Source organism: Crotalus tigris, unplaced genomic scaffold, assembly GCF_016545835.1.
Source record: "Crotalus tigris isolate CLP2741 ecotype Arizona unplaced genomic scaffold, ASM1654583v1 scf7180000023746.1698619, whole genome shotgun sequence".
In the NCBI taxonomy this organism is placed as follows: domain Eukaryota; kingdom Metazoa; phylum Chordata; class Lepidosauria; order Squamata; family Viperidae; genus Crotalus; species Crotalus tigris.
Genome location: NW_024100155.1, coordinates 220,135 through 485,670, shown reverse-complemented (window position 1 = coordinate 485,670; position 265,536 = coordinate 220,135). Strand labels below are relative to the sequence as shown.

Genomic DNA, 265,536 nt, shown 5'->3' with positions numbered 1-265,536 from the left:
GGAAGTTTCATACTTCCATGCAGAATTCATCGCTGTAACTTTTTTTGTTGATGGGGGGGGGGAAGGAACGCAAGATAGGCCTGAGGCTTGGCAGCTGTGGGTCCTTTTGTTTTATTTTGCCTTTTTGTCCCTCCTCTCCTCCTGAAACGGAGGCCAAATTCACCAGTTGCAACTAACAACACAGACATCCCCCCCTTTACTTCTCCCTGACACACATATATGCAACCCCCCCGCCAACTGGTGTGTGTGCGTGTACGTGTGTGTGTTTCGAGCTAATATTTTCTGGAAGGCTCCAATTGACAGCAGCTCCCTCCATGCTGCCAGTGGCAAATGGTTTGGGGAAAATTGGCTTGGCATCCCGGCTTCACAGCCAGATGTTCCCTATCCACCCCCTCAGCTTGTCATTCCAAGTCGTGTGTTTTGCCGGATTGCAAAACTCAGCTGTGGAACTCAGAGGCGTCCTTTACAGGCAGGGCTAGGATTGTGGAGTTTTGTTTTTTTTTTTCCAAAAGCAAAACAAAGCAAACAAACAAAACAAAAAACAAACAAACCACAAAACAGGTCAGCTTTTTTGCAGTTCCACCACAGATAATAATAACTTTCTTGCTTGCTGGATGAAGAGTCGTGGTTTTTGGGATGTATGTATAATTGTTTGATGTTCATTTAAATTCTATGTTTTTCGTTGTTTTTAACACTGTATTTAGCTCTGGGAAGTAGGGGGGAGGGGGCTGAGGGGTTGGGAGGGGGGAGTATTTTATTGTAAAATTTTATAAACTTTCAATAAAAAAAGAAGAAGAATCTGCAAAAGAGAAGTGCCCAGATTGCAAAGTTTTCCTCATAGCTTCCCAACCAAAAGAGGAGCTTGACTCTTCCTCTGCTGAAGGCAGCAAAAACAGAATATTTGGGGACCGATCGCAAAAGTGGACTGAAACCCAGCAGGTGAGCCAGCCGTGTGCGGCAACAGCCCAAAAAAAAGCTAACACAATCCTCGGTTGTATAAACAGAAGCACAGAATCAAAATCGCGTGAAGTCTTAGTACCACTTTATCAAGCCTTAGCAAGGGCACATCTGGAATAAGGCATCCAGTTTTGGTCACCCCATTACAAAAAAGATGTTGAGACTTTGGAAAAAGAGCAGAGAAAAGCAACTAAGATGATTAAAGGCCTGGAGACTAAAATATACGAAGAACGGCTGCAAGACTTGGGAATGGCCAATCTAGAGAAAAGAAAGACTAGTGGGGACAGGATAGCCGTATTCCAGTATTTGAGGGGCTGCCACAAAGAAGAAGAGGGGGTCAACTTATTCTCCAAAGCACCAGAAGGCAAGACAAGAAACAATGGATGGAAACTAACCAAGGAGAGAAGCAACCCTGGAATTAAGGAAAAACTTCCTAACAGTGAGGACAATTAACCAGGGGAACAGCTTGCCACCAGAAGTTGTAGGGCCTCCATCACTGGAGGTTTTAAACAAGAGACTGGACAGTCATTTGTCTGAAATGGTCTAGTCCAGGAGTAGGCAACCTTGGCTCTTTTATGACTCCTGGACTTCAACCAACTCCCAGAATTCCTGAGCCAGCCATGCTGAGGAGAAATGGAGAGGTTTCCATGCTGAGCCATGCTGGCTCAGGAATTCTGGGAGTTGAAGTCCACCAGTCATAAAAGAGCCAAGGTTGCCAACCCCTGGTCTAGGGTCTCCTGCCAGATCACCGATAGATCTGCAAAAAAATGCTTCCGAGTTCCAGAAGGGTTTTTGCCTTGTTATAATAAGAATAATCTTTATTGATTAGCCCGTGGGCCATATCAACATGCAGCGTTCCAAACACACGTTCTACTAAAACGCAGTAAAAACAATTTAGAATATAACTAGCTAAGATATAAAATAGAAATAAAATACAATTGAAAACAAAATTGGGATAAGGCATATTTTTGAAAGGAAATTAGAATCAAAGACGGCAGTTTAAGATGTCGATAGATAAAATATGACAAAATTGTATTTCACTAACAGCCCACCAATGTATCCTAATCAGTCTCACATATGCCGATTTCAGCTGAACCATTTTGCTGTGTTAAATGTAATTTTCAAATTCTGGCCGCACGTAAGGTAAGTTATTTTGATATGGGGGGCTCCCAATGGGTCATTTGTTTAGTGCAGGGGTAGGCAACCTTGGCTCTTTTATGACTCGTGGACTTCAACTCCCAGAATTCCTGAGCCAGCCATGCTGAGGGGAAAGGGAGAGGTTTCCAAGCTGAGCGTGCTGGCTCAGGAATTCTGGGAGTTGAAGTCCACCAGTCATAAAAGAGCGAAGGTTGCCTACCCCTGATCTAGGGTCTCCTGCTTGAGTAGGGGGCTGGACTAGAAGACCTCCAAGGTCCCATCCAGCTCTATTCTGATCGACTGTATGGGATTAAAAGGCACAAGCAGCAATTCACAACAGCCTCAGCTTTTTAATCCAAATTCCTTGGTCTTGAAAAAGGGGCCATCAGACTCCTTCTGATTTTGAGATGCTGCAAACCTGCCCCAGCTGCTCCCTCAGGACTCTTGAATCCACTGAGTTGAATCAAAAGAACTTTTACTGAGAGAAACTGGATGCGGGAAAAGTCAGGCGGCATCTGAAGGTCCCACGCAAAGCGTAAAGCAATTCTTTCATTTTTCCCTAAGTCCCTAATCCTCCCCACCCAGCCCACGTGCAGCCGATATGATGCCGCGGAAATGTTTTGAGAACGCTGAGGTGCAAGGCAGATAACAGGTCACTGTCAGGGCACGACAGCCTTGGAACCGGCTGGGAAAGAGTCTGACCTGTCTCCAAAGGTGGCCCTGACGCAGAGTTTCTCAACCTTGCAACTTCGCGACGCCTGGACTTCAACTCCCAGGATTCCCCGTGAGTCAGCATGGGAGAAAGAAAAGCTGAATGGGGGGGGGGCTGCAACAGAGCCCTTGCATTGTCACTGACAGAGTTTGCTAAGTGTGATAAAGGCCCCTTTTTATTTTATTTTTTTTACTTGCGGCTGGCAGGACAGGGTTGAGGAGGTGAAACTAGAGAACACAGCTTCCTGCAGTTCACTAGGATGACACCCACAACCCCATGTGGGATGACACCCACAACCCCATGTGGGATGACACCCACAACCCCACAGTGTGAATTCGGGTTGACGGGGCCTTGGCTGTGAACGTCGAGGCTGAGTCAGATCAGTTTTGAATAGCGGCTGCCCCTTCCCCCAACCCAGATGCCCCTTCCTCCTCTGGCCCCGCTGGGGGGGCAGCTTGCAAATGAGGTAAGCCTCAACTTACGTCCACAATGGAGCCCAAACTTTCTGTTGTTAAGTGAGGCCTTTTGCTAAGTGACCTTTCTTGCTTCGATTGCTTGCAGTTCTTTTAGTAACACAATTGTGAAGTGAATCTGGCTTTCCCCACTGACTCAAAAAAGGGATCATCCGACCCCGGGATTTATGACTGCAACCGTCATTAATACACGCCAGTTGCCAAGCACCTGGATTGTGGTGCTGTAACAGTTGGAAGTGTGCAAAAACGTCTCTTTTAATAATAATAATAATGATCAAGTTGGAAGGGACCTTGGAGGTCATCTAGTCCAATCCCCTGCTCAGGCAGGAAACCCTATAGCATTTCAGACAAATGGCTGTCCAATTTCTTCTTAAAAACTTCCAGTGTTGGAGCATTCAACGCTTCTGGAGGCAGGTTGTTCCACTGGTTAATTGTTCTCACTGTCAGGAAGTTTCTCCTTAGTTCCAGGTTGCTTCTCTCCTTGCTTAGTTTCCATCCGTTGCTTCTTGTCCTGCCTTCAAGGGCTTTGGAGAATAGCTTGACTGCCTCTTCTTTGGGGCAGCCCCTGAGAGATTGGAAGACTGCTATCCTGTCCCCCCTCGTCCTTCTCTTCATTAAACTAGACATACCCAGTTCCAGCAACCGTTCTTTATATGTTTTAGCCTCCAGTCCCCTAATCATCTTTGTTGCTCTTCTGTGTACTCTTTCTGGAGTCGCAGCATCTTTTTTACATCGTGGTTTTTTTCAGCGCTGTCATAAGTTCAGACGTTTTATGAGGCATCATGAAGTCGAGGACTACTTGCGCAGGGAACTGGGCTGGGGATGGGTCCCTTTGCACCAGAGCTGGGATTGGCTAACTGCAACGTGCAATACTCAGAAGGAGTTTTCTCTTGGTGACTAATCCTTCCTCTTCGCTGCAATATGCCCCTTGACTCACTGGCCTGAGTCACCTGGAGTTCCGCCTGGTTGTAAAGCTCTGTGCTGGGTGTTTGTCCCCGACTGTGACGCCAGACAGCCGCAGTTCCTCCTTCAGAGATATTTGCCAGCTTGCAAAAGGCGCGGGTGACACAAATGCCCTCCCGAAGCTCACATCACACAGATGATGAGGGTGGAGGCCAGGCAAACAGCAGTGTCTCCTTGGCCCCCACACCCTATCATAGGGAGGGGATGTTTTGAAATGGCCCCACCCTGTCCTTTGCACCTTAGGGACTAGGAACCACATGATTGAAGTCTGGGCTGAGCCTTTGGAAACAAGAAGGGGGTATGTGTTGGCTTGTAGCATATTATCAATATATTTTACGCCACCTTTTTAAAATCTAGCTATCACCTGTCTCACGTGACAAACTACGTTTTATAAGTTGACTTATAATAGACTCCATCGCCTTGTATTGTAGTCCAGCACCTTCGCCAACACTCCCAAACTGGCTCTCTAATTAGTTTAGCTAATTTAATTCAGAAGCTAATTTAATTTACAACCTTTGCGGTCCCACAAATGGTTTTTTTTCCCCCCTTCTTTTCCACAAAACGGCTTGATTTTTTCTCTATTATAAACCGGCCCGAAGCCTACAAAAATTACTCAGTAGCAAGCCATGGGTGGAGGAGGAGGAGGAGGGGGAGGGGGAGGAGGAGGAGGAGGAGGAAGAAGAAGAAGAAGAAGAAGAAGAAGAAGAAGAAGAAGAAGAAGAAGAAGAAGAAGAAGAAGAAGAAGAAGAAGAAGAAGAAGAAGAAGAAGAAGAAGAAGAAGAAGAAGAAGAAGAAGAAGAAGAAGAAGAAGAAGAAGAAGAAGAAGAAGAAGAAGAAGAAGAAGAAGAAGAAGAACCACAAGGATGGTGCGAGGAGGCGGTGCAAGAGGGAGGAAGGAAAATAAAAAAAAAACCAGCCAGAAGCCGTCAGAAATAAAGCAGAAGCGGAAGAGACATTAGGGCATTAGCAAGGAAATTGAACTGAAACTCAGACGGATAACGGTCATCCGGAGAAGGAAGGGGAGAAAGGTCGTGAAGAGCCATCTGCTGCTGAAGGAAAGGGGGTGGAAAGCCCAGCAGCCCTTTGGGGCTGGTTGATGACATTTCTGGACAACTTCTGAGCAGGGCTTCGTCGCTCAGGATTTAGGCACGTGGAAGTGAAGCTAAACAGCATGAAGTTGCTTCTATCCAGTGGTTCTCAACCTTTTTAGTGCCGCGACCCCCAACCGGTCGTAAGTCGAGGACTACTCAACCGGTCGTAAGTCGAGGACTACTCAACTGGTGCAGCACTGTTTGCAGAATGGGACTTTTGGCGGGCTCAGCAGAGCAGAGACAGCCTGGACAATTCCTGTTGGCTTCTGAAAGCCAATAGAATTAGACTCTATTCAAGAGAGTCTATTCTATTGGCTTTCAAAAGCCCATAGAATAAAAGGGAGTAGCACAGCTAAAGAAAAGGGGGGGGGGGAAATGGCGGACTGTGTTGTTTGGCGACCCCCGTGACATGATCGTTCGACCCCAAATGGGGTCCCGACCCACAGGTTGAGAACCACTGCTTTAATCCAAAGTACTTCTCTTCGAAATGGCAGTGTGACAGCCATTCTTTGCTAATCTTCCTTCCTTCCTTCCTTCCTTCCTTCCTTCCTTCCTTCCTTCCTTCCTTCCTTCCTTCCTTCCTTCCTTCCCTTCCCTCCCCCTTCCTTCCTTCCCTTCCCATCCCTTCCTTCTTACTTCCTTTCTTTTTCTTCCTTCCTTCCCTCCCCATCCCTCCCCCTTCCTTCCTTCCTTCCTTCCTTCCTCCCTCCCTCCCTCCCTTCCCTTCCCATGCCTTCCTAAGCCTTCTCTCCCACTTCCTTCCTTCCTTCCTTCCTTCCTTCCTTCCTTCCTTCCTTCCTTCCTTCCTTCCTTCCTTCTTCATCCTGCTTTCCTCATTGCTTCTAGCCCCCTACGTTGCCTCCCGCCCATCCTTGACCTGGCTGATGGGCACAACTTTGCTGGCCAGCCTCTGGATCACCCCGGCTGCCATTTTTAATAACCTCTGCATCTCTCCCTGCCCATCCCTTAAGGCGTAAGGTATGGCGTACGGAGCAAAGAGGATGCTCTTAATTATTTCCGATAGTACACGAAGCTGTCATATTGATTTTCTAAATGTAGGAAGAAAACCTCTTTATTTTTGCCTGCCGTGGAGGACATAACCCAGAGTTTCCAATTCCCTCTGGTCATGCGACTTTTCTGTTCTACCTGCAATTGCCTCGCTGAAGGCCAGCTGGGCTGTCAATAGCTAATTTATTCATTTTGCTTCTGACTTACACACACACACAAAAAGGAGCAGATGTCAAGATAACTTGTCTGGAATGACAGGGGAGCCAGCCTGGAGCTTCGCAAAAGTCCAGGCCTTAAACAGGTCAACCAGCACCCAGTTTTCATCGCTTCTGCCCATTGCCGGTTTATAATAGCCTGAAGACTTTGCAGATCCCATCCTGCAGATTTGAGGCGTTGTTCCCTTCCATCCAAGTCCTTGGAAAGCTTTCCTGTCAAGTCCCGGGTAGAAACAGATCAAAAATGAGAAGCTGCGACAGGGCGTAGAGTTGCAAGAGAAGAATAAATCTGTAATAATTACCAGGGCGTTGGGCACCCCGTGCTTTGCACTCCAAAATAGCACAATTCTTTCTTCTTCTTCTTCTTTTTTTCCTCGCCCCTTCTGTGCTCCAACTGAGATTATCTCAGTTTTCAGGAAGGACGCAAAAAAAAAAAAAGTAAAAATAATAAAAATGGAAGTTCTCTCTTTCATCTCCAAAATAGCAGAAGGGAAATGAATTCTCTGCAGCTTTTAGCAGATCCGATGGGTGCCTTGACTGTTTGGAAGTTGTACCCCCAGATTTACACTCAAATATCACACACACACACACACACACACACACACACACAAACAAACATGACGAAGGCAGCCGAGTACGAGAGGAGCATTCTACATGGGGAACATTTCATTTCCCAGAGAAACCCAACAGAAACGAGAACATTTTCGGAAGTTAACACCTCCAGACAGGTTTAATAGAAGGTTCAGCTGCGCTTGTGCTGTTCCTCTCCTTTAAATAGACATTTAACTTTAGATGTTTTTGAGCTGAATTAGCTAGGAAGCAGGCTGGAAGGGCTGCTTGACTAACAACTTGAAAATAAAAGCTATTTGAAAAAAAGCTGTGCCGTTGTTCTTGGTTTTTTTTCCCCAGAGTACAGAAAAATCTTGAGGCCTTGTTTTCCTCAGATGCCCTTCGCTGGAACTGTTCAGCCTGGCAGAGGCTTGAAAGGGTGATTGTTTTTGCCTTCTCAATTGTCAAACAGCCCTGGTGGTCCCCCATTCAAATGCTCCACGTTGGCTGGCCAGCCAAGGTCAGTTTGAGGTTACCCGCTCAGCTCAAATTCCTGCTTTAGCTTCGGGAATGTTAAGCTGACTTCCCAGGGTCTCTGTTTAAGCTACCTTGTGCATCCAAAGGTGCTTTTTTTCTCACGAGGAAACTGGACTTTCTTGTTTTCCTTTGAAGACGTTTTGCTTCTCCTCCCAGAAGCTTCTTCAGCTCTGACTGGATGGTGGGGAACGGGAGGATTTAGACTCCTTGCAGACCGCTGGTCATTTGCCTTCTTTTAGAGCAGGGGTCTTCAAACCTGGCCTTATGGACTTCAACTCCCAGAATTCCTCAGCCAGCATGCCTGGCTGAGGAATTCTGGGAGTTGAAGTCCACAAGTCATAAAAGGGCCATGTTTGAAGACCCCTGTTTTAGAGAGTCTAAATCTTTCCATTCCCCACTATCCAGCCAGAGTTGAAGAAGCTTCTTGGATGAGAAGTGAAACGTCTTCAAAGAAAAACAAGGAAGTCCAGTGGCCTCTTGAAAAAAGCACCTTTGGGACAACCATGACCTGGATGACTGAGACCCTCCATAGATGTTCATCCTACTCACCCTACAATCTTAGACTTTGCTTCAAGACGTTGGTAACTGGAAATCTGAGCATGCTCCAAACCTATGAGTTGGGTCTTGGCTTTGCTTTAGAATAGAATAGAATAGAATAGAATAGAATAGAATAGAATAGAATAGAATAGAATAGAATAGAATAGAATATAGAAAATGGAATAGAATAGAAAAGAATAGAATAGAATAGATGATAGAGAATAGAATAGAATAGAATAGAATATAGAAAATGGAATAGAATAGAATAGATGATAGAGAATAGAATAGAATATAGAAAATGGAATAGAATATAGAAAATGGAATAGAATAGAATAGAATAGAATAGAATAGAATAGAATAGAATAGAATAGATGATAGAAAATAGAATAGAATAGAAAATAGAATAGAATAGAATAGAATAGAATAGAATAGAATAGAATAGAATAGAATAGAATAGAATAGAATAGCTGGAAGGGACCTTGGAGGTCTTCTAGTCCAGCCCCCTGCTCAAGCATGAGTACCTATATCATTTCAGACAAGTGACTGTCCAGTCTCTTCTTAAAAACCTCCAGTGATGGAGCACCCACAACTTCTGGAGGCAACCTCTGTCCCACTGGTTAATTGTCCTCACTTTTAGGAAGTTTCTCCTTAGTTCTAGATTGCTTCTCTCCTTGATTACTTTCCATCTGTTGTTTCTTGTCCTGCCTTCAGGTGCTCTGACCACCTCAAATACTGGAATGCTGCTATCATGTCCCCCTTCTTTTCTCTAGACTGGCCAGTCCTAAATCCTGCAATATGTTTCTTAATATGTTTTTGTCTCCAGGCCTTTAATCGTCTTAGTTGCTCTTCTCTGCGTTTTTCCCAAAGTCTCAACATCTTTTTTCTAAATGCCCAAGCTGGGAACTTCCCAGTAATTAAGGACCTCGAAAGATGGGCATTTTTCCTCTCTTGCTTACCGGTCCTGTGTCTCCAGAGGCCCCTGTTTTACTTTCTCTGCCTTTGACCATCACGGCTGTTTATTAAAGCAATTTATCACCCCCATAAAGACGGCTCTCTTGCAGGACCAGATAATTCGGGAAGAAATATGTTTTGAAAATTAAAAATGCAGCCCGTGTGTGCCGTGTCAGGTCTGCAGGGACGCGTTTCTGCAACAACTGTAAAAAGCCTGGGTGCTTTTTTTAAATACATTCCTGCCTTCAATTATTTAAAATAGGGTGGGCTTTTCCCCCCCACACGTTTGCAGTTCACAGGCTTTGGGGGGCTCTTGACAGTTAGAAATGAAATATTAATACGGTGGCGAATTGTGTAGGGTCTCAAAGTAAACTCCCCATTTGGGGGACTTAAAGAATCTGGAGGGGAAAAAAAGAGGTAAAGTGGGAACATCTCAATTACCCCAAATTCCTGGAACATTCCTTTGATGAGGAATTGTATTGTTTTTCTTGGTTGTCTTTTTTCCCCCCAACTTCAAACTTCTCTCTCCTAAAGATGGCCTTTTTCTGCTGTTCTTCTGACTGGAAGAGCAAATTCCATCTTTTATTAGAGCTTGAGCATCTGTTCCTCTTGAGGATCTAAGCAAGCAGAGTTATCATCCATTCCTTCACAGTCCCTGTGAGAGGGATCTTGGAGTCCGAGTAGACGATCCCCTAAAGACAAGCCAGCCGTGTATGGCAGCAGCCCAAAAAGCTAACACAATCCTTGGTTGTATAAACAGAGGCACAGAATCAAAATCACGTGAAGTATTAGTACCACTTTATAAAGCCTTAGTAAGGCCACACCTGGAATACTGCATCCAGTTTTGGTCACCCCATTACAAAAAAGATGTTGAGACTTTGGAAAAAGTTCAGAGAAGAGCAACTAAGATGATCAAAGGCCTGGAGACTAAAACAGATGAAGAATGGCTGCAGGATTTGGGAATGGCCAGTCTAGAGAAAAAAAGGAGGGGGGGGGACATGATAGCAGCCTTCCAATATTTGAGGGGCTGCCACAAAGAGGAGGGGGTCAACTTATTTTCCAAATCACCGGAAGGCAAGAGAAGGAACAATGGATGGAAAATAATCAAGGAGAGAAGCAACCTGGAATTAAGGAGAAACTTCTTGACAGTGAGGACAATTAACCAGTGGAACGCTTTGCCATCAGAAGTTGTGGGTGCTTCATCACTGGAGGTTTTTAAGAAGAGACTGGATGGCCATTTGTCCGAAAGTGTATAGGGTTTCCTGCCTGAGCAGGGGGCTGGACTAGAAGACCTCCAAGGTTCCTTCCAATTCTATTCTATTCTATTCTATTCTATTATTATTTCATTCCATATTCTATTCTATTCTATTCTATTCTATTCTATTCTATTCTATTCTATTCTATTCTATTCTATTCTATCATTATTCTATTCTATTCTATTCTATTCTATTATTATTCTATTCTATTCTATTCTATTCTATTCTATTCTATTCTATTCTATTCTATTCTATTCTATTCCATTCCATTCCATTCCATTCCATTCCATTCTATCATTATTCTATTCTATTCTATTCTATTCTATTCTATTCTATTATTATTCTATTCCATTCCATTCCATTCCATTCCATTCCATTCTATTCTATTCTATTCTATTCTATTCTATTCCATTCCATTCCATTCTATCATTATTCTATTCTATTCTATTCTATTCTATTCTATTCTATTCTATTCTATTCTATTCTATTCTATTCTAATTAGGGAGAGAAGCAACCTGGAATTAAGGAGAAACTTTCTAACAGGGAGGATAATTAACCAGTGGAACAGAAGTTGCCACCAGAAGTTGTGGATGCTCCATCACTGGAGGCTTTCAAGCAGAATTGTATCGTCAGCGTATCTTAAGTTGTTGATCCAAACACCGTTTACTCTGATGCCAGCATCGATGTTCTCCAGTGCCTCGTTGAAGATTGACTCAGAGTAGATATTGAACAACAGTGGAGACAGAATACATCCCTGTCTGCCCCCTCTTGTTTTGTGTTTCTGTCCACTCGGCTGCCCTAAACGCTTCCTCAAAGAAGGATGTCCCAGGCCCAACAATTCTGTTGACGACACTAAAAAAAAAAAAAATCGCTAAGTTGGAAAAAGAGCAAAGCGGCCTGCATTTCTGCAAATCATCATTCTTTTTTTAAAATAAATAAATAAAAAGAGGGTCCCTAACGAGCAGAAATCTGATGCAAGGAGACCAGAAAAGCAGAAATAAACTGAAATCATTGATGGCTGCAGAGGAAACGTGGCTTGTTCAAGGCAGAACAGCCCTTCTCCCCTTGGATGTCCATCAGATCTCTCCTCTTGAGTTAAAATGTCACTGATCGTCATCATTTTGGCTGCAACGTCTTTGGCTCATTTCCCAGGAAATGCCCAGAAAAAGGAAGTCTGCTCAGACATTCTTTGGAACATCGCCCCCTGCTGTTCTTTAGCTGCCAAAATTAAAGCCGCCCGGATCCATTCGAACAGAGGTCCCCAACCTTTTGGGCACCAGGGACGGGTTTCGTGGAGAGAGGTCCGCCGGTCCGTGGTTTTTTGTGCTGCCTGCAATCTGTGGATGGGGTTTTCCTTGTTTGTGTGGACCAGTTGCTGTGATACTGGTCCACAGCCCAGGGATTGGGGACCCCTGAATTAGAGGAGCCATAGCAACGTAATTCCTCCTACAATACTCTGGTTTCCACAGTCACCGGCAAGGACATCCAGCAGTGATGTTGCTTTGACCAAAGAGATTGCTTCTTGAGAGGACTGGGGTGCCAAGTGGACTAGAATATTGCCTAGATCAAAAACACAGGCCAGGCGGTGTATCAGGAAACTATTTCGCTTCCTGGTCTTCCTCCCATAAAGAGATTGAGGTGTGCCTCTAAGAGGGACAGACCTTTCTCTGAGGTGGATCCTGCGTCCACCGTCCCATGCAGCTCCTTGGGCAAATAAAGACTCCTGGCGTATTTTCATTTTCCAAGGGTACAATTTAGCGGGCTGGCATGGATACGGAAGTAGCAAAGCCAATTCTAAGGGCTTCGCGTGCAAATAGCATAATTAAACATCCCCCTTTGCGTGCAAATAGCATAATTAAACATCCGCCCGGCTCTTCCATAGTCATTTTATTTCCTCCAGTCCCTTATATTCATTTTGTTTGGGTAACAGACTCGTTGTCTAGTAGACTTTCTTGGGACACTGAGTCGGTGATCTTGCATGCCTTTGACACCCTCCGAATGCTCCCTTACATCCCAGTCTATTCCCTCCCCCATTGCTTCTTGTCTGGCGGTGAGTGGGGTTTGAGAAGCGAGCCGAGCTTCAGCCCTGATACCCAGAGGCCTGCCTGGCACCCACCATAGAAGGAGAGGCAGACTGCCTCCAGAGGTTGTGGGAGCTTCATCAATGGAAGCTTTGAAGAAGAGACTGAACTGCCATCAGTAAGAAATGGTGTAGGCTAGGTTTTTCTGCTTGGGTGAGGGTTGGACTAGATGACCTACATGGTCCCTTCCAACTCTGTCCCAAAGATGCTTTTTCACAAGACCTATTCCATTCCGTTCTGTTCCGTTTTGTTCTGTTCCATTCCATTCCGTTCCGTTCCACTCCACTCCACTCTCTACTCTACTCTACTCTACTCTATTCTATTTTCTATTCTATTCTATTCTATTCTATTCTATTCTATTCTATTCTATTCTATTCTATTCTATTCTATTCTATTCCATTCCATTCCATATTCTATTCTATTCTATTCTATTCTATTCTATTCTATTCTATTCTACTCTACTCTACTCTACTCTACTCTATATTCTATTCTGTTCTAGTCTAGTCTAGTCTAGTCTAGTCTATTATTTTCCAGTCTATTCCAGTCTAGTCTAGCCTATTCTTTAGACCTTCGCATTGTTTCATCACCGAGCAAAGAGCTTTTTAATTGGCTTCTAAAATTATATTTTGTTTCCTACGGTTCTAGATTTTCGAAAGGCTGATGCCGAATCCGCACAGTTTTCATCTTTTGATTTTTACTCTGTACTTTTTTGCTCCAATTTTTCCTTGCATTTCATCCTCGCCTGCCCAGTCCAGTTGCACTGACTGGGTGGTTCAAAAGCTGAAAGGAATACATGCATATAGGCTGTTGGGAAGGGGCGAGGCCAGGCTGGAGCCTAAAGATAATAGGCTATTGATCTTTTCATCCTTACAGCTTTGATTGGCACTTTATCTTGGTTCAAAAATCTCTGACTTCCTAAAGCAGTGCCTCTCGGGCTACTTGCTGGCCGGGCGGAAGCGCGCAGCAACCAGAGTGCCTGTGGCATGAGCAGAGATGCCCCGTTAATGCGCCTCTCTGGATTCCTGTCAGGGCCCTGAGCTTGTGCAATGCGGCTCTGAAGATGTCGGCAATCTCACGATGAAGAAGAGAAGGCAAACCCAGTTTGCTAATGGGTGGTTGCCATGAGCAGTCACAGTCTGATGAAGAAGCATTTAGGGGGAGGGGATGGGGAGGGGTCTTCTGCCTCCTTGCATTCCTGCCCAGCAAGAGATGTGAGGAGGGGGAGAAAATAACACTATGGGGCTCCAGTGCAAACTAACACATGCATAGAGGGCTATTTTAAGTGTGAGAAATCTACCTGATGGTCTATATTAGAATAAGAATAGAATAGAATAGAATAGAATAGAATAGAATAGAATAGAATAGAATTAAGAAATAGAATAGAATTAAGGAATAGAATAGGGAATAGAATAGAATGGAATGGAATGGAATAGAATAGAATAGAATAGAATAGAATAGAATAGAATAGAATAGAATAGAATAGAATAGAATAGAATTAAGAAATAGAATAGAATTAAGGAATAGAATTAAGGAATAGAATAGAATAGGGAGTGGAATGGAATAGAATAGAATGGAATAACAGAATTGGAAGGGACCTTGGAGGTCATCTAGTCCAGCCCCCTGTCCAAGCAGGAGATCGTACACCATTTCTGACAAATGGCAGTCCAGTCTCTTCTTGAAAGCTTCCAGTGATGAAGCTCCCACAACATCTGAAGGCAACTCCAGTTCCACCAGTTGATTGTTCTCACTGTCAGAAAATCACTCCTTATTTCTAGGTTGAATCTCTCCTTGATCAGTTTCCATCCGTTATTCCTTGTCCAGCCTTCAGGTGATTTGGAGAATAGGTTGACCCCCTCCTCTCTGTGACAGCCCCTCAGATATTGGAACCCTACTATCATGTCTCCCCTGGTCCTTCTCTTCACTAGACTAGCCATGCCCAGTTCCTGCAACCGTCCTTCATCTGTTTTAGCTTCCAGTCCACCTGATCATCTTTGTTGCTCTTCTCTGCACTTTTTCTAGAGTCTCAACATCTTTTTTTATAGTGTGGAGACCAAAACTGGATGCAATCCTCTAGGTGTGGCCTTACTAAGGCTTTATAGAGGGGTATTAGTACCTCACGCGATCTTGATGCAGTTTCCTCTCAGATTGGATCTCAGATATTTCTTGAACCTGGCACCATAAATTATGACCTTCCTCAACTTTTTGAACCAGACCTTCTCTCTAGATCCCAGCAAACAAATCCAGCCACGAAAGGACCTGGAGGGGGACAAAGATCTCCTGCGTTGGTCTAGAAATCCGATCGTGCTTTTTTAAGTCCACGTTTTGCTTGATGGGTCAACAGATAAATAGAAAAACCAAACAACGGTTGGGCTTGGAGCCCTTTCTAACCAAAAGGTGGGCGTTGTTTGTTTTCCTAAAAGGACAGCCAACAGCTGCTGTTTCCTCCCTTCTTCCCCCACACCACCCTGACCCAAGTAGCCGTTAAGTCACTTCAATAGCAACTCACCAGCCGTTTTGTGGGGAAAGCGATGCCAAACAGTCTCCTGATCTTTTGACAATGCTGTGGTGTCTCTGCGAGTAATTGGATCCCCCTGGAAGCTCCTGGGAGAAAGAGAGAAAGAAGCTAGAGTTACTTGTTTCAGACAATTAACAGGACAGGGTGGCGAGCAAGAGAGACGGTCTCCTTGGCAAGCTTTGCTGGCACTGAGCCGTACGTTGCAACCACCGGGGTCGGCTGACTCAACCACAGCTGACCCGCTTTGCAAAACATGTCAAGCCCTAAACCATGGTTAGAATAGAATAGAATAGAATAGAATAGAATAGAATAGAATAGAATAGAATAGAATAGAATAGAAATAAGGAATAGAATAGAATAGAATAGAATAGAATAGAATAGAATAGAATAGAATAGAATAGAATAGAATAGAATAGAAAATAGAATAGAATAGAAATAAGGAATAGAATAGAATAGAAATAAGGATTAGAATAGAAAATAGAATAGGATAGAATAGAATAGAATAGAATAGAATAGAATAGAATAGAATAGAAAATAGAATAGGATAGAATAGAATAGAATAGAATAGAATAGAATAGAATAGAAAATAGAATAGAATAGAATAGAATAGAAAATAGAATAGACTAGAATAGAATAGAAAATAGAATAGAATAGAATAGAATAGAATAGAATAGAATAGAATAGAATAGAATAGAATAGAATAGAATAGAATAGAATAGAATAGAATAGAAAATAGAATAGAATAGAAATAAGGATTAGAATAGAAAATAGAATAGGATAGAATAGAATAGAATAGAATAGAAATAAGAAATAGAATAGAATAAATAGAATAGAATAGAAATAAGGAATAGAATAGAATAGAAAATAGAATAGAAAATAGAATAGAATAGAATAAATAGAATAGCAGAGTTGGGAGGGACTTTGGAGGTCATCTAGTCCAACCCCCTGCAGGCAGGAAACCCTATACCATTTTGGACAAATGGCTGCCCAGTCTCTTCTTAAAAACTTCATTTGGAGCATCCACAACTTCTGGAGGCAGGTTGTTCCACTGATTAATTGTTCTCACTGTCAGGAAATTTCTCCTTAGTTCCAGGTTGCTTCTCTCCTTGATTAGTTTCCATCCGTTGCTTCTTGTCCTGCTTTCAGAAAGTGCTTTGGAGAATAGCTTGACTCCCTCTTCTTTGGGGCAGCCCCTCAGATCTTGAAACACTGCTCTCATGTCACCCCTGATCCTTCTTTTCATCAGACCGAGATACCCAGTTCCAGAAACCGCTCTTTATAGGTTTTAGCCTCCAGTCCCCTGATCATCTTTGTTGCTCTTCTCTGTGCTCTTTGTAGAGTCTCCACATCTTTTTTTTAACATCACCAAAACTGGATGCAGCATTCCAAGGGTGACTTTCCCAAGGCATTTTAAAGTGGTTGGCCAAGCACATGGCACAGGATCGTCAAACCAACCCATAGGATCCGGGAGCAACATCTGAGCCAAAGGTGAAACCTCCTAAGCTAGCAAATGGCACGACTCAAAGTCCATCAAGCACAGATCAGCCCGGGACAGCTTTATGGGTTACACCACACCTGTTATTACCACGGGAGGGGTCCAGTTGACCTACCGTGGCCCCCTCCATCAGCTTCCCACTGTCCAGTTATCAAGGGCAGGTGTTGAAAGCCCCCACCCTCACTAAATCCATCCTCTCCAACCGGGGAGCCAGGTCCCCCAGGACCTACTGCCTTCCTGCCTTGATATAATACCCAAATCACACTTGTATATCACATTAGCACTCTTTCTTTCTATTTTCATCTCAATCCCCCAACACTTATTCCTGGGTCTCAATTGTTCTTTCTAAAAGAGTCTGCTGGGACCTTGTTATTTTTATAGCGGCGGTAAGCCGGCTTGGCAGCCAGGAGAGAGAAAGGGGGGTGGGTGGGATTTCAAAAGATGGCAGAGCCCCCCCCCCCCAGCATCAGAGAGAAAGAGAGAGAGAGAGAGAGAGAGGAAGAGAGAGAGAAATTGCAGGAATTAGAAGGAAAGCAGTCCTCTGATCTTGTCGTGGTCACCTCTGCACACAGGAGCTTTCAGATGTGAGGAGGATCTGAGTTCTAGAAATTATTATTATTATTATTATTAATAATAATAATATCCCAGGTCCTGGGTAAGCACTCGATAGGTAAACAAAATGCCAAATCCAGTCTGAATATCTGGCTGACTGTGCGATGATCCATAATAATAATAATAAAGTTGGAAGGGACCTTGGAGGTCATCGAGTCCAACCCCCTGCTCAGGCAGGAAACCCTACACCATTTCAGACAAATGGCTGTCCAGTCTCTCCTTAAAAACTTCCAGTGTTGGAGCATTCACCGCTTCTGGAGGCAGGCGGTTCCACCGGTGAATTGTTCTCACTGTCAAGAAGTTTCTCCTTAGTTCTAGGTTGCATCTCTCCTTGGTTAGTTTCCATCCATTGCTTCTTGTCCTGCCTTCAGGGGCTTTGGAGAAGAGCTTGACTCCCTCTTCTTTGGGTTAGCCCCTGAGATACTGGAACACTGCTATCCTGTCCCCCCTGGTCCTTCTCTTCATTAGACTAGACATACTCAATTCCAGCAACCGTTCCTTGTATGTTTTAGCCTCCAGTCCCCTGACCCTCTTTGTTGCTCTTCTCTGCACTCTTTCCAGAGTCTCAACATCTAGAAGAGGAGAATAGAGAATAGAGAATAAAATATAGAATAGAATAGAATAGAGTAGAGTAGAGTAGAGTAGAGTAGAGTAGAGTAGAGTAGAGTAGAATAGAATAGAATAGAATAGAATAGAATAGAATAGAATAGAATAGAATAGAGAATATAAGAAATTAGAATAGAATAGAAGATATAGAGTAGAATAGAATAGAATAGAATAGAGAATATAAGAAAATAGAATAGAAGATATAGAATAGAATAGAATAGAATAGAATAGAATAGAATAGAATAGAGAATATAAGAAAATAGAATAGAATATGAAATAGAATAGAACAGAATAGAATTAAGGAATAGAATAGAATAGAATAGAATAGAATAGAATAGAATAGAATAGAATAGAATAGAATAGAATAGAATTAGAAGGGAAGGGAAGGGAAGAGAAGAGAACCTGGAAGGGACCTTGGAGGTCTTCTAGTCCAGCCCCCTCCTCAAGCAGGAGAATGCATACCATCTCAGACAAGCGACTGTCCCAAAATCAAGGGTGGTGGCCAGAGTCTATGGATCTTCTACACCAGAACCTGGGTAGAAAGTTACCAAACGTTTCCACAAAGTTCAACCCTTGAATCTGATAATCTACTGGATTATCATGGCTGGCTGAGGAATTCTGGGAGTTGAAGTCCACAAGTCTTAAAGTTGCCCCTGCACTGGACAAATCTAACATCCAGAGCACCAAGAAATATTGGAAGGAATGGATTGAAGGACTCGGTCACAGTTCTGGTCTTGCTTTCTCCAAACACCCAGTGCAAATTTCAGAAGCAGCAGTGGAAAACCTAGATCAGTGTTTCTCCACCTTGACAATTTTAAGGCATGTGGACTTCAACTCCCAGAATTCCACAGCCAGCATTGCTGGCTGTGGAATTCTGGGAGTTGAAGTCCACATGCCTTAAAACTGTCAAGGTGGAGAAACACTGACCTAGATATTTCTTGTCCTTGAATGGGGCGAGGTCGTACGACAGAGGGGTCCAGTCCAACCGTGGCAACTTTTAAGGCTTGTGGACTTCAATTCCCAGAATCCCCCAGCATGGCCGGCTGTGGAAATCTGGCATTTAAAGTCCGCAGGTCTTAAAGTTTGGAGATCTCTGCTGTAAGAGAATGGAAAGCCAGCCTGTGCTTCTGTGCACCAAGAAAGATAAATCAATTCTGGGTAGCAAGGAGGCAGGAGATTAACCCTGGATGATCTTGGTTGGCCTCTTTTGGCGGGGGGGGGGGGGAGGGGGGGGAGGGCATTCAGAAAGGTTTTTAATCCAGGATTCCTGTAGGAAAGCTGCCTTTTTGTGACACATTTCCAGAGAGTCACATCACATTCTCCTTTCCCTACGCCCCTGGCCCAAATCACCTGCCTCCCCCCCCCCGGGGGGGGGCTGGCCTAACGGAAAACTAATTAATTCCGAGTCCGCTAATAGCCTTCTAGGTCAGGAGAAAAACAGTGATTCAATGGCATTAATTTGATCTCTAATGTTCTTGTCTTTTGCATTCTCTGCCTGATTAGCTTCGTGAAATTTAGTTTCAGTAAGTGGAAGAAAACTTCTAAGGCAATTTGCTTCAGGGGTGGAAAGCTGCGGGTCTCTTTGGATTTGCAGGAAAAAAGGGAAAAAAAAGAGAGAGGGGGGGGGGGAAAGCAGCAAACCAGGGCTTTAATTCAATTTCCCGACAATCTTGATGGATGCCACGGGAGGTTGCCAAACCAGGCACAAACTGGGTCATCCTGAAAGACCCAGAAAATTTTCAGAGTTAGCATCTGAATGGAGGGAGAAGGGCAACAGTTTGCTGTGGTAAGTAAGAACAGAGACAAAATGTTTGCTTGGTTGGGTCGGCACAAAAGGAAAGGAGAGAAGACACATCCAATCGGTTGGTCAAAAATCTCAAGTGGATATTCTCGGCTCCCATAATGGAGCCTTTTAAAGAGGCAAAACAAGAAGACGTAGTAGTTGTTTTTTTTCAATTCAGCTTTTGCTGAAGGCATGGCAATTAGCCGCCTTTGCAGAATAAACAAACCAACAAACCATAATTTCTCAAACCGCAAAGGATAAAGCCGGGCCATCCTTTAACCTGGCATGTAAATGCAGCCAACTTTTTAGTCCAAAGCAGCAATACGAGCGACTGAGAATTACCCCCCAAAGCCATAGTTGCAAGCAGGAGTGGTTGACGTCGTCCGGTTTTCCGGATCCTAAATTCCAAGCCGGTTAGAGAGAGGCCAGGTTTGCGCCATAGGTTAGGCTAAGAGAGAGCTGGCTAGTTGGCAGCCCAGCATGTTGCTTGAAGACACCATCATCTTTTACCATGGAGAGAGATTTTGCAAGCGGAGAAAATTAAGATGTGAACAGCCTCGTGAAGCTGTGTTGTCAGGTCTGACGAGCGCTTGAAATGCCTAAATCTCTTTTTGCAGTGGGTGATTGGAAACCCCTTTTGTGGATTGCAAAACCTATTTTTTTAAAAATAACGATAATAACAATAACAATAGTACCAATAGTAATAGGCGCCTTAGGTGCAATCCCAGAACAACTGGAGCATCACTTGCACACCACTGGCATTGACAAATTCGCCATTAGTCAATTGCAAAAGGCAGCCTTACTAGGAACTACTTCCATCCTGCGACGAGATCTGTAATACCATCAAACATCCACATCTGCCTATCCCAGGTCCTTGGTAAGGACTCGATAGGCAGACAAAAATGCCAAATCCAGTCTGAACATCTGGCTGACTGTGCAATTATTATTATTATTATTATTATTATTATTATTAATAATAATAATAATAATAATAATAATAATAATAATAAAAGCTTGTCCCAATGCCAGACCACTCTAGAACCTTGTAAGATCTTCCTCTGGAGCCCGTCCCAATGCCAGACCATTCTAGAACCGTGCAAGGTCTTTCTCTGGAGCCATCCCAACGCCAGACCACTGTAAAACCGTGCAAGGTCTTCTGGAGCCCATCCCAGCTCCAGAATACTCTTGAACCTTGCAAGGTCTTCCTCCGGAGCCTGTCCCAATGCCAGACCACTCCAGAACCTTGCAAGGTCTTCCTCTGGAGCCCGTCCCACCTCCAGAACACTCTTGAACTTTGCAAGGTCTTCCTCTGGAGCCCGTCCCACCTCCAGAACACTCTTGAACTTTGCAAGGTCTTCCTCCAGAGCCCGTCCCAACTCCAGAACACTCTTGAACCTTGCAAGGTCCTTCAGAGCCAGGAAAATCTTCCAGAGAAACAGATGCTGATTCATCATTTCCCCCCCCCCATGGCTGTGCCAGGGCAGAGATGACCCACCCCAGCCCTCTCTTCCCTTCCACAAGGCGGGCATTTGCCTTCTGTGGTCCCAGCCACAATGGAGAGGCAGGGAGGCCAAGGGAAAGGGGAGATGGGGGGGCATACTTGAGGGGGATACGGGGGGGGGAACAGAGAGAGGAAGTGACACCGGCTAAGAAAGCTTGACCCACTGCAGGAGAGGCCATGTGTGCGTTTTCTCACCAGCCGAGTCCTGTTCAACACGGAGCCTTTGACCGGGGCATTGTTCCCTTGCCAAAGGACCAGGGAAGGGAGAGGGTGAACAATTAGGTAGGGGGGACATTCACCAGCCGAGGGGAGGGGGGGGTAGGAGCTGCTAGCTGGTCTTTTCAATCCTCCTTTCGGCCAACAAGGAGTGACAGCTGAATGACAACCATTTCACAAGGACCAGCTCTCCCCGGCCTCCAATGTTCCAACGCCAGCTTCACACACACACACACACACACACACACACACACACACACACACCAATCCCAGTTGCATCGGGGAGCCCCAACGCAGCTGCAGGAGCTGGGAGGTCTGTCCATTGTTCTACCTGGGCAAACAGCTCCCCCTTCTTTTTCTCTCCCCACCCCACAACTCCCCTGACACACACACACACACACACACACACACAAACCTTTGCAGACGGGACCCACACGGCGAATGAAGGCAAAAACAAGAGGAACAAAAGTTAGCCCGGGAGGTTGAGAAAATCGGCCCACGGTCTCCGGTGACCCAGGCGGACTCATTCTGCGGCGGGAGAGAAAGATGGAGGACCTGCCAGCTGCAGCACCCGAGGGCTTTGAAAGGGGAGGGGCTCCGCAGTGACCCTGGACGTGACCTCGAAGCCACAACGCGGGCCTCCTTGAGGGAGAAAGCAAGGGAGTCCCAGCGCTGGAATTGGACTCAGATCTGGCTACACTTGATCACCAGTTGCTAACGGAAGTCCTGAGATTCCTAGAGGGGGCTTGGGTGCAAAAGAAGACGTTGAGACTCTAGAAAAAGTGCAGAGAAGAGCGACAAAGATGATCAGGGGATCGGAGGCTAAAACATAATGAAGAACGGCTGCAGGAACTGAGCATGGCTAGTCTAGCGAAGAGAAGAACCAGGGGAGACATGATGGCAGTCTTCCAATATTTGAGGGGCCGTCACAGAAAGGAGGGGGTCAGCCTATTCTCCAAAGCACCTGAAGGAGAGAAGCAACCTGGAAATAAGGAGAAATTTTCTGACAGTGAGAACAACTGGTTGGTAGGGAAAGTCAACCTAGCTCCACCGCCTCCTTCAGCCGTCTCAAGAGAACCCATATTTGTTGTTGTTAATTGCGAAGTCGTGTCCGACCCATCGCGACCCCATGGACAACGTTCCTCCAGGTCTTCCTGTCCTCTACCATCTTCTGGAGTCCATTTAAGTTCACACCTCCTGCTTCAGGGACTCCATCCAACCATCTCATTCTCTGTCGTCCCCTTCTTCTCTTGACCTCAATCTTTCCCAGCATCAGGCCCTTCTCCAGGGAGTCCTTCCTTCTCATTAGGTGGCCAAAGTATTTGAGTTTCAACTTCAGGATCCGGCCTTCTAAAGAGCAGTCGGGGTTGATCTCTTCTAGGACTGACCGGTTTGAACGCCTTGCAGTCCAAGGGACTCGCAGGAGTCTTCTCCAGCATTGACGAGGAGAAAAATATGTTTAGACCAGCCTGTGCAAGCAACGCACCCATTCTTGGGAAGAAAAGATGGGGCGGGTGTAACATCCCCTATTTTAATGTATTTTGATTGGAACAAATATTTACCCCGATTTCCCTGCTCCCACTCTTTTAAAATGCAGATAAGAGCATTGAAATCTACTCAGTCAAACATATTCCCTGGCCATCTAGAGGCCGGATGTCCAACTTTGGCAATCCGTGGACTTCAACTCCCAGAATCCCACTTGGGAATTCTGGGAGTTGAAGCCCACAAGTCTTAAAGTTGCCCAGGTTGGACACAATTGGTCTAGACTAGGGGTCTTCAAACATGGCCCTTTTATCACCTGTGGACCTCAACTTCCAGAATTCCTCAGCCAGCGTGCCTGGCTGAAGAATTCTGGGAGTTGAAGTCCACAAGTCATAAAAGGGCCAAGTTTGAAGACCCCTAGTCTAGAGGTTTGCTGCTAGGAGAAAGTTGTGGTGATGGAGGCAACCCACAACAATAAAAACAAAAACCCCAGTCACCGCTAGAGGTCAGGTTCTCAGCCACAATAAGCTTTTCTACACCTAAATTGTAGAGGTCCCACCTTCCCAATAGGACAGGTGCTTCAAAGTGTAGGAAGAAAAAGAGAAAGATTGGAAAGAAAGAAAATTAAACAACTGGGAGTTTGTGACCTCATTGCTCCAGGTTTGATCGATGACATGATAGTCACGCTTCTTCTGGAAAAAACTCAGAGAAGAGGAACTAAGATGATCCAAGGCCTGGAGACTAAAACATACAAAGAACGGCTGCAGGACTTGGGTTTGGCTGGTCTAAAGAAAAGAAGAAATAGGGGGGACATGATAACAATTTCCAATATTTGAGGGGCTGCCACAAAGAAGAGGGGGTCAAACTATTCTCCAAAGCACCAGAGGGCAAGACAAGAAACAATGGATGGAAACTGATCAAAGAGAGAAGCAACCTGGAATGAAGGAGAAACTTCCTAAGAGTGAGGACAATTAGCCAGTGGAACAGCTCTCCACCAGAAGTTGTGGGCGCTCCATCACTGGAGGTTTTTAAGAGACTGGACAGCCACTTGTCTGAAATGGTACAGGGTTTCCTGCTTGAGCAGGGGGCTGGACTAGAAGACCTCAAAGGTCCCTTCCAGCTCTATTCTGATTGATTGATTGATTGATTGATTGATTGATTGATTGAAAGGGTCTAGGCCGTGTCTCCTGCTTGAGCAGGAGGTTGGACTAGAAGACCTCCAAGGTCCCTCCCAGCACTATTGTGACTGATCGATAATAATCATAGTTTATGAAACATGTACGCCACCTGACTCTGAACGACTCCTCATTCTATACAAGTTGGACCTTCTGGTCTTCAAGATCTGGTCTTCTCTTAGGATCTGCTCCACCCCAAGGCCCCCCGACCTCCCCCCAACCCAAGCAGCTTCTGGATATATATATATATATATATATATATATATATATATATATTGAAAGGTGCCCCATTAGCAGGGCTAAGGACAAGGATGACTTTTCAGGGGGGATCCCCCCCTTCCCAAGTCCCCCCACCAAAAACAGATGCTTCTTCTCACAGGCGATAAAGTTAGCCTCTGCCAGATTCCCCCCCCCAAACGTCCCCCCCCCAGCCTCTGAATATAAAGCCGTGGCGCATATCACAACATTTTCCTTCCCTCCGTTTTTGTTTCAAATTATAGTTCACACACGCCGCATAAAGACGCCGATTTGAGATCAAAACAGAACTGGGGGTTAGAGAGCATCTGTTTTAGAGGCGCTCGCCATGCGCCTCGAGACAATTTTAGACAAACGTGTTATAAACACGATCTGTGGAGCTTCGCAGTTCGTGGAGAGCTGTGGGACGGGGAGCACGTGAGGGTGACTTTTGGGGCTCATGAAATGTTCCGTGCCGAGCTGTGAAGCCAACTCTGGTTTGTTTTTAAGAAATAATTTCTGGTGTGTGTGTGTGTGTGTGTGTGTGTGTGTTGGGGGGGTTGGAAGAACAGGAAAGGAGAAAAAGATTTTTTTCCCCCAATCGGGATGGACCCCATACCTACAGAACAGATGTCAGCAAATCAACAGCTGGAAACATCTAGGGTTCTTCTAGGGATGAGAGCCCGTTTTTCTTGTCCACAGTTGGGTCTGAGCTACTTCTTGAACAGTTAGAACAGTCAGAACAATTAGCCAGTGGAACAACCTGCCTCCAGAAGCGGTGAAGGCTCCAACACTGGACGCTTTTAGACAGCCATTTGTCCGAAATGGTATAGGGCAGGGGTGTCAAACTGCCGGCCCGCAGGCCAGATGCGTCATGCTGAAACCACACCCACTCCAGCTCCGGCAATGGGGAAAAAGTCACGATACATTGCGACATGTCACCTGACGTCGCTAGTTTGACATCCCTGGTATAGGGTTTCCTGCCTGAGCAAGGGGTTGGACTAGATGACCTCCAAGGTCCCTTCCAACTTTATTATTATTATGGATCATCGCAGAGTCAGCCAGATGTTCAGACTGGATTTGGCATTTTGTCTACCTATCGAGTCTTTACCCAGGACCTGGGATAGGCAGATGTGGATGTTTGATGGTATTACAGGTATTGTCGCAGGATGGAAGCAGTTCCTAGTAAGGCTGCCTTTTGCAATTGACTAATAGTGAATTTGTCAATGCCAATGGTGTTCAAGTGGTGCTCCAGTTGTTTTGGGATTGCACCCAAGGCGCCTATTATTATTATTATTATTATTATTATTATTATTATTATTATTATTATTATTATTGTCGTCATCGTCATCATTATCATTATTAGAGAGAAATGACTTTTCTCAATGGGAAGAATCCAGGTTAGGACTAGTTTTGAGTAAGCAGGCCATACTCCTTTCTGCATCCAGGTCTCTGTCAGCTCTGTCAAGCCTATCAGGACTCACTGCAAAAGTGACCCTCTGCGCCCCGCAGCATCATCTGTACGTGATGGGGCATGACTACAGTTCGTCCAGAATGCAGCCGCGCGAGTGATAGTGGGTGCTCCTCGATACACCCACATTACACCTATCCTCCGCGAGCTGCACTGGTTGCCTATTGGTCTCCGGGTCCAATTCAAGGTGTTGGTTATTACCTTTAAAGCCCGATATGGCTCAGGGCCAGGCTATTTGCGAGACCGCCTACCACCTCATAGTTCCCTTCGTCCGGTTAGATCCCACAGGCTGGGCCTCCTTCGGGTCCCGTCGGCCAAGCAGTGCCATTTGGCGGGGCCGCGGAGGAGGGCTTTCTCTGTGATGGTGCCCACGTCTTGGAACCAGCTCCCCGCCGGAGATTAGAACCGCTCCCACCCTGCCCGGCTGCCATGTGCTTGGCTGTGCTGCTCTGCACAGGCTGCGCCCGGGGTGAGTCTCCTCCAGGGGGGGGCTGCTGGTGAGAAGGGGACCACGGGGGGTGGGGTGGGGTGGCTGGGGCAACGGCGTGCATGCCCACAGAGAGGGTTCTGAGTGCCGCCTCTGGCACCCGTGCCATAGGTTCGCCACCACTGTCCTATGAAGCATCTGGGTGCCCGTTGCCCACGTCGGGTGCCAAGGCTCCACCCACAAGCTCTTTTGAAATGATATCACGTTTAATAACATTCCCCAAACTCCTTCCCTCTGAAAAAGGAGGAATCTCGCACCCCAAAACCCAGTTTTGGAAATAACGAAAACAGCCCAAGTTAATTCTGCTTTACTCTGACGGTGACAGATGTTAGCATCCCCTTGTTGTGAAACGATCTATCAAAATGTTTAGCAGGAAAAAAACATAATCAAACATGTAAAGTTGCCTCTTTGGACCAACTGTGAACAGAAAATTTTTGGAAAGGAAGAATCAGGCAGATGGAAGGTCTTCAGATGCCATCAACTGGATTCACACAGCCCACGATGTAAGCTTTGGTTTAACCGTAGTTTTTTGAACAAGCCTGAATGAGCTGGTTCCACACACAGCCCAGTATGTGGAACGCAGGCTCTGTCCACACCATGTTGTTGTTAGTTGCGAAGTCGTGTCCGACCCATCGCAACCCCGTGGACAACGTTCCTCCAGGTCTTCCTGTCCTCTACCATCTTCTGGAGTCCTTTTAAGCTCACATCTACTACTGCTTCAGTGACTCCATCCAGCCACCTCCTTCTCTGTCGTCTCCTTCTTCTCTTGCCCTCCATCTTTCCCAGCATCAGGCTCTTCTCCAGCGAGTCCTTCCTTCTCATTAGGTGGCCAAAGTACTTGAGTTTCAACTTCAGGATCTGGCCTTCTAAAGAGCAGTCGGGGTTGATCTCTTCTAGGACTGACCGGTTGGATCGCCTTGCAGTCCAGGGGACTCGCAGGAGTCTTCTCCAGCACCAGAGTTCAAAGGCCTCCGTTCTTTGTCACTCGGCCTTTCTTATGGTCCAACTTTCACAGCCATGAATTGCAACTGGGAAAACCATGCCGTTGACTATACGTACGTCCACACCGTACAGCAAGTCAAATCCATACAAAACCATACCGTGTCTTAAACCATGGGTTGAATTTACAGTGTGAAGCACAAACGTGCCTCAGGAAAGAAGTCTTGTGTCTTGATGGATCCTGTAGACCAACTCCTTGCTCTTCAGAGGTGTAATGATGGTGATGCCGGAGCTTGAACGGCACTTTAAAAAGGGTGGGTGGGCAAAAGGGAGCTTTTTATGTGTCTGTTGGGTTTAATGGAGCCTCCTAGACTCCTGGCAAAGGCAATTACAGGCGAGAGTTTGATCTTATGCTTCACTGGGGGGGGGAGGAGGAGGAGGAGGAGGAGGAGGAGGAGAAGAAGAAGAAGAAGAAGAAGAAGAAGAAGAAGAAGAAGAAGAAGAAGAAGAAGAAGAAGAAAAGAAGAAGAAGAAGAAGAAGAAGAAGAAGAAGAAGAAGAAGAAGAAGAAGAAGAAGAAGAAGAAGAAGAAGAAGAAGAAGAAGAAGAAAGAAGAAGAAGAAGAAGAAGAAGAAGAAGAAGAAGAAGAAGAAGAAGAAGAAGAAGAAGAAGAAGAAGAAGAAGAAGAAGAAGAAGAAGAAGAAGAAGAACCAGCACATCTCCAGCTCAATCCAGGCAGGCCTTTTCCTGCATCCATGTAGGGCTAGCTCAGCGGAGCCTCCATGCTGGGAGCAGTCTATCTCAGAAGCCGGATGGGTCAAGAGGACTGAACTCAGCTTGCCTCCAGAGGTGCTGGGTGCTCCATCACCGGAGGGTTTAAAAGAAGCCATTTGTCCAGAATGGCATATAAGAACTCCTGCCCAAGCAAGGGGTGGATTAGAAGATCTCTAGTGTCCCTTCCAACTCTGTTATTCAGTTAAGTCCCTGCACCTTGATCACTAGCGCTTCAGGGAGAAGGCCACCAGGTTCTCTTAGCTTCCAGCCAGCGCCTCCATCCCACATGCCTTCAATTAAACAAGCATCGGCTCTGTGTGTGTGTGTGTGTGTGTGTGTGTGTGTGTGTGTGTGACACCACGGAAAGGATAAACGGGGGTGGGGGGAGTGACTCTGCCTCCTGCAACGTATCAACAATATTGCTGACACTGATCTGTAGCCGGGACTGTCTTTTTTGAATAAACATGATGTCACTCACGTTCCATTCATCCACTTTTGGACAGCTGCTGTCAGCCCAGCCAGAGAAAAACTGCCACCTTTCCAGTGACAGCTGCCAGCGCAACTACTTTGTGGTGCAGCTTTACTAGCAGGCGATAGGAAGGAGGGACTGGGGCGGGGGGGGGGGGAATAGGGAGATGCTATTTAAAGGACGCTGCGCCACCCGGGCTGAGGCTTATGGGAACCCGGCCTCTGCCAGCTTCCAAGGCATCCGGCCAGATCGGGCACCGTGGCATGCAAAAACCATCTTTTTCCTCCAAGCTGGGATTCTCAAACTAGGAAGAGATAAAATAGCGCGTCTGGATTGTCCCCTGTTCCAATTTCAAAAAGAACAGAGTGGGAAGGGACCTTGAAGGTCTTCTAGTCCAACCCCCTGCTCAAGCAGGAGACCCTATACCATCTCAGACAAGTGGCTGTCCAGTCTCTCCTTGAAAACCTCCAACGATGGAGCGCCCACAACTTCTGGTGGAAAGCAGTTCCACTGGTTAATTATCCTCACTGTTAGGTTGGTTCTTCTTAATTCCAGGTTGCTTCCATGATAGCCGTCTTCCAGTATCTCAGGGGCTGCCCCAAAGAAGAGGGAGTCAAGCTATTCTCCAAAGCGCCTGAAGGCAGGACAAGAAGCAACCGATGGAAACTCACCAAGGAGAGAAGCAACCTGGAACTAAGGAGAAACTTCCTGACAGTGAGAACAATTAACCAGTGGAACAGCTTGCCACCAGAAGCTGTGGATGCTTCAACAATGGAAGTTTTTAAGAAGAGACTGGACAGCCATTTGTCTGAAATGGTATAGGGTGTCCTGCCTGAGCAGGGGTTTGGACTAGATGACCTCCAAGGTCCCTTCCAACTTTATTATTGTTGTTGTTGTTGTTGTTATGGATCATCGCACAGTCAGCCAGCTGTTCAGACTGGATTTGGCACTTTTGTCTACCTATCGAGTCCTTACCCAGGACCTGGGATAGGCAGATGTGGATCGTGATGGAAGCAGTATCGTGGATGTTCCTGTAATTGTGTTCAAGTGGTGCCAAGTTGTTCAATTCCAAGGTGACGTACTATTGGTACTATTTCTGTTTGTAGGTCTTTGTATTTTGTTATCTTCTCCAGTTCTTTCTCTTCTATTCTGCTATCTCCAGGCACTGCCACGTCCACTATCCAGACTTTTTTGTCTTTCTTATCGACAATTGTTAAGTCTGGGGTGTTATGTTGCAGGTGCTTGTCTGTTTGAATTCTGAAGTCCTAGCAGCATTTTATCATTTTATGATCACCATGCCAATGGTATTTTTTGCAGATCTTCCAATGCACCATTGTTGCTACTTTGTCATGCCGCTGCTTGTAGTCAGTCTGTGCAATCTTCTTGCAGCAGCTTACCAGGTGGTCCACTGTTTCTTCAGCTTCTTTGCATAGGCGGCACTTACTGTCTGTTGCTGTCTTCTCAATTTTGACTTTATATTATTATTATTAATAATAATATAAAGTCAAAATTATATAATAATAATTATTATTATTATTATTATCTCGAGGCTTGCCAGATGTGGCTTGACCTGAGGATGCTGGGAACAACTTCAGGGAAGACGCCTTGCCAGGCCAGACCTGTTTCGAAGTGAGGAATGAGGGGAAAGGTTTGCCCCCCCCCTTTCCGAACCAAATTCCCCAACTGATTCCTTGCTGGCTGATGGTAGGATTCTAATCCACACCATCTGGCAGGAGGCAAGGTGTCCAGGTTAATCCCCATTCCTGGGGGGGGGGCTTTCTCTTCCTCTGGAGGCTTGTTTTAAGACTTGCACGGTGCAAAAAAAAGAGAGGGGAGGGTCCCTGACGCAACCCAAAGCTGTTGTTTCAACCGAGTTGGCTGGCTACAAAAGCCTTGGGGGGCTGCAGGTGGGGGAGGCAGTAGTGCTTTATTCCTCTCCAGGGAGAGGAAGGAGACAATCAGAATAAGGAAAAGAGACCACGTCAGAAAGGAAAGCAGGTGGCTTTTTAAAAATGAGGCAAGAGATAATTAGCACGGGCAAGGCCAGGAGGGCTCAAGGGGAAGAAAGCTCCTACCGCTTTACAAAGCCCTAGTAAGGCCACACCTGGAATACGGCAGCCAGTTTGGGTCACCCTGCCACAAAAAAAAGATGTTGAGAGTTTGGGGAAAAAAATCAGAGAAAAGCAACTAAGATGATCCAAGGCCTGGAGGCTAAAACATACGAAGAACGGCGGCGGGACTTGGGTTTGGCCAGTCTAGAGAAAAGAAGACATAGGGGAGACAGGATAGCCGTGTTCCAGTATCTGAGGGGCTGCCCCAAAGAAGAGGGGGTCGAACTATTCTCCAAAGCACCAGAGGGCAGGATGAGAAACAATGGTTGGAAACTGATCAAGGAGAGAAGCAACCTGGAATTCAGGAGAAATTTCCTGACAGTGAGGACAATTAACCAGTGGAACAGCTTGCCACCAGAAATCGTGGGCATCCCATCACTGGAGATTTTTAAGAAGAGACTGGACAGTCACTTGTCTGAGATGGTATAGGTTCTCCTGCTTGAGCAGGGCGCTGGACTAGAAGATCTCCAAGGTCATTCCAGCTCATTCCATTCCATTCCATATTTTCTATTCTATTCTATTCTATTCTATTCTATTCTATTCTATTCCTTAATTCTATCCTATTCTATTCTATTCTATTCTATTCTATTCTATTCTGTGCTGTGCTGTGCTGTGCTGTGCTGTGCTGTGCTGTGCTGTGCTATGCTATGCTATGCTATGCTATGCTACTCTATTCTAGAAGCAACAGTGAGGACAATTAACCAGTGGAACAGCTTGCCACCAGAAGTTGTGGGTGCTCCATCACGGGAGATTTTTAAGAAGAGACTGGACAGCCACTTGTCTGATATGGTATAGGTTCTCCTGCTTGAGCAGGGGCTGGACTAGAAGACCTCCAAGGTCCCTTCCAGCTCTATTCTATTCATCAAGGAGAGAACCAATCTGGAATCAGCCCCGGCTACAATTTCACTCCCCCCAAATCTCAGTTGCTCTTGCTTTCTATTGGCGCTTCACTCAAACCCAACGCTCCCGAAGTCGCTTTTTTTCCAAAAGGCAACTGGACTTTCTTGGTTCTTTTTCCTCGTCCATGTACAAGAAGCTTCTCATCCAAGAAGTTTCTTCATTTCAGAAGCTTCTTGGCCGAGAAGCAAAATGTTTTCAAAGGAAAAAAAAGAAACGAGTCCGGTTGCCTTTTTGGAAAAAGCACCGTTGGGGCAATCATGACCCAGATGATGGAGCATTTCCATTGAGGGGTGGGCAAAACTCTCCCAGACTCTCCCAGTAATTTGCACCTCAAGAATACTGGAGGGATTTTGAAGTCCTAGTGGACAACCAATTCAATATGAGCCAGCCGTGTGTGGCGGCAGCCAAAAAGGCCAATGCAATCCTAAATTGCATTAAGAGAAGGATTGAATAAAGATCATGTAAGGTAGTAATACCCCTGTAGAAAGCCTTAGTAAGGCCACACCTAGAATACTGCAACCTGTTTTGGCCTCCACACTATTAAAAAAGACGTTGAGACTCTAGGAAAAAGTGCAGAGAAGAGCAACAAAGATGATCAGGGGACCGGAGGCTAAAACATATGAAGGACGGCTGCAGGAACTGGGCACGGCTAGTCTAGCGAAGAGAAGGACCAGGGGAGACATGATAGTAGGGTTCCAATATCTGAGGGGCTGTCACAGAGAGGAGGGGGTCAGCCTATTCTCCAAAGCACCTGAAGGCCAGACAAGGAACAACGGATGGAAACTGATCAAGGAGAGATTCAATCTGGAAATAAGGAGGAATTTTCTGACAGTGAGACCGATCAATCAGTGGAACGGGAGTTGCCTTCAGAGGTTGTGGGAGCTTCATCCCTGGGGGCTTCCAAGAAGAGCCTGGACTGCCATCTGTCAGAAATGGTGGAGATCTCCTGCTTGGGTGAAGAGGGGGTTGGACTAGATGACCTACAAGGTGTCTTCCAACTCAGTTATTCTATTTCTAGTATTTCTATTATTTCTGGCTGAGGGATTCTGGGAGTTGATGTCCACAAGTCATGAAAGGGCCCATTCTGAAGACCCCTGAACTAAACATACTCAATTCCAGCAACCGTTCTCTTTCCAAGAAGTCATCAATGACCCCAAATTACCTTCTCATCTTTGACATTATCCTGGAATTACAGCAAGACCATAGAGAATGAATTCCGAAGAGGGTCGACAATGACGCTTCCAGTAACGGAGACCAAACAGAGCTGAAGTCTTCTCAGAAGGTTGGTCACACCTGGGGAAGGAGATGGAAACCAACCAATGGGGGACCTTCTGTAGCAGGAAGCAGTTGTAGCTTGGTTAGCTGCTGTCTCCCAGGGTGTCTCAGCTGAGACTTTACATCAGCTGCTCCCCCTGTGGAGGTCAGCAAACCCAACTTGGCCCATGACTAAGTCAATGTGAGGCCATCCTAGTCAACCGCAGCCATGAACCCCATTCAGTTGTGTATCTCCTCCCCAACCAAACCTCCCAGCTAAAATTTCACCATCCAGTCTCCATTTTAGAGGGTTTTAAAATACCTTTTAAGGCATTTATTTGATTTCTCGCTCAGCTGACTTGAAAGTCTCTCTTCCAGACCCCCAAGCAAAGATAACAGACTTCCGGAAGTTCCCAAGTCTATTTTCTTGCACTTTCCGTTTTAAAGGAACCGTCAACCTTTCCCTTTCTCTTCTCCTTCTCCTCCTTCTCCTCCTCTTCCACCATTTCTTCCTCTCCTCCTTCTCCTTCTCCTCCCTTTCCACCATTATTCCTCCTTCTCCTTCTCCCTTTCCACCATTATTCTTTCCTCTCTTCCTTCTCCTCCTCCTCCTCTTCCACTTTTCCTTCCTCTCCTCCTTCTCCTTCTCTTCTCCTTCTCCCTTTCCACCATTATTTCTTCTCCTTCTCCTTCTCCTCTCCTCCTTCTCCTCCCTTTCCACCATTATTCCTTCTCCTCCTTCTCCTCCTCCTCCTCCTCCTCTTCCACATTCCTTCCTCTCTTCCTCTCCTCCTTCTCCTCCTCCTCTTCCACCATTATTTCTCCTTCTTCTCCTTCTCCTCCTCCTTCTCTCCTCCTCCTCCCTTTCCACCATTCCTTCCTCTCCTCCTTCTCTTCTCTTTCTTCTCCCTTCCCACCTATTCCTTCTTCTCCTCCTTCTCCTCCTTCTCTTTTCTCCTCCTCCCTTTCCACCATTCCTTCCTCTCTCCTTCTCTTTGCCTCCTCCTCCTCCTCCTCCTCCTCCTCCTCCTCCTCCTCCTCCTCCTCCTCTTTCTTGCCTAAATCTCTCACCTTTCATTGCGAGGGCACCTAACGTGGAGGTCATTTCCATTAAGTGGCTTTATTATTGGTTAGATTTTATTTTTATTTTTATTTTTTACAAATTTTGATAGCGGAACCGACGTGTGTCACTTCTTCTGAGTTTCAGTTCTAAGACGTCAGAACGACCAAGTCAAAGGTTTAGGACTTAATTTAAAGTAGCAAAATTCATATTCACATTTTCACTTCTCTCTCCCCCGCCCCCACCCCCCCCCGCCCCTCCTTCCTGTAGTTTGCGTGGTCTCGGACGTGGTCATAAATATACAGAGAGAGAAAGGGGGAAGGAAAAAAAAAATAGGCCGGGGTTTAGGAGTAAAAGAAATGGACAGTAAATAAGGCACGTGGCAGTCTCTGAAAAAGAAAAAATATCACACAAGCTTTAGCCAACTTAAATTAATTGCCATTTCCCTGGCCCAAATCCATAAAACTGTACACGGACACAAATGTTGTGTGGGCAGTGGTCATTCCAAGTCAGCCCTCCAATCCACGGGGGGGGGCCTTTCGGACCTCGCCCGGCGGTGGAGCTGTAGCCCAGCGGTGTCCCAAGTTGAAAAAGAAAAAAAAAAATCCATTTGGAGTTGGACTAAGAATCGTTTCTTTCCTTAAAAAGGTAAGACACACAGAGACGCGCGCACGCCGCCCCTGGAGCCGTGGCGGGGTTCATCAGAAGAGGTTGGTCAGTGTGGTCTGTGAAGGGCTGCGGGATTCGTGGACGTCCAAGCTGCCGGACACGGAGCCCAAGACCGAAGTCACGGAGGGCATGCTAGGGTTCGTCAAGTCTGTTAAGGTGGTGGGGGTCCGGGAGGGGCTTAGGGAGGTATTGGAGATCTCCGATGCCGGTCCGGATGGGGTGCCGGCCTGGAGGGCCGAATCGGACGCCTTGTCCACTCCCGTGTTCTCCTGGCGTAAGAGGTTCCGTCGGAATTTGGCTCGGGCGTTCTGGAACCAGACCTAGAACCGTTCCACGGGAAGGAAAGGAAGGAAAGAAAGAAAGAAAGAATGAACTCAGGTGAGAATACACACCCAAGGCCGAAGCTTGTCCACCCCAAGGATTAAAATGCCCCGACGCAAACGGAGCGACGTGGGAGATGCAGTACAATGCAGTGAGCGGTGTGCAGCTCTGTACCTTCACAACCGCTTCACAAACGCACGGTGCAACAGAGGAGAACAAACCCACCAGGACAAGATTCAGCCGTCCAACATCTGCATTTAAAAGACAAAGGCCGCTTTTTCGAAGGCCACATTTTGGACAGAGAGGACTGCTGCTTTGAAAGAGGGGTCAAAAAGGCCACCTAGGTCAAAATTGAACAGCCCCTCCCTCAACAGAGAGGGAGGGGTAGGACATCGTCTATCTCCACTCTACAACACGATCCTTTCAGCGGTTCCAAGAAGGCTCCACGCCCATTTGCGCCACTCAGGGAACAGATAAACCTCCAAGAGGCCTGGATGATTCTCAGAAAGAGCACAAATGACCAGCTCTCTGTCAGGAGTATAAATCCTTCCCTTCCCCACCATTCAGTCAGAACCGGAAGAAGCTTCTGGGATGAGAAGCGAAACGTCTTCGGAGGAAAAACAAGAAAGTCCCAGTCGCTTCCTGGAAAAAGCACCTTTGGGTCAAGGCAGGTGGGTGAGGGGATTCTTTAAAACATCTCCCATTCCCAGTACGGATCGATTGGCACTGGGGCCGTCCAGCGGATCGTCTTGATTTATTTAGCGCATGGCTTATCACACATACAGGTGGTCCTCAACTCACAACAATTTGTTTTCATGACTGTTCGGAGTTACAGCAGCACTAAAAATGGCAACCTACAACCGTTTTTCACAGTTACGGCCATTGCAGCACCCCTGTTATCATGTGATCAAAACTCAAGAGGTTTGGCAACTGATTCATATTTATGACTGTTGCAGCATCCCAGGGGGGTGTCATGTGATCCCCTTTTGCGACATTCTGACAAGCAAAGTCCATGGGAGAAGCAGGATTCACTTAACAACCAGGTGAGTAACTTATCAACTCAAAGCATTCACTTGACAACGGAGGCAAGGAAGGTGGTCAAATGGGGCCCAATCCACTTAACAAGGGTCTGGGCCGGTATCTGCCCTCAGCTTACGACCGGTCATGATGTGATCTGCAGTCTTGACCTAGGACCCCACAGTCAAACTGAGGGGAGGACGCTATGCCCCATTTATACAGGTGGTCCTCGACTTAGGACCACAATTGAACCTAAAATTTCTGTTGTTAAGTGAGACATTTGTTTTGCCCCGTTTTACGATTTTACAGTTGTAAACTGAATCACTGCAGTTGTTACGTTAGTCACACAATTGTTAATAGAAGGGAAGATAGAATGGAATGGAATGGAATGGAATGGAATGGAATGGAATGGAAGAGAAGAGAAGAGAAGAGAAGAGAAGAGAAGAGAATAATAAGAAATAAGAATAGAATAGAAAAGAGAATACAAAAGAGAAAAGAAAAGAAAAGAAAAGATAAAATAGAATAGAATTATAAGAAATAAGAATAGAATAGAATAGAATAGATAGAATAGAATAGAATAGAATAGAATAGAATAGAATAGAATAGAATAACAGAGTTGGAAGGGATCTTGGAGGTCTTCTAGTCCAACCCCTGCTCAGGCAGGGAAGCCTTATACCATTTCAGACAAATGGCTGTCCAATCTCTTCTTAAAAACTTCCACAACATCTGGAGGCAAGTCCTTCCACTGGTTAATTGTTCTAACTGTCAGGAAACAGTGCCATTGTAATTTTGAACGGTCACTAAGCAAAGTGTCGTAACTCAAGGACTAGCTGTACAGAGACTCCCTCCCAACTGATGACAGTTGGTCTTGAACCCCAAGTGCTTCAGAGCATCATTAAAAGCAAAAGTACAGATTTGTTAATGTGATCAACATACAGATGAATGTGCTACTTATTTGTTTTTCAAGTCTTAATTTCTTGAACAACCCCGTAACTACCAACGCACCGTAAATAGTTATGGTCTCACCGGTACCCTTAAAAAGCCTTCTTTAACCTGGTGGACCTCCATAGAGACCTCTCAATGTCTCTGGGACTATCCTGGTTGGGAACTCTGGGAAATGTCACCCCAAAACATCAGGAAGGCACCCGAACAGTTGAGTACGTTGATAGGGTTTTATTGACTGGCTCTCTGGAGAATTTCACTGGATTTTTTTTGGGACTTCCTTCAAGGTTAAGATGAAGTCTTTCTCTTGGTGAAAGATTCTTGGCCAGGATAAAGATCTGATTTGTTTTTCAATGCCTTCATTCAGGTATGTCTCTTCTTTATTTCCCAGTTTGGCTCAGAGCTTGGGGACTCCCAGTTCTCTCCCAACAAATTGTATATTTTATATTTGAGACATTAAATTTCTATTCTGCCCTCCTCATTATCCGAAGCAGGGGTCTTCAAACGTGGCCCTTTTATGACGTGTAGACTTCAACTCCCAGAATTCCACATGTCATAAAAGGGTCACGTTTGAAGACCCATGATCCAAAGCAACTCTGGGTTCAAATACTGGGCAGCTGATCCGATGACTTTATAAACTACCGAACAGTGTGAAATCATATATATTTGTGTGTGTGTGTGTGTGTGTGTGTGTGTGTGTGTAGGGCAGTGAGATACTAAAAGGGAATAGATGACACCAGATGTCACCCAGGTGAACAATTTTTCCTCTCCTTCTTGTGCCGTTCGTCGATATTTAAATATTAATATTCGTTTCTTTACGATCGGGCCACAGATCGTTTTAAAAGGACTGCTAGCCTTACGTGCCAAGATAAATTATTAATACTTCTAAAATAATAACACCGGGGGGGGGGGAAGAATCATATTTAATGTCTGGAGCAGCACAGAGGAATGTTAAGGATATGGATCCAATTTTATGTGGTTATTAATAATAGAAGCCCTACGAGTTGCATCTTCGACGCCTTTCTTTTCCAGGCATTTACCAGCTCCGGAATAAGGATTTTTAAATAAATACAGTATGTAAGTCTGTTGCTAAGTGGGACATTTGCTAAGCCAGCATGCCCCATTGTACGACCTTTTACGAGTTGTTAAGTGAATTGCTGCCGTTGTTAAGTGAGTCGCTTGGTTGTGAAGCGAATCCGGCTTTGACTTTGCTTGCCAGAAGCTCGCAAAAAGGGATCACGTGACTCCCCCGGGACGCTGCGACCATCATAAATATGGACCAGCGTCTGAATTTGGTCACGTGACCGTGGTGGGTGGGGGGGAACGCTGCAACGGTCGCCAGTGTGAAAAATGACTTTTTTCTGTGCCCTTGTAACTTGGGACGGTCACTAAACGAACGGTTGTAAATGGAGGACTAGGTGTACACGGCTTAGGCAGGAAGGAATGAAACGGAAGGAGTGGGGGGGAAATAAATCCCCGCTTTGACTTCTGATGTCTATAGGAAGATCGCAAGAGGTTTTCTGCTTTCTGCTCCGTCGGCCAAAGGTGGAATAAAACAATTTTAGGGGTGAATGAATCCTTGGCTTCAGAAAATTCCATTTTTTTTTCCCCCAGCAGGAAGACATGATAGGTCAGTAGGGAATTTTGTGGAGAAATCAAAACAAAACTGTATGACTTTCATACTTTTTTAAAAAAAAATATCAAAAAAAGGGCCGCCAGAGATTCTTTCTGGATTTTCTTTGCAGCAGAAAAGGGAATTTGGAAGTTAATGACAGGGAAGGAAGGAAGGAAGGAAGGAAGGAAGGAAGGAAGGAAGGAAGGAAGGAAGGAAGGAAGGAAGGAAGGAAGGAAGGAAGGAAGGAAGGAAGGAAGGAAGGAAGGAGAGAACCAGTCCTATAAACTATCTTGTTTTTAGTTGCACATCTTTCCAGCAGCAATGCAAACTTTCGTTGCATATCTTTCCAGCAGCAATGCAAACTTTCGTTGCATATCTTTCCAGCAGCAATGCAAACTTTCGTTGCATATCTTTCCAGCAGCAATGCAAACTTTCATTGCATATCTTTTCAGCAGCAATGCGCGGGGGGGGGGAATCTGTTATTACTCAATCCACCACTTCCATTGCGCTGATTCCCCCATTGGGACCCCAAGCCGACTGGCCCAGCCAGGGCTTTAGGCTCTTATGAAAAGATAGGAGGGTTGAGGGCCCACCTCACATCAGGAGGGTGGGGGCAAGATGTTCCAGAGGGTGGGGCCACAGCAGAGAAGGCCCTCCTCCTCTTGGAGCCCGCCCCCCAGCAGCCGAAATAAGCGGGCTGATGGGAGCCACAGCAGGCCTCCTCTGCCAGCACGGGTGGCAGGGTCCAATCCCAGTGGGACCTGGACCCCTCCCACAAAGGGCTTTAAAGGGGACCACCGACACCTTGAATTGCACCCGGAAGCAGACTGGTACCCAAAGCAGCTCGGGGGGCAATGATGCTACAGGGGCCATTCTTGGGGACCCCAAAACTACCCGCCCTGCTGCCCTCTGCACCAGCTGTGGCTTCTGAATGGTCTTCAAGGGCAGCCCCATGCAGAGTGCAATACAGTAGTCCAGTCGTGAGAAGACTAGGGGCTGAATGACTGAGGGCAGAGGGTTCTTGTCCAGGAAATATTGCTTTCTAAAGCCACCTGATCACCACCTCCTTCAGCAATGCACCATACAGAGAAAGCCAAGATTTCCCACTATCCAGGTTCCGGGAAGATCCCAGATTCCAGTATTTCAAAAGAAGAAGTTCTAAACCACAAACTTGGTTTGGTTGACATATGATGGGAACCCAGCCCACAGCAAGCCATTAGTATGCAAAGATGATTCGTAAACGAGAAAGAGGGCAGAGAAGAGCAACAAAGATGATCAGGGGACTGGAGGCTAAAACATATGACGAACAGTTGTGGTACTTGGGTTTGGCTAGTCTAAAGAAAAGAAGAAATAGGGGGGACATGATAACAATCTTCCAGTATCTCAGGGGCTGCCCCAAAGAAGGGGGGGGAGTCAAGCTATTCTCCGAAGCCCCTGAAGGCAGGACAAGAAGCAACGGATGGAAACTAATCAAGGAGAGAAGCAATCTGGAACTAAGGAGGAATGTCCTGGCAGTGAGAACAATTAACCAGTGGAACTATCTGCCTCCAGAAGCTGTGAATGCTTCAACACTGGAAGTTTTTAAGAAGAGACCGGACAGCCATTTGTCTGAAATGGTATAGGGCAGTGGTGGCGAACCTATGGCACAGGTGCCAGAGGCGGCACTCAGAGCCCTTTCTGTGGGCACGCGCACCGTCGCCCCAGTCCTAGGCCTTCAGCTGGGTTTTATAAAACCTTTTTGCTTTAGGCCTCCGGTGACGGGTGCAAAAAAAAAAAGAAGGTTCAATCAATCAGTCCATTTTAATTTCTCGCAGGAAAAAAAAAAGATCTTGCAAAGTTGGAATTGATTGACTGAACTTTTTAGTTCTACCCTGTCTGCTGTTACCACCGCAGCCACGCCCACCCAATGGGCCATACCCACCCGGCACCCGATGATGCAGTTTGGGCACTCAATCTCTAAAAGGTTCGCCATCACTGGTATAGGGCTTCCTGCCTGAGCAGAGGGTTGGACTTGATGACCTCCAAGGTCCCTTCCAACTCTGTTATCCTATCCTATCCTATCCTAATCTATCCTATCCTAATCTATCCTATCCTATCCTATCCTATCCTATCCTATCCTATTCTATTTTATTCTATTTTTTCTGTTCTGTTCTGTTCTGTTCTATTCCTTAATTCTATTCTGTTCCCTAATTCTATTCTGTTCCTTAATTCTGCTCTGTTCTGTTCCAAACTATAGCTCAGTGCAAGGTGGGGATGAGCTTCCTTTGAAGAAGATCTCAAGTGGATCGCTCTGCCCAAAACTCTTGAGGATTATCTGCAAGAAGATTAATTCAGGCTGATTAAGAGGCGCCCCCAGATTAAACGACTTCATTTGTACAACGCAAAGGGGAGACTACGTTTTAAACTTCCGAATTGTGTAAGATTCCTTTAACCACAGGTAGGTTAAAGCTGATGGAAGTCGGAACGGACTTGAAAACCTTTGAGTGACTTGTCGATCGAGGTGGCAAATATTTGTAAACCTTTCCCCCAAATCAGCACTTGCAGAAGCCATGGGGTAAAATCCCCATTTCTTCACCACCAGCCTTCTGTTCACGTTTTGAGGATCTCAGCTTTCCAGGATTCATCACCGTTGGTCAGAGGATCGTCAAAATGTGTCAGAATTCAACAGACTTTTGTCAACGTAGCTGCTAGGCAAAAACACAAAAAAAAGGGGCGAGGGTTTCCTCAGCAAAAGAGGCACACTTGGCTTTTGAGAGTATGCTGAGGGTCTGCCATCATCCCCAAAACACCCCAAAAACTGGACAGAACCAGCCAAAGGACCTCAGAAAGGAGCTCCTCTTTCCACCTCTCCAGCAAAGTTCTCTTCTTGCTTCTCCAGGTAGTTTATTTCATCGCTGAACAGTTTTTCACTGCTGAAAGGTCTTCCTGATGCCCAACCAAAATTATCCTACTTGAAATCCGTTGGTTTTTGCCCTGTTATCTAGAATAGAATGGAATGGAATGGAATGGAATAGAATAAAATAGAATAGAAAATAGAAAATAGAAAATAGAAAATAGAAAATAGAATGGAATGGAATAGAATAGAATAGAATAGAATAGAATAGAATAGAATAGAATAGAATAGAATAGAATAGAATAGAATAGAATAGAATAGAATAGAAAATAGAAAATAGAAAATGGAATGGAATGGAATAGAATAGAATAGAATAGAATAGAATAGAATAGAATAGAATAGAATAGAATAGAATAGAATAGAATCTGGAAGGGACTTTGGAGGTCTTCTAGTCCAGCCCCCTGCTCAAGCAGGAGAAGCTATACCATTTCACATACATGTCTAGTCTCTTCTTAAAAACCTCCATTGATGGAGCGCCCATAATTTCTGGTGGCAAGCTGTTCCACTGGCTAATTGTCCTCACTGTCAGGATGTTTCTCCTTCATTCCAGGTTGCTTCTCTCCTTGATTAATTTCCATCTGTTTTTTCTTGTCCTGCCCTCTGGTGCTTTGGAGAACAACTTGACCCTTCCTCTTCTTTGTGGCAGCCCCTCAAATACTGGAACGCTGCTATCATGTCCCCCCTATTTCTTCTTTTCTTTAGACTGGCCAAGCCCAAGTCCTGCAGCCGTTCTTCAACTCGGAACAATTCTACAGATCTGTGAATTTCATTCCTGCTTTTTTTAAAAGTTGTTGTTGTTATAAACAAAACAGCCAGGTCAGCTGATCATTTCATGACCAGGTTCACGTTCAATTGCTCTTCTCGGAACTTTTTCCAAACTCTCAACATCTTTTTTGTGATATGGCGACCAAAACTGGCTACAGTATTCCAGGTGTGGTCTTACTAGGGCTTTATAAAGGGGTAATAATACTTCTCCAGCTCTGTTATGCTGTTTACATCGCATTAAGGAATCCCTGGCTTTGCCAAAGTTGGTTCTTCAAAAACAAAATTACTTTGCAGAGCGCAGCATTCAAGACCACCACAGAGGCAAGTTGACCCAGCTGAAGTCCCATTGTTGATCACATCAGTGCTCTATCAGTGAGAACAACGGCTGCTTTCTCCTCCAACATTTGATAGGTGACGATGGACATTCTCAGTCATCGAGGTCATGGTTGTCCCAAAGGTGCTTTTTCATTGGACTTCCTTGTTTTTCTTTGAAGACGTTTCACTTCTCATCCAAGAATCTTCTTCATCTCTGACTGGATGGTGGGAAGTGGAAGGATTTATACTCCTTGAGGTACCAAGATGGCTCCACACCCATTTGCAACACTCAGGGTACCCCGAGGACACAGTTCATCTCCAGGTGGCCTCAAGGACCCTCTAAAACAATGGTTCTCAACCTGTGGGTCGGGACCCCATTTGGGATCGAACGACCATTTCACGGGGTTTGCCAAACAACGCTGTCCGCCATTTTTTTCCCCTTTTCCTTAGCTGTGCTACTCCCTTTTATTCTATTGGCTTTTGAAAGCCAATAGAATAGACTCTCTTGAATAGAGTCTAATTCTATTGGCTTTCCAAAGCCAATAGGAATTGTCCAGGCTGTCTCTGCCCTGCTGAGCCTGCCAAAAGTCCCATTCTGCCAACGGTGCTGCACCAGTTGAGTAGTCCTCGACTTACGACCGGTTGAGTAGTCCTCGACTTACGACCGGTTGAGGGGTCGCGGCATTAAAAAGGTTGAGAACCACTGCTCTAAAAGGATGCGAATGACCAGCGGTCTGCAAGGAGTATCAGTCCTTCCATCCTCCACCATCCAGTCAGAGCTGAAGAAGCTCCTCAGAGGAGGAGAGAAATGTCTTCAAAGAAAAACAAGAAAATCCGGTTGCCTCGTGAAAAAGCCCCTTTGGGATCTTTGATAGAGATAATGCAAGGCCGGTATTTCCAACATATCTCCCTGTCCATCCTCGCTGTCTCGGGGAAGAAGCCAAATTTGGTTGGAGTTATCTCAGGGACTGCTGTTGAGTTATCTCAACCCTGACTGCTCTTTAGAAGGCCAGATCCTGAAGTTGAAACTCAACTACTTTGGCCACCTAAAGAGAAGGAAGGACTCACTGGAGAAGAGCCTGATGCTGGGAAAGATGGAGGTCAAGAGAAGAAGGGGACGACAGAGAAGGAGGTGGCTGGATGGAGTCCCTGAAGCAGGAGGTGTGAACTTAAATGGACTCCAGAAGATGGCAGAGGACAGGAAGACCTGGAGGAACGTTGTCCATGGGGTCGCGATGGGTTGGACACGACTCCGCAATTAACAACAACAACATCTCAGGGACTTTCAACTCCTAGAATTCTCCAGCCAGAATGGAATTCTAGGAGTTGACGTTCGCCCGCCTTCACTCTACAGGGTTGTGAAACACGGCCGTAGCTTGCTGGGCATCCTATCCGTCAGCGGGGAGACAGCTGTACCTCTGGCCGATGACCCCTGCTCCACTTTGAGGCCGTCCAATCACTTACCTGGAGCACCCTTTTGGTTAAACCCGTTTTTTGCGCGAGCTGCTTCAAGTCCTTGGCATCTGGGTTGTGATTAATAGCAAAATAGGATTTCATTGTCCGCAGCTGGTGGTGTTTGAAGGAGGTCCTCATGCGTTTGGTCTTCTGGTTGCTGGGGTAGTGCTGGTCCCGATCCAGGGGGCTGCTGTCGTTCTCGTTGCAGCTCAGGGCTAGGGGCACAAAGGTGGGGAAGAGACGGTCAGCGCAATGTCCAGGGGAAAGACCCCCATCTGCTCTCCTCCTCAACCGTCAAAGGAGGCATCGCTTGGGCACATCCAACCATGGCACCGCTGAGCATATGGCCCAGAAGGAACCTAGCAGTTTGGTCGAATGGTGAAGGAACCAGGCTAGAAACCAGGAGACGGTGAGTTCTAGTCCCGCCTTAGCCATGAAAGCCAGCTGGGTGACTTTGGACCAATCACCAGGAGATGGTGAGTTCTAGTCCCGCCTTAGGCATGACAGCCAGCTGGGTGACTATGGACCAATCACCAGGTGACGGTGAGTTCTAGACCAGTGGTTCTCAACCTGTGGGTCGGGACCCCATTTGAGGTCGAACGACCATTTCACGGGGGTCGCCAAACAACGCAGTCCGCCATTTTCCCCCCCTTTTCCTTAGCTGTGCTACTCCCTTTTATTCTATTGGCTTTTGAAAGCCAATAGAAGAGACTCTCTTGAATAGAGTCTAATTCTATTGGCTTTCAAAAGCCAGTAGGAATTGTCCAGGCTGTCTTTTCCCTGCTGAGCCCGCCAAAAGCCCCATTCTGCAAACGGTGCTGCACCCGTTGAGTAGTCCTCGACTTACGACCGGTTGAGTAGTCCTCAACTTACAACTGGTTGGGGGTTGTGGCATTAAAAAGGTTGAGAATCACTATTCTAGACCCACCTTAGCCATGAAAGCCAGCTGGGTGTCTTTGGACCAATCACCAGGAGACGGTGAGTTCTAGTTCCGCCTTAGGCATGACAGCCAGCTAGGTGACTTTGGACCAATCACCAGGAGAGGATGACTTCTAGTCCCGCCTTAGGCCTGACAGCCAGCTGGGTGACTTTGGGCCAATCGCCAGGAGACGGTGAGTTCTAGTCCCGCCTTAGGCATGACAGCCAGCTGGGTGACTGTGGGCCGGCTCCTTTCTCTCTCTCTGCCAAGCCCACCTCAAAGGATTGTTGTTGTAGGGAAAACAGGAGGAGGAAGGAGTGTTACATACGTTCACCACCTCGGGTTAACCTTGAATTACAGGCCATCCTCGACTTACAACAGTTCATTTAGTGACCGTTCAGAGTTACAACTGAGAAAAGTGACTTAGGACCAATTTTCACACGTACGAGCTTTGTAGCACCGCCCCCCCCCTGTGATCGTGTGATCAAAACTGAGACGCTTGGCAACTGACTCGTATTTATGACGGTTGCAGCAAAGTCAAGGGGAGGGAAGCCAGATTTCCCTTAACCACCGTGCCACAACTTAACAACTTGCTGTGTTTCGCTCCACGGCGATGGCCGAGAAAGGTCGCAAAATGGGGCAAAACTCACTTAACAAACGTCTCGCTTAACGACGGAAATTTTGGGGGGGCTGGATGGTGGCCACCTGCCAAGGACGCTCTGTGTTTCTAAAAACGATGCAAACACAACATAAATATGACAAAATAAATAAATGGCGAAGAAATCCGCAAGACAATACCTATCCCTTTCTCCCGAGACCCCATCCAAGCCTGTTGTCGCATCGCAGGGCGTTTAAACCCAGATTCTCACACTCGCACAGGATCTCAGCTTGCTTCCTTTACAAAGTGAGCTGGGAAGGGGGGGGGTGGTCGGGGGGGGGGCTGGAGGGAAAGAGGCCTCTTGCTTTCTGCCACCGGGTTTAATGCATTTGCATCTTCAGTTGCTCTCTCTCTCTCTCTCTCACACACACACACACACACACACATACAGAGACAAAAACACAACACAGAGCCTCATGCCAATCTTCCACTTGCTTCTGCCTTTCCAGACCGGGAGAAGAAAAGAACGGCTTTGCAAAAAAAGAAAAAAAGAAATGTTTTTAACGCACTTCAAATTGTTCAGTGGCATGGCACAGCTGCAAAGCCCCAAGTCCACTCCAACCTCAATAGGGGGGACAAAAAAAAAACCCATTCAAAAACCTCTTCCAGTTCCCCCTGCAGAATAAGAAAGCAGCCCATTAACTAACTTAAAGGACTGCTTAAAAGAAAGGAAGGAGGGAGGGAGGGAGGGAGGGAGGGGGGAGCCCTGGCCAGGATGGGGAGGGGTGCAGGAGGATGTGCCCACCTGACCGAAAAACTCACCTACGATTTAAGGGGAGAATAGAGCAGAAAGTTGGATCTGCGTCAGTGAGCCAGACAAAAACTCGCAAGGAACGCTCTTGTCTTTGGCAGGCCATTAAAAAAAAATCCAAAGTGCTTTTTTTAAAACAAAAAACAAAAAAAAACAAAACAATAATAATAATCTGGGTCTGAGTTTATTTTCTCTCTCTCTCCAACCCCCTCCACTGACTAAATGCAATTTAATCACAGCCGCCCTCAACAAACAAAATGAAACCCTTGCACAGAATTAAAGGGCCGTGTCGGTCGCTAACTCAAACCCCTCCAGTTTGCAAAGCGAGTTTAAATTAATACATACAGTAACTATGGACCCACCTCACCCCGAAGCTGTTTTTATAGCTTTTAAGTACTGCAACAGTCTTTTGGGGTAGCAAAACAGGAAGGAAACTTGTTCTTCTTGGATGGGACAACGCCGCAGAACTAAATTTTCCACAACTTCCTGTCTGTTTTCCAGATTTTTGAAACAACTAGGGGGGGACACCCAGTTGGATTCACTCCCTGGATAATTATTTACTCGTTCTATCAAAATGACTAAAAACGCAGGAGAGAGAGAGAGAGAGAGAGAGAGAGAGAGAGAGAGAGAGAGAGAGAGAGAGAGAGAGAGAGAAATATCTCTCGTGGGGGTGCTAACGTGTGAATTATCGATTCAGCTGTCTCGACATATCTGCACAGGCTTTTAAAACTGCCCTTCATCCGATTATCAAATCTACTTTTGACAGGGACCCGCAGGCAGGCTGGTACGGCTAAGTCAGCTGCAGATCCTAAAGTCTTTTTCGTTTTTATTTTTTATTTTGGGGAAATTCTGAATTAAACCCGGCTCCCAAATTCACATGTCAGAATCAGCGATTGGCCCCTCAGCGGCTCAGGCACTCCCAAAATAGCAGAGTGCTTCCGGAATGGGTAGAAATCAAAATTGTCCTCTCAAAAGTGACCCACGATGCATAGCACAGCACTTTTGAACAGGCTCCGTCTTTGCCTGGAAAAGGCCGCATGTACTCAAAAGAAGCGGAATAACACATATAAACAGAGCGATGAATTAGGATGCAATGATGGCCCATCACAGAGAGGGATCGTGGCTAACACAAGGGGCAAACCCTAGACCAGTGGTTCTCAACCTGTGGGTCGGGACCCCATTTGGGGTCGAACGACCATTTCACGGGGGTCGCCAAACAAGGCTGTCCGCCATTTTTTTCCCCTTTTCTTTAGCCATGCCCCTGGCACCCGGTGATGCATAAGTGGTTGGGGGTCACCACAACATGGGGAACTATATTATGGGGTCTCGGCATTAGAAAGGTTGAGAACCACTGCCCTAGATAGGCCCATGTACTCAAAAGAAAATAACACATATAAACAGAGCGATGAATTAGGACAGTGGTTCTCAACCTTTCTAATGCCGCGACCCCATAATACAGTTCCCCATGTTGTGATGACCCCCAACCACTTATACGTCACCGGGTGCCAGGGGTGAGGCCAAAGAAAAGGGGGGAAAAATGGCAGACAGCCTTGTTTGGTGACCCCCATGAAATGGTCGTTCGACCCCAAATGGGGTCCCGACCCACAGGTTGAGAACCACTGAATTAGGACATAATGCTGGGCCATCACAGAGAGGGATCGTGGCTAACACAAGGGGCAAACCCTAGATAGGCCCATCTACTCAAAAGAAGAATAACACATATAAACAGAGCGATGAATTAGGACGTAATGCTGGGCCACCACAGAGAAGGATATGATACGAAAAGAACGGGGTGACTCTGGATGACCACAGGTGCGGTAGGAAGTGACCCATCTAAAGTCAGACTAATCGTCCCACCAAGAAGTCCCCTGCAAGCCGTTTGTATGTCCTACACCACCCCTGAGGCGTCTCACAACTTTGAATCCGTTCTCAGGGTCCTTGCCCTCTTGATTGAGGAGCGGGCAAAAAATGAATTCCCTTTTCCGTTCTCTGCCAGCCAGCCGCCTGTCAGAAAATCCCTAGCCCAAACCTATTGTCAATGGCCGAACACAAACTTTCAGCCAGCCAGGAAAACTTCCAGGGAGTATCCCCATTTATGTTGTGTGTGTTGCGTTGAAGGAATGTGTTTTGTTTGGCGCGAAGGCTGAGCTGGGGGAAGGACGCAGCCCCTTTCCGGATTAGTTAAGATGATTTTTGTCGGTGGCTGAAACCAAGTCTTTTCTCTGGCCCGCAGGCGGCTGATGCCGCTGTGTCGCACAATGTTCATAAACACTCCCTGGGGACAGTGGCTCTAGAGAGGTGCCTGTGTTTTCCTGCGAGTGTGCACAGCGCACACCAAATGAGGGAACGTTCATGCAAATCTAAAGGAAGAAGGGAGGGTGTCTCGGGCGCTGCCCAGTCAGGATTTTATAAGTCCAGGAAGATTGATTAGACTAGTAGCTGGACTAGAAGTATTTAATTAAAATGTTTGAAGGACGGGCTGGGTAGCAGGAGAAGGAAACAACCAACCAACGGGGTGGAACAACAGCTTGCCTTCAGACGTTGTGGGAGCTTCATCGCTGGAAGCTTTCAAGAGGAGACTGGACTGCCATCTGTCAGAAATGCTGTAGGGTCTCCTGCTTGGGTGGGGGTGGACTAGATGACCTCCAAGGTCCCTTCCAACTCTGTTTTCTATTCTATTCTGCTCTATGCTCTACTCTACTCTATTCTATTCTATATTTTCTTTTTTTCTATTCTATACTTTGTTCTGTTCTGTTCTATTCTATACATTTTTCTATTCTTTTCTTTTTCTATTCTATTTTCTATTCTGTTCTATTCTATATTCTTTTTTCTATTCTATTCTATATTTATTCTATTCTGTTCTGTTCTATATTCTTTTCTTTTTCTATTCTATATTCTGTTCTATTCTATTCTATTCTCTTTTTCTATTCTATTCTGTTCTGTTCTATTCATTTTTCTATTCTTTTCTTATTCTATTCTATTCCATTCCATTCCATTCCATTCCATTCCATTCCATTCCTATTCTATTCTATTCTATTCTATTCTATTCTATTCTATTCTATTCTATTCTATTTTCTATTCTATTCTATTCTATTCTATTCTATTCTATTCTATTCTATTCTATTCTATTCTATTCTATTCTATTCCATTCCATTCCATTCCTATTCTATTCTATTTTCTATTCTATTCTATTCTATTCTACTCTACTCTATTCCATTCCAAGATTCTATTCTATTCTATTCTATTCTATTCTATTCTATTCTCTTCTATTCTAAAATTTTCCCTCAAATCCAGCCACAACGATAAACCCAAAAGTTGCCTCTTCACCGAACCCCATGTTCTACATTTGCTGTTCAATTCTTAGGCAAGCAGACGTCATAATAGACGTGGAATGAGCACTGGAACACACACAAACCTATTTCGTGCCTATTCACACAGTCCTTCCAGAAGGAAGACCCCCCTGTGGGAGGAGACACAATCAGCACCCAGCCAGCATGATGGACTTCCCAGATCTTGCTGTATCTGGTGAACATTGGGGGACGTTGCAATCAAATATGGCTTCTCTTCCCCCACCCACACGCAACGGGTAGCCCTAAGTATTTGCCCCATAACCCCATCACTGCGTCTTTCTCCAGCCTTAGGTCTTGAATCCAAAGGAACAAGGGAAAGGGGCTACGGCAGATGGACCTCAACTTATAATCACAACGCGGATGGAAATTTCCGTTCCTGGGTGGTTAAGCAAGCCACACCCAATTTTACAAGATTTTTGGGGGGCCACGGTTGTCAAGAAAATCACTGCAGTCTTTAAGTGAATGACACTGTCATTAAGCAGATCTGATTCCCCCCCCACTGACTTTGCTTGGAAAGTTGCAAATGGCAATCGGATGAGCCCCCAGGATTCCGCCACTGTCATCAATGCATGCCAGTCGCCAGGGGGCCCGAATTTTGATCATGTGACCCCGGGGAGGCTGTAACCGTGGCCATAAGTGTAGGACTGGTCCTGAACGGTCACCAGGTGACTGGTTCGCAGCCAAGAGGATCCAGCGGGTGCCTCCTTGTTGGGGAGACACCCAGAGAAGAGAGTCTCCTTGGAGAATCCCAGAAAGATTGGACCATGAAGAAGATGGCCAAAAGAATGTGGGGGGACAGCAAGGCCACAGAAGGGGAGACAAACCACAGAATGTCACATGCATGTTAACAATTGCGCAGTCAACTAAGTTAGAAGTTTGCAGAGTGCCTGGATATCAGTACAGGAGACTATTTGTAGCCAGGTGTTGAACTGTGGGGTCCTTGGTGCTCTCTGAGCTTGGTGGTTTTCTTGCAGACATTTCGTGACCCAGGTAGGGCACATCATCAATGCTAGAAGGAAGTGGGCTTTGCAGACAGGAGAAGGAGGAAGAAGAAGAAGAGGAAGAGGAAGAGGAGGAGGAGGAAGAGGGCAACGACTGTGTGGTCCTTCGTGCTCTCTGAGCTTGGTGGCTTTCTTGCAGACATTTCATGACCCAACTAGGTAACATCATCAGTGCTAGAACGTTGGGTAAGGGGAGGGGGGAGGAGGAGGAGAAGGAGGAGGAAGAGGAGGAGGAAGAGGGAAACGACTGTGTGGTCCTTAGTGCTCTCTGAGCTTGGTGGCTTTCTTGTAGACATTTCATTACCCAACTAGGGAACATCATCAATGCTAGAACGTTGGGTAAGGGGAGGGAGGAGGAGGAGGAGAAGGAGGAGGAAGAGGAGGAGGAGGAAGAGGGCAACGACTGTGTGGTCCTTAGTGCTCTCTGAGCTTGGTGGCTTTCTTGCAGACATTTCATGACCCAACTAGGTAACATCATCCGTGCTAGTGCATCCTGGACGTAACGCTGTTCCTAAATTAGTCTCTTCCACTAAGCAGAAGCCTTTTTAACCATGAAGAAGCTGTGAGAGTCAGACCCTTAGTCAGCCCATCCACGTAGGAGAAGGCTTCCTTCTCTGCAAATGGCGCGACTCTTCATGCAACTAGCCACCCCACCCCACCCCAGCCATGCTCCTGCTTGAGCAAGGGTGGCTGGACTAGAAGACCTTCCCAATCTGGCTTTCCATATTCTGTATGTCTAGCGTATATGAAGAGAAGGACGAGGGGGGACATGATAGCTGTCTTCCAGCACTTGAGGGGCTGCCACAGAGAAGAGGGGAGCAACCTATTTTCCAAAGCATCTGAGAATAGAAGTGACGGGTTTGGAAAAGCTTGTTTTAAAGAGAGATCCAGGCTAAAAAACAAGGAGAAATTTCCTGACAATGAGAACAGTTAATCCGTGGCCTCCAGAAGTGGTGGGCGCTCCATCACTGGAGGCTTTCCAGGAGAGACTGGACAGCCATTTGTCTGGAATGGCAAAAGGTCTCCTGCTTGAGCAGGGGGCTGGACTAGAAGACCTCCAAAGTCCCTTTCAGCTTTATTGTGATTGATTGATTGATTGATTGATTGATTAACTGAAATGGTCTAGGATCTCCTGTATGAGCAAGAGGTTGGACTAGAAGACCTCCAAAGTCCCTTCCAGCTCTATTGTGATTGATTGAGTGATTGATTGATTGATTGATTGACTGACTGAAATGATCTAGGATCTCCTGCTTGAGCAGGGGGCTGGACTAGAAGACCTCCAAGGCCCCTTCCTACTCCTGTCCTTCTGTTAAGTTTTCTGTTTTGTTAGGCATCTTCACCCTGTGAGACGTGACCTCCCCTTTGGGTTTATATGGCCTGCTACAACTTCTGGCAGTCCCCCCACCCACCCAGAATCTCTGCCCAAGAGAGGCTGCTACAACTTCTGGCAGCCCCCCCCCCAGAATCTCTGCCCAAGAGAGGCTGCTACAACTTCTGGCAGCCCCCCCCCCAGAATCTCTGTCCAAGAGAGGGCTGGAGCTATGGGACAAATCCAGATTGTATCGCAAAATGTGTTCCAACTGGGACAAATCGAGCGCGGAATAATAGTTCGGACTGAAGGAACTCAATAAATGAAAGCATAGATTTGGAGGCAGCTTTTCTCCCCCTCCTCCTTTCTGGATAAAAGGGGAGGGGGCTGCTTCTGAATAGGCAGGCGTGACTCTTCTACCCTTCCCCCCCCACAAGAAAGATGTCCAGGAGGGGGGAAATTCGAGGGGTTCCCAAAGCGGGGAAGGGCAAGGAAGGCCACTTTCCATTGGACAAAGAACAGAGGGGAGCCCCCCCCCCTGAAAAATAAGTTCTCACCATTTAGGTTCTCCTTCTTCCTGGGGGGGGGGGGAGGTTGCTGCGATCTGAGAAAGGGGTTTTTGAGGGTTTTTAAATAATAATAATAAAATGCTGGGAAAGAAGAGAGGGCTTTGAATTTGATTTTATGTGGCACCCTCCAAGCTCAGAAAGAAAGAGAGAGGGGGGGGAGGGAGAGAGAGAGAGAGAGAGAGAAAGAAAAAAATGAGGAGGGAGGGAAGACAATCTCTCTACAAACACACAGAGGGAGGGAAGGAGGGAGGGAGGGAGGGAGAGAAAGAAAGAAAGAAAGAAAGAAAGAAAGAAAGAAAGAAGAAAGGAAAGAAAGGAAAGAAAGGAAAGAATGAGAGGGAGGGGAGGGAAGACAATCTCTCTACAAACACACAGAAGGAGGGAGGGAGAGAGGGAGAAAGAAAGAAAGAAAGAAAGAAAGAAAGAAAGAAAGAAAGAAAGAAAGAAAGAAAGAAAGAAAGAATGAGGAGGGAGGGAAGACAATCTCTTTACAAACACACAGAAGGAGGGAGGGAGAGAGAGAGAAAGAGAGAAAGAAAGAAAGAAAGAAAGAAAGGAAGAAAGAAAGGAAGAAAGAAAGAAATGAGGAGGGAGGGAAGACAATCTCTCTACAAACACACAGGAGGGAGGGAGGGAGAAAGAAAGAAAGAAAGAGGAGGAGGGAAGACAATCTCTACAAACACACAGAAGGAGGGAGGGAGGGAGGGAGGGAAAGAAAGAAAGAAAGAAAAAGAAAGAAAGAAAGAAAGAAAGAAAGAAAGAATTAAAAGTTGCCGAGTGGGGAGAGGGAGGGAGCACCCGCGCAAATCGTTTGGGGCAACGGGGGGGGGTCTCTTTGAAATCCCGCCCCCCCCTCCGAAGCCGTTTTCTGCTTGTCAGACTCGATTCGCATCCAGGAAAACGCCCCCCCCCCGCGCGATTCAACTCGCCAACAAAACGGGCCCGGTTAGTCTCCCGTCCTTCAAGGGCGGCGGCGGCGGCGGCGGACCCGCATTTAGTCAACCTCTCCTCTTCCTCTTCCTCTTCCTCTTCCTCCTCCTCTCCTGCCCCCCCCCTTTCCCAAGTTCGGGGCCCAACCTTTACGTGGAAATGTAACCAAGCTGCGAGTCGCGTTCGGATCCAGGCGTAACCAAAAAAAAAAAGAGGATTTTTATTCCTTTTCGGGCTTGCAACTGCGGGGGCTTTGGGCTAACCGGCGCGCGGCTCTCTCTGCTTCTCAACACCCCCCCCCCAAGACTTTACTACAGCAACTACGGTCTCGGGGGGCGCGGGGGGCGCCCCGTTGCTGAAGAATAAACTTTCCCAGCTTGCGAGGCGGAGGAGAAAGCGCTTAAGAAACGGGTGACTCCGAGGGAACGAAGGGAAAAAAAAAATGCGCTCTTACTCCGCGCGCTCTTCGGCACCCAGACCCACCCCGTGCATTCCCTCTGCCAGAAGACACGCGTTTTGGCCGACGTCGGGACGCCGGGCCCGACCCGCAATAGAACAACAACAACAGCGGTCCTTTCTCAGCGCGCAAAACTGTCCGCGCACGCGGAGACAAACACACACACACACACGCACATACACAATTGCGCCCCGAATCCCTTTTTCCTGAGAGAAAGCAGGGCAAAGCGCTCTGCTCGGGCTGGCAATTGCGCGGCCAACTTTCAGCCGATCTCGGCCGGCAAGGAAAAGCGACGTTGCCCACGATCCTGAAACCCGGGACCCCCGCCGTCGTCCCCGCCCAGCCCGTCCCTTAGGGTCAGGGCAGCGACAACTGCGCGGCTCCAGCGCCGAGGCGCAGAGAAGCGCCACCCGGCAACGCTCCCCGTCCTCACTCGTCTCTTGCAGGCGGCGACCCGCTTTTCGGAACGTGGGAACGTGCCAAGGTGGCCTAACTCGTGGGCGAGCGCAGGCCCCAGGCGCTGGGGGGCCAGGAGGTGCGTAGCCCCCCCCAAAAAAACTCCAACAGGCCCTCTCTCTGGAAAGAGCCAAGGCGACAAATTAGGGTGTCACAAGCAAATCAAGCGCAAATTTAGGCCGCGATCCTTTTGCAAAACCGGGAAGGGCGCAGCGCCCTTTTTTTTTTTCTTTTTCTCTCACGGCCTTTACCTGCGTTGTAGGCGGCCAGCTCGGCCCCGGGGCCCGGACTCTTCCGCTTCCTGGGCCGCCCCTTCTGCACGGTGCCCACGCCGTTGTAGTAGGGCAGGCCCAGCGAGGCGGCGGCCCCCAGCGGGGAGCCCTTGCCGGCCACCCCCTCGGCGCGGTTGAAGTGGAGCTGGTACTCGTCGCGCAGCAGCGCCTCGAAGTGCAGGCGGCAGTAAACCAGCCCGTCCTTCATGCCGAAGTGGTCGCCGGTGGTCAGCATCTTGGCGCAGGTGGAGCAGGTGAAACAGTTCAGGTGGTAAACCGAGTCCCGGGCGCGCATCACCATCTCCGAAGCTGAGATGCCCAAGTGGCAGCGAGCGCAGCGCTGCACCGAGAATCTCCTGCCAGCCAGAGAGAGAAGGGGGGGGGGGGGGAAGAGAGAGAGAGAGCCCTTGGAGGTCTTCACCTGAGCAGGTGCAGAGTTCCTCCACCGCCTTTCTTCGCGGAGAGGGGGGGGAATAAGAAAGGGGAGCGCCCTCCACCCCGCGCGGGAAAGGACGCTGCCCCTCGCTTTCTCCCAACCCGCCCGGGAACGCCAGGCCTTTGGGGGGGGGGAGCCCCGTACAGGTGAGCTGGCAGGTAAGTCCTAAAGAAGACACCTATGGTTCCCGGTGGTCCCAAAGATGCTTTTTCAGGAGGCAACTGGACTTTCTCGTTTTTCCTTGGAAGACGTTTCGCTTCTCGTCCCAGAAGCTTCCTCAGTTTCCCCCCATGTTTGTGTTGAAACCCCCCCACACACACAGGTGACCTTGAGCACCCAGGTAACCCCCCCCAAAGGGCTGCAACAACTCTCTAAGAGAAGGCAAAGGACCACCAGCGGTCTGCAAGAAGTATACAAATCCTTCCCACCGCCCAGTCAGAACGGAAGAAGCTTCTGGGCGGAGAAGCGAAACGTCTTCAGAGCGGAACCAGAAAGCCCAGCGGCCTCTTTGGCATCCGAAAGAAGGCCGAGGCGGCGGCGTTTCCACCAGCCCCTCGCCCCCCCACTTGCCCACCCCCGTGCCCGCCGCCGGCCAGACCTGCCCCGTCCCCTTTGCCCTCGCCTTTCTCCCCCCCCCACCACCGATCCTTACCTGTAATAGTCTTCCTTGCAATAGATGCTGCCGTCTTTGCTAAAACAGGTGAGTTCGGACTCCAGGTTGAGTTTACACTCGCAGCACTTCAGACAACGCATGTGCCACTGCTTGTCCACCGCCAGGAGGTAGTAGCGGTCCGAGATCTTCCCGCCGCAGCCCGCGCACAGGGCGGCCCGCTCGCTGCTCACCGACGGCATGGCGTGCTGCGGGGAGGGGGGGGGGGAGAGAAAGAGAGAGAAGCGCTTAAGGCGAGGGGCCACCGGCTCCTTCACCTGCCCGGCCGGGCAGGAACGGAGAGGAGCCTGGCCGGGAAATGCCTACATCCAGCAAGGGGGGGGGGGACGGGTAACGCCAGGAGGTCCCTTTCTCCCCCCCCCCCATCCCCACCCCACCGCCAGCCCCACAGAACCGGTTGGGATTTGGGTCTGAAAGGATGCAGGATTTGGGTTTGGCTGGTCCAAAGAGAGAGAAAAGACAGGATAGCAGTCTTCCAATATTTGTGGGGTTGCCCCAAAGAAGAGGGGCTTCGACTTATTTTCCAAAGCACCAGAGAGCAGGACAAGAAACAACGGAGGGAAACTCATCAAGGAGAGAAGCAACCCTGGAATGAAGGAGAAACTTCCTAACAGCGAGGACAATTAACCAGTGGAACGGCTTGCCACCAGAAATCGTGGGCGCTCCATCGCTGGAGGTTTTTAAGAAGAGACTGGACCGCCACTGGTCTGAAATGGCATCAGGTCTCCTGCTTGAGCAGGGGGCTGGACTAGAAGACCTCCAAGGTCCCCTCCAGCTCGATTCTGATTGACTGACTGGTTGGTTGGTTGAATCCGAGCGAGCCCCCAAATCCTTTTCTCCATCTCCTTGGGCTGCCTTCCCACAACCCACCCACGGCACCAGGTCAAAGCTGGCTTGTATTCCCAGCTTGGGGGAGGGGGTGGAATTCAGCCCTCTGCGAGTGGTGGGAAGCCGAAACGGGGTTTTAATTCGGAGCTCCAGCTAGCCGCGTCGTCTGAATCCACCCGGCCTCCCGTTTTTCTCTGCGCGTCTCGCAGTATGGATTGTGGCACGGGGGGGAGGGAGGGGGAAAGGACAGGAAAAGCAAAGCGGAGGCCTGCGCGGGGCGGGAGAAGCCCCGTAAAATAAATAGGGGTGGGAAATCCTAAAGAAACAAATGTTTAGGGCCCCCCCCGCCGCCGCCGCCGCCCCCCAGGAACGAAAGCTTAGCTCTCTTCTCAGCTCTTTGCAAGAAAGTTTTATATATATATATATATATATATATATATATATATATATATATATATATATATATATATATACATACATACATACATACATACACACACACACACATATACATACATACATACATACATATTAAAAAAAACAAACACGAGTCTAATAGTATTTTTCTGCTAACGAAATAACGGCCGCTCGCGTTACTCCTCCGTTATTTCCACGTTTTTGCTTTTTTTGTTTTTTTTTTTTAAAGGGGGGGCAGCAAATAAAGGAAATTTAAGCGGGCAGGAGCTGAGGAAGGAAGGCGCTTCGTACAGAGCCAAGCCCGGGCTTTTCCACGACCAGGCCACAACGGGCTAGCTAAGGCAGCCACTTCGGAGGAAGCGCAAAGCATCTGGCTGCGATCAGCTCTGGCTGAGATCCTAACGGGCATCGCGCGGAAATTTGCCCCGGGCGAGCTGGCTGGAACTCCCGCCAGACTGGGCGCCTCCTCGGAATCTAAGTTTGAATTTATCCGAGCTGGGTTTTTTTGTTTTTGTTTCCCCTTCTGCCTAAATAACCACGCTGCTTATTTTTTTTTTCATTTTTTCCTCCTTCTTATAAACATATTTTAAAATGCTAACGTTAATTTATTCAACCCATTCCGGCTGGTATCGGAAGAGGGAAAATTCTCTCGTCTTTCTTTTTTAAATAGGACAAATAATTATTTGAATTAGAAATGGACGAGACGGGCTTTTTTTTTTTTAAATAGAGATCCCTAAGCATGTTGAAATCAGATTAATTTTATTTCTCCTGCAAAACAAAAAAGAAAAGATAAGAAAATCCGTTCCCCTAATTTGAAATGAGAACGTGGAATCTTTTGAAAATCCATTTAATATCTGGAAGTCGGGAAGTAGTCCTGTTATTTAATTCCTGCTCTGCAAAAGAAGTGAATTAATTTCTTGAAATTTTCTTTTCAAAGCGTCTCTGCAGAAAATATTTCTAAGGGCAAAAACAGAAGGCTCGTCGGGGCAAAAAAAAATCATAACAACCACAATAATTATAAAAAAAGAAAAGGAAAGAAAAATAGCGGAGGAAAAATAATTGTCGTTTCTCCCAAGTGCCAAAAAAATCCCGAAGAAAAATATTTGGAAAGGGCCCTTTCGTTTAACTTTGAAATAATATTCCCGACTAAATAGCATTCTGCACCGTCCATTTATAAACGGTTTATTATTCGCAAGGCTATTGTTATTTTTGTCATTAATTCTAGTATTATCTAGAATTAGCTGGAAGGCGCTGACGGGATATACATTCATTTTTCTAGTTAACAGGTGAAACCAGACGGTTGGTGGAAGGGAAAAAAGAAACGGGCGGAAAAACGATAAATGCTAATCCCTCTATTAAAATGTTGCCGACCGAGGCCACTTGGTTAAGCAAACACATTAAAAGCAAAAAAAAAAAAAAAAAAAAGGGGGGGGGAAGCGAAGCCAACAGATAGACAAGAGACTTCGATTTGGGGAAGGGGCAAACTGTAAACGAAATGTCTGAAGCATCATCAATAAAATAAAGGCCCCAGAAAGTCATGTTTTTCTGGATCGATTTAAGGTGAGCCCAACTTCGCCTTCCGTAGCGGTAGTTTAAAGCTGAATTTTATTTAATTTGATTTCTTTGCAACGGGGGTGGCGGGGGGGGGGAATAACTAGAGAGAGGAAGAGGCAAATATACTCGTTAACCCAAAAAATGCACTTTTGGGGCGTTCTCCAAGCCGGCTTAAAAACGGCAGCTCCGCTTTCCCCGGATCGAACCTGGCCCGGTTCGGCGGCCCCGCCACGGTTCCTCTTCCCGACCCAAGTCCCGCGTTTTCCGTCGGAGGGGGGCCTCGGGGGAGCCGGTGGACCGCAAGCGGGGTGCCGAGCAGCCGAGAGCGGCCTCGCCCTGATATCCTTTCCCGGCTTGACTTCGCCGCCCGCCGGACCTGCCTACCGTTTCGGTCTCGCCTCGGTCGATGGCCGAAGTGATGGCGGGAGCGTCCGCCTTGCTCCGCCGGTCCATCTGGTCGATGACGCCGCGCATCTCGGAACCGGCCAGGCTGTGGAAGAGCATGGCCGCGCCGGAGGCCCCGCGCCTCTCCGCCGCTCTCCGGTTACGCGCGGCGAGGCGGAGGTGCCATTCCTCGGCCCGGCCGGCCGGCCGCCCCGTCTCGCCTCCGCTGCCTCCCCGTCCTCCTCCTCCACCCACCCCCCCCGGGCTGGCTTGGGTCCGCCCGCCGGGGGAGGCCGCCCCGGCCCCGGCCGGCGGCGGAGAAACGGAAGGCTGCGACGGCCGGTCTTAAAGCATGGCGAGCTCCAGGCTGGGGGGGGGGCGCACGGACGGCGGGCGCTTGGGCTTCTCCCGGCGGCGCTCGGGACGGCTCCGGGGCTGGGAGAGGCCCAGGCGCTGCGGCGGGCACGGCCGAGCGGGCCGGATCCGCGCAAGGAGGGAGGGAGGCGGGCGGGATCAGGGCCGGCTCTGCGCCTCTGCCGCTTCTGCTGCTGCTTTTTCCTCCGGCAGGCGCGGCGGTGGCGGCGGCGGCGGCTGCTGAGCCCGGCTGCCGCTTCGAGGACCGAGGCAGCGGGCGGGAAGGCGAGGCTGGAGAAGGAGGAGGAGGAGGAGGGGGAGGACCGGGAGGAGGAGCCGCGTTCCGGGCAGGAGCCGCCGCAGTCCCAGCCCGCGCAAGGCTCCGCGCCTTTTCTAGCGCCGCTCTGACATCACGTCGGGCCCGGCGCCCATTGGCTGCTCCCCGCCCGCCCGGTGCTCCGTCCACCATGTGCTCGCCCGGTGGCCGGCTCGGGCCGGGAAGGGCGAAGGCTCCCCCGCCGCCTGGGCAACCGCCCGGCCGGGCCGCGCCGTCCAGGCGGCCGCTTGGCTACCGCGGCTCGCTCTCTCGGCCCTCTGGCAGCGCAGAAAGGACGGGGCACAGACTCCGGCTCCGATTTTTCCCAAAGTGGCCAGGAGGGTCCCTGACCCCCCCCCACCGACGCCCCCTTTTGCTTCCCAGGAAGGGGTGCTTCCTTTCTGTCCCGCAAAGGAGGAGGCAGACCCCCGTCCCCGCTGGGAGGGAAAGGCGTCTTCTCCCTTCCGTTGGAGACTAAGTCAGGGAGAAGAGTCTGCGGGGGAGGAAACGAGTCTCGGAAGGAAGGAAGGAAGGAAGGAAGGAAGGAAGGAAGGAAGGAAGGAAGGAAGGAAGGAAGGAAGGAAGGAAGGAAGGAAGGGAGAGGGAAGGAAGGACAGAAAGAAAGAAATTAGGAAGGAGGGAAAGAAGAAGGGAGGGAGGGGAGAGGGAAAGAAGGAAGGGAAGGAAGGAGGGAAAGAAAGAAAGAACAAGGAAGGGAAGAAGGAAGGAAAGAAAGAAAAAGAAAGAGGAATGGAGGGAGGAAAGAAAGAAAGAAAGAAAGAAAGAAAGAGGAAGAGGGAAGGAAGGAGGGAGGGAGGGAAAGAAAGAAAGAAAAAAGAAAGAGGAATGGAGGAATGAGAGAAAGAAAGAGGAAGGAAGAAAGGAAGGAAGGTTGGAAGGAAGGAAGGACACCCCCCCCCAGTGAAGGGGGCGTGGCCGTCGAAAGAGCAGCTTGGCTCTACCGTTCTGAAGGCGGCGGCTGAGAAGCTTTTCTGCTCCCCCCCCCGGGAGGGGGGATGCGTGCACATCGACCCCTCCATTTATAAAGCTGGTCCTGCATTGGCGCAGTTTTGGGGAGAGGACGGCATTGGATGATCCGGGGGGGGGGGCAGAGTCCTGCTCCGCTTTTCGAGGGGTTGGCTAGGAGAGGTCAGGCTGGGGGAGACCCCAGTTCCGTCCCCCCTTAGGGGCAGCTCCTAGAGATGCCCACCAGGTCCAAAGGCTGCGGAGAACAGCGTGGACCCTGACTGACTCCGAAAGACCAGGAGTTGAGAATACCCTGAGCACACGAGGCAAAGTGTTTCCCCCCCCCCTTTCCCTCCCCACCGTGGGACGCCTATTTGAATCCGGATTCAGAGGAGGGGGTCTGCTTGTTCTTGCTGCCTCTTTGCGAATTTCAGGGCTCTTTCTTTAAGGGGCTGGGCCCCCTCGTCTCCCCCCCCCCCGCAGGCGCAGACATTTAATGCGGAACAGCACCCCAGATACGCCCCCTCCCCTTCTTGAGGGGCGACAGGTCCCGAAGAAGGCCTGTGGGAGGCCCCGCCCTCTCTTCCTACTGGGCGGAGCTTACGTCGAGTTGGAGGGAGAGGAGAGCGGAGCCGGGAAGGAAAGAAGTGACGACCGACCGATTAAAACTCACGCGGAGCCCTTTCAGGAAAGCTTCCTAGCTGGCTGGCTGGCTCTTCCGTTGGCCATTCCAGAGAGCTTCCCTTGAAGAGCCCAACGGGCGGGAAGCGGCCCTCAGGAGCCTGCTCTTGACCCCTCGCCCCCGGGGTCCTTGCCAAGCAAGGCTGGAGTAACGGGAACCGGAGTGACACCAGGTTCTTTCCAGCGCCACCGGCTGCTTTCTGTGCTGCTGGGGCAGGGATCCCCAACCGCAGGTCCCTGCAACTATACCGGTCCGCGCAAACGAGCGAGATGCAGGCAGCATGCAAAAACCACAGCCTCTCCCGGTCCGCGAAAAGAAAAAAAAAAAACTCTCTCCACGCAACCGGTCCCTGGCGTACAAAAGGTTGAGGGCTGCTGCTCTAGGGGGTGGCTTCGAATTTGGGGAGGGGGGCTTTGCCTGGTCAGTCCTTTGCACCTCCACCAAATCGTGTTGGCTCCGGAGCTGTGAAGCGCAGCGCGGTGACTCCCTCTGTCCCCACCCGTGAAGAAGTGCCGGAGAAGTGTCTTCTTGCTCCGGGGCACAGAGAATGAATGGAGAGTGGGACAGGGCAGGGCACACACACACACACGCCCCCCCCCGAAGCGTCGGGGGGGGGCGGCTGCTGTATAACCTCTTCCCGACCTCCCTCGGCTCCAATTTTCCATGGGGCTCCCTGGAGCAAGTGGCAGGGCTGCGCGGGGAAAGCCCGACGTGTCAGGAGCTCCGGGACACGCACACCCCCCTCTGCTTGCCCCACATCCCGGGCTTCGGCTGGGTTAACGATCTCGCCTGGCCTGGCGTCACTGCGGTCGTTAATTGGACTGATTTAAAGACTATAATTTATCCTAGGCTCAACGCTCGGCTTCCTCTGCCCCCCCTGAACGTGGGATGCGCTGTAGGCCCACCTGCAGGGCAAAGACCCCCCCCCAGCCAGCGTTGGGGGAGAAGACCGTTACAAATGAGAGGCAAAGACCCTCAACCTTCTGGCGCCTTCCTTCCAGGGAGGGAGGGAGGGAGGGAGGTCTTCCCCCTTCCCAGAAGGAAGCGCCCCCTCCCATCCCACCTGTCCCTCTGGGAGGCGACAGGTGAGCGTCTTGCCGGCCGGGGCCACCACCATCTGCCGCAGACCGGGAGCCGCTCCGCCCTAGCCGAGGCAGACAAAAGGAGGGCTCCGCCGAGGGAGAAAGGCCGAGAGGATAATTGCCGGGTTTCCGATGCCCCCTCCGTCTGTCCTCTCCTTCTGGGGGGGGGCAGAGGAACGGAGAACCGGGGACGCATCCCGCCCATTCGGAGCAGGAGCTTCCAAGCCAAAGGCAGAGCGGACGCTCCAGGAGGACCCCCCCCCAAAAAAACTCCGCCTGGAAGGGGGGGGTCTTTTACTTTTCCCGGGGACCTGGACTCCTTTGTCTTCCGTGAGAGGTCGAGATTCGGAAAAGGGGGGGATCTTTGCACCCCCAGACTCCGCGAGAGGGACAGGTGAGAGGCGAGGGTCTCCCCCCCCCCCGTTCTTAACCAGGACCAGAATTGTTCCCTGGTCCGTCCTGACAACAACAACTATTCAGCGTAGGTCACGGAGACCTTCCATTTTTGAAAAGGGGGAAGGGGTCGTTCCCTTCGCCTCGCCCCCTCCTCATTTGGTAAAAGAGGGGGGGGATGAAGAGTGCCTCCCCCTTTCTCTTCACTGGACTATTAATTCGCTCCCAGGAACTCGAGACGAGCTAATAATTGGCGGCCTCTTCCCTCAACCCCCCTCCCCCCACTACTTTCCATTTTATTTGTGTTTTATTTGTAAATAATTAGCTAAAGCTGCCTTTGCATCACCTCGCTCTGGCCGGTTGGAGAACCGCGACGTCAGAATCACTTAAGATCAGCCTTTTAATTAGCCCACCCTTTTTGCAGAAAACTACTAAATAATGGACCTTTCGCTCACCCCCCCCCGCCTGTCCCCTGGATTTCCTTCTCGGGGGGGGGGCACCAGCCCAGATGTGCGCAAAGCATTAGAGGTCGGCGGGGGCTCCATACTCAGGCCAGGAAGCTGGAAGGGAGCGGGGTGCGGGACGACTATGGAACTCGCTGCCACTGGATGCGAGAGGGACTTTCCTTTCCTTGCTTTTTTAGGCGGGTTGAAAAGGGGAAGGGGTGTTTCTCCCCCCCCCACAGACAAACACACGCACTTTCTTGCTGCTTGAGGACTCCCCGGAAGTCTTTGGCTTACAGACGGGACCCCCCCCCGAAATGGGGGTGGGTAAGCAGAGGGAGCAAAATAGCTGCTCGGCTGCCAAAGAATCCTGTTTTTTCTCTAAGGGTTACAGGATATATGTGGAGAACGGGCTAAAAAAAATCTTTTTTTTCTTTTTCTTTCTACAACGCAGGACGATTCTTTCCGCCGCCCCCCCCTCTTCCTCCTCGCCCCCCCCAAGTCCTGTGTGGCACCCCTCCTCTTAAACAGGACCAAATGCCTAAAAGCGGATTCTTTTTGTTTGGAAAAGCTTTTTTCACTGGGTAGAGAGCAGGCCAGCGGGTTAAGGGAAAGGTGGTGGGGGGGGCGAGAGAAACCCACCCCCCCAAAGGGTTTCTCCAGCTCCGGGATGGGTTCCAGCCCCCCCCCCCTCGCCCCCGCCTTAACGAAAGGGGGACAACCTGTGCAGTTCTCCCTTTTCTTCTGTGGGAAAGGGGGGGTCCGCGAAAGGAATGCCGCAACGGAAGGCAAGAACGCTGCCCTTTGGGTCAACCAGCCCGTTCCTTTTCGGCGACTGGTGTGTGTGTGTGTGTGTGTGTGTTCGCGCGCGTGTGTGGTCTTGCCGGGGGGGGAGGAGTTTCAGAGCTTAGGATCCCGCGCAAACGGCAGTGCAGGGAAGCAAAGCAGAGGCGCCCCTCCCGTGGGGAGAGGAAGAAAGAGAGAAAGGAGACGGGATACTTTCCGAGGCAGGCAGGACAAAGGCGGCTGGCCTTTAGAACTGCCCCCCCCTTCACACACACACACACACACACACACACACACACACACACACACACATTTTCTCTCCCTCTCCCCCTCTCTCTCCCTCTCTCTGTTTCTCTCCCTCTCTCCTTGTCCTCTCCCTCTCTCTCTTTCTCTCTCTCCCCCTGCCTTTTTTTCTCTTTCTCTCTCTCTCCTCTCTCTTTCCCTCACTCCCTCTCCCTCTGTTTTTCTCCCCCTCTCTCCCTCTCTCCCTGTCCTCACCCTCTTTCTCTCTCTCCCCCTGCCTTTTTCTTTCTTTTTTTCTCTCTCCTCTCTCTCTCTCCTCTCTCTCTTCTCTCCCTCTCTCTCGCCCCCTCTTCTTCTTCTTCTTCTCTCTCTCTCTCTCTCTCTTTCTTTCTTTCTTTCTTTCTTTCTTTCTTTCTTTCTTTCTCCTTCTGATTCTCTCTCTCTCTCTCTCTCTCTCTCTCTGGCCTTTACTCGCGGCTAGGGAGAAACGGGGCCTTTGCAACCCGCCTGGACAGCGCGGGGACAAGGGGCTTCTGGCGGGGGTGGGGTGGGGGTGGGGTCTTGGCAGGGAGGGTGGGACGGAGTGGGTCCGTTTGTGACCCCCTCCCCAGCGCAGAGACAGGCGCAGCTCTTTCTCTTGCCCTAAGTGGGTGTCTCCACACCAAGACTCCAACTTTCGGGGATTTTTTTTTGCTAAACCTCCGCGCGAGAAAGCGATCGGGCCCAGTCCGATTCCCTGCACGGACCCCCCCCCTGTTTTCCCCACTGGGGAAGTTCCCCACTGCTCCTGCCCCGCTCCCGAGCCCGCAGCCTCGAACCACCAGCCGACTGAAGGTGTTTCCATATCTAATCCCGGGACGCGCGTGGATATTTTCTGCGCCCCAAAAGGGCTACGGCGGCGGCGGGGGGGGGGTAGACAAAACCCCACGCCTGGGCTATGCGTCTTACGAAAAAGAAGGACGTGGGATCGACCCCCCCCTCCCGCTTTGGGGGCCCCCCCGAAACCAATGTTTGAACGCCACGTCCTGTCGCCAAAGCGGACCGCCAGCTTTCGCCCTGCGTCGGATCTCCATGTCTGCAGCGCCGTTCTGGACGCGGAGAACCTATCCTCCCCCCCTCACGCCCCCCCCCCGGGCCGGTTTTAGTGAAACTGCTAGTCCGGCGGAGAAGAAAACCATCACTGCGCGTAAAAGCGCTGCTGAACACCCACCGAGGTCCGGCTGAGAGCGCACAGCCCCTAGCCGGTTCTGTAGGCCCTCGCCCTATAGAACGGGGTTGGACTAGACGACCTCCAAGGTCCCTTCCAGCTCTGTTCTGACTGATTGATTGACAGGTTCGGGAAACCTCTCGACTGCAACCCCCGTTAGTGAGCTGCCAGCCTCCTCCCCCTCCCCAACACGCCCGAGTTTTGTAACCTCCCACATCTCCCAGTACAACTTCTAGAGATCCCAGAGCACCCCAGTTTTTAACACGGGGCAGCCAGACTAAGTCCGGGACCCCCCAAAAGGGTCTTTCTTCCATGTTGAAGTGACCCCACACCCCCACACCCCCTCTTTGTCTTTCCCTCACCCGCCACTTTTCTCCAGATTCTCAGCTCATCCAGGCATAGTTTATCCCAAAGATGCCTTTTTTTTTCACGTGGCAACGGGAGTTTCTTGTTTGTTTTTTTTCCCCACCCTCCAGTCAGAGCTGAAGAAGCTTCTGGGAGGAGAAGCGAAACGTCTTCAAAGAGTAACAAGAAAGTCCGGTGGCCTCGTGGAAAAAAAAAAAAAGCATCTTTGGGACCTCCAGTAGGAAAAGTGACTTTCTGCAGAGGCGAGGACAAAGCCGGAGGGAGAGCGGGAGGGGCCCCCAACTCTTCTGAAAACCCCCAGGGCAACTGGCGGATCGGTGGCTCCCTCCTCGCGCCACACAAACACACACGCACACACAAACACACACACACGCCCGCCCAAGGGAGCAAAGCGCACGCAGAGCTCAGAAGAAGCCAAGTCTTGCGCCTCCGTGGAGACCAAGCGGAAACCTGGAGAACTCGCGGCGCTGGTGACGGTTCCTCTCCTTTTCCAACGCGAAAAATACGCCGTTGAGTAGATGGTTTCGGGGAGGGGGGGGTGTTGGGTGAAGAAAGCGGGGGGCCAGGGCGGGGGAGGGGGCGATTGATCCGAATTCGCGGGCAAGGCACCCGCTGAAAGGGAGAGTGACTTCGCTCTTCGCTTGAGGGCAGAAATAGGCGCCCTCCCTGCAATATTAGGGACGGGAAACTGGAAGCGGGGGGGAACCCTTCTCGGACCCCTCCCCGTCTTTCCGGAGAAATAATAATCCGAGGGAGAAGAGGGGGGAGGGTTTAAAAGGGGGGGGGGAAACGATAACAGGTTTTGCAGCCGGAACTGGAATTTCATCCAGCTCCAAAGAAAAGGACGGAGTCAAACGCAGGAACGCCAGGGCGCAGAGAAGACCCCGAGACCCTCTTCCTGGGGGGATCGGAGGGCGCGGGGTGTGTGGGGGGGTCTGCTTTCCCCAGCCTTTCGAGAGGAGCCCCGGGAGACGCACAGCCAGGAGGAGGAGGAGGAGGAGGAGGGTGGAAGCCTAACCGCGCCGAAACTCCGGATAAGCGAAATCCTTTCCCCGTGGGCATCCGGTGGAACGACGCAAACGCGCGCAACGAGGGCGCCCCGCACATAACGACAATGGGACGGAGACTCCGCCGCCGGGCTTGTCAAACCACAGCCCCCCCCCGCCACCCCCCAGCCCCGCCGCCAGGAGGACAGGAAAGGAAGCGGAGGAGGCGAAAAAGACCGAACGAAGGAGAGAAACCAGACCTACGGGGGGGCGGGAGGAGGAGGAGGAGGAAGCGCGGAGTTCCGCCGCTCGTCGCCTCGGCTGGGGCTCCTTGCCCGGAGGAGCCCCCTCCCAGCTTCTCCGCCCCTTCGCCCGCATCTTAAGGCGGCGCGCACCTGGCCGCCCCCCGCCGCCGCCTTACCTCCCTCGCTCTCCGCCGAGGCGCCCAGCTCAGGCGAGGAGGAGCGGTGGTGCTCCTGCGCCCGGGCACGGCGCGCTGCGAAGGGATGCGCAGAGGCTCCGGACGGGGGCGCGCAAGCCTGCCCCCCGCCGGCGCTTTTGGAGACGCGCCGCTGAAGTTGCGCCCGGTGGACCGTTGAGCCGGGCCGGGCCGGGACAGGGCAGGAGCCCCGTCCGGAAACTGAGCTTCTGGGCCGGCTTCCAACTCTCCATCTGTGCTCCTCAACGGCGAGCGAAATATGGGAATAAGGAAGAATTCCTTCCTTCCTTCCTTCCTTCCTTCCTTCCTTCCTTCCTTCCTTCCTTCCTTCCTTCCTTCCTTCCTTCCTTCTCTAATTAACACCTAGGATAATTTCCATTTTTTCCTTCCTTCCTTCCTTCCTTCCTTCCTTCCTTCCTTCCTTCCTTCCTTCCCTAATTAACACCTAGGATAATTTCCATTTTTTCCTTCCTTCCTTCCTTCCTTCCTTCCTTCCTTCCTTCCTTCCTTCCTTCCTTCCTTCCTTCCTTCCTTCCTTCCTTCCCTAATTAACACCTAGGATAATTTCCATTTTTTTTCCTTCCTTCCTTCCTTCCTTTTTTCCTCATTCCCTCCCTCCCTTTCTTCCTTTTCCTTCTCTCCCTTCTCCCTCCCTCCCTCCTGCCTTCCCTTCCTTCCTTCTTTCCCTTCTCTTCCCGCGGGCGGATCTCCACATGCAAAGCCTTTTCTCCCCCCCCCCAGACAGTGGGCTTAATTAGGGTAGGCTTAAGGGCTTACATCATCCTCATCCTCGGCGCCCCCATTCATGGAGGACGTACGCGGTCGGCTAATGAGCTTCCATAATGAGCGGCAGTCTATCTCATTATCGGAACCCAGGCGCGGACAGGCAGGTTAAAGTCCCAGCCTATTCCAGGGAGATTTGGCGGCTGAGGTGAGGCTGCTCCATTATTATTATTGTTTTTTCTCAGGGAAGCCAAAGCAAGATCGAATTCGGGGCTCCCGGGGGGGGGAAGGGGAAGTGGCAAGGCAGGCATAAAACGGGGAGGAAGGGGGTCCCCCTTTTCTTGGGCAACTCACGAAATGCCGTCCGGATTCTGAATCCGGAGCCTCAAAAAAAAGCCCCCCCCCGTCTCTCTCCTGCATAACGCAGAGGCGTCTTTGGCCCTATTAGGAACCCCGGATTGATTCACAGGACACCCCCCAAACTGCAGAGAATTATTTTGGGGAGGGGAAGATCCCTCTCCCTTGATTTGCGAGGAGACACGCCTTTCCATTTCACTCTGGAGCCAGAGCTGGCCTCTTCGGTCTAGTAGCTTCCCCTACTACAGCCTGCGCCCCGAACTTTTTTTTTTGGGGGGGGGAGGATGCCGTCCCAGGTCAGTCGCAGCATCCTGGACTCTGAAATGCGTTTCCTGGCTCAAACCGGTGAACTCATTCATATTATCCGGGGGATCTGCTCCAATGCTTGAGCGCTGCTTGCGAATTAAAAGGTGAATGAATCCTGCCTTCCTCCGTTCTTCCTTCGTCACTCCCTCCCTCCCTTATTTACTTCTCTTCCTTCATTCTTCCATCCCTCCCTCCCTCCCTACATTATTTACTTCTTTTCCTTCCTTCCTTCCTTCCTTCCTTCCTTCATCCCTCCCTCCATTATTTACTTCTTTTCCTTCCTTCCTCCATTCTTCCATTCCTCCCTCCATTATTTACTTCTTCTTTTCCTTCCTTCCTTCCTTCCTTCCTTCATTCTTCCATCCCTCTCTCCCTCCATTATTTACTTTTCCTTCCTTCCTTCCTTCCTCCATTTTTCCTTCATCCCTCCCTCCATTATTTACTTCTTTTCCTTCCTTCCTTCCTTCCTCCATCCTTCATCCCTCCCTCCCTCCATTATTTACTTCTTTTCCTTCCTTCCCTCATTCTTCCTTCATCCCTCCCTCCCTCCCTCATTTACTTCTTTTCCTTCCTTCCTTCCTTCCTCCCTTCATCCCTCCCTCCCTCCATTATTTGCTTCTTTTCCTTCCTTCCTTCTTCCTCCATCCCTCCCTCCCTGCATTATTTACTTTTCCTTCCTTCCTTCCTTCATTCATTCTTCCTTCATCCCCCCTTCCTCCAATTGTTTACTTCTTTTCCTTCCTTCCTTCCTCTCTCCCTCCCTCCCTCATTTACTTGTCTTCCTTCCTTCCTTCCTTCCTTCCTTCCTTCCTTCCTTCCTTCCTTCCTTCCTTCCTCTCCCTCCCCTCCCTCCCTCCCTCCCTCCCTCCCTCCCTCCCTCCCTCCCTCCCTCCCTCCCTGACATATACAATCCCATCCTATCCTACAATTAAGTTCTTCACTTGCCCCGGCTTTCCCTTTTATTTCAGTTTCTTTACAAATTGTGGAGTGCAATTTTTTTTAAAAAGTCCCTTTCTTTTTTATCTTTCAGGCAAAAAAAAAAAAAAAAAAAGGCCTTACGGTGTTCCTCTTAAAAATTCCAGCCCATCCTCCACTCCCTCCATGCTTTTTGGCGCGCTTCAAGTGAACAGATCCAGGCATTTAAATTAGATGTCTTCCCTCCCCCCTCCCTCCCCCTCTTTCATTTATTACTAATACCATCCTCTTAACTGTGATTTATTTGTTAAACAAAGTGCCATACTCCATCACTTATTCATCTTAATTTCAACAAAATTAAAGTCATCACTGTTACACTACACCTAATTGCGCTGGCAATGAAACAAAATAAGATGTTAATCAAAATAAATTGAAGATAAACAATAAAATCATTACATCTTTGCAGCCGTAAGTGTAACTAATCAGTTTTGACTTGAAGCAACCAAACACAAATAATGAATCTGTCAGCAAAACGGCACTCATTAAATAAAGGCACACTCAGCTGGAGCCCCCGAGGCTGCCTACACCCACCTGCCCTTTGAGGCCGCCTGTTTCCCACCCCAAAAGTGCCCACATGGTTCTGGGCACGACAGCCCCGGTGGTAATTGAGAGGAGGCACTGAGAAAGCGAGAGGTGCTTTCTCCAGCATTAAAGAACAGAACAGAAGAGAATATAGAATGGAATAGGACAGGACAGGACAGGATAGGATAGGATAGGGAATGGAATGTAGAATGGAATAGGAATAGAATTGAATTAGAATAGAATAGAGGGGTCTCTGAGAAGCTGGCAGCGAGGACAATTAACCAGTGGAACAGCTTGCCACCAGAAGTTGTGGGTGCTCCGTCACTGGAAGTTTTTAAGAAGAGATTGGACAGCCATTTGTCTGAAAGGGTATGGGGTCTCCTGCTCGAGCAGGGGCTGGACTAGAAGACCTTCAAGGTCCCTTCCAGCTTCTCTTCTCTTCTCTCCTCTCCTCTTCTACTCTATTCTATATTACTCTACTCTACATTCTATTCTATTCTATTCTATTCTATTCTATTCTATTCTATTCTATTCTATTCTATTCTATTCTTTGCTATTCTAATTCTTATTCTATTCTTTCCGTTATTTTGTTCTGTTATTCTGGAAGGGCCCAGTAGGAGGGCAGCCAGTCTGCAGTTATCACACTTTTGTTTAAAAGCTTCCGGCAGTGTCAGAACAGCCCGGATTGGATGACCCAAAGCTGTTCCTCCATCTGGATCCTCAGCCTTTCTCCCACCCACCTTTACCTCCTGCCAGCCTCTCAGGGACCCCTCTGGTTCAACGCTGCCTGGCTAACAGCGTGCCCTGAAGCCCAGGACACGGGTGTGACTTCAGATACCAGCATTTCTTCACCAGCCTCAGCATGTCATTGCCTGGCAACCCCACGCTTTTGCCCACTCCCCAAAAACTCTTCTGAGGAGCCTATTTCTATCTATCTGTCTCTGTCTTTATGACTCTCTCTCTCTCTCTCTCTCTCTCTCTCTCTCATCTATACCTTCTTTTCTTTCTTTCTTTATCTCTCTCGATCATCTATCTTATTTTATCTATTATCTATCTGTCTGTCTCTGTATCTCTCTCTCATCTACTTTTTATTTCTTTTTTTCTTTCTTTTACTTTCTTTTCTCTATCATCTGTCTATCTATCTATCTATCTATCTATCTATCTATCTATCTATCTAATTTCTATCTATTATCTCTGTATCTCTCTCATCCACATCTTTTTTTCTTTCTCTTTCTATTATCTATCTATATTTATCTATCATCTATTTGTCTGTCTATTTGTCTATCTAACTGTACCTATCTACCTACCTACCTATCCAGCTATCTATCTCTATCTCCGTATCTATCTATCTTCTACCTATCTAATTTCTATTATCTGTCTCTCTCTCTACATCTTTCTTCTTTCTTTCTATTATCTATTATCTATCTATCATCTATTTGTCTGTCTGTCTATCTATCTAATTTCTATCTATTATCTGTCTCTCTCTCTACATCTTTCTTCTTTCTTTCTATTATCTATCTATCATCTATCTATTTGTCTGTCTGTCTATCTATCTATCTATCTATCTATCTATCTATCTATCTATCTATCTAATTTCTATCTATTATCTGTCTCTCTCTGTCTCTCTCTCTACATCTTTCTTCTTTCTTTCTATTATCTATCTATTATCTATCATTATCTATTTGTCTGTCTGTCTGTCTATCTATCTATCTATCTATTTATCTATCTATTTATCTATCTATCTATCTATGTAACTATCTACCTACCTACATACATACATACATATCACACGTGACCATATTTCTCTCTATATGTCTGCATGCCACACTGATGCACTGAGGCCTTGTACATTATACCAGAGAATCACACAAATATTCTTTTAACCTTTCAGGAGTGTTCCTCACTAGCACTTTACATATTTCAGGAATGAAGTTACTCCCACCTAAACGGCCATCCTGTTTCCACTACCTGAAGTCCGTGGATGGAGGGTGTGTTATAAATTTTAATAATGTTTTGTCGCAAGATTTGGGGGACAGGTGGGTGGGGGAAATTCTAGCCTAATTTATGCATTTCCTTCCTATAGCTGGGATTTTAGTACCTGCCCTCGCTGGTAATCACTGGCAGGGAACGGAGAGGCTCAATTCACGATGATTAATGTGAAGCTGAGCACTGGGATAATATTCTAAAACAAATTGGGAGGTACTGATAAAGAATATCCAATGCTGAAAAGTTCCTGAACCCTGGCTAAAGGGAAAGGGGTCTCTGTGTTTGCAAATCCTGGTTTGTGGTTAATCATAAAAGCTTTGCAAACAGGCTGAAGGGCTGTGGGCAGTAACTCTTGACTGTGCTGGTCCATATTCACATCTCTTTCTGGCGTAAAGTGGGGAGTTTATTTTAGCTCAATTAGCCCTTCCTTTTTTCTTTGGAGGGGGCTGACTTTCACTTCTCGTTAACGAGGATTTTGGAGAGGTGAGTTATTGCCATCCTAGGCGTGAGAAGGAGGAGGGGCAAAAATGGGGTGGTCATTGTCTTCATGAATTAGGCCTGCAGGGGTCATAAACAGGGCTTCCAGGGAAATATATTGAATTATGGACGCCAGGGGCTTGTTAGCCATAGGTGGAAAGAAACAAGCTGGATGTTTGCTCCAGTGCTGGGCCAAAGTTTTGTGTGTGTGTGTGTGTGTGTGTGTGTGTGTGTGTGTGTTGGGGGGGCATGCGGCTTTGAGGCTGGGGCCTATTCCACACTCTTGCAAACTCAGTGATTTTCTGCACCTGTGCAGTGAAGCATGCAGAGGTTGTGTAAACAGAGGCATAGAATCAAAATCACGCGCAGTATTAGTACCACTCTATAAAAGTGTAATAAGACCACATCTGGAATCCTGCATCCAGTTTTGGTCACCACGTCAGAAAAAAAGATGTTGCGATTTTGGGGAAAAAGTGCAAAGAAGAGCAAATAAGATGAATAAGGGCTTGGAGACAGAAACGTATGAAGAACAGTTGCAGGATTTGGGTATGGCCGGTCTAGAGAAAAGAAGGACTAGGGGGGACATGATAGCAGTATTCCAGTATTTGAGGGGCTGCCACAAGGAGGAGGGGGGTCAGTTTATTCTCCAAAGCACCAGAAGGCAAGACAAGAAACAATGGATGGAAACTAATCAAGGAGAGAAGCAACCCTGGAATTAAGGAGAAACTTCCTAACAGTGAGAACAAATCCAGTCTGAACATCTGGCTGACTGTGTGATGATTAACTATAATAATAATAATAATAATAATAATAATAATAATAATAATAATAATAGTAGTAGTAGTAGTAGTAACAAATAATAATAATAATAATAATAATAATAATAATAATAATAATAATAATAATAATATAATAACAACAACAACAACTGCTCTAGGACTTCAGAATTCAAACAGACAAGCACCTGCAACAGAACACCCCAGACTTAACAATTGTGGATAAGAAAGACAAAAAAGTCTGGATAGTGGACGTGGCAGTGCCCGGAGACAGCAGAATAGATGAGAAAGAACTGGCGAAGATCACGAAATACAAAGACCTACAAATAGAAAGAGAAAGACTGTGGCAAAAGCAAGCAAGGGTAGTACCAATAGTGATAGGCTCCTTGGGTGCAATCCCAAAACAACTGGAGCACCCACTTGAACACCATCATCGGCATTGATAAATTCACCATTAGTCAATTGCAAAAGGCAGCCTTACTAGGAACTGCTTCCATCCTGCGACGATATATGTAATATCATTAAACATCCACATCTGCCTATCCCAGGTCCTTGGTAAAGACTCAAAATGCCAAATCCAGTCTGAACATCTGGCTGAGTGTGCGATGATCAATAATAATAATAATAATAATAACAACAACAACAACAACAACAATAATAAATGAGAAAGAACTGGAAAAGATAACAAAATACAAAGACCTACAAATAGAAATAGAAAGACTGTGGCAAAGGCAAGCAAGGGTAGTACCAATAGGTGCAATCCTAAAACAACTGGAGCACCACTTGAACACCATCATCGGCATTGATAAATTCACCATTAGTCAATTGCAAAAGGAGGCCTTACTAGGAACTGCTTCCATCCTGCGACGATTTCTGTAATACCATTAAACATCCACATCTGCCTATCCCAGGTCCTTGATAAGGACTTGATAGGTAGACAAAATGCCAAATCCAGTCTGAACATCTGGCTGAGTGTGCGATGATCAATAATAATAATAATAATAATAATAATAATAATAATAATAATAATAATAATAATATCCCAGGTCCTTGGTAAGAACTCAATAGGTAGACAAAAATGCCAAATCCAGTCTGAACATCTGTCTGAGTGTGCGATGATTAATAATAATAATAATAATAATAATAATAACAATAACAATAATCATAATAGCAAAATACATCAAGAAACTGCAGCTTCCTGCAATAACTCCAGCAATGTTAAAAAAAACTGTGCTATTTGGAACATCTTATATTTTAAGAAGATACCTGGTTGACACCTAGGATGCTGGCAGCAACCCGTGTCAACCATCAGCGCCAACCAATTTGAATGTTCAGTTGACTGAGGTTCACGTCTAATGAGTGTATGGGGTGTATGGGGTGTTCAGGGAGGGGTAGTACCTCTGGTGTAGGGCATGTCGTGCCTCTTTTAGGGCAGCTCATACACCTTTGGTCCCCACCTGACACTCAGCTCTCACCTGTGGCTCCTAGCTGTAATGAATAACAACAACAACAATAACTTTATTGTCACTTTGAATGTACACCAATCGGCATACATCCAAGTGAAATTGCATTGCATACAGTTCTCAAAGGGTCACCATCTCTGATAGACACTCCTTGTTCGTGGCCAACTCAGGTTACAGATCTTCCATTTTAGTCTCTAGGGAGCGAAGGATGGCAAAACAGGACAGATGGAAATGGAGCTCCGTGTGTGGATTAGCCCTCAAATTAGATTGTATTCCTGCAGGACAACCTCGCCTTCTTTCCTTTTTCTGATCCTGTCTCTTCCACCTTTTCCTTAAAAAGGCCTTGCTTCTTTTCACCCCTGGAGAACGCTGCTGCCGACAGCCTCATCCAGTTCCTTCGCTCCGTAAGACCTGGGACCTCTCCTCCTGTGGAAACAGCCCTGATTTGCAATAGAATCCGTCCTCGCTGGGCCAGCAGTCAGATCCTGCTGCCGGCAGAACAATTTCAAACAGCACCAAATCTAATTAACAGCCCTGATTAAAAGAAAGAAAGAAAGGGGAAACCCCACTCTCTCCCAGTGGAAAAAATTTGCTGGGTTAATAAAGTTTTCCAGCCCTTCAGCCTTCGGCCACACTCGCTGCAAGAGGCATTACACAAGGGTGGGATTCACGTGGAGCAGGCCATGATTTCCTTAACCAGGTCTTTTAAAAGAAACCCCAGTCGGCTGACTTTGGGCGGCACAAGGCAGCCTGCAAAGCAATTTTAAAATGGCAGGTCTATCAAATACAATGCACATCAAAGGAGAGCCGTTGGGAGAAATATCAAGATGCGAGAATAGAGGCTCTGCAGGACCAGGGCTTCTGGAAGGGGCCAGAGGCAAACATCTGGAGAAGGGAACAAGGGCAGTGAAAACTTGGAGGGAGAAGGAACAGGCAGGCTGTGTTTAAAGTGGTGCGCGCTGCAGGGAGACTCCCAGCTCACTTTTGACACACCTCCTTTCCTTTGCTCTGCTCCTTGTGCTCAGTGACTTCCAAGCCCATGCTCCTGATCCCTGCCCGGCTTTATTCCCTAGACTTGATCCTGTCTCGCAAAGAGTCTACCATGGTAGATCTTCTTTCTTCTGAGCATCAGTGGCTGGCTGTAAATGTTAATATAGGGTGTCCTACTTGAGCAAAAGACTCCTGCGAGTCCCCTGGACTGCAAGGCGATCCAACAGGTCAGTCCTGGAGGAGATCAACCCCGACTGCTCTTTAGAAGGCCAGATCCTCAAGTACTTTGGCCACCTAATGAGAAGGAAGGACTCACTGGAGAAGAGCCTGATGCTGGGAAAGATGGAGGGCAATAGAAGGGGACGACGGAGAAGGAGGTGGCTGGATGGAGTCACTGAAGCAGCAGGCGTGAGCTCAAATGGAGTCCAGAAGATGGGAGAGGAAAGGAAGGCCTGGAGGAACATTGTCCATGGGGTGACGATGGGTCGGACACGACTTTGCAACTAACAACAACAACATGAGCAGGGGGTTGGACTGGAAGACCTCCAATGTCCCTTCCAACTCTTGTTATTCTGCTTCTTCACTTTTCCTTCTCTGCTGCCCAAACTGAAAAATATAAACCATCTCAGGATTTGTGAAGCGCTGTTTCTTCAACTCTGATAACAGAATAAGAGTTGGAAGGGACTTCAAAGGTCTTCTCGTCCAGCACTGTCCAACCTTTTGAGCGCCAGGGACCAATTCCGTGAAGAGGTTTTTCCATGGACCGGACAGGTTTTCTGGCACGCTGCAACCTGGTGCCAGTCCATGGTCTGGGGATTTGGGACCCCTGTTCTAGTCCAGCCCCCTGCTCAGGAGACCCTATTCCCGTGGTGGCGAACCTATGGCACGTGTGCCACAGGTGACATGCAGAGCGCTCTCTGTGGGCACGTGCGCCGTCGCCCCAGTCCTGGGCCTTCAGCTCAGTTTTATAAAACCTTTTCGCTTTAGGCTTCTGCCGCTGTGTGCAAAAAAAAAAAAAAAAAGTTTCAATCAATCAATTTCAACTTCTCGCGGGAAAAAAAAGATCTCGCAAAGTTGGAATTGATTGATTGAACTTTTTAGTTACCACCACAGCCACGCCCACCCAATGGGCCATGCCCACTCGGCACCCAATGATACACGTGGGTTTTGGGTTGCAGTTTGGGCACTCGGTCTCTAAAAGGTTCGCCATCACTGCCCTATACCAATTCAGACAAATGGCTGTCCAGCCTCTTCTTAAAATCCTCCAGAGCTGGAGCACCCACAACTTCTGGAGTGAAGCCGTTCCACAGAGCTGGTAGGGAGTTTGGAGGTCTTCTACTCCAACCTTCTATACCATTCCAGACAAATCTTCTTAAAAGCCTCCAGTATTGGAGCAGCCACAACTTCTGAAGACAAATTACTTGATGGAAGCAGTGGGGTCCGTCTGCAGTTTTACTACACCAGTGGATAAATTATAGTATTTTTCTTGTTAATAGGAGACGTAAAGACATATCCTGCTTGAAATAAATAAGCAAATGAATTCACCATGAGCCTGCCATTTTTTTTCTTAGCACCTCAGGATTCTCTCGTCTGGCTGTCCAAAGTCTGTCTCTGGACAGGCTTCCGGGTGACACTTAATCCCACATTGTGTGCTTCTGCTTGGAAATTCCACCTTTTGTTTGAGGCTTCTTGTCCTGCCTTCAGGGGCTTTGGAGAATAGCTTGACTCCCTCTTCTTTGGGGCAGCCCCTCAATTACTGGAACACTGCTATCATGTCTCCCCTAGTCCTTCTTTCCTCTAGACTGGCCATTCCCGAATCCCGCAGCCATTCTTCCTATGTTTTAGTCTCCGGGCCTTGGATCCTCTTAGTTGCTCTTCTTTGCTCTTTCTTTTTCCATTGCTTCTTGTCCTGCCTTCAGGCGCTTTGGAAAATAGCTTGACTCCCTCTTCTTTGGGGCAGCCCCTGAGATATTGAAACACTGCTATCCTGTCCCTCCTTGTCCTTCTTTTCTCTAGACTGGCCATTCCCGAATCCCGCAGCCGTTCTTCCTATGTTTTAGTCTCCAGGCCTTGGATCCTCTTAGTTGTTCTTCTTTGCTCTTTCTTTTTCCATTGCTTCTTGTCCTGGCTTCAGGGGCTTTGGAGAATAAAGTGACCCCCTCCTCTTCTTTGGGGCAGCCCCACAATTACTGGAAGACTGCTATCATGTCCCTCCTAGTCCTTCTTTCCTCTAGACTGGCCATTCCCGAATCCCACAGCCGTTCTTCCTATGTTTTAGTCTCCGGGCCTTTAATCATCTTAGTTGTTCTTCTTTGCTCTTTCTTTTTCCATTGCTTCTTGTCCTGCCTTCAGGCGCTTTGGAAAATAGCTTGACTCCTTCTTCTTTGGGGCAGCCCCTGAGATATTGGAAGACCCCTATCATGTCCCCCCTCGTCCTTCTTTTCTCTAGACTGGCCATTCCCAAATCCCGCAGCCGTTCTTCCTATGTTTTAGTCTCCGGGCCTTGGATCCTCTTAGTTCAGTGTTTCTCAACCTTGACCATTTTAAGGCATGTGGACTTCATCTCCCAGAATTCCACAGCCAGCATTGCTGGCTGTGGAATTCTGGGAGTTGAAGTCCACGTGCCCTAAAATGGTCAAGGTTGAGAAACACTGTCTTAGTTGCTCTTCTTTGCTCTTTCTTTTTCCATTGCTTCTTGTCCTGCCTTCAGGGGCTTTGGAGAATAAACTGACCCCCCATTCTCTTTGGGGCAGCCCCTCAACTCCTGCAAGGCCGCGGTCCCGTCCCCCCTTCGTCCTTCTCTTCCTTCAGCGGCCTTCGAAGTTCACCCTCCTTCTTTTCCTTCATCCCTTCTGCCTGAGACGACGTTAAGACTTGGCAACAATCCGGATGTGACAAACGGCGAGGGAAAAGTTGGGATACATTTGTGTAGCACTGGGAAGAGCCGCCGCCACCCTCGCACTACAAGGCTCATCGTCCCCAGCCCGCCTTCCCGACCTGTCCCCCAGCCCCCCCACACACACACAACCCGGGCGCGGGATTGAGGGGGCGGCCCTGCGGACTACACCTCCCAGCAGCCCCCGCTTCCCTTTCCCCCCCCCCTCCTCGATCCCCTCAGCGCGCGCCTGACTGCAACTCCCACCGAGCCCTCCAACCCGCCGGCTGGGGACGCCGGGAATTGTAGTTCTGAACCGCTGAGGCGGCGCAACCGAGGCGAGGAAAGGCCGGGCGGAGGCCCTCTGCACGCGCTCAGGGGGACGCTCGGCCTTCCTTTCCTCGGGCCGGGAAGGGGGCGAGGGGGGGGCCCGTGGCGAGCGACCCCCCCTCCCGACGGGGGGGGGGAAGGGGAGAGGGGCCGGCGGGGCGTGAGGGGAGGCTTCCGGCGGCGGGACTTCATTTCCCAGCCGGCCCCGCGCGCGCTTCCGGTCCTCCGCTGCCCGCTCGCCTTGTCCGTCGGCGGGTCGCGCCTCAGCCTCGGCGTCCTCCGGCCGGGCATGGAGTGAACCCCCCCCCCCTCCCCAGTCCAGTCGGGACCCCCGCCCGCCAGTCCGCCCGGGGCCCATGAGGGGTCCTCCGACGCCATGGGCTCCCGCATTAAGTGAGTCTGGGGCCGGGAGGCGGGTGGGCGCGTGCCCGGGGAGGGGCTGTGTGGGAAGGAGCCTCTCCCTCGTAGAGCTCTGGCCGGCTGGACTGCAGCTCCCATCATCCCCAGCGGTCCTGACTGGGGGACGATGCGGGCGGGCTGGACGGCTGACGGTGGGGAGGGCTGGACTGCAGCCCCCCATCGTTCCCAGCCTTCCTTGGCCTGGGACGGCGACGGGGGTGGGCTGGACTGCAGCCCCCATCGTCCCCAGCTGTCCTGACTGCAGCCCCTATCATCCCCAGCCGCCTCTGAGTGGGGACGATGGAGAGGAGCTGGACTGCTGTCGGTGGGGTGGGCTGGACTGCATCCCCCATCATCCCCAGCCGCCTCTGGGTGGGGACGGTGGGGAGTGCTGGACTGCAGCCCCTATCATCCCCAGCCGCCTCTGAGTGGGGACGGTGGGGTGGGCTGGACTGCATCCCCCATCATCCCAGCCGCCTCTGAGTGGGGACGGTGGGGAGGGCTGGACTGCAGCCCCCATCATCCCCAGCCGTCTCTGAGTGGAGACGGTGGGGAGGGCTGGACTGCAGCCGCCATCATCCCCAGCCGCCTCTGAGTGGGGACGATGGGGCGGGCTGGAGCGCAGTCCCCATCATTCCCAACCACCGCCGACTGGGGATGATGGGGGCGATGCCTCCTTGCTTTTTCCTCCCTGCCTCCGCTTGCCGGCTCTGGGTCCAAGCCCCCCCCCGTTCCCGCCCTGGGGGGGGGTGAGGCTCTCTTTGCGCCCAAGCGCGGCTCCGGGGGTCGCCGGCGCGCCTGACTGCCTCGCGGGGGCGTCCCTTGGCGGCAGAAGGCGGCCCGGGCTCTTGGGAGGGGACGCCCGGATCGGTCCCGAGCAGAAGCGCCCCCGCCTCGCCGCCCGCGCGCTCCGAGAGAGGCCGGCGCCGGTCTGGGGGCGTCTGGGAAGAGGGCAGAGGCGAAGGTCAAGCTGAGAAGCGATTCCTCTCCTCTCCTTTTTCCTTTCCTTTCTTTTCCTTTCCTTTCCTTTCCTTCACCTCCTTTCCTTTCCTCCCCTTTCCTTTCCTCCCCTTCCCTTCCCTTCACCTCCTTTCCTCCCCTCCCCTCCCCTCCCCTCCCCTCTCTTCTCCTCCTCTCCTTTCCTTTCCATTCCTTTCCTTTCCTCCCCTTTCCTTTCCATTCCATTCCTCCCCTCCCCTTCCCTTCACCTCCTTTCCTTTCCTTTCCTTTCCTTTCCTTTCCATTCCATTCCATTCCCTGTTGGCATTTTGGTCTACCTATTGCAGGGGTCTTCAAACTTGGCCCTTGTATGACTTTTGGACTTCAACTCCCAGAGTTCCTCAGCCAGGCATGCGTGCCTGGCTGAGGAATTCTGGGAGTTGAAGTCCACAAGTCATACAAGGGCCAAGTTTGAAGACCCCTGCCCTATTCAGTGCTTCCTAAGGTCCTGATAGGCAGATGTTGCTGGACCCCAGCAGTTGGAGCCAGCTGCTTTTCCCAATCTGCACAACCCCATAATACTAAATCTGTGAAGAATTGGGGGCGATAGATAGGGTCTTCTGCCTCGTGGCTCCTTAATGTACTTTTTCTCCTGGGAGGGGGCACCAACATTGTTTGCTGATTGCTAGAAGACGATCAAAAATTATTCCAATCTTTTAAAGAAGAATCTCTTGGTGTTTTATTCTGTATATGGGATGGATTATAACCCCTTGTGAGGACTTAAGGGCAATGAGTAGGGCTACAGCCAGCCCTACCTATTCAGATAATTTGCGTGCAATTAATTGTGATGGCTTGTTTTCGAAATGGAGAAATTAACAGACAATCGATATGAGTCAGGGATATACTTTCCACACATCCCCCCCCTGCAAGTTTTGGAATGCTACTTGAAAAATAACCCAGCCAGTTAGTTGTTAAAGGTGTTTCTGTCTTATTTTGCTTCCTGCTGTCAGCTCTCCGAAGTGCAATATATATATATATGTTTCTCTGGAATCTGATAGGAATCGGTTGCTTAGCAATTTTAAAGTTGGAAGCAAGTTCCCAAAATATCTCAGGCAGAGATTGATTCGTTTGATGGAGATCCTGCCTTTCATTCTTAAGAAAGCGTCAACCAAGCCTACATGGGAGAGAAGAATCGGGAATTTGAGAAGCTGGACCCCGTGGCCTTTATTTAACGTATTTTGTTTATCCGATTCCCCCCACTTGGAGGGCTGCGAAATGGCTTTCTGGGAAAGATCGCTTAGTTTCAAGATCCCCTTTTTCGTCGCATGGTGCTGCTGAATCACACAATAGGAAGGATGTGAGCCAGAGACTTCTTTTGGCGAACATGGCTTGGCCTAGCTGACCTTAGCGATGACTTTAGACTTTCCGAGGAGACTTTTGCAGAGGAAGATTTGTGAACTTTCAAGACGTCGTTTAACAAAAACAAACCCCCCCAAAAAACTTGTCAGCTTAAATCTGATTTCCAATTTGACCACTGACGTTTCCCCTTGTTGACCTGCTGTATTCCTTCGGCCACTCAGTGCAGAATTTGCACTCAATGCTTATTGTATGTGTTGTCAACTTTGGCACAAGGTTGTTCTCGTCCTCCTCCTCCTGCTCCATTTTCTGCGTCTTCTTTTGCTTCTTCTGCTTCCTCTTCCTCCTCTTGTCTTCTTTTTCTTCTTCTTCTCCTCCTCCTCCTCTATTCTCCATTCTCCATTCTCCATTTTCCTCCTCCTCTTCCATCTCCTCCTCCTCCTCTTTCTGCAGCTTCTTCTGCTTCTTCTTCATCCTTTTCCTCTTCTTCTTCCTCTCCTCCTCCATCCTCTATTCTCCATTCTCCATTCTCCTCGCCCTCCTCCTTCTCCTCCTCCTCCTGCGTCTTCTTCTGCTTCCTCTTCTTCTTCTCCTCCTTCTCCTTCTCCTCTTCCATCCTCCATTCTCCATTTTCCTCCCTCTCCTCCTCCCCCCCCTCTCTCTTCCTCCTGTTCTCTCCCTCCTCCTCCTTCTTCTCCTTCTCCTCTCCTCCTCCTTCTCCTCCTCCTCCTTCTTCTCCTTCTCTTCTTTTCTTCCTCCTCCTTCTCCTCCTCCTCTCCTCCTTCTCCTTCTTCTCCTTCTCCTCTCCTCCTCCTTCTCCTCCTCCTCCTTCTCCTCCTCCTTCTTCTCCTTCTCTTCTTTTCTTCCTCCTCCTTCTCCTCCTCCTCTCCTCCTCCTTCTTCTCCTTCTCCTCTCCTCCTCCTTCTCCTCCTCCTCCTTCTCCTCCTCCTTCTTCTCCTTCTTTTCTTCCTCCTCCTTCTCCTCCTTCTCCTTCTTCTCCTTCTCTTCTTTTCTTCCTCCCCTCCTTCTCCTTCTCCTCCTCTCCTTCTCCTTCTTCTCCTTCTCTTCTTTTCTTCCTCCTCCTCCTCCTCCTCCTCCTCCTCCTCCTCCTCCTCCTCCTCCTCCTCCTCCTCCTCTTCTTCCCTCCTCCTATAGATATGACCTTACGGAATAGGAGTTTTTGTAAATTGGAGGGTGAGAATGGGCCAAGTAAAGATTTTGCAGATTTTGGAAGATGCTTTGAATCTGCCAGTTGGAAAATAAACCAGTCAGAAGTACTCCATCTGTGGCCGGGGCGGGGGGGGGGGCATAGGAGCTGGAGATATTATTTGAGAAATAAACAGGGCCAGGCAAAGAAATTAAATTTCCTCCTTCCCTCCTTCCTCTCCTCCTTCCTTGCCCTGCCCTGCTCTTTTCTTCTTCCTTCCTGCTTGCCTTCTTCTTCCTACTCTTGCTCAGAAATATGTTTCTTTTTGACAAAGTTTTAAAGGATCCTAACGTTATCCTCCGCTTATTATGAGTTCTTCCCCGTTCCCCCCTTCCCCTTTTACGCCGGTTGTCGCATTTCAGCAAACAAAGCGAACTGCCAGTCCAAGGGGGGAATAATGTCAAATATTGCCTGGGTGACAATCAAGCAGAAGGTTGTTTAGCAACAACGTGGGTGTGAATTCTTCCCTTAGGACAGTGGAGAGTAGCTTGGAAACCTGACAATAGGAAATGAGGCTTTTTTTTTGTTTTGTTGCGGATACCTTTAAGTTGTGAAATTGCTAGGAGATGAGGGCCTGAATGTTGTTGATCCTGGAAATAAACTCCAGATGGAAAATTCCGTACCTCAAGCCCGTTGGGCCATTAGCGGCATCCATTTTCAGCATGGAGAAATGGATGGAGTAATGGAATAAGAATGAATAAGGGTTGCTGGAAGGGAAAGAAAGATCCTTGATTCTTGGGGATCATAGAATCCCCAAGATTCTAGGTTAGGGGTAGGCAACCTTGGCTCTTTTATGACTCGTGGACTTCAACTTCCAGAATTCCTGAGCCAGCATGGGGGAAACTATGGCCCCCTCATGACTCGTAGTCTTCAACTCCCAGAATTCCTGAGCCAGCCACTGGAAGTTTTTAAGAAGAAACTGGACAGCCATTTGTCCGAAATGGTATAGGGTTTCCTTCCTGAGCAGGGGGTTGGACTAGATGACCTCCAAGGTCCCTTCCAACTTTATAACAACAACAGAAGCAGCAACAACAATAACAACAACAACAATAATAATAACAACAACAATAATAATAATATATCGAGATGGTTTCAGAGACGGATTTTTTAAAAAAAGGAGGCTGGCGTATACCTAAATCAAGAGTTTTGGAAATGTTATGTAGAATGGACCAGGTGGGAGTTCTGTAGGTGTGTTTGCCTTCAGCTGGATGGCAGTCTAAATTTAAGATCAAAAACAAAATGAGATTTGTTAATGGAAAAGTACAGGTAGTCCTTGACTACAATTGAACCCAACATTCCTGTTGTTAAGGAAGAGAGCTAAGTGGGCTTTGCCCCACTATCTGGCCTTTCTTGCCTCCATCTGCTGAGATGGTATAGGTTCTCCTGCTTGAGCTGCAGGGGGGGGGGCATGGACTAGAAGATCTCCAAGGTCCCTTCCAGCTTCTATTCTATTCTGTTCCGTTCCATTCATTCTATTCTATTCTATTCTAACTCTATTCTAACTCTACTCTACTCTACTCCATTCCACTCTATTCTATTCTACTCTAGTCTACTCTTGTGTAGTCTAGTCTAGTCTAGTCTAGTCTAGTATTATTATTCTATTCTACTCTACTCTATTCCTGTATTCTATTCTATTCTATTCTATTCTATTCTATTCTATTCTATTCTATTCTATTCTATTCTATTCTATTCTATTCTATTCTTATTTTCTATTCCATTTTCTATTCTATTATTCTGTTCTATTCTGTTCTATATTCTATTCTATTCTCATTATTATATTCTATTCTCATTATTCTATTCTCATTATTCTATTCTATTCTTATTTTCTATTCCATTTTCTATTCCATTTTCTATTCTATTATTCTGTTCTGTTCTATTCTATTCTATTCTCATTATTCTATTCTCATTATTCTATTCTATTCTATTCTATTCTATTCTATTCTATTCTATTCTATTCTATTCTATTCTATTCTATTCTATTCTATTCTATTCTGTTCTATTCCATATATTCTATTCTATTCTATTATTATTTTCTATTCCATTTTCTATTCTATTATTCTGTTCTGTTCTATTCTGTTCTATATTCTATTCTCTTCTGTTCCATTCCATTCTGTTGTTAAGGGAATCCGTGCAGGTGTTAAGTTAGTAACACGGTTGTTAAGTCAATCTGGCTTCCCCATTACGACTTTGCTTGTCGGAAGGTCGCAAAAGGGGATCACGTGACCCCACGAAACTGCAACCGTCCTAAGTCCATGCCAGTTACCAAGCCTCCGAATTTTGATCATGTGACCCTGGGGGAAGCTGCCACACTGGTAAGTGTGAATAGCGGCTGTAAATCAGTTTTTTCCAGTGCCGTTGTAACTTTGAATGGTCACTAAACAAAAAAATTGCAAGTTGAGGGATTACCTTTAAACCAGTGGTTCTCAACCTGTGGGTCGGGACCCCATTTGGGGTCGAATGACCATTTCATGGGGGGTCGCCAAACCACGCTGTCCACCATTTTGTTCCCTTTTCCCTAGCTGTCCTACTCCCTCTTATTGGTGGCCACACCCACTTGGGGGTCACCACAACATGGGGAACTGTATTATGGGGTCACAGCATTAGAAAGGTTGAGAACCACTGCTTTAAACAGTCCTATAGATTGATTTTTTTTTTTTTTTAGGGCTGAATTGGTTTATATTTGCTCTTCTCTTCCAAATCCACATTTTTTCCCCCCAGCCTTCCAGCTCTCTTAGTCGCATTCTGCTTTGGAGCTCAAGGAAGTTGTGCTTCTGTGCCGTAAAGTGACCTCCAAGGTCCCTTCCAACTTAATAATAATAATAACAACAATAATAATAACAACAACAATAATAATAAATAGAGGGAACACGGGTTCGGGATCCGGGTCAAGCGAGGATTCGCACCTTGCCCCATTGGGTGAATGTTGGGAGCTGCTGGCTCCTGAAACACACAACCCATTGTGTTGCGTCTTTGGCAGCAGGCTGGAAAATACTATTAAAGTGCCTGCATTTAGCTAAAAGGAAAACAGGACTTGTGCACTGTGGGCCCATTTTTAAAACTACTCCGGCAGGTGTTGAAAGCCTGCCTTGCTTTAATTATAGCTACTGTTAAATAATGTGTTGCAATAATTAATCGTCAGCTCTGGGCTTAGAAGAGAAGGTGTGTGTGTGTGGGGGGGGAGAGAGATGGGCAAACGTGCCTGCAACACCAGCAGACGTATTTTGCTTGTGTCTGTTTCCTTCCTTCAAGACTCTGATCCTTTGCAAAGGTTTTATGTTTTTCCTCCTCCAGTTGGACTTGGGCTCTCCAGAAAAATTGCCCTCCCTAAAGGATAAAATCTCCCACTGGCCAGTGTCATCATTTGACTCTCTGCTCTGCCAGTCTCTGCTCAAATTTGCATGAATTAATTCTTTGCCATGGTGCTTTCTGGTCTTTAATGAAAGTTAACGGAGTCTTGTGAACCAGGGTTGAAGTCTAGCACTGCTCTGTTTGGGGGGTGGGGGGGGATCTCCCCTCTGTCCTCCCCAACAGACAGTTTGGCCTGATGGTCCCCGTTGACAAATTCCTGGCCATTTGAGAATTGGCTGTCCTGGGGCTGAGCCTGGATGTGGACATTTCTCTGGCCTGTTTCTTCCTTAAATTTCAAAAGGCTTTTATTAAAATTCTTTTGCGGATTGAGTGGGTGATAGGAACGTAATGTGTCGTCAGATCCAAAAGCGTTTACTGCATTAAAACAGGCTTTTTTTGGGGGGGGGGCTTATAGCAATCTGTGTCCAATAGAGATTTGGATCTTATTTGAAGAGGACTAGCATGCTGGCTGAGGAATTCTGGGAGCTGAAGTCCACAAGCCTTAAAGCGGTCAAGGTTGCAGACCCTTGGACTAGAACAAATCAATCAAACTTTTTATTTTTCCATATTCTCCCCAATACATATACCGTGATATTTATCAGATGTTAACATACATTCCTTTTACATTCATATATAAGATACTTTTAATAAAATGAAATAAATACATACACATGACTTTTGGTGTTGCTCGCCCATTTCCCCTTTCACTGTATCCACACTCTTCTTCTCTACCTTCTTTCTCCCTTTCTTCTCTTCCCTACTTCCCTCTTCTTCCTCTCCTCTTCTCTTTCCTTCACCACTCTCCTCCCCTTTCTCCCCACTTCTCCTCTTCTCCTCCAACCTTCCTACTTCCTTCTCCCCTCCTTTACTCTTTTCTCTCTCCTCTCCTTTCTTCCCTCTCATCCCTCTTCAGATACAATTCAGGGGTAATGTCCGAGCAACTCCTTTCTCCAAATTTCCCTATCTGTCAATCAAACTTCTGTTGCTCAACCTTGGTGACTTGAAGAGGTCTGGACTTCAACTCCCAGAAGTCTGGCTGGCTGTAGGATTCTGGGCGTTGAAGTCCACACATCTTAGAGTTGTTGAGGTTGAGAAACATTGGTCTAGGATGGTGGTGAGGCTGGGGTGGAATGCTCCCTGGCAGAAGAATTGGCTGATTGGGCAGTCCTTGGGAAGGGAATTGCTGGTTCTTGAGAAAACTTTTAGAAAGCAGTTCTTTGGGGTGGGGTGGGGAGATGTCTCACAGTTTTTTGGAAAACAGGAGGGAGGGAGGGAGGGAGGAAGATAGAAGGGAAGGAAGGAAGGAAAGGAAGGAAGGAAGATAAAAAAGGAAGGGAGGAAGGAAGATGGGAGAAGGGAAGGAAGGCAGGAAGATAAGAAGAAGGGAGGGAGGGAAGGAAGGAAAGAAGGAAGGAAAGGAGGGAGGAAAGAAGGAAGGAAGATGAGAGAAGGGAATGAATGAAGGAAAGGAAGATGAGAGAAGGGAAAGGAGGGAGGAAGGAAGGGAAGGAAGGAAGATAAGGAAAGGGAAGGGAGGGAGGAAGGGAAGAAGGAAGATGAGAGAAAAGAAGGAAGGAAAGAAAGGAAGATGAGAGAAGGGAAGAGAGGGAGGAAGGAAGGGAAGGAAGATGAGAGATGGGAAGGAAGGAACAAAGGAAGGAAGAGGAGAGGTGGGAAAGAAGGAAGGAAGGAAAAAAGATGAGGGAAGGAAGGAAGGAAGACGAGAGAAGGGAAGGAAGGAAGGTTGGTGGAAGCTCAGAGATCTGGCACTGGGCTTCATCTTTCGGGTGGGGAGAGGCAAAGCCCTGGAACAGCCCCCTCCCTTGTCCAGAAAGAGGCATCTCCACCAGCCTTTGCTCAGCCCTCTTGGGCAGCTCCCGTTGGGAGAAGGCAGGCCTTACTAGTCTCGTGGCCCCTCGTTTAAACCCATTTCTCTTTTTCATTTGCATGATTTTAAGAGACCCACATCCCTCCGACGAGCCCTTCTGAAAAGCACCCTTACCTTTTCTTCTCTTTCAGGCAAAACCCGGAGACCACCTTTGAGGTCTACGTTGAAGTCACCTGCCCTTTTGCATCCGGCACAGGTAAGGTCCCTGGGCCGAACCATTTCTAAGGGGGTTTTGCTCGGAGCAGAGGAGGCAGGTGGTCTCCAGAGCCTCCTCTGAGCTGGAAATACCTAGGCTAGGCTCACCTAGTACCTCCAGTTCCCTACCATGGGAGTTGTAGTCCCACGCATCTGGAGGGGCAACACTCGCAGTGTGGAATGAGGCTCGCTTCGCCCCAGTGCAGAAGACGAGATACTTTGAGTGAGAACGAAAGACTCACCCCCTGATTTGACCACCTTATTTTGGCCGCCAAGGTTGTTAAGCAAAACATTGGGTTTTCTGCCTGAGCAGGGGGTTGGACTAGATGACCTCCAAAATCCCTTCATCATCATCATCATCATCATCATCATCATCATCATCATCATCATCATTATTATTATTATTATTATTATTATTTTTATTATTATTATTATTATTGATCATTGCACAGTCAGCCAGATGTTCAGACTGGATTTGGCATTTTGTCTACCTATCGAGTCCTTACCCAGGACCTGGGATAGGCAGATGTGGATGTTTGATGTCATTACAGATATCGTCGCAGGATGGAAGCAGTTCCTAGTAAGGCCGCCTTTTGCAATTGACCAATGGCAAATTTGTCAATGCCAATGGTGTTCAAGTGGTGCTCCAGTTGTTTTGGGATTGCACCCAAGGCGCCTATGACTATTGGTACTACCCTTGCTTTCTTCTTCTTCTTCTTCTTCTTCTTCTTCTTCTTCTTCTTCTTCTTCTTCTTCTTCTTCTTCTTCTTCTTCTTCTTCTTATTATTATTATTATTATTATTATTATTATTATTATTATTATTATTTCCAAATTGCCTTCGTAATATAAGACTTTATCTTGTAAAGTCAGCCAGCAACTGGATGCCCTTTACAAGAGAAAGACATATTATTACGGGACGATAAGAGATAACCCATTCAGGCCCGCTGTTTCCTAAGGCCCTGAGGACAACTGTTGTGTTTGTGTGTGTCTAAAACTTTGTCCATGCTCCGTTTGTCTCTCTCGGATCTTCTGCAGGCCCTGAATAAATTGTCTCTCCTAAGAAAGAGATGCATCGATACAGACGAAGGGTGCAAGGGGGCCTTGTGGGAAAAAAATGGCAGTGGGGAAAACCAGGTCCTCCTGGATGGGTCTTTCTAATGGCCTGTTCTGATTCTGAAAGAAATCTCCTCCCCCCCCAGAGTCAGGGGGCCAGAAATGAGCCGTGTCTGAATCTGCCGATCTCTGAGACCCTTGCTAAAGACTCTGCCTTGTTAAGGGTGTAGCATCGGGTGAAAAAAAATCCATTTGTTAGTCTAAAGCAACTGATCAAAACAAGTCACTAAAGCTGGGAACGTTTGAAAGAAAAAAAACGCTCTGAAAACTGGGTGGCTTTGTGTGCGCGCGTGTGTGTGTGTGTGTGTGTGTGTGTGTGTGCGCGCTCCTCCTGCATAGGGGAGCTTTTGTGTGAGGGTTGCGCGTTCGGGGTGCCAGGCTTTGCAAAAGAAGACATCAGAAAGCCCTATCGGATGCTCGGCGTCGCCACGCAAGGACCTTGCCCTTTTTATCTTTTTTTTGTGAGACGCGCACAAAACGCGGAGCCGCGGCTTCAAGGAATTGCGAAAATGCTTTAGCACAAGGCAAAGTGTTCCTTTCATATATCTTTTTTTCCCCCGCCCTCTTTAAAACGATAACACAAAAATCTGCACACAAGTTAGAAAGTAATTCTAAAGCAGTGGGATAAAGCTGTTATAAGCTTTTTTTTTTCTTTTTTTTTGCCTTGACAAATGTTCCCTAGGATTAATAAAAGGAAAAAAAAAAAAAAAAAAACGGGCATACAGCCTGGGTGTGTTAACAAAGGCATTTAAAAGAGCGGGCTGCCTCTTCTGCTAAACATAACACTGGTTGAATAAGGAGATAAATCTCCCCAGGAAATTGATTAACTCCGTGGGAGTTTATCCTTGTTTGAGAGAATGGGCCCATTTGCATTTGAACTGGCCCTTCGTCTAACTGGCTAAGCCATAATCTGGTGCCTGCTTAGAATAATGGGCATAGACTTGGTTTAACTAAGCACTCCTTACTCCAGCTTCTGATGGCTCTCTCATAAGGCCTTCCTTGCCTTGGTAGACCACAAGAGTTCTGCCTTAAAAGCTAACCAAGCTGAGAAATTACCAAGGTGGGGTTTTACGCAAAGGATGATGGATGGATGGATGGAAGCGGGCCAATTTTGGCACGGAAAAAATGGGAGAAACTCAGTTCTTGGCCACGGAGGACATCCCAAAGAGCTTTCCACCTCATGTTTCCTTGGCGTAAGGTGAAATTGAAGATTCAGCTTTGTGGGTGGTTAAAAGGCAGAAGTGTGCTGTTGCGTTGCACGGCTAAAAAAATGTGGAGCTGGACAGCGAAAGCTCGAATCGGAGGCCTTTTGGAGTTTATAAAACTCTTCTGATGACTTGGCCATCTTCTCCCCTTGGGTCACCACGAGCCTGGAGTCGGACGTTCTCAGCGTGTGTCTCAAAATTTGGTCTGCTTGAAGCCCGCAGAGCTCAGGGTGATAAAACTGGATGCTGTTTAAGAGGTGCTTTTCAATGGATCTCGGCACTCTTCATAAAAGTATAATCAACCAGGGACTGAATCCAGTACATCTTCAACAAAATTAAAAGCATTTGGCTTCTAATATGGCAGGGGTCTTCAAACTTGGCCCTTTTATGACTGGTGGACTTCAACTCTCTGGACTTCAACGCCTGGCTGAGGAATTCTGGGTGTTGAAGTCCACAAGTCATAAGAGGGCCAAGTTTGAAGACCCCTGCTTGTGGACTTCAACTCCCAGAATTCCTCAGCCAGGCACGCTGGCTGAGGAATTCTGAGTGTTGAAGTCCACAAGTCATAAAAGGGGCAAGTTTGAAGACCCCTGCTTGTGGACTTCAACTCCCAGAATTCCTCAGCCAGGCGCGCTGGCTGAGGAATTCTGGGCGTTGAAGTCCACAAGTCATAAGAGGGCCAAGTTGGAAGACCCCTGTAATATGGGGTATCCCAAAAGTTGGGTTTGGGGGATACCTGAACTGTTGTCTGTTTGAGATGTTAACAATCACAGCTTCCAAAACCTGGCTGCAAAATTCATCCACGGGGTCTTTGGTGTTCTTTGAGCCTGGTTGTTTTATTGCAGACGTTTCATTACCCAACTAGGTAACAGCCTCAGGGTTATCATCAATCCTAATCATCATCTAAAACTCAATTGAAGCTGGAGGAGGTGTCTTCTGTTCTACACCCATCTACCCCAGAAGCTTGAATCAACCGTTAAAGGGCTCTTCTCAGCCAAATGTCACTCCCTCTGGGCTGCTGCTAGTTCTAAAACGCAGGACTGAAGGTTCAAGAGACAGGATGGTCCTTATGGAGTCCTAGGTTCATTACCATGAGGTGGACGGTCGTTATGGAGTCCTAGGTTCATTACCATGAGATGATGGTCCCTATGGAGTCCTAGGTTCGTTGCCATGAGGTGGATGGTCCTTATGGAGTCCTAGGTTCATTACCATGAGATGGACAGTCCTTATGAAGTCCTAGGTTCATTGCCATGAGGTGGACGGTTGTTATGGAGTCCTAGGTTCATTGCCATGAGGTGGACGGTCGTTATGGAGTCATAGGTTCATTGCCATGAAGTGGACGGTCGTTATGGAGTCCTAGGTTCATTGCCATGAGATGGACGGTCCTTATGGAGTCCTAGGTTCATTACCATGAGGTGCCAATGGATTTCTCTGCAGCCCTTTTGATTTTGGAGATTCTGAAGAAGTTCTTCATCCCTGTTTGTGGTCTTTGTGGACAGAATCAGTGTTACCGTGTTTGGACTGGTCAAGGGTTGGAATGATATCTTGCTGGACGCCACCTTCAAGATTTTTCGTGCCCGTTCACCGTCCCTCTTGAAAAATCCTTAACCCATAAAGCAAGGAAGGAGAGCTTTCTTCTGACTTAGAAACCAGAAGAAGAAAGTCTGGGGCGAAAGAGGGGCTTTGAAATAAACTGATGGAAACCCTGTATGCGCTGTTTCTGACATCCACCAGGGCAAGTTTTTTTGGAGCCATTTGGCACAGTAACTGGATATTTTTATTTTTTTTTTCATTCCTAAGCATGTTTAATCCCAAACAGGAAATCTCTCTGTATAGAAGGGGTCTTGGTCACAAGACTTTGCAAAGGGTGGTGGGGGGCTGGGGGTGGGGGGAATCCCTTTTGTGGGATTTTTATATTTCTAACAGAGTTTGACATCTCATCAAGTTCACAGCAGGCCGGCTTTGTTGGCTAAATGTTGTAGGAGACATCCCCTCTTCCATTGTTGTAACCAGCTTTCTTTCTTCCTTCCTTTCTTTCTATCTATCTATCTATCTATCTATCTATCTATCTATCTATCTATCTATCTATCTATCTTCTCTTTCTTCTCTTTCTCTGTCTTTGCGGAGAGAGAGAAAGGTTGCCTTCCCTTTCTTTCTTTCTTTCTTTCTTTCTTTCTTTCTTTCTTTCTTTCTTTCTTCTCTTTCTCTCTTTCTCTCTTTCTCTCTCTCTTTCTTTCTTTCTTTCTTTCTTTCTTTCTTTCTTTCTTTCTTTCTCCTCTTCTCTTCTCTTTTCTTTTCTTCTCTTTCTCTCTTTCTCTCTCTGTCTTTGTGGAGAAAGAGAAATGTTGCCTTCCCTTTGTTTGTTTGTTTGTTTGTTTCTTTCTTTCTTTCTTTCTTTCTTTCTTTCTTTCTCTTTCTGTTTGTAGAGAGAGAGATTGTCTTTCTTCTCTTTCTTCTCTCTTTCTCTCTCTGTGTTTGGAGGGGGGAGAGAGAAAGAAGTTGTCCTCCCTCCCTTTCCTTCCTTCCTTCCTTCCTTCCTTCCTTCCTTCCTTCCTTCCTTCCTTCTTTTCTTTTTCTCTGTCTCTCTGTTTATATATATAGAGGTCTTTCTCTTTTCTCTTCTTTCTTTCTTTCTTTCTTTCTTTCTTTCTTTCTTTCTTTCTTTCTTTCTTTCTTTCTTTTTTTTTTTCTCTTCCTACAATATGGCCATTGTCCAGGGTCAAATCACTGTGGCTGCTTTTAGCCCAAAGAGAGCGGGGAGTCCTTAGTTTTGAACAGATTTCTTATTGTGAAAAGAGACTAATCCTTGTAAATACAGAGTTGAAATAAAGCTTTACAGGGAAAGGGGGAAAGGCCGCTAAGCAGGAGGTTATAGGTCAGCAGTTTAACCTTTGGCCTAACAAATAAGGAGCACGAAAAGTTCCTGAATTGGTTTACAAAGCCTCCAGATCTGTCAGTTTTTCTTTTCACAACGGGGGCGGGGGGGGGTGTTGGAGTAGAAATCCGCACAGACAATGCCAACTTCGCCGAAATTTTGCTCCTAAGCTTGAAGCTTCTTAGTCAGTGTAGAAATATTTCTTTTTGAAAAGTTTTTTTTCCCTTTCCCCCCCCCCAAACCCTGCCTCTGCCCGTTTTGTGCGGCCTTTAAAAGTGCTTTTTTTTTTTTTCCCCCATGCAACTAAAACAGATTGGAAATCTATCAATAAAATGACTCCACTTCAGATACCAGGCCAGCGTTTGGGAAAGTCTCTTTGCAGTGGAGAGCTTTTGAGTGGGTTTGTTAAGATTTTGGGAGTTGCATTGAATGAACCAGGGTCCCCCCCCCATCCCCACTCCTCCCACCTGTCCCCTCTCCACATTTTGAATAGTTGGCAGATTGCGTGGCTTTTAGCCATCCCGCCCCCCCAAATAAAGGTTTAATGCAAGAAGCATGGTTCTAAAACTCTGATCTTTTCCTTCACAACATTTGCAAACAGTTTTCCCCCGTGTTGGTGGTTATTTTGTTCAACAGGTAATCTTGTTAATGAGTGCTAATTTTTGCTTTAAGCTCAGCGCACGGGAGGTTAGCTGTTACATCGCAGCCCTGCCTGAATCTTGAGACCGGGGCAGGAACTTTAATTAGGGAGTCATTAAGATTTAAAGGGAACAACTAATGACTTTAAAGTAGATTTCCCAGAGAGTAATGACAGCGATTAAACTGTTGGTTCTGCGCACAGCCGTATTCTGCCGTGTTGTCCACAATCCGGAGTGAAGCTTCTTCGTCACAAGAGCTTTACTGGAATTTTGCAAGCTCGGGTTAGGGCTGCAGTTTGTCGCAGGGAAATGCCAGTTATTCACTCCTAGGGCCCCCCCCTTTTTTTTTTTGCGATGGGATGCTACGGTCTGTAACTCATGCAAGCTTTTAAAAGCAGGGGTGAATACAGTTGGGGCAAAATACACCGATTATAGCTTTGGCTAATTATTGAAAAGTTAACTGAAAGAGAATAGTAGGGATTATGTTTCCTTGTAATCCTGGAGTAATCTACTTCAGCTTTCTCTCTCTCTTTCTTTCTTTCCTCTTTTATCACTCTCTCTCTCTCTCTCTCTCTCTCTCTGTGTGTGTGTGTGTGTGTGTATGGATGGATGGGTGGGTGGTTGGAGAGAGAGGGAGAAGGAGTCAGGGAGAGTGGCTTGTAGACCATTTCATCCAAACTGAAATCTCATATTAATTGAAACTGAATAGTAGGGATGGTAGAGGACAGGAAGACCTGGAGGAACATTGTCCATGGGGTCGCAATGGGTCGGACATGACTTCACAACTAACAACAGCAACAACAAAAATCCGGCAGTAACCTACTTCAGCCTTCTCTCTCTGTCTCTCTTCTTTCTTTCTTTCTTTCTTTCTTTCTTTCTTTCTTTCTTTCTTTCTTTCTTTCTTTCTTTCTTTCTTTCTTCTCTTTCTGTGTATGTGTGCATGTGTGTGTGTGTATATATATATATATATATATATATATATATAGAGAGAGAGAGAGAGAGAGAGAAAGTTTGTTTTAACTTTGAAGGGATTTTATTGTGCTTATGATTTTAGTATGTTTACGTTTGACACTAGCAGCTATTTTATACATAGTAACCATTTTATATTGATAATATATTAGTATCAATATATTATTTATAATACTATTTCTAATATTGTAATATTATAATATTATTTATAATATAGTATTGTCATGTAATCATTGTTTTGTTATTTTGTAATCATTATTTTGTAGTCAATTGCCTGAGCAGATGCTTTATGTATGTTGGGAAAGTAAAAGCTGCATGTTAAACATACAGGTGATTGCTTACATGAAAAGAGCACAGTACGGGGAGGGGGGAAAGGAGCTACGGATGGAGCCGGGGTTGCTGTGTATGAGTCATCATCTAGGAATTGTATTTTTGTGCCATCTTAGGCCTGGTAGCAAGACCTGGTCTTTTTACTTGAAGACCGAGAGATCTCTCTGTAGCTTGTAGACCATTTTATCCAGACAGAAATCTCATATTAAGTGAAACAGAATAGTAGGGATTATGTGTTTTCTTGTAATCCTGCAGTGATTTACTTCAACTCCCCGTCCTCTCTCCCTCTCTCTCTCTCTCTCTCTCTCTCTCTCTCCCTCTCCCTCTCTCTTCCTCCCTCTCTTCCTCTCTCTCTCTCTCTCCCTCTCCCTCCCTCCCTCTTCCTCTCTCTCTTCCTTTCTCTCCCTCTCTCCCTCTCCTCTCTCTCTCTTCCTCTCTCCCCTTCTCCTTCTCCTCCTCCTCCTCCTTCTCCTCCTCCTTCTTCTTCTTCTTCCTCCTCCCTCCTCCCTCCTCCCTCCTCCCTTCTCCCTCCTCCCTCTCCCTCCCTCTCTTCCTCTCTCTCCCTCCCTCCCTCTCTCTCTCCCTCTCCCTCTCCCTTCCTCTCCCCCCTCTCTTCCTCTCTCTCCCTCCCTCCCTCTCTCTCTCCCTCTCCCTCCCTCTCCCCCCCTCTTCCTCTCTCTCTTCCTTTCTCTCCCTCTCCCTCCCTCTCTTCTTCTCTCTCCCTCTTCCTCTCTCCCTCTCTTCTTCTTCTTCTTCTTCTTCTTCTTCTTCTTCTTCTTCTTCTTCTTCTTCTTCTTCTTCTTCTTTTCTCCCTCTCCCTCTCCCCCCCCTCCCTCCCTCCCTCCCTCCCTCCCTCCCTCCCTCTCTCTCTCCATATGTATGTTTCTATATATAGAGAGAAGTTCTTTTAACTTCCAAGGCCAAGAGACCTCTCTGTGGCTTGTACACCATTTTACCCAAACATAGATCTCATATTAGTTGACTCTCGATCTAAATCTCGGCCTAAAATTCTGGCTGATGACTCAGGCTAGTTAAAGGCAGCAAATGACAATCTGCTGTAGAGATATTTTCCAAAAAAAAAAAAAAAAAAAAAAGAGTTATGAACGGTAGTATTCCCTGTTGGCTGAGCCAGTGTAAATCTTAGCAAGAAGATTGTGTGTTTGTTGTCGCTGTGAGTTGTGTTGAGAGGGGTGCACGAAGGGAGGCTCAGCCAATCTCATTGTACACATATTGTACTTTGACAATAAAGATTGATTTGATTTGAAGATCCAGTAGACGCCAACTTGACCAGCCTATGAGTTGAGACGATTGGGGTCATCTTAGAAATAAAACTGCCAGGATGGCGTACGATTCCGGTGAGTCCAGATTTGGCACCTTGCACAGAGATACAACAGGTCTCTCATGGACAAGTCAAACAGGAGAATTTGACATCTCTTAAAAGAAGCAGTAGTTTGCTCTTGTTGATTTCAGCTTTTTAAAAAGCTAATGACCTCATTGCAGCTTCTCTGTAATTACTGTGTTTAAACTTCTGCGCATTTTCCCCCCTGTTTAAACAGCCTTTGTTAAAAAAAAAATAACCAAGAGAAAATTAATGAGTAGAGAAAAAAAGGGACATGAAAGAGACTTTCCTTCTGATTGCTGTGTTAGAACTCTTGCTTGAAAAATAGGTTATATTTCTTCTGTTTGCCGATGGAATCCTCATTAACTTTACATTTTAATGATGTCCAGGAAAAAAAAAAGATTATTATATAGCTCATAGCTTAAAGGGAAGCTTAGAGGACACCTTTTAATTGAATTATAAATAATGGGAGGCTATAGTGTTTTTTTTTTTTTTAATGCCTAAATGCTACCCTCTGGAAAAAAATTTCCCTGTACTATTATTTTCTTTTAACATTCATCCTGATTTTAGCGTAATTATAATATCGTGCATGTCCTTTTTTGTCCTACTGATATTCTTCAAAATGCTGCATCAATTTATCTTTCTCCTTTGCTTGCCAAATCAGGTTTTTTTTAAAAAAAAAAAATTTGTGGTGACAGAGGCTAATCATAATGCCCCCTGCCTAAATTTTAATTTCCACTCTCTTAATTGCAAAATAAAATTTCTAGCACTGCTGAAATAGAATGGGCTTTAAGGGGGGGGGGCAGTTGCATGGCCAGTAACTGACCTATTCCATTAGGAGGGCACCAGGTTGCAGAAGGACAAATTTGTCACCTGCCTAAAAAGAAGCAGAGATTTAACGAAAAGAAGGACGAAGGGGGACATGATAGCAGTATTCCAATATCTCAGGGGCTGCCATAAAGAAGAGGGAGTCAAGCTATTTTCCAAAGCCCCTGAAGGCAGGACAAGAAGCAACGGGTGGAAACTGATCAAGGACAGAAGCAATCTAGAATTAAGGAGAAACTTCCTGAAACTTCCAATTAGCCAGTGGAACAACCTGCCTCCAGAAGCGGTGAATGCTCCAACACTGGAAGTTTTTAAGAAGAGACTGGACAGCCATTTGTCTGAAATGGTGTAGGGTTCCTGCCTGAGCAGGGGGTTGGACTCGATGACCTCCAAGGTCCCTTCCAACTTTACTATTATTATTATTATTTTATTACAATCAAGGTCAGTAGCTCTTTCCTAGCGAGAGGGCTGCCGATAAAACTGCTAGAAGAGGCACGGCTGTTTTAACAGCACAACCAAAAAGCGGAGTCGGAAAGGGACCTTGGAGGTCTTCTAGTCCAGCCTTCTGCTCCAGCATGAGTCTTTATTCCACCCCAGATAAATGGTTGTCCAATCTCTTTTTAAAAACCAGGTTTGCCAGCTTGGTGGAAGGAGCGAAGGAAGTAAGTTTGCGTTTTTAACAGAATAACAGAGCTGGAAGGGACCTTGGAGGTCTTCTAGTCCAGCCCCCTGCTCAAGCAGGAGAGCCTAGACCAGTGGTGGCAAACCTATGGCACACATGCCAGAGGCAGCACTCAGACCTCTCTCTGTGGGCAACAGAGATGGCAGCTGTCCCTTTTCAACCAGCCGCCTGCTAACTCGCTGAGGTCCTACATGGCCAGATGCATCCCAGCACGGCTGGTTTCCGTCCTCCCCATCCCATCCCTCCTGGCCTTGCACGCTCTCCTTTTCCCAGACACGACCCACTGCAATCGCCTCCTCGCTGTCGGCTGTCCGTCCAGCTCAGACGCAGCTTCTCTGAACTTCTGGCGGCGGGCTGCAGACCCCCAGAGTGCGCCCGTCGAGGGGCCGGCAAGCTGTGGCTGCTGATGGACACTGTCAGCCACCATGTGCTCGCTGGCCTCTGTGTGTGGGGCCGATGGTGTCAGGCAGCGGCCACCCTGGCCCCTGCCTCACCTTGCCCTGTGACAATGGCACCCCAGCCCTGCCTCACCTTGCCTCCTGCCCTCCATCCCACCAGCCAGAGACCCCCTGGATCTCCCCTAACCCTGCCCAGCCCCCACAGGTGTCCCTCCCCATGAGCAACATCGAGGTGACCGCACTCACCTTGGTGACACCCACTCTCTGCCAGGTGGGCACGTCCTCCTGGCACCCAGCAATAAATAAGTGGGTTTTGGGTTGCAGTTTGGACACTCGGTCTCTAAAAGGTTCGCCACCACTGCCCTATAACATTTCAGACCAGTGGCTGTCCAGTCTCTTCTTGAAAACCTCCAGTGATGGAGCACCCACAACTTCTGAAGGCAACTTCTGTTCCACTGGTTAATTGTCCTCACTGTCAGGAAGTTTCTCCTTAGCTCTCCGTTGGTTCTCTCCACAAGTCAAGAGCGTAGAAGGAAAAGAATGGTGGCGTGCAGCTCTCCATGGGCCACTAGTAGAGTTGATCTTCCAACTCTTGGCCTTCTCATCTGCCACGAAGGTGGCTCAAACTCAGATCCTAGGCTCATCGCAAGACAAGTTCTTCTTTGTCCTCTTTTCTTCATACGTTTGAGAACAGTGACGGGCATTTTGAGGGAGGTCTCCAGTGGGAAAGCAATGCCCCTCTCAAAAACCTTAGTTGTTCAAGATGTTTAAAGGCCTGGAGACGAAAACAGAGGAAGCACGGTTCCAGGAATTGTGTTACGGCCAGTCTAGAGAAAAGAAGGACTAAGGAATGACATGATAGCAGTATTCCAGTATTTGAGGGACTGCCACAAAGAAGAGGAGGGGGCCAACTTATTCTCCAAAGCACCAGAAGGCAGGACAAGAAACAACGGATGAAAACTAATCGAGGAGAGAAGCAACCTGGAATTAAGGAGAAACTTCCTAACGGTGAGGACAATTAACCAGTGGAACAGCTTGCGTTCAGAAGCGGTGGATGCTCCAACACTGGAGATCTTTAAGAAGAGACTGGACAGCCCCTTGTCTGAAATGACATAGGCTCTCCTGCTTGAGCAGGGGGCTGGACTAGAAGACCACCAAGGTCCCTTCCAGCTCCGTTATTCTGTTAAAATGCAAGCTTCCTTCCTCCTCCCACCAACCTGGCTGTTTATGCCCTCTTCTCTTCCTTTTGCCCCTGGTTTATTCACTCTCCTGCCCTCCTTTCCTTTCTACCCCCCCCCTCCTGCTTTATCTTTCGTTAGGGTGACCTTTCTAATTATCAACAGGCAAGCATGCTGGGCATTCCATTTTGCAAAGCTACACAATCCTGCGGGGATAATGGCGAGGTCTACTTGAAAGGGGACAGCGCCCATGGAGAAATTCTGGTTTTCTATTCTTCCTTGGCATGCAGTTGATAATCACCATCACCATAATAGAAGGAACATATTTCCTGGAGACTCATTGACCAAGTCCTTCTGGTTGCCACCTAATTATGGGTTAATGATCGTGGCTAGAAGAAACATTCCTGACCGTTACTTTACCTAGGTTTCAGCATTATCCTGTGTTTCCCCCCCCCCTTTATTTCTGAAGCTTTGTCTTGCATAATAGGGGAAACATTTGTGTGTATGTCTCTTTCTTCCCCACTCATTCCCCCCCCATCCCGTATTTTCACATTGAAAGAAGTTATTTTAGACTAAACCACAGATAAGAGCTATTTATGTCCCCGGCTATTGATTTTTAATTAATGTTGCCTAGGCTGATGCATATTGGCAAAATTGCTAACAGCTTGTGGCATTTTTTTTTTAAATTAGCGTCTTTTTTTTTTTTTAAAGTATTTTGACAGCGTCGTTCAGATCTTGTGATAAAGTACCTCCGTCAGGTTAAATGTGTTAAAACATTGAACTGAAAAGAAAGGGATGCAACAGCCGAGGCTGCTTTTGGAAACCTTGATTTGCTGTCAAAGCATTTAAACAATTTAGTGTTTTGGTTTCCTAGCTTCAAACTGCTGCTGAAATCCCTTGCTAATTAATCCAGTTAATTCTTTGTGGGGTTTAGTCTCTCCTTTGCTTTAGCTTCCATATTTTTTTTAAAAAAACTCGCTCTGGGAAATCTGGAATTTTCGAGCAATTACCGTATGTGCGCACGGCTGAGGCGAATGCCATTTGAAGTATTTGTCTTCCGTAAAGACCCGGGTGAAAAGTGCACGGACTTTTTCATTCCATTATCTTCACCTTGAGGGTTCTGAAATCATTCCGCTTCATAGGGCGTCTGGAAGGAGTCAAAGTTATCCGGGGGATGAACTGGAAAAATTGGGTCTTTCCTTACATCAGGGGTCCCCAATCCTCGGGCTGTGGCCCACCGGGCTGTGGCCTATTCGGAATTGGGCCACGTAAGCAGCTGATCAGAATGTGCATGCACACGCGCACAGCTCAAGTTGCACCAGTAGTGGGCTGGTGGGCACTTGCTGGCATGTGTGCCGGCCCGCCACTCACGCTGCGTAGTTCTTCCTTTCCCCTCCCCCAGCCAAGCCGCCAAGCCACAAAGTTTGGGAACCAATGGAATGGAATGGAATAGAAAATAAGAATAGAATAGAAAATAATAGAATAGAAAATAATAGAATAGAATAGAATAGAATAGAATAGAATAGAATAGAATAGAATAGAGAATAGAATAGAGAATAGAATAGAATAGAATAGAATAGAATATAGAATAGAATAGAATAGAATAGAATAGAATAGAATATAGAATAGAATAGAAAATAATAGAATAGAATAGAATGGAATGGAATGGAATGGAACCTTGGAGGTCTTCTAGTCCAGCCCCCTGCTCAAGCAGGAGATTCTATACCCTTTCAGACAAGTGACTGTCCAGTCTCTTCTTAAAAATCTCCAGTGATGGAGTGCCCATGATTTCTGGTGGCAAGCTGTTCCACTGGTTGATTGTCCTCACTGTTAGGAACTTTCTCCTTAATTCCAGGTTGCTTCTCTCTTTGGTTAGTTTCCATCCATTGCTTTCTTTCCTGCCTTCAGATGCTTTGGAGAATCACTTGACCCCCCCTTCTTTGTGGCAGCCCCTCAAATACTAAAACACTGCTATCATGTCACCCCTATTTCTTCTTTTCTTTAGACTGGCCAAACCCAAGTCCCGTAGCCGTTCTTCATACGTTTTAGTCTCCAGGCCTTGGATCATCTTAGTAGCTCTTCTCCGAATTTTTTCCAAACTCTCAACGTCCCTTTTGTGATATGGTGACCAAAATGGGCTGCAGTATTCCAGGTGTGGCCTCACTAGGGTTTTATAAAGCGGTACGAATACCTCGCGTGATCTTGATTCTTTGCCTCTGTTTATACAACCCCGGATTGTGTTAGCTTTTTTGGCCGCTGCTGCTGCACACTCCCGGCTCATAGTCAAGTGACTTTGTAAAAACCTATGAAGGCGGGATATAAAAATAATTTGGGGGTGTCTGTTGTAACTTTGAACCTCCATTAAATGACCTTCGTATCACGAGGACTACCTGTTAACGTTTTAGTTCCCCAGTTGAGGGGGGGGGAGGCTTTAGAATTGCACCATGTCGAGGGATATTTTGGGTAGTGGAAACGGAAGTCTTGAGTTTCCCGCTGGTTTCCTCTCTCTTGAGTCTCTGCCCCAAATGTGTGTTCTTGTGAATGAATTCTTCACCTTGTGTGCGTCCTCCTGTGGCCTGGGTGGGTTTGGGAAAAGTCCCTCCATCCCAGCGGGCTTCGTGCTGGGAAAACATGGCTGCGTTTCCACCCATTGGGCTCCTTCAGAGCTGATCCCCTTCCAAGACCATTAATGAGCCTCTGAAAGGACGCGCAGGGTCGTCCAGAACAAATTCTGGGGCTCCCTGCTGTTCCCCTCTCTCTGTTCAGAAAATTGGACATTTTTCCCTCCCCTTTGTTTCCGTATCTTTGCTGATCCATGAAGGGAACTCTCCTTTTTTCAACCTCTCTCTGCCACTTAACTTCCTGAGAGCTGGGACTAAAAACGCTTCTCCGGGGTCCTTCCGGAAATCCAAGGGGGTGCAACCCTTGTGCTTGTTGGCGAGTTAGACGTTTTTCACCGTATTTCCAGAGACTGCATTTCTTTTCTTTGCAAGGGCTGTTCAGTTTTGAGAGGGCTTTTTTTTTTCCAGGCTGAGTTTCCAGCGTTCACATGGGGGGGGAGGGGGAGAACCCACCCACATGGGCTAAAAAAGCAGGCAGTGTGTGAAAATATTAAAAGTTCCTGGCTGTCCAGCTTAATGCAGTGAAGAATTAAGGAGTGCAGGCTCTGTACATTCACCCAATCTAAAATGTTGACTTTGCTTAGTTTACGTTGCAACAAAGAGAGAGAGAGGGAGAGAAGAAGAGAGAGAGGGAGAGGGAGAGGGAGAGAGAAGAAGAGAGAGAGGAAGAGAGAGAGAGGGAGGGAGAGAGGAAAAGAGTGAGGAGGAGAGTGAGGAGGAGAGAGGGAGAGAGAAGAAAAGAGGGAGAGAGGGAGAGACAGGAAGAGAGAGAGACAGAGAGAGAGAGAGAAGAGAGGGGAAGAGAGAGACAGGGAGAGAGGAAGAGAGGGAGCAGGAGAGAGAGAGAGGAAGAGAGGGAGGGAGAGAGAGGAGAAAGAGGGAGAGAAGAAGAGAGGAAGAGAGGGGAAGAGAGAGACAGGGAGAGAGGAAGAGAGAGGGAGTGGGAGAGAGAAGAGAGGGAGAGAGGAAGAGAGAGGGAAAGAGGAAGAGAGAGAGAGAGACAGGGAGAGAGAAAGAGGGAAAGGGAGGAAGAGAGAGGGAGAGAGAGGGAGAGGGAGAGAGGAAGAGAGAGAGGGAGCGGGAGAGAGAAGAAGAGAGGAAGAGAGAGGGAGAGAGGAAGAGAGAGAGAGACAGGGAGAGAGAAAGAGGGAAAGGGAGGAAGAGAGAGGGAGAGAGAGGGAGAGGGAGAGAGGAAGAGAGAGAGGGAGCGGGAGAGAGAAGAAGAGAGGAAGAGAGAGGGAGAGAGGAAGAGAGAGAGAGACAGGGAGAGAGAAAGAGGGAAAGGGAGAAAGAGAGAGGGAGAGAGAGGGAGAGGGAGAGAGGAAGAGAGAGAGGGAGCGGGAGAGAGAAGAAGAGAGGAAGAGAGAGGGAGAGAGGAAGAGAGAGGGAAAGAGGAAAAGAGAGAGAGAGGGAGAAAAAGGGAAAGAGGGAGGGAGAGAGGAAGAGAGAGGGGGAGAAGGAAGGAGGGAGAGAGAGAAAGACGGAGAGGGAGGGAGAGAAAGATTCATTTATCGAAGTGATCTTTTAAAAGGTATTCTGGGACCAAGGATTAAATATAAAGGGAACTGTTGCAATCTTGACCAGTCATAACTTCCTGGCATTAATTCTGTATCTTTTTCTATTTTGGTTTCTAGGACTTTGTGTTGTCTTTTCTTTTTTCTTTTTTGTCTGTATCACTTACAATTCATCTTTGCTACTTTTGTCTGCTTAACTATCGGGTTGCGGATTTGACGGGTTTATTTTTGTCCTGCGGTGAACGTGCCGTCGAAATTCCTGTCGAGGCCAGTGTTGTTTTGTGTTTGTTTTGAAAAAAACGGGCTTTCTTTTTTTAAAAACTGCAGCTTTTTCCCACGTTCTGCCCGCTGTTTGGTCCAAAACAGGCGAGCTTCTGTTTGCCCTTTAACAGAAAATTTCTTTCATTTGGGCTGCTGAAAAACCTTACGGCAGCCACCCAGCACTTCCATTCAGGAATCTATCCCAGTGTTTGTGGTAGAGTTCACAATTGAAAAAGTGCACGCCAGAGGCCTGTATTGTGAAAACTCAGTGTACGCAGGGATGGCGTCGGTGTTGCGTAAATGCTTACAGGATTTTTTTAAAAAAAAAAAAAAAATAGAGAGAGAGAAAAGGAACGGATGTGAAAATGGATGCCAGGAAGATGGAAAAAACAATTGAAACTGACTGGGATGGATTTGTTATAAAAAGTTAGTTTATCTCGAGGTCTTTTCCCCTTCCATTTGCGCAGAGGGTTCTTCAAGTCTTCAAGCAGAGAATATTTTGCTAAGCCATCCGCGAATCTCATGGTTTGGTCTGAATGCGCCCACTGCCCGAACTGGGTTGGTCCTATGGGGTGTCTTTCCTCCCTAACCACCATATTGGCTTCAAAATAATATTTATGGGGTCCCTGGTGCTCTCTGACTTTTTTTTTGGGGGGGGGGGGTTCTTTGCAGAGGTTACATTACCAACCTGGGTAACATCATCTCTGCTAGAAGGGAGCAGGATTTAATAATAATAATAATAAAGTTGGAAGGGACCTTGGAGGTCATTTAGTCCAACCCCCTGCTCTCTCTCTCTCTCCCCTGTCTGTCATTGATGTTACTAGTTGGGTCTTGAAATGTCTGCAGGACAACCAAGTTCAGAGAACACCAATGATCCCATTTTCCTCCTCCTCCTCCTTCTCCTCCTCTCTACAAACCTCACCCCCTTTTAGAACTGATGATGTTACCTAGTTGGGCCATGAAACATCTGCAAGAAAACCACCCAGCTCAGAGAGCACCAAGGACTCCACAATTCTCCTCCTCCTCCTCCTCCACCCGCAAGTCCTATTGCCTTCTAGCACTGATGATGTTACCTAGTTGGGTCATGAAACGTTTGCAAGAAAACAGCTCAGAGAGCACCAAGGACCCCACTGTCCTCCTCCTCTCCCCCTCCCTCCTCCTTCTCCTTCACTCCACACACCCCCACTCCCTCCTAGCACTGATGATGTTACCTAGTTGGGTCATGAAACGTCTGCAAGAAAACAACTCAGCTCAGAGAGCACCAAGGACCCCACAGTCGTCCTCCTCCTTCTTCTTCTCCTCCTCCTCCTCTCTGCAAACCTCACCTCTTCTAGCACTGATGATGTTACCTAGTTGGGTCCTGAAACGTCTGCAAGAAAACCAGCCAACTCAGAGAGCGCCCAGGACCCCACAATTCAGCCCTGGGCTACCAATATTCCCTTCTATCACAAGAATATTTGGATGAAACAGAGCAGGATCAACCGAGAGAGAGATGACCGTTTCCTTCTGCGGAGGAAAACAAGATGAAAGCAAAACAGCCTAAGCGTTAACGAGCTTTCTCCCGGGCTGCTAATTGGAGGAAGCGAGAGATTGTCTTCGGCTGAGGATGGGGAGAGGTTTGGCAGTTTCGCCCCTTCCTCTGTGCCAGCTTCCCTTCCTACCGTGGGTCAAGGCCTTGTGGCTTTCTCTTGGCACAGCTAGACGGGACTTTGATTCGCTCACCGTTCTTTCAAATAGGCCAGTTGTGTTGAAAGAGCCAGTGTGGGGGTTGACTCTGCAGCAGTTGCCCTAATAAAACACCTGGGGAGGGTGTTTAATCTGGAGTGATAACATCTGGGTAGCTTCAGATCTACCGTATATGCTTCCTTCTTAATAATAGTAGTAGTAAAGTTGGAAGGGACCTTGGAGGTCATCTAGTCCAGCCTCCTGCTCAGGCAGGAAACCCTACACCATTTCAGACAAATGGCTGCCCAGTCTCTTCTTAAAAACTTCCAGTGTTGGAGCATTTACTGCTTCTGGAGGCAGGCTGTTCCACGGATTAATTGTCCTCACTGTCAGGAAGTTTTTCCTTAGTTCTAGGTTGCTTCTCTCCTTGATTAGTTTCCACCCGTTGCTTCTTGTCCTGCCTTCAGGTGCTTTGGAAAATAGCTTGACTCCGTCTTCTTTATGGCAGCCCATGAGGTATTGGAATACTGCTATCATGTCCCCCCTTGTCCTTCTCTTCGTTAAACTAGACATAGCCAATTCTAGCAACCGTTCCTAATATGTTTTAGCCTCCAGTCCCCTAATCATCTTTGTTGCTCTTCTCTGTACTCTTTCTAGAGTCTCAACATCTTTTTTACATCATGGTGACCAAAACTGGATGCAGTATTCCAAGTGTGGCCTTACCAAGGCATTGTAGAGTGGTATTAATACTTCACGTGATCTTGATTCTTGTTACTGTTTTCCCTACAACTTTCAAGGGTGAAGAAGATTAAATCTAGTCTCCTGTTCTAAAGATGAGAATAACATTGGGTCTGTTAGAATGGACTTGGAGGAGGGCTGGGCAAGATGCCTCCTGTTCTGGAGAAGAACTGAATCAAAAACCGTGCAGCTAACAACTCCCCGTGAACCTGGTTTGTGGGTTAATTAACGCAGAGGTCCACAACCCCTGGTTTGTGGACTGGTACCGGGCTGTGGCATGCCAGCAACCGGTCCGCACAAACAAGCAAAGCCCCATCCGCGGGATGGAGGCAGTACACAAAACCACGCGCCCTCCGGTCCGTGGGAAAAACCTCACTCCACGGAACCGGTCCCTGGTGCCCAAAATGATGGGGACCTCTGCTTTAGGCAACCCCAAGCATGCTCTATCACCAAACCAATGAGGTCTTCTCCCTCTCTTTACCCTCCCCCATCTCTTTCCCTCCACCCCAAATGCAGCATGTGTCACCCGTGCAACCCTTCTCACAATTCTGGGGCACGCTAGGAAGGGAATTTGCAGAGCTACCACCCAACCCAACCCAACCCAACTCACCAGAGCTGTAGCTCAAGACCTTGCTCCATCATTTCAAAGGAAAAGCTAAGTGAGAAGGATGGTTGGGGAGATCTGTTTTTCTTTGTTTTTGAGGAAAAAGAACAAGAAGTCTCTGACTGTAAGTACCCCAATGGTGCTTTTTCAGGAGGCAACTGGACTTTGCTGTTTTCCTTTGAAGACGTTTCGCTTCTCATCCGAGAAGCTTCTTCAGCTCGGACTGGACGGTGGGGAAGGGAAGGATTTATACTCCTTGCAGACAGCTGGTCATTTGTACTCTTTCTGAGAATCGTTCAGGCTACTTGGAGCTTATCAATCCTATCAACCCTAACCCTAACCCTTGCAGACCGGAATATAAATAGATAGGAATATCTATTTTGTGTGGTCCCTGCATCCTGCAGATGGGGCTTTGCTTGTTTGTACGGACTGGTTGCTGGCATGCTGTGGCCCGGCACTGGTCCACGGCCCAGGGATTGGGGACCCCTGCTTTAATTAACCCACAAACCAGGTTCACGGGGAGTTGTTAGCTGTGCGGTTTTTGATCCAGTTCTTCTTCTCCAGAACAGAAGGCATCTTGCCCAGCCCTCCTCCATTCTCACAGACCCAATGTCATTCTCATTTTTAGAACAGGAGACTAGATTTAATCTTCTTCACCCTTGAAAGTTGCGGGAAAAACAGTAACAAGAAGGAGGCATAGACCAGTGGTACTCAACCTTTTTAATGCCACGACCCCCAACCGGTTGTAAGTCGAGGACTACTCAACTGGTGCAGCACCGTTTGCAGAATGGGACTTTGGGCGGGCTCAGCAGGGCAGAGACAGCCTGGACAATTCCTATTGGCTTTTGAAAGCCAATAGAATTAGACTCTATTCAAGAGAGTCTATTCTATTGGCTTTCAAAGCCAATAGAATAAAAGGGAGTAGCACAGCTAAGGAAAAGGGGAAAAAAATGGCGGACTGCGTTGTTTGGCGACCCCCGTGAAATGGTCGTTCGACCCCAAATGGGGTCCCGACCCACAGGTTGAGAACCGCTGGCCTAAAGCGTTGCCGGCTGTGGAATTCTGGGAGTTGAAGTCCTCATGCCTTAAAACTGTCAAGTTTGGGAAACACTGGCCTAAAGGATCAGGTGGGTAAAGAGATGAAAACAGGCATATGAGTTTTAATCCAGCACCCATTTGAAGGGCAAGCTTTTCGTTCTCAATTTATTGCTACTCTCGATCTTGCCTTGGGCAGAGTTGGCCTCTCGGCTTCCAAGGCAACTTTCCAAAGTGGGTGGAGAAAAAAAGGCTCCCGTTCCTATGACTTAGTCTATAAATATCGCCCAGTTTTTGGTTTTGAGTGGCGGATGAAGTGAAAGGCAGCCGAAAGGCTTTCTTCGCCGGCCGTCTTTTAGTATTCAAGCGACATTGAAACGCGGAAAGAAAAGAGCATCTCTAATGCACAGCAGATTCCCACCCTGTCAGCTGGAAAATTAAATCAGGTTCCAGCATGGGATTAAATCCGGGCGCGGGGAGAAAGGCCAGGGCGTCTTAAAAAGCATGAAATTGCAGAACAAGATTTTTTTTTTTTTTTTAAAGTCCCGCTTTCAGGTCTTTGTTAAGAAACCTCCCTCCCATTCGAGGTCTTAATGAAGTTCTCCATTAACAAACATATTAATTTGGCGTTGAGTTTAAAACTCAGTGGGATAGGCAAATCCGTAATGAACTAGCTCGACGCAAATGCCTTTTGTCAAAAGCGGTATCTGGTCCCTTTTGAGATGGAATAAGTAGGGCTTTCCCCCCCCCCCAAGTTGGACAATTTTGTTGAGTGATGTACAGCCCCTTCTAAAAAAAATATATGGATAAAATTTCTAAACTCAGCACTCGACACTTTTCAAGTGAGGGTATAATTTAGAAAGCCGGACATTTCTGCTAGGCGACCCATATGGAGAAGTCATGAACAGCCATCAGGGATGTGTTTAGTTGGTGAGAACAATTTGCAAAGTTCGTATCCGAAGGATACTTCTTATACCAGCGTTTTTTTTTAATTGTCCAGAATTATTCTTCGTTATCTCCTGTTTTATGTCTTGCAAGATCTTGGCTTGGAAATAATCCAGGGAAACGTTTTGGACCACTTTTTGTATTGCTGTGGACGTGCCTTGTGGTGTTGCCCACTTAGGAGAGGCGTAAACATGCAAGCTTCAAAACCCTGGGTTGGGGGAACAAAGTTTTGCTTTATTAACTAGAATTTGAATTACATACTAGAAAAATAAAAGGACAGGGATAAACCACAACGTGCGAGAAAGGTGGCATTTTGGCTTGGCCAAATAAACCTATCTTCTATTCTATTCTATTCTATTCTATTCTATTCTATTCTATTCTATTCTATTCTATTCTATTCTATTCTATTCTATTCTATTCTATTCTATTCTATATATTCTGTTCTATTCTCTAAATTCTATTCTCTCTATTCTATTCTATTCTATTCTATTCTATTCTATTCTATTCTATTCTATTCTATTCTATTCTATTCTATTCTATTCTATTCTATATATTCTGTTCTATTCTCTAAATTCTATTCTCTAAATTCTATTCTATTCTATTCTATTCTATTCTATTCTATTCTATTCTATTCTATATATTCTGTTCTATTCTCTAAATTCTATTCTATATATTCTATTCTCTATATTCTATTCTCTAAATTCTATTCTATTCTATTCTATTCTATTCTATTCTATTCTATTCTATTCCATTCCATTCCATTCCATTCCATTCCATTCCATTCTATTCTATTCTATTCTATTCTATTCTATTCTATATATTCTGTTCTATTCTCTAAATTCTATTCTATATATTCTATTCTCTATATTCTATTCTCTAAATTCTATTCTATTCTATTCTATTCTATTCTATTCTATTCTATTCTATTCTATTCTATTCTATTCTATTTCTATTTCTATTTCTATTTCTATTTCTATTTATATTTCCATTCCATTCATTTGAAAACAGATTTGTATCCAACTAATCTCTTGAAAGAAATTGTACTATTAGCTTGGGCAAAAACGGACAGCACAACTATCAGAGAATCCAAAAACTACTCTTTTAACAATGACTTTCTGTTAATTGCCAACAGCCAAACAAAGTCATGACTAAGTCTTTAAGAAGAGACTGGACAGCCATTTGTCCGAAATGGTATAGGGTTTCCTGCCTGAGCAGGGGGTTGGACTAGATGACCTCCAAGATCCCTTCCAACATTATTATTATTATGGATCATTGCACAGTCAGCCAGATGTTCAGACTGGATTTGGCATTTTATCTACCTATCTAGTCATTATTATTATTAATAATAATAATTTTGCTTCAATCCTAGTAGAGTATTAGCATGGAAACATTTTGGGGGCAGGGGTATAATACAGGGAGAATTTGCTTCCCCTTCCCCTCAGGGAGTGTTATTTTGGGTTTTCTTCTCAAATCTCAGGATGAAAATTTATCCGGATGAAGACTCTAATTTCTGTTTTACAGCATAAGAAAGCAAAGCCTTTAATGGGAGCATAAATTGTGTTTAAAAGGAAGATGGCCTTCTTAACCAATTTATGCCTCTTTTTTTATTGGTGCACCCACTCTGCTTTGCAACAATCTCTTTTTTGTTTTTTTCCTTCAGGGGTTCTTAAATGTCATAATTTCCAAGGCCGTTTGCTTTGCTTTTGCAGTTACTCAGGTGCTCATCTCAGCTTGCCTAGCAAACAGCTTTATTTCTGCCATTGTTATGCATTTGGAAATATGTCACTTCTGGGGGGGAGAAAGGAAAAAAAACAATTAGCCAAGTGATGCTATTGCCTATTCAGTTAGACATCCTCTTGATATTTCTTCAGAAAGCTGGTCAAAAAGTGGAAATGAAGTTTAGATTTGTAGATATTTCATCTAGAATTGAATGGAATGGAACAGAATGGAATGGAACAGTGTAGAATATAGAATAAAATTTGAATAGAAAATGGAATGGAATGGAATGGAATAGAATAGAAAATATGGCATGGCATGGCATGGCATGGCATAGAATAGACTAGAATAGAATGGAATATAGAATAAAATTTGAATAGAAAATAGAATGGAGTGGAATGGAATAGAATAGAATATAGAGAACAGAATAGAATGGGATAGAATAGAATAATAACTATAACTTTGTAACTATCACTATAATAATAATAATAATTTTACTGTCACTTTAAATTTACACTAATTGGCTTACATTAAAATGAAGTTTCATTGCCTTCAGCTCTCAAAGAATCACCACCTCCGATATACACTACATAAATAGGACAAAAATAAATAAACAAATGCAGAACTATGTACATAACCCACATATATCATGTGGGCCAACGTGGTGGGCCACATTTGGAAGGCTTGAAAAGAACCGAAAACCTTAAACAGGTGGGGGGGGGAAAGGTGAGGCCAGTTTTATCACTTACCTGGGCCAGTTTTAGTGTTTTATCTTACAGCACAGTTGTGGCACTGGCCACTTGATGTTTCCTTGCTAGCTGGATTCTCTCTCCTGTGCAGGATTTCCAGTGTGTGTGAATTTGCCAGAAAATGTCACCTAGATTTTTTTGGGTGTGTGTGTGTGTATGTGAGTCCTCCCATTGTGTGCAGCCATTGGAGGGGGAGAAAATGCCAGGGAATTAGCAACAAGACTCAGTTTCTCGGAAGAGGAAGACTTTCATTTTTTTTTTTTTAAGGTACGGGGGGAGGGGAAACAAAATTCTTGCCAGAGTTATCTTTTTTTTAATTTATTTTTTAGGAGCAGTATAGCAGGCGGGATGCAAAGAATGCACAGAGTGCGCAGCCATCTGTTGTTCTCTGCTCAGAAATTCACGAATTTCCCGAATATATGGGAAAGCGGCGTAGCCCCCCCCCCAAAAAAAGATATTGCATTCGGTCTGGTGTATCTCTTTTGGAAAAGTTTGCTCAGGGAGAAAGCAACAAGGGCAAGGATTGTGCAACAGAGGGTCACCTGCATGCTCTCGTAGGGTAGCAATTTGCAACAAGTTTGTTTGCCAATAAAGAAGAGTGTTTGTAGCCCAGGGTTGACATGAAGGGTCCTTGGTGCTCTCTGAGCGTGCTTGTTTTCTTGCAGACGTTTCATGACCCAACTAGGGAACATCATCAGTGCTGGAAGGGAATAGGGTTTGCAAAGAGGAGGAGGAGGAGGAGGAGGAGGAGGAGGAGGAGGAGGAGGAGGAGGAGGACTGTCAACTGAACATTCAAATTGGCTGGCGCTGATGGTTGACATGGTTGCTGCCAGCATCCTACCTGGTGTCAACCAGGTACCTCCTTAAAATGTAAGGTGTACCGAGTAGCGCAGGTTTTTTTGTAGCATTGCTGGAGTTATTGCAGGAAGCTGCAGTTTTTTGAAATATTTTGCAAAATATTATTATTATTATTATTATTATTGATCATTGTCTTATCTATATCATCCATCTAATATTATCTATTTCTATCTGTCAGCTATCTATTATATTTATCATCTATATCTATCTATCATCTATATCTATCATCTATATCTATATTATTATCTATCTATCATATATCCAGGGCTTTTTTTCCTCATAAAATGCCCAGAACTGAGTTCTGGCATCTTTTTTGGATGGAACCTTGTAGGGTAGGCAAGGCGGGTTGTATGATGTGTGTGAGCTCCCTTTTTTTTTTTTTTTACAAAAAAAGCACTGCATCTATCTATCATCTATATCATCTAGCTCTATCATTTATCTATCTATCTATCTATCTATCTATCTATCTATCTATCTATCTATCTATCTATCATCTCTCTCTATCTATGTATATCTATCTATCTATCATCTATATCTGTATCTATATCTATCTATCTATCTATCTATCATCTCTCTCTATCTATCTCTATCTATCTATATCTATATGTATATCTATATCTATATCTATCTATCATCTATCTATCTATCATCTCTCTCTCTCTCTCTCTCTCTCTCTCTCTATCTATCTATCTATCTATCTATCTATCTATCTATCTATATCTATCTATCTATCACCTAATATCTATATCTATCTGTCTATCTATCTATCTATCTATCTATCTATCTATCTATCTATCTATCTATCTATCTATCCAAATTTATATAGCTGCCTATTTGCTCACGGCGACTCTAGGCAGCTTACAGAAAAGAAAAATACAATGTTGAAGAAATAAAAATAATAAAATAATAATAAAATAATAACTCCCCCAAACCCCTCCCCCCCAGCTGCCACACACAGTCCAGAGTCCCTCTGCTGTTTTTTGCTGTTATGAAAAGCCACTCTTTCTTTGCTGGTTGTTAGTTAGAACCCGTGCTGTGTCTTCCTGGTCTCTATGGGTTACGTCGGGGGTCTTCAAACTTGGCCCTTTGATGACTTGTGGACTTCAACTCCCAGAATTCCTCAGCCAGGCACAAGTTTGAAGACCCCTGGGTTACGTTGTACGGTGAACTTTCTCCCTCAGCTTCCACAGTGGTGTCACCAAAACAAACAACCCATCAGAGCAGCATCCATTATTTCTGAAGAAGAAGCTGGAAGCAAACGTTTTTTGTAGCATGTCATCAGAATCGGAGCCCCGGGTTATTTTGGCTTCTAAGATCTGCTAGAATCTGCGAAAAGCCATTTCTGAGTTATTCAAGGTTTTTCATTGGTGGGAACTCAAGTACCCATGGGTTTATCGCTCCCAGGAAGAGAATTGGGGATTAATCCTTTCTGCTTTCGCATGGAAGTAAGTCTGCATGGATTCAAAAGGGCTTACTTTTGAGAAGATAGAATAGAATAATAGAGCTGGGAGGGACCTTGGAGGTCATCTGGTCCACCCCCCCTGCTCAGGTAGGAAACCCTATACCATTTCAGACAAGTGGATGTCCAGTTTCTTCTTAAAAGCTTCCAGTGTTGGAGCATTCCCAACTTCTGGAGGCAGGTTGTTCCACTGATTCATTGTTCTCACTGTCAGGAAATTTCTCCTTGAGAAGGTGAAACATACAGGATGGGTCCGTTGGTGGCTTTGAACATTTGGTCTTGTGTAGATCAAAAATTGGCAAATCAAATCAGCTAATCCATCCATCCAAACATCATCCTTCTATCCATCCTTCCATCCACCTCCCCATCCATCTGTCCTTCCTTCCTTCCTTCCTTCCTTCCTTCCTTCCTTCCTTCCTTCCTTCCTTCCTTCCTTCCTTCCTTCCAAACATCCATCCATCCATCTGTCCATCCATCCAAGAATCCATTAATCCACCACTCATCCACCCTTTCATCCATCCATCAAGCATCCATCCATCCATCAATCCATCCAAGAATCTATTAATCCACCATTCATCCATCCATCCATCCAAGAATCCATTAATCCACTACTCATCCATCCATCCATCCATCCATCCATCCATCCTTCCACTCACCCTCCATCCATCCATCCATCCATCCCATCCCATCCTTTCAAATTTCTCTTTTTTTTTTGCTGTTCTTTTCTCTTCCTCAAGGATCTGCAATATTCTCGCTCTCCCCTGACCCTTTTAAGCGATCTCCCTCCTGGCCAAATGAACGGCTAATAGCCTGCTGTCCTCATGGAAAATTTGATTGCAGATTCCGTGGCTTTGCTTTTTCTTAAACACACATCGTACACTTTGAGTTCACTGTTGACATCCGGAGTGGGAATTCTCCCTCTGGTTAAAAAAAACTGGGACTTGCCCCTGAACCAATTTAATCAGCCTATGAGAGAATGAGGGCGGGACTTCCTTTTTAATACAGAATATATTATATACGCATCATAAAATGATTCATTGCCGCGTCTGCTTTGCTTCAGGGAGAGAACAATAATTGAGCAGTGAAGATTATTTACAAGATTCTCGCGTAACGATCAAAACTTGCAGCAACAATTTTTAAATTCAGTTTTTTTATTTTTTTTTATTTTGCAAAAGTGAAAGCATCTGTTTAACAAATGCCTCTTGTCCAGGAAAGCTAGCGGGCGCAGGATGTTCACAATCGTGCGCCCAAATGTTGCTCTGACAGCCAGTTCCTTCTACAAATGACAATTTCCCTTCCAAATGCAAGAGATCCAGTTTTTGTTTTTTTTTTAACCTATTATTACTGTAATTAAAAAATTACACTCGTAATACGGAACCTGGCAATCTTAAGGATTTGCTTCAGGAAAGCAGATGGTCGTGACAGGGTTGTTTGGAGATGATTTGTCATAAGAATTATTTCTGTCTGCGTTTGGGGGTTGTTTCTTCTTTTTTCTTTTTTTGCTGCTTCTGTTCTGTTTAATACAATTAAACCGGCTCAAAAATGCTGCTTGTGGCGTTAGGCACGTTGTTTATCCTGAGAAAGAGGGATGAAAGAACGAAGGGCGAAAACAGGCTTAAAACTTGCATTTCCTGTTGCTCACGAGGTTCAAAGTAACTTTAGTTCGTTCTTTATTGATAGATTTTTGCGCACTCTGTCTTTTCTTTCATTCTCTCTCTCTCTCTCTCTCTCTGTGTGTGTGTGTGTGTGTTTGTGTCTGTTTTTCTCATTCTTTTCTCTCGTTCTCTATTCTCATTCTCTGTTTTATCTTTCTCTCATTTTCTCTTCCTCTCCTCTCGTTCTTTCTCTTTTACTCTCTTTCTCTTAGTGTCTGTTTTTTCTTATTCCCTCTCTCTTTTCTTTTATACTGCTTATCTCTTTCTTTTCTCTCGTTTTTTTCTCTCCTCATTCTCTCTTCCCTCTTTCTGTCACTCTCTTGTTCTCTCTTCCTCTCTCTTTTCTCTCGCTCTCTTCCTGTCTCTTTCCTCTTCCTCTTTCTTTTCTCTCATTCTCTCTTTGTTTCTCTTATTCTCTCTCTTTCTCTCTCTCTCTTCTCTCATTCTCTTTCTCTCTCTTTTCTCTCATTCTCTTTCCCTTTCTCTCTCATTCTCTCTCTCTCTCTCTCTCTTCTCTCATTCTCTTTCCCTTTCTCTCTCTCTCTCTTTTCTCTCATTCTCTCCACGCTTTCTCTCTTCCCTCCCTCTTCTCTCTCTTTCTATGTCTTCCCCATCCGGCCTTTTTTTATAAAGCAGCCTTTTAACGTAGCCCAGTTTCTTTTACAGAGCTGTAAATCCCCCCCTCCCTGTGCATGCCATTGTTCAGTCAATCCACCCCCCCTTCTGATTATAAAGTCCGCTCCTGTCATTCACCCAAAGAAACCACTGGTTTTTTTTTTTTTCTGAACAAATTGAAGCACAATTGAAGCCCTGTTCGCTTAGGAAACACAAAGCTGGTCTCGGCTTTTTTGCATTCATTCATCCCCTCTTTAAGCGTGGCGGCCCTGCCCTTAACCCCCGTCTTGGTCTTGGAGAAGGGAGAGTAAAAGGGAAGCTTGCAAAGTCCCGTCTTCCTGCTCTCCACCTCTTCCTCCTTCCAGGGCTGCTATCAGCCTCTGATCAAATATTAATGTGCGATTCTCTGCTTGCCGTCCAATTCAAAGCCAATTAATATTATCTGTCAATTATTTACAGATCCTGAGGTGCGGAGGCGATTCCCAGAGGACTACAGTGACCAGGTTGGGCATGCGTAATTAATTTTTTACACGACAAAATTCATCTTGTGTGTGTGTGTGTGAGGGGGGGTGTTTGACCTCTTAGAGTTGTTCTCCCCCCTCTCCTCCTCCTACTTGCCCCCCCACCCCAAAAAAAAATCTGAGCAAAAGAAAGTGATTTTTTTTTTACAAGACACTCAGTCCACCCCCGCGTATGGATAGGAAGCGCGGAGAAGAAAGTTGAAGAGTCTTAAAGGAGACTTTCGTGATGTAAGGTAATTTACCAGGTGGGCAGACTTTCACCTCGGTGTGTGTTTGGCGTCACTGGTGGTGCTGAGTCTTGTGGAGGCGGGGTGGGGGGGCTGGCTCCCTCCTTTTTTTCCACCGCCCCCTCCCCAAAAGTAGAAAGGAGGAGGGGAGAAGGGGGCGCTTGAGCGTGCAAAATGCCGTGGGAATTGTACAATTAGTGCCTGCAGGAAGAGGTGGAAAAGCAACTGCGCCTCGCTCAGCATGTCCGCGGGATGCTTGCAATACCTCAAAGCTATTTCCCTCGGTGGCTCCCTCATTATGGAGCGGTTCAGGAGGGGGGGAGGAAAGGGGGGTGTATTTTCACACTGTTTGTGGGCTGAGCCCCATTCGCTCGCTCGCTTGCTCCATTTCTCTAGGGAGGCAAGCATTACCTGGGGGGGGGGGAATGAGGTTTCTTTGCTTGGCCATGGCAACTAGCAAACACTTGATCTCTCGGGCAAATTCGCGTAATTGTTAGCTGTTTGGAAAAAGCTCTCTCCTCGCCACGGATACCAAACGGGAAAGACGTCGCCGTTGCCAAGTCTTCATTAGGCTTTTCTCCACGATGTTGGTCCTGGTCCCTTTAGGGGCTTTTTCTCTTTGGCAGAAGGGATCTCCTTTCCTTTTGGCAATTTTCCCGGCGGCACGACTCTCGGGGCACATTCTGGGCAAGGCCTGGTACCCCCTCTACTATACTATTCATATTATTATTTAAAAAAAAAAAAAGAAAGCAGTTTTGTTTTGGCGAGGCTTAGGATAGCCCCTTCCAGCTGCTTCTGGTGGGGGAGTTGGGGCCGAGCTACCAACACACACACCAGGTCCAATAATTGTTAATAAATAGGTCCCCGAGTGCACTCCACGGGTGTTGGGACAGCGTGTGCCAGAAAGAGCCGGGAGCCTCTCCTGTGAAGCGCAGCTGGATTAAAGGTCCCGCCGAGCTGGGGCTGTCGGTAGTAGTAGTAGTAGTAGTAGTAGTAGTAGTAGTAATAATAATAATAATAATAATAATAATAATAATAATAATGATGTTGGAAGGGACCTTGGAGGTCATCTAGTCCAGTGGTTCTCATCCTTTTTAATGCCGTGACCCCCAACCGGTCGTAAGTCGAGGACTACTCAACTGGTGCAGCACCGTTTGCAGAATGGGACTTTTGGCGGGCTCAGCAGGGCAGAGACAGCCTGGACCATTCCTATTGGCTTTTGAAAGCCAATAGAATTAGACTCTATTCAAGAGAGTCTATTCTATTGGCTTTCAAAAGCCAATAGAATAAAAGGGAGTAGCACAGCTAAGGAAAAGGGGGGAAAAATGGCGGACTGCATTGTTTGGCGACCCCCGTGAAATGGTCATTCGACCCCAAATGGGGTCCTGACCCACAGGTTGAGAACCACTGATCTAGTCCAACCCCCTGCTCAGACAGGAAACCCTATCCCATTTCAGACAAATGGCTGTCCAGTCTCTTCTTCAAAACTTCCAGTGTTGGAGCATTCACAGCTTCTGGAGGCAGGTTCATTGTTCTAACTGTCAGGAAGTTTCTCCTTAGTTCCAGGTTGCTTCTCTCCTTGATTAGTTTCCACCCGTTGCTTCTTGTCCTGCCTTCGGGTGCTTTGCAGAATAGCTTGACTCCCTCTTCTTTGTGGCAGCCCCTGAGATACTGGAAGGTTGCTATCCTGTCCCCCCTCGTCCTTCTCTTCAGTTCCAGCAGCCTTTCCTTAGATGCTTTAGCCTCCAGTCCCCTGATCATCTTTGTTGCTCTCCTCTGGCCCTAATCGATGAATTATAAGCCTAGCTCCCCCGTGAAATAGTTTCCCTTGTGCAAAACCACACGCACACCCGAAAGAGAGACATTTTATCCCGTTGCAAACTTCAACAAACAGCCTGCGGGGGCCAAAGATGGAATAGGAGATGTCACACGCTATTTTATTTTACTTTTTTGTATATTTATTCCCAGATTAAAATTTAGGGGGGCTGGAGAAATTGTTTTCTCGAACTTCTACACGTGGCCAGTTGTCGGGGTCTTCCTCCCCTCCAGGGCTGTAAGGATGCAAAGCCTACTTTAAAAGCAGGAACAGACAAAAGGGGTGGGCGGCGTAAGCAGGCTAGTAGATTTCAACCGTCAAGGTTAGTTTTCTGGATCTTGGAAGCAGAGGGAGCTTTTAAAATTGATTTTACTTTAAAAGGCCCTGTTGGAAACCCCAACCCTGCGTGGTGCCTCCCCCCACACCTTTCTCACGTACAGGCCTTGTCTGAAACATCAGGGAGGAGGGCAAAAGAAGCTTTCCCTCCCAGTAAATTAATTTTAACTTTGTTCAAAGTCATGTGAGGATATAAGGATGGAAGCTGTGTGGGAGTTTGTTTTTCCAGCCTCACCAAGTGGCCACGAATCCAGGCTTGTTCCTTTGGGTTAAAAAGTGAGATTTCAGGATGAGAACCACTGGAGCAGGAAAGGCTAAGAATTTAGCTTTTGGGATAATCATTCTGTTCTGTTCTGTTCTATTCTATTCTACTCTACTCTACTCTACTCTACTCTATTCTATTCTATTCCATTCCATTCTATTCTATTCTATTCTATTCCTTAATTCTATTCTATTCTATTCTATTCTGTTCTATTCTATTCTATTCTATTCTATTCTATTCTATTCTATTCTATTCTATTCTATTCTATTCTATTCTATTCTATTCTATTCTATTCTATTCTATTCTATTCCTTATTCTATTCTATTCTATTCTATTCTATTCTATTCTATTCTATTCTATTCTATTCTATTCTATTCTATTCTATTCCTCTATTCTATTCTATTCTATTCTATTCTATTCTATTCTATTCTATTCTATTCTATTCCTTATTTCTATTCTATTCTATTCTATTCCTTATTCTATTCTATTCTATTCTATTCCTTAATTCTATTCTATTCCTATTCTATTCTATTCTACTCTATTCTATTCTATTCTATTCTATTCTATTCTATTCTATTCCTTATTTCTTTTCTATTCTATTCTATTCTATTCTATTCTATTCTATTCTATTCTATTCTATTCTATTCTATTCTATTCTATTCTTCCTATTCTATATTCTATTCTATCTATTCTTCTATTCCTATCTATTCCATTCATTCATTCCATTCCATTCCATTCCATTATTCATTTATTCATTCTATTCTATTCTATTCTATTCTATTCCTATTCTATTCTATTCTATTCTATTCTATTCTATTCTATTCTATTCTATTCTATTCTATTCTATTCTATTCCTTATTTCTATTCTATTCTATTCTATTCTATTCTATTCTATTCTATTCTATTCTATTCTATTCTATTCTATTCTATTCTATTCTATTCTACTTGACAATCTCTGCAAAATGTCCAAGATCGGGGTCCCTGCCCCATCCCAAGAGAGGCTCCCCTCCCCAAGGAATACGGAGGATGAAGTCCACCCAAGACCCCTCGCTCATTAGCTCCTAAGCCCCCCTCCCCATTCCCTTCCATTCCCCAAGCCTAAATTCTCGCCGGGTTGTTTTGACATCCAGCGTGTTTCGCATGTCGTCTGTTCTTCTGATCAGGGTTCCGGGCAGACGCCGGGCGTTTCATTCTGGACGTCCTTTGTATCTGGCCCTATAAGAATCTGTCGCAAATTATTGTGCTTTATATATATATAAAAAAACCTCGAGAAAAAAAAAAAAGGAAGGTTAGACAGACATCTGTGGCTGGATAATGATTGGTAGCCTCTTGGCTCTCCTTAAGCCACAAAGCTAGCGTGGAAGCGAGTTAAGAAAAAAGACAGGACGGATGAAAAAAAGGGGGTTAGAAATAACTAGAGGTGTCTTTCTTGACGGGGGGGGGGGGGCCTCCGGTTTTGATCTCGGCTCTTAATTGTCTGCTGGAGATAAATGAGCAATGAAAGTTGATCAATTTCATCTTTTTTTTCTCCTTCTGTTTTGCTTCTCATTTAAGGGAGGAATAAATTATCTTTCTCTCCCTCTCTCTCTCTCTCTCTCTCTCTCTCTCTCTCTCTCTCTCTCTCTTTCTCTCCATAGAAGGAAATCCTTTCTTTTTCCAAGCTGGGCTTTGGGGGGGGGAGAAAAAAAATCGCCTCTTTTTATGAAAACGTTTCTCATTATTTTAACCTTCTCCGTTTGGATGAAGCATTCCTGATTTAGGAGAAAAATGTAATCTGAAATGTAAATGTGTGTGGGGGGGTGGGGGAGACGGGAGTAGGTGGCTAATGAGACGGACAGCTTCATGGCAGAATCTGAATTGCAGCTGCAGGCCCCCTCCTCTAAATCCCCCAGTCTCTGTCCCTGTCCTTAAAAAAAAAGGAAAGAAAGAAAAAAAAAAAACAGAAAGAATTTTAGGCTATCAAATAGTCAGGTTGCCTTATTAACCGCAGCTCTTATTCATCTCACTCCATTATTTTTTTTTTTAAAGTGGCTGAAATCAAAGGCGGAGCGTTGAAGAGAAATTCAAGAGAGGTGCAGAGAGACGAGGTTTCAAGGCCGAACATTTGTAATGCGCCGCAAAAGTGAAAAACAGAGTTTCTAGTCCCTTCCATAAACACACCTCTCCCTTTCTCTTTCGGAGTTTAAATGCACACTTGACAATGAATGCAAAATGTCTGCACAAAGGTTGCCATAAGTAATAAGCCAGGCACGCTTATTACTATAGTTAAAAGACCCCCCCCCTTCTTGGGCAAGATCATAATACGCGAATTCAAACCACGGAAATTATTTAAATTTACAATTTTGTAATTCGGCAGGTCCTTTTAATGTGCGGGCGTTTGCTTTCCCGTGTTCAGGCCGATGAAAAGCGTGAAATAATGTTCAACCCCTCGAATAGCGTTAGGGATATTCAAAAGCTTCGGAAAAGGCCCCAAAGAAAGGAAGTTAAAAGAACCAAATGAATTTGGTCTCGTTCTCTCGCCTGACTTTCAATTTGAGGCTTTAATAACTCCACTTGTAGGGTAGCGATTGAAAAAAGTTGATAAACAAGAACTCTTGAGCTTTTAAGGCGGGGCTGCCTCCCTTCTCCTATTCTGTTGACTTTTTTTTTTTTCTCTCTCCAGAGAAATCTAATCCTGTTGGCTCATTGACTTCATTAGCGAAAAAACGGGTTGAAATATCCCCTTTTCCAAACGAATGTAATTTGAAAATGCACCCATTTGGCTCATGTATTGTGGCCTGAATTTAATTTAAACTTCTCCCGTTGTACTTTATGGCAACATGAATGTAGTCAGAGGACTTATAAAAAGGAACGAGGAGGAGGAGGAGGAGAGAGGGAGGAGAGGTGAGAGAAGAAAAAAAAGAATGAAGAAAAAGAAAGAAGGAAAGAAGTAAGTAAGGAAGGGAGGGAAGGAAGGAAGGAAGGAAAAGGAAGGAAGGATAGAAAGAAGGAAAGAAGGAAGTAGGGAGGGAGGGGAGAAGTAAGTAAGTAAGAGATGAGAGAAGGAAGGAAGGAAAAGAAAAGGAAAGAAGGAAGGAGGGAGGGAAGGAAGGAAGAGATGAGAGAAGGAAGGAAGGAGAAGAAAGAAGGAAAGAAGTAAGTAAGGGAGGGAGGGAAGGATAGATAGAAAGAACAAAAGAAGGAAGTAAGGGAGGGAGGGGAGAAGGAAGGGGAAGAGATGAGAGGAGGAAGGAAGGAAAAGAAAAGGAAAGAAGTAAGGAAGGAGGGAAAGAAGGAAGGAGAGATGAGAGAAGGAAGGAAGGATAGAAAGGAAAGAAGGGAGAAGTAAGAAGGGGGGAGGGGAGGGGAGAAGGAAGAAAGGAAGGAAATGAGAGAAGGAAGGAATGAAGGAAAAGAAAGGAAAGAAGTGAGGGAGGGAGAGAAGGAAGGAAGGAGAGTTGAGAGAAGGAAGGATAGAAACAAGAAAAGAAGAGAGAAGTAAGGAAGGAAGAAGGGAAGGGGGAAGTAAGGAAGAAAGATGAGAGAAGAAAGGAAGGAATTTAAAGAACATAGGATAACAACAGGAATTATTATATAGTCTTCATGCCATGCTGCAGTAAATCTCCCACAGAGTCTGTAGCACGATTTCCTTTTTTTTCCCTCCAGCTCTTTGGTCCTTCCTTTCACATGTGTGCAAAGCGTTGTTTAGCATCTGCATAGTTGGCTACAAAATGACAGCCTGACAGTAGACCGTATGGTCCACGACTGGGGATTCTCCATTTCAGCAGGACCTCCTTCAGACACTTTGCTTCCTGGTTGAGCCTTTGCACTTTGCTGGCCGGGATGACCTGTCCCACCTGGATTGCAAAAGAGTGAGATGTCAAAAGTTGCATGGATTGACCCGTTCTGTAGGAAAGGAGAGGTTTGGGTGAATCTGGTCTCCCAAGAGAGCTGAAGACAGCCTGGCCTTCAAGCAAGGTGGGCCAAGGACGGCATGAACGTAGAGTTGAATCATCTATGGTTCAAACTGGGCAGGAAGTTGGTTCTTGGCCTCCAAACCTCCTTGGAAAGGAGAGGAACATCTCATTTCCTGCAAGGGTCTCTTAGAAGGTGGCTGCAGGACAGGAGAACCTGAGGAGAAGACCAGGGTTGTCTTCTTCTTCTTCTTCTTCTTCTTCTTCTTCTTCTTCTTCTTCTTCTTCTTCTTCTTCTTCTTCTTCTTCTTCTTCTTCTTCTTCTTCTTCTTCTTCTTCTTCTTCTTCTTCTTCTTCTTCTTCTTCTTCTTCTTCTTCTTCATCATCAAGTTGGAAGGGAATTTGGGGGTCATCTAGTCCAACCCCCTGCTCAGGCAGGAAACTCTATACCATTTCAGATAAATGGCTGTGCAGACTTCCAGTGTTGGAGCATTCACCGCTTCTGGAGGCAGGTTGTTCCACTGGTTAATTGTTCTGACTGTCAGGAAGTTTCTCCTTAGTTCCAGGTTGCTTCTCTCCTGGATTAGTTTCCATCCGTTGCTTCTTGTCCTGCCTTCAGGCGCTTTGGAGAATAGCTTGACTCCCTCTTCTTTGGGGCAGCCCCTGAGATATTGGAACGCTGCTATCCTGTCCCCCCTCGTCCTTCTCTTCATTAAAGTAGACATACCAATTCCAGCAACTGTTCCTTACATGTTGTAGCCTCCAGTCCCCTGATCATCTTTGTTGCTCTTCTCTGTACTCTTTCTAGAGTCTCAACATCTTTTTTACATCGTGCTGACCAAAACTGGATACAGTATTCCAAGTGTGGCCTTACCAAGGCCTTGTAAAGTGGTATCAACACGTCACGTGATCTTGATTCTCTCCCTCTATTAATGCAGCTTAGCACTGAATTGGCCTTTTTGGCAGCTGCAGCACACGGCTGGCTCCTATTTAAATGATGGTCCACTGGGACTCCGAGGTCTCTCTCACAGTTGCTACTATTGAGCAAGGTACCAACTAAACAATACCTGAATGTTGTCCTGCTCCCTGTATAGAGATGGTTAATTCTGACATCTACGTCCTTCCATCTTGCCGTTTCCTTGCACAGTTCTTGTTTCTTTGAAGGCGCCAACAGGCTAAAACTCAGCAACGATCACTTCTTGTTGTAGCTGGACTGATTTTCCATCTTACTCTTCAACTCTTACTCTTCATGGCTCAAAAGAGATGCTGACAATCAGTTTATCCCTCCAAGAGTTTTGCTCATTACGATCATCAGAGTGTAGAAAACCCGGTCATTACTTCTGTGGAAAAGGGGTTTATCCGTAGCAATGCTCCCAAAATATCCATTTTCGCCGAACCTTGACGGAATTCCCGTCAAGGTTTTTAGTTCATCCCTTTAACAAGGAACTGATTTGGACTCTAGAATCCGTGAACTAATAAACGGAAAGGGGCCGATCTCTCTGCCCCCCCACCACCACCTTTTTTTTCTAGGTACCCAATTCTATTAATTTTACAGAAGGGGGAAGGATTAAGAGAGAAGCTGTTTTGATTGCCTTTTTAATTTTTGACGTTAGTCCGTGAAAGAGAGAAAAGAAGGAGATTTTCCAAAGATCCAGTGGCTTCGATTCGGTTGTCCGAATTTTCTTTTTAACACAGACTATATTTCATTAGTGCTTTTTTTTGCATACCTAATTTTGAATGTTCCCTACCTCATCTCATTTGCCTGGCACACGGGTTTTCCTGACTGAATTTCGCTTTTATTTGCTGATTAACTGGGGCTTTCTCATGGGCAATCAGGCTTTCTGTTCCTCTCAAAGTAATATCTATCTATCTATCTATCTATCTATCTATCTATCTATCTATCTATCTATCTATCTATCTATCTATCTAATCTATCTATCTATCTATCTATCTATCTATCTATCTATCTAATCTATCTATCTATCTATCTATCTATCTATCTATCTATCTATCTAATCTATCTATCTATCTATCTATCTATCTATCTAATCTATCTATCTATCTATCTAATCTATCTATCTATCTATCTATCTATCTATCTATCTATCTATCTATCTATCTAATCTATCTATCTATCTATCTATCTATCTAATCTATCTATCTATCTATCAATCTATCTATCTATCTAATCTATCTATCTATCTAATCTATCTATCTATCTATCTATCTATCTATCTATCTATCTATTAATCTATCTATCTATCTATCTAATCTATCTATCTATCTATTAATCTATCTATCTATCTATCTATCTAATCTATCTATCTATCTAATCTATCTATCTATCTATCTATCTATCTATCTATCTATCTATCTAATCTATCTATCTATCTAATCTATCTATCTATCTATCTATCAATCTATCTATATCTAATCTATCTATCTAATCTATCTATCTATCTATCTATCTATTAATCTATCTATCTATCTATCTATCTAATCTATCTATCTATCTATTAATCTATCTATCTATCTATCTATCTATCTAATCTATCTATCTATCTATCTATCAATCTATCTATCTATCTATCTAATCTATCTATCTATCTATCTATCTATCTATCTATCTAATCTATCTAATCTATCTATCTATCTATCTAATCTATCTATCTATCTATCTATCTATCTATCTATCTATCTATCTATCTATCTATCTATCTAATCTATCTATCTATCTATCTATCTATCTATCAATCTATCTATCTATCTATCTATCTAATCTATCTATCTATCTATCTATCTATCTATCTATCAATCTATCTATCTATCTAATCTATCTATCTATCTATCTATCTATCTATCTATCTAATCTATCTAATCTATCTATCTATCTATCTATCTATCTATCTATCTATCTATCTATCAATCTATCTATCTATCTAATCTATCTATCTATCTATCTATCTAATCTATCTAATCTATCTATCTATCTATCTATCAATCTATCAATCTATCTATCTAATCTATCTATCTATCTATCTAATCTATCTAATCTATCTATCTATCTATCTATCTATCTAATCTATCTATCTATCTATCTAATCTATCTATCTATCTAATCTATCTATCTATCTATCTATCTATCTATCTATCTATTAATCTATCTATCTATCTATCTATCTATCTATCTATCTATCTATCTATCTAATCTATCTACCTATCTATCTATCTATCTATCTAATCTATCTATCTATCTAATCTATCTATCTATCTATCTAATCTATCTATCTATTAATCTATCTATCTATCTATCTAATCTATCTATCTATCTATTAATCTATCTATCTATCTATCTATCTAATCTATCTATCTATCAATCTATCTATCTATCTATCTAATCTATCTAATCTATCTAATCTATCTATCTATCTATCTATCTATCTATCTATCTATCTATCTATCTGGGGAAAAGAATCTGTGTGAATCACTGTCCCAGCACATGACGAGTCTTCACAAACTCTTCAGCTCAGTCTTATTATTCCAACTTCTCTTTTGAATCACTTGTCTTTGAGTCACTGGTGAGCTACACAAACACACACCTGTGCACGCGGGTGGCAAGAACAAATGACTGTCGATTGCTATTGGACGCGCTTCCATCTCACCTAGAATTCGCATCCAGCCGTCTCCCAAAAGACGCTTAAGGGAGCGTGTGTGTGTGGTGTGTGTCCGTGCATGGGTGGGTGGCTATCAGCACACGTATGTCTTTTAAAAGCCCAAAGGCTGTGATGGAGATCTGCTAAAAATGCACGCTCCGTACACACACACACACACACACACACACAGCAAAAACAAAACAAAGCTAAACAAAAACAATGCATTTCTGAGACCCTCCAGAAAAGGTAGTTAGCCTCTCAAAAGGCTAATTAAATTATTCAGAAATAAAATCCAGTTTAAAGTTGTAATTGGCATAATTAAGGAATTTTAAACAGGCTACAAATAAGGGCTGCATAATTCCGTCGAGAGAAAGCTGCCAAAAACCAAAAAAAAAAGAGCCAGTTTTGGCAAGAGCCCAGCTGATATATACACATTTTTTCCTCCCTCTCTCTTTTCGATAGTTTTTGCAAGATTTAACAAATAACGGTGAGCATCCCAGATATGGTTTTATAACGCCGAGCTGCCTGTTTTAATTGCGCCCTAGGTTTTATCTGCCACAGGTTTCCTTGGCAATTTAAATATTGGACATTGCCTGCGTTTGGACTGGCTTTGATGAAAGTTTGTTGCTGCACGTGTGTGAACGACTCAGCCCCACTGATCCGTTTTGGCAGAACCAGATTGGATAAGCAAAAAAAATCTGCCTTTTGCTCCAGGAGGTCTCCAGCGGGAGAGTATTCTTCCTTCCCAACTGGGCAAAGGGTACAGGATTTTTCCTAATCACGATAAGAACTACCCGGTTGATAAATCTCTTAAGTTTAAGTTCTTTGTCTTCAGAAACTCAAACTTGCATCACGTGGAGGGGATTCGAGCGTATGTTTTTAAGTTCAACGACGCCCCGTCGCGCTTGACTCCCAAAACTGAAAAAAGAACTGACTTGCGGACCTTAAAAAAAAGGGAGATATTCAAGCAACGTCCTTTCATTCCAAAGAAGGGACAGTTTGGGTCAATCGGAATGCAGCGTCCTTCCGAGGAACCATCTGCTCAGAACTGAAGTTTGGTGGTTCACGGTGGCATTTAACGCAATCCGATGTCTTATGGTTAATTAGCGAGATCAAACGGCGATGTGGGAGAGGAGCGTGTAACTTTATCCATATTTGCCAAGAAGGGGTATCCTTCCCATCCCTAAATTATTTAGGTCTTCAGCCCGGTGCCTTAAAATCCATCATCCCTAATGCTGCTCGACTTACAACCTGTTGCAAATCTGTAGCTCGGGTGTAGGACGAGGGTGGAGATTCGTTCTCTGAGCTTCTGGGTTGGTTTCCAAATGTTTTGTTACCAGGTAACATCTTCAATGGAGCTTAGGGCAGAGGTCCCCAACCTATGGTCTGCAGCCTAGTAGCGGGCCATGGCCTATTGGCCACTGGGCCCTGAGAGTAGCTGGCGAGCCCCCCCCCCCACTCATGGTAGCACCATTTGTGCATGGACGGGGATGCTAGCACCACTGCCAGCATCACGTAGGGGCCAGCGGCCCATTTGCACATGTGCATGTGTGCCAACGTCCCGTTTGTGCATGCAGGTGGGCGCCAGTGTGCATGTGCCATGGGTGCGCATGGCCCGCTTGCGCATACACGCGCACGCTAGCGCCACCGTCATGCAGGTGCCTGTTTGTGCTCATTCCCCTGCTGCTCCCTTTCCTTCCGGGCCTCCAAGCTGGAAAGGTTGGGAAGCTCTGGCTTAGGGGATGTCAGTGTCAGTGTTCTTCTGTTTATAAAGGCTTCAGGTGTGGGTGTGTCAAGTGAGTGTCTTGTGAGGGGTCAGGTGTGAGTCATCAGGGAGAGGCTTGTGATGGGGAGGTTACATTGACTTACAATCAGCCTACGAATCCCTCAGAATCCGAATCAACCGCACAGCCAACCAGAGGTAGCACCGACCCTCAATCATCCCGCGCAATCCCCCACTTCTCACCAGTAGTTCCCCTCCCAATGACCCTGACCTGATGTAACCTCCCCATCACAAGACCTATCACAAGACCTTCACTTGACACCCCCACACCTGAAACCCTTATAAACAGGACACCCCCTAAACTCCGTGAAGAGGTTACTCAGCCTGGTAATGCAACATTCGGAAAACAACGCACAAGCTTGGAGAATGAACCGCCACCCTTGTGTCTATGTTGTTTTGTTGGCAACAGTGTGTGAAAGGTTCTAGGGTTGTTTTGTCTGCTTCCCAGGAGAGACTACATCCCTAACAGGGCTTGGTGGTTGCCCATCCAAGCATGAACCAGGCCAGATCCCACTTAGCTTCCAAGCTAGAAGAGCTCTGCTAAGAGATGTGTAGGAGATCCATCACAAGCCTCTCCCTGATGACTCACCCCTGACTCATCACAAGACCCTCACTTGACACACCCACAACTGAAGCCTTTATAAGCAGAAGAACATCGACATCCCTTAAACTCCGCTGAAGAAGTGTCCTAGCCTGGTAACGAAATGAAACCAACCCACAAGCTCAGAGAACATTCCATTCTATGGTTTCTATTCTATATTCTATATTTTATACACCATTCTGTTCTGTATTCTATATTTATATTCCATATTCTATTCTATTCTATTCTATTCTATTCTATTCTATTCTATTCTATTCTATTCTATTCTATTCTATTCTATTCTATGTTCTATATTCTATTCTATTCTGTATTATGCTCTATATTCTATATTATGTTCTATGTCAGTGGTTCTCAACCTTTTTAATGCCGCGACCCCCAACCGGTCGTAAGTCGAGGACTACTCAACCGGTCGTAAGTCGAGGACTACTCAACTGGTGCAGCACCGTTTGCAGAATGGGACTTTTGGCGGGCTCAGCAGGGCAGAGACAGCCTGGACAATTCCTATTGGCTTTTGAAAGCCAATAGAATTAGACTCTATTCAAGAGAGTCTATTCTATTGGCTTTCAAAAGCCAATAGAATAAAAGGGAGTAGCACAGCTAAGGAAAAGGGGGAAAAAATGGCGGACTGCGTTGTTTGGCGACCCCCGTGAAATGGTCGTTCGACTCCAAATGGGGTCCCGACCCACAGGTTGAGAACCACTGTTCTATGTTCTTCTATTCTATTCTATTCTATTCTATTCTATTCTATTCTATTCTATTCTATTCTATTCTATTCTATTCTATTCTATTCTATATTCTATATTCTATATTCTATATTATGTTCTATGTTCTAGTCTATGTTCTGTTCTATTCTATTCTATTCCTCATTCCATTCCATTCCATTCTATTCTCCTGTAATCTATTTTATTCTGTAACCTAGTCTGTGTTCTGTATTCTGTTCTGTTCTGCAGCGATGCCAACTGGCTGTCTTTGCCTGGATAACGCTTCCAAACCACCCACTGCAGCGCCCTCATTTCAGCACTAAGACTTACCAAAGTCTGTTTGGAGCAGCCTCTAATTTTGGACTTAGGCACCAGAGCTGGCCTTGTGGCTGAGATAGCTACCCTGCTTCTCCAGTTGTTCAGGGGATGAAAGCAGGCAGCAGCTGGAACCCTCAATGGGGGCTACATCTGCCCATCTTCCCAGAGAAGGCCTTGATTTCTGAGTTTAGCTAAACAAGCTGGACTATTCCTCACTGTCTGGGGGTGTCCACTGTCCAAATACGCAGTCGGGCCCTGGGGCAACCCCCCCCCCGTTCTGCAGAAATGAAATCTGGGATTTGCCGTGTGTCTCCTGCCTGCTTAGCAGAGGCCTTTTCCTCTCCCCTTTTTTGGGGGGCGGCTTCAGAGAGACTGGGGTAGGGGGGTGAGTGGCTGGAGGGAAGCAGGATTTGCATAAAGCTCTTTGAACAGGAACTTTGCCATTTTTGCCCATAATGAAAAACCTATAGGAGAATCCTTGAATGACCTACGGGGGTGTGTGTGTGTGTGTGTGTGTGTGTGTGTGTGTGTGTGTGTGTGTGTAAAAGGGGAGGGGGATGAAAGGGCCTTAGCACAGCCGAAAGGTGGGGGGGTTAGGGGCTGGGAGAGGAGAGGAAAAGACGGAGGGGAGGGGGGGCTGTGCTGCATTGTCTAACATCTGCTCTCCTTCTTGTTAGTTTTGTTCTTGGCAATTCTGTGTGGACTTTGGAGAACAGGGACCCTCTAATCTTCCTTCTGAATATTTATGCAAGGGGGGGGGAGAGAGCCATTAAGCTGTCCTTCACATCCTCTTCCCCCCCCCACCTCCCTTCCAATTTCCTCCTCCCCTTCCAATGCGTGCTTTCCAAGGAGGGCAGTTTTTCCAAAAAGCTTAAATAAAAACGTTTGGGGATTTTGTATGAAACAATTTGCTTTTATTGGGTGGTTTAGCATGAGAAGGACTCTCTTTTTGCTGGTGGGGGGGGGACAGAAAACGTGTGTGTGTGTGTGTGTGTGTGTGTGTGTGTGTGTGTAGGTCTTTGGTTATTCGGGTTTTCTCCCCCGTAAAATTGGAAGTGTCTTGGTGACGTTTCGACAAATGGGACTTCGTCGAAACATCGCCAAGACACTTCCAATTTTACGGGGGAGAAAACCCGAATAACCAAAGACCTACTTACAAACACCCGCAAAAACCTCAGAATGTATGTATGTATGTATGTATGTATGTATGTATGTATGTATGTATGTATGTATTATGGAGCCTGGAAACCTGGAGCCATCGGAATGGCACAACGCTCCATTTAAATGCGAGCTTTGAGCTGGGTTTTGCAAGGGAACCTAGATGTGATGGTCAGAACGGTGGGCTGTCCACGTTCACTTTACCCAAAATAGGCCTTGTTTTGTTTGCTTAAGGGGTTGGGTTGATCTTCGGACGCTGTGCAAGGAGGGGATGCTTCTTAATTCTCTGTTGCAGGAAAAGCAACCAAGTCTTGCGGCAGTTACAAAGGCCAACGGGTTAATTGTGGCATACGTTTTTGCCTTCAGGATGTTGCCAAGCATTCTTTAGGGTGGCATGAAACAAGAAAAGCTAGCCTGCTTTTCAGAATGGGTTTGGATGATATATACATGGGGAGAGAGAGGGGGGGGGGGAGAGAGAGAAAGAGAAGGAGAGAGAGAAAAAGAGAAAGAAAGAGAGAGAGAGAAAAGTGGAGAGAGAAAGGGAAAGAGAGAGGAACAGAGAGACAGAAGGAAAGGGAGAGAGAAAGGAGAGAGGGAAGGAGAGAAAGAAGGGAGAGAGAGAAAGGAGAGGGAGGGAGAGAGAGAAAGGGAAAGGGAGAGAGAGAAGGAGGGAGAAAGGAAGAAAGAGAAAGGAGAGGGGAGAGAGAAAGGGAAGGAGAGAGAAAGGGAGAGAGGAAGAGAGTGAGGGGGAAAGAAAGAGAAGGAGCGAGAAAAAGGAGAGAAGAGAGCGGAGAGAGAAAGAGAAAGGGAAGGAGAAAGAAAGGGAAAGAGAAAGGGGAAAAAAGAGAGAGAAGGAGGGAGAGAGGAAGAGAGAGAAAGGGAAAGAGAGGAAGAGGGGGGAGAGAAGGAGAGAGAAAGAAGGAGAGAGAAAGGAGAGGGGAGAGAGAAAGAAAGGGAAAGAGAAAGAGGGGAAAAGAGAGAGAGAAGGAGGGAGAGAGGAAGAGAGGAAGAGGGGAGAGAGAGAGAGAAGGAGAGAAAAAAAGGAGAGAGAAGTGAGAAAGAGGGGGGAGAGCGAAAAAGAAAGGGAAGGAGAAAGAAAGGGAAAGAAAGAGGGGAAAAGAGAGAGAGAAAGAGGGAGAGAGGAAGAGAGAAAGGGAAAGAGAGGAAGAAAGAAGGAGAGAGAAAAAGAAGGAGGGAGAGAGGAAGAGAGAGAAAGAGAGAGAGAATGTGTGTGTGTTAGCATGTTGCTTTTTATGTTTCCCCGGCCACAATGCTGCGAAGGAGGGCCGGGCAGATCTCTGGCGGCCCTTTTCTTTGCAAATCCAGCATGGATTTCTAAGACCGCATCTGCCAGCCCCGGGTCCCAAGAGGAGGGCCACCGAGCGCTGAATTCAAGGCAGAGCCATTATTTCTGCTTTGGCTTGCGTTGTGTCGGAGACGAAACCTCGGGAGACGGGAGTCTTTCCGCTGAGTAATGCCCAAGCTAGATTGAAAGGACCGGCGCGGCCTTAGGGGGTAGATTTCAAGGCACAGGCCCAATTAAATTTGAAAATTCAAGGATTGTCACAACTGGTAATGAACAAGAGTTCCACGCACGCACACACATACACACACACACACGCACACGCGCACACACACACAGACAAAACACGCACACAGGCAGCAGCTCCAACCGGGAGCGGCCAAAGTTGTCCATCTGTGTACCCTTTGAGAACTGCATTTTTAAAACTCGAAATATTGTCAAGCTTGTTTGGCGGGAGGGGGGGAAATTCTTCCTAGGACCGGCTGGATTTCAGGTAATCCTTTGACTTACGACCGCCAATGAGCCCAGAATCTATCTATCTATCTATCTATCTATCTATCTATCTATCTATCTATCTATCTATCTATCTATCTATCTATCTATCTGTTTATCTCTCTCTCTCTCTCTCTCTCTCTCTCTATCTATCTATCTATCTATCTTCCTATCTTCCTATCTATCTATCTATCTATCTATCTATCTATCTATCTATCTATCATCTCTCTCTCTCTCTATCTATCTATCTTCCTATCTATCTATCATCTATCTGTCTGTCTATCTCTCTCTCTCTCTATCTATCTATCTCTCTTATCTATCTATCTATCATCTATCTATCTATCTGTCTGTCTTTTTAAGTGAGCTTTGCCCCATCTTGCTTGCCACGTTCGTTAAGCGAATCGCGCGCCCGAAGTTGTTAAATGAGCAACGGGGTCGTGAAGCTTCCCCTCTTGGCCTGGCTTGCCCGAAGGTCGCCAAAGGGGGTCACGTGACCCTGGGACACTGCCGCTGTCGTAAATATGAGTCCGTCGCCAAGCGTCCGAATGTAAATCACGTGGCCGTGGGGACGGGATAGTGGTCGTAAGGGTGAAAAACAGTCACAAGTCGCTTTTTGTAGGGGAAGAAAGCGTTAGTGAGTAAACTGGAAGCAAACGGGAAATGAGGTGACTGTCATCGTTACGAGTAAAACCCCCCCCCCCAGAAGGTTTATGGTCTAACACAGAGGCCCCCAACCTTTGGGGCACAAGGGACTGGTTCCGTCGAGAGAGGTTTTTTCCACCTGGATCGGCTTTGCTTGTTTGTGCGGACTGGTTGCTGGCATGCCATGGACCAGTACTGGTCCACGGACCGGAGGTTTAGGGACCCCTGGTCTAACAGAATGAGAGAAGGGATAGGAAATACAGAGGGTATATCTCTATATATCTCTATCTCTGTATCTATCTATCTCAGTGGTTCTCAACCTGGGGGTCGGGACCCCATTTGGGGTCGAACGACCATTTCACGGGGGTCACCAGACAAGGCTGTCTGCCATTTTTCCCCCTTTTCTTTGGCCACGCCCCTGGCACCCGGTGATGTATAAGTGGTTGGGGGTCACCACAACATGGGGAACTGTATTATGGGGTCGCGGCATTAGAAAGGTTGAGAACCACTTCCTTCCTTCTCATTAGGTGACCAAAGTACTTGAGTTTCAACTTCAGGATCTGGCCTTCTAAAGAGCAGTCAGGGTTGATCTCTTCTAGGATTGACCGGTTTGAACGCCTTGCACTCCAAGGGACTCGCAGGAGTCTTCTCCAGCACCAGAGTTCGAAGGCCTCCATTCTTTGGCGCTCAGCCTTTCTTATGGTCCAACTTTCACAGCCATACATTGCAACTGGGAAAACCACGGCCTGGACTATACGTACTTTTGTCTAGATTTGCCATAGCTTTCCTCCCCAGGAGCAAGCGTCTTTTAATTTCTTGGCTGCAGTCCCCATCTGAGGTGATCTTGGAGCCCAGAAAAATAAAAGAAATAGTTCCGGCTTAAAATCTACATGTTTCCTTAACATTTTCTTTAACCACGTATGTATTTTCGACCGGAATCTAAAGCAAGATTTTAGCTTCTTATTAGTTCCCCCATTCTTAACACACTGGAGTTTTCAACAATAGTTGGAAGCTGATCAAGGAGAAAAGCAACGTGGAATTAAGGAGAAACGTCCTGACAGTGAGGACAATCAGCCAGTGGAACAGCTTGCCACCAGAAATTGTGGGCGCTCCATTGCTGGAAGTTTTTAAAAGTTTTTAAAAAGAGACTGAGATGGTATAGGTCAGGATCTCCTGCTTGAGCAGCGGGCTGGACTAGAAGACCTCCAAGGTCCCAGATTCTATTCTATTCTATTCTATTCTATTCTATTCTATTCTATTCTATTCTACTCTATTCTACTCTACTCTACTCTACTCTACTCTACTCTACTCTACTCTACTCTACTCTATTCTTCACAGCCATAATTGAGCTACCCTACCTGAAGACTAAATCTGCAGGTCTTCTCTTGAGAAAGAATTGGCCCGTTTCTCATTGATGTGATCCAGGTCTCTCCCCTTTCTCCATTCAAAGATGTCCATGTAGAAGATGGTTGAGCCTTCTTCTCAAGAACTTTCACTCTTGAGTCAGCTTCCTAGTCACATCTGACGTTTCCTGCTTGGCTAAGCCGTGGGTAAGCAACCGTGGCTCTTTTATGACTCGTGGACTTCAACTCCCAGAATTCCTGAGCCAGCCACACTGAGGGGAAAGGGAGAGGTTTCCAAGCTGAGCCGTGCTGGCTGAGGAATTCTGGGAGTTGAAGTCCACGAGTCATGAGGGGGCCTAGGCCTAGGCCAGGGGTAGGCAACTGTGGCTCTTTTATGACTCGTGGACTTCAACTCCCAGAATTCCTGAGCCAGCCACGCTGAGGGGAAAGGGAGAGGTTTCCAAGCTGAGCCGTGCTGGCTGAGGAATTCTGGGAGTTGAAGTCCACGAGTCCTAAAGGGGGGCATAGTTCCCCCTTGCTGGCTCAGGAATTCTGGGAGTTGAAGTCCACGAGTCATAAAAGAGCCATGGTTGCCTACCCCTGGGCTAGGCGAACATCGCCCCTTCTCCTCGTCTTGAGGTGCACCGTCAAGCTAGAATCGTGGAGAGCGGACTTGTTTTGTGAACCTTTCTTCCCCAGCCGGTGGGCTTCAGTCTCCCCTCTCTGTTGCTCCTGTGTGTGTCTGTGTGTGTGCGTGTCCCAAGGGAGCAGCCTTTCTGTCGCTGCGGCTCATTTATTTTGAAAACTTTGGTGCCGAAACCCAGCCCAATCGATGTCTCCAATCCGTTGTCCGCGGGATCGATGGGAAGGGTTTTCAGAAGACCCATCTGGGATTAGAATGTCAGCGGTGTTTTGTTTATGAAAAGAAGAGGAACCAGAGAAGGGGCAGCGGGCAGGGTGGGGTGGGGGGGGAACGGGCTTAGAACCAGGTGGCAAATATCTTGAGGGCCAGGGGTGAGACGGTAGGGCTGGATCCTGGGGGACAGCGGCTCGCGTTTTGTGCTTCAAGGGCAGCGACTTGCCCGGTATGGATTTCTCTTTCCCTGTCTCGCGTCACCTCCGGAGCTCATTAAAATGTTACGCGCGAAACCGCGTGTAAAAATAAATAAAAATTAAAAAGCATACACTTGGCGCTGGGCTGGATTCGAGCAAACGCAAGTTGTTCAACCGAGGAAAATAGCCTTTCCTTCGTTTGCTGACCAGGGATGTGAAATGGTAACGCAGGAGGAGCGATGCTCAGTTGAAACTCATTGAGGAGAGAAGCAGACGAGAATTAAGAAGAAATTTCCTGACAGTGAGGACGGCTAGCCGTGGAACAACCTGCCTCCAGAAGCTGTTGGTTCTCCGTCGCTGGAGATTTTTAAGAAGAGATTGGACAACCATCCAATCTGAAATGGTCTAGGGCAGCGGTAGGCAACCTTGGCTCTTTTATGACTGGTGGACTTCAACTCCCAGAATTCCTGAGCCAGCATGGGGGAACTATGGCCCCTTCATGACTCGTGGACTTCAACTCCCAGAATTCCTGAGCCAGCACGGGGGAACTATGGCCCCCTCATGACTCGTGGACTTCAACTCCCAGAATTCCTGAGCCAGCACGGGGGAACTATGGCCCCCTCATGACTTGTGGACTTCAACTCCCAGAATTCCTGAACCAGCACGGCTCAGCTTGGAAACCTCTCCCTTTCCCCTCAGCATGGCTGGCTCAGGAATTCTGGGAGTTGAAGTCCACGAGTCATAAAAGAGCCAAGGTGGCCTACCCCTGGTCTAGGATAGGAGACCCTACACCATTTCTGACAGATGATAGTCCAGTCTCTTCTTGAAAGCGTCTGGTGGTGAAGCTCCCACAACTTCTGAAGGCAACTTCTGTTCCGTCGGTTGATTGTTCTCGCTGTCAAGAAATTTCTCCTTATTTCCAGGTTGAATCTCTCCTTGATCAGTTTCCATCCGTTGCTTCTTGTCCTGCCTTCAGAAAGTGCTTTGGAGAAGAGCTTGACTCCTTCTTCTTTGGGGCAGCCCCTGAGATTTTGGAACACCCCTGGTCCTTCTCTTCGTTAAACTAGACATACCCAATTCCTGCAACCGTTCCTTATATGTTTTAGCCTCCAGTCCCCTGATCATCTTTGTTGCTCTTCTCTGCACTTTTTCTAGAGTCTCAACGTCTTTTTTATAGTGGGGAGACCAAATGCCGGGGTAATAGATTTGGTTTTACTGGATTCTATGCATTTTGCAAGCAGCAGTAAGCAAATCCTTTCACTCTTCTGCTGTCTAAATCCGCTTCTTGTTTTCCTAAAGAGGAATTATGAACCCTGCAAGGGCCAATTTTCTTAGGAAACCCGCCCCTTTCCCTTTTCTCCTCCACCCTTTTCTTGTTTTAAATATTTCGTTAAAGCCCAGGTCCTTTAGCGTGGCCAGTTCTCTCCCCCCCCCCTTGCCTCTGGAACTCCCCCCCCTCATCTGAGGGGGAGCATTTGACTTTGCAAGCGTGAAGGAATGGGCCAGACCTGACTGACTGGTTTGGGGTGGGCGGGTTGGCCAAGAGAGTCAATATGTTTTCAGCTCCATTAAATGGACAATTAGATTGATGTGGCTTGTTTGTTAAATAATGGGAGTGAATTTAAAAAGAAATGAAGCATGCAGCATCCATGAGCACATCATTTATTATTACTGGTTTGGAAAGGGCTCTGTCTTATGTAAATCAATGTGCAATTTAACAAGTGTGCTAAGGTTGGTTTTGGGAAGGAAGGAAGGAAGGAAGGAAGGAAGGAAGGAAGGAAGGAAGGAAGGAAAAGGGAGGGAGGGAGGGAAGGAAGAAAAGAAGGGAAGGAAAGACAAGTAGGAAGGAGGGAGAGAGGAAAAGAAGGGAAGGAAGGAAAGAAGGGAGAGAAGAAGGAAGGAAGGAAGGAGGAAGGAAAAGGGAGGGAGAGGGAGAGAGGAAAAGAAGGGAAGGAAGGAAAGAGGGAAGGAAGGAAGGAAGGAAGGAAGGAAGGAAGGAAAGGAGGAAGGAAAAGGGAGGGAGGGAGGAAAAGAAGGGAAGGAAAGAAGACAAGTAGGAAGGAGGGAGAGAGGAAAAGAAGGGAAGGAAGGAAAGAGGGAAGGAAGGGGAAGGGAAGGAGGGGAGGGAGGAAAAGAAAGGAAAGAAGGGGAGGGAGGGAGGGAGGGAAGGAAAGGAGGAAGCGAGGGAGAGGGGGAGAAGAGGGAAGGAAAGAAGACAAGTAGGAAGGAGGGAGGGAGGAAAAGAAGGGAAGGAAAGAGAGGGAGAAAGGGAAGGAAGGAACAAATGGAGGGAGAGAGGAAAAAGTGGATGGATGGAACAGAGGGAGGGAGGAAAAAGATGAGAGCAGGAAAGCAAGCAAGCAAGGAAGGAAGGAAGGAAGGAAGGAAGGAAGGAAGGAAGGAAGGAGATGGGAATGAAGGATGAGGAAGGAAGGAAGGAAGGAAGGAAGGAAGGAAGGAAGGAAGGAGATGGGAATGAGGGAAGGAAGGAAGGAAGGAAGGAAGGAAGGAAGGAAGGAAGGAGATGGGAATGAAGGAAGGAAGGAAGGAAGGAAGGAAGGAAGGAAGGAAGGAGATGGGAATGAGGGAAGGAATGGAAGGAAGGAAGGAAGGAAGGGGAGATGGGAATGAAGGAAGGAAGGAAGGAAGGAAAGGAAGGAAGGAAGGAAGGAAGGAAGGAAGGAGGAAGAGGGAATGAGGAAGGAAGGAAGGAAGGAAGGAAGGAAGGAAGGAGATGGGAATGAGGGAAGGAAGGATGGAAGGAAGGAAGGAAGGAAGGAAGGAGATGGGAATGAGGGAAGGAAGGAAGGAAGGAAGGAAGGAAGGAAGGAAGGAAGGAAGGAAGGAGATGGGAATGAGGGAAGGAAGGAAGGAAGGAAGGAAGGAAGGAAGGAAGGAGATGGGAATGAGGGAAGGAAGGATGGAAGGAAGGAAGGAAGGAAGGAAGGAGATGGGAATGAGGGAAGGAAGGAAGGAAGGAAGGAAGGAAGGAAGGAAGGAAGGAGATGGGAATGAGGGAAGGAAGGATGGAAGGAAGGAAGGAAGGAAAGAAGGAAATATGAATGCATGAAGGAAGGAAGGAAGGAAGGAAGGAGAGAGAGGAAGATATGTAGAAAAGTTTCTACACAGAGACAATCCTTCCCTTCCGAGGATCCAACCTCCCACAAGGAAATGCTTTTTGAGAAGACTGTGTCCAAACCTTCAGCTCCCCAAACCTGTTAAAAAAAAGGACTTCTTTTTAAAGTGTTGAAGAAGACATCAGTGACGTCTGCTGATTAAAGTAGACTTCAACCCCACAAGGCAATTTCTTATATGTCACCTTTTCTGGGCACCTTTTTTTTTTTTTTGCACGGTGAAACTCCTTCCATGGACATCCCCGTGCCCTGGTGGCGGGAGGACCGGGATCGTGAGAACAGCTCTGGCCTTCATGCAGGCTCTGCTCTGTTGGAGAAGCCTTTTCGCTTCTCAGCCAACCTGGTTCCTAGGATACGAGGGAAGAGGAGGAGGAGGAGGAGGAGGAGGGGGAGGAGGAGAAGGAAATAGAGATGGAGGAAAAGGAGGAATAGTGGAAAAGAAGGAGGAGGAGGAGGAGGAGGAAGAGAGAGGAGGGAGAAGGGGAGGAGGAGAATAGAGATGGAGAAGGAGGGAGGAGGAGGAAGAAGGAGAGGAGGAGGAGGAGGAGGAGAAAGAGGAGGGAGAAGAGGAGAATAGAGATGGAGGAGGAGGAGAAATAGTTGAAAGGGAGGAGAAGCGGGAGGAGGAGGAGGAGGAATAGTGGAAAGTGAAGAGGAAGGGAGGAGGAGGAGGGAGGAGGAGGAAGAAGAAGAGAAGGAGGAGAATAGAGATGGAGGAGGAGGAAGAGGAGGAGGAGGAATAGTGGAAAGGCAGGGGGAGGAAGAGGAGGAGGAGGAAGAAGAGAATAGCGATGGAGGAGGAGGAATAGTATAAAGGGAGGAGGAAGAGGGAGGAGAAGGAAGAAGAAGAGAAGGAGGAGAATAGAGATGGAGGAGGAGGAAGAGGAGGAGGAGGAGGAATAGTGGAAAGGGAGGAGGGGGAGGGGGAGGAAGAGGAGGAGGAGGAAGAAGAGGAGAATAGCGATGGAGGAGGAGGAATAGTATAAAGGGAGGAGGAAGAGGGAGGAGAAGGAAGAAGAGAAGGAGGAGAATAGCGATGGAGGAGGAGGAGGAACAGTGGAAAGCGAGGAGGAGGAGGAGGGAAGAAGAGGAGGAGAAGGAAGAGGAGGAGAATAGAGATGGAAGAGGAAGAGGAGGGAGGGGGAGGAGGAACAGTGGAAAGGGAAGAGGGGGAGGAAGAGGAGCAGGAGGAGGGGGAGAAGGAGCAGGCCAAAGATCCAGCTGGCTGGTCCTGGTGGCCTTGCTGTTCTCCATCTGGCGGGGTCGGAGAGCCTCCCCGGAGGCGAGTTAGCACGAGGCCATCCCCGTCCCCCCCCTCCTTCCCAGGGCCGCCACGGGGAGGCCCTGCTGCTTGCCCATGTGTGAATCTTGATTAATTTTTCATTTTTAATGAAGTTTGATCATGTTTGTTCTTTCCCATGATTGACTGGCCGGGCTCTTCTGGTGTGTAATTGATAAAGCATATTTCTCCTCATCTTGTCTCCGGTTTTCTGCGCCGGGGCAGAGTTGCAAGACTGTCTTTCCGTGGTTAACATTAGATTTATTGGTCCCTTTCGATGATTAAATTATCTCTCTTCTTCTTCTCCTCCTCCCCCCCCCTTCTCTTCTCCCCGCAGGAAATTCTGCCCACGGTGGCCCGGTTCTGCTTCCCTTTCTACGTGGACAGGTAAGGCTGAATTCCTAAACGTTATCAGAAAGGGGAAAAAAATAAATAAATACGACGTAAATAAAATTGGGCCGGCTGATAAAGAGCGTGTCGTCCAAACCGGTTTTTAAAATAGTGCCTTTTCTTTTTTTCCTAAGGATCTTTAGTGGAGTGTTTTGTTTTTTTTTAAAAAAAGTTTTAATCGATTACTTTATGTACAAAAACGGAAGGATCCTTTGATCCCCACCGTGGACGAAGGGCTGCAAAAATTGATGGGCTAAACCAGTGTTTCTCAACCTTGACCATTTTAAGGCATGTGGACTTCAACTCCCAGAATTCCACAGCCAGCATTGCTGGCTGTGGAATTCTGGGAGTTGAAGTCCACATGCCTTAAAATTGTCAAGGTTGGGAAACACTGGGCTAAACTGAGTGCTTTGATTAAAAAAACAGAACACAATCACTTTTCGTCGCGACTTGGAAACCACTTCTGGACTTTTTGCTTGAGGTGGGGAAAAGAAATGAAACTTTGACTTTTTGGGTTTTACCGGCTAGATAGGTTTGTTGTGAAAGAAATGGCTAGTTCATACTATTATAGAAAAGTAAAAAAAGTTGAGGTTTGATGTCATTATCTTATTCTGCACCAAGGAGAAGTCAGAAGTCACGGCCTTCTCTTTCCCTATCTCTTCTACTATTTTCTTTTAGCATTTTTTATTTTAGATTAGAAATGAATAAAAAAAAATGTTTTAATCATAATCATGAATCAGCCACAGCCAGGTCAGAAGCTTCTGTCAGATCCACCACGATGTTCCACGAAGTTGTCTTCCAACGTTATTTCCATTCTGCTGTTAACATCGTGTCGTTTTTTAAAACTGCGGGGTGTTGTTGTTGTTTTGTGGGTAATTCTGCAAATCTGGCGAATTGCAATGAATTTATAGAGCTTTGAATTTCCTCCTTGAGAACATCATTGCCCAAATTGGGGTGTGTGTATGTGTGTGTGTGATTTCCGTTGTTTCTTATCTGTCTTTCTTCTTGTCAATCACGCTTTGCCTTCTCTTCGTTATTGATATCCTTCGTGACATTGATATCCTGCTGCAAAAGCTTATGTCAAAATCTGTGTGGGTCGCTGCCAGCACTGGGGTTAAGTGTCCATATGGGGGCAGGGAGAGTCAATAAGAGGGAGACAAGGTGGAATAAATAAATGTTCCTGCTCAGGTGTTTCTTCTTAAATGGAAGGGGAGGGGAGGGGAGGGGAGGAGGGAAGGGAAGGGAAGAGAGAGGAGGGGAGGGGAAGGAAGAGAATAGAAGAGAAGAAAGGAGAGGAGAAGAGGGAAGGGAAGGGAAGAGAGAGGAGGGGAGGGGAAGGAAGAGAAGAGAAGAAAGGAGAGGAGAAGAGGGAAGGGAAGAGAAGAGAGAGGAGGGGAGGGGAAGGAAGAGAATAGAAGAGAAGAAAGGAGAGGAGAGGAGAAGAGGGAAGGGAAGGGAAGAGAGAGGAGGGGAGGGGAAGGAAGAGAATAGAAGAGAAGAAAGGAGAGGAGAAGAGGGAAGGGAAGGGAAGAGAGAGGAGGGGAGGGGAAGGAAGAGAATAGAATAGAAGAAGAGGAGAGGAGAAGAGGGAAGGGAAGGGAAGAGAGAGGAGGGGAAGGAAGAGAATAGAATAGAAGAAAGGAGAGGAGAGGAGAAGAGGGAAGGGAAGGGAAGAGAGAGGAGGGGAAGGAAGAGAAGAGAAGAAAGGAGAGGAGAAGAGGGAAGGGAAGGGAAGAGAGAGGAGGGGAGGGGAAGGAAGAGAATAGAAGAGAAGAAAGGAGAGGAGAAGAGGGAAGGGAAGGGAAGGGAAGAGAGAGGAGGGGAGGGGAAGGAAGAGAAGAGAAGAAAGGAGAGGAGAAGAGGGAAGGGAAGCAAAGAGAGAGGAGAGGAGAAGAATGGTCTCTCTTCTCTGGGGTGGCCCAATTCAAATTTCTGTGATCTTGCCTTTGGCCTGTTCTCTCCAAAACCCAGGAGAAGTGAAGGCCGTGAGATCCCACACTCCACTAAAATGGCAGGCACCCAGATGTCCATCGGGTCTCCAAGAGCTGCTTCTTGAAAGCGGTGGTGAGACCAAGTGGCTTCTCACAGAGAGGTCCATGTTTGGAAGACGGCCTCAAGTGCCTTGACCCCTCCACCCACTCGATCTTGAAACTGAAGTCCTTTAGCTTCTAATAGAGGTCGCCCTGGGCAGAGAGTTGAAGGCCTCTGGAGCCCACCACACCTTGAAGAAGTGGCAGGCTCGGATGCCAGGGATGGGAGACCCTTCTTAAATGGGGCCAGAAGAATGGAGTCTCCTGTGTCCAGGCTAAGCCTTTGCACCTTTGCAGGGGGAGAAGAACATCTGAAGAACTTGAGAAAGATGGTCGTTCCTCGAAGAACACCATGGTGAAAAAAGGCTGCTTGGTCTTGGGAAGCTTCTCAAAGCTTGAGGTGGATGGGTTTGCTCAGCTCCACCCCGTTGTGTCTCCTTGGGAGGACATTCAAGAGTTGCGACGAGGACGACAAGCGAGCAGGGGTTGTGTATTGGAGGGAAGAACCCTACCCGGAGGCTTTGTGTAGTTGCCGTTCATTCTTTCTCCAGCAACCGGCTCCTCTTGGGTGCATTTGTCTTTTGAATTCCCCCTTTGCAAAGTGGGGGTCTCCCCTGGGGGGGGGGTAACTCAGGGCTGTAATTTTCCTGTGTGTGTGTGTGTTGGGGGGGCGGCATTCATGGAAAGACCTGGCAAAGTCACAAAGACATTAAAATACACGTTATGCATTTTCCCCCCGCTGCATTTTCCGACTATAAGTAATCGGGTTCGTCCTTTGGTATAAAACAAACTGTTATTTAGGAAAGAGGGCTCAAGCTGCTCGGAGTTGTATCCTTTACTAATTACAGGGCCGTTAGGTACGCACGCTGCTTTCATCCAGTCGTAGCTTGCTCTCCTTTTACTCCGCCCTCGGAGGATTTTTTTTTTTTTCTCCTCCGTGAGGGAGGAGAGGACCCAGCGTGACTCAAGAATATTGTTTGCACCGTGGCAAGGGAGGAAATTGAAGCAAAAACTTCTATTGGCTGGTTTTGGTTTTTGAAAAAAAGCTTGGCACAAAAGGAATACAGGTGGTCCTCGGCTTACGACCACAACTGGGAAGCAGAATATCCATTCCTAATGAAGGCGGCTATTAAATGAGGCATGCCCAGTTTTAGGATCTTTTTTTGTGTCATGGTTATTTAAGCAAATCACTGCAGGAAGCTGCAGTGGTTGTAAATATACATGCAGGTGACCGAACTTTGATTCCAGGGTCATGGGGATGCTGTGATGGTTGTAAGTCATGTTTTTTTCAGTGCCGTTGTAAGTTTGAACAGTGGCTAAAGGAGTGGTTGTAAGAATGGAGGAGAGCTGTGGTTTAGCCAGCTCTGTTTAAAGCAGGGCTGTCCAACCTTGATGGCTTTAAGACTTGTGGACTTAAAGAATGGAATGGAATGGAATGGAGTGGAGTGGAGTGGGAGGCAAGAGGAGGGGAGGGGAGGGGAGGGGAGGAGAAGAAGGGGAAGGAATGGGAGGGGAAGAGAGGAGAGGAGAAGAGGGGAATGGGAGGGGAGGAGAGGAGAGGAATGGAATGCGAGGGGAGAGGAGAATAGAATGGAAAGGGAGGGGAGGGGAGGGGAGGAGAAGAAGGGGGGGAAGAGGAGGGGAGGAGAATAAGGGAAGGGAATGGGAGGGGAAGAGAGGAGAGGAGAAGAAGGGAAAGGGAGGGGATGAGAGGAATGAAATGGGAGGGGAGGGAAGGGGAGGGGAGGAGAAGAAGGGAAGGGAATGGGAGGGGAAGAGAGGAGAAGAAGGGGAGGAGAGGAATGGAATGGGAGGGGAGGGAAGGGGAGGGAAGGGGAGGAGAAGAAGGGAAGGGAATGGGAGGGGATGAGAGGAGAGGAATGGGAGGGGAGGGAAGGGGAGGGAAGGGGAGGAGAAGAAGGGAATGGGAGGGGATGAGAGGAGAGGAATGGAATAGGAGGGGAGGGAAGGGGAGGGGAGGGGAGGAGAAGAAGGGAAGGGAATGGGAGGGGAGGAGAAGAAGGAAGGGGAGGGGAAGAGAGGAGAAGAGAGGAGAAGGAGGGGAGGGGAGGAGAGGAATGGAATGGAAGGGGAGGGAACGGGAGAGGAGGAGAGGACAAGAATGGAATGGAATTCTGGGAGTTGAAGTCCACAAGTTGCCACAGCCGTACACCCCTGACTGAGAGACTTTGCAAGGCGGAAGGCGACAGGCTACTAACTGACCCCCCTTCCTTCTTTTCATGTCCAGCCTCACGGTGGGGCAGGTGGGACAGAACTTCACCTTTGTCCTCACGGATATCGACAGCAAACAGAGGTTCGGCTTCTGCCGCTTGTCCTCGGGGGCCAAGACCTGCTTCTGTATCTTAAGGTAAGCCAGAGGTTGCTCTTCCTTCTCCCTGTAGGAAGCCTTGTGGATGTTCTGCTCTGCTGATCTAGAATCCCAGGCCTGGAAGGGACCGTGGAGGTCTTCTCGTCCACCCCCCTGGCCAAAGTAGAAGATCTTGTTGCATTCCGGTCAAAGGGCAGCCCAATCCTTTCTTGAAGGCCTCCAAGGATGGAGCATGAACCTGAAGGTCCCTCCACCGTTGGAGGTCTTCAAGAAAGGATTGCAACACGATCTTCTGCCTTGGCCAGGGGGGTTGGACGAGAAGACCTCCACGGTCCCTTCCATCTGTCGAGACAGGCCCTGGTTCATCTCTTCCCTTGGAAGTCACGGCACTCCTGGAGACTCGGATGTCGTGCCAGAATTTATCTCCCTTGGCTTTCTAGCCATCCTTGTGTTTCTAACAGAATAGCAGAGTTGGAAGGGCCCTTGGAGGTCTTCTAGTCCAACCCCCTGCTCAGGCAGGAGATCCTATACCAGTGATGGTGAACCTTTTAGAGACCGAGGGCCCCAAAACCGCCTCGCCCTTGCCCCGTCCCGCCTCTCCTGCCCGCAGCTGCTCGAAGCACGAAGCTGAAAGCACCAGCCTGAAGATGACGAATGGGACTTTGTCGAAACGTCGCCAAGACACTTGCAATTTTACGCGGGAGAAAACCCGAACAACCAAAGACCTACATACACACACCCGCGAAAACCTCAGAAAACATATATATTTATTATATGTCCTTACTGGTTATAAAAATACGAATCCCGGGCATATTTGTTCAGTGATGCAATCTTTGATCTCCAGGAAGAGTATACTCCAGTTATTTGTTGTTATTTATTGTTAAAATGTTGTTTTAACAATAAATAACTGGAGTATACTCTTCCCGGAGATCGAAGATTGCATCATTGAATATATATGTATATATTAAAAAAAAAACAATGACTTATCCTGAGCATTTTGATACAGGATACCTTTATAAGAGTGCAGCTAGTCTCGGACTTAATGACCGCAATCGGAATACTAGGATTTGAATGCCTTCTGAATGCAGGTAGATTTCTTTTCTGCAAGTGGTTGAAATTGGGAATAAGCCCCCCTTCCTACTTCTCATCCTCCCCCTCCCCCTTCCCCTCCTCCTCCTCCATCTTTGCCCCAACAAATGCATCTAGGATTACACATTACACATGTTCCTTCTCAACAAGCCCGCGGCTATTAATTGTCCAGCATTCATTCTCCAAAACAGATTCCGAACACACAGGAACCGCAGCTGCAGGGAAAACAGGCAATGTGAAATATTTAGGTAGGCTGGGAAATGACGTCTGGTAGTAATGCACAAGGAGGAATGGGTCCCTCCTCTGAAGAACATCTACAGCTGTGGCTTCTCAAGAAGGAAGCCTTATCAGAACTTAGCTCATTTATTCTCGGTTGCATCAGTTCTTTATTTACCCTGAATTCCATGGCTAAGGAAGATGGGCCATTGAACTTGGGGGCCCATGCCTATCTCTGTCCAGCAGCGGGTCAATAAAGCTGTCCTTATCTTACACACTGCATGCTTGGCGCATTGTTTCGATGATGGATGATGATTCACGGGTAGAGTTTTGAGCCAAACTCCTGCCGTCTACATAGCTAATCCATCAGAATAATGCTGGAAGAGACTTTGGAGATCTTCTAGTCCAGCCCCCTGCTCCAGTGATGGAGCACCCACATCTTCTGGTGGCAGGCTGTTCCACTGGTTAATTGTCCTCACTGTTAGGAAGTTTGTCCTTCATTCCAGGTCGCCTCTCCCCTTGCTTAGTTTCCATCCGTTAGTTTCCATTCTGTCTTCTGGTGCTTTGGAAAATAAGTTGACCCCCCTCCTCTTTGTGGCAGCCCCTCAAATACTGGAATGTTGCTATCGTGTCCCCCTCCCCGATCCTTCTTTTCTCTAGAATTGGCCATTCCCAATTCCTGCAGCCGTTCTTCACCATTCTCCAGGCCTTTAATCAGGTTAGTTCAGTGGTTCTCCACCTGTGGGTCGGGACCCCATTTGGGGGTCGAATGACCATTTCACGGGGGTCGCCAAACAACGCAGTCCGCCATTTTTTCCCCCCTTTTCCTTAGCTGTGCTACTCCCTTTTATTCTATTGGCTTTGGAAAGCCAATAGGAATTGTCCAGGCTGTTTCTGCCCTGCTGAGCCCGCCCAAAGTCCCATTCTGCAAACGGTGCTGCACCAGTTGAGTAGTCCTCGACTCTTGAATAGTCCTCCTGAATAGTAGTCCTCCTCTCTTGAATAGAGTCTAATTCTATTGGCTTTCCAAAGCCAATAGGAATTGTCCAGGCTGTCTCTGCCCTGCTGAGCCCGCCCAAAGTCCCATTCTGCAAACGGTGCTGCACCAGTTGAGTAGTCCTCGACTTACGACCGGTTGAGTAGTCCTCGACTTACAACCGGTTGGGGGGGGGTCGTGGCATTAAAAAGGTCGAGAACCACTGGGTTAGTTGTTCTTCTTTGCCCTTTTTCCAAAGCAGGGATGGCAGTTTATGGGTGGCATTGAAGTCATTTTCAGGGAAGTAGCTTGTCCATGCCTTTTCCTGGGACTCAGCCCTGGGATCTTTGGCTTGTCTCTCATTCAGACCATAACCAGGGATGACCCTGCTTAACTTTTTGAGATCACCCAAAGTTAAGGAGGAGACAGCTTGAATGCTTCAAGCTAGTTTTATTAATAATAATAATAATAATATAATAGTAATAATAATAATAATAATAATAATAATAATAATAATAATAATAATAATAATAATAATAATAAAGACCTACAAATAGAAATAGAAAGACTGTGGCAAAGGCAAGCAAGGGTAGTTCCAATAGTAATAGGCACCTCGGGTGCAATCCCAAAACAACTGGAGCACCACTTGGACACCATTGCCATTGACAAATTTGCTATTAGTCAATTTCAAAAGGCGCCCTTACTAGAAACTGCTTCCATCCTGCGACGATATCTGTAATACCATCAAACGTCCACATCTGCCTATCCCAGGTCCTTGGGAAGGACTCGACAGGTAGACAAAAAATGCCAAATCCAGTCTGATGATCCATGATGATGATGATGATGCTGTTGGGAGGGACCTTAGAGGTCATCTAGTCCAACCCCCTGCTCAGGCAGGAAACCCTATCCCGTTTCGGACAAAGGGCTGTCCAGTCTCTCCTTAAAAACTTCCAGTGTTGGAGCATTCACCGCTTCTGGAGGGCAGGCGGTTCCACTGGTTAATTGTTCTGACTGCCAGGAAGTTTCTCCTTAGTTCTAGGTTGCTTCTCTCTTTGATTAGCTCTTTGCCCAGTCGTCTGAAGGTGCTTGACAGGATCCCCTCTGCCATCCTGTTTCTCTTCCCCATGCCTTGCCTTTGATCTTAGGGAGTGAATATTCCCTGTTAATTGAGCAGATTTGACTGCTATACTGCAGTTCTACTGTTTTATCATCTCTTTTGCCTTGGAGCCCCCCCCCCCAACTAGGGGCGTTAAGCAGGTTCAAGTCGCAACTGCGATACATTACAAATTCAGATTTCTTTTTGCTGACAAAGAGTGAAAGATTTAAGTAGGAGACTAGTATAGCTATTTCGGACTCATTAGTCCTCATCAGCTAGCCACACCCTTTATGGGATTCTAACCTGGGCAGTCTACATGCTAGCAGTGTTTCTCAACCTGGACCATTTTAAGGCATGTGGACTTCAACTCCCAGAATTCCACAGGCAGCGTTGCTGCCTGTGGAATTCTGGGAGTTGAAGTCCACGTGCCTTAAAATGGTCAAGGTTGAGAAACACTGTGCTAGGCAGTTGTGTTAACCACCAGGCCACCAGCTCTCGTCCCCTCTCGAAATAGCTATACTAGTCTTCCATTTAAATCTTTAACTCTTTGTCAGCAAAAAGAAATCTAAATATATATATAATTAAGCAGAAACACATGGAAGGATCAGGAATATCTGGAGGGATTAGAGGAGGGGAAAAAAAAACTTCTGAATCAGGGCTTCTTACAGCTTGTACTCGCTAAGAATCAATGGGGCTGAGGCTGACCTGCAACCTTGTGAAGGGTGGACGTGGATTTCAGCCAAAACCATCCACAGAGTTCTTTTGTTTGCCTCCTTCAGAGTCCCAGCCGGTGCAAGGGTCCAACTCAAAGGCTAGAGAAGCAGAGTCCTCCCTTTTTTTTCTCTCTTTCTCTCTCTCCTTTCCCAGGGTCTGGAAACAGTGGACCTCGTTTCCCTGGAAAGGCGGTTTTAATAGGGCTCCGCAGCCCGCATGGAATAGGAACTGACAGCTTCCTGGCTTGGCCCTGACATGGGTCTTGGGCATTGAGGCACTGTGTGTGTGTGTGTGTGTGTGTGTGTGTGCAGGCAGCTGGGGGGGGGGGACTGCCTAGAGGATTTTGGCCCTGCATCTTTGCAGAGAAGAAAATGGTTCGTTTGCCAGGATTGGGAGATCCCTCTGCTCCCCAACAGTTCCCTTCCCAATTTGGAGCTTGTTTTGAGGAAGAACGAAAGAAAGAGAGAGAGAGAGAGAGAGAGAGAGAGAGAGAGAGAGAGAGAGAGAGATGCATTGCAGGCGTTTTTTTAATAGTTGAGGGAGCAGCAGATGGCCCGGCTCTTTTAAATCCTTTGGTTTAGTCCCTTCTTCCTTTGGACAGATCCTCACTCCCCAAACACCTATTAGATTGACAAGAAGGAAAGCTTTGCATGTTCAGCGCAGAAATTAGATAGGGTGGGTTGTTTTCGTTGAGGGAGCGCTCCTTCCAAATGTTTCTCAGCCGTGCTTCGGATGTTTAGAGAGAGAGAGAAGGAAAGAGAGAGAGAGAGAGAGAGAAAGAGAGAGAAGGAGAGAGAGACAAAAAGAAAGGAAGAGAGAGAAAGCAAGGAAGAGAGAGAAAGAGAGGAGAGAGAAAGAAAGGATAGAGACAAAAAGAAAAAAGAGAAAGAAGAGAGAGAGAGAGAGAAAGAGAGAGAGGAGAGAGAAAGAGAAAGAGAGAGAAAAAGAGAGAGAGGAGAGAGAAAGAGAAAAAGAAAGAATGAGAGAAAGAGAAAGAGAGAGAGAAGGAGAGAGAGACAAAAAGAAAGGAAGAGAGAGAAAGCAAGGAAGAGAGAAAGAGGAGAGAAAAAGAGGAGAGAAAAAGAATAGAGACAAAAAGAGAAAAGAAAGAGAAAAGAGAGAGAAAGAAAGAGAGAGGAGAGAGAAAGAGAAAGAAAAAAGAGAGAAAAAGAGAGAGAGAAAGAGAGAAGGAGAAAGAAAGAAAGAAAGGAAGGAAGGAAGGAAGGAAGGAAGGAAGGAAGGAAGGAAGGAAGGAAGGAAGGAAGGAAGGAGATTAAATTTGAAAAAGAAGGGAATGCCGCAGGTTGTGGACCCCCTTCGGGTCCCGAATGCATTCTAAGCAGCCGAGTGATGGAGGGGTTTTATTTCTGATTTATTTCCTGGTATCAGCACCCTACCCCTTTTAACCCAGCGGATACTCATGGTGACTTACAATGCAGTGATCTTCTAAAATATAACAACCCAAAGAATAATCCAGCTCAAATCAAGGCTGGATCAGCTTCAGTCAGAACCGCAGTTCTTGTAAGAGGGGAAATAGGTTTATCTGTTTTTAACATCACATCTTCGGTGGTGTCACTATTACAATTCGTTTCAGCCTCTGTCTACGGAGATTCTCCCTCAACCAGGACACAGTTGTCCCAAAAGGTGCTTTTTCCACAAGGCAACTGGAGATTCTTGTTTCTCTTTGAAGATGTTTCGCTTCTCATCCCAGAAGCTTCTTCAGCTCGGACTGGATGGTGGGGAAGGGAAGGATTTATAAGCTCCGAGTGGCTTCAACGACTCTCTCAAAGGATGCAAATGACCAGCCGTCTGCAAGGAGGATAAATCCTTCCCTTCCCCACCATCCGGGAAGAGCTGAAGAAGCTTCTGGGATGAGAAGCGAAACGTCTTCAAAGGAAAACAAGAATGTCCAGTTGCCTTGTGAAAAAAGCACCTTTGGGTTTCCGCCGCTGCTTTCTCCCAAGAATTGAGGGCAATCTATAAGGGCTCCTTTTTTCCTTTGATAATCCTCAAAACCATGTATGTTACGGTGGCTGAAGGGCGCTGGCTAGACCACAGTCCCCCAGGAAAAAGCTCTTTGCTGGAGGAGGCCATGAAAATCACCCTCTCCTAATCTTTCCATTCGTATTGTCTGCAGGTTGAATTTTAGAGGTTTTAATTCCCGTCTTCTTGAGTTCTGCAAACTGTCCTACAGTTTTGAAAGCATCTCGTCTACTTAGTTCTTCTTCTTCTTCTTCTTCTTCTTCTTCTTCTTCTTCTTCTTCTTCTTCTTCTTCTTCTTCTTCTTCTTCTTCTTCTTCTTCTTCTTCTTCTTCTTCTTCTTCTTCTTCTTCTTCCTTCTTCCTTCTTCCTTCTTCCTTCTTCCTTCTTCCTTCTTCTTCCCTATCCGTTATCGGACGTTGGCGATCATGTTGGCGATCCTGTTTTTATCAGCCGCCACACAAAAAAGTGTTGCTGAGTTTTGTCCAAACCAATCCCTTAGATTTTGAAGCCACGATGTTCTTCTTCGGCCTGGATCTCGTTTGCCTTCCATCTTTCCCTGGAGGATGAAATGGAGCATGCCGTATTTTTCTGGGTGTCGCATCACCTGTCCCGAAATATTCCAATTTTTGTTTTTTTAATTGTTTTGATGATTTCCCTGGGCTTTCCCAGGCGGCTTATCACCTCGTTTCTGATCTTGTCAACCCAGCTTAAACGTAACAGCGGCCTGTAAATCCACATTTCAAATGCTTCTAATCTCTTAGTTCTCCTGGAGTAAATAAAATAAATTGGGGGAGGGGGTCAGTGTTGACCTAGGTTGTGTCTGCTCCCTGAGAAAACAAGATGGGTGGTGGGACCTGGGCCATGCAGGGAAGCTGGACAGTGAACCAGGACCTCTTGCTGTCAGTAAGAAGCGAGGACCTGGCGTGTCCCGGACTTCCGACTTCCCGCTGGCTTCCCCATCGACTGTGACTGTGGGAAGCCAGCAGGAAACGTCAGGGCTTCTACTCCACCCTTACCTCGCTGTTGGGTAGCTGGCAAGGGCCTCTTGTAGAGAAGCTTTATTTTGTTTGCTCTTTGCTGAGAGAGGCTGCGTCCTTCTTTTCTCGGTCCTGGTCAGGAGTTTGAAAGGCGCTCCTTCTGCGTCCTTCTCCAGGTTTTATGGAGGGATGGGGGGGGGGAGGATGGTGTATCTTGAGGCTACAATGCTTTTTTGCCCCAGGATTAAATTATGATGTGGTTTTCTCCCCATTCCCACTGTGAAAAGAAGTGGGGCTTTACAAGGCATCCGTCGACTCTCTCTCCCTTTCTCCAGAAGCATTCAGGCAAGCAAGTTTGAGTAGTGGATTTGGCTCTGTGCCCCCCCCCCCCAGCAAAGGAGGTGCCCTGCTATCCAATAGCAGCTGAGCTGTGCCTGGAAATTTGCTTATTGAGGCCAGCATCTTGGCACCTCCCTGGTTCCGCTGCAATCCATTCTCCTCCATATTCAGTATCAATCAGTCAGTTGGAAGAGAGCTGGAAGGGGCTTTGGAGGTCTTCCCCTACGCCCTTTCGGACAAGGGGTTGTCCAGTCTCTTAAAGACCGCCAGTAATGAGAGAGGGAGGGAAGGAAGGAAAGAATAAAGGAAGGAATGAAGGAAAAGATGAAGGGAAGAAGAAAGAAGGGAGGGAAGGAAGGAAGGAATAAAGGAAGGAACGAAGGAAAAGAGGGAGGGAAGAAGGAAAGAAGGGAGGGAGGGAAGGAAGGAAGGAATGAAGGAAAAGAGGGAGGGAAGAAGGAAAGAAGGGAGGGAGGGAGGAAGGAAGAAATAAAGGAAGGAATGAAGGAAAAGAGGGAGGGAAGAAGAAAGAAGGGAGGGAGGGAAAGAAGGAAGGAATGAAGGAAAAGAGGGAGGGAAGAAGGAAAGAAGGGAGGGAGGGAAGGAAGGAAGGAATGAAGGAAAAGAGGGAGGGAAGAAGGAAAGAAGGGAGGGAGGGAAGGAAGGAAGGAATAAAGGAAGGAATGAAGGAAAAGAGGGAGGGAAGAAGGAAAGAAGGGAGGGAGGGAGGGAAGGAAAGAAGGAATAAAGGAAGGAATGAAGGAAAAGGGAGGGAAGAAGGAAAGAAGGGAGGGAGGGAGGGAAGGAAGGAAGGAACAAAGGAAGGAATGAAGGAATAGAGGGAGGGAAGAAGGAAGGAAGGAAGGAAGGAAGGAAGGAAGGAAGGAAGGAAGGAAAAAAGAATAGACTAATAGAATAACAAGAGCTGGAAGGGACCTTGGAGGTCTTCCAGTCCAGCCCCCTGCTCAAGCAGCAGACCCTACATGATTTCAGACAAGTGGCTGTCTAGCCTTCAAACCCTCCAGGGATGATGATGATGATAAAGTTGGAAGGGACCTTGGAGGTCATCTGGTCCAACCCCTTGCTCAGGCAGGAAACCCTATACCATTTCGGACAAATGGCTGTCTGGAGCACCCACAACTTCTGGTGGCAAGCTGTTCCACTGGTTAATCGTCCTCACCGTTAGGAAGTTTCTCGTTTATTCCAGGTTGTTTCTCTCCTTCATTCCTTTCCATCCATTATTTCTTGCCTTGCCTTCCAGTGCTTTGGAAAATAAGTTGACACCCCTCCCCTCCTCTTTGTGGAGGCCTCTTTGTGACTCTGTGACTCTCTCCTGTCCTCTACCATCTTCTGGAGTCCATTGAAGCTCACGCCTCCTGCTTCCGTGACTCCATCCAGCCACCTCCTTCTCCGTCGTCCCCTTCTTCTCTTGCCCTCCATCTTTCCCAGCATCAGGCCCTTCTCCAGGGAGTCCTTCCTTCTCATTAGGTGGCCAAAATACTTGAGTTTCCACTTCAGGATCTGGCCTTCTAAAGAGCAGTCAGGGTTGATCTCCTCCAGGACCGACCGGTTAGATCGCCTTGCAGTCCAGGGGACTCGCAGGAGTCTTCTCCAGCACCAGAGTTCAAAGGCCTCCATTTTTTGGCGCTCAGCCTTTCTTAGGGTCCAACTTTCACAGCCATGCATTGCAACTGGGAAAACCATGGCCTTGACTGTACACACTTTTGTTGGCAGGATGATGTCTCTGCTTTTTAGTATGCTGTCTAGATTTGCCCTAGCTGTCCTCCCCAGGAGCAAGCGTCTTTTAATTTCTTGGCTGCGGTCCCCATCTGCGGTGATCTTGGAGCCCAGGAAAAATCCTGAATTTGGGAAAAATTTATCCCTGCAACCCTTGGCTGTGCATCCATTTCTGGGTGTGTTTAGTGTTTCTTGAAGAAGCAATTCTCAAAAAAGAAAAGGTCAAACTGGAGCAGGAACGCCAACCCAAGACCGGAGAAGAATCTGGAGATATTTTTTTTTGGGGGGGGGGGAAGCTTTCTCTGGATGGAACGAGGAGAAGGGAGAGTTGTGGGAATGAAGGCACAGCGCGCCCGCCCGGCTTTATTTACCAGGAAAGCCTTTCCCCCCCCTCCCCATTCATTAATTAAGCCTTCCTAAAGGCACCTTCTGCAGTTGCCAAGCAACTGGGATAGGAGTTGTTAAATCCTGCCACTTTTTATTAACCCTTCGGCCCTGGGTAAGTTGGCCCCCTTCTTTTAGTGCTAATGCACAACACATTAGCACTTCAGTTGGGGAAGCCCAGCTCTTTCTCCCTCCCCCCCCATCTCCCCCCACTTCAAAGGGGGAAAGGGGATATGGAGGTGGGGTATGCCACCGACAACCTTGGTTCACCGGAAGGGCTTCCGTTGGAGGGCCTGGCTTCCCGGAGCCTAGAGGACATCTGTCAGGAGGCCAAAGACCGGCCGCTGACAGAAGCAGGCAAGAGAGATTAGAGGCCGATTTCCTTCTCCTAACAACAAGAACCCCGGGAGGGGATTCAGCTCATAATGAGGGGAGGTTGGTGGTGGGGGGAGAAGAGGAGGTGTGAGGGGAGGAGAACCATATGTGGAGGCTGGAAAGGCCTCCGAGTAGCCCCGTTGGAGTTCTTGGAGCATCTTCGGAAGGGCATTGTCCTCCAGAAAGCGGTGGAGAAGATCCGGCCTTGAGGTTGTCGGGTTGACACACCGTCCAGAACAGTGGTTCTCAACCGTTCTAATGCCGCGACCCCATAATACAGTTCCCCATGTTGTGGTGACCCCCAAGTGGGTGTGGCCACCAATAAGAGGGAGTAGGACAGCTAGGGAAAAGGGAAAAAATGGCGGACAGCGTGGTTTGGCGACCCCCGTGAAATGGTCGTTTGACCCCAAATGGGGTCCCGACCCACAGGTTGAGAACCACTGGTCCAGAAGGATCTGTTGGGCGGCTGGTGGATCGCGGGAGCTCCAGCGGTGCCAACTTTCCTCTCGGTGTGCTTGGCTAGGTGGGCGGGTAGATTAGATGGACGGAAGCGCCTCGAGAAGAACCATCTGATCTTTTGCAGAAGAAGGATAACAGAATAATGGAAGGGACCTTGTAGGTCGTCTAGATCCTAGCCCAATCCCTTGCTCAAGCAGGAGACCCATTTCAGACAATCGGCTATCTCAGTCTCTTCTTGAAAGCCTCCACTGATGGAGCACCCACAACTTCTGAAGGCAACTTCCGTTCCACTGGTTGGTGGTTCTCCCTGTCGGAAAATGTCTCCTTATTTCGAGGTTGAGTCTCTTCTTGATCAGTTTCCATCCATCGTTCAAGGAGAGACTCAGCCTAGAAATAAGAAGACATTGTCGGACAGCGAGAACAGTCAGCCAATGGAACAGAAGTTGCCTTCAGAAGTTGTAGGTGCTCCATAACTGGAGGCTTTCAAAAAGTGGAAGAGTTTGCCTTCAGAAGTTTTGAGAGCTTCGTCACTGGAGAAGAACAGAGTAGAGAGGGAGTCCCTGCTGTGTCTGCAAAAAGGATTCATATTTAACACCTCACAGCGTCTTTCGGGAAGGACTCTTAAAACATGAAGAGCTTTCTCATTCCACCGGCTGATCTTCAGAGGTCTTGGGCTTCAACCCATAGGAGTCCCACCTAGTGTTTGGCATCGCCGTTGAGAGATTGAAGAGATTGAGATGGTCCTTCTCCTAGTCAGCTCTGCCTGTTTTCACCCCATCACGCCAAGGTCTTCTCCTATACCCATGATGCTCTCCTTGCCAACTTGCTCGCCATCCCTGTTCCCCCCAAATTCTCCTTGGAACGCATCTGCATCACCCCATATAGTTGATCTCAAGAGTAGTTGTGGGAGGGTGGGACTTCAAGATTTTTCTCTGTGTCTCCCAAAATTTCTCCAGGGGATGACACGGGCAGTTAATCTCATTTCAATCCAATCCTACATTTTTGGAAAAAAAAAAAAGCACATTCCTCCACCACTTTAGAATCACCGTCCAATTGCTTTAATAATCCCAGGCTTGGCTTATTTTATTTTTCTCCCCAACCTTTGCAATATCATTTATTTTATTCTTCTTCTGCTTTCCAGTTACTGGTTTCTCCTGCGCTCTTTTAATCTGGTCACTCCAGGTGATAGGTGGGGGTATATGCTACCTTAAGAAATTCAAATGGGACACTCAGAACAAGATCTAGGACTGCTTGTTCCAAACCACGTTCTTTTGAAATGTGTGTGTGTGTGTGTGTGTGTGTGTGTGTGTGACTTCCCATCCTGAAGCAAATTTGGGGGTCACGTTCTTGACTGGAGAATCTTAGGCAACTATTTTGAATTGCAATAGCAAGGCTAAGCGAGTGGACAGTTAAGACCAACTCACTCCAAAGGACATTGATAGAGGGGGCCTCTCTTATGAAGAACGGCTGCAGGATTTGGGTTTGGCCAGTCTAAAGAAAAGAAGAAATGATAGCAGCATTCCAGTATTTGAGGGGCTGCCCCAAAGAAGAGGGGGTCACGTTATTCACCAAAGCACCAGAGGGAAGGACAAGAAGCAACGGATGGAAACTGATCAAAGAGAGAAACAACCTGGAATTAAGGAGAAACTTCCTGACAGTGAGGACAATCAGCCAGTGGAACAGCTTGCCTCCAGACATCGTGGGCGCTCCATCACTGGAGGTTTTTAAGGCTAGACAGTCACCTGTCTGAGACAGTATAGGTTCTCCTGCTTGAGCAGAGGGCTGGACTAGAAGACCTCCAAGGTCCCTTCCAGCTCTATTCTATTCTATTCTATTCTATTCTATTCTATTCTATTCTATTCTTTCTAATTATTCTATTCTGTTCTGTCCTATTCTATTGTACATTCTATTTTATATTCTATTCTATTATTTCTAATTATTCTATTCTATTCTATTCTATTCTATTACATATTTTCTATTCTATTCTATTCTATTCTATTCTATTCTATTCTATTCTATTCTATTCTATTCTATTCTATTCTATTCTATTCTATTCTATTCCATATTTTCTATTCCATTCCATTCCATTCCATTCCATTCCATATTTTCTATTCTATTCTATTCTATTCTATTCTATTCTATTCTATTCTATTCTATTCTATTCTATTCTATTCTATTCTATTCTATTCTGTGTTCTGTTCTGTTCTGTTCTGTTCTCCAGCATTGGGGGCCCAGTGTTAATTCTCCTTCTCCCTCACCCTGTAATGAAGCCGGATTCAACCTTGTGAGCCAAGTGGAGTCCCCCACATTATGGTCTCATGTTTCAAGATACCAGGGTCTCTTCTGTGGCAGACATGCCAGTATCTCATCAATTTGCATAATTGTTGCTATGGTGATGTGTGTGTGTGTGTGTGTGTGTGTGTGTGTGTGTGTGTGTGTGCCTTAAGCTTGCAAGTGTGAAAATGTCTCCCTGTAATGGGCAGACGGTCTACAAGGACAGAACAGGGAATTAACAAGAAGCTTAGCAGGGAAAGATATTATCCTGCGTTGGGAACAAGGCTGCTTGAGACTTTATAAGCAAAGGAAAATAGTAGATGTTGGTCTCTTTTTCCCTCAAATCCCAAGCCTGGAGAGGCAAACGTGGGAAAAAGATTTTCCAGAACTATTTGGTAGAGTGAAGAAGAATTCCTACTGTTTTTCTATGAGAGGATTTGGACCCCAGAGGAGGCTTCAGCTGGGAGATGTTTAGAGTAAGCCTGTTGCTCTAGACCTTCTCTGTGCTTCAGCCAACTTGTCATCCCTTAAAACTATTGAATTGCCTCCATCTAGATGCCTTTTAGAAGATGAAATACGAATGCAGGTAGTCCTGTAGTAGAGCTGAATAAATGAGCGCATCAGATTCTTCTTCTTCTTCTTCTTCTTCTTCTTCTTCTTCTTCTTCTTCTTCTTCTTCTTCTTCTTCTTCTTCTTCTTCTTCTTCTTCTTCTTCTTCTTCTTCTTCTTCTTCTTCTTCTTCTCCCTTTCCACTATTCCTCCTCCTCCTCCTCCTCCTCCTCCTCCTCCTCCTCTTCTTCTTCTTCTTCTTCTTCTTCTTCTTCTTCTTCTTCTTCTTCTTCTTCTTCTTCTTCTTCTCCTTCTCCTTCTCCTTCTCCTCATTCTCATTCTCATTCTCATTCTCCCTTTCCACTATTCCTCTTCCTCCTCTTCTCCTTATCCTCCTTCTTCTCCTCCTCCTAATCTCCATTCTCCTCTTCCTCCTCCTCCTCTTCCCCCCTTTCTACTATTTCTCTTCCTCCTCCTTATCTCTTCTCTTCCTCCTCCTCCTCCTCCTCCTCATCCCTTTCTACTATTCCTCCTCCATCTCCATCCTCCTCCTCCAGCAAAATGGATAACCTGACGCTGCTCCTCCACTCGCCCAGTTCAGAGGCTGCCTCCCTCTCCCACCCCTGTCCCACCTCTCCCACCCAACTCCTGCTTGCCCCTGACCTTGGGAGCTCACTGCTCTTGGGAAGAGAGCCGCAGTGATTGAGGAGATCTGGTGCCTCTGTCTCTCTGCCATTCTAATGAGTCTTTTAAAAGCAAAAAGGGAAATCAAAGGCATGTTCACGGTGGAATCTTCGCATTTCAAAGGGAAGGATATTTATTATACAAACTTCCAACTCATTAAGCCTGTCTTGATGTGAGAAGAAACAGCTGTTTCAGCTTTGGGGTGTGTGGAGGGAGAATTTTTTTGTCCCCCCCCCCCTCTTTCAAAGATGAGAAGGGATCATCTGATATTTAAATTGTGTTTCTCCAGGAACCGTGTGGCAAGCCTTCCAGGTATTTTACTTCTGTTCGGCTTGTGTTGTGCAAATTAAAAAGTCAGAAAGGGTTTCCCACCACAAAGCGGCACAGTCTGAGGCTTACACACACACACACACACACACACACACACACACACACACACACACACGCCTTGGGTGAGCCCCTCAAGGAGCCTTCACATTGTGTACTTCTTCACACACCAGTGGGGAATAGCATTAAAGCAGGAGGAATATTCATATATGCACGAGAGGAAATACACGGCCGGCATTTTCAATGATATGTTTTGTTCTTGGGCACACCCTTCTGTCTTCCGTCCTAGCGACATTTTGGCAAGTGGTTCTTGACCCAGGGTTGAACATTCAAGGATATCCATCCATCATTTCACACACACACACACACACACACACACACACACACGCATACACAAACACCCTTGTACATCTCTGTAGCGTCAATAGATGGTTTATATCAGGGGTCCCCAACTTTAAGACTTGTGGACTTCAATTCCCAGAATTCCTCAGCCAGCCATGGTTTATATGATCCCTGGTTTATATAATAGTAGAAAAAGTGCAGAGAAGAGCAACAAAGATGATCAGGGGACCGGAAGCTAAAATATATGAAGAACGGCTGCAGGAACTAGGCATGGCTAGTCTAGTGGACCAAGGGAGACATGATAGCAGCCTTCCATTATTTGAGGGGCTCTCTTTAGAAGGCCAGATCCTAAAGTTGAAACTCAAATACTTTGGCCACCTAATGAGAAGGAAGGACTCACTGGAGAAGGGCCTGATGCTGGGAAAGATGAAGGGCAAGAGAAGAAGGGGACGACAGAGAAGGAGGTGGCTGGATGGAGTCACGGAAGCAGTAGGTGTGAACTTAAATGGACTCCAGAAGATGGTAGAGGACAGGAAGACCTGGAGGAACGTTGTCCATGGGGTCACGATGGGTCGGACACGACTTCACAGTTAACAACAACACAGAGAGGAGGGGGGGGTCCACCTATTTTCCAAAGCACCTGAAGGCCAGACAAGGAACGACGGATGGAAACGGATCAAGGAGAGAGTCAATCTAGAAATGAGAAATTTTCTGACAGTGAGAACAATCAACCAACAGAACAGGAGTTGCCTTCAGAGGTTGTGGGAGTTTCATCCCTGGAAACACCACTGGACCTCCCTCTGTCAGAAATGGTGTACGTAGGGTCTCCTGCCTGGACGAGAGTTGGACTAGATGACCTCCAAGGACCCTGCCAACTCTGTTGTTCTGATTGTAATAGCCCAGTCAAGAAACCGCCAAAGAGCCATCAGTAAACAGCCCAACTAAAGAAGGTCTAAGACCACCACCCCCACCCCCACCCAGACAGGCAAGACCCCAGACTATAAACTGATAGCAAACAGCACTCCCTTCTAGCACTGATGATGTTATCCAGTTGGGTCATGAAACGTCTGCAAGAAAAGAAGCAAGCTCAGAGAGCACCGAGGACCCCACAGTCCTCCTCCTCCCTGCAAACTCCACTCCCTTCTAGCACTGACGATGTTACCTAGTTGGGTAATGAAACATCTGCAAGAAAAGAAGCCAGCTGAGGGAGCACCAGGGACCCCTCACGGTTTATATGAATGTGGAGATCGGCTTTAGGTTCATCCGGCCAAGAATTTTGGAGGTCACCCTAGAGGTTCTTCAACGCAATTTCCTCCCTTTCTTTCTTCGTTACTTGGATTCCTTTAGAACGAGGCAGCGCATTTTGCAGCTGAAAAGTCTCTCTCAGTTTCCAGTGAGTGTGTCTACCCTTAAAACCTGTTTCTCTCCAGCATTGTTGATAATCATGATCACTCTGTAATTATCCTCTGGGATCTTCTCCACGTCTATTGGAGCACCTGAAGAATGGCCTATGGTTGAGTTGTTTTCTTTCCCTTCTTGACTCTCAGATTGGACAAAGCTTGATCCTTCTTGGTTGATCAGAGAGGGCATATTCAATTCCATTCCATTCCATTCCCTATTCTATTCCACATTCCATATTTTATTCTATTCTATTCCATATTTTATTCTATTCTATTCCATATTCTATTCTATTCTATTCTATTCTACTCTACTCTACTCTACTCTACTCTACTCTACTCTATTGTACTCTACTCTACTCTACTCTACTCTACTCTACTCTACTCCACTCCACTCCACTCCACTCCATTCCCTATTCTATTCCATATTCCATATTTTCTTCTATTCTATTCCATATTCTATTCTATTCTATCCCATCCCATCCCATCCCTTGAAGCAGGGTTGCCACCCTTCTGTTCTCCAGCAGGGTTTTCGTGTTTCAGACTGAGGCAACCAGAATCAGTCCAACATCTGTTGTACTAGGACATGTGCGATGGGCCATAGGCTGGACCTGATCCGCCTTTGAAATCAATGCTTTGCTCACAACCTCAGGCTCCAGCATGGAAGGAGAATGGATCCATCCTATTCCCTTATCACTGAAGGGGGGAAATGCAATAATAATAATAATAATAATACCATTGGCATTGACAGATTCGCTATTAGTCAATTGCAAAAGGCGGCCTTACTAGGAACTGCTTCCATCCTGCGACGATATCTGTAATACCATCAAACATCCACATCTGCCTATCCCAGGTCCTGGGTAAGGACTCGATAGGTAGACAAAATGCCAGATCCAGTCTGAACATCTGGCTGACTGTGCGATGATCCATAATAATAATAATAATATTCTGCCTTCCTTGAAATCCAAAGCAGCTGTTTCATTTCTCAGTGAAACATTCCCGCAATGAACTCTGACTCAGTTTAAACTTTTGAGGACAATGACCTCTTGTTGATCAGGCCAGAGGCCCATCCAAGGGTAGCCTTTGGTCTCTGGCTGTGGTCAGTCTGAGGCTGCTGTGTGTGTGTGTGTGTGTGTGGGCACAGAGGTGATTGACACCCCTGTTTTCCTGCAGATCTGATTTCCAGAGGAAGATGGAGGGATTCTATTTGTATGTTAGGTCTCTTAACATCCAGGTTAAGCCACCATCGCAAGTACCTTTCCGGCCTCCACCATGTTGTCCAGGCAGCTCCCTGCTTTGGCTGCAAGGATCTCTGTGCTGCTGGGGTGTGTGTGTGTGTGTGCGTGTGCGCGCTTGTGTTGTGCTAGTCCGGATTAGCTTGTTGTGTCCGCCCAGTCTGCGTATTAGCCAGGAGGAACACATCTGGCGACGAGTGCTTATCTCCTCTGAGAGGGCTCTATGGTTTGTCGACCCCGGGACACCCCGACATGCTGATCTCTCCTCGGCTTCTGAGCTTCCGTATCTGATTTGCAAGCACTTAAAGGCGGCTTTTTAATTTGCAGTTGTGGGTGGATTTTAAGCAGCATTTCCACTTAGGCCTTGGAGACCGATCAAGCATCGCTTCCAGCACTGTAGCCTCTTCCTCCTCCTTCCTCCCTCTTCCTCTTCTTCCTCCTCCCTCTTCTTCCTTCCTCCTTCTTCTTCCCCTCCTCCCCTCTTTTCCTCCCTCCTTCCTCCTTCGTCCTGCTCCTCCTCCCTCTTCCTTCCTCTTCCTTCCTCTTCCCCCCTCCTCCCTCTTCCTCCTTCCTCCTCCCTCTTCTTCCTTCTTCCCCTCCCCTCTTTTCCTTCCTTTTTTCTCCTCCCTCTTCCTCCCCCCTCCTCCCTCTTCCTCCTTCCTCCTTCCTCCCTTCTTCCCCTCCCCCTCCCCTCTTTTCCTTCCTTTTTTCTCCTCCCTCTTCCTCCCCCCTCCTCCCTCTTCCTCCTTCCTTCTTCCTCCTTCTTCGTCCTCTCCTCCCCTCTTTTCCTCCCTCCTTCCTCCGTCCTGCTCCTCCTCCCTCTTCTTCTTTCTTCTTCTCCTCCCCCTCCCCTCTTTTCCTTCCTTTTTCCTCCTCCTCCTCCCTCTTCCTTCCTCTTCCCATCCTCCTCCTCCCTCTTCTTCCTTCTTCCCCTCCCCTCTTTTCCTTCCTTTTTTCTCCTCCCTCTTCCTCCCCCCTCTTCCTCCTTCCTCCCTTCTTCCCCTCCCCCTCCCCCTTTTCCTTCCTTTTTCCTCCTCGCTCTTCCTTCCTCTTCCTCCCCCTCCTCCTCCCTCTTCCTCCTTCCTCCTCCCTCTTCCTTCTTCTTCCCCTCCCCCTCCCCTCTTTCCCTTTTTCCCTCCTGCTCCTCCTCTCTCTTCCTCCTTCCTTCTTCCTCCTTCCTCCTGCTCTTCTTCCTTCCTCCTTCTCCTCCCTCTTCCTTCCTCTTCCTGCCCCCTCCTCCTCCCTTTTCCTCCTTCCTCCTTCTTCCTGCTCCTCCTCCACCCTCTTCTTCCTTCCTCCCCTCCTCCCCCCCTCTTTTTCTCCTTCCTCCTCTTTCCTCCTCCTCCTTCTTCCTCCTTCCCCTCCCCCCATAATTGGCCAGTCCAATTACTTAACCCCAAAAAAAATATATATCACAAAGCAAAGCGTAGGGAATTATTTGGCGTTTTCAGCTTGAAAAAGTCCTTTGCGGAAGGACAATTTAAAATGCTTCCCCCGTATTTATGACCCAGAAAGTTTTGCTTGGAACTTTTTCTATTCTTTTCCTCTTTGAAACGGGGCTTGCTTGCCCATTCCCGTTGGCTTCCAAAGCTCCCCTAACGACTGCCTGGGGGTAATGATAAAAATTATATTAATCTCACTGAATGTAAGCTGGAGTCACTTTGAAGGCCCTTGCTCAATTTACGCCCTTTTGCAGTGGCGGAAGCATACATTTCGTCCTCTTTCTTTCTTTCTTTTTTCCCCTCGGGGGTCAGACTAGATGCCCTGCGTCACCCCGTCGCCGTTGCTTTTTTGCCAGTTGCCAGTGTGAGCGCAGGGCTTCGATCAAGATTGCAGAACACGAGACAGGAAAGGAGAGCAGAGTTGATTCAGTTCCACCTCGGTTCAGTTGTCAGTATGGGAATAAAATGGCCCAGTGATACTAATGTAGCTCAATTCTCCTTGCACCAGGGAAGATGTAGTTCCAATTAGACTCCTACAGGTCACAAGGACTTAACACCCACGCTACCCCTCACCCACCCACCCATGGTAGCAATTAAAAAAAAAATTAACTCCACAAGGATTGCACTGCAAATCTTAGAGCACTACTGCTAGGAGACGCTTAAATGGATTAAGAGGTATGGTGTGTTATGCAAACCCCTTAACCCAATTAATTAATGCAGACCACAGATCCTAAGGGGGGGGGGCTGGAGCCCCCCCAAGAGTCACAATAATTGGCCAACAGGATGGTCACCACCAGCTTCTACAGCAGGACAATCCCTCAAGGGGAATGGACCCGCGCTGTCCTGTAGGCAGCAGATAAAATATATTTAGCAATAATGATGATGATGATAATAGTAATAATAATAGTAATAGTAGCAATAATAGTAGTAGTAATAATAATAATAATATAATAAAATTGGAAGGGACCTTGAAGGTCATCTAGTCCAACCCCCTGCTCAGGCAGGAAACCCTATACCATTTCAGACAAATGGCTATCCAGTCTCTTCTTAAAAACTTCCAGCATTGGAGCATCCACGGCTTCTGGAGGCAGGTAGTTCCACTGGTCAATTGCTCTGACTGTCAGGAAGTTTCTCCTTAGTTCTAGGTTGCTTCTCTCCTCGATTAGTAACAGAATAACACAATTATTCTGTTGGAAGGGACCTTGGAGGTCATCTAGTCCAACCCCCTGCTCAGGCAGGAAACCCTACACCATTTCGGACAAATGGCTGTCCAGTCTCTTCTTTTCACGTCCTTCAAGCAGAATTGCTCTTCTTGGGCTGGTTTTTTTTTTTCTTTTCTTTTTTTTTAAATGTTATGGCAGGGCTGTGGGCCATTTCAGTAGGGACTTCCCTTCCTTTGTTTAACCTCTGACCCGTGAAAGCCGGAGTTAATCAAAAGCTCTGGAGGAACCGAGAGGAAGAGGAAGTGCTTGGTTACAAATGAAATATGAGAAAAGCATGGCCCGGCAATCCCCAAGCGGGCTAGTGCTTGCTCGGTCCATCGGCTCCAGGCAGAGGAGGGTGTGAGGCTGATGCCTCCAGCCCCTCCCTGCGTTTTGAAAAGGAGACTCACAGTTCTCCCCTCCCTGTTCTGCTTGCTTCTGCTCCGCTGGCAGAACTCAAACAGAAGAACTTAAAAGAGGAAGGGAAGGGAAGGAAGGAAAGGAAGGACAGAAGGAAGAAGAAGGAAGGAAGGAAGGAAGGAAGGAAGGAAGGAAGGAAGGAAGGAAGGAAGGAAGGAAGGAAGGAAGGAAGGAAGGAAGGAGGCTTTGAAACCCGGGCAAGGAGAGCGAATTCCATCTAGGAATGAAAATGTTATCTAAAGTCACTGTGTGGTGAGTTGGGCAGCTGTGTACATTTGAGGGAGGGAAAGGAAGGAAGGAAGGAAGGAAGGAAGGGAAGGAAAAAGAAGGAAGAAAAAAGACAGGAAGAAAGAAAGAGAAAAGAGGAAGAAAGGAAGGAAGAAAGAAAGAAAAAGAAAGAAAGAAAGAAAGAAAAGGGGAAGGAAGGAAAGGAAGAAAAAGAAGGAAGGAAGGAAAAAGAAAGGAAGAAAGAAAGAGAAAAGAGGAAAAAAGGAAAAAAGAAAGAAAGAAAAGGAGAAGGAAGGAAAGGAAGGAAAAAGAAGGAAGGAAAAAGAAATGAAGAAAAAGAGGGGAAGGAAGGAAGGAAAGGAGAAGGAAGAAGGAAAAGAAAGAAAGAGGAAGGAAGGAAGAAAGAAAAAGAAAAAAGGAAAGAGAAAGGGAAGAAAGGAAGGAGGGAGAGAAGGAAGGAAAAGGAAGAAAGAAAAAGAAAGAAAGAAAGAAAGAAAGAAAGAAAGAAAGAAAGAAAGAAAGAAAGAAAGAAAGAAAGGGATGGAGGGAGGGAGGAAGGCAAAGAGGAAGGAAGGAAGGAAGGAAGGAAGGAAGGAAGGAAGGAAGGAAGGAAGGAAGGAAGGAAGGAAGGAAGGAAGGAAGGAAGGAAGGAAGGAAAAGTCCTACATGTCAGTTGATTGCACCTTGACTAGCTCAAAGCTATGAACCTTCAGCCTCAGAGCAGACCAGGAAGCACACCTTTGGACACAACTCACAAGTCCCCAGTTGAGTTGAAAAGGACCACGGAAGCCCCCCATCTGGAGGAGGCCTCTCCGGTGAGTCCTGTCAGAGCCCAGAGAAGCCAACCCAAAGTCCTTTTCTCCCCCCTCTCCACTTCCCCCCCCCGGGGGGATTTCCCACAGTTGGCCCGAGTCTCCCCCTGTACCTGTTGAAGAGACAACACCTGCCCCGTTTTTCCCCCCCCAGGTGAAAAGACAAACACAAGGCCCTGGAGAGCTCTCCGGCAGTTGCCGCCGTTGGAACCGAGGAAGTCGGTCTGTGGTTGCTTAGCAAAGAGATCCCAGATCCCTAAGCAGGGTTTGGTTTTGACACTTAAAGCCTTAGAGAAAACCAGCGCTTAGATCCGATGAGCTGGCTCGCCAGTTCCTCTCGGCTGCTGGGTTAATAACCTGTCTGAAATGCCAGCATCCCCATTTTTCCAGAAGTTTGAATTAAGGAGAAAGTTCCTAACAGTGAGGACAATTAACCACTGGAACAGCTGGCCTCCATAAATCGTGGGTGCTCCATCACTGGAGGTTTTTAAGAAGAGGCTAGACAGTCACTTGTCTGAGATGGTATAGGTTCTCCTGCTTGGGTTGGGGGGCTGGACTACAAGACCTCCAAGGTCCCTTCCAGCTCCTATTCTATTCTGTTCTGTTCTGTTCTGTTCTATTCTATTCTATTCTATTCTATTCTATTCTATTCTATTCTATTCTATTCTATTCTCTGTCTTCTATTCTATTCTTTATCTTCTATTCTCTATCTTCTATTCTATTCTATTCTATTTTATTCTATTCTCTGTCATCTGTTTTATTCTATATCTTCTATTCTCTATCTTCTATTCTATTCTATTCTATTCTATTCTATTCTATTCTATTCTATTCTATTCTATTCTATTCTATTCTATTCTATTCTATTCCATTCCATTCCATTCCATTCCATTCCATTACTTTCTATTTCTATTTCTATTTCTATTTCTTCTATTCTCTATCTTCTATTCTATTCTATTCTATTCTATTCTATTTATTCTATATCTTCTATTCTCTGTCATCTATTCTATTCTTTATCTTCTATTCTTCTATTCTCTATCTTCTATTCTATTCTATTCTCTATATTCTATTCTATTCTATTCTATTCTATTCTATTCTATTCTATTCTATATTTTCTATTCCGTTCCATTCTATTCCATTCCATTCCATTCCATTCTATTTCTATTTCTATTTCTATTTCTATTTGTTCTATTCTCTATCTTCTATTCTATTCTATTTATTCTATATCTTCTATTCTCTGTCATCTATTCTATTCTATTCTTTATCTTCTATTCTATTCTATTCTATTCTATTCTATTCTATTCTATTCTATTCTATTCTATTCTATTCTATTCTATTCTATTCTATTCTATTCTATTCTATTCTATTCCATTCCATTCCATTCCATTCCATTCCATTCCATTCCATTCTATTTCATATTCTATTCTGTTCTGTTCTATTCTATTCTATTCTTCTGCAGCTGAGGGCTATTCTCTCCCCTCCTGCGCTGCTTCCAGACAATAAAAAAGATAAGTCCAGTTCTTTTTTTCCTGCAACTGGAAAATCTCCTCCTTGATGATTTGTGTCCGTCTTCTTGGAACTGCTGAAAGGACTGTGTTTAGAGGAGGAGGGATATGACATCATCTACCTCCAGTCTACAACACAGTCCTTTCAACAGTTCCAAGAAGATCTCACACCCATTTGCACCACTCAGGTGACCCTGAGGACACTGATAAACCTCCAAGTGGCCTGAATGACTCTCTAAAAGGATGCAAATGACCAGCTGTCTGCAAGGAGGATAAATCCTTCCATTTCCCCACCCTCCAGTCAGAGCTGAAGAAGCTTCTGGGAGGAGAAGCGAAACGTCTTCAGAGGAAAACAGGAAAGTCCAGTGGCCTTTTGAAAAAAGCACCTGTGGGACAACCGTGTCCTGGATGACGGAGAATCTCCAAAGACATTTAGCTTTCCAAGGAGATCTTGACGGCAGCCCTCTCCACCCATTGTATGGTGTATTTGTTGTTTCTGATTTCATTTATCACTCTGGCCCAGCTCTTGGAGCCAAAATATTCTTGTAGCGTCCGAGGCAAGGCCTTTCTCAAGAACCTTTGCCCTTCACCATGCTCCCATTTTCTCTGGGCAAAAAAAAAAACCTAACTTTTTTTGTTTTTATAAAGTTTTATTACTATTTTTAAATAGAATTCAGTAGTGATCATTCAACAAAACGTGTTGTCTGAGCATCTTAATTCACTAATAGAAATTAAATTCCTAATCCGTAAACCTTTTCTCTAACCATTGATAACACAGGTCCCAAGTTTGAAAATATTCTACTTCTTGTTTTTCCATCATCCTTAAAGTACGTCTGACAATTTCCGCACAGTCTAGTATTTTTTTAAAATTATTTCTTCTTATAATAATAATAATAAAGTTGGAAGGGACCTTGGAGGTCACTGAGTCCAACCCCCTGCTCAGGGAGGAAACCCTACACCATTTTGGACAAATGGCTGTCCAGTCTCTTCTTAAAAACTTCCAGTCTTGGAGTATTCACCGCTTCTGGAGGCAGGTTGTTCCACTGGTGAATTTTTCTCACTGTCAGAAAGTTTCTCCTTAGTGCTAGGTTGCTTCTCTCCTTGATTAGTTTCCATCTGTTGCTTCTTCTCCTGCCCTCAGGCACTTTGGAGAATAGCTTGACTCCCTCTTCTTTGGGGCAGCCCCTGAGAGATTGGAACACTGCTATCATGTCCCCCCTTGTCCTTCTCTTTGTTAAACTAGACACACCCAATTCCAGCAACCATTCCTCATATGTTTTAGCCTCCAGTCCCCTAATCATCTTTGTTGCTCTTCTCTGTACTCTTTCTAGAGTCTCAACATCTTTTTTACATCGCGGTGACCAAAACTGGACGCAGGATTCGAAGTGTGGCGTCACCAAGGCGTTGTAAAGCGGTATTAACACTTCACGTGATCTTGATTCTATCCCTCTGTTCATGCAGCCTAGCACTGTGTTGGCTTTTTTGGCAGCTGCAGCACACGGATGGCTCATCTTTAAGGGATTGTCCATTAGGACTCCGAGGTCCCTCTCACAGTTACTTCCTTCTTCCAGTATTGTGCAAATATAACTCTTGCCGCCGTTATCACATGGAAAATCAAATACGTACTTTGCTTATCAAGTTTTTCTGGCATTATAGCTAGTAAAAAGACATCAGAAGTCTGCATCCACAATTGATATATTCTGATTTTATCTCAGGGATCAGAAGCGTACAAGGAATGGTGAGATGCTGACATCTCCACAAGCTTGATCTTTCTCTACACCTTTTGCAGAAGAAATGTCTTTTTTTTTTCCCCCTGTAACGTTAATGTGCAAACTTGTGCTTTCCTTTCCTTTTTCTGTTTAGTTATCTCCCATGGTTTGAAGTCTTTTATAAACTGCTGAATATTCTGGCAGACTACACAGTGAAGGGCCAGGTAAATATACTTCTGTGTTTGTGTGTGACTTCTTGTTTGTCTTGTGGGTTTGAAGAGGTGCGTATAGTAGTGGCCAACATTGTGGAAACCTTTTGGGAAAAGTGTACAGTAGAGATGCCAGCTTTGGTTAAGTTTCCACCCATTTTTCTAATAGCTTTGTTCACTTAATAATACTATTTTACATTGCTTTCTGGGCAACCAGTCAACTCTTTGCACCATGACTTTAATTTTATTACATTTTACAAGCTCACTCAATGAAAGAACACCAAAAAAACCCCAACCAACTTGATAGCGATCACATAACACACTGACAAACGTCCTCCTCTCAGCTTCAATACAGGACATCAATAACTGGATCCTACTGTGATCTGATTGGCTCATTGCCAAAACAAGATGACACCTGATTGGCTCTCTAAACACTCATGCTCATTGGCTACAATCTGATGAAGGAGAGCTACCTGAGATCAACCTAAGCAAGTTGTGCTTCCTTTTTCTGGTTATTTGGCTATGCCTTTTCAGAGAATACAGTTCAGATAATTGAACAAACTATGTTTCATTACATTCTTGGTGAAATTATCTTTCTATTGATATATAATTTTATGGTACTACTCCCCCCAAAAAGTGGTGTTACTAGCCATCAAACCTCAAAAATACACTTTCTCCTTTTTTTAAAAAAAATATTTTTTATTGAATAACAAAAATTAAAAACATTGAACATGGTAAATCAGATTTGACATACATCACAGTTCATATTCACAATTAACTACTAATATAAGAAAAAAAAACCCTTTACAATAACATCACTCTAATCTCAATCTTAACTTATCTCATTACAATGACTACCATATTTCCCCCCCCCCCCCCACCATCTATAAAATTTATCCCAAATTTGGTAAAAATCCGTTTCATCCTGATTTTTGAGTCTCTTAGTTAACCTATCTAAATTCTGCGCAGTGCATAATTTTTATGAATTAAGATTTCCTCACTTGGTATAGCCGTAGCTTTCCAATTTTAAAAATACACTTTTCCCAAAAGGTTTCCACACTTTTGGCTACTATTGTATGTTTGAGTGAGACCCATTGTGTGTATGTCTTTAACACTTTATCGTTCGACAACTCCAGAAGCGAGCCAAGTCATCTTTGATTCAGCTTTTGAAGACAAATCTAGATTATTTCACTAGAACACGTTTTGTTAAAATAAGAAGACAGGCCACAACAGTTGAACTTACAACAGAGTTCACTTAGGAAGTGTTCAAGTTACAACAGCACTGAAAAAAAGTGCCTTTTGACCGTTTTTCACACTTACGACCTTTGCATGGTCATGTGACCAAAAATATTCAGATGCTTGGCCACTGACTTGTACTTATGCCAGTTTGCAGTGTCCTGGGGTCACGTGATCCTGTTTTGCGACCTTCTGACAAGCAAAGTCAATGGGGGAAGCCGGATTCACTTAATGACTAGGTTACTGACTTAACAACCTGCAGTGATTCACTTAGTGACTTAGTGTCGAGAAATGGGGCAAAACTCACTTAACAGATGTTTCGCTTAGCAAACATCAATTTGCAACGTCTGTCAGAAGAGACCACGTTGGTCCCGGCTGTGGCCTTCAATAGATTGACAGGCGGCCATTTTCCCAGTGGGGGAGGGGAAAATAAGGGTTCCTTTGTTGACAGAAGTAAGGCGGATCGCTTTCTCGCCCCTTGATGAGGTGGACACAAGGAAAACCCAAGATATGTTTTGGCCTCTCGTTAACAAGAGACAGAAGGAGATAGATGTTCTTCTCCCAATGAACGTAACCACCTCGGAAAGACCACCTCGTTGTTTCTTCTTTGTTTTAGGAGAGCCAAAAATGTGAACTTCTGCAGACACTTTACAAACTACCAATTCCTGAGCCGGCTTCTTCGGTTCATCTCAGTGTGGTAAGCGTTCCTAAAAATGGGAAAAGTCTGGAGGGTTTTTTTGGTCTGGAGAAGGTCTTCGGTCACTGTCTTGGGGGCTCCACAGAAGTCCCAGGAGCAGAGATGACCTTTCCCCGTTCTTTTTTTTTTCCTCCAATATTTAATTAATTTTTTTATAGTCACAAATGCTTAATATTTTATCAGCAACATCTTGTCTGGGTTCCAATATTTAACTTACTAATACATATTAAGATCCTTTCTCTCTACCTTGTTTTTTCTAGCCATTGATAAAAAGTATCCCATGTTCTAAAGCTGGGGTCTTCAAACCTGGCCCTTTGATGACTTGTGGACCTCAACTCCCAGAATTCCTCAGCCAGCATGGACCAAATAAGCTAGGGGTCTTCAAACTTGGCCCTTTGATGATTTGTGGACTTCAACTCCCAGAATTCCTCAGCCAGCATGGTCCATATAAGCCAGGGGTCTTCAAACTTGGCCCTTTTATGACTTGTGGACTTCAACTCCCAGAATTCCTCAACCAGCATGGACCAAATAAACCAGGGGTCTTCAAACTTGGCCCTTTTATGACTTGTGGACTTCAACTCCCAGAATTCCTCAGCCAGCAGGAGTCCACAAGTCATAAAAGGGCCAAGTTTGAAGACCCCTGTCTTAAATCTAAGAAACAAAATGGAGGCTGGCTGAGGAATTCTGGGAGTTGAAGTCCACAAGTCATAAAAGGGCCAAGTTTGAAGACCCCTGTCCTAAAGTATACTGAGTCTTCTTTCTCTTTCATTTTCAGTGTCAATCTGTCCATTTCTGCACAGTCTAAAAATGTTCTTAATTATCTCTTCCTCCGCTGGTAATTCTTCATCTTTCCAATGTTGAGCACGTACAATTCTCGCTGCAATGAACAACCTAGAACTAAGGAGAAACTTCCTGACAGTGAGAACAATTAATCAGTGGAACAGCTTGCCTCCAGAAGCAGTAAATGCTCCAACACTGGAAGTTTTTAAGAAGAGACTGGACAGCCATTTGTCCGAAATAGCGTAGGGTTTCCTGCCCGAGCAGGGGGTTGGACTAGATGACCTCCAAGGTCCCTTCCAACTTTACTACTATTACTATTACATGTAACATTAAATATATACACATTCCTTCTCATAATTTCCTACCATTGTGCCTAATGAAAATAATTCTGGCTTAAAATCCATGTATTTTTTTTTTTAGTTGTTTTCTCTAACCATCTATGTATTCTTGACCAAAATCCTTGGGCTTTAGGACATGTCCACCAAAGATGATAATATGTGCCTGGTTTTTGTCTACATAATCCAACAATTACCAGACATATTTTTAAACATTTTCTCACAGGTGTTAAGTGCCATCTGTAAAACATTTTATATGGGTTTTCTTGGTAAGCTACCGCCTTTGTTATTTTAGAATTTCTTTCCCAAAACCTTTCCCCATTCCTAACCACCACATTGGCTTAAGATAAGCCAAGAGCGATCTTTTCCTGGAATCTCCATGAATAGGAAAGAACATTAAACCTACTTACCTGATAACAAATCCATATCTTGTGTTTAGCATCACTGCATTTTGGATTGTCGAGTTGCGTTCCGTTGTGTTTATGGCATCAGTGGTGTATGCTGAAGTTCTTTTTTTCTTTTTCAAGCAGTAGATCAGTGCTCCTCAACCCTGGCAATTTGTGGACGGCAACTGGGTGGGCCTTCTGGGGCTTGCTGTCCACATGTCTTCAAGTTATCAAGTTTGTGAATCTCTGCAGTACCGCATAAATATGTCAAAATAAATGGAAATGTTTTTTTTCTTTCTCTCTCCGCCCTACCCCGTCAGCACTCTTACTTTACGGTGCCCGACCCCAGGGACCTTCCCAGCATCCCCGAAAATGTAAGTTTCTGCTGTGGGAAAATTAAAGATTTGTGGAAATGCTTGTAGATCAGAATAGAAGGCTTGCTTGCCAATTTTAGTCTGGATCCCAAGAGTTTGGGGTAGAGTAGAGTAGAGTAGTATGGAGTGGAGTGGAGTGGAGTGGAGCGGAGAGTGGAGTGGAATGGAATGGAATGATAAGAAATTAGAATAGAATAGAATAGAATAGAATAGAATAGAATAGAATAGAATAGAATAGAATAGAATAGAATAGAAAATATGGAATCAAGTAAAATGGAACAGAACAGAACAGAATAGAATAGAGCTGGAAGGGACCTTGGAGGTCTTCTAGTCCAGCCCCCTACTCAAGCAGGAGGGCCTATACCATATCAGACAGGTGATTGTCCAGTCTCTTTTTAAAAACATCCAGCGATGGAGCACCCACGATTTCTGGGGGTAAGCTGTTCCACCGGTTGATTGTTCTCACTGTCAGGAAGTTTCTCCTTAATTCCAGGTTGCTTCTCTCCTTGATCAGTTTCCAACTGTTGTTTCTCGTCCTTCACTCTGGTGCTTTGGAGAATAGTTCGACCCCCTCTTCCTTGTGGCAGCCCCTCAAATACTGGAATATTGCTATCATGTCACCCCTGTTTCTTCTTTTCTTTAGACTAGCCAAACCCAAATCCTGCAGCCGTTCTTTGTACATTTTGGTCTCCAGGCCTTTGATCATCTTAGTTGCTCTTCTCTGAAATTTTTCCAAACTCTCAACATCTTTTTTGTGATAGGGTGCCCAAAACTGGCTGCAGTATTCCAGGTGTAGTCTTACTAGGGCTTTATAAAGCAGTACTAGTACTTCACGTGATCTTGATTCTGCGCCTCTGTTTATGCAACCCCGGATTGTATTAGCTTTTTTGGCGGCTGCTGCACAACTGCTGGCTCATAGTCAAGTGATCGTTCACCATGACTCCATGGCCCCTCTCACAGTTACTGTCTCCAGTCCAGGTCTCGCCCAATCTGTATTTGTGCCTTTGGTTTTTCTTGCCTAAGTGTAAGACTTTGCTTTCCTCCACAGTTTAGCAACTTAGCATCTGGGTAGCACGAAAATTGCCTTTTTTTTTTTTTGACAGCCCTGCCAAGTTATCTCCATGTGCTGCTGTTGTATCTGTACCACGGTGGCAGGAAGTGGCTACTACTTCTAAACAGTTTCTGTTTAGACACAAATATCTTGCTAATCAGCACAGATGGAGTAGGAACCACGGGGAGGGAGGAACTGCGTGCCAGTTGAACAGGTTTATTTCAACACAAGGTCCATGTTATTCTCCTAGTCCAGGGGTGGGCAACCCAAAACACTCAAAGAGCCACTTGGACCCATTTTCCACCAAAAACAAAACACTGGGAGCTCAAAACCCTTCTGATATCTAAAATGAAGATAACACTGCATATATCCTTTTTTACAGATAGATAGATAGATAATAGATAGATAGATAATAGATAGATCTGATAGATAGATTAGATAGATAGATTAGATAGATAGATAGATAGATAGATAGATAGATAGATAGATAGATCATAAAGGTAAAAAGGGGTATATGCCGTGTTATCTTCACTTTAGATGTCAAAAGAGTCTCTCTCTCTCTCTCTCTCCCTCTCTTTCCCTCTCTCTGTTTCTGCCCTTGGTCTGCCAGTCCTCTTCCCCGACTCACACACTCTCTCTCTCTCTCTCCTCTCCTCTCCTTCTCTTTTCCTTTCTCTCCCTCTCTCTTTCCTCTCCCTCTTTCTTTCTTTCTTTCTTTCTTTCTTTCTTTCTTTCTTTCTTTCTCTCCCTCTCTCTCTTTCTCTCCCCCCCTCTGCCCTCCTCTCTGAACTTCTGCTCACCTGGCAAGCTGGCTTCAAGCTGTTCTCCAACAAGCTCAGGGTAGACAACCTGGGCTCTTTTATGACTCATGGACTTCAACTCCCAGAATTCCTGAGCCAGCATAGCTGGGCTAGCTAGCTCTCTCCTGCCCTTCCTGCTTCCTGCTTCCTGCAGAGACGCAGCCAAGGCAGGAGCCCCGCACAGTAAGCTTTTCAGCTCCTCGGAGAACACGGTGAGTCCACTCTCTTTTTTACATACACACACACACACACACACACACACACACGGAAAGAGAGAGAGAGAGAGAGAGAGAGAGAGAGAGAGAGAGAGAGATGGGGGAAGCGCAAGTGCCTCTCTCTCTCTCTCTCTCTGCAAATGGCGGAGGAGGCTGGGAGCCACATGGGAAGGCTCAAAGAGCCACATGTGGCTTCGGAGCTGCAGGTTGCCAACCTGTGTCCTAGCCCCTTCTACTGGATGATTCTCCCTCTTAGCTGGCCAGTAAGGTTTGAGTTAAACCAACGAGGTGCCATGGAGGGTGTTGGTGCTGCCCATGATCTTCACCCTGGCACTCTTGAGTTCTTATCACCCCTCTGAGCTAATCACTCTGTCTGCCTTGTGGAAGAGAGCGTATTTTTATGAGCAGAAAAGTCTGCAGAAATTTCTAAGAGGAAGATCATAAAATATTGATGGTTTGGGTTGAATTAAGGTTAGACAGATAATTTCCCATGTTGCAAGGCCATTAGCCCATTGTTTAGGCCAGTCTAGAGAAAAGAAGGACGAGGGGGGACATGATAGCAGTATTCCAATATTTTGAGGGGCTGCCACCAAGAAGAGGAAGGGGCCAACTTATTTTCCAAAGCACCAGAAGGCAAGACAAGAAACAACGGATGGAAACTGATCAAGGAGAAATCCTAGCTAGAATGAAGGAGACACTTCCTAACAGAGAGGACAATTAACCAGTGGAACAGCTTGCCACCAGAGATAGTGTGTGCTCCATCACTGGAGGTTTTAAAGAAGAGGATGGATAGCCACTTGTCTGGCATGGTCTACTCTAGAGGTCTTCAAACTTGGCCCTTTTATGACGTGTGGACTTCAACTCCCAGAACTCCTCAACCAGTGTGCCTGGCTGAGGAATTCTGGGAGTTGAAGTCCACAGGTCATAAAAGGGCCAAGTTTGAAGACCCTTGGTCTAGGGCAGGGGTAGGCCACCTTGGCTCTTTTATGACTCATGGACGTCAACTCCCAGAATTCCTGAGCCAACGTGGCTCAGCTTGGAAAGCTCTCTCTTTTCCCTCAGCATGGCTGGCTCAGGAATTCTGGGAGTTGAAGTCCACCAGTCATGAAAGAGCCAAGGTTGCCTACCCCTGGTCTAGGGTTTTCTGCCTGAGCAGGAGGTTGGACTAGAAGACTTCCAAGGTCCCTTCCAACTTTATTCTGATTGATTGATTGATTAAGATTTCTATCCCACCTTAGATGCTAGCTTGAGAGTGACTATTGAGGAGTGTCACAGCTCCCTTGGCTGGAAGACAATTTCCTAACCATCCTTCACTTCTTTTTCTTTCCTAGAGAAATCTGACTGAGTATTTTGTCGCCGTGGATGTCAACAACATGCTGCATTTGTACGCTAGTATGCTATACGAACGCCGCATCCTCATTTGCTGCAGTAAATTGAGCACGGTGAGTTGGAAAAGGCATCCTTTCCTCTGAGTCGCTGCTAGAGATATTAGCAGTGGAGCCTAATGGGCGAATCTAGCCTGGCTAGAAGTGGGCTGAACCTTAACGCTGAACCTCAACTTTTCACTTTTTCATAATATTATAAATTAGCCATTTCTATAAGAGCAAATCAAGGCAGTCAGTCGAACCCAAAATCAACATTTCATTTCCCCCCCCCACCTCGAGCACAAAGTCCAGAAACGGTTTCCAAGTAGAAATGAAAGCACTTGTATCTTTTTCTTTAATCAAAGGGGTCAATTTAGCCATCTCCGCTAACTTTTCTTTCTTGGTGTCATCGCTTCGGGAATAACGTTCATAGCGGTCTGTTGTTTTTGTACGCCGCATGATGGCTAGATTACCGTAGTTTCCAGCGTATAAGGACGTATAAGACGACCCCCAACTTCGGCGCCGATTTCCATGCCTAGAAAGTCATCTTATACGCTGGAAACTACCGTTATTTCCGGTGTACAAGGCGACTGGGCGTATAAGATGACCCCCGACTTCGGCGCCAATTTCCATGCCTAGAAAGTCGTCTTATACGCCGGAAATTACCGTCATTTCCGGCGTATAAGGCGACTGGGCATATAAGACGACCCCGACTTCGGCGCCAATTTCCATGCCTAGAAAGTGGTCTTATACGCCAGAAAATACGGCACTTGTTTGCTTGTTTTCTGGAGGCAAAAAAAAAAAAAGTAGGGAAGAAAAGAATGAATCAACGAAGCTTTCAGATGGATCTCCTCGTGACCTCTTAGCAAACTCAAATGGGGGATGATAAGAATCTCAGTTCCCCCCCCCCAATTTTGTTGGATAAGGATGCTGGCTTAATGCTACTTAGAGCCCATCAAGTGCCCAGAGAGATGAAAGACGCAGCACACTTATGCCCGCTCTTGTTACATTACTTATAAAAAAAAAAATGACTTTACTATCCACAGTGTTCCAGTTTGGTTTAGTTCAGAGTTCAGATCTGTATATGTCGCAAGGTTTTAGCAGTAGCCATAGCTGGCTCTAGGTTGTTGTTGTTGTTTTTTTAAAAAAAGAGAATGTTATTTTTTTTTCCTAGCTGTTTGTTCGGTAAATAGGTATTGATTGCAGAGGGAGGCTGTTTCGTTTCATTTTGTTTTGCTTGTCCCCTGAATAAATGGCAAATTAATTCTACACACACACACACACACACACACACACACACACACATACTGTTGACTTAGACATATGCCATTGTCTGGATTTGGAGAGACTCCCCATCCTGCAGCCTGATATTGAGAGTATGAATTGAACTCTAGCAAAAGCACCAGAGGGCAGGACGAGAAACAATGGATGGAAACTGACCAAGGAGAGAAGCAACCTGGAATTAAGGAGAAACTTCCTGACAGTGAGGACAATTAACCAGGGGAACAGCTTGCCACCAGAAATCATGGACGCTCCATCACTAGATATTTTTAAGAAGAGACTGGACAATCACCTGTCTGAGATGGTATAGGACAGTTCTCCTGCTTGAGCAGAGGGCTGGACTAGAAGATCTCCAAGGTCCCATTCTATTCTATTCTATTCTATTCTATTCTATTCTATTCTATTCTATTCTATTCTATTCTATTTTATTCCATTCCATTCCATTCCATTTCATTCCATTCCATTTTCTATATTCTATTCTATTCTATTCCATTTTCTATATTCTATTCCTATTCTATTCTATTCTATTCTATTCTATTCTATTCTATTCTATTCTATTCTATTCTATTCTATTCTATTCTATTCTATTCTATTCTATTCTATTCCTTAATTCTATTCTGTTCTATTCTATTTCATATTCTATTCTATTTTCTTATATTCTCTATTCTATTCTATTCTATTCTATTCTATATCTTCTATTCTATTTTCTTATATTCTCTATTCTATTCTATTCTATATTCTATTCTATTCTATTTTCTTATATTCTCTATTCTATTCTATTCTATTCTATTCTATTCTATTCTATTCTATTCTATTCTATTTCCTATTCTATTCTATTCTATTTTATTCCTATTCTATTCTATTCTAAAACTGGCAGTGAAAAATATTTCCAAACGAAACCAAAAGGTATAAATTTTCTAGTCTGTTCAATGAACCAGTATATATTGTCACGAAGGAGCGTGGGATGGATACTGGTGAATTTTGAAAAACGTTCCTACATGGGCAATTAGTCAACTGATCCCATGTTTTCCTTCAGGGATTGTTGTTTTGCTCAGTTTTCCAAACTAAAGAACTTCCATGGCTAAGCCTCTGGTTCTTCAGGTGAAGATGATTAAGAACCGCTATTAAGGAATGTTTTTCTTTGTAGAAAGGCATTTTAAAAAAGTTTAGCAGGCCAAAATTGGACCCACATACCGACACCCACGCAGTACACTTAGAAATCCTTACAATTCAGGCAGGAATTCCGAATTATGAGCGCAAGATAGAATAAAATTCTGTTTTTTGCATTAAAAAGCTTCTTTCTCGGTCATAAAGCCCACTAAGGGAGTATCCTTGCCTTGTCTGTCTTTTCCTTGGGTGTAATTGTTGGGAAGAGGGGAAGACAACACAGGGGAGGCATCCGTTGTTGAAGGAGCAAATGACAAAATCTGTTATTTTTAGAGGGTTTTTTTTTTTTTAATGGCTGTTTTCCTGCTTTGGATTCTCCGAATCCCAAGCTGCGTTCCAGGAACTTTTGGCCAACCTCTTTCCAACATACCAAGTTCGGCCATCCTAGTGCTGAACAAAACATCTTGTAGGAAGGAACTAGTGGAAGTATGGGGATTGCAAATCGTAGTAGCGGTTGGCGGGTTTCCTCAAGCGTTGTCGCCTTCCAAAGATGGCTTTGAGGTGGCTTGTTTTCACTTACCCCCCCCAGCCTTTGATTTTATGAAGCAAAGTCTTGTGACATGGTTTAATAGTCCAGAGGTCCCCAACCTTGCAACTTTAAGACTTGTGGATTTCAACTCCCAGAATTTCTCAGTGACTATCACTGGGTGTTGTATCTTGTGATTGATGATGATTGTATTCTATGATTATGATCATGATGTATTACTTGTTGCTTGTATGTACTCTGAGAGCTTCTGCCCTTGAAACAAACTCCTTGTGTGTCAAATCACACTTGGCCAATGAAAAATCTCTTCTCTTCTCTTCTCTTCTCTTTTCTCCTCTCCTCTCCTCTCCCCCTCCCCTCCCTTCTCCTCTCCTCTCCTACTCTCCTCTCCTCTGTTCTACTCTTCTCTATTCTGTTCTCTATTCTAACTTCTCTTCTATTCTCTCTTCTCTTCTCTTTTCTCCTCTCCTCTCCCCTCCCCTCCCCTCCCCTCCCCTCTCCTACTCTATTCTACTCTACTCTATTCTGTTCTCTATTCTAACTTCTCTTCTACTCTACTCTGTTCTACTCTATTCAATTCTCTATTCTAACTTCTCTTCTCTACTCTACTCTCTCTTCTCTTCTCTCCTCTTTTCTTCTCCTCTCCTCTCCTCTCCCCCTCCCCTCCCTTCTCCTCTCCTCTCCTACTCTCCTCTCCTCTATTCTACTCTTCTCTATTCTGTTCTCTATTCTAACTTCTCTTCTACTCTCTTCTCTTCTCTTCTCTTCTTTACCCTACTTTACTGTACTCTATTCTATTCTCTATTCTGACTTCTCTTCTCTTCTCTTCTCTTTTCTTCTTTACTCTACTCTACTCTACTCTATATCCTACCCTATCCTATCCTATCCTATTCTCTATTTTAACTTCTCTCCTCTCTTCTCCTCTCCTCTTATCCCTATCCCTATCCCCCCAAACAGTGACATCCCATAAGCGAGAGCACTGAGTGTTTCAATGATGCAATAAAAAAGATCTTAACCCCAAACCTTGCCCAAAGTTCTCAACCCCAGGAAAGTATCAAAAATCTGGCCTCAGTTATCAACAAGAGAGTCCACTGAGGGACTTTCTCCACCAACCGGTGGAGTTGTGTCGCAATAATCTTGGGATGGGTCTTCCCCTTTTGCCCAGGTGAGCTGACCTTTGACCTTTTTGTTCTTTCAGTTAACTGCCTGTGTCCACGGCTCAGCCTCCTTGCTTTACCCCATGTTTTGGCAACACGTTTATATCCCCGTCCTGCCTCCTCACCTGCTGGACTACTGCTGGTAAGAATATGTCCTTGTTCCTAGGAATCTTTCCGAGGATCTTAGGGGTTTTAACAATTTCAAGACCTATGTAAGTTTTCTGCAGGGTCTCCTATCCAACATAAATGTGTATATACTGGTAGTCCTCTTCTTACACCCGTTTGGTTAGTGACTGTTCAAAGTTCCCGTGACACTGGGAAAAAAAGTAACTTATGTCTATTTTTTCACACTTATGACCGTTGCAGCATCCACTAGGGCCACGTGATCAACATTCGGATGCTTGGCAACTGACTCACATTTATGACGGTCGCAGCGTCCCTGGGGGGGTCACGTGATCCCGTTTTGCGACCTTCCGACGAGCAAATTCAATGGGGGAAGCTGGACTCACTTCACGAATTGAACAACTGTAGCGGTTCACTTAATAAATTCAGTGAAGTAGACTTGGCAAGGGAGAAGCAGAATAAAAGAATAACAGAATAACTGGTCTTCTAGTCCAGCCCCATGCTCAAGCAGGAGACCCTATACCATTTCAGACAAATGGCTTTACAGTCTCTTCTTAAAAACCTCCAGTGATGAAGCATCCACAACCTCTGAAGACAAGCTGTTCCACTGGTTAATTGTCCTCACTGTTAGGAAGTTTCTCCATAATTCCAGGTTGCTTCTCTCCTTGATTAGTTTCCATCCGTTGTTCCTTCTCTTGCCTTCTGGTGCTTTGGAAAATAGGTTGACCCCCTCTTCTTTGTGGCAGCCCCTCAAATACTGGAATATTACTGAATAGAATAGAATAGAATAGAATAGAATAGAATAGAATAGAATAGAATAGAATAGAATAGAATAGAATATATGGAATAGAATAGAGCTGGAAGGGACCTTGGAGGTCTTCTAGTCCAGCCCTCTGCTCAAGCAGGAGAACCTATACTGTCTCAGACAGGTGACTGTCTAGGCTTAAAAACCTCCAGTGATGGAGCGCCCACGATGTCTGGAGGCAAGCTGTTCCACTGGCTGATTGTCCCCACTGTCAGGAAGTTTCTCCTTAATTCCAGGTTGCTTCTCTCCTTGATTAGTTTCCAACCGTTGTTTCTCGTCCTGCCCTCTGCTGCTTTGGTGAACAACCTGACCCCCTCTGTCTTGTGGCAGCCCTCCAGATACTGGAACACTGCTATCATGTCCTCCCTATTTCTTCTTTTCTTTAGACTAGCCAAACCCAAGTCCTGCAGCCATTCTTCGTATGTTTTAGCCTCCAGGCCTTGGATCCTCTTTGCTGCGCTTCTCTGCACTCTTTCCGACGTCTCAACATCAAATGTTGAGACTCTGGAAGGTGTGCAGAAAAGAGCAGCATCAATGCACCTGGTGACCTTCTGTGGTTGAGGGCGAAGCTGGTCTGATGCCCTCACTGCATCACCAGCTCTCTGTTCCTTCCCCATGGCTGCTCGTTGGACATTACAGCATGAAAGCCGACAATCCCTGGGCTGTACATTTCACATCTTGGGGGTCCTTTTAAGAGGAATACAGGGAGGGGGGAAGCCTCTGGGGGTGCCCCTTTTTCTGGAAGTACACCTTGCTTTCCCCCCCCCCCCTCTTCAAAGTGGCTTTCATTCATTATCCTCAAAGGCTGCCAAATCGGCGTTGTGTAGCTGATCCATTCACCAGCTTTTGAGTTTAAAAAGAGGGGGGGGGGAAAACAGCACGGGGTGATGAGAACGGATCTCCGGGGCCTTCCTGCGTTAAGGAAGCAGCGGGAATCTAAGTGGCATTGGAAGTGAGGTGTCTGAACTTGCTTGAAACATGTGAATTTCAAGGCGGTTTTGTTCGCCGGCAGATGATTTAAAGGCTAAGTACCTTCCTTGGTTGGAGACACATCTCTCTTTGCTGGCAGAAAAGGCTGATTCCCAAGTCATTTGCAAGACCAGCCTAGGCTTTTCCTGGTCTAATAGGATGTGGCCGTGCGTTCATAATTAACACAAGGAGAGAAGTCGCTCCTGATGGTTGCGTCTTCAGGTGTTCGTTGCAAGGAGCTGCTGGGTCAAGTCTCTGCCATGCAGAGGCGCCTCTGAAAAGACAGAACGGACATCAAAAGAAACCGTCACATGGAGAGGCTCTTGAGCAGATTTATTTCGTTTATTTAACTCATTTTCTTTTTTTAGAGCCACTCAACTCAACCCAGCAACACGATCAAACGATTAAAAACAATACATCCGGAAACTCAGAATCAGAATAGAGCTGGAGGGGACCTTGGAGGTCTTCTAGTCCAGCCCCCTGCTCAAGCAGGAGACCCTAGACCAGGGGTAGGCAACCTTGGCTCTTTGATGACTCGTGGACTTCAACTCCCAGAATTCCTGAGCCAGCCTGGCTCAGCATGGAAACCTCTCCCTTTCCCCTCAGCATGGCTGGCTCAGGAATTCTGGGAGTTGAAGTCCACGAGTCATAAAAGAGCCAAGGTTGCCTACACCTGGACTAGGCCATTTCAGGCAAGTGACTGTCCAGTCTCTTGTTAAAAACCTCCAGTGATGGAGCCCCTACAATGTCTGGTGGCAAGCTGTTCCCCTGGTTAATTGTCCTCACTGTTAGGAAGTTTCTCCTTAATTCCAGGTTGCTTCTCTCCTTGGTTAATTTCCATCCATTGTTTCTTGTCCTGCCTTCTGGTGCTTTGGAGAATAGGTTGACCCACACTCCTCTTTGGCAGCCCCTCAAATATTGGAATACCGCTATCATGTCCCACCTAGTCCTTCTTTTCTCTAGACTGGCCATTCCCAAATCCTGCAGCCGTTCTTCATATATTTTAGTCTCCAGGCCTTTAAAACATCTTAGTTGCTCTTCTCTGCACTTTTTCCAAAGCCTCAACATCTTTTTTGCAATGTGGTGACCAAAACTGGATGCTGCATTCCAGGTGTGCCTTACTAAGGCTTTATAAAGTGGTACTAATATTTTGCGTGATTTTGATTCTGTGTCTCTGTTTATACAACCCAGGATTGTGTTAGCTTTTGTGGCTGCTGCCGCACACGGCTGGCTCTTCTTTAAGTCATCGTTCACTAGGAGTCCAAGGTCCCTCTCACAGTTATGGAGTCCAAATTTTCTGTTGCTAAGTGGGATAGTTGTTCAGTGAATTTTGCCTCCTTTTACGACCTTTCTTGGCACAGTTTCAAATGAATCCCTGTAGTCGTTAAGTTAGTGACACGGCCACTAAGCGAATCCAACTTCCCGCTTGACTTTTGCTTGCCGAAAGGTCACCAGAGGGAATCGCATGACCTGGAATGCTGCAAACGTCGTAACGACGAGTCGGATGCCAAGCGTCTGAACTCGGAGGAACGTTGCAACGGTCGTAAGTGTGAAAAAAGGATCATTTTTCTGTGCCGTCGTAACTTTGAACGGCCACTAAGCAAACTGTTGTAACTTGAGAACTACCTATAACAGTGAAGTAAAAAATCGAAAAGGGAAAAGCTAAGAAATGGTACGGGTAAACACATTCAGGTGCACGTGGGACCACCCTAGAATTTTTTCTCCAGGATGGGCTGGGTCCCCAAAAAATGTTCTGGAAGAGGGGGGAAACCCCCAGGAAAATCAAAACGATCAGTTTAGGAATGTGGCTTAGAACGACAAGGCTCCCCCCCAAAAATTAAAAATAGCTGTAATTAGCGGAAAGAACTTAATTGCTCTTTTGCCAACGTAACTGATTACGGTAGGCTGATGTGAACTTCAATTAGAATACCGTAGTAATTGTACATGATAATTGCCTGGATAAATCAATTTAGCCCTAGTTTGTGTAGCTTAAATACATCTCCTTCCCTCCCCCCCACACACAAATAGCTATCTCAATTTTGGAAATGAAAAGATCTATTTTGGGCCCCTAAACTCCGTCCCGTCTGCTGAGATTTTGGAGAGGTGGAATGAAAAGAGAAGAGGTTCCCAGGTTCTGCTTTTTTGAATTTGCTTATGAGTTTAAAATGTAAACATTGAGTTGGTATTTGGGGAGGGGGGGGAGAAAGGGGGGGGATGTTGCAGCTGTGATCCAGTTGTGTCTTGTGAAGGGTAGCAGGTGGCAAAGAGGGGGGAAAAAATTGTGATTGTTTTGCAACTGGACTTTGGCTGTTTTTCCAGCCCATCCCGTTTCGGAGTCTCCTGGTGATACTTCATGGTCATTTGATACTCTTGGGATAATTTGAGACATTAGATCAGCGGGAAAGAACTGCGTAGAACTGCAAATAGTTCCCAAATGCTTGTATTTTGAGACGGTAGGAAGTTTGCTTCAGTTCAGTCCTCCAGTTTTAAACCTATGGCTGCTTTCTCCTCCTGTCCTGGCCACTTTTTGCAGAGACCGTCTTAGCAAACTGCGTCACTGTCTGGTTTGGTGCTAGCAGAGCCTCAGATAGAAGGACCATGCAGAGAGTGGTGAGGACAGCGGAAAAGATTACAGGAAGCTCGCTTCCCGTTATTCAGGACGCTGCTTATAAGCACTTACATGTGCTTAGAGCTCGGATCATTGTTAGAGATCCCACACACACACCCACTTTATGGTCTGTTTCTTTGGCTCCCCTCTGGGAGGAGGTTTAGAAGGATTTATAGCAGGACTACCAGATTCTGCAACAGCTTTGTTCCCTATGCCACCCGCCTGGTGAACTCGCAAGATTCGTTTTTCTCGCCATGTATACGTATGCATCCGAACTAGACGGTGTTCTTTCTCCGGGCCGCATGTGTGTGTGTGTGTGTGTGTGTGTGTGTGTGTGTGTGTGTGTGTGTATATGCATAATTTTATTTATTTATTTATTTATTTATTTATTGTTTATGCAGTGTATATTGGAAGTGGTTAACCTTTGAGAACTGTATGCAAAGAAATCTCATTTTAATGTATGCTGATTAGTGTATATTTAAAGGGACAGAGTTATTCTGTTCTATTCTAATTCTATTCTATTCTATTCTATTCTCTCTTCTCTTTTCTCTTCTCTTCTCTTCTCTTCTATTCCCTATTCTCTTCTCTCTTCTCTCTTCTCTCTTCTCTCTTCTCTTCTCTTCTCTTCTCTTCTCTCCTCTCTTCTCTTCTCTTCTCTTGTATTCTATTCTATTCTCTCTTCTCTTCTCTTCTATTCTATTCTCTCCTCTCTTCTCTTCTCTTCTCTTGTATTCTATTCTATTCTATTCTATTCTATTCTCTCTTCTCTTCTCTTCTATTCCCTATTCTCTTCTCTCTTCTCTTCTCTTCTCTTCTCTTCTCTTCTATTCTCTCCTCTCTTCTCTTCTCTTCTCTTCTCTTCTATTCTATTCTATTCTCTCTTCTCTTCTATTCTCTCCTCTCTTCTCTTCTCTTCTCTTCTCTTCTCTTCTCTTCTATTCTATTCTATTCTATTCTATTCTATTCTCTCTTCTCTTCTCTTCTCTTCTATTCCCTATTCTCTTCTCTCTTCTCTCTTCTCTTCTCTTCTCTTCTATTCTCTCCTCTCTTCTCTTCTCTTCTCTTCTCTTCTCTTCTATTCTATTCTCTCTTCTCTTCTCTTCTATTCTCTCCTCTCTTCTATTCTATTCTATTCTATTCTATTCTATTCTATTCTATTCTCTCCTCTCTTCTCTTCTCTTCTCTTCTCTTGTATTCTATTCTATTCTATTCTATTCTATTCTATTCTATTCTATTCTCTCTTCTCTTCTCTTCTATTCTCTTCTCTTCTATTCTCTTCTATTCTCTTCTTTTCTATTCTATTCTATTCCCTATTCTATTCTCTCTTCTCTTCTCTTCTCTTCTCTTCTCTTCTCTTCTCTTCTCTTCTATTCTATTCTATTCTATTCTTGGTGAATTAGCTGTGGCAAATTGGCCATGGTGAATTGTTCTGTGGTGAGATGGCCGTGTTGAATTGTTCGTGGTAAATTGGCTGTGGCGAATTGTCGGTGGCCAGCTGTCCTGTGGTGAATTGGCTGTGGTAAACTGGCCGTGGCGAGTTGTCCCCTTCCACACCAGAGACCACCCGGTGCAAGACCGGGTGCACTTTCAGAGATGGTGTCATGTTGAGTCTGCGCAGGGCAGGCGCGTGGCAACGGGACGGGACGGATGCTAGCGACAGACGTCTTCCGCAAGGGCGATATTCCCTCTTCTTGTCAATAGAAAACCTGGGTTGGGGGATTGGCGACTCACTTCAGTTCTTCCCCCATCCCTCCGAGCCCTGGGGTATTTTGCAATATTTTAGACGCTTTTGATTCTGACATCCCTATTAAATATTGCCTGGTCCCCAATTGCGCGCCTTGATTAATTGAGAAGACTGACGGATCCACACAAAGCAGTTAATTAAGTTTTACAGTCCTCCTGTCTCCTTCTTCGTCGTCTTGTGACAGGTTGTTCCTCTGGATGCCCCAGCAAAGGGCAGATTTTACACAACAGCCATCCCTGCCTGCTCTTCTTGATCGCCCGGCTTTGCTGGAGTTCTCCAGACGAGACATTTGCAGCTTTTTAAGACTTCCTGCTGAGTTTTTAGACCTCACAATTCTCCACGCTGCCGTGGCTGCTGTCGTTTTTTTTTGCAGAACCTACTTAATTAGGGACACGTTGGCAAGGCTGACGTCCTCCCAGCTGCTTACTGCAAGCAGCCTGAAGTTTTGTGCCGCTAAACAAATGACTTACAGCTCTCGGTTCCCGTTGATCTGGCATGGCTTTTATACCTGAGACGGTGCCGTGCGCTTAGAGGCGCTGCCGAATTCCGATCGTTAAAATCTCGGGGAGAAGGGACAGGCAAATGTAAGAAAGGAAGGACTAGAAATTCTGCATCGGTCTCGGAAGACGGGAGCTGTGGGTTTCCTCTTGTCAAAGCAATGTTTATTTTCTCCCCAGGCCCGTAGTTAGCTGTTTTCCTCTTTCCACAACTCCAGTGGAGAATGGGTGCAATCTCCTGGTGCAAAGTATTTTGCCAGGTTAACTGTCAAAGCGACCATCACTTCCAGATGTGTGCGAAGCCACCCCAAGGCTTTCTTCTCCTGTGTTTGTTGGCTGTTTTAGTTTACAGTTTAATTTAGGTGACAGCTTCAGGCTGGTGGGGGGTGGGGGGGGAACAATTTGATTTGGCACTGATATGATTTTATAAGAGCAATTGATTTCCAAGAGCTTAAGCACCCCGCCATGTCTTTCTTCAACACCTTTTCCTTGCTCTTCGATTCCCACATCACAGTTGAAGAGAAAATGGAAGTATTTTAGAGGTGGCACATGGCTCCGTCTATAATTGCCACAATAAACAAATTATATAGCTATAAATGCTGGAAACGGGCATGAGGCAAAAGGCACATTCTACCGTATGTGGTGGACATGCAGAAAAAAAAATCTCTTAAAGCAGTGGTTCTCAACCTGTGGGTCGGGACCCCATTTGGGGTCGAACGACCATTTCACGGGGGTCGCCAAACAACGCAGTCCGCCATTTCCCCCCCCCCCTTTTTCCTTAGCTCTGCTCCTCCCTTTTATTCTATTGGCTTTTGAAAGCCAATAGAATAGACTCTCTTGAATAGAGTCTAATTCTATTGGCTTTCAAAAGCCAATAGGAATTGTCCAGGCTGTCTCTGCCCTGCTGAGCCCGCCAAAAGTCCATTCTGCAAACGGTGCTGCACCAGTTGAGTAGTCCTCGACTTACGACCGGTTGAGTAGTCCTCGACGTACGACCGGTTGGGGGTCGCGGCATTAAAAAGGTTGAGAACCACTGTCTTAAAGGATCGGGAAGACCACCCCCCACACACACCCCTTCAAGAAATTTAAAAATCGAATTTGATATGGGATCACATATCAAATGGATATGACGATCACATATTCTTTGATTCTTAAAATAGGAACAGAACCTGGTTTTGTCTGTTTAAATGTATCTACTGGCAGGATCTGGGGATCAAATGAATTCTCCAGAGAAGTGAAGTGAGCACGGGCCATATCCTCTTGGTCAAACTGACTCCAACTTCTAATACTCTAATTTCTGTCTTCGTCAAATCAAAGCAACTTTTTCTCTTTCCTTCCAGTGCTCCGATGCCCTACCTCATAGGAATTCATTTAAGCCTGATAGAGGTAAGTCTAATAATAATAATAATAATAATAATAATAATAATAATAATAATAATAAAAAGTTGGAAGGGACCTTGGAGGTCATCTAGTCCAACCCCCTACTCAGGCAAGAAACCCTCTATCATTTCAGACAAATGGCTGTCCAGTCTCTTCTTCAAAACTTCCAGCGTTGGAGCATTCACCGCTTCTGGAGGCAGGTTGTTCCACTGGTTAATTGTTGTAACTTTCAGGAAATTTCTCCTTAGTTCTAGGTTGCTTCTCTCCTTGATGAGTTTCCTTCCGTTGCTTCTTGTCCTGCCTTTAGGCACTTTGGAGAATAGCTTGACTCCCTCTTCTTTGGGGCAGCCCCTGAGAGATTGGAACACCGCTATCATGTCCCCCCCCCTGGTCCTTCTCTTCGTTAAACTAGACATACCCAATTCCAGCAACCGTTCCTTGTATGTTTTAGCCTCCAGTCCCCTAATCATCTTTGTTGCACTCTTTCTAGAGTCTCCGCATCTTTTTTACATCATGGTGACCAAAACTGGATGCCGTATTCCCAAGTGTGGCCTTACCATTGGCCTGTTCAGCCTGGAAACTGGAGTTGAAGTGTCATAAACTTCCTCTCTCAGTTTGATACAGACATTCCTGGCAGAAGCTTTTTCAGTAACTGTCAGGCACCCTTAAGCTATTTCCTCTTCAGCTGTAAACCATTTCAGGCATTTGAGTTGGGGGGGGGGGGAAGATACGAGAAATTGTACGAAACTGGAAAGAATGCAGAGAAGAGCAACTAAGACGATTAGGAGAGTGAAGGCTAAAACATGCGAAGAACGATTGCAGGAATTGGGTATGTGTAGTTTAATGAAATGAAGGACTAGGGGTGACAGTCTCCCAATACTTGAGGGGCTGCCACAAAAACGAGAGGGTCAATCTATTCTCCAAAGCACCAGAAAGCAGGACAAGAAGCAACAGATAGAAACTAGCCAAGGAGAGAACCAACCTAGAACTAAAGAGAAATTTTCTGACAGTTTGAGAGCAATAAACCAGCAGACCGACCTGCCTCCAGAAGTTATGAATGCTCCAACACTGGAGGTTTCTAAGAAGATATTGGACAGCCATTTTTTTTCTGAAATGATACGAGGGTTTCCTGCTTGAGCAGGGGGTTGGACTAGATGACCTCCAAGGTCCCTTCCAACGCTGTTAATCTGTTATACTGCAGGATTTGGCTTGCGATGCAGATTAGACTGTTCCTTGAGAGTTAAAATATCAAACCTATCCATAGTTTGCTGGGTCTAATTTGCTATAATTGGAAAACTCTCCACTAAGGTAAAGTTTTTTTGGGGGGGGGGGTTGGTCCAAAGACCTGGTTTCTGATTTAAAAATCCACCACCTCTGTGTCTCAAAAGTGGGGTTTTCCGAATTTTTCACGGTTCCTTCCTTCCCAAGTTCTCTGTCATCACCTAATCATTCAGCCGAAGGATTTCTATTTTAGCCATCTCTTTGAGCAACTTCAAAGGAGACAGAAAGTTCGTAAGACAGACGGGGGGGGGGGATGTGTCGTATGAATAATGGAAGACTTTTTACGGCACTAGCCATTCCAATTCCAGAAACACAAGGATAAGCTCCCGTTAAATTTCCAGCAGATAAGATAATCTTCCTCCCTCTCTTTTGCCATTTTTTCCTGGCTGGAGCCAAAATCAGTCTGTGGTTACATTCAGGCGCTTCTTTGTGGGCCTCAAGAAATAAAGGTTTTGCCCCGTTTCCTGGTTGATGGAAATCTTCTCGGCCTTGGACCTCAGAAGATCTTTCAGTAGATTCTCACTTGGTTTCCCACACCTGAGGACCTGCTGAACGTCTGGCGGAGAATTCAGATCTTAAGTGAGAGCAAAACAACTAACACAGTGGTTCTCAACCTTTTTAATGCCATGACCCCCCAAGTCGAGGATTACTCAACTGGTCGTAAGTCGAGGACGACTCAACTGGTGCAGCACCGTTTGCAGAATGGGACTTTGGGCGGGCTCAGCAGGGCAGAGACAGCCTGGACCATTCCTATTGGCTTTTGAAAGCCAATAGAATTAGACTCTATTCAAGAGAGTCTGTTCTATTGGCTTTCAAAAGCCAATAGAATAAAAGGGAGTGGCACAGATAAGGAAAAGGGGGAAAAAATGGCGGACTGCGTTGTTTGGTGACCCCCGTGAAATGGTCGTTCGACCCCAAATGGGGTCCCGACCCACAGGTTGAGAACCACTGAACTAACAGCTGATTGTGGCATGAATCAGCAGGGTTGAGCTCCAAACATTATTTTAGAGGATTTATTGCTTATTGTGACGTTTGTTTTTGACCGACACAGCTTTAGAAGATGTTGCAGTTGACAGGAAGGATGTTCTGACAGGGTTACAAACACTTTTCAAGCAAGGGTCTACCTCAGGGGTCTTCCAACTTGGCCCTTTGATGACTTGTGGATTTCAACTCCCAGAATTCCTCAGCCAGGGCTCCGATTCTGATGACATGCTACACAAACCGTTTGCTTCCAGCTTCTTGAGTTGAAAGCAGCCTTGTCAGAAATAATGGATGCTGTTCTGATGGGTTATTTGTTTTGGTGACACCACTGTGGAAGCTGAGGAACGTAACTCAGGGGTCTTCAAATTCCTGGCTGAGGAATTCTGGGAGTTGAAGTCCATAAGTCACAAAAGGGCCAAGTTTGAAGACCTCTGGTCTACATAGATCATCTTCCACTTTTGTTGAGCACATGGTCTCCAGAATTAGCAGAAGATACACTTTCTATACATCCGGGCTACCCCTTTGGAGAAGGCCTCACAGGATCTGGGAACCCTGGAGATTATCAACCAGCGTCTTCCGAATCAGAGACATCTTTCATAGACCACAGCTGAACTCCAGAAGGCTGCTGCATCGGTAATTCTCCCGGTTTTCAGATATTTGGCGGTTGTGCACCCTTGATCCGGTGTGTGGAAAAAATTGCTAGGGTTTCATCTCCAGCTGAAGGTGAAGCCACTTCTCCTTGGGGATCGATTGCTGCCGAGTTATAAAGTCTATGGACCAAACTGTCATTCTGAAGTCTGGCGTTTCAAAGATGTCCTTCAGGGCCATTTGTGATTTTAGATCAGCTAACGTCCCTACGTTAGCCACCAATAAAATTTGGAGGCATCTGAAGATAAGGATATCTTCTCAAGGTCAAAATTGGTCCGGGCTGGTGGTAAAAGCAGGGGAGGAGCAGGGGGGTGAGTGGGCGGAAGACAGGCTACCTGCTGCCCTTGGATCAAAGGGTTCAGAGGTCAAAGGACATGGGCTACTTAACCATCCCAGTCCGTGAAGCAGCTATTTCAGACTGTAAATCAGAGAGTGATTTTAATTAAAGCTTTCCTTCCAGGATCGTAAAAGGAGATATCCTGGTCTGTATCCCCTCGCGAGCTACCAAATCAATACGTCGTGTTGCTTGCGACTACCTGCAGGTTTTCCACCGCCCGTTTGGAGTGTTTTCCAGATCATAAAACTTCATACGGGGACCGATGCACTCCTAAAAGGGGTTTTGCAAATCTTGTAGATTGAAAGTGGGCTCTCTGCTTTTCCTCAAAGCGTTCTGCGGAATAGGAACAGTCCATCAACTCTAGTTGGGTTGATTAATTGATGGTGCCACTTTTTTTCTTTTTTCTTTTTTTTTTGTCAAGGGGACAAGTCCTCACGGATGCCCCTGAGAGTCAAAGACACATTTTTATCACTTTGTCAAAGAAGATACATCACTGGCGTCAATTTTAAGTACCATTATCTGCTTTGAGAGAGACTAAGTGGGCATTTATTTAAATCTAATCGTGTAGTAAAGTAAGGCTGAAGTCCTGGTCTCTGGAAAAATATTCCTGAGCAAAGAAGGATGGGATTATTTCAGATCTGCTGTTAAGCCTCCGAATGGCGTTAGAGTTGAACAACTCAGATTACATGCTGGGTCTTCTTTTTATATATATATAATATTTTATTGGTTTTCCACTTGTTACATTTAAGTCTTTGAAAAACAACGTGGTAGCAGGGTTAAACAATAATTCAATAACATAAAGTTTACTACTGACCTCAGGTTAGATCAGGGGTAGTCAACCTTGGCTCTTTTATGACTCATGGACTTCAACTCCCAGAATTCCTGAGCCAGCTGGGAGTTGAAGTCCACGAGTCATAAAAGAGCCAAGGTTGACTACCCCTGGGTTAGATCATCAAATATTTCTTCTCTTTTTCCCCTTACAAGTTAGTACATTTCTGATTAAATCAACTCAATAAAAACATCCTTGTTACATTTATCAATACATTTTTAGCTTATACGTATTTTAATTAATCTGGGTATAACAATCCATGTCCTGTTATTAATTTTTACTTCATTTTTAAATTCTCACCAATATTCCAATCAACCTTTAAAGTCCATGATTTTCAAGCTCTAGGTAACCAAGGTTTCCCTTATCTACACTTCATAAGAAACTATAATATCCAAAATACATGTTTTACCTGTTTAAATGTAATCTTATTCTATTTCCTAAAGATTTTCTATTTTCCACCATAACTAAATTTTCTGGTTAATAATAAAATATCCCCTTTTAGTAGATCATAGCCATTATACACATTGCCTGGGTTAACCAATAAGTCAAACATATCCCTGATAGTCACTTTTTATTTCCCGTTCAGTCCTAATTTTTCAATATTATACAACTCAGAGCCTTATTTCCCACTAATTTCCCACTATTTTAAATCTAATAACCCAGAATCCTGGGTCTTCTCTGTTGGGGAAGCTTTTTGGGTAACAAATCAAGAGACACGATTATTATTTTAGTTGTTAAATTTAACTTATTGATGAACCACAAATAAGGACCCTACCCAAATAGCATTGAGGCCTTAATTCTAGATGCCACATCGATTGTTAAATTTTTGTGGAAGACTGGAGACGTCATCATGAATTTGATATCCAGTAAGGACATATAAAAAAGCCCTTTGGAGGACATATCTAGACTAACATGACTAAAAGAAAAAGTAAACCACTTGGTTGCTTGTTCAGATTTTTATATATTTTTATATATTTATATATATATATATATATATATATATATATATATATATATATATATATATATATATATATATATATACACACACTAAGCTAGGAATCCCCAGGTCAGGTGTTTGGAAAGATTCATACGTGCATTTGGGGATAGGAAGGTGCACAAGGAAAATTTGAGACAACTGAATTTTGGAAGCAGCTGAGCAACATGAATCTTTTTGGGGCATAAATAAATTACTTGCTTCTCTCTATTTTCATTTTCAGAAAGTCAGAAATATTTCTCTGGATGACGTGGTCATCCTGAATGTGGACACTAACACACTGGAAACACCTTTTGATGACCTGCAAAGCCTCCCAAATGATATAGTGAGTACACTTCGATTTTTTCTTGGTTCTTCTTATTCCTGTTTGGTAAAAGTGCCTGATCTGGAGGCAAGCTGTTCCACTGGTTAATTGTCCTCCCTGTTAGGAAGTTTCTCCTTAATTCCAGGTTGCTTCTCTTCTTGATTGGTTTCCATCCGTTGTTTCTTGTCTTGCCTTCTGGTGCTTTGGAGAATAGGTTGACCCCATCTTCTTCTTCGTGGCAGCCCCTAAAATACTGGAATACTGCTATCATGTCCCCCTTCGTCCTTCTTTTCTCCTGCCAAACCCAATTCCTGCAACCGTTCTTCATACGTTTGATCATCTTAGTTGCTCTTCTCTGAACTTTTTCCAAGGTCTCAGCATCTTTTTTGTAGCACGGTGACCACAATTGGCTGCAGTATTCCAGGTGTGGTCTTACTAGGGTTTTATAAAGCAGTATTAATACCTCGCGTGATCTTGATTTTATGCGTCTGTTTATACAACCCCGGATTGTATTAGCTTTTTTGGCTGCTGCTGCTGCACACTGCGGGCTCATAGAGGATTTATGACAGGAAGTTCACCAAGATGGATTGTGTTGGTAGAAGGATGTCAAGGCCACCCCCAGCCTCTGTAAGGCAGCTTTGATGCCAGCCCATCACAATGTTACAGCCCTCCCATCTTGTGAAAAAAAAAAAAGCTAATTGGCTCGTGATAATTGTTTTCTGCTTTGTGAAGCATCTTTTTGTCTTCTCGGCCATCATCATCATCATCGAGTTGGAAGGAACCTTGGAGGTCATCTAGTCCAACCCCCTGCTCAGGCAGGAAACCCTATACCATTTCGGACAAATGGCTGTCCAGTCTCTTCCCCTTCTTTGGAGAAGGATACCATCGAAGACTTTTAATTTCTCTCATTCCTCGCTGGTTATTTTTTTAAAAAAAATAAATTTGTTGAGCACAAAGTTTGTAATTTTTTTAAAATTTATTTTAATTTGGGCGTTGTTCGCCCCCACCCCCCACTTCTCCAAAGCTGCTTGCCTTGAAGGAGGCTTTCTTCTCCCCCCCCCTTCTTTTGATTCTGTGTTTTGCAAGTTCGGTCTTTTCCCCCTTGCTTTTTATTCATGTTGACAACTCCAAAGCCATGGATCTAATTAAAATAAATTCCTCTCGTACCTTTAGTGAACCATTTCATTATGCCGCGCTGCACAGATCGCATTTTGAAACATGGTGATAGCTTAAATCTGACCTTTCGTCCCGAACTGCCAAGAGCATAGACATGTTCTTTAGACACACAATCCCGGTTGTGTGTCTAGGCCACAGCTCTGGGGAAGAAGCTGTTCCTTCCTCGTGAGGCTATCGTCCACACTGAGGGCAGGGTGGCGGTAGGGACCCTGACAACTTGCAAGGACAGCTTGGTGAACATGTTGACTTTGTGGACAACTTTCCCAAGAGTGTAGAACAGGGGTCTTCAAACTTGGCCCTTTTATGACTTGTGGACTTCAACGCCCAGAATTCCTCAGCCAGACACGCGTGCCTGGCTGAGGAATTCTGGGCGTTGAAGTCCACAAGTCATAAAAGGGCCAAGTTTGAAGACCCCTGTCTTAAATCTAAGAAACAAAATGGAGGCTGGCTGAGGAATTCTGGGCGTTGAAGTCCACAAGTCATAAAAGGGCCAAGTTTGAAGACCCCTGTCTTAAATCTAAGAAACAAAATAAGATGGGTGGACTTCAACTCCCAGAATTCCTCAGCCAGGAATTCTGGGAGTTGACGTCCAGACATCTTAAGATGACCAAGGTTGAGTAGACAGCCACCGTGGAGACTCTTGCGATTCTGGAAGAACACAGAGGATGTGAGACGCACACTTTGGAACCCGGAACGCTTCTGCTCACTTTTGAGAATTTGTCCAAGTCAGCGAGTGTGTGAGCTGCGAGTTGCTCAGTTCCCGTCAGAGAGTGTTCTTTTGTGTCGATGGTAATGAGCCCATCAGGCTGTGTTCACCTGAAGTGGCGCTCTGTGAATCAGAGGCAATTAAACACCTCCGGGATGAAACGAAGAGGGCGGTGAAGGTTAAGTGCAGCATCGTCTGAAGCACAGGTGGGAAGAGCTTCTGAGAAGCCTTGAGGATGCCGGAGGAGTGACGGGTGGCACCTGTTGACAGGTGAGCACTGTTGGCATCGGGCTGTGGCAGATCAGCCCTGTCTGCTCTAATGAGAAAAGGGGGAGAGCTGTGTTAGGATCCTCTCCTGTGAAGTCATTACTAGACTCCATCCTGTTTTGCTTGTTGCTGATCCAAAGAACAGGAGCCCATTAGAGGCAATAATGCTTTCGGGAAGATAGATGTGGGGTCTCCCAACAAGCTGTATATTCCATCCATCCATCCATCCATCCATCCATCCATCCATCCATCAATCAATCAACCAACCAGAATAAATCTGGAAGGGACTTGGAGGTCTTCTAGTCCAGCCCTCTGCTCAAGCAGGAGATCATGTATCATTCAGATAGGTGGCTGTTCATTTTTTTCTTAAAAACCTCCAGTGAATGGAGTACTTACAACTTCTGAAGGCAAGCTGTTCCACCAGTTACTCCTTAATTCAGAATATAACAGAACAGAACAGAATAGAATAGAACAGAACAGAACAGAACAGAATAGAATAGAATAGAATATAGAAAATGGAATGGAATGGAATGGAATGGAATGGAATAGAATAGAATAGAATAGAATAGAATAGAATAGAATAGAATAGAATAGAATAGAATAGAATAGAATATATAAGAAAATAGAATAGAATAGAATAAAAGATATAGAATAGAATAGAATAGGAGAATATAAGAAAATAGAATAAATAGAATATGAAATAGAACAGAACAGAACAGAACAGAGTAGAATAGAACAGAACAGAATAGAATAGAATAGAATAGAACAGAATAGAATAGAATATAGAAAATGGAATGGAATGGAATAGAATAGAATAGAATATAGAATAGAATAGAATAAAAGATATAGAATAGAATAGAATAGAATAGAATAGAATAGAATAGAATAGAATAGAATAGGAGAATATAAGAAAATAGAATAAATAGAATATGAAATAGAACAGAACAGAGTAGAGTAGAATAGAATAGAATAGAATAGAATAGAATAGAATAGAATAGAATATAGAAAATGGAATAGAATATAGAAAATGGAATGGAATAAAATAGAATAGAATAGAATAGAATAGAATAGAATAGAATAGAAAGGGACCTTGGAGATCTTCTAGTCCAGCCCCCTGCTCAAGCAGGAGAACTTATACCATCTCAGACAAGTGACTGTCTAGCCTCTTCTTAAAAACCTCCCGTGATGGAGCACCCACAATTTCTGGTGGCAAGCTGTTCCATTGGCTAACTGTCCTCACTGTCAGGAAGTTTCTCCTTAATTCTGGGTTGCTTCTCTCTTTGGCCAGTTTCCAACCATTGTTTCATTTTTCTTTTTCATCGCAAGCACAAAATCCGGAAGCAATTTCAAAACAGAAGCGAGATTAAATATATTCTCTTCTTTGGATAAAAGAACCGGTTGGACCATCACTGCTTCTCATTGCTGTGGGGAATAATATATACACCTCTAGTGACTCATAATCTTTATCCTAATTCATATTAAGGGAATCCTGTATATAAATTCAATTGTTTTTTACATTAAAAGAAAAAAAATACCTCAACTTCCAACCATTCATTTAGTGAATTCTCAGACCTATCAAAATGGGGTTCCCACTTTCCGCTTCTTCCCATCAACCCTGCGTGGTTTCCTTTTTAAAAATAGATATATATATATATTATTAATTTTTTACAATAACAATCTTCAGTGCTTCATGAACAGTGTGTTGTCTCGATTCATGTATTCAAAACAATCAATGATAATTTCTACAATTCATCAATACGTTGATTTATAATATATTTCTCGATCCATTCTCCTTCCAGTAATATTCTCCTTTTGTCTACATCAGGGGTAGGCAACCTTGGCTCTTTTATGACTCGTGGACTTCAACTCCCAGAATTCCTCAGCCAGCATGAGGGAAACTTTGGCCCCTTTGTGACTTGTGGACTTCAACTCCCAGAATTCCTGAACCAGCGTGGGGGAACTATGGCTCCCTCATGACTTGTGGACTTCAACTCCCAGAATTCCTGAGCCAGCGTGAGGGAAACTTTGGCCCCTTCATGACTTGTGGACTTCTAGAATTCCTGAGCCAGTATAGGGGAAACTTTGGCCCCTTCATGACTTGTGGACTTCAACTCCCAGAATTCCTGAGCCAGCTTGGGGAAAACTTTGACCCCTTCATGATTGGTGGACTTCAACTCCCAGAATTCCTGAGCCAGCATGGCTCAGCCTGGAAACCTCTCCCTTTCCCCTCAGCCTGGCTGGCTCAGGAATTCTGGGAGTTGAAGTCCACCAGTCATAAAAGAGCCAAGGTGGCCTACCCCTGGTCTACATTCAACAAATATAATTCTTAATATTTTCAGTACACACCAAGTTGAATATAAACATTTTTTTCTTGCATTTATGCCTATAATAATAACATCAACATACAACGTGTTTTCTAATCAGCTTGTGTTTCCATTATATTCATGAAAGTCATCTTGTTAAGCCATTATGGATCCTGTTTTCAAGATTCTTATGGAAGGTTAGTTTCTCCTCAGGATGCAGACCATGGTTTCCTTTGAGGACCTTTGAGATAGGAACGTCTCCTTCTTGTTCTTCTCCCAGATTTCCTCGCTGAAAAGCCGGTTGAAGAAGGTCTCCATGACCACAGGGGATGGGGTCGCCAGAGCGTTCCTCAAAGCCCAGGCTTCTTTTTTCGGGAGCTATCGCAACGCGCTGAAGATCGAGCCGGTAAGTATGAAGGATCGATCTCTTGACGCCGAAGAGAAGAAGCAGGTGTGTTTGTGTGGCATGTGTGTGTTTCTCTACAGCTCAGTACAAGGTCAGCGTCGTCCCTGTGGTGACTTGGGTTCCCCGTCATGTAAATAAGGATTACGGACACCATCCATGTTGCCCGTGTCTTCTTCAGCAGATGGCCTGGGGATGAGGTTGCCCATGGCACGTCAGAATCAGGATAGAGCTGGATGGGACCTTGGAGGTCTTCTAGTCCAGCCCCCTGCTCAAGCAGAAGACCCTATACCAGGAGTAGGCAACCTTGGCTCTTTTATGACTCGTGGACAACAACTCCCAGAATTCCTGAGCCAGCCATGCTGAGAGGACAGGGAAAAGTTTCCATGCTGAGCCAGGCTGGCTCAGGAATTCTGGGAGTTGAAGTCCACGAGTGATGAGGGGGCCATAGTTCCCCCATGCTGGCTCAGGAATTCTGGGAGTTGAAGTCCACCAGTCATAAAAGAGCCAAGGTTGCCTACCCCTGCCCTATACCATTGCAGACAGATGGTTGTCCAGTCTCTTCTTAAAAACCTCCACTGATGAAGCACCACGACTTCTGGTGGCAAGCTGTTCCACTGGTTAATTGTCCTCACCGTTAGGAAATTCCCCCTTATTTCTGGGTTGGTTCTCTCCTTGATTAGTTTCCATCCATTGCTTCTCGTCCTGCCTTCTGGTGCTTTGGAGAATAGCTTGACCCCCCCCCCCTTTTTGTGGCAGCCCATCAAATACTGGAACACTGCTATCATGTCCCCCCTAGTCCTTCTTTTCTCTAGACTAGCCAAACCCAAATCCCGCAGCCGTTCTTCGTATGTTTTAGTCTCTAGACCTTGGATCATCTTAGTTGCTCTTCTCTGCCCTTTTCCCAAAGTCTCAACATCTTTTTTACAATAGGGTGACCAAAACTGGATGCAGCGTTCCAGGTGTGGCCTTACTAGGGTTTTATAAAGCGGTGCTAATACCTTGCATGATCTTGATTCTCTGCCTCTGTTTATGCAACCCAGGATTATATTAGCTTTTTTTGGCTGCTGCCGCACGCGGTTGGCTCAGTCAGAGAAATAGTGCTCAGCCACCAGGTCTAGGCGCCATGGAGGTGGAACGGTGAAGATATCAAGAAAGTTTTTTTTTTTGTGCTGCAAGTGTGATTATACACCTTGAGTTTGATTGCCCTTGGATATCAAGATGTTTATTGCATCTGACAATTCTTTATTGTTGCTTGTCGGTTGTTCTTTTGTGTTCTGCTGGTTTGGTTGGTATCGGTGGATTTATGAAATCATTAAAATAATTGGATAATTGAAGGGTTGACCTGAAATGAAATACAGATGGGGTTAGTCTTTGGTTTGTGTCACCATTGAGAAGAGGATGTTCTGCGGTGTTTGGATGTGGGAATGTGAGGTGCATGGCTCTTGAAATCTTTTGGAATGTGGAAAGAAGGAAGGAAGTTGGTCAAGAGTTGGCTCCCTTGCATCAGATGGATGGATAGGCCTCAAGAAGTGGAGATTATATGTTATTCCCCACAGCAGTAAGAAGCAGAGATGGTCCAAGGCAGTGTTTCCCAAACTTGACAATTTTAAGGCATGTGGACTTCAACTCCCAGAATTCCACAGCCAGCAATGCTGGCTGTGGAATTCTGGGAGCTGAAGTCCACATGCCTTAAAATTGTCAAGTTTGGGAAACACTGGTCCAACGGGTTCTTTTACCCAAAGAAGAGAATATATTTAATCTTGCGTCTCTTTTGAAACCGCTTCCGCATTTTGTAGCTTGCGATGAGAAAGGAAAAATAAAATCCTGATTTTGTTTTAGTTAATTACGTAGGTTCATTGTTGCAGAAACGGACGGCATATACTGTTAGGTAAAAGCCAAAAAAGTTGTGACTGCGATGTTGTTATCTTCCATGGTGCTAAAGAGAGTCAAAAGTTGGTGCCTTTTTTTTCCCTTCTTCCTTTTTTACACGGTCTTTTTTGTTTTGTTTTGTTTCCCTCCTCCTTTTTCTACTTTTCCAGATAAAGTTTCCCCCTTTCTCTGCTTTCCTATTATTTATTTATTTATTAAACTTTATAAACCGCCCCACTCCCGCAGGACTCCGGGCGGTTAACAATAAATTACTTTCTTGAATTTCTTTTTGTATTTTATATTTCGACAAACTAATCAAACTCTTATTATAAATAAAAGAAGAAGAGGAGGAGGAGGAGCGCAGGGATTGTGCAAAGAAATTGGGGCCCTGTGCACACATTTGTGTGTTGTTGTTGTTGTTTTTTGAGGTGTGTGTGTGTGTGTGTTGGAAGCTCGTCCTGCCTCTCTCCTGATCCAGCAGGCCTTTGGGTCCCTCTTTCCCAAACCCCAACAAAATCCATCTTTTTCGCTCTGCTGACTGCAAGGCGCGAGAGTGAAGTCAAGTGCCACTCCTTAATCACAACCGTGTGCATTTTGTGGCTTCCTTTTTTTTTTTTTTTTTTTTGTTAACTGTGAAATGCTAAAGGTTAAAAAGATCTTTCAAGCAGCCTTCCCCAGAAACAGTGGCTTTAATTGCTTAATATTGTGGCATTTTAAATATTTATAGCCTTATCACATGCTGGTGGCGGGAGTGGGGGAAGACAGAGGCAGCGGGCAAGGCTAAACTTCCCCCCCCCCTTGTTGAGGAAAGGGCCTGTTGTGCTTGACTCCAGTGCCACCTCGCGGCCAGGAGTGGCCTGTGGTTGTGAGATTCAGCCAAGGCTGGGGTCTTCCTTGCGTGCAGACCCGGGCAATCGTTTGGAAAAGGTGCAGGATCTGCAGTCTTGGAGACGTGGCGTGAAGACGCCTGCAGCTTGCCCCCGTCAGAGGTTGGTCTGACAAACTCAGATCAAGCTTTGGTTTGGAAGCAGACAGGAAGGCGGTGCAGAGAGTGGTGAGGACGGCAGAAAAGAGGATTGGCAGTTCCCTCCTTTCCATCCAGGACACGGCACAGAAGCGTTGCTTGAGCAGCGTCCGCAGGATTGTCTGGGACACCACACACCCTCTTCACAACCTGTTTTCCTTGTTCCCTTCTGGGAAAAGAGGGGGCTCCGTGGTATCCGAAGCAGAACATCCAGATTCAGTCCCAGCTTCGTTCCATACAGTATCAACCTTGTGAACTCTCAAGCTTCCTCCTTCCATTATGTATTCAAGAGGGACAGTGATTAATATTTATATGTTGCTTAAATGTAAGGGTGTAGGTCACGGGTAGGCAACCCTGGCTCTTTTATGACTCGTGGACTTCAACTCCCAGAATTCCTGAGCCGGCATGGCTCAGCTTGGAAACCTCTCCCTTTCCCCTCAGCATGGCTGGCTAAGGAATTCTGGGAGTTGAAGTCCACCAGTCATAAAAGAGCCAAGGTTACCTACCCCGGATGTAGGTCTATATATATGTTATATATAGTATGTTTTAAATGTGTGTTATGTATGTGTACAGTGAGAGCAAGCAACTAGATTTCATTTTTAATGGGTGCCGCTGTGCCCACAGGGGAAAAAAGTGACAATAAAGGTTATCTAATCTAATCTAATGATCCTGGCTTGTGCAGTAACCCTAGCAATTCCTCACCTCCTGTATTTAAGTTTTAGCCGTGATTATACCTTGTTCGTTGATGTCTTCTCTTGGGAAAGATCGTTCCTTCATCCCTCTTTCCACCCCTGGAAACCATCTCCAACCAAGGTTGAGGTCTTTGGTCTTCTTCTGCCTAACCAGCTTTTATGTCTTTACTGTCATTTCTTACCCTGGTCTTCTCGTCCTCTTGAGACCCGCTGCCAATAATGCTTGATTCAGAAGGACATAACCTTGGTTTGTGGGCTGTTTGGTCTGTTTTGTAGGCTCTGGGTGGCTGTTTCCAGGGCTACACGCGAGAGGGGGAACCGACGGGGATCGCCAACTTTAAGACTGTGGCGTGCCAGATTTTCTGAAGGACGTGGTGCTTCTCAAAAAGCGGGTTGTCGTGTCCTTTCTCTATCTAACATGGTTTTTGCAATGCTTCGTTTCCCCCGGCGAGATCTTGCTACCTCAGAAGTCCATCATCCTGTAACGGATTAGCTTGATTTATCGCAAGAGGCGACTTGCAAAGCTGTGGTAGATGCTCAAGGGCTTGGCTGTTGTTTAACAACACAACCATGTTCGAGCTTTTATCCCCGGGGCTAATTTGACTTTAAAATGACGGTTATAATTCTCTAATCCTCCCGATTTTATACCTCTCTCTCCACAGGATCCCACTTTTGCTGTTAGAGTCAGTGAATTTCAGCATCTGTGCCATTTTTATGGCGTGTGTCGGATGCGCACAGCTCCCAGGAAGGCACTTTCTGCTGGGAGGACAGCCGGTGTAGTTCTCCTCATAAGGGCCAACAGATTCCTTTCCATGTGCTTTTAGTTTCATTTCTGTAATTATTATAGAGCAGTGGTTCTCAACCTATGGGTCGGGACCCCATTTGGGGTCGAACGACCATTTCACGGGGGTCGCCAAACAAGGCTGTCCGCCATTTTTTCCCCCTTTTCTTTGGCCACGCCCCTGGCACGGATTAAGCTTGATTTATCGCAAGAGGCGACTTGCAAAGCTGTGGTAGATGCTCAAGGGCTTGGCTGTTGTTTAACAACACAACCATGTTCGAGCTTTTATCCCCGGGGCTAATTTGACTTTAAAATGACGGTTATAATTCTCTAATCCTCCCGATTTTATACCTCTCTCTCCACAGGATCCCACTTTTGCTGTTAGAGTCAGTGAATTTCAGCATCTGTGCCATTTTTATGGCGTGTGTCGGATGCGCACAGCTCCCAGGAAGGCACTTTCTGCTGGGAGGACAGCCGGTGTAGTTCTCCTCATAAGGGCCAACAGATTCCTTTCCATGTGCTTTTAGTTTCATTTCTGTAATTATTATAGAGCAGTGGTTCTCAACCTGTGGGTCGGGACCCCATTTGGGGTCGAACGACCATTTCACGGGGGTCGCCAAACAAGGCTGTCCGCCATTTTTTCCCCCTTTTCTTTGGCCACGCCCCTGGCACCCGGTGATGTATAAGTGGTTGGGGGTCACCACAACATGGGGAACTGTATTATGGGGTCGCGGCATTAGAAGGTTGAGAACCACTGTTATAGAGGGTGGGCATTGCTAATAATCCTCCTCCTCTTCTCTCCTCCTCCTCCCCTCCTCTCCTCCTCTCCGTCCTACTCCTCCTCTCTTCCTCCTCCTCCCCTCCTCTCCTCCTCCTTTTCTCTCTTCCTCTCCTCTCCTCTCCTCCTTTTCCTCTCCTCCTCCTCCCCTTTCTCCTCCTCCTCCTCTCTTCCTTCCCTCCTCCCTCCTCCTCTCTCCTCTCCTCCTCTCCTCCTCCTTCTTTCTCCTCCTCCTCCTCTCCCCTTTCTCCTCCTCCTCCTCTCTCCTTCCTCCCTCCTCTCCTCTCCTCCCTCCTCTCCTCCTCCTCCTCTTCCTCTCCTCCTCTCCTTCCTCCTCTTCCTTTTCCTCTCCTCCTCCTCCCCTTTCTCCTCCTCCTCCTCTCTCCTTCCCCTCCTCCCCTCCTCTCCTCCTCCTCCTCTTCCTCTCCTCCTCTCCTCCTCCTTCTTTTCCTCTCCTCCTCCTCCCCTCTCCTCCTCCTCCCCTTTCTCCTCCTCCTCCTCTCTCCTTCCCCTCCTCCCCTCCTCTCCTCCTCCTTCTCCTCTTCCTCTCCTCTCCTCCTCCTTCTTTTCCTCTCCTCCTCCTCCCCTTTCTCCTCCTCCTCTTCCCGTCCTTCCCCTCCTCCCCTCCTCTCCTCCTCCTCCCCTTCCTCTTCCTCCTCCCCCTCCCCTTCTCCCCCCTCTTCCTTCTCCCCTCCTCCTCCTCCCCTCCTCTCCTTCTCCTCCCCCACATCTGTCTTCTCCTTCTGTTTTCTTTATCTTCTCTTCCTCCTCCTCCTCTCCTCCTCCTCCTCCTCCTCCTCCTCCTCTCGGTCATGCTTCTATCACCCACAATCTTAGCAGCATTCCTTCTACTTTTTCCCTAGTGCGATTCTTCCCACTTCACTGGAAGAAGGCAAAATCAAGGCAGGGAGCAGCTGATGTCTACACCGTCGATTCCCTGACTGTTTTTGGTGTTTTCTTTCATTCCAGTGGGAAAATCTCCTCCGGTTGAATGAAGGCAGCTCTCGGGACGGGCCTGATCAGCTGCCCCTTTCCACTTCTCTCTGTGCGTCGGGCTTGTTCCTTTAAGGACTTAATTGCTGATTTGCTAGAGCTCCATAAGGTTATTGGGTGTTTGTCTTCTGCTCCCCCCATAGCTTCGCTTCAAGTGGGTCAATTGTCCGTTCTCCAGCTGTAGCTTCCGAATCCTTGAGTAGCTGTTCAGCAAAAGATTAAGGCCTTGCTTCCTCCTCCGAGTTGGATGGGGGCTCTTTGTCAAACTACTATAGCTTGCTGCCTCTCAGTGTGGGTCCTGAATTAGAAAAAAATATATATATTTATATACTGGCTTACAGTATATAAATATATATATATAGATTCTAACTCAGGAAGAGATGAGGGTTTGGGAAGTCTATCTTGGCGATTTGTCATCCTTTGAGAGGGGGAAAAATCTCCATTTTTTTTTTTGCAGTCACTTCTTTCAAATATTTTGACCGTCAACCACGGTTAGACTCCGTTCATTTTGCAGTCACTTCTTTCAAATATTTTGACCGTCAACCACGGTTAGACTCCGTTCAATTCTGCAATCACTTCTTTCAAATATTTTGACCGCCAACCACGGTTAGACTCCATTCATTTTGCAGTCACTTCTTTCAAATATTTTGACCGTCAACCACGGTTAGACTCCGTTCATTTTGCAGTCACTTCTTTCAAATATTTTGACCGCCAACCACGGTTAGACTCCGTTCAATTCTGCAGTCACTTCTTTCAAATATTTTGACCGTCAACCACGGTTAGACTCCGTTCATTTTGCAGTCACTTCTTTCAAATATTTTGACTGCCAACCACGGTTAGACTCCGTTCAATTCTGCAGTCACTTCTTTCAAATATCTTGACCGCCAACCACGGTTAGACTCCGTTCATTGGTGGCCTCAACTCTTTAGCTCATATTTCCTTCTTCTTCACGCTTTCTCCTTCCCTCGGCAGACACGCAAGCATGTCTTCTCCTCTGAGCTTTTAGACGAGATGTTATTCTTTTGAAAATGTTCCTTCAGCTTTGGGGGGGCTCTTGAACAAACTGATGCAAGCAGCCAGCTATATAGGTGGGCCTTCAAGGAATCCCAAAAGACTGGAGGGGACAGGATTTAAAGGACCGGACACTAAAATATATGCTTGCAGGAATTGGGCATGTCGTGTTTAATGAAAAGAAGGACGAGGGGTGACATGATAGTGGTCTTCCAATATTTGAAGGGCTGCCACAAAGAAAAGGGGGGGGTCAACCTGTTCTCCAAAGCACCTGAAGGCTGGATAAGAAGCAACGGATGGAAACTAATCAAGGAGAGAAGCAACCTGGAATTAAGGAGAAACTTCCTGACAGTGAGGACAATTAATCAGTGGAACAGCTTGCCACCAGAAGTTGTGCGTGCTCCATCACTGGAGGTTTTTAAGAAGGTTTTTATAGGTTTTCCTGCCTGAGCAGGGGGTTGGACTAGAAGACCTCCAGGATCCCTTCCATCTTTGTTATTCTGGAATCAAGAACTCCTTTAAAAATACCAATAAACGAGAATATTTGGAGCTCAGGGTTGAAATGAGGGGTCCTTGGTGCTCTCTGAGCTTGCTTCTCCTCCTCCTCCTTCCTCCTCTAGCACTGATGATGTTACCGAGTTAGGGAAATGAAATGTCCGCAAGAAAACAGGCAAGCTCAGAGAGCACCAAGCACCTCCCGTGGTATAGGGCAAACATGTCAAACACAAGGTCCGGGGGCCGGATGCGGCCCGCGAAGTGGTTTCATGTGACCTATGAAGCCATCCTGGAAACAGTGAGGGAACGGCCCCCGCTGCCTTGGCCCTGGCCCAGGCCGGCCGGGAGCCAATGTACAATTTGTGGTGGCCATCTATGCTGAAACGCATTCAGTCTTAGCTCCACAAGGCCGTCTGGAAACAGCGAGGAACCAGCCCCTGCCTTGTTGGCCCCGTCCCCTGGATGCATGCTGGGGAGGTGTCATCCTTTGTGAGGAATGGAGAAATGCACCATGCCTTGGCGCTTGCCCCGGACCCACCGCCTTCTGCCAGAGACCCTCAGATCTGTCCCACTCCTGCCCAGGCCCCCACAGGCCCCCTTGATGCGAACGATGTAGAGCTGGCCATTTGAGAGATTCCTATAGAGCAGACCTGTCAAACACAAGGCCCGGGGGCCAGATGCAACCCGCGAAGTGGTTTCATGCGGCCCGCGAAGCATCCTGGAAATAGTGAGGGAACGGCCCCCGCTGACTTGGCCCTGGCCCAGGCCGGCCGGAAGCCAATGTACAATTTTGTGGTGGCCATCTTGGCACTTGCCCCAGTGGACCATGCCTTGGCGCTTGCCCCGTCCCACCCCCTTCTGCCAGAGACCCTCAGATCTGTCCCCCTCCTGCCCAGGCCCCCATAGGCATCTTTGACGCGAACGATGTAGAACTGGGCACGCCCACCCAGTAGGCCACACCCACTCCATCGACACCCACCCAGTAGGCCGCACTCACCCTGGCCACACCCACCCGGCCCCCCAAGGGCAACCCCAATGCTGATGGCGGCCCGCAATGAAATGGAGTTTAGGGTTTCCTGCACGAGCAGGGGGTTGGACTAGATGACCTCCAAGACCCCTTCCCAATCTGTTAATTCTGTTACCTTGTTAAGGCTCACGACACAGGCCCCACAGAACGTCTTCCCCCCAACTTCCGCTCAGATAAGTCGGGACTCTCCCCGGTTGTGCCGTAATTGTCAGCCTATCCCACGCCAGAGGTGGTGAGAAGGATGCGCCAAGCTCCCTAAGGACCGGGGGAACATCTTCCACTCCGGAAGTCTAGTGCTGGTGGGAAGCCTCCCCCCTTGACAGATTAGCTTAAATCGTGCTCCTTAAAAGAGGCGCGTTCATCTAGCGGAGAAGGTGGGTGGAGAAACGCTAATTGAATGGCTTTCTCTTCCCCAACGAACCGGGCAGAGAGGGAATTTTTGCAGGGACCGAAATACGCGTTTGGCAAATTGGGACTTGCGCTGCTGGCTCGCTACTTTTAAATAAGCTCCTGTCGGTGCAGCCCAACCGGGGAGATTTATGCAGAGAGCGACTGGAGAGCTCCTTCAAATTGCAGTGGGCGCTGGAATTCCTGGAAGTCACCTGAAGGGTGCATTATGGAGTAAATGCTTTTTATGATAATTGGCTACTCCGGTTCCTGTCTTCGCTCCCTATTCTTATCATCATCATCGCTGCTGTTGTTGTCATTATTGTTATTTGCAAGACAATTAGCGCATCAGACAGGCTTCACCTGGTCTCCTTTGTGCACATCCCTGATGCTTGTGTGTGTGTTTGTGTGTGTGTGTTTGTTTCTCTGCTTTAAACTTGGTTATCAGCTTTGCGGATTTTGTATTAAAATGGTCCTGTTGGGGAATATATATATATATATATATATTTTCCTATGGAAAGGAGATGATCCTTCCACTGATGATTCAGAGCAAGGATTCTTCACTAGAAGAGTTGATGTGTAAAAAAACCCAGTAAAATGAAGGAAGGAAAAGGGTGCCAAAAAAAAAAAAAGTTTCTAAAAGGAAGTCTTGTACTCTGGAGATGACAAGTCTAAAAAAACTATGCATAAATCATGGATGTGGTTTCAAGTGGCTTTGTTTCCTGCAAACAACATAAGGAACATAAGCTGACATACACAGCATCCTTAAAGTTTCCTTGTCAGATGGCGACAACATTTTGGCATCGTTACCGCTGAGATGCGGCAGAGAAGAACACCAGACGCACTCAAGAATGGCTCCGCGCTTTACGTTTGCAAGCCTAGTGTGGACAAAAACGCACCTCACGCCACGTCTGGGGCTGGGTCCTGGGCAGCCCCACTCCTTTCTTCAGCCCTTCCACACAGTGGGTGGTTATAAATTCTCTTCTCTGAGCTGTGCATGTGACTTCCTTAACTCAAATCCATCATTCTTTCTAAAGAAACAGGGGTTGGCCTTAATCCTTAATCCCTTTGGCTCCAAAAATCCTACACTTCAGCTTGGGACACAGTGTGGTTTCTGACATGAGCATCAGCTATTACAAAGCAGGGAGAGCAAGAAGATACTGTTTAAAAAAAACAAAAAACAGATATCTGCTGGTAGGACAGATCCTATTAGCAAAGTCTTACACTTAGGCAGGAAAAACCAAAGGCGCAAATACAGATTGGGTGAGACGTGGCTTGGAGGCAGGAACTGTGAGAGGGACCTTGGAGTCCTAGTGGACGATCACTTAACCATGAGCCAGCCGTGTACGGCAGCAGTCAAAAAAAAAACTAATACAATCCTGGGCTATATAAACAGAGGCATAGAATCAAGATCACGTACTAGTACCGCTTTATAAAGCCCTGGTAAGACCACACCTGGAATACTGCAGCCAGTTTTGGTTACCATATCACAAAAAAAGATGTTGAGAGTCTGGAAAAAATTCAGAGAAGAGCAACTAAGACGATCCAAGCCCTGAAGACTAAAACATACGAAGAACGGCTGCGGGACTTGGGCTTGGCCAGTCTAAAGAAAAGAAGAAAGAGGGGAGACATGAAAGCAGTTTTCCGGTATATGAGGGGCTGCCACAAAGAAGAGGGGGGTCAGGTTGTTCACCGGAGCACCAGAGGGAAGGACGAGAAACAATGGTTGGAAACTTATCAAGGAAAGAAGCAACCTGGAATTAAGGAGAAACTTCCTGACAGTGAGGACAATCAACCAGTGGAACAGCTTGCCACCAGAAGTTGTTGGTGTTCCATTACTGGAGGTTCTTAAAAAGAGACTGGACGATCACCTGTCTGAGATGGTATAGGTTCTCCTGCTTGAGCAGGGGGCTGGACTAGAAGACCTCCAAGGTCCCTTTCTATTCTATTCCTATTCCTATTCTATTTTGTTCTATTCTATTCTATTCTATTCTTCATAAGTCCACCAACTCTCAGCTCCAGCATTATTGATTAAGCTGTTCTGAATAGAGAAGATCAAAATCAGAACTAGAAGGGACCTTGGAGGTCTTCTAGTCCAACCCGCTGCTCAAGCAGGAGATCCTATACCATTTCAGACAAATGGCTGTCCAGTCTCTTCTTAAAAACCTTCAGTGATGAAGCACCCATGATTTCTGGTGGCAAGCTGTTCCCCTGGATTGTCCTCACTGTCAGGAAGTTTCTCCTTAATTCCAGGGTGCTTCCCTCCTTGATTAGTTTCCATCCATTTGTTTCTTGTCTGGCTTTCAGGTGCTTTGGAAAATAAATTGACCCCCTCTTCCTTGTGGCAGCCCCTCAAATACTAGAATACTGCTATCATATCTCCCCTCTTTCTTCTTTTCTTTAGACTGGCCAAACCCAAGTTCTGCAGCCGTTCTTCGTATGTTTTAGTCTCCAGGCCTTGGATCATCTTAGTTGCTCTTCCTTGCACTTTTTCCAAAGCCTCAACAGCTTTTTTGTGATATGGTGACCCAAATTGGCTGCAGTATTCCAGGTGTGGTCTCGCTAGGGTTTTATAAAGCAGTACTAACACTTTGCGTGGTCTTGATTCAATGCCCTTTGGTAACAAAACGTTCAGGAATTATATTGAAACAAGCTTGGAGAACAAACCACAGCCAAAACCTATAAATCTGAGCTACAAGTATTGTGTATTCCATCGAGCAGGCATCTGATGGCTTTAGGCTTCCGCCCGGACGAGGTGCCAGCACTTGGCACTCCATTCTTTTTAGAGGATTAAGGACAGAACCGAGTTTGGCCATCGACTCTCCTGGTCTCCATGGAGCTGAATTAGACGAATGCCGTGTCGCCTAGATTCTTGCATAAGTGTTAACGAGGTTCACCTCCCTGCAGCGCTGTAACTATTTTCGTAGCTTTGTGCAGAGGTGTGAGAAGGGAAGAGAAAGGCTGGTGCTGTCCTTGCGGTCACCAATTACTCTTTTCTTTCCTCGAAAACAAAGGGAAAAGTCGAAATTTGCTTTCTGTTTGCCGAGGCTGGCTGCTTTCGGTGGTCTGAAGTCCACGCGGCTTGATGTGTTTCCTGTGTAGCATGGATTGTGTGGACGCTTCCGGCTTGAAAACCCCGTGAGCGACGAATAAATGAAGTTGTCCGTGGGCTAGAGAAGCTACCAAAACACCATCCAGTGAGCCCCTTTGGATGATCTTGACTGACCTGGCAAAGCTAAACAGACTTAGATGTGGTCCATCCTTTTGGAGAACGTATTCTAAGAGCGTTAATTAGAGTAGAAAACTGAGAAACTATGACAAAGAAGGAAGAAAGCAAGTCACTTCCGGATTGTTGCCAAGAAAATTAGAATAGAATAGAAAAGAGCGAGAAGGGACCTTGGAGGTCACCTAGTCCAGCCCCCTGCTCAAGCAGGAGACCCCATATGATTTCAGACAAGTGGCTGTCCAGTCTTTTCTTAAAAACTTTCAGTAATAAAGCACCCACAATTTCTGGTGGCAAGCTGTTCCATTGGTTAATTGTCTTCACTGTTAGAAATTTCTTCTTAATTCCAGGTTGCTTCTCTCCTTGAGTAGTTTCCATCCATTGTTTCTTGTCTGGCCTTCAGGTGCTTTGGAAAATAAATTGACCCCTTCCTTAGTCTCCAAGCGTTGGATCATCAAAGTTGCTCTTCTCTGCACTTTCTCCAAAGTCTCCACCTCTTTTTTGCAGTGTGGGGATCAAAACTGGATGCAGCATTCCAGGTGTGGCCTTACTAAGTAAGGTTAGACCACACCTGGAATACATAACAATAATAAATATGATCTGTCTTGACTTAAAGAAGAGTTTCTGGGTTATCATCATCATCACCACCATCAACAACAATAACAAATAGAATAGGATAGGTGTAAGGACCCACTTCAGTCCACATCTTAAGAAAGCAGATCTCTTGGAAACGGTCTCTTCCAACAGGAACTTTTATTAAAAGAAACTGATAACGGGCATGATAGAGAGGATCCCAGGGGTTCCAGTATACATCGATGTTTAAAGTGTCCCTAAGCAAACTTAGGCCAGCAAATTTCTAGGTGTTAAACCCATGAAAGATAACATCAAACTGGCTCCAGGAAGTTACTTTGTAGTGAATGGAGGAAGTGAAAGTAATAAAACCCCTCTTCCTGTGCCCCCTCCCCCTTGGGAGTATGGCAGGACCCAGGAAATAGTAATAATTGGTTTTAGATTAGAGGAGATAAATAGAAAGGAAAGATAGGATAGGACAGGACAGGACAGGACAGAACAGAATAGAATAGAATAATGATAGAATAGAGTAATGATAGAATAGAATAGAATAATGATAGAGTAGAATAGAACAGAACAGAATAGAATAATAGAGTAGAGGAGAAGAGAAGAGAAGAGAAGAGAAGAGGACAATAATAGAATGGAATGAATAGAATAAAATAGGATAGGATAGAGTAGAATAGAATAGAATAGAATAGAATAATGATAGAATAGAGTAATTATAGAATAGAATCAAATAGAATAATGATAGAGTAGAACAGAACAGAATAGAATAGGAATAGAATAGAATAATAATAAAGTAGAATGGAATAGAAGAGAGTAGTGATAGAATAGATTAGAATAATGATAGAATAGAATAGAATAGAATAGAATAGAATAGAATAGAATAGAATAGAATAGAATAGGAATAGGAATAGGAATAGGAATAGGAATAGAATAGAATAATGATAGAATAGAATAGAATAGAATAGAATAGAATAGAATAGAATAGAATAGAATAGAATAGAATAGGAAATAGAATAGAATAGGAAATAGAATTGAATAGAATAGACCTGGAATTAAGGAGAAACTTCCTAACAGTGAGGACAATTAACCACTGGAGCACCTTGCCGTCAGAGGTTGTGGGTGCTCCATCACTCCAGGTTTTTAAGAAGAGACTGGACAGCCACTGGTCTGAAATGGTATAGGTCCTCCTGCTTCAGCAAGGGGCTGGACTAGAAGACCTCCAGGGCCCTTTCCAGCTCTATTCTGATTGATTGATCGATTGATTGACCAAAAAGCAGGAGGCCAAAATTTCATTTCCCATTGAGGGGTCCAGTTGCTTCAAATCCACCTTCCCGCCCGGTTCTTCCTCTGGAGGTGTGCATTTCTGTAGGATCCCCATGGCTACCTTCCCGTATCATGCGGAGATTGCCCATTCTTGCCCCACCATTCCCCCTGAGACTTAGCAACCGTTGCACAATCCTGCTTCTGATCATCCTCTGCCCGGACGCTCTGGGGTTAAGCCTCCCCGTAGGTGCGTGGCCAGGTAGACAGGTGTTAGCTTGCAAAGCTTCTCGGCCATGCCAGCCAGTCAGTCACGGAGGAGCCCCGATCAGCGGCTGTTTGGGAATCAGGATTACAGAGATTAATGATGAGCTGCGATAAGCTGCAGCTGATGCCAAGCTCTTCCCCTTTTACACCTAATTAGCCTCATTAATGAGTCTGCTGCTCTCCACGGAGAGGGGTGTCCTCCCCGGAATAGCAGGCAGAGATGCCTCTCCCAGGTAGATGTAGGTAGGCTGAGCCCCCTTAATTATCGAGCTTATCTGACTCTCGGTCAGGTGAAGGTAGCAAGAGAGTTTAACCCGAACTGTGGCTGTTAGCAGTGGCTGTTATGAGACTCTTAACTCTTAAAATTAGAATAGAATAGAGTTGGAAGGGACCTTGGAGGTCTTCTAGTCCAGCCCCCTGTTCAGTCAGCAGAACTTATACCATTTCAGACCAGTGGCTGTCCAGTCTCTTCTTGAAAGCCTCCAGTGATGGAGCACCCACAACTTCTGGTGGCAAGCTGTTCCACTGGCTAATTGTCCTCACTGTTAGGAAGTTTCTCCTTAATTCTAGGTTGCTTATAGAATAGAATAGAATAGAATAGAATAGAATAGAATAGAATAGAATAGAATAGAATAGAATAGAAAATATGGAATGGAATGGAATGGAATGAGCTGGAAGGGACCTTGGAGATCTTCTAGTCCAGCCCCCTGCTCAAGCAGGACAACCTATACCATTTCAGACAAGTGATTGTCTAGCCTCTTCTTAAAAATCTCCAGTGATGAAGCGCCCACGATTTCTGGAGGCAGGCTGTTCCACTGGTTAATTGTCCTCACTGTCAGGAAGTTTCTCCTTAATTCTAGGTTGCTTCTCTCCTTGATGAGTTTCCATCCATTGGTTCTTGTCCTGCCTTCTGGTGCTTTGGAGAATAGTTTGATGCCCTCTTCTATGTGGCAGCCCCTCAAATACTGGAATATGGCTATCATGTCTCCCCTATTTCTTCTTTTCTTTAGACTAGCCAAACCCAAGTCCCACAGCCGTTCTTCATATGTTTTAGTCTCCAGGCCTTGGATCATCTTACTTGCTCTTCTCTGCACTTTTTTTTCAAAGTCTCAACATCTTTTTTGTAATATGGTGACCAGAATTGGCTGCAGTATTCCAGGTGTGGCCTCACTAAGGCTTCTTTAAAGCGGCACTAATAATTCCTCGGGATGCTTTTGAAGAGAGCTTATGAGGTAGAGCGAAGCCTGGATTTTCCTGGAAGAGCATTAAAGGGTCTGGACTGAAGCTCGTTGCATCACCAGGTGGTGCTCCTTCTAGGAATTTCAGGGCGAGCATCTATTCTTCTTTTGCAGTCGTTGCAACTCAGCTCTTTGGCCATGATACGAAAGAGACGATCTTGACTGGGGCAAAATGAGACAGCTGGATCCAATTCTTTTCCGGTCGTGCAAGGGGAAGAGAGTCCACCTGCGTGTGATAAGGTTGCCCTCTTTTTATGGGGCAACACTTTTAGGGGTTCTGCCTCTCCATTTTCCGGGTCCCCTTTGCAGAGGACAAGACAAGAGTAGGAAAAAAAACCAACCCTCAACCTTTGCCTGGAGGGACCATGAAAACGGAGACTCTTCCAACTTGTCCTCCCAAAGATGCAGAGTTCTGGGCACGTCTATGAGACTGATGCGTGCTTTTTTTGCCCGTGTTTGCTCAACAAACTTGGCACCGGGGAGCCGTAACGAGCAGAGCAGCTCTTCCAAGGCCTACTCAACACAACACACTGACTCTACGAGGATTGCAGAACCAGACCGGGTCTTGCGGTGTGCCAGTTGCTGGTCTGCTAGGAAAGGGAGCCCTTGGTGTTGTTGGCAAGATGACATTCGGTATGTGTGTGTGTGTGTGTGTCTGTAAATCCAGGATGGAAAGGATGGGGGTACCCACGTAGGTCTGCCAGAGCTAAGAGGCTTCCTCCGAGTGTCTTCCTGGCCTCCCGACTCGTCGCCCATCTGCTCTCTGTCAGAGCCCGTGAAGAGTGCGCTTGGACCACTGCCCCGGAGTTGTGGTGCGGAGCTGGTCATGTGCTTGTCTCCACGACAACTCGAGCTGTGTAAACTGCCCTGCACGTTGCCAGATGCTTCCCGGGGCCCACGTGATCTAATTAGACGGTCACTTCTCCTCTCTTTCCCCCCCTCCTGTGGGGATGAAAGGCATCGGGGTGGCTCTTCCCGTGACGGAGGTGTGAAAGGAAGCCGCAAGCGTGGATGGCAGCGGTCACGTGCTTGCACAGAGGATTAGCCCCCCCTTGCAGGAAAGGGCCCCCCCTTCCCTCTCGCAGGGACCACAGGCTCTGCAGAATTTGCAGGCGGGGCAGGGGGGGGGGTGAGATCTGGAAGACACAGCAGGATTCCTCTGGAGGTTTTGGGGGGAGTTGGGGGTTTTGGCCCTGCTTTGGAGAGCAGAAGGAAAACAATTAGCAATGGAGAGTCTCTGAATTTGGGGGAAAATAGACATAAGAAGAAGGAGGAGGAGAAGGAGAAGGAGGAGGAGAAGAAAGGAGGAGGAGGAGGAGAAGAAGAAGAAGAAGAAGAAGAAGAAGAAGAAGAAGAAGAAGAAGAAGAAGAAGAAGAAGAAGAAGAAGAAGAAGAAGAAGAAGAAGAAGAAGAAGAAGAAGAAGAAGGTTGAAAGGGACCTTGGAGGTCATCTAGTCCAACCCCCTGCTTAGGTAGGAAACTCTATACCATTCCGGAGAAATGGCTGTCCAGTCTCTTCTTAAAAACTTCCAGTGTTGGAGCATTCACCACTTCTGGGGCAGGTTGTTCCACTGGTTAATTGTCTTCACTGTCAGGAAGTTTTTCCTTAATTCCAGGTTGCTTCTCTCCTTGGTTAGTTTCCACCCATTGCTTCTTGTCCTGCCTTCGGGTGCTTTGGAAAATAGCTTGACTCCTTCTTCTTTGTGGCAACCCCTGATAAACTGGAAGACTGCTATCATGTCCCCCCCCCCTGGTCCTTCTCTTCGTTAAACTAGACATACCCAATTCTAGCAACTGTTCTTGGTATTTTTTAGCCTCCAGTCCCCTGATCATTTTTGTTGCTTTTCTCTGCACTCTTTCCAGAGTCTCAGCATCTTTTTTACATCGTGGTGACCAAAACTGAATGCAGGATTCCAAGTGTGGCCTTACCAAGGCATTGCAAAGTGGTATTAACACTTCATGTGATCTTCATTCCATCCCTCTGTTCATGCAGCCCAGCACTGTGTTGGCCTTTTTGGCAGCTGCAGCACACGGCTGGCTCCTATTTAAGGGATTGTCCACTAGGACTCCGAGGTCCCTCTCACAGTTGCTACCATTGATCCAGGTACCCCCTATACTTGCTTTAGAGGGGGTTTCCCTGCGGGTGAGATCCTCACACCCAGCAGAGAAAGTGGTGATCTCCCAGTTGGGTATTGCAGTTGCTGCAGGCAAAAAGGAGAAATCCGTGTTTCAGGAGCGTGGGCCGTTTTGAAGGGTTGGTCGACTTTGATTGAAGGGTGCCGGGGCATGGTTTTGGGGAACCACTGGCTGTCCCCAAGGAGACGGGCCATCCTCATACTGAGGCTCATTTACTTGCTGGTTTTCTTTCACCCTGGAGCATGCCCATGAAGGAAAAAACATACTCTGGATGTAAGTGGAAGGTCTCCCCCACAAATGGCCACCAACCCCACTTCTTGCAACTTGTAAGAGTGGGGGTCTTCAAGTGGGATTCCTGTGGCCTTCAGTGGGGGCGGTTGGCTCCCCAGCATGGTGATCCGGATGTCCCAAAGGTGCTTTTTCCAGAGGCAACTGGACTGCACTTCCTTGTTTTTCCTTTGAAGACGTTTCACTTCTCATCCCAGAAGCTTCTTCCGCTCTGACTGGATGGTGGGAATGGAAGGATTTATACTCCTTGCAGACAGCTGGTCATTTGACTTATTTTAGAGGGTCATTGAGGCCACTTGGAGGCTTACCTGTGTCCTCAAAGTCACCTGAATGGTGCAAATGATGTGGAGCCTTCTTGGCACTGCCGAAAGAACCGTGTTGTAGACTGGAGTTAGATGATGTCGTGTCCCTCCCCCTCTGTTGAGAGAGGACTGTTCAGTTTTGACCTAGGTGGCCTCTTTGACCCCTCTTTCAAACCAGCGGTCCACTCTGTCCAAAGTGTGGACAAGACCCTGAAGACACAGATAAACCTCCAGGTGCTTCAACGACTCTCTCAAAGGATGCAAATGACCGGCTGTCTGCAAGGAGTATAAATCCTTCCCTTCCCCACCATCCAGTCAGAGCTGAAGAAGCTTCTTGGATGGGGAGCGAAACGTCTTCAAAGCAGAACAAGAAAGTCCAGTGGCCTCCTGAAAAAGCAGCTTTGGGACAACCATGACTTGGAGGATGGAAAATCTCCATAGATGCTCATCCGGATGGTGGACCCAGGTTTCCATCATCCGCCGTCCTCCCTCCAGGGCGCTGGGGAAGATGTCTGTTCACACACACCCCTCTCCCCCCCATTTTCCTATCTCCAGGCCGAGCCCATCACTTTCTGCGAAGAAATATTCATCTCCCACCGGTCAGCCACCATGCGGCAATTCCTGCAGAACGCCATCCAGCTGCAGCTTTTCAAGCAGGTACCCTTGTGTTTCTCTCTCTGTGTGTGTGTGTGTGTGTGTGCATGTGTGTGTGTGTTAAGAACAATCGCTGTTTCGCAGCGTGCTGTGAAATACGGCTGGCCACTTTGTTCCCTAATTAGTGTAATTTATGGGTCAGGATGAGGTGTTTCCTGTGGGTTTTTTTTTTCCCCTCTCCCCTCCACCAGGCAAGCTCGTAAGCTATTTTTAAGAGCATTGTGTGTCCTTCCTATTCTGTCTTCCATAATAGACGAGGTTGGTCTATTTTTCCATCTCTCTGTTCTCTCTCTCTCTCTCTCTCTCTCTCTCTCTCTCTCTCTCTCTCTCTCTCTCCCTCCCTCCCTCCCTCCCTCCTTCCCTCTCCCTCCCTCTCTCTCTCCCTCCCTCTCTCTTTTCCTCTCTCTCCCTCCCTCTCTCCCTCCCTCCCTCTCTCCCTCCCCCTCCCTCTCTCTCTCCCTCTCTCTCTCTCCCTCTCTCTCCCTCTCCCTCCCTCCCTCTCTCCCTCTCTCTCTCTCCCTCCCTCTCTCTCTCCCTCCCTCTCTCTCTCTCCTTCCCTCTCCCTCCCCCTCTCCCCCTCTCTCCCCCCCTCTCTGGTTTTCACAGCAAAGAACTTAAGATAATGGGGTCCCCGTCAAAAGGACCTGCTGAGAGAGAACCCAAAAGTGTTTTGTTTTTTTCAAAAGGCAGCCAGGCTTTTGCTTCTCATCCAAGAACCTTCTTCAGTTCTGACTGAAGGACGGAAGAAGTCAGAACTGGAGATGCGACTTGGATGAGGAGCGAAACGCCTTCAAGGACAGTCAGAACTGAAGAAGCGTCTTGGAAGGGGAGCGAAACGTCCTCATGGAAAGACAAAGTCCAGTTGCCTTTTGGAAAAGCATCTTTGGGATCACTATGACCTGGATGACTGAGAACCTCCAGAGATATCTGCTGTGGAGAAGATCTTAGATTATCCGAGATGTTCTCCTGGAAAAAGAGAGCAAGCATCAGACGATAATGCTTTTTTTCTTTCTCTCTCCTGAAGTTCATCGACGGACGTCTTGATCTTCTCAACTCTGGAGAAGGCTTCAGTGACGTCTTCGAGGAAGAGATCAGCCTGGGGGAATATGCCGGTGAGGAGAATTAGAATTAGAACAACAGAGTTGGAAGGGACCTTGTGGGTTATCTAGTCCAACCCCTTCCCTGCTCAAGCAGGAGACCCTACACCATTTTTGACAGATGGCGGTCCGGTCTCTCCTTGGAAGCCTCCAGTGATGAAGCTCCCACAACTTCTGAAGGCAACTCCAGTTCCATCGGTTGATTGTTTTCACTATCAGGAAATTTCTCCTTGTTTCTAGGTTGAATCTCTCCTTGATCAGTTTCCATCCGTTATTCCTTGTCTGTCCTTCAGGTGCTTTGGAAAATAGGCTGACCCCCTCCTCTCTGTGACAGCCCCTCCAATATTGGAAGGCTGCTATCATGTCTCATAGAATGGAATGGAATGAATGGAATGGAATAGAACAGAACAGAATAGCAATAGCAATAATATCCTATAAAAACAGCGTTGACAACAGAATATGGAATGGAATGGAATATAGAGAATAGAATAGAATAGAATAGAATAGAATAGAATAGAATAGAATAGAATAGAATAGAATAGAATAGAATAGAATAGAATAGAATAGAATATAGAAAATAGAATAGAATGTAGAATAGAATGTGAATATAGAATAGAATGTAGAATAGAATATAGAAAATAAAAAATAGAATAGAATAGAATATAGAATAGAATATAGAAAATAGAATAGAATATAGAAAATAGAATAGAATAGAATGTAAATATAGAAAGAATAGAATAGAATGTAGAATAGAATAGAGAAAATAGAATAGAGAATAGAGAATAGAATAGAATAGAATAGAATGTAGAATAGAATATAGAAAAGAGAATAGAGAATGGAATGGAATGGAATAGAATAGAATGTAGAATAGAATAGAACAGAATAGAATAGAATAAGAAAGAATAGAATAGAGTAGAGTAGAATAGAATAGAATAGAATGTAGAATAGAATAGAATATAGAAAATAGAATAGAAAATAGAGAATGAAATGGAATAGAATAGAATAGAGCAGAACAGAACAGAATAGAATATGGAATGTAGAATAGAATAGAATAGAATATAGAAAATAGAATAGAAAATAGAGAATGGAATGGAATAGAATAGAACAGAACAGAATAGAATAGAATATTTAGAGAAGCAGCTTCAAGAGGCCTCCATTTCTCTCTCCCGAATTGTTTTAAGGTGGTTGATCGGGGTAACCGGTGGCAGAACGGGATGTGGTGGGTTGTGTTTGGATAAATGCTGGGAGACAGAAGGACCCAAACCAGATCTCACTGAATTTCTTCTTTTGTGACAGGGAGTGACAACCTTTATCACCAGTGGCTATCAACTGTCAGGGTGAGTATCCCTTGAAAGCTTCCACAGAGGCTTCCTCCATCTCTTTCTTGTCCTTCCTCCTCCATCCTTCAAGGGCTGCTACATCTTGGGCCAGAGACAATTGGCGGTCCTCAATTCTGCCCCCAAAGTGGTCTTCTCCCCAAGAGTCAAGGCAGCATTTTTGCTCCAGAGGCTGAATCTGCAGATGTGTTGTGCCCCTTGATAAAAGATTTCCGAATATCACACCCGTCTTAGAATCCCGGAGGGTTGGCCTGTCATGGTTCCGACTAATGAAACACTTCAAAGAACTTCCAAGCATGTTTATCCTAAAGCTTTTATTACCAGTGTTACAAACTGACCGGCACATCATGGAGGTTTTCTACCAGAATCTGAATTCCTCTTGCTGGCATCTCACTTTTCTTGCTAAACCCCTCCCTTATCTTGCAGTCACAAATCACATCTTCCAATTAGCCCAGAGGGCAGAGATTCACTTCCCTTCCTTTTTTTCTGGCTTCCGAATGAACTCTAAAAATACCAAACAGTTCTGCATATTGTCAAAAGCAAGAATGTACAATATTTGCAGCGTTGACATGGCCTTTTGAATCTCCTCTTTACATAGGCAAGGAAGATCGTCAATGAGCAGAATTCAAATTATTTTCTTCTGGGGCCCCAAACCTTGTTTCAAACCACCTTTTTTGAAAAGCCATAAAATAAGCTCGGTTGGCTTCTCTGACATTCTGAAAGACTGACAAAGAGTTTCAAGGATTGGGCCGAAAGAAAGGAAGGCTTTGATGTGAAAGAGAGAAAGAGGGAGGGAGGGAAGAAGGAAGGAAGGAAGGAAGGAAGGAAGGAAGGAGAAGAGGAAGCAAGCAAGGAAATAACAGTAAGAGTAACAGAAATCATATAACAAAGTTGGAAGGGACCCTAGAGGTCATCTAGCCCTACGCCCTGCTCAGGCAGGAAACCCTATACCAGGGGTAGGCAACCTCGGCTCTTTTATGACTGGTGGACTTCAACTCCCAGAATTGCTGAGACAGCCACGCTGAGGGGAAAGAGAGAGGTTTCCAAGCTGAGCCAGGCTGGCTCAGGAATTCTGGGAGTTGAAGTCCATGAGTGATGAGGGGGCCATAGTTTCCCTCATGCTGGCTCAGGAATTCTGGGAGTTGAAGTCCACCAGTCATGAAGAGGCTATAGTTTCCCTCAGGCTGGCTCAGGAATTCTGGGAGTTGAAGTCCACGAGTCATGAAGGGGCCATAGTTCCCCCATGTTGGCTGAGGAATTCTGGGAATTGAAGTCCACCAGTCATGAAGGGGCCAAAGTTTCCCTCAGGCTGGCTCAGGAATTCTGGGAGTTGAAGTCCACGAGTCATAAAAGAGCCAAGGTTGCCTGCTTCTGCCCTATACCATTCGGGACCAGAAAGAAAGAAGAAAGAAAGAGAGAGAGTGAGGGGAGGGAGGGAGGAAAAAGAAAAGAAAAGAAAAGAGAAAGAAGGAGAGAGGGAGGGAGAGAAAGTCAGTATCTTAAACATAGAGCCATTTATATTAAGATATTTTGGGCACCAGGGACCAGTTCCATGGAGAGGGGGTTTTCCACCGACTGGACAGTGCGTAAACGGTTTTGTGTGCTGTCTGCAATCTGTGGATGGAGTTTTCCTTGTTTGTGTAGACCGGTTGCTGGCATGCCGCAGCCCGATACTGGTCCACAGATGGGGGGGGGTTGGGGACCCCTGCAATATGGGACTGCCTGCATGGTGAATTCCAGCTATTGAACTGCAAATGAAGGAAAAACCATCTGACTTTCAGCTCAAAAAAGTTTCCACCCTGTTCCTTCTTGTGAACGAGACCTTGGTCACTGTAAGAGGCCTGCGATAATTAACGAGGATTCATTTGGCCCCACATTCATCATTTTGTCCTCGGTGTATTAAAAAAATCCCGCCCTCAGCTCCATTCCTGTATGATCCTGATGGCTTATTTTTTCCTTTGTCCACCTAGAAAGGAAGTGGGGCCATTTTAAACACGGTGAAGACCAAGGCAAACCCTGCCATGAAGACGGTCTACAAATTTGTAAGTCTCCGGAGCGAAATCAAATCAAGCTTATTACAGTCCAGGACCGGAAGAAATAAAAAAACACTGCGTGAATTTCCAGTTAAAAATTCTAAAATAAAATAATAAATAACAAGTTAAAAAAAAATCTATATTAAAATCACAATTTGGCATCCAGCCTGTCAGTTACACAGGGCCGAAGTATACTATATCAGTCCTTTCACTGTGAGGCCCGTAGCCATTGAATGCTAAAATGCAAAAAAAACAAAAAACAGTAATACAAAAAGGTTTGCTGCATTAGTTGCATAAAATAGCTATAAAGAAGAAATAGGGGAGACATGATAGCAATCTTCCAGTATCTGAGGGGCTGCCACAAGGCAGAGGGGGTCAGGTTGTTCACCAGAGCACCAGAGAGAAGGATGGGAAACAATGGATGGAAACTGATCAAGGAGAGAAGCAATTTGGAATTAAGGAGGAACAGTGAGGACAATTAACCAGTGGAACAGCTTGCCACCAGAAGTTGTGGGTGCTCCATCACTGGAGGTTTTTAAGAAGAGGCTAGACAGTCACTTGTCTGAGATGGTATAGGTTTTTCTGCTTGAGCAGGGAGCTGGACTAGAAGACCTCCAAGGTCCCTTCCAGCTTCTATTCTATTCTATTCTTATTTCTATTCTATTCCAATTTCTATTCTATTCTACTCTACTCTAATTTTAATTCTAATTCTATTCTTATTTCTATTCTATTCTAAATTCTATTCTGTTCTGTTCTATTCTATTCTCATTTCTATTCTACTCTACTCTAATTCTAATTCTATTCTTATTTCTATTCTATTCTAAATTCTATTCTGTTCTATTCTATTCTAATTTCTATTCTACTCTACTCTATTCTACTCTACTCTACTCTACTCTACTCTACTCTACTCTACTCTACTCTACTCTACTCTACTCTAATTCTAGAGCAGGAATCATGGTTAGTTCCTTATCTGTCAGCCCTGAGCTTCTTCTGCTCTCCTTCCTCACTTGCAAGCTTTGATGAAAAAGGCTCCTGGAGGCCACCCAATCTCTGCATGGCTGGTTCTCTAGGGTGACCTTAGAGATCCCAAACGTGGTATCTCCTGCTCAGACTGAGCTGCAGAGTGTCTCTTTTACCAGCAGGCCAGGCAGACCTAGAAGCTGGAAACTTACTCCAGTCCCTCGCAGAGACCTCGCAGCAGAGATAAAAAATAATTAGGGGATAAAATAAGAATCCTCGCTTTAAAACCAGGATATTCTCCACCAACAAAATCTCTCCCTCTCATTAAAGATTGTTTTTTTAACCTCTTGGTCTCCTTATTTGTTTTTATGCCCATTATGTCTTCCCTGTGATGGTCCATTCTGCACCTCCCACTCCTATTGTCGGGTAATCAGAGAAGGTGGACCTGGGTGGGCTACAAAACCCCTTGTCTGGGGGGGGGGGCGGGCAAATAAGGATTTCTCTCTTAAACTAACAACCCTCTTTCCTTCCCTCCCTCCTCCTTTTTTTTCATGCAGGCAAAAGATCATGCAAAAATGGGAATAAAAGAGGTGAAAAATCGTTTGAAGCAAAAGGTACTTGAAGGATGCATTTAGAAAAAAAAGACAGACAGACAGAAAGAAAGACGGAAGAAATGCTTGGCCGGGGTGGGGGGGAAAGAAAGAAAAAAGGCATTACGTGATCAATAGAGAGCTGTTTGGTGCTGTGTTGTTAACACACTTCAAAATGCATTACCAGCTGTCCCGGATTTTTTCCCCACTGTTATAAATATTCACAGACAAAAAGCAAATACATTAAGGTCTGACGTGGAATGGCTGTTCCTTCGCTCCCCCAAATGGGACACGGCCAAAAGAATGGAGGCGGCCCACTTCAAGCTTCTCAGGGTGCCATCAAAATCATCTTTCCTCCTTCCTCCCCTGTGAGAAAGTGCAAACTGTGTGGTTGCGTTGTGCTGGCGGGCCTTGAGCCAAAAGAAGCACAGCGGCTCTGGATAAAGCATGTGCCCGTTCTTTGCACTTTCTGGCGCACGCTGATCTGACAGCCCAAGTTAACGGGGGGGGGTGTCACTTTATACTTCAGAAAGCTTTGTCCCCACCTGAAAGTAGGGGATCCACCCCGACAAGATAATGTCTTCCTCAGGTTGGTTTTGATAGGGTGAAAGAGGAGAGAAGCAGAAGACGGGCACCAAAGGAAAGCAAGGAATTGAAGAACATTTGCTGAAGGTTCTTGTCCAGTTGGGTTGAGGAACCATTTTGAACATTTGTTGAAGCAGTTATGGAAATCCGCAGCTGGTTGACCGGCCATACTCAGCGTGTGGTCCTCAATGGAACTGCATCTACATGGAGGGAAGTATGTAGTGGGGTGCCCCAGGGCTCTGTTCTGGGCCCAGTGCTCTTCAACATCTTCATCAACGATCTGGACGAGGGGATAGATGGGAACTCATCAAATTTGCAGACGACACCATGCTGGCAGGAATAGCCAACACTCCAGAAGACAGCCTTAGGATACAGGAGGATCTGGACAGACTTGAACACTGGGCACTATCTAACAAAATGAAATTCAATGGTGAAAAAAGTAAGGTTCTACATTTAGGCAAGAAAAACCAAATGTACAGATATAGTATAGGGGATCCTTTGCTCAATAGTAGCAACTGTGAGAGGGACCTTGGAGTCCTAGTGGACAATCATTTAAATAGGAGCCAGCCGTGTGCTGCAGCTGCCAAAAAAGCCAACGCAGTACTAGGCTGCATTAACAGAGGGATAGAATCAAGATCACGTGAAGTGTTAATACCACTTTACAATGCCTTGGTAAGGCCACACTTGGAATACTGGATCCAGTTTTGGTCACCACGATGTAAAAAAATGTTGAGACTCTAGAAAGAGTACAGAGAAGAGCAACAAAGATGATTAGGGGACTGGAAGCTAAAACATATAAGGAACGGTTGCTGGAATTGGGTCTGTCTAGTTTAATGAAGAGAAGGACGAGGAGGGACATGACAGCAGTCTTCCAATATCTCAGGGGCTGCCCCAAAGAAGAGGGAGACAAGCTATTTTGCAAAGCACCTGAGAGCAGGACAAGAAGCAACGGATGGAAACTAACCAAGGAGAGAAGCAACCTAGAACTAAGGAGAAACTTCCTGACAGAACAATTAACCAGTGGAATAACCTGCCTCCAGAAGCGGTGAATGCACCAACACTGGAAGTTTTTAAGAAGAAACTGGGCAGCCATTTGTCCGAAATGGTATAGGGTTTCCTGCCTGAGCAGGGGGTTGGACCTGATGACCTCCAAGATCCCTTCCAACTTTATTATTATTATTATTAAACGCTCTTCTAGATTAGACCACGGAAAGGCATTGAGTGGGCCAGAACGTTTGAAGGAAGCTTCAAAGAAAAAGCATCTAATGAACCTTCAGCAGCTCTTCTTCAACCCTTTGTTTTCCTTCTACTCCTGTCTTCTGCTGTATCTCGGTGGAGATCTTAGTCATCCAGGTCCTGGTTGTCCCAAAGGTGCTTTTTTCAAGAGGCAACTGGACTGTCTGTTTTTCCTTTGAAGATGTTTCGCTTCTCATCCAAGAAGCTGCTTCTTCTGCTATTTCATCCTGTCAAAGCCAACGTGGTTGAAGACATTGTTCTTGGACCTTCCCCAGATGTTCTTCAGGAACAACCCTTCTGTTTTCTAGGACCCCCTTCAAGTCCAAGCTAGTGTCACCTCCATTGTCAACCAGTTCCCAGTGCTCTTCTGCAGATACATCTGCAGGTTTCCATTTTATAAGTGGAATTCAATCAGCGGGAAAGAGAGGGAGCATAAGCAGAGAGCTTCTTCCCCTCCTCGCTCCGAGACTGGCTGGTGTTCCTCCATCTTCTGGCTGACTAATTTGAGGCTCTAACCTCACTGCCATTCTCTACTGCTTAGCATTAACACGAAAAAAAGAAAAAAACGTTAGGAGAACAACTAATCTTATATTTCACCTTTGAGGCTCCGGTTGCGAAATCGGACTGACGGCGTCAGGAGAAATTTTAAAATGCACCCCAGATAGGAAAGGCTGTTTTCTTTAACTGCGGGCAGCAGTGATGACCCCTTGGATATAATCAATAGTCTCTGCCTGCCCTTGGTTCGCTCCCACGTTGGCTTTGAATTGCAAATAAGAAATACTGGGTGGAATTCTGCAAAGGTCACCCTGGGGTCTCAGAAGTCCTCCTCTAATACCGTCGTGGAGATTAAATGATGCTCCCTTCCTATCCTGTCTTCGTTTGTGGGATGGGATATTAAAAGGATCTTGCAGTCATTCCTCTGGCTTTCTTCCAGCTGTCCGCAGTGGATGGCTAACGGAGTGTGGTGCCGCTGTTGGATTGTCCCAAAAGTGCTTTTTTTTTTAACGAGGCAACTGGACTTTCTTGTTCTTCTTTGAAGAGGTTTCGCTTCTCATCCAAGAGGCTTCTTCAAGTCTGACTGGATGGTGGAGGATGGAAGGATTTATACTCCTTGCAGATAGCTGGCCATTTGCCTTCTTTTAGAGGGTCGTTGAGGCCACCTGGAAGTTTATCTGTGTCCTCAGGGTCTGTCCACATTTTGGACAGAGAGGACCACTGGTTTGAAAGAGGGGTCAAAGAGGCCACCTAGGTCAAAATTGAACAGCCCTCTCTCAACAAAGGGGGAGGGACACAACATCATCTACCTCCAGTCTAGCACACAGTCCTTTCAGCAGTTCCAAGAAGGCTCCCCATCCATTTGCACCACTCAGGTGATCCTGAGGATGCAGACAAACCTCCAGGTGGCCTCAACGACTCTCTAAAAGAAGGCAAATGTTTGTCCACATTTTGGACAAAGAGGGGTCAAAGAGGCCGTCTAGGTCAAAATTGAACAGCCCTCTCTCAACAGAGGGGAAGGGACACGACATCATCTATCTCCAGTCTACAACACGGTCCTTTCGGCAGCTCCAAGAAGGCTCCACAACCATTTGCACCACTCAGGTGACCCTGAGGACACAGATAAGCCTCCAGGGACTTCAACAACTCTCGAAAAGAAGGCAAATGACCAGCTGTCTGCAAGGAGTATAAATCCTTCCCTTCCCCACCATCCAGTCAGAGCTGAAGAAGCTTCTTCGATGAGAAGTGAGGTGTCTTCAAAGAATAACCAGAAAGTCCAGTTGCCTCTTGAAAAAGCACCTTAGGGACAACCGTGACCGGGATGACAGAGAATCTCCATAAACAGCTCCTTGATTGTGTAGGTCAAAGGAAATGGCCTCGGTGGGGCCATTCCCAGCATTGCCTCCATTGAATCCTCACCTCCGTGGAGTTGGCCAGGTCAAGGGCAAGAGCAGAAGGACAGTATGAGTCCCCCTTGCAGCTGCAGACAAGCTTTTGACCTACTTGCAATGTTCAACGGTGGCCTTGGAGACATCTCCAAGGCGGTTCCAGCCCTTGCATTGTCCTTCTTTGTCCACTTATTTTCCCTCCGAACCAGATAACGGCTTCCAACTTCCAAATACTCTCCCTTGTGTCTGGAACCTTTGCTTAGTTATTTTTGTTCTACAAGGGACAAAATGGAGGTGTCCCGTTTAGATGAACTCTCTTCGTGGATAGGCAGTCCCTGTTCCTTTTTTTAAAAAATTTTTTACAGGTTCTTAATTTTCTGTGACACATTTTTTTTTGGTCCCTTGGGGAGAACCTTGGCTTGACCAGCTGGATCTGAAAAGGTCCCTTTTCTGTCTGGAACGAGGTCCATCTAAGCTTTGTTGTGTTGGACCAGCGGGTTTAGGTCATCCTGTGCCCCCAAAGAATGCTTCCTAATTGGCTATCAGCTTACCGGTCTCATTAGAGTATTTAAGCCAGAGGAGAACTTGAGGGGCAGGTCAGGGGTCGCCCATCAAAGCAGCCGGCCTTGAGGTCACATGTCTGTATATTTACCAGGCATTAGTTCCTCGACATTGTCACAAAGAAGTTTAAAGTTGACGCTTCCTGCACAGCTGGCTTCCCTGCACGGTGGATTGCTGAAGCCTTTTCATTATTTCTAATCTTTGAGGACATTGTGTGGCGGCCATCTCTGTCCTCGGCTTGGCTGAATCTCCTATGTTCATTATACGATGCCCCACATATATTCCATCAGTTCTGTGCTCTCATAGACCTACCTGGCTTTTAACCCACTGATGAATTACCTATAAGCAGAGTTACACGTTTCCGAGACATTGTAGAAGCCACAACGAGCATCCTGTGTAGAGCCCTCCCCTTCAAAATTAAGGGTCTTCCTGGCGGCACAATTCTATTTACAGTATTCTCCCCTGCAGGACATCAGTGAAAACGGCTGTTCCACCATGCCGGAAGATTCCACCTCAAGGACCGCTCCATCTCCCCTGGCTGAAAAAAGGGACCCCAAACTCCAGGATGACAGGAGACCCATCACCGTCCACTTTGGCCAGGTAAGCTGTGGAGGTGACTTGAATCTTCCTCTAGAGTAGCATGTCAGTTGGGATGGTGGGTCCCCATTGCACCTTCCAGGACCTCATCGTCTACGTTCTGGAAGCACTCCCATTTTGTACCGCTGGGTTTAGAAGGCAATAACAATAGCCCAGTTTTAGTTGGTGGTGGTTGATATTTTACGCGATTGGGTTAGGGAGGAACTCAGAAGAACAGGGCATTCTCCATCCATCCTTCTCTCCCAAAATTGAGTGGAAAATGATTCCCCCTCCCACAATTTTGATCCTACTTCTTCTGGGACTTCATTGGAAGGCCCTTCACAGCTATCGGAATGATGGGCTGCGTTGCCTGTCCTCGTTCCCTATTTCTTTATCCACAAGAGCCCAGTCTTAAAAGGACATCACCACGGGTCTAGGCCAGGGGTGTCAAACTGCCGTGTCATGAGGAAACCGCGCCCACCCCATTGCCGGCACGACATCGTGAGTTTGACATGTCTGGTCTAGGCCAGGGGTAGGCAACCTTGGCTCTTTTATGACTCGTGGACTTCAACTCCCAGAATTCCTGAGCCGGCATGGCTCAGCATGGAAACCTCTCCCTTTCCCCTCAGCGTGGCTGGGTCAGGAATTCTGGGAGTTGAAGTCCACCAGTCATAACAGAGCCAAGGTTGCCTACCCCCTGGTCTAGGCCATGGTGTTCCTCAACCTTGCTGACTTTCAGCCATGTGGACTGCCAGAATTTCCCAGCTAGTGTGAGTTGAGGTCCACACATCTTAAAGTCACCAAGGTTGACAAGACACTGGTCTAGGGTCCCTCCTCCCCGCCCCCCGTGGTTCTCTGGATGCCAAGGGAAGAACTGATGAAAGATGAAACTCTCATAATCAGAACCTTCACAAACAACCAGGACGAAACTGAAAGCTTCAGCAGTGGACAGGACCTGCTAATGCCCCTAAGTGGCACATTAAGAATTTCAGCAGGTGCCAGTCTGAAGTTTGGGAGTATATCTAGTCCACAACCTATTTCCAAGACTTTTCTTGCATCCTCCCCTCCTGTCAAATAAAACATCCCCCCCACCTTTCATCCTGGATTCTCTCTTCTGCCACAGTTTCAGATGTCTTTCGTTCAGTCCGGTGTCAGCCACCGGTCTCTTAGGATAATAAGCACCGCAGCACCCTTTTCAACAGAAAAAGCAACGACCGGGGTTTGGAAAATCAATTAATGGCTCCTTAATAGCACGCTTCATATTTCGATATTGACTCTCCTGTTCGCCGAGCCGGTTGTTTTTACGATGCTCTCCGCCGTACATTTGTGAAAAGCCAGCCAGGATGAAGTGACTTATAATTGCAAAAATGAATTTAACTTCGCAGGCTTGTTTGGTAGGCCCGGGCGGGCACGAGGGGGAGAGGGATATGCCATGGGTAAACTAGATTGTAATCTTCGTTGGGTGACTCTTGAATCGGTGGAGGGGCCACGTTGAAAGGCTGGAGGTAATTAAAGAATTGCTTTCTCAGAGAGGAAATACAAGTGATGCAAGATCCAGGGTGATATTGGCAGACAGGCGTGGTAATGTTTAAAAATATTGCATTTTGAAAGAGCAATCCTATGCGTTAGCCCCTTAAAGAACTGCCTTTGTTCATGTGAATGCACATACGGGTTATATGTACAAAGAACGGTTGCAGGAATTGGGTGTGTCTAGTTCAGTGAAAAGAAGGACCAGGGGTGACATGATAGCAGTCTTCCAATACCTGAGGGGCTGCCCCAAAGAAGAGGGAGTCAAGCTATTCTCCAAAGCGCCTGAACGCAGCCCAAGGAGCAATGGATGGCAATTAATTAACGAGAGAAGCAACCTAGAACTAAGGAGAAACTTCCTGACAGAGCAATTAATCAGTGGAACAACTCGCTTCCAGAAGTTGTGGGTGCTCCAACACTGGAGGTTTTGAAGAAGAGATTGGACAGCCATTTGTCTGAAATGGCATAGGGTCTCCTGCTTGAGCAGGGGGCTGGACTAGAAGACCTCCAAGGTCCCTTCCAGCTCTATTCTCTTCTTAAGAGGCAATGAGAGCGCAACTTTTGCAAAAGAATCCTGATTGCAGACTTCCCAAAAGGTGTCTTCTGATGTCCATTGTGGACATAGGATGCCGGTCTACCTGTGATTCAAATATCTTGAGCAGGAGGTTGGACTAGAAGACCTCCAAGCTCCCTTCCAGCTCTGTTATTCTGTGATTCTGATGATGATTCCATTGAAACCTATCCCAGGCAAAATTTTGCTGAGACACACTCGTCTCTCTCCATCCCATCCTCCCAGCGAGGCCATCAGTTCTTCACCCCATGTGGCTTTTGGCCAAGACAAAGGCCTGGCCAGGCTCTTCAAGACGTGAATGCATTTATTCAGTTTCTGTAGCCACCCAGCTCAACCAAGTACAATTGCCAACCCTGATTTTAGTCTTTATTGGGTGACGCTGTGTACGCGGTAAAGACCCATCCACTCAACTTCGTGGTCACGGGTAGCAAAAGTTCCTTTGGAAGCTTCTGTGAGTGAGCTGGCATCGCAGACTGGCCCAAGGAGGGCAGACCTAGTTTTTTTTTTAAAAAAAATGAGCATCAAGGACAGATCTGGCACTCCTCTTTTCACTCCTTCTTTACATTTTTTTTTAGTTTTTATTTTTCCTTTTTTCCACTATACAACAAAAATAAAACTGAAAAAAAAAATACATTTTTTCCCTTAACAAAACTGTGTTATACATCTCATAAATATTATGTACAATTTATTTACATCAGTAATCATGTCTTTTTCTTTCTTTGTTCTAGCCAATCGTAACGTTTGTTCCATATTTCATAAAATTCTGTTGGCTCCTTGTCTTTTAATTCTAGCGTAGGTTTATTCATTTCCGCGCATTCAAGAATTTTGTATATAATCATATCGTTTGTAGGTATGTTTTCACCCTTCCAACACTGAGCATATACTATACGGGCTGCTGTCAATATATGTATAATGATGTGCTGGAGTTGCTTTTTAATCTTTAAATTTATTATACCCAGAAGAAATATTTCAGGTTTGAATTCAATTTGAACCTTAGTTATCTTCTGTATCCAGTTCCCTATCCGTTCCCAATAGCTCTTTGCTTTAGGGCACAGCCACCCCATGTTTTCAGCCCTTCTTATGGCAAATGAAAAGAACATAAAATTAATCTCCTGGGCACTTCAAGAGTGCCAAGCTTGAGCAGGGGGCTGGACTAGAAGACCTCCAAGGTCCCTTCCATCTATTCTCTTCTGTTCTATTCTATTCTATTCTATTCTATTCTATATTTTGTTCTATATTCTGTTATTTTTTATTCTATTCTATTCTATATTCTGTTCAATTCAAATATTCTATTCTATTCTGTTCTATTCTATTCCACTCCATTCCGTTCCATTCCATTCCATTCTACTCTATTCTATTTTCTATTCTATTCTATTCTATTCTATTCTACTCTACTCTACTCTACTCTACTCTATTCTACTCTACTCTACTCCACTCCACTCCACTCCACTCCACTCCACTCCACTCCACTCCACTCCACTCCACTCTATTCTATTCTATTCTATTCTATTCTATTCTATTCTATTCTGCTCTACTCTACTCTACTCTACTCTACTCTATTCTACTCCATTCCATTCCATTCTATTCTGCTCTGCTCTACTCTATTCTTTTTTATTCTATTCTATTGTATTCTATTCTAAGATGGCAAGATGCAGAAGGAGACTTGAAGTCTATTTCTCCCTCCCCCCGTCCCAAATAATGGACAAAACCAACGGCTGGTCAATACCCCCAGTTTCAACACTGCAGTGGCGTCTGCAAGCTTGCAGCCCACCAGCCCCAGCAGAGCCGGCCTTAATTGAGTTGTGCTGTCAGAGTGACAAACACATTTGCATACAGTCTATTTATTTTGTTCGCCGAAGTCCACTGGCTGCTGTTGGGGGAACATCCTTAATCAGCCTGCTGTAAGTCAGCCGGCACCTCGCTTGGCTGTCTCTGTCCACGCTCTTTTCTTCATTAAGTGACAGATTAACTGAAGGGGATGGGGGGGGGTTGTGGAGCCTAACTGCAACATTTAATTTTAACTCATTAGGGCTCACCCAACTGGAGTTGACAGTTGGTCATGGGTGTCTTGTTCTCCACCAGTCGCAGTCATTAATCTGCTCACAAAGAGGATGCATAGAACTCAACCGCCTGCTGGCTGAAGCGACAACAGCATAAACACCTTTCGGCGGTACTCAAATGACTTTCTTCTTCTTCTTCTTCTTCTTCTTCTTCTTCTTCTTCTTCTTCTTCTTCTTCTTCTTCTTCTTCTTCTTCTTCTTCTTCTTCTTCTTCTTCTTCTTCCTCTTCCTCTTCCTCTTCCTCTTCTTCTCCCCAACACAACATGATTGGGAAGTTTTGGTTTTTGCCCTGCTTTTGCAAACAACCTTTGGATGTAAAGAACGGTTGCTGGAATTGGGTATGTCTACTTTAATTTAGAGAAGGACGAGGGGTGACACGATAGTGGCGTTCTAATATCTCAGAGCTGCCCTAAAGAAGAGGGAGTCAAGCTATTCTCTGAAGCACAAGAAGCGACGGGTGGAAACCAATCAAGGAGAGAAGCAACCTAGAACTAAGGAGAAATTTCCTGAGAGTGAGAACAATTAATCAGTGGAACAACCTGCCTCCAGAAGCGGTGAAGGCTCCAACACTGGACATTTTTAAGAAGAGACTGGACAACCATTTGTCTGAAATAGTATAGGGTTTCCTGCCTAAGCAGGGGGTTGGACTAGAAGACCTCCAAGGTCCCTTACAGCTCCTATTCTATTCTGTTCTATTCTATTCTATTCTATTCCATTCCATTCCATTCCATTCCATATTCTATTCTATTCCATATTCTGTTCTATTCCATTCCATTCTATTCTATTTATTCTTAATTCTATTCTATTCTATTCTTAATTCTATTATATTCCATATTCTATTCTATTCTATTCTTAATTCTATTATATTCCATATTCTATTCTGTTCTATTCTATTCTATTCTTAATTCTATTCTATTCCCTATTCTATTCTATTCTATTCTATTCTATTCTATTCTATTCTATTCTATTCTATTCTATTCTATTTTAATTCTATTCTTAATTCTGTTCTATTCCATATTCTGTTCTATTCTGTTCTATTCTTAATTCTGTTCTATTCCATATTCTATTCTATTCTATTCTATTCTATTTATGGGGATCCTCGCATGTCTTGCCTTCAGAAAGCTGCAAGTTGTGGGGTTTTTTTGCTGTGGGGGTAAAAGAGGGGCGAGGCCCCTATTTATGGGTCACCGTGTTCTGCTCAGGAGAAGCTAACTTCCTTTTCTGATTCTTGTTCCTTCTTAAACATGGACCCTTCCAGATGCCGTTTTTCTTCTTAAGGCGATTCTGCTGTCCTTCCTCGCATTGCGTTCTGCCCGGGATATCAGACACACTCATTCTCCATCCCTGTGGCTCTTCCCTCTGGTGTGCCGTCTGAAAACTAGGGAATTTTGGACGATGAATGATAGGGAGAAAACCTGCTGGTGTGTTAAGTTGCAAGGAAGTTCCTGTTTGAAAGTTCCTGTGCCTGCTTAGGCCTTACAATTCTAATCGAGGAGCTTGGAGGCTATTTTTCCATTTAAATGTTCTGAATCTACAGTTCTGATTCTCTTTTTTCTGATTTGACTGTGGTCTTTCATGCAAGTGGTCTATGCCTCTTGTTTCATGGCCAACTTAATCAGAGGAATAATTAATCTCTTACTATCCTCTTTTGAGGCGAAAAAGAAAAGAAATTGAGGCTGTTTCTCAAGAGATTTGTCCTCTCTAGCATGACGATCAGTAGAGCAATCTATGGCTAATATCCTTAAATGTCAAAAGAGAGGTGAAAGAAGAAGGTTGCACCAAAACATGTCTTTTAGGGGGGGGGGTAAAATGGTAGCTGAGACCTTGACGTGGTCATTTCTGCCTCTTAGGGGTGGCTGACTGGTGCCTGGTGTTCATGGAAGGTCACTGAGACACTTCTCAGAAGAGAAATGAGTTTGTGGCTAGTTTGTAGAACTTGTCCAACGGATGGGCCCTTGGCTGATGGATGGAACGACTAAAATATTTATTCCCTGGCTTCTTTTGGGAAGTCGTGATGGTAAAGGCAGAGGTCTACATCACTCTCTTATACTTCAACCTCAATCAAGGTAGAAGGATTAAATGGATTCTTTCCCAAATCCTGGGTCTACCAGAAGACATCCCTTCTCCTGGACAAGTTGGCTTCTTGAAGGAAGCTGAACAGGGAGGACCTGGGCTTCTGCAGGAACCCCTCCAGAAGCCATGAGAACTTCATCTGCAATCCAGAAACGTCCAGATAGCTTTCTCCTAGTCCACCTTGGCTCTTTTATGACTCGTGGACTTCAACTCCCAGAATTCCTGAGGCAGCCATGCTCAGAAATTCTGGGAGTTGAAGTCCACAAGTCACGAAGGGGCCATAGTTCCCCCATGCTGGCTGAGAAATTCTGGGAATTGAAAATCCACCAGTCATGAAGAGGCCATAGTTCCCCCATGCTGGCTCAGGAATTCTGGGATTTGAAGTCCACAAGTCATGAAGGGGCCATAGTTCCCCCATGTTGACTCAGGAATTCTGGGAGTTGAAGTCCACAAGTCATGAAGGGGCCAAAGTTTCCCTCACGCTGGCTCAGGAATTCTGAGAGTTGAAGTCCACAGATCATGAAGGGGCCATAGTTCCCCCATGCTGGCTGAGGAATTCTGGGACTTGAAGTCCACGAGTCATAAAAGAGCCAAGGTTGCCTACCCCTGTTCTAGTCTCTTCTCCCCCTGGTCCCTTTTCTTTAAGTTTCCATCCATTACGTTGACTAGGCTTGGCCAGGCAGGTCACAATAATTCCCGCAGTTGCCGAGTTTGCCTGGCTAAAAGTGTGACACCCTTCTGGAAACACACCCACGTATTTCTAGAAGGGTTGTTGGCTGCCCCCAATGCCGGAAACACATTTTATATGCATACACAACCTTCAGGAGAGACTGTTCTTCCCTCCAGGCAATCAAACACAGGTTGGTGTTCGTCTTCCCAGCAGCCGCTCAGCTTGGATTTTGTAGAAATCAGGTGTGTGGCTTTGAGCTCAGGAACCAGCCCCACAAGGCGAAGCATTGAGAATGGCCAGGGATTTTATTTTTTATTATTATTTTTTATTTTTTTAAAAAGAAGAAGTAGTTAAAGTTTTAAAACCCGGCCCAGCTTAGTGCCATTTGCTTCCTGCACGTCGGGTGAATTTTCTGCGTTTTTCCGCCAGAAATGTATGCCGTTCGTTCTCCGCTGACAATGTCCTTGAGGATTTGACAGTGAAATTTTCCCGATCTTCGTTAGGATCCTGGCGCTGTCTAGCAAGGCAGCCGAGCCACTGCTCCCTTCGACTTGTGTTTGTTCTCGCAGGGCCGGAGGCTGCTGCAGTCAGCTCATCGACCAAGGCTGATCATTACAAGGGCGTTCGCTACCATGAATAAAAATGTCACACGCGCCCCTCCCGTCTCACAGCAGTACAAAATGTCAGCTCTGTCAAACACACATTGCAGGGAGCAGGGAGCGGTTGGTACAAATTGGAAAGCCGAATATTCCCTCGGCTTTCTGATATTCTTCATTTGAAGGCGAAGAAAAAACAGTTGTTAACCTATTAGCTGTGATTTTTTTAAACACCCGCTGCAGCCCGGAATGGACAGCTTCTTGGCGTATTTGGGGTTGGGTGGGATCGGCCTCTTGCTGGCGCCCTGAATTTGGGGAGACACCCCCCCCCCATCCCTGCTTGGTCTCGGAGGATTTCATGGAAGGATGTCAGTGGAGATTCCTGGTTGTCCCAAAAGTGCTTTCTCAGGAGGCAACTGGACTTTCTTATTTTTCTTTGAAGAAAAGAAAAATTTCTTTCTTCTCCTCCAAGAAGCTTCTTCAGCTCTGAGAGTCGTTGGACACTTGTACGTTTATTTGTGTCCTCAGGGTCACCTGAGTCATGAACGGATTTCCAGAAAAAAATTGCAAACTACAGGAATCATTTGCACCACTCGGGTGACCCTGAGGACACAGGTAAGCCTCCAGGTGGCCTCAACGACCCTCTAAAAGGATGCAAATGACCAGCTGTCTGCAAGGAGTATAAATCCTTCCATTCCCCACCATCCAGTCAGAGCTGAAGAAGCTTTTGGAATGAGAAGCGAAACGTCTTCCAAGAAAAACAAGAAAGTCCACCTTTGTGGAGGGACATTCCTATGAGTGTCCGCCTGGCCTCGTTGTGATGTTTGCGGAGCTTTGAAAGATTTTCCCAAGCGTCTCGCAGCCCATTTTTGTTTCTTGAAAAGGAAAAGAACTTGGGGTCTGCTCCCGTGACGCCCCCTTCAGCTGGTGATGCTCTTTGAAGGAACAGTAGAGGCGGGAAGATTTAAATCATAGCGTTGTCATGACTTGACTTTTCAAAAGTGGTACGTCCCACTCAATAACTGTCATGGATCCACTCCCAGACCGCTTTCCGTACATGAGTTCAGAGGAGGAGGGTGAGTTTGAGTCGACAGAGGAAAGGGCAGAGCTGAATAATAATAATAATAATAGTAGTAGTAGTAGTAGTAGTAGTAGTAGTAGTAGTAGTAGTAACAATAATATTGGAAGAGACCTTGGAGGTTTTCTAGTCCAACCCCCTGCTCAGGCAGGAAACCCTATACCCTTTCAGACAAATGGCTGTCCAGTCTCTTCTTAAAAACTTCCAGTGTTGGAGCATTCACCGCTTCTGGAGGCAGGTTGTTCCACTGGTTAATTGTTCTCAATGTCAGGAAGTTTCTCATTAGTTCTAGGTTGCTTCTCTCCTTGGTTAGTTTCCATCTGTTGCTTCTTGTCCTGCCTTCAGGTACTTTGAAGAATAGCTTGACTCCGTCTTCTTTCTGGCAGCCCCTGAGATACTGGAAGACTGCTATCATGTCACCCCCTGGTCCTTCTCTTCATTAAACTGGACATACCCAATTCCAGAAACTGTTCTTTGTATGTTTTAGCCTCCAGTCCCTTAATCATCTTCGTTGCTCTTCTCTGCACTCTGTAATGTTGGTCAGGATCAGGGCTCGGGAAGTGCTAGCCTGATGGAGCAGCGTCAGCTGGGTGGATTGGAGGTGTATAGGCTGAAGCTGCAGCAAGGTGACCAGGAGGCTCCAGGCGAGGACCGGGAGCAGCTGCCACCTGTTACCAATGAGAAGGAGGTGGAGTCCACCCCTCCATGCTCCAAGGACATGTAGAGCAGAGAGGAGACAGGCACAACGCAGGTCAGCTAGGCTATTCGCGAGGAGGCAACCTCGCCTCTCATGAAGGCATCGGCTACATAATCCCACTCTGTGCCTTGTGTGCTTGTGCCGTGTATCCTGGCCTGTCTGACTCCTGGACTTCCCCATTGACTTTGCTCGTCAAGAAGGTCGCAAATGTGGATCACGTGACCCCGGGACGTTGCGACCATCATAAATATGAACCAGTTGTGAAGTTAACAACACAGTTGTAAATGAATCTGGCTTCTCGCTTGTCAGAGGATCGCGAAAGGGGATGACGTGATCCCGGGACACTCCGGCCGTCATAAATATGAGTCCGTTGCCAAGACTCTGTTATTTTGATCAAGTGAGCTCAGGGATGCTACAACGGTCGTAAGTGTGAAATAATGGTCATAAGTCCCTTTTTTTTAGTGCCGTTGTAACTTCGAATGACCCCCAAAGGAACTGTTGTAAGCCAAGGTAGTTGTAGTCCGTTCAACGAGCCGCTTAAGCTTAATTATTGCTTAATTATTCCCCCCCTCTACGGCTGGTCCTTTAACCACAGGCCTGCCGCAGTAATTTAAGCTCCAGTTCGGGCATCCCCGGACCACATTCTCGATGCCGCGCAAGTAATTAAGCTGATCTTCTACCACACTTTCCCTTCCTAACCTTTTGGAAACAATGCGTTTTGCTGCATCAACAAATTAACCGCAACTCCGAGGCTGGTTTCCGTGTAATGTACGTGTCTCGGGGATCTGTTTTGAAGCATGAGAGGGGAGGGGTCCAGGATTCAGAGCAGACACACACACACACACACACACACCCCGGGATGCCAGCCGTCCCTTTTTTCTCTCTTTTCGTGACCTATTTCGGCAGATAAATATTGTCATCCGGAGGGGCATCAAATTCCAGCAATGGCTGCGAACTGGAAAGAAGACGATGCAGGGAGATTTACAAGCTATCGATCCCAGGGAGGAGATTTATCTGGAGGTGCAAATTGGGAAGAGTTGCACCTGGCAAGGAGTTTGGGGCTTTAAAGCGGGGTCCCAAAAAGCAGGGGAGAAAAAGCAGACCCCTCCCTTACAACGTTGCCAGGAAAAACCTGGGAGAGAAGGCAATAAGTGTAGTCCTTGACTTACAACACTTCGTTTAGTGACCGTTCAAACTGACAACGGCACTGAAAAAAGGGACTCGTGACCATTTTTCACACTTACGACCATTGCAGCATCCCAGTGGACACGTGACTTACAAGCAGATGCTTGGTAACTGACGGCCGCAGCATCCTGGGTGTGTGTATGTGCGTGTGTCATGGGATCCCCTTTTGTGACCTTCTGACAAGCAAAGTCCATCGGGAGAAGCCAGATTCACTAACAACCGAGTTACTGATTTAACCGCCGCAGTGCTCCGCTTAACAAATGTGGCAAAATGAGACAAAACTCACTTCCTTGTGTCCTCAGGGTCAGCTGAGTAGTGCAAACGGGTGTGTAGCCTTCTTGGTGTAGGATGTTTTCTGCCCTAGGTCCCTTCGCTGTGGGCAAGGCTCCAAGTGGCCTCAACGACTCTCGAGAGTAATGCAAATGACCAGCAGTCTGCAAGGAGTATAAATCCTTCCACTTCCCACCATCCAGGCGGAGCTGAAGAAGCTTCTGGGATGAGAAGCGAAACGTCTTCAGAGGAAAACAAGGAAGTCCAGTGGCCTCGTGAAAAAGCATCTTTGGGACAACCGTGTCCTGGATGACGGAGAATCTCCATAGACATTTAGCTACACCCTTTGGGGTGAACCCCCTTCGAATGGGGAATGGAAGGATTTATACTCCAGCTGGTCATTTGCCTTTTTTGAAAAAGTCTACAGCAGTGATGGCGAACCTTTTAGAGACCCGAGTGCCCAAAAACTGGCCCCGCCCCTGCTCCACCCCCTGCCCCGCCCCCCACCTCCCCACAGGGCCATTCACCGCCTCCAGGGCCCGCCGCAGATTGCCCAGGCAGCCCAGCAGCGCCATGGCGGCCACGCCCTCTGCATCAACTGTGCATGATGGGGCGTGAGGCCAGATTCTCTTCTATGCTGCCTGGCTGCCATGTTCTTGGCTGCGCTGCTCTGCATGGGCCACGCTCGGGGGGTGACTCTCCTCCAGGGGGGCCTGCTGGTGAGGCAGGGGTCACGGGGGGAGGCGAGGCTGGGGCAACGGCACGTGTGCCCACAGAGAGGGCTCCGAGTGCCGCCTCTGGCACGCGTGCCGTAGGTTCGCCACCACTGGTCTACAGGAACCATTTACACTTCAGTTTGAGATTCAGACAACGCAGACTCATCCCCAACAGCCTGGGAAGGGGCCCAGGGCAGACAACATCCTGCAGCCAAGAAAGCCCCACACCCATTTGCACCACTCAGGTGACCTGAGGACACAGGTAAGCCTCCAAGTGGCCTCAACGACTCTCTAAAAGAATTCATATGCCCAGCTTCTGCAAAGAGTATCAATCCTTCCCTTCCCCACCATCCAGTCAGAGCTGAAGAAGCTTCTCGGATAAGAAGCAAAACATCTTCAAACAGAAACAAAGAAGTCCAGTTGCCTTTTGAAAAAACACCTTTGGACGTGGAGTCTCTTCCTCCACTTCTGCCTAACTATCAGAAAAATAAATAAAAAAATCCAGCAAGGACTTGATAAAGATGTAGGGAGGAGCCACATCTCCCTGGCTTCCTGCTCTCTTAAGCCCAACAAGCTCAGATGATCCAAGATCCCTTCCCCCGCAAGGAGTTGGTCCTAGTAAGTTGAGGTGCTGTTTTGGGGCGAGGGCTGCTCCTTGGGGGGGGCTAATGACTGAAGTTTCCACTTTGCTGCAGCCAAGCGCACCACCGCGGAGACCACCCCTGCCCAAGATTCATCGCTCCGCCAGGCCCGTGAGTAGAAGGCCACTTTGCCTGCCTCTAACCCTTGCGCGCTCCTTCGCCTTACTAAAAACGGCTGGCTGGGCTTTGGCACACTCACAACCAACCAACGCAGGGACGGTCGGCCTCCCGCTCGGTCAAGCTGAAGTAGGTTCTAGGTCAGTGGTGGCGAACCTGTGGCACGCGTGCCAGAGGCGGCACTCAGAGCCCTCTTTGTGGGCACGCGCGCCATGCCCCAGAGATGGCAACCGTCCCTCTTCAACCAACCGCCCATTAACTGGCTGAGGTCCCACGTGGCCGGATGCATCCCAGCACGGCTGGTTTCCCTCCCCTCCGTCCCATCCCTCCTGGCCTCGCGTGCTCTTCCCGGGCACGACCCACTGCATCGCCTCCTCAGCTGTTGGCCGGCTGTCCAGCTCAGAGGCGGCTTCTCTGAACTGCTGGTGGCGGGCTGCGGAGCCCCAGAGCGTGCCGATCGAGGGGCCGGCAGGCTGTGGCTGCTGACGGACACTGTTGCCCCCCATGTGCTCTCTGGCCTCCCTGTGCAGGGGCTGATGGTGTCAGGCAGTAGCCACCCCGGTCTCTGCCTCGCCTTGCCCTGTGACAATGGCACTCCCGCCCTGCCCCACCTTGCCTCGCCTCACCCCACAGGACGAGCCTTCTGCCCACCACCCCACCTGCCAGAGACCCCCTGCATCTCCCCCAACCCTGCCCGGCCCTCACAGGCATCCCTCCCCACGAGCAACATCAAGGTGACCATGCCCACCTTGTCCACGCCCAACCAGTCTGCCATGACCACCACAGCCACGCCAACCCAGTGGGCCATGCCCACTTGGCACCCGGCGATAAATAAGTGGGTTTGGGGTTGCAGTTTGGGCACTCGGTCTCTAAAAGGTTCGCCATCACTGGAATAGGTTCTGCTTTCTCTCTTTTGGAGCGGCTCTCGCTCCTTGTGGGTCTTTCCTTCACTCTGGATTATTTTCTTCTCTGCAAAGCCTCAGCGGTTTTTACTCAAGTGTTGCCAAAGCTTGCAAAGTGAGGACTGGGTACAAGGAGGAGAAGGCCCTCTTCGTAGAAGGCGTCTGTGGTGAACCGTGTTGCTTTTTCTTCTTTGTTTCGATGGAAACTTCAACTCCCAGAATTCCTGAGCCAGCGTGGGGGAACTATGGCCCCCTCATGACTCGTGGACTTCAACTCCCAGAATTCCTGAGCCAGCATGGCTCAGCTTGGAAACCTCTCCCTTTCCCCTCAGCATGGCTGGCTCAGGAATTCTGGGAGTTGAAGTCCACGAGTCGTAAAAGAGCCAAGGTTGCCTGCCTAGGCCTAGGCCGCTTCATGACTGGTGGACTTCAACTCCCAGAATTCCTGAGCCAGCATGGCTCAGCTAGGAAACCTCTCCCTTTCCCCTCAGCGTGGCTGGCTCAGGAATTCTGGGAGTTGAAGTCCACGAGTCATAAAAGAGCCAAGGTTGCCTGCCTAGGCCTAGGCCGCTTTATGACTTGTGGACTTCAACTCCCAGAATTCTTGAGCCAGCATGGCTCAGCTTGAAAACCTCTCCCTTTCCCCTCAGCGTGGCTGGCTCAGGAATTCTGGGAGTTGAAGTCCACCAGTCATAAAAGAGCCAGACCGTCATAAAAGACCTATACCATCTTGGCCATCTTGGAACCGGAGCCACAGAATTTGCCTTCTTCCGACTCCATAAGGCCATGCCCCCGGGCAGCTATTGCCAACCTGGTGCCCTCCAGATGCGCCTCAAATTACCGCATAAGTATTATCCTCCCAACATCTGGAGGAGGCAACAAGCCGGAAGAGATTTTTCACCAAGGATGTGAGAATGGAACAGATGAGATAGCAACGAAGTACTGAAGCGGCTGCAAGGAGACTTGGGTTAATTATTCTCGTCTGACTTTCTTTCTAAAACACACTCCTTATAATATTTGTCCAGGATCTTCGGTGGACCAAAATGTGCGGCCTTTTTTTCCCCTCCTAGTTTGCTTGTTTCCCGCAGCAAGAGAAGGAACTGGACCCAGTTGCTTTCTTTCCATCGTCGCATTCCTTCCTTAAAAGCAGGATGGAGAAAAATCACGGACGGAGATGCTCATCTGTCCAGCGGTGCGTGGTGTGGGAGTTTCATGGCTGTCCACCCTCTGGCACCTTCCTAAGCCTTGCCCGCTTGCTCTTAACGTCCAGCGTGCGCTCGCCAACTTTGCCTATTTAACCGTGGGTGTGCAGCTCCACACGTCATTGTTATGGATTTATGCGTTGATAATTTTCCTTCCTTCGTGTGCTGAAGATGGTGTTGATCACGTCTGTCTCAGTTGCTCAAACGCTTTGATTCTCTATCCCATTTTTCTGAGGGGTTTATTTCAACCTAAGGGGGGGGGGGAGAAATTGCATGTATTTGTTTTCTTTTCCACCCAGTAGATCTTCCTCAAGTGACTTTGGTTTGCAGCTAAAATGTTTTTGAGCAACCTTGTGGAACGGGCGTTGCCTCCAGAAGTCGTGGAGGCTCCATCACAGGGGGGTTTTGAGAAGAGAATATTCTGTATTCTGCTCCAAGTTGGGCAGAAGTAATAATGATGATGATGATGATGATGATGATGGAAGGGACCTTGGAAGCATGAACCCTATACCATTTCAGACAAATGGCTGTCCAGTCTCTTCTTGAAAACATCCATTGTTGGAGCACCCACAATTTCTTGAGGCAGGTTGTTCCACTGATTCATTGTTTCTCACTGTCGGGAAGTTTCTCCTTAGTTCTAGGTTGCTTCTCTCCTGGGTTAGTTTCCATCCGTTGCTTCTTGTCCTGCCTTCAGGGGCTTTGGAGAATAGCTTGACTCCCTCTTCTTTGGGGTAACCCCCAAGATACTGGAACATTGCTATCATGTCCCCCCTGGTCCTTCTCTTCATTAGACTAGATAGTCCCAATTCCAGCAACTGTTCCTTATATGTTTTAGCCTCCAGTCCCCTGATCATCTTTGTTGCTGTTCTCTGCACTCTTTCCAGAGTCTCAACATCATTTTTACATCGTGGTGACCAAAACTGGATGCAGTATTCCAAGTGTGGCCTTATCAAGGCATTATAAAGTGGTATTAATACTTCATGTGTTTCCATCCGTTGCTTCTTGTCCTGCCTTCAGCTGCTTTGGAGAATAGCTTGACTCCCTCTTCTTTGGGGAAGCCCCTGAGATACTGGAGGACTGCTATCATGTCCCCCTTAGTCCTTCTCTTCATTAAACTTGACACACCCAATTCCAGCAACTGTTCTTGGTATGTTTTAGACTCCAGTCCCCTGATCATCTTTGTTGCTCTTCTCAGCTCTCTTTTTAGTCTATTTGATCCAGCTGGTTTCAACCCTCAGCTTGGATGCCTTGGTCATCTTGACGTGTGATGGGTTATTTGGCCTTGTGGTCAACAGGATGGATCAAATTTAAGACCGAACCCTGGCATGGTGGAAGGAATGCTTGTAGCTGGTTGTGTGTCTTAACCAAGTCCCCTGAACAGATTGCATTTCTCCACCTGAGAATTCAAGTTTCTGAAAACGTACCTCTAGATCAATATTAGAACCACGATTCTTCATTAGTCACCGAGGTCCTCTTTGAGTCATCATGGGCCCCTGAGCCTCAGGTAGCCTGTTGTGACTGCGGTATTAGCTTCAGCATGCTCATGTAGCCTGGATACAATCCTTGGCTAATGTTATTATGACATCTGAGGTGCCAGTTGCCCAGGACTGGGCTGGAAGTTCAGAACCTTTGAATTGCAGCTGGTGCTTGCATCAAATGAGCACTCTTCAGCCTGGAGAGGAACTTAGAAGAGGCTAAAATCTATTTTTTTTAATGAAATTTAAAATATATATTAGAAGTGATATAATCACTCTGAGCCAGCCATGTGCGGCAGCAGCCAAAAAAGCTAACACAATCCTTGGTTGTATAAACAGAGGCATAGAATCAAGATCACGTGGAGTATTAGTACCGCTTTATAAAGCATTAATAAGGGCACACCTGGAATATTGCATCCAGATTTGGTCACCATATTACAAAAAAGATGTTGAGACTTTGAAAAAAAAATGCAAAGAAGGGCAACTAAGATGATTAAAGGCCTGGAGACTAAAACATATGAAGAACGGTTGCAGGAATTGGGTATATCTAGTTTAATGAAGAGAAGGACTACGGGTGACATGATAGCAGCCTTCCGGTATTTGAGGGGGCTGCCACAAAGAAGACTTACTTTCAACTTACTTTCCAAAGCATCAGAAGGCAGGACAAGAAACAATGGATGGAAACTAATGAAGGAGAAAAGCAACCTGGAATTAAGGAGAAACTTCCTAACAGTGAGGACAATCAACCAGTGGAACAGCTTGCCACCAGAAATCTGGGCGCTCCATCACTGGAGATTTTTAAGAAGAGACTGGACAGCCACTGGTCTGAGATGGCATAGGTTCTCCTGCTTGAGCAGCGGGCTGGACTAGAAGACCTCCAAGGTCCCTTCCAGCTCTATTTTGATTGGATAAGACTCCTGCTTGAGCAGGGGGCTGGACTAGAAGACCTCCAAGGTCCCTTCCAGCGCTATTTTGATTGGATAAGATTTAACCCTCTTGTCTTGGGCAGTGCACCTTTAAAATCCCACAGGGACGTGGCCTTTTTCTCACTCGCCCTCCTTCCAGAGGTCTTCCAAGCAATTTGGCATACACGTACATGCGCGCACGCGTACACACACACACACACACACACACACACACACACACACACACAGAGAGAGAGAGAGGCAGAGCCTTCGCCCCAGTGGTGGAATTGCCATCTCTGGCAGAAAGGTCCTCTCTCCGAGAAGGCCAACCCCGAAGGTGAAAGGGTTTGCAGCAAGTGACAAGCCGGCTTTAGGCTTAATTAAACAGTCTCTCCCCCGCCCGTCCCCGTCGCCCTTCCCTCCCAAGCTCGCTTCCTTTCCCCGCCTCCCCGCCCCGCTTCCTCCCTCTCCCCCCTCCCTCCCTCCCTCCCTCCCTGCGTTTTATCATCCCTAATGAAGCAGTCTTTTTCCATCCATCCTGCTGATTGCCAAGCCGTCTCCTTTGTTTGCTGGCACTCAGCCATGCAGCCCTGCTCTGACAGCCCAGCTCCTCTAATTAGCTCTGTTGTTCTTTTCCTCCGCCTTGCAAGTTCACAAGCGAAGAAGAAGAAGTTCCCGCAAACTTAATCCTGCCTTGCCTGCCATAAATTTCGCCACTCTTAAGCCTCATCTGGATGGGTGGGTGGGAGGGAATCAGCCTGTGTGTGTGTGTGTGCTGCACCTCTGTTGGTCTCGGAGGCTTCTGGCATCCGACCCCGTCCATCCCATGGGATGCATGACATTCGGTGTCTCTCCAGAGGACCTGTGGGTGCTCCCCTCCCCCTCTTCCTCCAGCCCTCATCCGTGGGGTGGGTTCCCCCTGGATACACAACCCCCAAGAAGTGGCCTTTGATGCCTGCCTAGAACGACCCTTGGCTTACTTGCAGGGCAAACCAAGGAGCCCCCCTCCCCTTCCTTTGGATAAAGATTCAACAGTCTCCCAGAATTCCTCACCCACCCCAGGTGAGGGGCAGGATTAAGGGGAAGGGTCCACGATTTGCCTCTGTTCAGATCAGCAGCATTGAAGAACGCTTCAAGAGGCACCAATGGCTTTCTCGGTCCCGGGGACAAAAACACAGGCCTATTTTTCTCGTTTTGCAAAAAAATAAATAAATCTGTGCAGTTTCTCCATTGGCAAAAAAAAAAATTTAAAAAAAGAATCTGGGCGCGTTTTCCCGTTTGGCAAAAAAAAAATAAATCTGAGCGCGTTTTCCCGTTTGGCAAAAAAGCCCCTGGGCGTATTTCCTGGTTTTGCAAAAAGCTGGGCATGTCGTCTCCTTTTGCAGGGAACTGGGAAACCGGCTTTGGGGTCACCCAGTAAGAGTCCCCCTGTGAAGACAGCAAGGTTGGGATAGCCCCTCCGTGGGGATGGAGGAGGGCACGGAGAGACGGGACGTCTTTATTTCCGTGAAGTAGTAGAAAAATTTTTCGGGAGTTGGTGGAGAACATTGGAGAGTCCAAGATTAACTTATTTTGGAGTCGAGTGGCATGCTGTTTCCCCAAATATAAGCCCTAACTGGAAAGTAAGCCCTAGCGTGATTTTTTTCAGAGTGCTCATAATATAAGCCCCAGATTAAAATTGTCAGCCAGACGGATGCATTTAGTACTATATTTCCCCCCAAATAAGACCCAATGTGTCTTTTGGAGCAAAAAAATAATCTAAGACCTGGTTTTATTTTCAGGGAAATTTGGGGAATTGAATTGAATTTCACTTCTAACCCTTAAAGCAGTGCTTCTCAACCTTTTTAATGCCGCGACCCCCAACCGGTCATAAGTCGAGGACTATTCAACCGGTCGTAAGTCGAGGACTACTCAACTGGTGCAGCACCGTTTGCAGAATGGGACTTTTGGCGGGCTCAGCAAGGCAGAGACAGCCTGGACAATTCCTATTGGCTTTTGAAAGCCAATAGAATTAGATTCTATTCAAGGGAGTCTATTCTATTAGCTTTCGAAAGCCAATGGAATAAAAGGGAGTAGCACAGCTAAGGAAAAGGGGGGGGGGGAAATGGCGGACTGCGTTGTTTGGCGACCCCCGTGAAATGGTCGTTCGACCCCAAATGGGGTCCTGACCCACAAGTTGAGAACCACTGCCTTAAAGAATCAGCATCCGAATAGAAAGGGATCTTGGAGGTCTTCTAGTCCAACCCTAGTCAAATAGGAGACCGTACACGTATATGACCCCATATGACAAAGATGAACAAGATTCATCTTTGCAGACTTTGAGGCACAGGCTCATTTCTGCTTTCTCCTTGCTTAGCTCTGTGCAGCTGCTTCGTTTCTCCTGCCCTTTCATTCATGCTTAAATAGGAAGCCTTTTCTCGTTTTGTTTTGTTTTTCCCTTATCTGTGGTGTCCTACTTAAAGTGTGATGGCTGGTACAGTGGAGGCGGCATCAAAATCTGGGATTTGGAGAGATTTCAGTTGCAGAGATGCCTGATACGAACTGAATTGCCTGCCCACACCTGGTGGATTGAAACCCAAGTTGATCGAATAGCACTGGGAATCATGAGTTGGATTCATGATTCACAGAGGACTCTTTGAACGTGACAATAATTTCTCCCAGAACTGGAGAAGACTGGGGCAAGGAGAAATGTTGGGGTTTTTTCCCCCTAATTCATGCATGAGGCTGTAGCCTGAAGGCATCTTAGGCCGGCTTTTGTATACCAATGGTAGCATTTGGGAGTTTGAAGGACTTCTCCACAGCTCCGGCCAATGTTCCAGTGGTGGGGGTGTCTGCAAGGAATGGCTTCCAAAGTAGAGATAGGAGCCTCACGGGTGTTGTGGCTCCCATCTTTACTTTCTGGACCTTACCCTGAAGATTAACCCTAGTCCTTGGGAGAAGTCCTACTCCAGCTGTCCATCTCTCAAAGTCACCTGCTGCTTCTGGTGCTGCTTCTGCCTTAGGCTCCTGGCCAACGAGGGCCTTCCATGAGCCCTCTGAATGTTTTTACATAGTGGCAGGGCTTGCGTTTGGCTTCTAAAAAGCCAAACACGTTGGTTCCGTGGCTTTGTCTAGACTGTAGTTCTTGTGGTCCAGGAAGGTATCTTGCCCAGAAAAGTTGCTCAGTGGATTTAGCAAAGGGTCGTGCCCTTTCCAGAAGAGTTGTGCTGAGTTCTTTGATTGGGGAAGGGGGTGCATCGTATCACTTCTCCACCTCACTTGTCTGAAATGGTGGAGGTTCTTCTGTTTGAGCAGGGGCTGGACTCCAAGATCCCTTTCTATTCTATCCCGTCCCATCCCATTCTTCTCTCCTCTCCTCTCCTCCCCTCCTCTCTTCTCTTCCCTTCCCTTCCTTTCCCTTCCCTTCCCTTCCATTTTCTATTCTATTCTATTCTATTCCATTCCATATTCTGTTCTGTGCTGTTCTGTTCTTCTATTTCTGATTCTATTCTATTTTCTATCTCCTATTCTATTCTATTCTATTCTATTCCATTCCATTCCATTCTCTATCCTAACCTATCCTATCCTATCCTATCTTCTATTCGGTTCTGTTCTGTTCTGTTCTATTCTATTCTATTCCTATTCTATTCTATCATTATTCTATTCTATCATTATTCTATTCTATTCTATTCTATTCTATCATTATTCTATTCTATCATTATTCTATTCTATTCTATTCTATTCCATTCCTATTCTATCCTATTCTATTCTATTTTATTCTATTCTATTCTATCATTATTCTATTCTATTCTACTCTATTCTATCCTATTCTTTCCTATTCTATTCTATTCTATTCTATTCTATTCTATTCTATCATTATTCTATTCTATTCTATTCTTTCCTATTCTATTCTATTCTATTCTATTCTATTCTATTCTATTCTATTCTATTCTTTTATTTCCGATTCTATTCTATATTCTATTCTATTCTATTCCATTCCATTCTGTTCCATTCTCTATCCTATCCTATCCTATCCTATCCTATCCTATCCTATCCTCTGTTCTATTCTATTCTATTCTATTCTATTCTATTCTATCATTATTCTATTCTATTCTACTCTATTCTATTCTATTCTGTTCTATTCTGTTCTATTCTGTTCTATTCTTTCCTATTCTATTCTATCATTATTCTATTCTATTCTTTTATTTCCGATTCTATTCTATTCCGTTCCGTTCCATTCTCTATCCTGTCCTATCCTATCCTATCCTATCCTATCCTATCCTATCCTATCCTGTCCTATTCTATTCTGTTCATGTCAGAATCACTGGTGCATCTCCACTTGGTGTCCAACAGGTTCGGCCGCCCAGACCCCAAGTTGTCCGAAGACCCAAAGGCAACGTTGCTGTGGACGGTCGAAGGATATCTGTCTCCAGCCCAGAGCAGTGAGTATTGACTCTCAGATTCCTCCTTCGGGAAAACTTGGTGGAACACGACTGCCCTCTGGTGGAGGAAACCAGGAGACCCTTTGTCCCATACTTCTGGGCACCTGGTCCTGTCTTCTCCTCTGAACGCCACGCTTGCAAAATGTAGGGTTAAAACTGAGAAATCTCCATGCACAAATAAGGACTCACTCAATAGGTGGATAAAAAGGCCAAGTCCAGTCTGGCTGTGGGGGACCAACCATATTAAGCAAGAAGGAAAACATCCTATTTTGCCCTAATAGGCCAGGATTTTGGTCCACCATGCAGCTTACGAGCCCAACTATACAATATTCCTGTTTTATTTTGCTGTCAGTTGTCAGCTGTGTTCTTTCTCCTTTCTGGTTTTTTTTGGGGGGGGATGGGAAAGGTTAGAGCAGTGGTTCTCAACCTTTTTAATGCCGTGACCCCCCCCCAACCGGTCGTAAATCGAGGACTACTCAACTGGTGCAGCACCGTTTGCAGAAGGGGACTTTTGGCGGGCTCAGCAGGGCAGAGACAGCCTGGACAATTCCTATTGGCTTTTGAAAGCCAATAGAATTAGACTCTATTCAAGAGAGTCTATTCTATTGGCTTTCAAAAGCCAATAGAATAAAAGGGAGTAGTACAGCTAAGGAAAAGGGGGGGAAAAATGGCGGACTGCGTTGTTTGGCGACCCCCGTGAAATGGTCGTTCGACCCCAAATGGGGTCCCAACCCACAGGTTGAGAACCACTGGGTTAGAGAGAGCGGTTCTGATTGAACGATGAAAAAAAGAGCAAGGAAGTGGGGAGTGCCCGAGCTTCCTTCGCACCAGCTCTTGCTGGGAAATAAAACTCCAGAAAGGAGACTTATAAGTGTGAGTCAGACTTCCCCCACGCCATGGATTTTACGATGATACCCGCAGTTGCTGTGCCAACCAACGGCCAATTGCTACTCACGGTCTCCTCCTTGGACAGCACGGAGAAACAGGTGGAGACGCTCATGGTGGGAAGCCGTAACCACGTGTCCAAATAGAAGATTTTGAACGTCTCATTATAAACATGCCAGCAATTTCCTGCCAATAAGTCATCCCAGGCAGAAATGGCCACAGAGAAAGATGATTCAATGTACTTATTTGGGGCAGATAGTGGAAAGTCTCCCATTTCCATCCTGGACAGGACAGTGGGGGAAAGATCTGACCTCTTTGGCTGATTTTGAGGTGGTGGCTTCATAGTTGGTGTTTCCTGGACCACCCAAGTCTCTGCAGGATAAGCCCTCCCCCCCCCACATACACACACACACACATCTTTTTGCCTCTCTGCAGACCTCCACAAGGCTCCGTTATCCGACCCACAAAGGGATCTGCAGAAAGTTGCTTGCTGCTTCTTCCAGTGTGAAACAAACAAGCTTGGCCCAAGGGAGCGAGGTGACAAAGCATCTCCCCTGTGCGCTTCATTTTTGGATGAGGGAGAACTTGGATAGTTGGGGGGGGGGGTTTTAAGCTGAGTCTGAAGGCTCCTGGCTGGGATTCCCAGGGGATCGAGCAACCCCTGGGGGGGGGGGGTTGCTGTGAAGGCGGTTTCATTTTTGCAGAAGAAAAACAATGCATAACAATGTCGGTTAAAGCATCAAGGCGGCGAGGCTGCTCTCCAGGGTCTTAGTCTGCACAGAGTCTCCAAAAGTCAAAACAATATAGAAACACGGTAACTACAGGAACCCACTTCGCCCCTCGGACCAAGACTCTTCCTCACCTCCTGCTTCTTTCTTGAAAAACAGAAAGGGCCTGCTCCCCACACTTGGTGTTAGGGAGACCAGAGAAGTTGCTCTGATAATATTCAGCCCCTTTTGGTCTTAGGGAGACCTCTTCTGCATCCTTGCAATGGAACACTGCAGCCAATTTTTGGTCACCATATTCCCGAAAAAGATGTTGAGGGTTTGGAGAAAATTCAGAGAAGAGCAATTAAGAGGATCCAAGACCTGGAGACTAAAACATACGAAGAACGGCTGCGGGATTTGGGTTTGGCTAGTCTAGAGAAAAGAAGAAATAAGGGAGACAGGATAGCTGTGTTCCAGTATTTGAGGGGCTGCCACAAAGAAAAGGGGGTCAACTTATTCTCCACAGCACCAGAAGGCAAGACAAGAAACAATGGTTGGAAACTGACCAAGGAGAGAAGCAACCTGGAATGAAGGAGAAACTTCCTAACAGTGAGGACAATTCACCAGTGGAACAAAAGTTGCCTTCAGAAATCGTGGGAGAAACTAGACAGTCATTTATCTGAAATGGTATAGGTTCTCCTGCTTGAGCAGGGGGCTGGACTGGAAGACCTCCAAGGTCCCTTCTAGTTCTATTCTTTTCTAAAGTTCCTAGTGGCTGTTTCTCCAGGGTTTGGAGGGAAGGTCCATCACCTATTTCTAAACTCCCTCAAACATCCTTTCCATGCTCTCTAGTTCACAGAAAACCTCTTGCTCAGTGTTTCTCAACCTTGACCATTTTAAGGCATGTGGACTTCAACTCCCAGAATTCCACAGCCAGCATTGGGATAATGCTGGGAGTTGAAGTCCACATGCCTTAAAATGGTCAAGGTTGAGAAACACTGCTCTAGCTGCTCCAGAGGAAACTTTTCTGGAGAAGGGATGGAGGGGGAAGACCCTCTCTATATTGTCCCACTGTTGGTGGATCTAGAGACCTTCTGTTAGTGCAAGAAGCATCTCTGTTGATCTCCCCGTCCTCCTTCAGAAGCGATCAGTTGGCCTTTCCCTCCTGTTTCTTGGCGAGGAAGAACACCATCTCAGCACTTCTCTTGATGTTCTCCTTGAACGTCTTCTACGTTCTAGGCTCAAGAGCCCGAGGAATACACGAGGGTTTTTCAGCACGTTCCCCTTTCGCTGGCCATAACAATTTTTTCCCCCAGGTCAAGAGGTTGTAGGGTTTAGGTCCTCCAGCTTGGCTCACTTGCAGGAGACATCTCTTCTTCCCAGCGTCTTTTTTTTCTTGTCTTTCTCCAGGTGGGCTGGCTGGGCCAAGGGTATCACCTGGGTGGCTAGGTCTTAAAGGGTGAGGGCAGGGCTTCCCAGCCCCCTTGTTCTAGGAAGGGGACCAGGTTTTAATGCAAGAGTTGAGGGTCACCAAAACCTACTGCTTATATCCACCAAATACTCACGCAAAAACCCCGTTTCGTAGAAGCGGCTTTTCCTGACAAAACCCCAACTGTTCACCCACTATTCTTCATTATTTTTATCCTCCTTTCTCTCTCTCTCTCTCTCTCTCTCTCTCTCTCTCTCTCTCTCTCTCTCTCTCTCTCTTTCTCGTTTTCTCCCCTCCTCCCTCTCATTTATCTGTCTTAAGTACATTTAGGTGTCAATTAAATTTGAAATATCTACATTTGTCAGCTCTTGGTTTTTGGCCAGCAGCAGGAGATGGCTGCGGATTTGTCCAGGCATCCTGACATATGTGGAGGGGGGAGGGAAGCCGGGGGGGGGAGCTTGGAAGCCCCCGAAATGCAGATTGTCCTCATTAAAACCGAAGCGCTGATCCTCCGAACGGGGAGACGGAACACATCCTCGGCTTTATGGTGCCGTGTTTCTGACATGATATTTAAAAAGGAACAGCTACGGGCTGTCACGGCTGTCAGGCGCCGGCACTAACCGGAGACAACATTAAACTAAACATTAGAAGGAGATCAGCAAGCCATCTGCACGGGAGCTCGGGGGGGGGGGGAGAAACACGAGGGCCCGTGCAGCCTTGCAGCCACGCAGAGCCTTGGGTTTGACGGACAGGCCGCCGTTCAGCCCCGGGCCCAGCCACCTTTCCACGTGACAGCTCTTTGTGTGTGCAAAACGTGAGCCGGTGGCGGGTGACAGCCGCTGGGAGACCGAAGCCACCGAATCAGGTTAATGAGGCTGCCTCGAGCTAAGAGGGGGGGTGGGTGGGAAAAAAATTAGCCCTGGACATTTTTGGGCACGCCTCCCTCCGGCTTTGAAGCACAACGGTGAGTTTTGCCCAAATCCAAACCCGGAGTCGGGGCATCGCCATTCCGAGGGAAGAGTTCCCACCCCCTCCCATTGGATGGAGTTGTGTGTGGTGGTGTTTAGCAAAAGGAGAAGTAGTTAACGTACAGGTAGTCCTCGACTCACCCCAGTTCATTTAGCGACGGTTCCAAGTTACAACGGCACTGAAAAAACTTAGGACCGTCGCGGCATCCCCAGGATCACGTGATCAAAATCCAGGCGCAACTGGTTCGTATTTATGACCTTAGCCGGGTCCTGGGGTCACGTGACCCCCTTTGGGGACCGTCTGACAAGCAAAGTCAAATGGGGGAGCCAAGCTTCATTTAACAACTCTGGCGAAGAAGAGTCGTAAAACGGGGCAAAACTCATTTGAGGAATGTCCCACTTAAGAACAGAAAGTTAGGGCTCCCTTGTGGCCGTGCGACAAGAACTACCTGGGGTTGTCGCTTCGTTAGGTGTGATTTTTTTTGTTGTTGTTGTTTTAATGGATTGGTTGGTACTCCTGAGAATTTGCAAATGGCAGCTTTGGAAAGATGTGGCCTGCAGTGCGATTCCTCCTCCTTTATCTTTGGGCGTAAAAGCCGCCTCTCACGAAACCCAGAAAGACAAGACCAGTTTTAAGAGAGATTCTTCAGTTCAACGTAGAGAAATCTAAAGTCTTACGCTCTTAATAGCAGTAACTGTGAGAGGGATCTTGGAGTCTTAGTGGACAATCAATTCAATATGAGCCAGCCGTGTGCGGCAGCAGACAAAAAAGCTAATGCAGTCCTAAGTTGCATTAACAAGATCACGTGAGGTACTAATAACTCTCTATAAAACCCTAGGAAGACCACACCTAGAGTATTGCAACCAGTTTTGGTCTCCAGACTATTAAAAAAAGACGTTGAGACTCTAAAAAAAGTGCAGAGAAGAGCGACAAAGATGATCAGGGGACCGGAGGCTAGAACATAGGAAGGACGGTTGCAGGAACTGGGCATGGCTAGTCTAGTGAAGTGAAGGACCAGGGGAGACATGACAGCAGTCTTCCAATATTTGAGGGGCTGTCACAGAGAGGAGGGGGTCAAGCTATTTTCCAAAGGACCTGAAGCCTAGACAAGGAACAACGGATGGAGACGGATCAAGGAGAGATTCAACCTAGAAATAAGGAGAAATCTCCTGACAGTGAGAACCATCAACCGATGGAACAGGAGTTGCCTTCAGACGTTGTGGGAGCTTCATCGCTGGAGGCTTCCAAGAAAAGACTGGACCGCCATCTGTCAGAAATGGCCTTGGGCAAGGAGGGTGGACTAGATGACCTACAAGGTCCCTCCCAACTCTTGTTAGTCTATTGTTCTGTTTTGTCTCCTGAGAATTGGTGGGGTGAGACTGGACTGCCATCGGTCAGAAACGATGTAGGGCAGGGGTCCCCAATCCTTGGTCCGTGGACCAGTACCGGGCAAACAAGCAAAGCCCCCCCCACAGGATGACGGCACACAAAACCACACACCCTCCAGGCTGCGGGAAAAAAATCACATAACTGGTCCCTGGTGCCCAAAAGGTTGGGGACCTCTGGTGTAGGGTCTTCCTGCTTGCGCCCTGGGAGGGTTGGACTAGATGACCTACAAGGTCCCTCCTGACTCTGTTATTCCATTCTATGTTCCATGGCAAAGGTCAAAGCACAGGGCCAACTAAAGGCTCTCCCAAGTTGGCCACCTACCTTCTTCCAAGATTTTTCCTTGCCCAAGAGGCTGGATCTTTTTCTCCTCCAATGTTGACTGCTGTAGTTTGGCTTCCTTTTCCCTCCGCAGGTTTGATCCGTCGATATCATCTTTCTCTCCTCTTCCTGTCTCCTTCAGCCTGGTCAAGCCCACGCGCCACTATACGGTCTTCCTGTTGGAGGATTCTTCCGGCGATGAGCTTCCTCAGGACGATGGGCCTGTCTCTGCCTTCTCTGACAGCTTCCTCTTCTCCGCGCCTTTCGAATGGTCTCTGTCTTGACTATCGCTGTGGCTAGCCCTGCTTCCTTGCCGACCCGTCAGCCCTTCCCTTGCTTAGACGCTTCTGTGGCGGGTGTCATGTCTGTGTGCGCGCATGTCCCCCGCGTTAATAGACCCCTGGCCAACGAGCAAAGGCATTCTGGTTCCGGTCAAGGATTCTGGGAGATTTGCTCTTCTCCTCTGCTGGCTTGGGTTGGCGTTGGGTTTGCCATTCTCTGCACGGCTGTCTTGCTCGTTCCTGGCACCCTGGAGGGAAATAGCCAACTGCAAGCAGAAAACCACTGGGAGATGGGCCTGGGTGAGGCCTGGGGAGGGATGGAGGGAGAAGGGAGAAGATTTGAGGGGCTGCCACAAAGAAGAGGGGGTCAAATTGTTCTCCAAAGCACCAGAGGACAGGAAAGAAAGCAATGGATGGAAACTGATCAAGGAGAGAAGCAACCTGGAATTAAGGAGAAACTTCCTGACAGTGAGGACAATCAACCAGTGGAACAGCTTGCCACCAAAAATCATGGACGCTCCATCACTGCAGTTTTTAAAGAAGAGACTAGACAGTCACTTGTCTGAGATGGTATAGGGCAGGGGTACACAACCTTGGCTCTTTTATGACTGGTGGACTCCAACTCCCAGAATTCCTGAGCCAGCCACGCTAAGGGGAAAGGGAGAGGTTTCCAAGCTGAGCCATGCTGGTTCAGGAATTCTGGGAGTTATAAAAGAGCCAAGGTTGCCTACCCCTGGTATAGATTCTCCTGCTTGAGCAGGGGACTGGACTAGAAGACCTCCAAGGTCCCTTCCAGCTCCTATCCTATCCTGTCCTGTTCTATCCTATTCCATTCCATATTCTATTCTATTCTATTCTGTTCTAATTTTCTATTCTATTCTATCCCATCCCATCCCATCCCATTCCATATTCTATTCTATTTTCTATTCCATTCCATATTCTGTTCTGTTCCGTTCCATTCCTTTCCATATTCTATTCTATTCTATTCTATTCTATTCTATTCTATTCTATTCTAATCTAATCTAATCTAATCTAATTTTCTGTTCTAGTCTATTCTAATTTCTAGTCTATTCTATTCTAATTTTCTATTCTAATTTTCTATTCTAATTTCTATTCTAATTTTCTATTCTAATTTTCTATTCTATTCTAATTTCTATTCTATTCTAATTTCTATCCTATCCTATCCTATCCTATTCCATATTCTATTCTATTCTATTCTATTCTATTCTATTTATTCTATTCTATTCTTTATTCTATTCTATTCCATTCCATTCCATATTCTATTCTATTCTGTTCTGTTCTGTTCTATCCTCTCTGCATGGAAGGGAGTCAACCCCTCTTTGAGTGGGTTGGTTGAAGGGCAGCCAGGCTTGAAGTAGGGATCGGCGGTTAGAAGCATCTCCGGGAAAAATGACCCAGGGAATTTGAAGCTCTCCAGTGTCAATGCCCCTCTGGATGTGGTTGGACAACTTGCCTAGTGCACGGGAGAATCCAAACCATGGTGTGACTTATGTCTTTATCTGCCCCAAAACTTGCCTTCTCTGCTAATGAACTATTCCATGGGTTGAGGCACCAGAGATGGTCAAGGCTTCTGCCCAGCTCTTTTCTGCTGCTTTTTTGGTGTTTCCTTCCACCTCCAGTCTCGTTTAAAGAGCTGGATGAATGCCAGTCAAACACCACCCTGGAGATTGTGTGAGTTCGGGGGTGTTAATTGGATTTGCCTTGCACTGCCATCCCCTCACCTAGGAGTGAGATGTGAATCCTAGGGTTTGAAGACTTGTCGGCTCCTTGCTCAGTCCTGTCTTCCTCCTAACAGACCATGCCATTCCTTCATGGAGGAGGCATTGCTTTAAGCATTGTGGATTGCTTAAGGATTCAAGAATCCAAGGTTTGTCTGGGATGGTCTATGTAGAGTCATCTGGAGCCAGAGGAAGACCTTCCCTCGTGGTCCTTCAGAGGCCCAGCATGACTCTTTGGCTCAGTAGGTTCTCATCTTGGATCTAGGAAGCCCATGTCTCATTTTGGTCACATCCGTACTTCATGCACCTTGGAGAGAGGAATTCTTTGGGCTTCCCAGGTCTTCAAAGTCCGGGTGTCTCATGCTGGCTAAGATTTCCCTCTCTCTTTGCCTTGACTGCACTTCTTGTTTCATTGGCTTTGCTGTGAGAAATGCATGCTTGACGTCATCCATCTGCAGCTGGGCTGTGTCTTATGTTGGGTTGAAAGCACTGAAAACCCCGGCAGAACACTGGTGTGATTTTGTGGTGTAAGCAACAGAGTCCTTGCTGAATTGCCCAAAGGTCTTATCAGGAGGCAATTGGACTTTCTTCCTTTTCTTTGAAGACGTTTCGCTTCTCATCCAAGAAGCTTCTTCAGCTCTGACTGGATGGTGGGGAAGGGAAGGATTTATACTCCTTTTAGAGAGTCGTTGAGGCCACTTGGAGGCTTATCTGTGTCCTCAGAGTCACCTGAGTGGTGCAAATGGGTGTGGAGCCTTCTTGGAACTGCTGAAAGAACTGTGTGGTAGACTGGAGATAGATGGTGGTTCAGTTTTGACCTAGATGGCCTCTTCGACCCCTCTTTCAAACCAGAAGTCCCCTCTGTCCAGAATGCAGACAGACCCTGATGGCACAGATGAACCTCCAGGTGCTTCAATGACTCTCTAAAAGAAGGCAAATGACCAGCTGTCTGCAAGGAGGATAAATCCTTCCCTTCCCCACCCTCCAGTCAGAGCTGAAGAAGCTTCTTGGATGAGAAGCGAAACGTCTTCAGAGGAAAACAAGGAAGTCCATTTGCCTCATGAAAAAAGCACCTATGGGTCAACCATGGTCTGGAGGACTGGAGGTCTCCATAGATATATATGCCTCACTCTTAATTTGTGTGGCCTTGGCCAAATGGAGCACACTTTGGCAACATCTCCGTGGGCTTCTCGCTGTCCTTAAGAGCCTCAACTGCTAGCTGGGAGATAATGTGGAATTGTCATTCATCGCACACCCATCTGGTCCTTCTGGCTTTCTCTGACCGTGAAGGATGTTGGTCGATTTCTCCAGAGGGATCTCCTCTCTGAATTGCCAACTCTTTTCCTTCTCACAGGCCTCAGCCCTATCGCGCTCTGAAGGAATCCGACAGTGGCGATGGGGAAGAAGGCATCAGTTCTGAGAGACTCCAGGATGACAGGCAGATGGACCCGACCACTCCAGAAAGCCCTGCAGACATTAGTCTACTGGAAGACCTCTTCACAGGACTGGAGGTGGAGTCACAGCCGCAGCCACTCAGCCAAGCCAGGAGCTTAGAAGATCTGAGGATTCCCAAAGAGGAAGAGGACCAGCAGGGCTCCTTCGATTATCAGGTATGGGACGTGGGTGGGAATGGCTGAGAACACCTGTTGGTACAGGTAGTCCTTCACTTCCAACCATAATTGGAACGAATGAAGGAGAATATGTGTAGCTCAGGGTTGACGAGGGGTCCTTGGTGCTCTCAGAGCTTGCTTGTTTTCTTGCAGACGTTTTGTTACTCAACTAGGAAACATCATCAGTGCTAGAAGGGAATGGACTTTAGGGAGGAGGAGAGAGGAGGAGGAAGAGAACTCAAGTGGTCCTTGGTGCTCTCTGAGCTTGCTTGTTTTCTTGCAGATGTTTCATTACCCAACTAGGAAGATCATCAGTGCTAGAAGGGACTGGGGTTTCCAAAGAGGGGAGGAGGAGGAGGAGGAGGAGGAGGAGGAGGAGGAGGAGGAGGACAACTGTGGTGCTCTCTGAGCTTGCTTGTTTTCTTGCAAACAAAGGGAGAGGTTTCCAAGCTGAGCCATGCTGGCTCAGGAATTCTACGAGTTGAAGTCCACAAGTCATAAAAGAGCCAAGGTTGCCTAGCCCTGCCCAAATGCCTGAATTTTGATCACGTGACCGTGAGGAAAAAATATTTAAACCAGGGGTCTTCAAATTTGGCTCTTTTATGACTCATGGACTTCAACTCCCAGAATTCCTGAGCCGGCATGGGGGAACTATGGCCCCTTTATGACTCACGGACTTCAACTCCCAGAATTCCTGAGCCAGCATGGCTCAGCTTGGAAACCTTTCCCTTTCCCCTCAGCATGGCTGGCTCAGGAATTCTGGGAGTTGAAGTCCACGAGTCATGAGGGGGCCATAGTTCCCCCACGCTGGCTCAGGAATTCTGGGAGTTGAAGTCCACGAGTGATGAGGGGGCCATAGTTCCCCCACACTGGCTCAGGAGTTCTGGGAGTTGAAGTCCACGAGTCATAAAGGAGCCAAGGTTGCCTACCCCTGCCATAGACGTTTGGAGACAGATACCCATGATTTTTCTATTTTCTGACAGCGGATGGACCTCAGTTTTGCGGAAAAGAGCTGGACCACCCCAGGGATGAAGCTTTTTCACCCTTATAAGCAGTTCTGGGGCCAGGACGACATGGCCCTCTCCACAAAGTTCTCCCCCAAATCTCCCGAGAGGCCACTGAGAAACGTGCCTCCTGTCCCAAGGAGACCTCAGAGCAGAGAGGCCATCTTGGATGTTCCTGAGAAGGAAGTTGGAAGTTCTCCTGCTGCCCAAGGGAATATCACCATCCCGCGACCTCAGGGGAGGAAGACGCCAGAGCTGGGCATTGTCCCGCCTCCTCCACCCCGGCTTTCCAAGCAGCAGGCACCCCCAGAAGCTGCCCCTGGCCAGCCAGGGCCTGGCCACCTGGCCTCGGAGCTCCTGCAGGAGACCTTTGCGGCCAGAAACGTGTCTCTGGACCGGCAACTGGCCGGTTTTGCTCCTCACCAAGTCCAGCTTTCGTCCGGTGCCGTCAGTGAAGGAGAAATGCTCCAGCCGGTCAAGGTCAATGCAGAGGGCACGAGTGGAGACAGCGATTCTCTCCTTGCTCTGCTGGACCCACTGAAGTCACGAGAAGTTCCATCAAGCTCCAGAAGCCAGCTGGGGTCCTCGTCTCCCAGCCCAGCCGGCAGCTTCCCATCCACAGGAGAAGACCTCATGCCCTCTACGTCAGCCCCCTTTCGCCAGCTGCTGGGATACCCTCCCTCTGCGATGCCCTTTGGCCAGCCATCACTCAACCCCTTCGTCCAGGCGGTGCCGACGCCTCTGCCGCTCACCGTGGTCAGGCCCCCCGGCGGCCCATTTGCTCCCTCGCTGGGCCACGCGTACAGTTCCAGCTACATCACCTCTAACTCCAGCTTCTTCCAGCTCCAGAGGCCTCCCCCCAACCCTTTGACCCTCTCCATGCCCAACCTCTTTGCCAAGTCTCCCTCAGCCCCGCCGCCAGCAGCTCAGCCTCTTTCCCAGAGTGGCGCCCCTCGTCCGTGTGGCCCTTCTAAGATCCGGACATTGCCTCTTACTCATTCTGCGGTCAAGATAAAGCTGGCGGCGAGGCCCAGCAACCTCCCGTTGGTTCCCCCCAAGACCAAGGTTGGGGAACCGGCCTTGTGCCCCTCTAAGACTCAGCCGGCTAAGGACCCCTTTGAGGACTTGTTAAATAAAACCAAGCAAGAGGTGTCCGTCGTGCCCGGTAAAGTTGAGCAGTTAAGAAGGCAATGGGAAACGTTTGAGTGAGCCCCGGAGCTCATGGCGTCCTAGACTATTGGGTGTTGGGTTACTATAACCATGAGTATTTCCTCAAGCAAAGAAGGGTCAACTGGCTGGCACAGCTTCCCCCCTGTTAGGAGGGGGGCCTGGCTAAGCCCTGAATAAGAGCAAGGAGACCCCCCCCTCTTCACCTTTTCACCCACCGCCATCATTGGAGAGGTGATCTGGGCTCCTTGACATTCCTTTGACTGTTCTTCAAGATAATTGATGAGGTCAATCTTGGTCTCTTCTTGGCCAACCTTGCGTCCCCATTCATCATGAGCCTGTTACATTCCCAGTGTGAGCAATTGCTTCCCTACCAGATCACATTTTCAGCCCGGATGCCCAACCCCAAGCCATGTCGATCATGATCTGAACCTTGTCGGTTAATTTTTCTTGTACCTTCTCCAACTTACCATGAGCTGCACGGGTTCAAGACCTCATGCTGTCCTTGGCTTCCCTTCCTGGCCCCTCCAATTTCTGCGCACAACAGTCCCCTTTGCTGAGCAACCCCTTTTTCACACCCCAGGCTTAGCCTCCATGTGGTGGCACCGCACCATTTTTCAGGGAAGCAATGACACACATCTTCACGGCTGTCAACAACATTAGCACAACCAGCAGTCGTTCCTTTTTTAGAGCAAGGCACGTGATCATGGTGTCCCCAAACCCTTCTATAACTGTGCAGCTGTTACACAAACACGTATATGTGTAGTTATAAAAGTGTTACTCGGCGGTCTCCTTCCTCAGCCTGATGGGAGGATGGTGTGAGTGTCCATCTCTGCGGTGTCCTAGTCTAAAATGAAAGGTCTTGACGGACAGCAGCGTCAATCTGCTGCATGATGGAACAGAAATGGTGGTGGTGGTGGTGATAGACACAATGACCCGCTTGTGGACTAAATGCCTTTGGGCTTCATAAGTTGAAAGCCAGAAGACTTCTGACTGCTCGCTCTTCTTTCTCAACTCCTGCTGAAGATCAAGTTTCCCCTCCAGGCTGTTTTTGGAAGATAAAACATCCACCACGCCTCAGAATTCAGATCTGCTCAAGGACCTCTTGGTACACCTGCCTGTGTTTCTTTTCCTCACTTAAATTTGGGGCAGGGGAGTTTAAAAAAAAAATCCTGGGCAGTTTGTTGTTATCTTAAATTACTGTTGTGTGGAAATTAGGCTAGCCAGTTGTCTACATCCACAAGAACTCACTGCGTACAAGTCCCTCTTCAAGTGCCGTCTCTTTTTCTTTCCAATGGGTTTCATTTCTGTTTCTAGAACCCTCTTGAGGTTCTCCTACCAGCTGGAGAGTTATTTTGGCTTCCATCTCCACAACTGCAAAGCCTGTAGATTCCAAGGACGTGGTTGATTCCTCCAAACATGGATTGTCAGAGGACACCTGTAGACCGTCTGCTGGCATCATTACGCCTCTGTCCAAAACCGTTGCATTTTACAAGGCCCTTTCTGTGTTTTGTAGGATCACTTTTGCTGGGGGAGGGAAGGGGTGTGTTTTTGATATTACCTACTTCTGGAGAGTAAAACATTTGAAGTCCATCCAACAGGCGAGTGTTGCTTTGCTTCTTAAAAGTTTGGTATATGGAGTGCAAATGGAGTACCGATCTTCAGGCTGTGTTTGTGATTCACTATCTGGGCTGGGCTGGTGTTAGATCAGTCTTAACTCAGGGGTCTTCAAACTTGGCCCTTTTATGACCTTTTATGACATGTGCCTGGCTGAGAAATTCTGGGAGTTGAAGTCCACAAGTCATAAAAGGGCCAAGTTTGAAGACCCCTGGTCTAACTTGTCCCAAAGGTACTTTTTCAAGATTTCCTTGATTTTCTTTGAAGACGTTTCGCTAGTCTATCTTCATGTTCTGTCCACAAAGGTGCAATTAGAACAAAGTGTGAACACTCTACTGCTTTAGAATATGGCAGAGATTTAAACATGGGGGAGGGCTGTTTGCTGGAACAACCCATAATCTCATAGGTACAATTAGAACTTGTAAACCATCAATACAGCAGCTCAGGTGACAGGAAACCAGATGCAACTGAGAGAAGACATTGAAGATTACCTTGACATCTGGAGCATCTGGCTGGTAAGTCCTTCGTGACCACCACCAACCCCGTCCTTTTGGATAAATAAGCTATTCCGATAAGCCCATTTCTCTTTTTTCAAGAGGTAGTTTAGCCTACCTTCCATTTTGGACTCTTGGACAGCTCTTACCAAGTTGACCCGCTTGAAGATAAAGAGCCCAAATAATTTTTCTGTGTACGTTTTTTTTTTTTTTTAATTACAACCGGGATTACCAGGACGTGGGTTTCTTACATGTAATGTAAACAGAGGCTCCACCCGCGGCAAACCTTTTGTGAAAAAATAAACCCCAAATTTAAATATCAAAAGTAAGTTCACATTAGAAAACGGAACAAAAAAAATAAATAAAATGGCCCAAGGATTTTGTCTCTGGTGGATCCAATGGGGCTTACAGCAAGTAGAGGGAAGAATGGCTATTTCTTTGAAACGGCGGGCAAGCGTGTTGTGTGGTGTGACGGGAAATTAAATTGAAGCCCTTTGGCATGACGACGAGCCTTCAGAATACATCTAACCCAAGGAATCGGTGCATTGCGAGGTCCAGGTGAGTGAGTCAAGTGATGGTAAAGCTAAAACTAAAACTGATTTTCCAAAGCACCAGAAAGCAAGACAAAGAAACAACGGATGGAAACTTACCAAAGAGAGAAGCAACCTGGAATTAAGGAGAAACTTCCTAACAGTGAGGACAATTAACCAGTGGAACAGAAGTTGCCTCCAGATGTTGTGGGTGCGCCAACACTGGAGTTTTTTAAGAAGAGATTGGAGAACCATTTGTCTGAAATGGTACAGGATTTCCTGCCTGAGCAGGGGGTTGGACTGGATGACCTCCAAGGCCCCTTCCAGCTCTACTCTGACTCTAAATTTGCAGTAAATCTTGATGCCTTGAAATTTGTAGCCATTCTAGTCCCAGATAAACCTCTTTTAGGAGGGTTGGGTCATTACCAAGAGAGGCTGCAGGATCTCCAGTCAAAGATGATCTGCTGAATTTGGTTCTTTGCCGTCAATTTTCCAGGGGCTTCAAAGAAAGCTGGTCAAGCTGTTGTTGCTGATGCCTTGGCTGGTTGGGAAATGGGATGTTTTTTCCCCATCAAAGTTAGGGGGGGCATGATCTAGTTTGGCGTCTCCTTTGCCTGCGTTTTTACCCAGATTGTGAGATTCTCACCTTCTGAATGGTTGCCCGGGTCTTCAAGGGGAAATGCTGGAGTAATGAACAAGGAGCCTTGCAAGATACAAGGTCGACAAAGTGGGCCCTACTTTTCTTCGTTCTGTCTTGACCTTTCCTGTCTTTGGGAGAAGAGAGATAAGTTTCTCCTCTCCTGGGCTCACCATTTGTTGTTGTTGTTAATTGCGAAGTCGTGTCCCACGGAATTGTTCTGTAATTGGTGGGTAGAAACCAATCTGATGGCACATTTTTTTTCAGCCAGTACTTCCTTTGGTTCTTGATGAATTGTAA

The 265,536-nt window shown here is 46.4% G+C and overlaps 2 protein-coding genes across 12 annotated transcripts; one reads left to right on the top strand and one right to left on the bottom strand.

Annotated features, from left to right (window-relative positions):
* Window positions 1–33,800: 33,800 nt before the first annotated feature.
* On the bottom strand, window positions 33,801–67,079 carry LHX2 (LIM homeobox 2). Of its 3 annotated transcripts, none has more exons than XM_039321562.1 (5): window positions 66,749–67,079; window positions 55,303–55,508; window positions 54,194–54,570; window positions 43,552–43,757; window positions 33,801–34,539 (listed from the first exon to the last, which is right to left on the bottom strand). In XM_039321562.1, exons 2-5 carry the CDS (start codon window positions 55,500–55,502, stop codon window positions 34,252–34,254), a joined length of 1,071 nt encoding a protein of 356 aa, XP_039177496.1. In that variant the 5' UTR covers window positions 55,503–55,508; window positions 66,749–67,079; the 3' UTR covers window positions 33,801–34,251. The 3 variants fall into 3 exon arrangements, with proteins under 3 accessions (XP_039177496.1, XP_039177495.1, XP_039177494.1); XM_039321561.1 differs by lacking the exon at window positions 66,749–67,079 and adding an exon at window positions 60,813–61,373; XM_039321560.1 differs by lacking the exon at window positions 66,749–67,079 and adding an exon at window positions 58,504–59,523.
* An 11,731-nt stretch (window positions 67,080–78,810) lies between these two features.
* On the top strand, window positions 78,811–263,605 carry DENND1A (DENN domain containing 1A). Of its 9 annotated transcripts, XM_039321490.1 has the most exons (24): window positions 78,811–78,939; window positions 87,815–87,879; window positions 116,326–116,369; window positions 140,719–140,768; window positions 145,050–145,169; window positions 169,753–169,822; window positions 171,660–171,740; window positions 173,562–173,615; window positions 177,013–177,123; window positions 181,176–181,276; window positions 189,221–189,266; window positions 194,557–194,658; window positions 199,370–199,495; window positions 218,398–218,499; window positions 219,521–219,608; window positions 220,890–220,930; window positions 222,901–222,972; window positions 224,481–224,537; window positions 229,247–229,378; window positions 241,493–241,549; window positions 250,372–250,460; window positions 256,300–256,428; window positions 259,532–259,787; window positions 260,771–263,605. In XM_039321490.1, the coding sequence occupies exons 1-24, from the start codon at window positions 78,923–78,925 to the stop codon at window positions 261,998–262,000; spliced, it is 3,240 nt and encodes a 1,079-aa protein (XP_039177424.1). In that variant the 5' UTR covers window positions 78,811–78,922; the 3' UTR covers window positions 262,001–263,605. The 9 variants fall into 9 exon arrangements, with proteins under 9 accessions (XP_039177424.1, XP_039177428.1, XP_039177429.1 ...); XM_039321494.1 differs by lacking the exons at window positions 78,811–78,939; window positions 87,815–87,879; window positions 260,771–263,605 and adding exons at window positions 114,311–115,241; window positions 243,528–243,649 and having other exon boundaries at window positions 259,532–259,689; XM_039321488.1 differs by lacking the exons at window positions 78,811–78,939; window positions 87,815–87,879 and adding an exon at window positions 114,341–115,241.
* The last annotated feature ends 1,931 nt before the right edge of the window (window positions 263,606–265,536 follow it).

Coding starts and splice junctions, on each gene's coding strand:
- LHX2 (XM_039321560.1), bottom strand. CDS start 58,623: ATGCTCTTCCACAGCCTGGCCGGTTCCGAGATGCGCGGCGTCATCGAC. Junction 55,509..58,503: donor ACCGAGGCGAGACCGAAACG/GTAGGCAGGTCC, acceptor CCCTCCCCGCAG/CACGCCATGCCGTCGGTGAG. Junction 43,758..54,193: donor GCTGGCCGCCTACAACGCAG/GTAAAGGCCGTG, acceptor TTGTGCCCCTAG/CCCTGAGCTGCAACGAGAAC.
- DENND1A (XM_039321488.1), top strand. CDS start 115,139: ATGCTGCTTGTGGCGTTAGGCACGTTGTTTATCCTGAGAAAGAGGGAT. Junction 115,242..116,325: donor CATTTCCTGTTGCTCACGAG/GTTCAAAGTAAC, acceptor AATTATTTACAG/ATCCTGAGGTGCGGAGGCGA. Junction 177,124..181,175: donor GCTGCAGTAAATTGAGCACG/GTGAGTTGGAAA, acceptor TTGTTCTTTCAG/TTAACTGCCTGTGTCCACGG.